Source organism: Leopardus geoffroyi, chromosome A2 (assembly GCF_018350155.1).
Source record: "Leopardus geoffroyi isolate Oge1 chromosome A2, O.geoffroyi_Oge1_pat1.0, whole genome shotgun sequence".
Classification (NCBI taxonomy): Eukaryota; Metazoa; Chordata; class Mammalia; order Carnivora; family Felidae; genus Leopardus; species Leopardus geoffroyi.
The window spans coordinates 7,093,431-7,375,311 of NC_059331.1; the positions used below are offsets into that span (position 1 = coordinate 7,093,431).

Consider the following 281,881-nt stretch of genomic DNA (forward strand, 5'->3'; position numbering starts at 1 on the left):
CTATAATATTCATACAGTAAAGGCCCCCGTAAACCATTTGGCCCATTTCCCTAATTCACAGACGAAGTCACAAAATCTCAAGAGAAGGAATTGGTCATCCTCTTTCTGTTTTCTCATCTGGGACAAAAGCATGTGTGAAATTGAAGAAATCATTCCACACTGGTGGAGTGCACCGAGTCTTGGGATGGGAATCAGGACTTTGAGTCTCACATCTGTCACATACTAAATCTGGAGTATTTGCAAGCTCTCAACCTCTCCGTGCTGGTATCCCTCTAGGTGTCACCTAGAAATGGGGAGAACAGTACCCATGTGGCACCTAACAAAGGTTTGTACTGGAAGGAAGAGAAGCACGCAGAGAGAGCATTGAAGCCTTATTGTCTATGCTCTGTTTCTGAGAACCAATGTAGGGTCTATTCAATATTGAACAGAGATCACTGTTGTCCTTGTCACCTACTCTGTGCCAAGCAAAGTGTAGACTCTGGGAAATCAGAAATGAATGTGATTCAGTTGTTTCCCTCCAAACACTCAGTACCTACCTGCATAAGAACAACAACAACAACAACAAAATGTTCTCTCGGGATCTCAAGAAACCCAAAACTTCCAATCACAGGATATTTAGTTGGATAGATGGTGCTTAGCCTTGATAATGACAGTAAAAACAATAGTAATAATACCTAAAATTTACCTTGCCCTTACTATATGCATTGATCACATATTTAGTCACATGTACAGTGCTCGTGTTAATTCTTACTCAGTGCAGTTGTATAAACCAGATCAAAGATATTAAGAGCTTGCCCAGTCCCATACAGATAAAAATGTAGAGCACATAAGGTTCAAAATTCAATGGTGGGTCCCTGTTTCTGTGAACTTCAGAGCGTTTAAGGAGAAGTCCAGAGGTCTTTTCAAAAATCACTAAGATATACCTTTGAACTGTTTCTTTCTGTTTTGTTGTTGTTGTTTGTTTGTTTGTTTGTTTGTTTGTTTTTTGGAGAGAGAGAGAAGCGTGCAGGGGAGAGGGACAGAAAAAGGGAGAGAGAGAATCCAAAGCAGGCTGCATGCCCAGTGTTGAGCCCAATGTGGGGCTCAATCCCACTCTTCTGGGATCATGACCTGAGCGAATATCAAGAGTCAGATGCTCAACCGACTTAGCCACTCAGGCACCCCTGAACTCTTTATTTCTTAAGAATGGGATCTCACATACTGACTCTATCCCCTTAGAGATCAAGAGGGCCTAAATTACAAAAATGGAGGAGAAAGTGGAGTGTGAAGCAAAATCCAGGAGAAGGGGCAAGAGAGAGCTTCTCTGAACTGTCATGAGTTCTTTTTTTTTTTTTTTTAATGTTTATGTATTTTTCAGAGCGGAAGACAGAGTGCGAGTGGGGAAAAAATATAGAGACGGAGACACAGAATTCGAAGCAGGCTCCAGGCTCTGAGCTGTTAGCCCAGAGCCCAATGCGGGGCTCAAACTCATGAGTCCTGAGATCATGACCTGAGCCAGAGTCTGACGCTTCGCTGACCGAGACATCCAGGTGCCCCATGAGCGGACTGTTTATATGATCTCCACCTTCATCTCAACTATCTTTTCTATAGTTGACGCAGCTGGTGGCACCACTGCTCTCTGGTGTCTTCTACCATGAACCCCCAAAGGAAAGAGCACAGAGAGCAGGCGTCTCTTCCTGGAGTAACGGGAAAAAGACAGGCAGGTTGGATAAGCAGGAGTGAATACAGTCTAGGTGCCCTGTGAACAGAGTCTCACTGTCTGCATCTAAACCTGACTTCATCCCTATCTATTCCAGGACCTGGTAAAACTTAAAAACTTTATGCATAGCCAAGAAACAATCTTTCCAAAGAAGACATACAGACACGTGAGAAGATGCTCAACATCACTCATCATCAGGGAAATACAAATCAAAACCACCATGAGATACCATTCAACACCTGTCAGAATGGCTAAAACTAGCAACACAGGAAACACCAGGTGTTGGAAAGGATGTGGAGAAAGGGGAACACTCTTCACTGCTGGTGTAGCCATTCTGGAAAATACTATGGAGGTTCCTCAAAAAATTAAATATAGAACTACCCTATGATCCAGCAACTGCATTACTAGATATTTACCCAAAGAATATAAAAATACTAATTCAGAGGGATACATGCACTCTGATAGCCATGGCATTATTATCTACAATAATAGATATAGAAACAGCCCAAGTGTCCATCAATTGATGAATGGATAAAAAAAGTCGTGATACATATATATATATATATATATATATATATATATATATATATATTTCTCAGCCATAAAAAAGAATGAAATCTTGCCATTTGCAACAACATGGATGGAGCTAGAGAGTATTATGCTAAGTGACATAAGTCAGTGAGAGAAAGACAAATACAATAAGCTTTCACTCCTATGTGGAATTCAAGAAACAAAACAAACAAGGAAAGGGGGAAAAAAGAGACAGAGGCAAGCCAAGAAACAGACTCTTAACTATAGAGAAAAAACTAGAAGGGAGGTGGTTGGGGGATGAGTGAAATGGGTCATGGGCATTAAGGAGAGCACTTGTCATGATGAGCATTAGGTGACATATGAAATTGTGGAATCATTATACAGTACACCTAAAATGAATATTATGTTAACTATGATCACTAACTGGAATTTAAATTAAGCCTTAAAAATAAAAGTGGGCTGGACACAAAAATAAATAAAATCAGGAGGTGAAAGAAAATGCTGTGCTCCTCTCTTTATCTCTGAAATGATGATAATGCATGTTGTTGTCTGTTGGGGATGGTAATGCAGATAAAAGGTAGCAAGCTACATAGAAAACTTAACTCAGTGCCTGAAACTCGGAGTCCCAAGGTAAAAGTTTGTAACATTCTGGTTACTGTCATCATTGCCATCATCACCATCATCATCACCTTCATGATCATTTGCAGGACTTGTGGGCAGTTAAGAAGGACCAATTTCCTGCTCTGATGGGGAAGATGCCCACGGGAGACAGAAATAACATGGGGGCAAAAATAGAAATCTAAATAAGAGTTCTTGGATCCACACCAAAACCAATAACATTAGGTCTTTATAGGGCTGTGAGTTGAATCTTTCCATTTTGGTCCCCTCATGTCTCGCTATTCCAACTGCTCTAGTTGTCTTGATGAGGAGGAAACAATGCTCTTCCTGTCCCTTCTGCCTTCAGTCTCTCCCACTGCACTTACTCCTCCTGGACTGTGCTGTGTCTCTGCTGGAGCAGGTCTGAGGAATGCAGATCCCACTGCCACTCCCCTACCTGGAACTGGATGAGGACAGAGGCTTCGTTTCCAGGACTGCCAGGAACACAGATGCAGCTATGGGTCTCCTGGAGCAGACAACTCTGGGAGGAGGAGAGACATGTATGGAGCCCACTTAACTGGAACTGGCCACTAAAGGGCTGGAAAGCATGGGCTGATGGTTTACAGCTGTTTGACCTTCAGGGCTCAAAGCACATGGCACGTAATTAGCCAAATTGGCCCATGTTCTCCCAATCTCTAAGGACATTCTATTACTAATGGAAGAGGAAAAGGAAACAAGTGAATGTACTGAGGTTGCAGGGGGTTGGGGACGGGGTGTCAAGACCCTTCCTCTTCTCAGGAAGAAGCTGACCTCTCCTCCTCACTTCTGACTTCCAAGTTACATACCTAACCATAAAATTCAGACACATTTTTTTCCAACCAGAGAAAGCACCTTATGACTTTTATATCTGTGAGGCCATTGACTTAATCATAGTTTAGAGATAATTAGGTCTTCTATACCAAGAACCTGATAGTATTTGTATTTTGTCACTGAAAATTTATGTCTCTAAGGAGAACTTTCTATTTTTCTTTCTATAGACCTGGTTTGGGGTTGGGAATTTTATACATTGGAGATGTCTGGTGTTTGCTGTTTTGAATGACTGTCCAGGTTCTAAATTTACCATCTAGCCATATAGATTGCTACATTAGACAACTGTTTATTTTTACATATTTACCTGGTGACTTGATAGTTTGCTTAAATACTTCAGGGGCTCTCAGAGATCTCTACATTCAAAATGTGGACCAGGGATGTAGTCCTCTCAAGGCTTGACTGGAAGATGAGCTCAGAGATTGATTACTCATTTACTGATACAAAGAAAACCTCAATAATTACCCAATTAATTGGATATGAAAGAAAGTGTGCTAATCATGTTTGTGTGTGCATAAATGGCAGAAGAAATTTTAGAGTGTCCAAAGAACCAAATGACAGGAATATAGAGAAGGGTTGGAGAAGGAAGTGTGCATACTGAGATATTTTATAATGCTTGAACAAGAGGAAATTTTAGTATTAAACTGTAGTCACTTTGTAGCAGGAAGAGCTAATCCAATGCTAGGTTCATTGCCAGTGAAGCTGGTAGGCCATTGGCTTAGTGTAGAGGCAGAGCAAATGAAAGCAGTTATCAGAAAGCTTTTCAGAAAGCCCCCAAATTTCTACCTCAGAAACTATCTGTACCACCTGTAAAGGAAAGATTGATATGAACATGGGTTCCTGGGAGTGTAGCAGAAGAGAGAAGAACCCGTCATGATAGAAGTGGTCATGATAGAAGAGAAGGAAGCATGGTGACAAAATGGAATCCTAATAAGGTGGTTACTAGTGAAAGGGAAGATCTGCCCTTTGCTGAGGACACGGTCCTTTGCTATCCTTGGGTAATGACAATGAAGATACAGTTACATTTATCCACAAAGACTTAGGTGATTTACAACCTACAGGCACAATCAAAACCACTGGAAATATCACCACTACTTGAAACCTCAGTTGTATACCCTTGACCAAGACACATCATTACACTCACCTTTTTTTATTTTTTATTTTTATTTTTTTCAACGTTTATTTATTTTTGGGACAGAGAGAGACAGAGCATGAACGGGGGAGGGGCAGAGAGAGAGGGAGACACAGAATCGGAAACAGGCTCCAGGCTCTGAGCCACCAGCCCAGAGCCTGACGCGGGGCTCGAACTCACGGACCGCGAGATGGTGACCTGGCTGAAGTCGGACGCTTAACCGACTGCGCCACCCAGGCGCCCCTACACTCACCTTTTCATCTTCACCCACTTGCATTCTTCCCATCGCATCTCACAATGTAGCTTTATTCCCCACATTACGATTTACCAGAGTTCAATCAAGAAAAACCTGCACTCGTTATTGTAATGAAGGTAATTTAATGTAGTTATGATTAAATACTTATTGAAAAGTGAAAGACACAAAAGGAAAAACATGGTAACAGCAGTAGCCGCAGGATGTAGTGATAACAGCATGGGCTAGGAAGTATGGGGAAAAGACTGGGGATTAGTGCATGTGACACTGATCACCATTATTGGAAGGACTTAAAGAAAGGACAGATGGAAAATTAGAGCAGTGGTTGAAAGGTCCCTAGCCCCTACCACAGCATCACAACTTAACGTAGAGAAGGGTAAGCCTGGAGCAGAGAACAAGAGCATAATATTCAGCTATTCAGCACAGTTAACCAGCTGTAGAGTATGGAGGAAGAAGACATGTAAAAAAATATTACCAGGCATATGAAGGAAAAAAGCATATTGGTTATGGCTATGGAAAACTCATATGTCCTCTATTGGATATGAGCTATGGAAAGCTCATATCTCCTCCTTTACAAGCTCTGATCACTTGGAGATGTCCAGGATCTGGCCATGAACAGTGAAGGACCCAACACATGTAAATCATCTTTGAATGAAAGGTCTGACAAAATCCCATAGGCCTCCAAATTAGCTGCACATTAGCCCCACCTGGGGAGCTGTTAAAAAAGAAAACACTGTTAAAAAAGAAAAGCTGTTCACATTCTTTTCACTCTCCAGTCCAATTGAATCTTAATCTATAATGGTGGGACTCAGGCATGAGGATATTTTTAAAGATTTTTTACAGTTTATTTATTTATTTTTGAGAGAGAGAGAGAGAGAGAGAAAATCCCAAGCAGGCTCCTTTCTGTCAGCATAGAGCCCAGTGCAGGGCTCAATCTCATGAAACCTGAGAACACTACCTGAGCCAAAATCACGAGTTGGACTCAACGGACTGAGCCACCTAGGGGCCCCAAGATTTTAGTTTTAAGTAATCTCTACACCCAATGTGAGGCTCGAACTTACAACCTCAAGATCAAGAGTTGCTAACTCTTCTGATTGAGTCAACCAGGCACTCCACAGTATGAGGATTTTTAAAAGGCTTATCAGATACTCCAAATAGGAAGCCAAGATTACGGACCAGTGACATACATTCTCTCACATAACATGGATAAATAGATTTGACCAAAGCCAAACTTTTATGGATAATAGACATGATGGTGAAAATGGCTGAGAATTGTGTATCTATTTGAAAATGGAGTTGTGAATTTCTACAGGAAGCTCGGGTCATAGGTGACAAATCAGAAGATTCCATAGGTATAAAGAGATTCAACTGTGCAGTGATATTGGGATACATAGCGTCCTGGAATACTCCCATAATTCCATCAAAAGGGTGCCAAGATAAGCAATATTTAGAAATGACAAATCAAGAGGAATGGACCATAACCTACAAAAAATGTGACCAAAGAGGCATGCTTGCCAATTCCATATGTTTGGTTTGGCAATCATTTCTGATCAATAGGCACACACACAAAAAAAAGCCCAAGTATTAAGACTAGGCTGTTCTGTTAAGGAGCCTCTGCAAGGCCCTCTTGATGTCCCTGTTCCTCAGGCTGTAGATGAAGGGATTCAGCATGGGAGCAACCACAGCATACATCATGGAGGCCACTGCATCCTTCCTGGGAGAATGTGAGACAGTCGATCCCAGGTACACCCCAAGACCTGTTCCATAAAATAAGCAAACAACTGACAGGTGAGAGCCACAGGTGGAGAAGGCTTTGTACTTCCCACCTGTTGATGGGACTCTCAGAACGGAGGAAAGAATTCGTGTATAAGAGAAAAGGATCCCTGAGACTGGAATACCACCAAAGATGGCACCAATAAAATACATGAATATTTTATTGGTGGAAGTATCATTACACGAAAGCTTGAGGAGTTGAGGAGGGTCACAGAAGAAATGGGGAATTTCCACGTTTGTACAGAAGGTAAGTTGTGACACAATGAGGCATTGCAGCTGAGAGTCCAGAAGGCTGATCAAAAAAGACACCAGAATCAGCAGGCGACAGAGGCGGGGGTTCATGATGACTGGGTAGTACAGAGGATAGCAAATAGCTACAAATCGATCATAGGCCATCACGGTTAAGAGTACACTGTCCAAACAGCCAAAAAGATAAAAAAAAGACAATTGAATCAGGCAGCCCACATGGGAGATCACTCGGTTATGAGTCTGAATGTCCAAAATCACCTTCGGGACTGTGGTAGATGTGAAACCGATGTCAGCCACGGACAGGATGGAAAGGAAGACGTACATGGGAGTGTGGAGGTGGGAGTCAGAGCTGACAGCCAGGATGATGAGCAGATTCCCTAGCATGGTGACCAGATACATGGACAGGAACAGGCTGAAGGTTAGAGGCTGCCGTTCTGGATCATCTGAGAACCCCAGGAGGAGGAACTCCAACACATCTGTTAGATTATCTGGTTCCACAGAGCAGAGACAGCTTTTGGAAAATAAATGAGAGTTTACATAACAGAAACAAGTATACAGGAATCCATCAGTGTGGCTATCCTTTGGATGCATGCAATTCACAAATAAAGTATTCACACTTGAGGCGAATTTAGCAACATTTCTCAGTTGTGACAACATATTCTTCCTACAACTCTTTTCTCATTGTCTTTTGCTCCATTCACCTGTTTCTATGTGCACCCACTTTGGAAAGATGGAGCTAAAGAAATTAGAGATGCCAAGGATACTTACAGATTTAAAATTCCATAAACACACTAACATATCAGTACCCTCCTGAAAGGAAACCAAAGGAATAAGAAATGTCATTCTCCCTTAAAAGATTGTTCTAATCGGGGCGCCTGGGTGGCACAGTCGGTTAAGCATCAGACTTCAGCCAGGTCACGATCTCGTGGTCCGTGAGTTCGAGCCCCGCATCAGGCTCTGGGCTGATGGCTCAGAGCCTGGAGCCTGTTTCCGATTCTGTGTCTCCCTCTCTCTTTGCCCCTCCCCCGTTCATGCTCTGTCTCTCTCTGTCCCAAAAATAAATAAACGTTGAAAAAAAAAAAAAGATTGTTCTAATCTAAGGGCACTAATTAGCAGTCAAAAGTACTTTATTTCATCTAAATGCAGAGAAATTACAAGCACCCTAAAGAACTATATAATTAAGTGTCTGACTCCATTTTTTGTGGTGATATTTGACTGCAAACGGTGGTTAAGGCTCTCTTTACCCCATCTGCCCAACACCTGGGCTAGCTGATAAAAAAAAAACCCGGGTCCTTTGGGCGCCTGGGTGGCTCAGTTGGTTAAGCGTCCGACTTCGGCTCAGGTCATGATCTCACAGTCCGTGAGTTCGAGCCCCTTGTTGGGCTCTGTGCTGACACTGCAGAGCCTGGAGCCTGTTTCAGATTCTGTGTCTCCCTCTCTCTCTCTGACCCTCCCTCACTCATGCTCTGTCTGTCTCAAAAATAAATAAACGTTAAAAAAATTAAAAAAACAAACAAACCCGGGCCCTCCAGTTATAAGTAAGTTCTGAGGATGTGATGTACAGCATGGTAACTATGGTTAATAATACCGTGTTTCATATTTGAAAGCTGTTAAGAGTAGATCTTAAAAGTTCTCATTACAAGAAAAAAAATTTGCAGGGCACCTGGGTGGCTCAGTTGGCTGAGCACCCAACCCTTAATTTCGGCTCAGGTCATGATCCCAGAGTCATGGGATCAAGCTCTGTGCTGAGTTAGAGCCTGTTTAAGATCCTTTCTCTCCCTCCGCCCCTCCCCTGCCTGCCTGCTCTCTCTCTCAAAAAAAATTGGAACTATGTATGGTGATGGAGGTTAACTAGACCATGGTGATCATTTTGTAATATGTATAAATTTTGAATCATTATGTTGTATACTTGACCCTAATAAAATGTTATATGTCAATTTATCTCAAAAAACAAATAACAAAAAAAGCAAGCCAGGCAGCCTAGGTTCTCCCTCCTTTGGAGACAGTGAAACATTCAAACCTCACAAGCACATAGGCAGGAATTCTCTCTCTCTGAACTCACACCATAGCCACAATACAAAATCGAAGCCAATCACTTTCCTTGAACTTTTGTACCATTTCATTTTTTTTTAATTTACATCCAAATTAGTTAGCATATAGCGCAACAGTGATTTCAGGAGTAGATTCCTTAGTGCCCCTGACCCATTTAGCCCATCCTCCCTCCCACAACCCCTCTAGTAACCCTCCATATTTATGAGTTTGTTCTCCATATTTATGAGTCTCTTCTGTTTTGTCCCCCTCCCTGTTTTTAGATTATTTTTGTTTCCCTTCCCTTATGTTCATCTGTTTTGTCTCTTAAAGTCCTCATATGAGTAAAGTCATATGATTTTTGTCTTTCTCTGACTAATTTCTTTTTTTTTTTTTTTTTTGTTTTCAACGTTTATTTATTTTGGGGACAGAGAGAGACAGAGCATGAACCGGGGAGGGGCAGAGAGAGAGGGAGACACAGAATCGGAAACAGGCTCCAGGCTCCGAGCCATCAGCCCAGAGCCTGATGCGGGGCTCGAACTCACGGACCGCGAGATCGTGACCTGGCTGAAGTCGGACGCTTAACCGACTGCGCCACCCAGGCGCCCCTTCTCTGACTAATTTCACTTAGCATAATACCCTCCAGTTCCATCCACGTAGTTGCAAACGGCAAGATTTCATTCTTTTTGATTGCCGAGTAATACTCCATTGTGTATATATATATATATATATATATATATACCATCTTGTGCCATTTCAGACCAGTTTAGAAAGCCTGCTATGCTTTCCCTAAAAGGAGATCTTTATGAAGAATAAAATGTTTTATAACCTCTTGTATGTGTGGCATTATCAGCCTCAACATCCAAGCCAAATTTTGAATAGGAGTCATTCCTATTTCTGCAGTGTCCTATTGATGCAGTGACTAAGGCATGAGGCAGTGACCACCACCAGTCTAGGTCTTTCTTCTCTTGGTCTGGCTTGCTCACTGGCTCTGCTGCCTCATGGCAAGCATGCACTCTGGACTGTGCTGCACTGTGATGCATTTCTTGAGCCCTTCCAGTCCTTTCTTATAGACCCAAATGACCTAATTTAGAAGTGTCAATAATCACTTGGTTGTTAGAGACAAGAGTATGGGATGGGGTCTTTTTCTTTTCACATTTATCTTTGTGAGGGGAGCTAGCACAAGTGGGGGAGGGGTAGAGAGAGGGGGACAGAGGATCTGAAGCATGCTCTGTGCTGACAGGCTGACAACAGTGAACCTGATGTGGGGCTCGAACTCACCAAGCACAAAATCATGACCTGAGTCTAAGTCGGATGGACGCTCAACTGACTGAATCACCCAGGTGCCCCAGGATTGGGTCTTTTCTTAATGTGGCCCTGGGTCTTGTGTCTTGGCCCAGACCTATCCATGTCTTAGAATGAAGCTGTGACTGACACTAGGGTTGAGGAAAGGCTCTTACCCTGACTGTTGTGTGTTTCAAACCAGCATTGGCCTCTATGGGTGCTCAAGGGAAAGAGTACACCCTGTGCATGATCTAGGTCCATTGGGTGGTTGCACATGGAAGTGTCATTGGAGAGATAGAGAGGGAAAGAGAGACAGAGGGAGGGAAATAAAGGAAGAAGGGGAGAGGGGAGAGGAAGGAAGGAGAAGGAGAAGAAAAGCCGTTATCGTGTGTCATATGAGGTCTGCACTCCTAAAAACAGGCTTGGACCTTTCAATACCTCTGCTGTTCCTGTTGCCCATGCCTTTGTCACAACAAAGATCCAGACCCTCAGGGTTATAGGGAGAAACATCCATAGCATCCCTGTAGCACAGTGAAGAGGTTAGTGTAGACCTGTCTTAGGCATGGGGTATATAAACCCTATAAAACAACCATCATCATGGAAGAGGCCCCTCATCATGAAGATCCTGTCTTGAGGCTCTCTGGAGAAAGAAATTTACAAATATGAGCAGGATGGAGAGGACCTCCTTTGAAATATATACAGTGTTTAAAAATAAAGAAAAAAAAGAAGAGAAAGAAAGAAACTTGCCTATGGGGAAGGAGACAAAAAATAGAACAGGTATACAATTTGATCCAATTAGAAATCTGAAATGTCCTAAACTACTTTATAGAACAAAAAATAAAAAGGTGCTGATTGGCTTTGCATCTCTTCACACAGGTTCTGAATTAACTTTAATATCTGCTGAAATGCACCAGTTGGCAATCTTCATGTTCTCAATCAATACAGGGGTTCAGGTTACAGTCATTTCTTGGGATCCCATTAAATTTAAACAACGTACCCTCTAGAATCTTAGGGAGGAGGTTCTTGAACATAAGAACAGTGAAAAAACATGTATGCTTCACCTTCACCGTTAAAACTATTGCCTTGCCCTCAAAGATCCCACAATGGGCATGAACACTCTGACCCTATGAGTAGTAAACTAAAATTGAATTAAGTCTTTGGCACTATATAGGAAACCCACGCACTTTTTCAACTCCTCCAATTCTCCATTATTTTACACAGAATACTTTCCCCCCACACTAAGCAATTCTCTACAAGAGCTGAATGTCCTACAGTTTAACCCAGTTCTGACACTATCTGCCTGGAGTGTCAGATCCCAGAGGATAAGGGCTCAGTCTCACAAGACTGCTCCCACCCCACTTCAGATGCCAGTCGCGAGTAGTATGTCCGTCATGTTCTGGCCAATTTCTGTCTGATTTGGCCACAAACCAGGGGTTCCCATGGCCCCTTCCTCAGGGTTTGGTTAATTTGATTTGTCACTCTGGAAGAGTGCTTGGAGGAAACCACTGAATCTCATTCATTTGTCATACAGGACATCCCTGGAAGAAAAGAAAACTTAGACAGGAAAGCCTCTAGTGTATGGAAGCCATATTGATTACATTGTCTTCCTGTGAACTAACAAAGGGTAATCAATATTATATATATGTATATATAATATACATAATACATATACATACACATACACTGTGCTAACCACAGTGTACATGCTGAGGAATGAATGAGGCTCAGTTGTTTCCTGCTGACATTCTGCCTGGAGTGACCTAGAAAGAAAAAGGAAAGGCAGGTTGAGATGTTGGTTGGTTTTTGTTTGTTTGTTTGTTTGTTTGTTTGTTTGTTTGTTTTAATATTTTACTTCACCAACTATGTCAAAAAATATTATAATTTCACCAATAAACAACATTGAGATATTTTACAATCTTTTTTGAACATCTTCAAAATCTGGTATCTTGTATGGGCAGAACATGTCAGTTTGGACCACTCACATTTCAAGGGCTCACAAGCCACATGAAACTAAATTGTACGGAAAGACATTGCCCACACCCTGTGCCTTGTGAATAGAGTCTTGATACTCGGATCCAAACCTGACTTCACCCCCTTTGACCCCAGGACTTGGTGAAAATAAATAAGAATGCTGTGCTCTGTTCCTCAATTGTGCACCTGTGTTTTGGGAAGGATTATGTACATGAAAATAAAAAGCTGTATAGCACAAAGTTCAGAGCCTGGCACATGGAGACTCTCAATAAAGTGTTGTAGAATGGCTACTCTCCTCATCACCATCATGATTACCATCATCACATTCATGATCCTTTTGGAGTGCTCAGGGAACAATTTGGAGACATCCATTTCTTGCTCTCATGTGAGTGTGGCATATGGAAGCTAGAAATGGTGTTGGAGGACAGCAGAATTCTGAATGAGATTCTGAAATTCCCAACAGGAAAAAGAACATCAACTTCATAGGCCTCTGAGCTGAAACTTTGCAATGGCTGTCCTCCCATCTGGCCAGCCCCAGCTTGTCTTGCTGAGGAGGAAACAGTTCCCAGCAGTCCCTCTTCCACCCACCATCTTCCTGGACACTCACTGGTCTGTGCTATACCTCTGCCGGGTCATGACATAGGAGTTTGGATCCATCCTCCCCTCCTGCCTGGTAAGTGATGATGGCTGAGGTTTTGTGCTCAGGACTGGCAGGAAGACAGCCTCAGGCATGAATCTTGTTCTGCAGATGATGACTCTTGGAGGAGAAGACACAGTATGAATCCTAATGGAATTGCCATCCAGAAAGGCTGGAGGCACTGGCTAATTATTTACTCCTGTATGACCTTGAGAGCTCAATGCACAGAGCTCATAATTAGCAAAATTGGTCCATGCTATCCCACTCTCTGAGGACTTCCTAATAACAGAAGAATAAAATGAGAAAAGTGACTGTAGTTAGAAGGGTCTAGGCCCTTCTTCCTCTCTGGAGAAAGCTCATCTGTCTGTACACTTTCCTTCTGACTTCTAATTTCAAGGATCTTAATATAAAATACAGACTCTTTTTTTTTTTTTCAATTTAATGTATGGCTTTTTGACTTTGATATCTACAAATCGATTATGTCAGTCATGTAAATTAGGGAGAATTTGGTTTTCTACAACAAGAATCAGAGGCTATTTCCATCTTCTAAGTTAAAATTTATGTTCCTAAGAGGAACTTCCTTTTTCCCGTTTTTAGGGGGTTTTGTTCCCTTATTTAAATGACAGCCCAAGTTCTAATTTTTCTGTTTCTTTGATGTATGTTGACGTATTAAGTACTATTAATTTTTATATGTTTATTTATAACTTGCTACTTCTCTTAAACAAGACTATCTAACAAGACTGCAATGAGTGTGCCAGCTAGAGTTACAGTCCCCTCAAAGTTTGACTGGGAGAAAACCTATTTCCAAGCGCACTCACATAGCTGTTGGAAGGATGGACTCCCTGTGGGTTGTTGGCCAGAGGTATTCTTCAGTTCTCTGCCACATGGTTCTTTCATGGGGAAGCAACATAGCAGCTGGCTTCCATCAGGATAAGCAGGCAGGTGACAAGGAAACTACAGACAGGAAGTTGAAAGCCAGAGTCTTTTTGTACCCCAGTCTCAGAAGTGACATCCCATCAGTGTTGCCATGTTGTGTTGGTTGGAAGCAAGTCACTAGGCCCAGGACACACTTAAGGGGATAAGTCTCCACATTGGTATAAATCCAGGAGGTGGAGGTCTTTGGGAATATATGAGAATCTACCTACCATGCAGGTCTCACCCTTTTTCAGGACATTGGTCTTAAACACCACAAGACTCTGAAGATGTCTCTCTGCTTCCCAACACAGCCCACAACCCATAACACCAAAAGACTCTCAACAAAATTCCTCTGCAAAAGATCTGACATGTGAGCAGAAATGGCCACTGATTTGGTATTTCTGCAGACCCCACCATGTTGCTTCAGGACATGAAGCTAATATAGTTTCTCTTCTACACCAGGGTCCCTCCATTGACATCACACCAAGCTGGGCCGTTCTGTGCTCAAATTTAACAAACGCCCCCAGTAGTTTCTGATTTCTGCACATTGAGAAGAATTCATTTGCCCTCGAATGTATTTTCTTTACATTACTTTGTGTTCACAAATCCTAACATTTAAATAAATGGCCTGTTGAGGGGCGCCTGGGTGGCTCAGTCGGTTAAGCGTCCGACTTCAGCTCAGGTCATGACCTCGAAGTTTGTGAGTTCAAGCCCTGCGTCAGGCTCTGTGCTGACAGCTCAGAGCCTGGAGCCTGCTTCAGATTCTGTGTCTCCTTCTCTCTCTGCCCCTTCCCCGCTTGTGCTCTCTCTCTGTCTCTCAAAAATAAGTAAATGTAAAAAAAATATTTGTTTTAAATAAATGGCCTGTTGGTTTTTTTCTGGGTGACAAAATAAATTGTGTGAAAATATTGGTCCCTCACAACCTGCCACAGCCTATCATGTGTTTCTCCTGGTTCAGAGGACTCTGGATGAGTAACTCAGAGAATGGCTTATCATTAACTGATGCAAAGAAAAATCAATTAATCCAAGATGGTGAAGAAGCAACCCTGGCCTCTGCCACACCCACCCGAGAGATCAATAATTAACCACCCATGAGCAAAAACAGCTCTGGAAGAGCTCAGGAGTCTACTTAAGAATCTTCAGCAAACAGTGACTAACCACACAAAAGGGAATAACCTGAGAATAAGGTTAACGCAAGAATAACTACACAAAAGGGAAGAAAGAATAGCTTCATTTTGCCTGCATCATTCCATCCCTCAGCTAGCACTGCTCAGCACCAAGAGGGTATTCATCAGCTAGAAGAGCTCCTCTCAAAAGGAAAGGGAGAGTAGGAGGAGTGACCAGTTTGCCCAGAGGTATACCCCACCAAGAGAATGGCAAAGCTTGTACATATAGACGCAGCTAGAAACAAGGAAGAAGTGTAAGCACTACCAATATCAACCACAAGCAGGTATGGTAAGGACATAAAAATAGACACAGAAACCAATAGTACAGACTCAACAGCCCGGAAGTAACCCCCTGCATATATAGTCAACTAATATTTAACAAGAGAACCAAGAACACTCAATGGGGAAAGGATATTCTTTTCAAAAAATAGTGTTGGGAAGGGGCATCTGGGTGGCTTAGTTGATTCACTCTTGATTTCAGCTCATGTTTTGCAAGATGGAGCCCCGTGTTGGGATCTGCACTGAAAGCATAGAGCCTGCTTGGGATTCTCTCTGCCTCTCTCTCTGCCCCTACCCAACTTACACTCTGTCTCCAAAAAAAAAAAAAAAAAAAAAAAAAAAGTTTGGAAAACTAAATTACGACATGCAGAGGAATAAAATTGGACCCTTATCTTACACTACTCACAAAAACGAACTTGAAATGGGTTAAAGATTTAAACGGAGGACCTGAAAACATAAAACTCCTAGAAGAAAACATAGGGGAAAAAACTCCTTCACATTGGTCTGGCAGCAATTTCCTAAACAGGACACCAAAAGCACAAGCAACAAAAGCAAAAATAAATAAGTGGGACTACATCAAAGTAAAAAGCTTCTGCACAGCAAAGGAAACAACAAATGCAAAAGCAACCACGGAATGGGAAAATGAGAGGACATATTTGGAAATCATATATCTGATAAAGAGTTAATATCCAAAATATATAAAGAACTCACACAACTCAAGGACTAATAATAATAATAATAATAATAATAATAAATGGGCAGAAGAACTAAGCAAGCAGTTTTCTAAAAGTAGACTAACAAATAACCAATGGGTGCATGAAAGTGCTTGACATCACTCATCATTAGGGAAATGCAAATTGAAACCACAATGAGATATCAACTCAGACCTGTTAAAATTACTGTCTTCACACATAGACCAATGGAATAGAATAGAAACCCCAGAACTAGACCCACAAATGTATGGCCAACTCATCTTTGACAAAGCAGGAAAGAACATCCAATGGAAAAAAGACAGTCTCTTTAACAAATGGTGCTGGGAGAACTGGACAGCAACATGCAGAAGGTTGAAACTAGACCACTTTCTCAGACCATTCACAAAAATAAACTCAAAATGGATAAAGGACCTGAATGTGAGACAGGAAACCATCAAAACCCTAGAGGAGAAAGCAGGAAAAGACCTCTCTGACCTCAGCCGTAGCAATCTCTTACTCGACACATCCCCAAAGGTAAGGGAATTAAAAGCAAAAATGAATTACTGGGACCTTATGAAGATAAAAAGCTTCTGCACAGCAAAGGAAACAACCAACAAAACTAAAAGGCAACCAACAGAATGGGAAAAGATATTTGCAAATGACATATCGACAAAGGGCTAGTATCCAAAATCTATAAAGAGCTCACCAAACTCCACACCCAAAAAACAAATAACCCAGTGAAGAAATGGTCAGAAGACATGAATAGACACTTCTCTAAAGAAGACATCCGGATGGCCAACAGGCACATGAAAAGATGCTCAACGTCGCTCCTCATCAGGGAAACAAAAATCAAAACCACACTCAGATATCACCTCACGCCAGTCAGAGTGGCCAAAATGAACATATCAGGATGCTGGAGAGGATGTGGAGAAGCGGGAACCCTCTTGCACTGTTGGTGGGAATGCAAATTGGTGCAGCCGCTCTGGAAAGCAGTGTGGAAGTTCCTCAGAAAATTAAAAATAGACCTACCCTATGACGCAGCAATAGCACTGCTAGGAATTTACCCAAGGGATACAGGAGTACTGATGCTTAGGGGCACTTGTACCCCAATGTTTACAGCAGCACTCTCAACAATAGCCAAATTATGGAAAGAGCCTAAATGTCCATCAACTGATGAATGGATAAAGAAATTGTGGTTTATATACACAATGGAGTACTACATGGCAATGAGAAAGAAAGAAATATGGCCCTTTGTAGCCACGTGGATGGAACTGGAGAGTGTGATGCTAAGTGAAATAAGCCATACAGAGAAAGACAGACACCATATGGTTTCACTCTTATGTGGATCCTGAGAAACTTAACAGGAACCCATGGGGGAGGGGGAGGAAAAAAGAAAAAAGAAAAAAAAAAAAAGAGGTTAGAGTGGGAGAGAGCCAAAGCATAAGAAACTCTTAAAAACTGAGAACAAACTGAGGGTTGATGGGGGGTGGGAGGGAGGAGAGTGTGGGTGATGGGTATTGAGGAGGGCACCTTTTGGGATGAGCACTGGGTGTTGTATGGAAACCAATTTGACAATAAATTTCATATATTGAAAAAAAAATACTGTCTTCAAAGACACTATAACAAATGTTGGCAAAAGTAGAGAAAAGGGAACCCATGTGCACTTTTGTGGGAATGTTCATCAGTACAAACACGATGGAAACGGCATGTGGATGTCTCAAAGTATTGAAAATAGAACTAGCATATGATCCAGCAACCCCACTTCCAGGTATATATTCAAAAGAAATTAAAACAGGATCTCGAAGAGATATCTGTGCTCCCATGTTCATTGCAGCACTATTCACATTAGCCAAAATACAAAAATAATCTAAATGTCCTTCAACAGACAAACAGATAAAGAAGATGCAATATGTATCCATACACACAAAAGAGAATATTAGTCAGCAAAAAGAAAGAAGTAAATTTGGGGTGCCTGGGCGGCTCAGGGGGTTAAGTATCCAACTCCTGATCTTGGCTCAGGTCATGATCTCATGGTTCGAGTGTTCAAGCCCTGTGTTGGGCTCTGCAATGACAGCATGGAGCCTGCTTGGGATTCTCTCTCTCTCTTCCTCTTTCTCTGCCCCTTCCCTGCTCACTTGCTCTCTCTCTTGCTCTCTCAAAAATAAATAAATAAACATTTTTTAAAAAGAAAGAAACAAGCAAATTCTGCCATTTGCAACATAGATGGACCTTGAGGACATGATGCTAAGTGAAATAAGTCAGAGAAAGACAAATACTGCATACTATCTCTTATACGTGGAATCTAAAACAACCAAACTCAAACAAACAAAAAGTAAAAAACTGGTTACCAGGGGATAGAGGGTAGGGAAAATAGGGATATGTTGGTCAAAGGGCACAAACTTTCAGCTATCAGATAAATTCTGAGGATCTAATGTACAGCATGATGACTGTACTATATCATATACTTGGAAGTTGCTGAGAGAGTAGATCTTAAATGTTCTCACCACAAAAAAGAAATGGTACTTATGTGAAATATGGAATTGTTAACTAACTCTGTGGTTGTAAATCACTTTGCAATATATCAGTGTATCAAATCAATACACTGTACATTTTAAACTTACACAATGTTGTATGTCAATTATATCTCAGTAGAGTTGAAAAAAAGAAATATATCAACCTTAGGATATAATGATGATAATGATATCTATATTTATTTATTTCTTACCATGAGCATATTGTGTTTTTATTTTTACTTTTTTTTTAATTATTTCGTTAATGTCTATTTATTTTTGAGAGAGAGAGAGACAAATGTATGAGTTGGGGAGGAACAGAGAGAAAGGGAGACACAGAATGCGAAGCAAGCTCCAGGCTCTGAGCTGTCAGCACAGAGCCCGATGTGGGGCTTGAACTCATAGACTGCAAGATCATGACCTGAGCCGAAGTCGGACACTTAACCGACTGAGCCACCCAGGTGCCCCCCCCCTTTTGTTTTCCTGCTGTCTTTTTAATCCTAGAGTGCTTTCAGCTAAATATTATTTAAAATGAAGGATTAGAGACCATGAAAGTTATAAAAATATATCCCAGTGCACTCAGCTAACGAGTTAGCTGATGGTGAAGCCAGAGCTGATGTTACAAGTCAAATTTTGGCCTACAAAGCCTGTATGTTGGAACTATACACTGGCCTGTCAATATACTACAACAATTTGCCCTATCGATCCCTTACTATATCCTAAATTGTGTTCTATCATTACATTTGATGATATCTTCTCAACCAGCCTCTCATTTAGATGCTCTTACTATCATAACTCTACAGATAAGAAATTAAATAGAAATATGTTATGTATCATACTCAAAGTCACACTGTTTGTAACATCAAGTTACTTATAAATTACTGGAATGTTTATTTAAATTAACTTCCTTAATGTTATAATAAGGATTACCATAAACCATCTGACTGGTCCATGGCACAATTATATATAATTATTGCATGGCCTCAGAGGATAAACACTGTTGCACTTAATTTGCTGCTGAGGATTCTGAGGCTCAGAAAAGAACTTTGACTTACTAATTTGCAAATTTTTGAGCCAATACCAGGCCATGGAGTATTTTCCTATCCCACATTTTTTTCTATTATCTGTGTTTCCTATTCTTTTTTGGGTTTTGGGGTTGGGGTGTTTTTTTTTTTATGTGTATTTATTTTTGAGAGAGATACAGAGTGTGAGCGTGGGAGGGGGAGGGGCAGAGAGAGAGGGAGATACAGAATGCAAAGCAGGCCCCAGGCTCCAGGCTGTCAGCACAGAGCCTGATGCAGGGCTCAAACTCATGAACAAGATCTTGACCTGAGCCGAAGTCAGACACTCAGCTGACTGAACCACCCAGTCTCCTTCTGTGTTTCCTATTCTAATCAAGTGTTGTCACACCACATTTACATGGCTGTATGAATCTTCCAGTCTTTTCCCATGCTTAGCACTCTTCTAAATCTAAACCTAAGAACAAACAAACAAAACCAAAGTGCTGCCACTGGGTAGAGTCTACCATCTGACAAAAAAGGCAGCATCACTTTCCCCCTTACCAAGGTTCTTTGGCTATCACTTAGGTCTGCATAAATGGATAGGCAAATATAGAAATGTGGTAATTTTTCTTGGATGGTAACTTCCCGCTAACTGTTTTGGCTTCATCATCTGTCAATTTCATGCCTTTCTCCAATATCAAGTTCCTTATCCATGTAGTTGGTAGATGATTTACCATAGAGGTAAAAGACAGGGTAAATTAAAGTAACTTTTGGACAGGTTTTCAGAGAACCAAGATTACTACCAATAAACTACGTATGACATTTCTAAGGAAAGATGGATACCAAATGGAGCCCAAAGACTGATTTATCAATGACAGAAGACAAGACGGTAAGGCAACAAAGTGAAGTCCTAAACAGGCTGTTTGTTACCAGACAAAGAAAAGAGTTCACCTTTGCTGACAAAATAAACCTCTGCTGCTGAGTGTTTTTTAAAAAGGAGGACAAAGTGCAATTTATTTATGATGAAATTTGTGACTTTATAATCCTCAGACACCATTAGAGCCACTCATCTACTGGAAATATGATTCTAGGACTTACATCTCAGTTGTACATTCCTAAATCTATATTTAAAACCACCTTTATTTTATGAGCTCATTATGCAATATTCCAACTGCACACAACTTATTACACACCTTTCTCCTGTTATAATTTAACTTTCAGGGTTCGGTCAAGAAAAAAAATCAATGGATTATTTTAATAAAGAGAATTAAGTGTAGGTGGTTGAGTAAATAGCTACTTCAGGACAAAGCAAAAGATGGGAAAATGTGGTGACAGATGGAAGCCAATAAATACCAAGGGCTTAGGGTTTTTAGAGGTAGGAGTGAACTTTACTTAATTTTAGAGTGTAATATAATTTGCTGACCATTATTAAAAATATGTAACAACTGGGGCGCCTGGGTGGCGCAGTCGGTTGAGGGTCCGACTTCAGCCAGGTCACCAACTCGCGGTCTGTGAGTTCGAGCCCCGCGTCAGGCTCTGGGCTGATGGCTCAGAGCCTGGAGCCTGTTTCCGATTCTGTGTCTCCCTCTCTCTCTGCCCCTCCCCCGTTCATGCTCTGTCTCTCTCTGTCCCAAAAATAAATAAACGTTGAAAAAAAAAATATGTAACAACTCATTTTTCATTTTTTTAATGTTTGTTTATTTTTGAGAGAGATAGAGACAGAGCATGAGTGGGGAGAGGGGGAGAGAGAGGGGGATACACAGAATCCAAAGCAGTCTCCAGACTGAGCTGTCAGCATAGAGCCCAATGCAGGGCTTGAACTCATGAACTGTGAGATCATGACCTGAGCCGAAGTTGGGACACTCAACCGAGTCACCCAGGCGCCCCCAAATTATGCAACAACTCTTAACTGTAGAGAACAGACTGAGGGTTGCTGGAGGGGCGGTGGGTGGGGGGATGGGCTAGATGGATGATGGGTACTAAGGAGGGCACTTGTTGTGATGAATCACCGAATTCTACACCTGAAACTAATATTGCACTATACATTAACTAACTGGAATTTAAGTAAAATTTTGGAGAAAGGAAAAAAAAAATATATATATATATATGGAAAACAAAGCAGGGATTTCAAGAGACCCACTCTAGCATTACAAGATAAGTATAGAAGGATGAGTTTGGAGCAGAAAGAGTTAACAACCAGCACAAAGGAAAAGCTTATAGTGTTGAAGGACAATATATTTGAAGAAATCCATTGCTTCGAGCTACAGTACGTTTTTTATAACTTAGCCTTTTGAGCTTGATATCTTTAGCAACTCACAGCTAAACCATCTTGGGTGCTTTTTAAAAAATCCTCATACCCAGACACACACCTGTCCAACTAAATCAGAATCTCTGGTGATGAGACTCAGTCATCATTAGTTAATAAAACTTCTCAGTGTATTCTATAAAATCCATGATTGGGGGCTGCCTGGGTGGCTCAGTCGGTTAAGTGTCCAACTTCAGCTCAGGTCATGATCTCACCATTCATGAGTTTGACCCCACATTGGGCTCCGCACTGACAGTGCAGAGGCTGCTTGGGATTCTATCTCCCTCTGTCTGTTCCTCCTCCACTTGTGTGCTCGTGTTCTCTCTCTCTGTCAAAATAAATAAACTTAAAAAAAAATCCAAGATTGAGGACCAGTAATGGCTATTTAGACATTACCTGGATAAATAGCTTTGACAGATGCAAAATTTGTATGGAAAATAAACAGAAACCATGGGAAAGGATATAAATTTTAAGTATATAAAAGGAAGAATGCACCCTGGATACCAGGGTCATTGAGGAGAACTTCTCATGCATTCATTATGATGTACAAAGCGTCCCAGAATACTCCTCCAATCCAATTAAAAACAAATTTTAAAAAATAGTATTCACGTATGAAACATGAAGAGGAATGAAAACCATGAGACTTAAAAAATAATGGGGCCCAGAAAGCAGTATTTGCTGATCTACATGTTTGGTTTGGCTGATTTTTTCAACACACACTTCAAAAAGGAATGCACACATACTGAGATTAACCTATTCTTCTGAGTGACCTCCATAGGGCACTCTTGATGTCCCTGTTCCTCAAGCTGTAAATGAAGGGGTTCAGCATGGGGGTGACTACGGTGTACACAACTGAGGCCACCATATCCTTCCTGGGAGAAGGCAACAGTGCTGATCCAAGGTATACTCCAATAGCCGTTCCATAAAATAAGCAAACAACTGACAGGTGAGAGCCACAGGTGGAGAAGGCTTTGTACTTCCCACTTGTTGATGGGATTCTCAGAATGGAAGAAACAATTTTATAGTAAGAGAAAAAGATCCCTGACATAGGGAGAAAGCCAGAGATGACACCAACAAAATACATGACTACGTTATTGGTGAAAGTGTCAGAGCAGGCAAGGTTGAGGAGTTGAGAAGGGTCACAGAAGAAATTAGAAATTTCCACATCCTTGAAACAGGTAAGTTGCAACACGATTAAATTGTGCAACTGGGAGTCCAAAAGGCTAACACAAAAGGACACCAAAACTAAGAAGCCACAGAGATGTGGGTTCATGATGACTGAGTAGTGTAGAGGATGACAGATGGCCACAAATCGGTCATATGCCATTGCAGTCAGAAACATACCATCCATACATCCAAAAAGGATCAAAAAAGACATCTGAGTCAGGCAGCCCACATAGGAGATGACTCTGCTCTGAGTTTGGATGTCCACAATCATCTTAGGGACAGTGGTGGAGATGAATCCAATGTCAGCCAAGGACAGGTTGGAGAGGAAGAAGTACATAGGGGTTTGGAGATGAGAGTCAGAACTGACAACCAGGATGATGAGCAGGTTTCCAAGCACACTGACCAGGTACATGGACAGGAAGAGCCCAAAGAGGAGGGGCTGCAGTCCTGGATTATCTGAGAGTCCCGTGAGGAAGAATTCTGAGATACTTGTTAGATTTTGTTCTATGTAGCTTTGACACCTTTAGAAAACAAAAAGAGGGTTGGAGAAAGGAAACAAGTAAATGGGCATCCAGCACTGTGTCCATGTTGTATATTCAAGCAATTCACAAGTAAAATGTTCATACTTGTAGACATACACCCTAGTGCCTTTAGAAATATTTTTCAATGACACATCCCATTTCTTAGAACTCTTTCCTCATTGGTTTCACATTATTCACCTCTCTATATACACATTTACTTTAGAGAAATTCAACTGGAGTGTCAGAGGAGCAAGAACATAAGCGGTAATAAACCATGATCACAGTAAACAAGCCTACTTCTTTAAGAGAAACCACAGAATAAGACAAAAATCACTCTAATTTAAAGAGATGGAGATGCAGTTAAATATATCTTTCTTTACTCAAATGCAATGCTAGATATTCTCTTCATTTAGAGTATTCATAAACACCCCATGAGAGGCAGGACTGTGTGATTTCGATTCTGTATTAAAGTTCAATATTCATAATCAGAAAATATTTTGTTAGTTATATTCATGAGTTTTATCATTTTTTTATTTTCTTTCTTCTCTCCTTCATGGAGGTAAGCAATGATTTGATGTTGGTTGTCTTTTAAAAGTCATTTAATATGTAATTTCTATCCTTGGCTTTGGTGGACTTCAAATTTTGAAAAACACAGTTAAGTATGTATAATCATCCAACATTGATGACTATGAAGATAGTTTCTTCTTTGTTTCTGTGAACAATGGAAAGGTTTACCCTACATTTAACATAGATTTTTAAATTTTTGATGGCTCCCCTGTGCCAAAAATGTATAGACTCCAGGGATTCAGAAATAAATGAGACTTGGTTGTTTCTCTCCATATGTGAAAGATATACTTGTGTAAACAAAAGTAAAATGTACTGTTAGAACTGTAGGGAAATCATAACCTCAGGTCATCAGATATTTAAGTCCAATGACATGATAGTTAACCTTATCATTATTAGTAATAAAAATTCTAAAATTTAATTTGCCCTTACTTTATGCACTCATCACATACTTATTGCATAGAGGGCATCCTTTGTTTGTTTAATCTTTTTTCAGTTGAGTTGTACCAATTAGGGATCAACTTAGACAACAATTCTAAGTCTCAGAGATACCAAGAACTTGACCTATAACACACTAATAATAAGTGGAGCAGACAGGATTCAAAATTAAATTGTTATTCTCTGAGTCCCATGAACTTCCTTGTCTCTATAATTTCTGAAAGTTTTCAACAGAGGTACAGAGATTTTAACTATAGGTACATCTGAGACATATTTTTTAACTGTTTTCAGTTTCCTAAATAGAAATAGACCCAAGACTCTGACTTTGTCTCCTTTTGTGGTTGAGTAGGCTTATTATAAGAATGGTAGAGGAAGTGGACAGTTGAAGGGAAATCCAGGAACAGGGGCAGACAGAGAGAGAGAGAGAGAAAGAGAGAGAGATCTCCCCTGAAGAACTGTGTGCCAACTCTCTAAGATCATTGCCTGTGATCTCAGCCATTCTTCCCATAGTTGATGCAGGAAGTTGACTGCTCTCCAACTGTGGTCTACCAGAAACCCCTAAAGGGAAGAACAAGAAGTCTCTGCCAGGACTGACAAGGAAGTGAAATGACCATTTTGGGTTGTCGGGGGGGGGGGGGTGGAATACTGGTCTGATGTTCAGATTCAAACATGGCATCAACCCTTTCTGACTTATGACCTGGTACAAGTTACATAAAATTCTGTTCTCCTTGGGGCGCCTGGGTGGCTCAGTCGGTTGGGTGACCAACTTCGGCTCAGGTCATGATCTCGCAGTCCATGAGTTCGAGCCCCGCGTCGGGCTCTGTGCTGACCGCTCAGAGCCTGGAGCCTGTTTCAGATTCTGTGTCTCCCTCTCTCTCTGCCCCTCCCCTGTTCATGCTCTGTCTCTTTCTGTCTCAAAAATAAATAAACGTAAAAAAAAAAAAAAACATTAAAAAAAATTCTGTTCTCCTTTCTCCTTATATAAAATAATAATAATGTGTGCATTTATCATTTGGGACAACTTATGCAGGTGAAATCAAACAAGATACATAAAATACATATCTCAGAGCCTGGCACTTAGGAAGCCCCCAGTAAAAGCACACTATGTTGTGGTTAATGGTTAATGTCATCCTCCTCCTTGTAATCATCATAATCTCCTTCATGATCATTTTGGAGTAGCTTAGGAAAAGGCTAGAGAGATCCATCTGCGGCTATATGGCGGGGCAGATGTCAACAAGAGCCAGAACCAGTGAGAGTGGAAGCAGAACTGTTTTTTAATTTTTTTTAATGTTTATTTTTGAAAGAGAGAGACAGAGTGCAAGTGGGGAGGGGCAGAGACAGAGGGAGACAGAATCTGAAGCAGGGTCCAGGCTTGGAGCAGTCAGCTCAGAGCCCGACTTGGGGCTTGAACCAAGAATTGCAAGATCATGACCTGAGCTGAAGTTGGATGCTTAACCGACAGACTCACCCAGGTGCCCCAGAAGAACTCTTAATGAGAATTCTCACACCTCCACCAGAACCAAGAAAATAAATTTCACGGGGCTCTCATCTGAAGGTTTATATACTGATGCCCTCCCATCTGTCTATCCCAAGCGTCATCATATTTGTGTTGTTGAGGAAAAAATGTTCCTGATGGTCCCTCCTCCAATCACTGTCCCCTTCAGCACTTACTGGGCGGGAATGCATCTCTGCTGGAGCATGATGGAGGAGTACAGGTCTCCTGTCGGGTGTATGATGAAAGTTCACAGTCCCTCCTCAGGACAGGCAGGAAGACAGACTTGGCTGGGACCTTCTTATACAGATGCCCACAAGGGGAGGAGACACAGGTATGGAGCCACTGTATTAGAACTGTCAAACTAAACAGCTGGAGGCACCTGCCAATTATTTACAACTGTATGACTTTGGAGGCTCAATACACAAAGCTTATAATTAGCCAATTGGTCCATGTTGTCCCGATCTCTAAGGACTTGCTAATGTTAATAGAAGAGAAAGGGGAACAAATGAGTATCTTTAGAAGGGTCTAGGTCCTTCCTCTCCTCTGGAAGAAGTACAGCTCTACTCCTTGCTTCTTACTTCCAAGTTGTAGGATCTTAACATAAAATTCAGACTTTATTTTCAATTGAATCACTCAATATGAGATTTTGATATCTGTAAATCCATTATATATGAATCATGAAATCTAGGCAGAATTAGGTCTTCTATACAGAGAATGTGATACTATTTCCATTTTCTCAGTCAATAGTTGCCTTTCTCTTTTATTTTTTTATTTACGTTTATTTTTGAGATAGACAGAGAGTGAGCAGGGGAGGAGCAGTCAGGGAGACACAGAATCTGAAGCAGGCTTCAGGTTCTGAGCTGTCAGCGCAGAGCCTGGTGGGGGGCTTGAACCCACAACAGTGAGATCATGACCTGAACTGAAGTCAGACGCTTAACTGGCTGAGCCACCCAGGTGCCCCAGTTAATAGTTGTCTCTAAAGATAACTTCTTATTTTCATTTTTTAGCTCTTACTTGGGTCAGCATTTTTTTTAAGTTGTTTTTTTTTTTTTTTTTGAGAGAAAAAGAGAGAGAGAAAGCACATGTGGGGGGAGGGGCAGAAAGAAGGAGAGGCAGAATCTCAAGCAGGCTTCACACCATGAGCACAGAGCCTGATGTGGGGTTTGAACTCACAAACTGTGAGGTCATGATCTGAGCCAAGATCAAGAGTGGGTCACTTAACTGACTGAGCCACCCAGGTGCCCCAGGTTGGCATTTTATATGTTGGAGATTCACAGGGTTATTTTTATTTTTTTGCTAATTTGAATGAGACTTTAGTTCTCTTTTTTTCTCTCTCTCTCTAATTGAGTTACACTGATATATTAGGAAACTATTGATTCTTACATATTTATTTGGTAACTGATATTTTACTTCAATACTTTAGAGAGCCTCTCATAATGTTATAATCAAGGTGTTGGCCAAGGCTGTTATCATCTCAAGTCTTGACAGGCAGAAACCCATTTACAAGCTCATTCATGGGCCATTGATAGGATTCACATGTTTGTAGGCTGTTGGCCAAAGAATTCCCTAAGTTCCTTCACACTCAGGCCTCTTGATGGGGCAGTTCATAACATGGCAATTGGGTTCCATCAACATGATCAACTGAAAGAGTGAGAGAGAGGCGGTAGGAAGAAATCTTTTTTTTTTCACCCTATTCCCAAAAGTGACTTCCCAACATTTCTTCCACTTTCTCATTGTTGGAAGTGAGTCGCTATGTCTATTTCACACTCAGGGGGAGGGAAATACACAAGAACCAGAAAACCAGGAGTTGGGGATCATTGGAAGCATCTCAAGTACTGCTTATCACGCAAGTCTCATCCTCCGTAAGAACTTTGTGCTCCAAGCACTTCAAGACTCAGGTCATTTCTGTCTGCTTTCCAGTATAGTCCCGAATTTGTCACACAACAAAAATTCCTAGGAGACACACTGGCAAATGGGTAGAACGTGTTCTCCATTGGGCACTTCTGCAGACCCCACTTTACTGCTTCTGGTCATGCCATCTCAAGTAGACTCCTTGGTTTCTGTTGCACCATGAGAGCCCCTCCACCAACTTTAAGCCAACCTGCAGCTATTCCATGGCCAAATTTAACAAATATCCCCAGCGGTTCTGATTTCTGCCAACTAGAGAGGAATCAACTCACTCTAGAATCTATTTTCTTTAGATTTCTGTGTTCTCAGCTTTTAAAGACATAAATAAACTGTGGTTTTGGTTTACCTGTTGTTGTTTTTTCTAGTGGATAAAGTGAGATGTATGTGGATAGTGGGATGTAACCTTCTAAATTCCCTCTAAGCATCCTTCCTGACTCAGAGATCTCTCTGCTGAGGAATATGGAGATTAGTTTGTCATTAAGTGATATGAAGAAAACTTTAGGGTATACCCAAGCAAATTGGATACTGGAAAGAATGCTATTTACCTGTGTGTGGATAAATGACAGAAGGTATTTTTAGGGGAGAGCACATGACAGATAAGTAGAGGTAGATATGAGAGGGAGAGGTGGCGTGTTAAGGCATTTAGAATAGTTAGCCCATAGAAAAACTGTGTTATTAAACTGAAGTTATTTCAGAGTAGGGTGTATAAAGACATTAGTAGGGGGAAAGGATACTAGGGTCATGATAAAGATGAATTTATAGGACACAGAATAGGAAAACCAAAGGCATTTATGTTTGTGTAGTAAAATGTGATATGTGCTTTCTTCTTTTCCAGTTTCCAATTCCCGCTGCCATGATGAGTAGTGGCCAAATGGCAAGTAGGCAGAAGAAATGTATTGGAGAAGGAGAAGGTGAGTATTGGGGCCTTTTAATATTTGGGCAGGAGCAAAAATATTATTAAACTGAAGTCAGCATAGTGGGTAGAGGAGATGAGATATTAGTGTCACTGCCAAAGATGAGTATAGAGGACATGATATATCCAACAAAGGGGTCAATTTCCAAAATATGTAAAGAAATTATACAACTTAACACCCAAAAAAATTTTTTCAATTAAAAATGGGCATTTTTCCAAAGAAGACATAAGATGACCAACAAACACATGAAAGTATGCTGACCATCACTAATCATCAGGGAAATGCAAATTACTTGATACCTGTCAGAAGGGCTAAAATCAAAAACATAAGAAGTAACAAGTATTATTGAGGACGTGGAGAAAAAGGAAACCTCCTGCACTGTTTGTGGGAATGCAAATTGGAGCAATCACTGTGGAAAACCGTATTCTAAAAATAGCATTGCCATACGATCCAGCAAGTCTACTACTGGGTATTTACCCAAAGAAAATGAAAACACTAATTTGAAAAGATATTTGCATGCCCAAATACATATCAAAACCACAATGAGATATCTCACACCTTTCAGAATTGCTAAAATTAACGACGCAGGAAACAACAGATGTTGGTGAGGATGTGGAGAAAGGGCAACACTTTTCCACTGTTGGTGGGAATGCAAACTGGTTCAGCCACTCTATGGAGGTTCCTCAAAAAATCAAAATAGAACTACCCTATGACCCAGCAATTGCATGACTAGGTATTTATCCATAGGATACAAAAATGCTGATTTGAAGGGGCACATGCATCCCAGTGTATAGCAGTGCTATCAACAATAGCCAAATTATGGAAAAACCCCAAATATCCATAGACTGATGAATGGATAAAGAAGGTGTGGTATGTATAAACAATGGAATATTACTTGGCAATCAATAAGAATGAAATCTTGCCATTTGCGACAACGTGGATGGAAATAGAGCAAAATAGGTCAGTCAGAGAGAGACAAATATCATATGATTTCACTCATGTGTGGAATTTAAGAAACAAAGGAGATGAACATAGGGGAAGGGAAGGAAAAATAAAATAAGATAAAAACAGAGAGGGAGGCAACCCATAAGAGATTCTTAAGTGCAGAGAACAAACTGAGACTTGCTGGAGGGGAGGTGGGTAGGGAGATGGGCTATATGGGTGATGGGTATTAAGGAGGGCACTTGTTGGGATGGACACTGGGTGTTATATGTAAGTGACAAATCACTAAATTCTACTCCTAAAACCAATACTACACAATATGTTAACTAACTTGAATTTAAATTAATTAGTTAATTTTAAAAAATATATTTGCACCCCTCTGTTTGTTGCAGTATTATTTATAATAGCCAAGGTATAGAAGCAACTCAAATGTCCATCAACAGATGAATGGATAAAGAAGATCTGGTATATTTATATACAATGGAATATTATTCAGCCATAAAAAAGGCAGTGTAATCTTGCCATTTCCAACAACATGGATGGACCTACGGGGTTTAATGTTAAGTGAAATAAGTCAAAACAAATACCATATGAATTTACCCATATGTGGAATTTAAGAAACAAAACAAATGAACAAACAAAAACATGAACAAGAAAACAGACTTTTAAATACAGAGAACAAACTGGTGATTGCCAGAGGAGAGACGGGTGAGAGGATGGGTGAAATAGATAAAGGGGATTAAGAGTACACTTATCACAATAAGCACTGAGTAATGTATGAATTGTTGAATAATTATAATGTACACCTGAAACTAATATAACACTGTATGTTAATTATACTTGAATATAAATGAAAGAAAGAAAGGATAAATGGGATAAATGAATGAATGAATGAATGTCAAGTTTGACAACCAGTGACATGAATCCTCCCACATAACCTGATTGGAAAAATGAGAAATCTGTATGGAAAATACACAAGAACTGTGGGGGAAATGTGATTTAAATGTATAAAAAGAGAACCTCTCATCTTTCTGGGATGCTTGGATCACCAATGCTAAAGCACAGAATCTCCACAGATATAATAGGATTCAGTCATGCAATGATTATGATATACAAAGGACCCCAGAATATTTTCTCTGTCCCATTGAAGACATATGAAAAAAAGCAATATGGAAATGTTCAGCAAGGAGAGGGGTGAAAGCCATGACAGCTAAAAAAATGATATGGTGAGAGAGGTAGGATTTGCAAGTCTAGGTTAGTTTTGCTGCATTTTCCTACCTACACTCCAAATGGACAGCACAGTATTGAGATTAGATTGTTTTGCTGAGGAGCCTCTGCATGGCCCTTTGGATGTCCCTGTTCCTCAGGCTGTAGATGAAAGGGTTCAACATGGGGGTGACCACAGTATACACCACTGAGGCCACTGCACCCTTCCTGGGGGAAGTTGACACAGCTGAACTGAGATACACCCCGAGTCCTGTTCCATAAAATAAGCAAACAACTGACAGGTGAGAGCCACAGGTGGAGAAGGCTTTGTACTTCCCACCTGTTGATGGGATTCTCAGAATGGAAGAAACAATTTTATAGTAAGAGAAAAAGATCCCTGAGATAGGGAGAAAGCCAGAGATGACACCAACAAAATACATGACTATGTTATTGGTGAAAGTGTCAGAACAGGCAAGGTTGAGGAGTTGAGAAGGATCACAGAAGAAATGAGAAATTTCCACATCCTTGAAGTAGGTAAGTTGTAACACGATCGAATTGTGCATCTGGGAGACCAAAACGCTGATGAAAAGTGATGCCAAAACCAACAAGCCACAGAGGCGAAGGTTCATGATGACCAAGGAGCGCAGGGGGTGACAGATTGCCACAAACCGGTCATATGCCATCACAGCCAGGAGGAGACTATCCAAACATCCAAAAAGCATAAAAAAAGACATCTGAGTCAGGCAGCCCACATACGAGATGACTCTGCTCTGAGTTTGGATGTCCACAATCATCTTGGGGACGGTAGTAGAGGTGAAACCGATGTCAGCCAATGACAGGTTGGAGAGGAAAAAGTACATGGGGGTGTGGAGGTGGGGGTCAGAGCTGATGGCCAGGATGATGAGCAGGTTCCCGAGCACGCTGACCAGGTACATAGACAGGAACAGCCCAAAGAGGAGGGGCTGCAGTTCTAGATCATCTGAGAGTCCCGTGAGGAAGAATTCTGAAACCCTTGTTAGATTTTGTGGTTCTATGTACCTTGGACACCTTTTGAAAAAGAAAAGAAGGTTGGAGAAAGTAAACAAGTCAATGGGCATTCAGCACTGTGTCCATATTGTGTATTCAAGCAGTTCACAAGGAAAATATTCACACTTAGGATCATACACTCCAGTACCTTCAACAATATTTCTGTGCCTAAAATTCAATTGTCTTAGAACTGTTTCCTCACTCGTTTCTCTGTTATTCTTTCTTTCTCTCTCTTTTTTAAATTTTAGACAGAGTCCACAGGAGTGGAGGAGAGGGGCAGAGGGAGTGGGATTGAGAATCCAGGGTTCCATCTCATGACCCTGGGACCATGATCTGAGCAGAAATCAAGTCAGCCACTCAAACAACTGAGCCATCCAGATACCCTCTTCCTACACACACTTTAAAGATACTCAGCTGAAGAATGTTAGAGGAGCAAGAACATTCAGAGATAAATGATAAATCCATGATCACCATAAAATACTCTTTTAAAGAAATATATTGAATAAGAAACATTCTTCTCCCTTTAAGGAAAAAATTATTCTAATTAAAGGGCACTTAGAAGCATCCTATTTTATTCAAATAAGTGCAAGAAATTCTCGTTAGAATATTGATAAACTGTGTAATTGCTAGAATTACATTCTGACATTCTAAATTAAAGTCAAATATTTACAATCAGAAAGTTTTTCAAAGTGTATTAATTTTCTTCAAAGCTTTCATCACTGTCTGGTTTTCTGACTTTTCTCCTCAATGGAAATATGTGTTCACTCAAATATGTGGGTTGTCTCCTTAAAGTCTTTTCAAATATAGGGGTGCCTGTTGGCTCAGTCGGTTAAACGTCCAACTCCTGATTTCGGTCATGATCTCATGGTTCATGGGTTCAAGCCCTGTGTTGGACTCTATGCTGACAGCACAAAGCTTGCTTAAAATTCTCTCTCTCTCTCTCTCAAAATAAATAAATTTGAACGTCTTTTCAAATATAACTCTTAACTGTAGGCTTCAAATTTTGATAAACATATTTTAAATAAATGCACAAAATCATGCATCATCAGTGACCCCATAGATGGCATTCATGTACAATGCAGCTCTCAATCATTAAACTATAAATAACTTTTTTTTTTCAACGTTTATTTATTTTTGGGACAGAGAGAGACAGAGCATGAATGGGGGAGGGGCAGAGAGAGAGGGAGACACAGAATCGGAAACAGGCTCCAGGCTCTGCGCCATCAGCCCAGAGCCTGACGTGGGGCTCGAACTCACGGACTGCGAGATCGTGACCTGGCTGAAGTCGGACGCTTAACCGACTGCGCCACCCAGGTGCCCCTAAACTATAAATAACTTTTAAAAAATACTGTCATCCTATCTCATTTTATCCAGGATTATATATAAACACTACACAATCTCAGGGAAATTGACACTGGTGTTTGACACTGCTCTTTGGGGTGTTTTTTGTTTGTTTGTTTGTTTTTGTTTTGTTTTTTTGGTCTGCATTTTGTAGTGCTTTGGTATTAGTACAAGTGCTTACAGGTATTTCTAACCCTAAACATTTAGAAGGGCTGCTTCTTTTTATATTTTTAAAATATTTTTTACTTTTTTGTGAATTTTTTGTTCCATTTTACTTTCATCATTTCATTTTATTCTATTTTATTGTATTCATTTTTTAAATTTTCAAACATTTTCCTTTTTTTCCCTTTATTTTCTTTCCCTTCTTCCTCTATTCTATCAAGCCTCTTTCAACAACCAGACCAAAACAACCTAGGACCTAGCATCCTTTATTTGATTTTTTTGTGTTGTTTTTAATTTAAAATTTTTATTTTATTAATTCTTTTTCTTTTTCCAAAATGACAAAACAAAGGAATTCACCCCAAAAGAAAGGATAGGAAGAAATGACAGCTGGGGACTTAATCGATATATATACAAGCAAGATGTCTGAACAAGAATTTAGAATCACGATAATAAGGACACTAGCTGGGGGTGAAAACAGATTAGAATACCTTCCTGCAGAGATAAAAGAAATAAAAGCCAGTCAGGATGAAATAAAAATATCATAACTGAGCTGCAGTTTCCAATGGATGCCATGGCAGCAAGGATGCATGAAGTAGAACAGTGAATCAGTGACATAGAGGACAAACTTATCAATAATTATGAAGCAGGAAATAAGAGGGTAACTAAGGCAAAAGAGCATAATATAAGAATTAGAGAACTCAGCGATTCATTAAAAAGGAATAACATCAGAATCATAGGGGTCCCAAAAGATGAAGAGACAGTAAAAGGGGTAGAAAATTTATGTGAGCAAATCATAGCAGAAAACTTTCCTAACCTGGGGAAGACACAGACATCAAAATCCAGGACACGCAGAGAACTCCCATTAGATTCAAAAACCGACCATCAACAAAGCACATCATAGTCAAATTCACAAAGTACACAGACAAGGAAAGAACCAAGAAAGCAGCAAGGGGAAAAAAAAGTCCTTAACCTACAAGGGAAGACAGATGAGGTTCATAGCAGACCTATCCACAGAAACTTGGCAGACCAGAAAGGAGTGGCAGGATATATTCAATGTTCTGAGTCAGAAAAATATGCAGCCAAGAATTCTTCATCCAGCAAGACTCTAATTTAAAACAGGAGAGATAGGGGCGCCTGGGTGGCGCAGTCGGTTAAGCGTCCGACTTCAGCCAGGTCACGATCTCGCGGTCCGTGAGTTCGAGCCCTGCGTCAGGCTCTGGGCTGATGGCTCGGAGCCTGGAGCCTGTTTCCGATTCTGTGTCTCCCTCTCTCTCTGACCCTCCCCCGTTCATGCTCTGTCTCTCTCTGTCTCAAAAATAAATAAAAACATTAAAAAAAATTTTTTTTTAAATAAAACAGGAGAGATAAAAAGTTTCCCAGACAAACAAAAACTAAAGGAGTTCGTGACCACTAAACCAGCACTGCAAGAAATTTTAAGGGGGACTCTCTGAGGCAAGAAAAGATGAAAGACAACAAAAAAGACCAAAAGCAACAAAGACTAGAAAGGAGCAGAGAACGCCACCAGAAACTCCCAACTCTACAGGCAACACAATGGCAATAAATTCACATCTTTCAGTACTCACTCTAAATGTCAATGAACTAAATGCTCCAATAAAAGACGTAGAGTAACTGAATGGATAAGAAAACAAGATCCATCTATATGCTGTTTACAAGACACCCATTTTAGACCTAAAGACACCTTCAGATTGAAAGTAAAGGGATGGAGAACCATCTATCATGCTAATGGTCACCAAAAGGAAGCTGGTAGCCATACTTATATCAGACAATCTGGATTTTAAAATAAAGACTATAACAAGAGATGAAGAAGGACATTATATCATAATTAAGGGGACTATCCACCAAGATGACCAAACAGTTGTAAACACCTATGACCCCAACGTGAAGCGCCCAAATATATAAATCAATTAATCATGGACATACAGAAACTCATTGATAATACCATAATAGTAGGGGACTTCAACACCTCACTTACAGCAATGGACAGATATCTAAACAGAAAATGAACAAGGAAACAATGGCTTTGAATGACACACTGGACCAGATGGACTTAACAGATATATTCAGAACATTTCATCCTAAAGCAGGGGAATATACATTCTTCTGCAGTGCACATGGAACATTCTCCAGAATAGATCACATACTGGGACACAAATCAGCCCTCAACAAGTACAAAAGGATCGAGATCACACTGCATATTTTCAGACCACAAAGCTATAAAACTCAAAATCAACCACAAGAAAATATTTGAAAAGATAACAAACACTTGTAGACTGAAGAACATCCTAGTAAAGAATGAATGGGCTAACCAAGAAATTAAAAGGTAGATGGAAGTCAATGAAAATGATAACACCACAGCCTAAAACCTCTGGGATGCAGCAAAGGCAGTCATAAGAGGGAAGTATATAGCAATCCAGGCTTTCCTAAAGAAAGAAAGGTCTCAGATATACAACCTAACCTTACACCTTAAAGAGCTGGAAAAAGAACAGCAAATAAAACTCAAAACCAGCAGGAGACAGGAAATGATAAAGATTAGAGCAGAAATCAATGCTATTGAAACCAAAAAACCAGTACAACAGATCAACAAAACCAGAAGCTGATTCTTTGAAAGAATTCACAAAATTGATAACCTTCTAGCAAGTTTGATCAAAAAGAAAAAGGAAAGGACCCAAATAAATAAAATCAAGAATGAAAGAGGAGTGGGGCGCCTGGGTGGCGCAGTCAGTTGAGCGTCCGACTTCAGCCAGGTCACGATCTCGCGGTCCGTGAGTTCGAGCCCCGCGTTGGGCTCTGGGCTGATGGCTCAGAGCCTGGAGCCTGTTTCCGATTCTGTGTCTCCCTCTCTCTCTGCCCCTCCCCCGTTCATGCTCTGTCTCTCTCTGTCCCAAAAATAAATAAACGTTGAAAAAAAAAAATTAAAAAAAAAAAAAGAATGAAAGAGGAGAGATCACAACCAACACAGCAGAAATAAAAACAGTAATAAGAAAGTATTGTGAGTAATTATACGCCAATAAAATGGGCAATCTGGAAGAAATGGAAAAATTCCTAGAAACATATAAACTACCACAACTGAAACAGGAAGAAATAGAAAATTTTAACAGACCATAACCAGTAAAAACCATCAAATTAGTAATCAAATATCTCCCAAAAAACAAAAGTCCAAGGCCAGATGGCTTTCCAGGGTAATTCCACCAAACATGTAGAGTTAACACTTACTATTTTGAAGCTGTTCCAAAAAATTGAAATCAAAGGGAATCTTCCAAACTCATTCTATGAAGCCAGCATTACCTTGACTCCAAAACCAGACAAAGACCCCCTATAAAAAGGAGAACTACAGATCCATTTCCTGATGAACATCCTCAACAAGATACTAGCCAACTGGATCCAACAATATATTCAAAGAATTTTTCACCAACCAAGTGGGATTTATACCTGGGTTGCAGGACTGGTTCAATATCTGCAAAACAATCAATGTGATACATCATATCAGTAAAAGAAAGCATAAGAACCACATGATCCTCTCAATAGATGCAGAGAAAGCATTTGACCAAATACAGCATTCTTTCTTGATAAAAACCCTCAAGAAAGTAGGGATAGAAGGATCATACCTCGAGATCATAAAAGCCATATATGAGAGAACAACTGCTAATATCATCCTCAATGGGAAAAAACTGAGAGCTTTCCCCCTAAGGTCAGGAACACGACAGGGATGTCCACTCTCGCCACTGTTATTCAACATAGTATTGGAAGTCTTAGCCTCAGCAATCAGACAACACAAAGAAATAAAAGGCATCCAAATTGGCCAGGAGGAGGTCAAACTTTCACTCTTTGCAGATGACATGATACTCTATATGGAAAACCCAAAAAATTCCACAAAAAAACTGCTATAATTGGCCCATGAATTTGCAAAGTCTCAGGATATAAAATCAATGCACAGAAATTGCTTGCATTCCTGTACACCAATAATGAAGCAACAGAAAGAGAAATCAAGGAATCGATCTCATTTACAATTGCACCAAAAACCATAAAATACCTTGGAATACACCTAACCAAAGAGGTGAAGAACCTATACACTGAAAACTATAGAAAGTTTATGAAAGAAATTGAAGAAGACACCAAAAAATGGAAAAACATTCCATGCTCATGGATTGGAAGAACAAATATTGTTAAAATGTCAATACTACACAAAGCAATCTACATAGTCAATGTAATCCCTATCAAAATAATACCAGCATTCTTCACAGAGCTAGAAGAAACAATCCTAAAATTTGTAGGGAACCACAAAAGACCCTGAATAGCCAAAGAAATCCTGAAAGAGAAAACCAAACCTGGAGACATCACAATCCTGGACTTTAAGCTGTATTACAAAGCTGCAATCATCAAGACAGTATGGTACTGGCACAAGAACAGACACTCAGATCAATGGAACAGAATAGAGAACCCAGAAATGGACCCACAAACATATGGCCAACTAATCTTTGACAAAGCAGGAAAGAATACCCAATGGAATAAAGACAGTCTCTTCAGCAAGTGGCACTGGGAAAACTGGACAGCAACATGCAGAAAAATGAACTTGGGCCACTTTCTTACACCAGACACAAAAAGAAACTCAAAATGGATGAAAGACCTAAATGGAAGACAGGCAGCTATCAAAATCCTTGAGAAGAAAGCAGGCAAAAACCTCTTTGACCTCAGCCGCAGCAACTTCTTACTCAACACGTCTCTGGAGGCAAGGGAAACAAAAGCAAAAATGAACTATTGGGACCTCATCCAGATAAAAAGCTTCTGCACGGCAAAGGAAACAATCAGCAAAACTAAAAGGCAACTGACAGAATGGGAGAAGATATTTGCAAATGACATAACACATATACGGTTAGTATACAAAATCTACAAAGGACTTCTCAAACTCAACACCCAAAAACAACTAATCCAGTGAATAAATGGCCAAGAGACATGAATAGACACTTTTCCAAAGACATCCAGATGACTGACAGACACATGAAAAAATGCTCAACATCACTCATCATCAGGGAAATACAAATCAAAACCACAATGAGATACCACCTCACACCTGTCAGAATGGCTAACATTAACAACTCAGGCAACAACAGATGTTGGTGAGGATGCGGAGAAAGAGGATCTCTTTTGCACTGCTGGTGGGAATGCAAACTGGTGCAAGCCACTCTGGAAAACAGTATGGAGGTTCCTCAAAAAATTAAAAATAGAATTACCCTATGACCCAGCAATTGTACTACTAGGTGTATATCCGAGGGATACAGGTGTGCTGTTTCAAAGGGGCACGGGCACCCCAATGTTTATAGCAGCACTATTGACAACAGCCAAAGTATGGAAAGAGACCAAATGTCCATTGATGGATGAATGGATAAAGAAGATGTGGTGTGTGTGTGTGTGTGTGTGTGTGTGTGTGTGTGTGTGTATGTATATATATGTATATATGTATGTATACACACACACACACACACACACACACAATGGAATATTACTTGGCAACCAAAAAGAATGAAATCTTGCCATTTGCAACTATGTGGATGGAACTAGAGGTTGTTATACTAAGCAAACTAACTCAGAGAAAGACAAATATCATATGACTTCACTTGTAAGTGAAATTTAAGATACAAAACAGATGGACATAAGAGAAGGGAAGCAAAAATAATATAAAAACAGGGAGGGGGACAAACCATAAGAGACTCTTAAATACGGAGAAAGAACTGAGGGTTGTTGGATGGGCTGTGGGGGGGCAGGGATGGGTTAATGGGTAAGGGGTATTAAGGAAGACACGTGTTGGGATGAGCACTGGATGTTATACATAGGGGATGAATCACTGGAATCTACTCCTGAAATCATTATTGCACTACATGCTAACTTGGATGTAAATTAGAAATAAATAAATAAATAAACAAACAAATAAATAAATAATATAAATAAATGAATAAATGAATAAATAAATTCCTGCAGAATCTAATTGCCCTGCACACCTGCCCCCAAAGCAACCACTGTCATCAATTAGGTGAGTATATTTTCTGTCGGTGTTTCCATAATGTTAGTTCTTATTTACATATTTACAAACTTTTCTTGAAAATTTACCTAAACAGTATATTACTACATACATTGCATCTAAAGTGTTCTTGTTTACTACATTGTGTTTAAATCTAGATATAATACTTTAAGTGATACATAGTACTATCCGAGGAATTAACTTCATTTTATTTGTCAATTCCTTATTTCAATAACTCTATGAAAATCCTTTTTGCATATCATGCAGGTGAGAATTTCTATATGACATGTGCATGGAAAATAGTTGTTTGTGTTGTAAAAATCAGTGCAATTCCAATTTCACTATTTATTGCCTACATTTGTTTTCCCAGTAGAAAAATTAGTTGGTACAACTATATGCTATTATTAAGGTATAGAATCAGGAGCACCTGGGTAGCTCAGTTGGTTAAGCATCTGACTTTGACTCAGGTCATGATCTTGTGGTTTGTGAGTTCGAGCCCTGCGGTGGCTCTGTGCTGACAGCTCGGACCCTGGAGCCTGCTTTGGATTCTGTGTCTCCTCCTCTCTGTGCCCCTCCCATGCTCATGCTCTGTATCTCTCTGTCTCTCAATAATAAATAAACATTTAAAAAAATTTTTTAAAGGTATAGAATCAGAAATATTTCTCAAGTATCTAATAATAGTCATTCTGTGATAGCTCCATTTAAATATTCACATTTTATGTAGGGAATATATTTCCATATCTCAGATTTTCAAAATCTGCATTACTATTCATTACTATTCATAGGAAATCCTATAATCCACTATATTAGTGCTGTAAGTACTCCCCAAAACCACAGTAACCTAATTCACAGAAATATGTGTAAATCCCTCAACCTCTCTGTGTTGAACTCTCTTCTCTGGAAATGGAGAGGATAAGAGCCATCTCCAGAGATGTGTGGCATTTAAAGGAAGAGGAACTTAATAAATATTTGGTCACTTTGTACCCAGAATTTGAATCATTATTGTAATAGTGGGTTTCTTGATGAAATGCAATCCTATGCACATTTGAATCACCTTTTACTTGATTATATGGAGAAAATCTGAAGGCTCTCTTCTCAAGGTGCTAGGAATCTTAAAATGTGTCTAAGCTGACACAGTAAAATTTATCTTCCCCTTCTCATTCTGCCTTTTCTTTTTGATACTTACGAAAATCACTGTAATGATTTCTTAGTAACTGAATGTTGTAGATGCTATTAAATATAAAATAATAGATCCTATTGAAAGTTTATGACATGGATACAAACAAGTGGTATTTTTTCTTATCCCTTGTCCTATGGGATGTCCCCAGGATGGATGAAGGGTCAAGCAGGAAAGCAGCAGTTTGTGCAAGCCATACTGACTATGCTTCGTTCCTGTGACTCAAAGAAGGGTCTATTCAATATTTAACATATTTGAGGGTTTCGTTGTTGTTGCCTACTCTGGGACAAAGGTAATATAAGTTCTGGAGAATCAGAAATGAATGTGACTCAGTTATTCCCTTCCAAGTACTGAATACTTGTACAGGGACAAAAATTGAAATTTTTATTAGTATCCATTGAAAATCAATCAGATCACAGGATATTTGGGTTGAATGGTATAATAAAGCTTGGTATTAACAATATTAATCAACATTATCAATAATAATATCTAAATCTTTTGCCCTTACTATATGGATCCATCACATATTTAACGACATTGTTAGTATTCATTATCTATTTAGTCCTTACTCGGTGGAGTAGTATCAACTAGGAATCTATTCAGATGACAATTTTTAGGCTCAGAGATACTAAGGACTTGCTCTAGGTCACTAGATAATAAGTAGAGAACATAGGACTTAAAATTATACTATGAATGGGGCACCTGGGTGGCTCAGTTGGTTCAGTGTCTGACTTCAGCTCAGGTCATGATCTTGATGTTCGTGAGTTCAAGTCCCACATTGAGCTTTCTGCTGTCAATGCAGAGCTTGATTTGGATCTTCTGTCTCCCTATCTCTCTGCCCCTTCCCTGGTTCTTCTCTCTCTCTCTCTCAAAAATAAATAAACATTAAAAGAAAAAAAAAAGAAATGCAGATTTCCAGCAATCTTTGTTATAAAAAAATTATATTATGGTTCTGAGGCACATGCATTTTACTTCTTCACTCTGTTAAAACTCAGAAACTTTAAAGCAGGGATCCACAGGTCTTCACAATAACACATCTATTGTACATCTTTTAATAATTTCTGGCTTCCGGATTGTGGATAGAAACTGAGACATTGACGTTATGTCTCCCTTTGAAATGGAGAAGGGCTAAATTATAAGCATGGAGTAGGAGGGGCACCTGGGTGGCCCAGTCAGTTAAGAGTCTGACTTTTGATTTTGGCTCAGGTCATGATCTCATGGTCATAGGATCGAGTCCTATGGCCAACTCCACTCTGGGCACGGAGTCTGCTTAAGATTCTTTCTGCCCCTCTTCCCCACTTGCAATCTCTGAAAGAGAGAGAGAGAGAGAGAGAGAGAGAGAAAGAAAGAGAAAAGAAAAAAGAAAGAAGAAAAAAAGAAAAGAAAGAAAGAAAAGAAGAAAGAAAGAAAGAAAGAAAGAAAGAAAAGAAAAGAAAAAAGAAAGAAAGAAAGAAAGAAAGAAAGAAAGAAAGAAAGAAAAGAAAGAAGAAAAAAGAAAAGAAACAAAAAGAAGAAAAGAAAGAAAGAAAGAAAGAAAGAAAGAAAGAAAGAAAGAAAGAAAAAAGAAAAGAAAAGAAAAGAAGAAAGAAATAAAGAGAGAATGGAGGAGGAAGTGGACAACTGAGGCAAAGTCCAGGAGCCAGGGCCAGAGAAAGACCTACCCTAAGCTGTACTGTCATGAGCCAGCTCTTTCTGTGATCTGGGCCAGCGATCTCAGACACCCTCCCTATAGATGATACACCAACGGCTCACCACTGTGGTTTACCAGTTACCTCCAAATAGAAGAGCACAGTGAGCAGAGAGTATATGGGTGGAATGACCAGAGAAGTGAAGTGGTTGGTTGCGTTGGCAAGGAGAGAATACTGGCCAGGGGCACTGTGTCTGGAGACAGACCGTTTGATTCAAACCTGGCTTCATACCATTCTATCCCATGACCTGGTACAAGTTACATTAAAAGGCTATAATCCTCTCCTCTTTAAAAGAACAATAATGTGTACACATATTTTAGGGGTGACTACGTAGGTGTAAAGAAACAGGCTACATAAAGCACTTTATTTCAGAGCCTGGTACTTGCAAATCCTTAAAAAGGCTTCATGATATCAAGTACATAGTCATCTGGCATCATTCCCCTGCTCATCTTCCACTTTCATCACCATTTGGAATGTTTAAGAGACGGTTTAGAGGGACTTGTTTCCTGCTCTGGTTAGAAAGGTTCTTACAGGAGGGGCATCTGGGTGGCTCATTCAGTTGGGCTTCTGACTTTGGCTCAGGTCATGATCTTGCAGTTTGTGAGTTTGAGCCCTGCATCAGACTCTGGGCTGACAGCTCAGAGCCTGGAACCTGCTTTGGATTCTTTGTCTTCCTCTCTCCCTCTGCCCCTCCCCCGCTCGTGCTCTGTCTCTCTCTCAAAAATAAACGTTAAAAAAAATTTTTTTTAAAGAAGTATTTAGAAAGGTTCCTACAGGAGCTAGAACCAGTGTGGGAGGAAAGCAGAACTTTGAGAATTTTCAGATTCCCACCAGAACCAAGAACATAAACCTCACAGCCTCTGAGCTGAAACTACATATGGTCCCCTTCCATCTGGCTTCTCCAACTATCCTGCTTATCCTGATGATGAAGAAACAACACTCCCCAAGCCATTCCTGTATCCAATATCCCCAGCATCACTCACGGCACTGTGCTGCCTCTGTGTTGGGGAATAACAAAGGAATGACGATCCATCACCCTTCTTGTGCCTGGTGAGTGATGAAGGCTCAGGCTCTGTTCTCAGGACCTGCAGGAAGACAGAGTCAGGTATGGAGCCCTTGATGCATATAATGATTCTGGGAAGAGAGGACACACATACAGATCCAACTGTGCTGGGACGGGCCAACTGAAAGTGTGCAGAGCACAGGCCAATTATTTATAGTTGTGTGGGCCTGAAAGCTCAATGTACAGAGCTCCTAATTAGCCAAATTGGTCTGTGTTCTCCCAATCTCTGAAGACTTGTTAATATTAATGGACCAGGAACATAGGGAAAGGAAATGTCTTTTGTCGGCTCTGAGGCCTTCCACTTCTCAGGGGAATAGCACCTGTACGCTTCTGATCTTCAGGTTTCATATATCAATAAAAAAATGAGACTTAATTTTTAAATTAATATACATAAATGTGAGTTTATCATTCATCAAATGCATTCAAGTGACTGAGCAATTTAGGGAGAATCTGGTAGTACTTCCATTTTCTCAGTCAATATTTGCGGCTCTAAGAACACTTAACATGAGATCTACCCTTTTAACAAACTTTGAAGTGTTCATATATTATTGTCGACTTTAGCTATAATGTTGTACATCTCTAGAGCTTATTCATCTTGCTTGACAGAAACTTTATGCCCTTTGATTGCCCATTTCCCCCTCCTGCCACAACTCTACTCTGACTCTATGAATTTTACTATTTTAGATACATAAACGGAATCATGCAGTATTTATCTTTCTGTGATTGGCTTATTTCATTTAGCATAATCTCCTTAAGGCTCACCATGTTGTTTCAAATGACAGAATGTCCTTCTTTCTTCAGGCTGAATAGTATATATATGTATATATACTAGATAGATAGATAGATCACAGTTTTTTTATGATTTCAATTCTTTTGGAGATACTCACACACACACACACACACACACACACACACACCAACAGGACAGGTGTGAAGTGACATCTCATTGTGGTTTTGATTTGCATTTCTTTGATGAATAGTGAGTGATATTGAGCACCTTTTCATATACTTTTTAGCTACTTATATATCTCCTTTGGAGAAATGTCTATTTAAGTCCTTAACCCATTTTTTTTTAAACAAATTAGTTGTTGTTGTTGTTGTTGTTGTTTACCATTGAATTGTAGGAGTTCTTGCATATTTTGGAGATTAACCAGTGATCAGTCATAGGGTTTGCAAATGTTTTCTCCCATTCCATAGGTTACCTTTTCACTGATGAGGAATCTCAAGTACACTGATTTGCCACAGGTTTCAAATTGTTGTTGAGATGAGATAGAATTGTGTCTTTGAATCCCATACCCTTTCTATTATCTGTGGTGCCTCTCTCATATCAAGGATATTAGCACCACTCTTAGATAGCTACTGTGGACCTACCTGACACATTTCCCTATCCAGGCTTTCACCTCCATGCCTAGTGTTAATCAATTAGCACTCATTCTAAATTTTGAATTTGAAGAAGAAAAAGAAAGCATCACCTGTGGGGAGAATGTTAAATGAGATATCAACATCAGTATTACTGTATTAGTCAGTGTTCTCTGGAGAAAGAGACCCAACAGGATACGTATATATTTATATATAAAGAGAGACTTAAGAAGTTGGTTCACATGATTGTGGAGGCTTCGTAAGCTCCAATTATGCAGGGTAGGCTAGCAGGCAGGAAACACAGGAAGAACTGCAATTCAAATCCAAAGACAGTTTGCTGGCAGGATTCTCACTCCCTCTGGAAGGTCAGTCTTTGTTCTATTAAGGCCTTCAACTGAGTGGATAAAGCCCACCTATATTATAGAGGGTAATCTGCTTTACTCAAAGTCCACTGATCTAAATGTTAATCTCACCCAAAAAATACCTTCATAGAGACATCCAGAATAATGTTTGACCAAATATCTGGGCACTATGGCCCAGCCAAGTTGACACATAAAATTAACCATCACAATTATCTTGGCAAATTCCAAGCATTTTTGCCCATTATTTAGGTTTTCAGAAATAGAGACACACCCTATTCATTGTTCCAGAGTAAATCAGACCCAAAGTATTTTATCTCAGTTCATGAAAACCAAGGAATCAAAACCGTAATTTAGTCATTTTTAATAGGATGTATTTCTTCTCACTGGCTACTATGGCTTTCTCCTCTATAAAGGACTACCCTTCTCCAGTATTAAAGTTCCTGGTCAGTGATGCTGATAGATGACTTAGCTTAGTGGCCAAAGGGTAAGTAAATTAAACAACTTATTAGGCAGGTTTCAAAGAGTCCCCAATTATTGTCTCAGAAACTATATGTGACATCTCTAAAGGAAGTGGCCTTTACTATGTACCATATAGCGGACACAGAACAGAACCCAAAGACAGATGTGTCGAGACAAGTCAAAGGTTTTAAAGTAAAGTCCTAAAGATACTTCTACTAGTGAAAGAGAAGAGCCACCCTTTGCTGAGGTTAAGTATAGATAGGTGAGTTTGGAGCAAGGTGACAATATCTAATTCATCAGCCAGATGACTAGTTGTATGGCATGGAAGGAGAATATATGCAAAGGAATATCAGGAATTTTAGGAAAAATCACACTGGCTGTTGCTAGGGTGAACTTTTTCACATCATCTCTCTTATGAGCTCAGATTACTTTAAGAACTTCAGCACCTTCTCGTGAGCATTAAAAGACCCAAACATACTAGTTATCTCTGAACAAAACATGTAGTTAGATCAGTAGCCCTCAACCTTGGTTATGCGTGAGAGCCAACCAGGATAATTTTTAAACCCTTATGCTAAGGCTATACTTCAGTCCAATTAAACCATAATCTGTGGTGAGAAGCAGTCATCAAATTTTTTAAGTTTATTTTTAAGTGTATTTTTAAGTGTATTTATTTAGTTTGAGAAATTGAGTGAGCAGGGAAGGGGCAGAGAGAATCTCAAGCAGGCTCTGCACTGCCAGCATGGAGCCTGATGCAGGGGCTCAAACCCACAGAATGTGAGATTACGACCTGAGCTGAAATCAAGAGTCAGACATTTGACCAACTGAGCCACCCAGTGCCCCAATTGTAATTATTAAAAAAAAAAAAAAAAAAAAAAAAAAAAGAATGCCTGGGTCATAGATGAGAAATAAGGAAAGTTCTATAGTTACAATATGATTCATTCATGCATTGACTCTAATATAGGTAGGATCCCACAAAACTCCCTCAATCCCATTTAAGATGTATCAAAATAAGCAATATTCAGATATGAAGCACTGAACAGATTGAAAGGCACAAAAACTACCAAAATTATGGAACCAAATGGGCAGAATTTCCAGTTCCAAGTATTTGGTTTGACTGACTTTTCCAGCTCCCACACTAAAAAAGGGGGACAAGTATTGAGAATGGGCTGTTCTGAGGTACCTCTCTGTGGCCCTCTTGATGGCCCTGTACCTCAGACTAGATGAAGGGGAGTGAGCATGGGGGTGACCACAGTATACACCACCAAGGCCACCTCACCCCTCCTGGGAAAATATGAGACAGCTAAACTGAGGTACACTCCAAGACCTGTTGCAGAAAACAAGCCAGTAACTAACAGGTGAGAGCCACAGGTAGAAAAGGCTTTGTTACTTCCCACCTGTGGATGGGACTCTTGGAATGGAGGCAACGATTTGAGTATAAGAGAAAAGGATCCCTGAGAGTGGAACACCACCAAAAATGGCACCAGTAAAATAAATTCATAGGTTATTGGTGGGGATTTCCAAGGAGGCAAGTTTGAATAGCTGAGAAGGGCCATGAAGGAAATGAGGTATATTTCCACATCTGTGAAGAAGGTAAGTTGTGACACCATCAGACTGTGCAACTGGTGAAAAGCTGATGAAAAAAGACACCAAAACCAGCAAGTCACAGAGGTGGGTAATGCAAGGGATGACAGATGGCCACAAACCGATCATAGGCCATTGCGGTCAGTAGATTGTCTTAACATCCAAAAAGAATAAAAATAGACATCTGAGACTACATAGGAGATGATTCTTCTGTGAGTATGGATGTCTGCAATCATGTTGGGGACAGTAGTAGAGGTGAAACGATGTCAGCCAAGGACAGGTTGGAGAGGAAGAAGTACATGGGGGCATAGAGGTGGGGGTCAGAGCTGACGGCCAGGATGATCAGCAGGTTCCTGAGCACAGTGACCAGGTACACGGACAGGAACATCCCAAAGAGGAGAGGCTGCCATTCTGGATCCTCCAAGAGGCTCAGGAGGAAGAATTCTGAGATGAGTGTTAAGAGTCTTTAATCCCTTCCCTCCCAGGAAGGAAAAGAACCTTGGAATAAATGGAACAAGCAAACAGGCAGCAAGTGTGTCTGTATTTTGTATTCAAGCAAATCAAAATAAAGCATTCACACTTGAGGACTGTATACTCCAGTACTCCCAGCTATATTTCTCAGTGGTGGCAAACTCATCTCCTCTCAGAACTCTTTCCTCATTGATTTCTTGGCTAGTTACCTGTTTCTATATAAACACACTTTAGAGGGGAGCCTGGGTGATTCAGTAGGTTGAGTGTCCAACTTCGGCTTAGGCCATGATCTCATGGCTCCTGAGTTGGAGCCCCACGTTGGGCCCTGTGCTGACAGCTCAGAGCCTGGAGCCTGTTTCAGATTCTGGATCTCACTCTCTCTCTCTCCCTCTCCCCCGTTCATGCTCTGTCTCTCTCTCTCTCTCTGTCTCTCTCTCTCTCTCAAAAATAAATAAACATTTGGGGTGCCTGGGTGGCTCGGTTGGTTAAGCGTCCGACTTCGGCTCAGGTCATGATCTCGCAGTCCGTGAGTTCGAGCCCCGCATCAGGCTCTGTGCTGACTGCTCAGAGCCCAGAGCCTGTTTCAGATTCTGTGTCTCCCTCTCTCTCTGACCCTCCCCCATTCATGCTCTGTCTCTGTCTCAAAAATAAATAAACGTTAAAAAAAAAAAAATTTAAATAAATAAATAAATAAACATTAAAAAAAAATTAAACACATTTTAGAGAGACTGAACCGAAGTGTGATAGAGGAACAAGGCAACTTAGAGTAAATAAATCAATGAACACAGTAAAATATCAGTCCCCTCTGCTGAAGGAAATATACGAAAGAAGTATCTTTCTCCCACCTTCCCAAAAAAAAAATCACTCCAATGAAAAACACTAGGAAGCAGTCAAATATAATTTATCTATATGCAGCGCAAGAAATTCTTTTAATTTAAAATATTTATAAATATTCTGTAATGTTACCTGCATTCTAAATTAAAGTCAAATATATTTAATCAATTAGAATTAAAAAAAAATTGTTTACTGTTTATTCATTTTTGGAGGAGAGAGAGACAGAGCATGAGGGAAGGAGGGGCAGAGAGAGAGGGAGACACAGAATCTGAAACAGGCTCCAGGCTCTGAGCTGTCAGCACAGAACCTGACACGGGACTCGAAATCCTGAACTGTGAGATCATGACCTGAGCTGAAGTCAAATGCAAAACTGACTGAGCCACCCAGGCACCCCTAATCAGTTAGAATTTAATATGATAGCTATTTTCATGGATTTTCATCCTTATTTGGTTCTCTGATACCTATCCTCAATGGAAATGAATGCTCACGGGGCATCTGGTTGGCTCAGTCAGTAGAGCATGCAACTGTTTATCCTGACATTATGAGTTCAAGTCCCACTTTGGGCATGGAGTCTGCTTTAAAAAAAAAAAAAAAAGAAAAAGGAATGAGTGCTCACTTAAATGTGAGTTGTCTTTTAAAAGTCTTGTTGGGGGGCGCCTGGGTGGCGCAGTCGAGCCCCGCATCGGGTTCTGGGCTGATGGCTCAGAGCCTGGAGCCTGTTTCCGATTCTGTGTCTCCCTCTCTCTCTGCCCCTCCCCCGTTCATGCTCTGTCTCTCTCTGTCCCAAAAATAAATAAACGTTGAAAAAAAAAATTAAAAAAAAAAAAAAGTCTTTTTGATAATGGGGGCGCCTGGGTGGCTCAGTCAGTTAAGCATCCGACTTCGGCTCAGGTCATGATCTCATGGTTTGTGGGTTCGGGCCCTGGGTCAGACTTTGTGCTGACAGCTCGGAGCCTGGAGCCTGCTTCAAATTCTGTGTCTCCCTCTCTCTCTGCCCCTCCCCTGCTCATACTCTGTCTCTCAAAAATAAATGTTTAAAAAATTTAAAATAAAAAAAGTCTTTTTGATATTAATCTTAACCCTAGAGTTTTTATGCAGGGTTATTTGTATTAACTTCACACCATTTCAGGGACTGTCTTTGTGACTGCCGTTGGCATTTCTTGTCTCCATCACATAGTGGCTTGGTAAAAGTGTTTAATAAAGTTTCTAATTCTAAAATTTGTGAAGCATTGTTTCCTTATCAAATCAACCCTCTTATTTACAGTCAAGGTTTTACAACCAGGGGAAATCCCAAAGCTATGTCTGAAATCCAGTCTTCTTAACCCTAATTAAGAACTTACACTTCTTAAATCAGCTCCCTGAAGGCAACTTGGACCTCCTGGCAGGTAACAATGTGATTGGAGAAAAATGCAAAAGACCAAAGTACAGAGAATAATATTATAAAAACCTGAATCATTTCTTCATGTATAAAATGGGGACAAAATGGAACTACCTTAGGGGCGCTTGGGTGGCTCAGTCGGTTGAGCATCCAACTTCCACTCAGGTCATGATCTCTGGGTTTGTGAGTTGGAACCCCACATCGGGTTCACTGCTGTCAGTGCAGAACCTGTTTCTGATCCCCCCCCCTCCACTCTCTCTGCCTCTCCCCAGCTCACTCGCTCTCTCAAAAATAAATGAACATTTTTTTAAAAATGGACATACAGGCCCCCTTGATGGGTCAGTTGGTTAAGTGTCCAACTTTGGCTCAGGTCATGATCTCACAGTTCATGGGTTCAAGCCCTGCATCTGGCTCTTGGCTGACAGAGCAGAACCTGCTTTGGATCCTCTGTCTCCCTCTGTCTCTGCTCCTTCCCCGCTTGCTTGCTTGTACTCTCTCTCTCAAAAATAAATAAACACTTAAAAAAGGAAATGGAACTACCTTACAGTGTTGTTGTAAAAAATTAAATTTTTTTTAACGCTTATTTATTATTGAGAGACAGAGAGAGACAGACCGTGAGCAGGGGAGGAGCAGAGAGAGATGGAGACAGAGAATCCGAAGCAGGCCCCAGGCTCCAAGCTGTCAGCACAGACTCCAACACGGGGCTCGAACTCACAAACCGTGAGATCATGACCTGAGCCGAAGTTGGATGCTTAACCAACTGAGCCACCCAGACACCCCATAAAAATTAAATTTAAAAGGTGGGTGGGAGAGGGGGGAATAATAAGTGGATTAAGAGTACACTTATCTTGATGAGCACGGAGAAATGTATAGATTGTTGAACCATTATATTGGACACCTGAAACTAATATAACACTGTATGCTAATTATACTGTAATAAAAGTATTAAAAAATGAAATCACACAATAAAAAAATTAAATAATAAAGTGCTTAGGCCAGTGGGTCTCACTCCTCATTGACCATTGTAATTACCTGTATGTCTTTTAAAATACCCTGAATAGCATGGCTACAGGTTAAATCAGTTAGAACTAGAACCAGTTAAATCAGAATCTCTACATGTGAGTCTGTTGTAATTGTATAGACTGTTACTGTAATTGTAACATACAGCCACAGTTGAGAATCTTTGCCTTAGAATATTACCACTTGGTAAATGCCCCATTAATTTTATCTACTAATATTAATACCCACTCACTATATTAAAAATGTAAACATTCAGGGGCACCTGGCTGGCTCATTCGGAAAAGAATGTGACTCCTGATCTCTGGGTTATGAGCTCGAGCCCCATGTTGCATGTAGAGATTACTTAAATAAATAAAACTTTTAAAAAATGTGAACATTCAGGGGCACGTGGGTGGCTCAGTCCGTTAAGCATCTGACTTGGGCTCAGGTCATGATCTGACAGTTTGTGGGATCTGTCCCTGCATCAGGCTCCATGCTGATAATGTGGAGCCTGCTTGGGTTTCTCTCTCCCCTCTCTCTCTCTGCCCTTATCCCCCACTATCTCTGTCTCTAAGTAAACAAACTTTAAAAAAAAAACATTTATACAGATTTGCAATATTACCAATAAAATTTCAGTTTTCTTACTCTCCCTTCATGACCTTGTTCCTGGGCATACTTATCCCACAAAGGCAACCACTGTCATGAATTTGGCAGGTATATTTTTCCTGCCAATGTTTCCATGGTGTTAGGATAGAGTTCATATCCATAAACAGTCTTCCTGAAAACATAGCTGAAAAGTATCATACTACACATGTTGTCCCTGAAATGTTCTCATTAAACTTTAAGTCTTTCTGTGAAACACTTCTGTGATCTATCTGGTTCAAACGCTTTAGTGATGCATAGTTCTGCCAGAGGAATAGACTTATTTTTATTTTTCAATTCCTTCCTATGAAAATTCTGTGTAATTATCAAAATGGGGTGTCTGAATTCTTTAGCCACTTGAATCAGATTTACTTTTGTAAGCGATACTTTCCTGTTACCTGGATGGATTTTGTATCCATTATATTCTAACCTGTAACTTATATCAATTTACCATCTTTTGCCATTAAAAAAGTGTTCATAGGGGCACCTAGGTAGCTCAGTTGGTTAAGGCTGACTCTTGATTTAGGCTCAGGTCATGATCTCACTGTTCGTGAGTTTGAACCCTGCACGAGGCTCCATGCTGACACTGTGGACCCTGCTTGAGATTCTCTCTCTCTCTCTCTCTCTCTCTCTCTCCTTCTGTGCCCCTCCCAGGCACGCACTCTCTCTCTCTCTCTCTCTCTCTCTCTCTCAAAATAAACAAATAAAGTTAAAAAAAAACTTTTAAGTGTTCATAAGCCAAAAAAAAAAAAATTCTTTTACTTCTCCATTATCACACAACTGAGAATATCTATAATATATACATACATATATACATACATATTCATATATATGTGAAGTATAGTTGTTTGCATTGTACAAATCAGTGCACATTTAATTTTCCTATTAGGTGCCTACATTTTTACTTCTGAGATATAGAATCAGGAATATCCCTAAAATCTATCTAGTAATCTCATTCCATGACAGCTCACATGAAATTCTCAACTTGTAGAGGAAACAATATTTGCACATCTCAGATTTTCATAGTGAGATGGAAGTAACATTACTCTTCATAGAAAATCCTATAGGGGCGCCTGGGTGGCGCAGTCGGTTGAGCGTCCGACTTCAGCCAGGTCACGATCTCGCGGTCCGTGAGTTCGAGCCCCACGTCGGGCTCTGGGCTGATGGCTCAGAGCCTGGAGCCTGTTTCCGATTCTGTGTCTCCCTCTCTCTCTGCCCCTCCCCCGTTCATGCTCTGTCTCTCTCTGTCCCAAAAATAAATAAACGTTGAAAAAAAAAAAGAAAAAAAAAAAAAGAAAATCCTATTAACTACAATATTCATGCCAGAAAGACCTCTATGAACCACTTAGCCCATTCTCCTAATTCACAGATAACCTCACTGAGTCATAAGATGAGAAACCAATGGTTCTGCCTCCATTTGTTCCTCTGGGACAAAGCAAGCTTGAAAAAATATATATTTATTCAGCTTTAATGTAAGAGACATAGCCCTGAGACAGGAGTCAGGAGACCAAAGTCTGAGCCCCACATCTTTCACACACTAAATTTGGAGTATGCATAAATGTCTCAACCTCTTTCTGATAGCATTCTTTACCAGAAATGGGGAAAATGATATTCCCGGAAGTTTGGCTTTTAATATTCAGTTATGGTATTTTAATCAGTATTAAGTGACTTTTCAGTAGCTGGTTTGATGAAATTTAATCTTGAGAAATATTTAATAACTTTAATTTAATGATATGACAGAGAGGTCAAAGCTTTTCTTGTCCGAGGGAACTTGAGCGTGGTATGATCCTATATCCTAAATGTGAAATCCTAAAAGTGTCTCTGTTCATAAAGTAAAATTTATCTTCTCTTTCTCCCTCTTTTAAACCTTTCATTATTTAAAATCTCCACAAATTTTTGATAACTGAATGATGTATATATTACAAAAAGAAAATAAGAGGTTCATAGAAAGTCCATGCCATGGAAACACATAAGCCTACTCTATCTTGTCTGTAGTCCTGTGGGATATTGCTGAAAAAGATAAACGCACAGGCAAGAAAGCATCCAGTGGGTATAAACCATATCGCCGACTCTACGTTCTTGTGAACTAAGGGGCTATGTAATGTTTAACAGAGATTTTTATTTGTTTTTGTTGCCAGTTCTGTGCTAAAGACCAAAAATCAGAAATGAATGAGACTCAAGTCATTTCCCTTCACTCAGTATACTCAGTATACTTGTATAAGGACAAAATAAAATGTCGTGTCAGATATCCAGGGAAATCCATACCTTGAAATTACAGGATATTTTAATCAAATAGTATGAAACTAGCCTGTTAATCATAAGAATATCTAAACTTTATTTTGACATTTCTATACACATTCATCACATTCATCACATATACAGTTTCTAATATACCATTTAATCCTTGCAACTAGCACAAAGGAGGAAGATAGTTTAAGGAAAACCTAGGAGCAGGGACAAGAGAGAGATCTTCCCTGAATAATAAGCGGCTGATCCTTCTATGATCCCTACCTTGATCTCAGCTATCTTTCCTACAGCTTGCTACTATAGTCTAGCTGGTGCAGCAAGGGGTACCTATTACTCTCCCCTTAGGTCTACTGGAAACCACCAAAGGGAAAAGCACTGGGGGGGGGGGGGGGCATGTCTCTGCCTGAAGTGATCCAGCAAGTAAAATGACAGACTGGGTTAGTAGGAGGGAATAATGGCTAGGTGTTCTATGTCTGGAGTCTGGATGTGAGGATTCAAATCTGAATTCATACCCATTTTATTTCATGACTTAATACAAGTTACATTTAAATACCGTGTCCTCTTATTCATCTGTAAAATGATAATGTGCGTTCCTGTTTCTTGGGGCGTCGTTATACAGATGAAATGAAACAATCTACACAAAACACTTAGCTCACAGCCTGCCGCTTAGGAAACCAATGAAAATTAATATCATACTTAATGTCTTCATCATCATCATCACTTTGTGATTTTGGAGTACTCAAGGGACAGTTTAGAAAGACCTGATCATGCCATGTGGGAGTAATGCCTATGGGAGCTAGAACCAGTGTGGGAGGAAAGCAGAACACTGAATGAGAGTAAACCTCATATTGCTTGGAGTGGAAACTTTGCATGTTGGTGCCCTAACATCTGTCTAACCCAAATGTCCTGCTTGTCCTGACAATAAGGAAACTATGCTCCCCCAGTGCCTCCCCCATCCACTATCTGTCATGGCACTCACTGGCTATGCTGTGACTTTGCTGGTGCATGACCAAGGAGGGACAGTGTGCTGCCCCTCTCCTGCCTGGTGAGTGGTAATGGCAGAGGGTTTGTCCCCAGGACTGGCAGACAGACAGACTCCAGCCAGGCCTCCTGATGGAGATTACTACTCTGCGAGGAGATACAGGTATGAAGCCCACTAGACAGGGACTAGCAACCTGAAAGACTGGAGACACAGGCTGATTATGGTATTGTGGCCTTGAGAGCTGGATGCAGAGCTCATAATTAGCTGAAGTGGTTCACGAACTCCATTCCCTGTAGACTTCACAATCCTGGACAACCAGAGGAGAAAACGAGTCCTTGGTCCAGCTCAATTACTTTTGAGTCCCACCTCTTCCCAGGGGAAGTTCATCTGGCCTCCTCTAGTCATATACCCACAAGGAAGGCTCTTCCTGTAAAGACTTTTTCCACTTAAAATTTCCATTGCAATTTTGATTTATTGAACATTGATGATGAAATGATACCAGGAATATTGGCATCTTTATTGTTAACATTTCCCATGCTAGAACCTGAAAACATCTCTATATTTGAACATATTTTTTTTAATTTAAACTGTTTATTTCCATTATCTAGCACTCTTGTTTATTCTGAGTGTTTCTGGCTGTTTGAGTAGAATTATTTTATCTGAAATTACTCATCACCGTGAACAGTAAACACATTACAGCTATAAGGTGTTTCAAGTAGCATCTGATGTAATTACTCAATAAACCTTTTAGTTAAATCAAGCTGTCAATATTTATATAATGCTAACAATGTGCCACATGTTTTCAAAGATAAAGCAAGGTTGGTCTTTCACATTTTATGAATTGGATTCTCTCCTTCCCTTATAACCACACTCCTTCCATAACATAGGGAGCTCATGTGATATGGATGGCTGAAAAGATACTTGGTGCTTGCCTAAAAGATGTCAAGTGAGGTTTACACTAGAATGTTGCACTCAGCACCATCTGACCCCGATAGCTGTCTAGACTCTTCAAAATTCTTTGGTCTCGGGAGGCAGTATAGTTTAGTATTAAAAATCATGGGTTCTGGGGCGCCTGGGTGGCGCCGTCGGTTAAGCGTCCGACTTCAGCCAGGTCACGATCTCCCAGTCCGTGAGTTCGAGCCCCACGTCGGGCTCTGGGCTGATGGCTCAGAGCCTGGAGCCTGTTTCCGATTCTGTGTCTCCCTCTCTCTCTGCCCCTCCCCCGTTCATGCTCTGTCTCTCTCTCTGTCCCAAAAATAAATAAACGTTGAAAAAAAAAAATTAAAAAAAAAAAAAAAAGAAAAAATCATGGGTTCTGAGGCAGAGTGGCCAAAATGAACAAATCAGGAGACTATAGATGCTGGAGAGGATGTGGAGAAACGGGAATCCTCTTGCACTGTTGGTGGGAATGCAAATTGGTGCAGCCACTCTGGAAAACAGTGTGGAGTTTCCTCAGAAAATTAAAAATAGACCTACCCTATGACCCAGCAGTAGCACTGCTAGGAATTTACCCAAGGGATACAGGAGTGCTGATGCATAGGGGCACTTGTACCCCAATGTTTATAGCAGCACTCTCAACAATAGCAAACTATGGAAAGAGCCTAAATGTCCATCAACTGATGAATGGATAAAGAAATTGTGGTTTACATACACAATGGAGTACTACAGGGCAATGAGAAAGAACGAAATATGGCCCTTTGTAGCCACGTGGATGGAACTGGAGAGTGTGATGCTAAGTGAAATAAGCCATACAGAGAAAGACAGATACCATATGTTTTCACTCTTATGTGGATCCTGAGAAACTTAACAGAAACCCATGGAGGAGGGGAAGGAAAAAAAAAAGAGGTTAGAGTGGGAGAGAGCCAAAGCATAAGAGACTCTTAAAAACTGAGAACAGGGATGCCTGGGTGGCGCAGTCGGTTAAGCGTCCGACTTCAGCCAGGTCACGATCTCCCAGTCCGTGAGTTCGAGCCCCACGTCGGGCTCTGGGCTGATGGCTCAGAGCCTGGAGCCTGTTTCCGATTCTGTGTCTCCCTCTCTCTCTGCCCCTCCCCCGTTCATGCTCTGTCTCTCTCTGTCCCAAAAATAAATAAACGTTGAAAAAAAAAAAAATTAAAAAAAAAACAAAACTGCGAACAAACTGAGGGTTGATGGGGGGTGGGAGGGTGGGTGATGGGTATTGAGGAGGGCACCTTTTGGGATGAGCACTGGGTGTTGTATGGAAACCAATTTGACAATAAATTTTATATATTGAAAAAAAAAATCATGGGTTCTGGATTCAGACATAGTTCCACCACATACCATGTAATTCCGGGCAATTAATGAGCTCATTTGTAACTCTATTTCACCATGTATATTATGTTGATAATAAGTACCCAACTCATAAAATCTTTGTGATCAAATAAGTTAATATATGGAAGTTAAAACAGTGAATGACACAGAATAAAAGCTCATTAAAGGTTAAATACTTCCTTTTACCTCTTCTCTTTTCATAAAACCAGGGCAGCCCCTTCTCTTCAAGTCATCTCTGAAACAAATCTTAGTCATTTAAACTCTTCCAGAGTCTAAAAACGTGGGGGCAGTGAAGGAAGTGTTTCTGATCCAACAGAATGGATGTGATCCCTGCCCCATCCAAGCCACTCGACCAGTACTTTCTATCTGTATCTCTTATGTTGCTGAATGGCTTTGGTTTATGGCCAATGTTGATAATATATCTGCCTTAGACTAAACACAAAAACTTGTTTCTTGTTCCTTGCCTATTTTTAACACCTTACAGATATAATATATTAGCCTTAAAATAGATTTCATAATTGAGAAAGTAACAGAAAAGCAACTATTAGTAAACTGAATCCACCAATCACCATGACTGGAGATGTAGTCCAGATGTGCAAGACTGGTCCATTATTTGAAAATCAGTGTGATCAGGGGCGCCTGGGTGGCGCAGTCGGTTAAGCGTCCGACTTCAGCCAGGTCACGATCTCGCGGTCCGTGAGTTCGAGCCCCGCGTCGGGCTCTGGGCTGATGGCTCAGAGCCTGGAGCCTGTTTCCGATTCTGTGTCTCCCTCTCTCTCTGCCCCTCCCCCATTCATGCTCTGTCTCTCTCTGTCCCAAAAATAAAAATAAACGTTGAAAAAAAAAAAAAAATTTAAAAAAAAAAAAATAAAAAAAATTAAAAAAAAAAAAAAAAAAAAAAAAGAAAATCAGTGTGATCTACTGTATCGACTAGCCTAGGATATCAGTTGATGCAGAAAAGGCATCTGACAAAATCCAAAACCTATATTCATGATTAAAAAAAAAAAAAATCTCTGCAACCTAGGAAGAGGAGAACTTAATTTGATGAAAAGCAAACACACTGTTAGCAATAAAAAAGGACACAGCTTCACACAACTTGGATGGATCTCAAGGGGATTATGCTGAGTGAAAAAAAGTCTATCTCCAGAAGGTTACACACTGTATGATTTCATTTATATAATATTCTTGAAAAAACAACATTACACAGATGGAGAACATATTGTACTTGTTGAGGCTAGTGATGTAGAGGTTTGGGTCTGAATACAAAGCAGTTTAAAGGAGTTTTTTTGTGCTGATGAAACAGTTCTGTATCTTGACTGTGGTAGTAAGTCCATTCATCTACACAAGTGCTCAAACTGCAAAGAAACACACACACACACACACACACACACACACACTCCATTCATATTGGTGAAATCTGAATAAGCTCTTGGATTTCTACTGGGGAAAACTGAGTGAGGGATACATGGGATTTCCCCATACATATTTTTTTTTTTTTTACTTTGAATCTATAATTATTTCAGTAAAAAAGAATTTATACACACATACCCCAAACTCAGGATGAGAAAGCTTAAGTGGCTTTTTAAAAGTCATAGAGGTAGGGTCAAAAATTGAATACTAGGAATTAGGTGTCTGCATTCCCCAGTCCAGTTTTCTTTCCATTCCACCAAGGAAGACCCAGGACCTTAAGATAACAGACACATAAACAGTATTTTTCTGCACATATCTCAAACATATTGCTACTGATAATGTTAATGGTAGAAAGTTCTGACTGGATAGGCTTATAAGTAGACTGGGCATAGCAGAAGACAGGCCCTGATACAAGTATCTATCTCAAAAAACTAGAATTAAATTAAACCCAAATATAATAGAAGGGAATAAAACCAGAAATTAAAGAATCAGAAAGAAGAGTAAAGTTCTCCTTTCTTTGAAAAAATTAATATATCTAAAGTTTCTTTGAAAAAATATCTAAATCCCTAACAGGATGAAGAAAAAGGAAGAAAACACACATATTACCACCATCAGAAATGAAAAGGGGATAGAATTACAGCTTTCAGACATTAAAAAGGAATTAAAGGCTATTATCAACAAATTTATGTCAACATGTTTGAAAAGTTATGGAATGGACAGATACAATTTAGCAAAACTAACACAAAAACACATAAAAAACCTGAATAATCTTTTGTCATATATAAATAATTTGGTGTAATTCATCAGTGAAACTATCCTAAAAAAACTTCTGTGAAGAAAACCCAAAAGATTCACTGGTGAATTATTCCAAACATAAAAGGCCTAACAGGTCCACTTTTACACAAAGTGTTTCAGAACAGTTTCTAGCTCCTTTTAAGAGGCAATATAAATCTGATATAAAACACAGACAAGTATATTAAAAGAAACTACAAGATAAGCCTCTAATTACCAGACATAACTAATTCTAGCAAAGTGAAAAGGCTAATTGGCTAATATATACCACGTCCAAGTGTGGCTCATTCCAGATACATATGTTATTTTACCATCTGAAAATCAAGGAATGTAGTTAATTCACCATATTAATAAACTGAAGGATTTTTGTTGTTGTTGTTAAGACCATGATTCATGCAGAAAAGGCACTGGATAAATATCAATATTCACTCACAACAATAAAAAAATACTTGACAAATTGGGGATAAAATGAAATCGCCTTCATTATTATTTTTTGAAAGACATTCTCTTTTTTTTTTTTTAACATTTTTGTTTAAGTAATCTCTACACCCAACGTGGGGCTCGAACTCATGACCCTGAGACCAAGAGTCAGATACTCTTATGCTCGGAGGAGGAGCCAAGATGGCAGAACAGCATGGAAGCTTTTTTTGCATCTCACATCCATGAAATGCAGCCAGATCAACACTGAACCATCCTGCACACCTAGAAAACTGATTTGAGGATTAACACAACAATCCACACAATCTGAACTACAGAACTCAGCAGGTATGTGGTACGGAGAGGTGAACTGGGGGAGAGAGAAGCCACAGAAAGCGGGGAGCTGTTTTTGCTTATGCAGAGAGGGCACAGATGTGGGGAGAGTATGGGAAAAGCACCCCTCCCCCCAAAGCAGCTGGAGAGAAAGTGGAAAAGTGGAAACAGCCACAGGGGCTGAACTAAAAAGGGAGAAAGGAGAAAGGAGAGGGTTTAAATTCCACTAAAACTCTACAAACAGGGAGCGCAGAGTCTGAAACTCTCCAGTTCCATACCTGGGGGTGCTCTGGTGGGAAGGGCAAGTCCCCAGGAGCAGAGTGGAGTCCGGGGGCGCTTCGGGCCACACGGGGAGAGGCGGTTCCCCTGCTGGGAGGACAGCTGGTAGAGGCTGTGTGGCCCCCACACAGGCAAAGGTGCCAGCAGACAGGAGAACAACATTTGCTGGTGCTGGAACAAGGTCGTTAAGGGGGAAGCCCGGTGCCAGACGCGTGCTGCGGTTTCCCATAATCCCTGAAACAGGAACTTTTTCTGGGGCGGGTGGGCACCCGGCCACAGTCTCTGAGCATCGGTGGCAGCACAGTCCCTCGAATGTTCCTGGGTGCTGCTAGCACCCGCCATTGTTCGGTGAGACCCTCCCCCTGAAGGTCTGAGTGGGGGGGGAGGGGGAGCTGCATTCCTTCATAAGTAAGGGGTCAGGAAACACAGCCGCGTCTGGGATAAAACTCAGTAGCGAGGTGCCACCTGGCAACCTGATGGCTTGCTCACGGACAGTGTAAAAGCAGGGAGTGGACGGAAGCCAGAGACAAAGGACAGGTACACGATTGCTGGTCGGGGAGAACAGAGTTCCGATACTAGTCTGACTAGCTGGATGACGCCATTTTCACCCCGCTCGCGCATGTGCATACACACCTACAGGCGCCACAACAATCCACCCTAGTAAATTAAGCAGCGCCACCTAGTGGAGAACAGAGCCTTTACACTAAACCCCGCCCAACCGGGCCAACCTCGCTCTTCAGAAACACAAGTCTCTCTGCCCGCTTAGTTTACATACTATAAATTGCTTCATAGTTTGATGTTAGGGGAAAATGATGTAATTTAAATTGTATTTCTATCTGTTTGCTGGTCCACCTATTCAATTTTTTTTTCTTCTTTTTCATTTCTTTTTCTTTAATACAGAAACAGAAAAATTTTATTTTCAATTTTTATTAAAAATATTTTTAACTTTTTTCTACTATATTTTTTACATTTTTGTAAATTTTTCAAAATCTATTTTACTTCCATCATTTCACTTTATCCTATTTTATTGAATTCATTTTTTTCAAATTTTCAGGTTTTCCCTCCTCCCACCCCCTTTTCTCTAATCTATCAAGCTCCTTTCAACAACCAGACCAAAACACATCTAGGATCTAGCAACATTTATTTGACTTGTGTGTGTGTGTGTTTTTAAATTTTTATCTTATTAATTTCTTTTCACCATTCTAAATGACGAAGTAAAGGAATTTACCCCAAAAGAAAGAGCAGGAAGAAACAAGACCCAGGGACTTAACCAACACAGGTACAAGCAAGATGTCCAAACCAGAACTTAGAATCGTAATAGTAAGAATACTAGCTGGGGCCGAAAATAGATTAGAATGCCTCTCTGCAGAGATAAAAGAAGTAAAAGCTAGCCAGGATGAAATAAAAAATGCTATAACTGAGCTGCACTTTCCAATGGATGCCATGGTGGCAAGGATAGAGGAGTCAGAGTAGCAAATCAGCCATACAGAAAACAAACTTATGGAGAATAATGAAGAAAAAAAAAAAAAAAAAAGAGGAGACAAGGCGAAAGAACACAATTAAAGAATGACAGAAATCAGTGACTCATTCAAAAGGAGTAACATCAGAATCACAGGGGTCCCAGAAGATGAAGAGACAGTAAAAGGGAAGAGGGTTATGTGAGAAAATCACGCAGAAAACTTTCCTAACCCAGGGAAAGACAGACATCAAATTCCAGAAAGCACAGAAGAATCCCATTAGATTCAACAAAAACTGACCATCAGCTAGGTATATGATAGTCAAACAAAATACTCAGGCAAGGAAAGAATCATGAAAGCAGCAAGGGAAAAACAGTCCTTAACCTACAAGGGAAGACAGTTCAGGTTTGCAGCAGACCTATCCACAGAAAATTGGCAGGCCAGAAAGGAGAAGCAGGATATATTCAATGTGCTGAATCGGAAAAAATATGCAGCCAAGAATTCTTCATCCAGCAATGCAGTCATTCAAAATAGAAGAGATTAAAAATTTCCCAAACAAAAATTAAAGGGGTTTGTGACCACTAAACCAGCACTGCAAGAAATTTTAAGGGGGAGAGAAGATGGAAAGAGGGGAGAAACGATGGGGGAAAAAAAAAAAAAAAGGACCAAAAGCAAAAAAAGACTAAAAAGGACCAGAGAACACCAGAAACTCCAACTCTACAAGAAACATAATGGTAATAAACTCTATCTTTAGTACTCACTCTAAACATCAATGGACTAAATGCTCCAATCAAAACACACGGGGTAACAGAATGGATAAGAAAACAAGATCCATCTATATGCTGTTTACAAGACACCCATTTTAGACCTAAAGACACCTTCAGATTGAAAGGGGATGAAGAGGGGTGCCTGGGTGGTGCAGTCGGTTAAGCGTCCGACTTCAGCCAGGTCACGATCTCGTGGTCTGTGAGTTCGAGCCCCGCATCGGGCTCTGGGCTGACGGCTCAGACCCTGAAGCCTGTTTCCGATTCTGTGTCTCCCTCTCTCTCTGCCCCTCCACCATTCATGCTCTGTCTCTCTCTGTCCCAAAAATAAATAAACGTTGGAAAAAAAAAAAAAAAAGAAAGGGGATGAAGAACCATCTATCATGCTAATGTCACCAAAAGAAAGCTGGAGTAGCCATACTTATATCAGACAATCTAGACTTTAAAATAAGGACTTTAACAAGAGATGAAGAAGGGTATTATATCATAATTAAGGGGACTATCCACTAAGAAGACCTAACAATTGTAAATATTTATGCTCTAAATGTGAAGCGCCCAAATATATAAATCAATCACAAACATAAACAAACTCATTGATGATAATACCATAATAGGAGGGACTTCAACACCTCACTTACAGCAATGGACAGATATCTAAACAGAAAATCAACAGGAAACAATGGCTTTGAATGACACACTGGACCAGATGGACTTAACAGATATATTCAGAACATTTCATCCTAAAGCAAGGGAATATACATTCTTCTGCAGTGTACATGGAACATTCTCCAGAATAGATCGCATACTGGGACACAAACAAGCCCTCAACAAGTACAAAAGGATCGAGATCACACTGTGCATATCTTCAGACCACAAAGCTATGAAACTCAAAATCAGCCACAAGAAAAAATTTGGAAAAACAAACACTTGTAGACTAAAGAACATCTTAGTAAAGAATGAATGGGCTAAACAAGAAATTAAAGAGGAAATTAAAAAGTACATGGAAGCCAATGAAAATGATAACACCACAGCCCAAAACCTCTGGGATGCAACAAAGGCAGTCATAAGAGGGAAGTATATAGCAATCCAGGCCTTCCTAAAGAAAGAAGAAAGGTCTCAATATACGACCTAACCTTATACCCTAAAGAGCTGGAAAAAGAACAGCAAATAAAACCCCAAACCAGCAGATGACAGGAAATAATAAAGATTAGAGCAGAAATCAATGCTGTTGAAACCAAAACAAAAAACAAAACAAATCAAAAAAACAAAACAAAACAAAACAAAAAAAAAAAAACAGTACAACAGATCAACGAAACCAGAAGCTGATTCTTTGAAAGAATTAAAAAAATTGATAACCCCCTAGCAAGTTTGAGCAAAAAAAAAAAAAAAAAAAGGGAAAGGACCCAAATAAATAAAATCAAGAATGAAAGAGGAGAGATCACAACCAACACTGCAGATAATAATAATAAACAATAATAGAATATTATGAGCAACTATACGCTAATAAAATGGGCAATCTAGAAGAAATGGACAAATTCCTAGAAACCTATAAACTACCAAAACTGAAACAAGAAATAGAAAATTTGAATTGACCCATAAACAGTAAAGAAATCAAATTAGTAATCAAAAATCTTCCAAAAAACAAGAGTCCAGGACCAGATGGCTTTCCAGAGGAATTCTACCAAACAATCAAGCAAGAGTTAACACTTCTTCTCTTGAAGCTGTACCAAGAAATAGAAATGGAAGAAAAACTTCCAAACTCATTCTATGAAGCCAGCATTACCTTGATTCCAAAACCAGACAAAGATTCCACTAAAAAAAGTACTATAGACCAATTTCCCTGATGAACATAGATTCAAAATTTCTCAACAAGATATTAACCAACCGGATCCTACATTAAAAAAATGACTTACCACAACCAAGTGGGATTTATACCTGGGTTGCAGGACTGGTTCAATATCCACAAAACAATCAACGTGATTCATCATATCAATAAAACAAAGGACAAGAACCACATGATCCTCTCAATAGAGGCAGAGAAAGCATTTGACCAAATACAGCATTATTACTTGATAAAAACCCTGAAGAAAGTAGGGATAGAAGGATCATATCTCGAGATCATAAAAGCCATATATGAGAGAACAACTGCTAATATCATCCTCAATGGGGAAAAACTGAGAGCTTTCCCCCTAAGGTCAGGAACAAGACAAGGATGTCCATTCTTGCCACCGTTATTCAACATAGTATTGGAAGTCTTAGCCTCAGCAATCAGACAACACAAAAAAATAAAAGGCATCCAAATCTGCCAGGAGGTCAAACTTTCACTCTTCGCAGATGACATGATACTTTATATGGAAACCCAAAAGATTCCACACAAAAAAAATGCTAGAACTGATCCATGAATTCAGCACAGTCTCAGGATATAAAATCAATGTACAGAAATCGGTTGCATTCCTATACACCAATAATGAAGCAACAGAAAGAGAAAGCAAGGAATCGATCCCATTTACCATTGCACCAAAAACCATAAAATATGTAGGAATAAATCTAACCAAAGAGGTGAAAAATCTATACACTGAAAACCACAGAAAGGTTATGACAGAAATTGAAGAAGACACAAAAAATGGAAAAATATTCCATGCTCCTGGATAGGAAGAATAAATATTGTTAAAATGTCAATACCACCCAAAGCAATATGCATATTTAATGCAATACCTATCAAAATAACACCAGCATTCTTCACAGAGCTAGAACAAACAATCCTAAAATGTGTGTGGAACCAGCAAAGACCCTGAATAGCCACAGCAATCTTGAAAAAAAAAAAAAAAAAAAAAAAGCCCAAAGCAGAAGGCATCATAATCCCGGACTTCAAGCTGTATTACAAAGCTGTAATCATCAAGAAACTATGGTACTGGGGCGCCTGGGTGGCGCAGTCGGTTAAGCGTCCGACTTCAGCCAGGTCACGATCTCGCGGTCCGTGAGTTCGAGCCCCACGTCGGGCTCTGGGATGATGGCTCAGAGCCTGGAGCCTGTTTCCGATTCTGTGTCTCCCTCTCTCTCTGCCCCTCCCCCGTTCATGCTCTGTCTCTCTCTGTCCCAAAAATAAATAAACGTTGAAAAAAAAAAAAAAAAAAAGAAACTATGGTACTGGCACAAAAACACTCAATGGAACAGAACAGAAAACCCAGAAATGGACCCACAAACGTATGGCCAACTAATCTTTGATGTAGCAGGAAAGAATATCCAATAGAATAAAGACAGTCCCTTCAGCAAGTGGCGCTGGGAAAACTGGACAGCAACATGCAGAAGAATGAACTTGGACCACTTTCTTACACCATACACAAAAAATAAACTCAAAATGGATGAAAGACCTAAACATAAGACAGGAAGCCATCAAAGTCTCAAAGAGAAAGCAGGCAAAAACCTCTTTGACCTTGGCTGCAGCAACTTCTTACTCAACACGTCTCCAGATGCAAAGGAAACAAAAGCAAAAATGAACTATTGGGACCTCATCAAAATAAAAAGCTTCTGCACAGTGAAGGAAACATCAGCAAAACTAAAAGGCAACCGACGGAATGGGAGAAGATATTTGCAAATGACATATCAGATAAAGGGTTAGTATCCAAAATCTATTAAGAACTTCTCAAACTCAACACCCAAAAAGCAACTAATCCAGTGAAGAAATGGGCAAAAGACATGAATAGACACTTCTCCAAAGAAGACATCCTTGGCCTTGTCATCCATGGCCAACTGACACATGAAAAAATGGTCAACATGACTTGTCATCAGGAAAATAGAAATCAAAATCACAATGAGATACCACCTCACACCTGTCAGAATGGCTAACATTAACAACTCAGGCAACAAAAGTTGTTGGCGAGATGCAGAGAAAGATGATCTCTTTTGCACTACCGGTGGGAATGCAAACTGGTGCAGCCACTCTGGAAAACAGTATGGAATTTCCTCAAAAAATTAAAAATAGAACTACCCTTTGACCCAGCCACTGCACTAATAGGTATTCATCCAAGGGACACAGATATGCTGTTTTGAAGGGACACATGCACCCCAATGTTTATAGCAGCACTATCAACAATAACCAAAGTATGAAGAGCCCAAATGTCCATCGACAGATGAATGGATGAAGATGTGGTATATATATAGACAATGGAATATTACTCCGCAATCAAAAAGAATGAAATCTTGCCATTTGCAACTATGTGGATGAAACTAGAAGGTATTATGGTAAGCAAAATTAGAGAAAAACAAGTGTCATATGACTTCACTCATATGAGAACTTTATGATACAAAACAGATGGACATAAGAGAAGGGAAGCAAAAATCATATAGAAACAGAGAGGGGGACAAAACATAAGAGACTCTTAAATATGGAGAACAAACTGAGGGTTATTGGAGGGGTTGTGGGAGGGGGTATGGGCTAAATGGGTAAGGGGCATTAAGGAATCTACTGAAATCATTGTTGCCCTATCTGATAACTAATGAATGTAAATTTAAAAAATAATAATAAATTAATAAAATTAATCTATGAAAACTATAGTTATTATTATACTTCTGAAATATGGCACATTTCCCCCTAAGGTCAGGAACAGGACAAAGATGCTCATATTCATCATTATAAAGCAATGAGGTGAAAAAAAAAAAACCCACAAAGTTTAGAAACCAAGTTAAGATGTTTTGGGGTGCCTGGATGGTTCAGTCAGTTAAGCTTCCAACTCTTGATCTCAAGGTCATGAGTTGAATCCCTGCGTTGGGCTCCACACTGGGCGTGGAGCCTACTTAAAAAAAGAAAAGGGAGGGGGAGAATCAAGTAAGACTTTCTTTTGTAACTGACAGGATTGTATGCACAGAAAATCCAAAATAATCCACAAACTATTTGAATAATATTTCAAATAATAATTTAATTTATGAATGTCATTGGATAAAAAGGTCAAAGTACAAAAAGGAATTGCAATTCGCGCTAGCTGAAAAATCAAAAAGGAAATAAATAAAAATATTTACAAAGCAAAACATACCACATACCTAGAAATAAATTAAAAATATTCAAGACCTCTACAATTAAAGCATGAAATACTGTTAAGAGAAATTACAGACAACCTTGGTAAATGGATGATTATATTATGTTCAGTTGGAAGACTCAGTATCATAAAGATGTCAATTTCATTCAGGTTATTGCATCAAGTCAATGCCAATTCCAAGCATACTCTCAGCGTATTTGTGAAAATTGATAAGGAAATTCTAAAAATATAGAAACAAATGAAGAATAAAAAAATTGTGTCTCACTCCCGGATTTCCCTACATACGACAAAGCAACATAGAGATTGAGAAGCCACCTTTAGCAATCTAAAGATATGTTAACAGATGGCATCTAACCTTTATGAAAGGATTTCTACAATTACTTAGCCCTTGTTGAGTTACCAGACTTCAGTTCCCCACTATTGCTAAGACCACAGTAAGCACAACATGCTAGCAGACAAGATTACCTCTATTCCCATATCTGCACCTGCCCACTGCTGCCTCCTCCCCTCTCTGTATACATGACAATTGTCAGGACTCTGACTCAGTGCAGACTCTACTCTGGTTTCTGGATGAGCATGGGAGCCTGCCTTAAATCGGGACACTGCACTGTGACTCGATAACAATTAGCAAGTGAGCCAGTCAGATTCTATTATAATCAACATATTGGAGTTATCCAAAAAGGCCATCGATTCTTTTCTCCCTGAGACTTCAACATGGAAAGAAAGAGCCTGGATCTTCTGGGACCTACAGCAGAGAGAAATAGCCTGCCAGGAAGAATAGCTAACCCAAAAACGCACAGCCAAGACACACAGACAGAATTCGTCATGATAATAAACTCTTTATAACTTACAAAAATGAGAAGAGTGAAAAGAGAAGCCAGAGACTGGGAAATGTTATTTGTAATATATGTATATGTAATATACGTAACATAGACACACACACATATATAAAGGTTTTATATATGTATGTATATGTGCTTAGATATAGAGATACACATACATACAATAAAGGATAAATACCTAGAAACCCTTCAAATAAAAAAGGAACCAAGCATGGGTGAAATGCTTCAACAGGATGCCCTCATAAAAGGTATCCAATAAGCACGTAAAACGTACTTCTCATCCTTACATATCAGGTAACTGCAAACTAAAACCAAAGCAGGATGTTACCATATCCTCTGCTGGATGGCTGAAATTAGAAAGTTTGGCCAGCTAAATGGAATAATCACAATTTCCACACATTGCTTTTAGGATGATAGGTGTAATCTACCTTTTTGAAAAACGGCAGTAACTATCGAAACTAAAGATAAAGTCTACCCAGTGATCTCATTCCTACATACAAAACGTATATCAAGAGAAATGAGTGTTAAGTCTGTGAAAGGAGCAATTAAAATGTAAACCAGACAGCACACTAAGAAACCAAACACGTAATTGTACATATTGTATTTAAGCACTTAGATAAAGATCAAGAAAATCAAGAGTAAGCAAACCTAATAAATTGAATGAAAAGTCAAAATTGTGGTTTCCTTTGTGGAACAATTATTGACAAGGCAGATAAATAAACTTTCTGGAATCCTGGGAATGTTCTGATTATCAGGGTGTGTACATAAGAAAAATTTCATCAAGTTATACACTTAGGAGTAGCACACTTCATGCATATTGGTATATATATGCTTTACTAAAAGAGCAGAAAATGATAAAGGGAAAGTGCCATAGGTATACTTTCAGAAATAAAGTGGAAATGTAACGGAAGGGAGAAGTATAGCTAAATGTACCTGAAGAAGCATAAACTAAAGAACTCCTCTTTCTCAAAAAAGCAGAAAAATGTTTGAAGGTGTCAAATATACATCTTCCTCCAGTAAAATAGGATGACACCCTGTCTGATGCTTACAATTATAACTGATCTTCCCTGCCGTCCACAGCTCTTCTCACTTGAGGTCCCAGGGGATTTACATAGCTGTCTTTCCCCTTGAGCAAAGTGACGTGATGGATTGGACCACAGATAACAATCCTGCTCCAAAATGGCGCCAATTCTACATATTCAGTTGATGTGCCAGAGGGACTATAATATCAGCAAAATGACAGTGCTGGAACTTGCCAGAGAATCTAAGAAGCTGTGTATGACCATGATGGAGGAACTTATGGAGAGGTCTACAGAGCTGCTGTCTCTGAGGTTACTGAAGCGAAAACATATAATGTTCTGTTTCAAGCTAGAATTGATTGGTGGGTCCAGTAATCAGGAAAATGAGCTGGAAACTGAAGCCCACCTGGCCCCTATGCATCTGTCTTCATTGGATGGCTCCACTAAATGAAGAATGATGGCTTCTTCTGCCTTCCCATTTCATGCAAACTACTTTCAACAACTCTAACCTGGAACTGGATAAAGGAAATGATTTTGAGAAATGAAGTCCCAACCATGTCCAACACATACAAGCCAGCTCAACCAACTTTACTTCTAGCTTTCTTCTCACAATGTCTCTTTTTAAACTCAAAACACTGGGTCCAACTCCCAGCCTTGAGTAAGGACAAAGAACAACATACAAAAACAAGGTATCAGAGGCGACTCTTCTTTCGAGAACTTCGCACTTATTAATTTCTGCTGAAATTGTGTATTAGACAGGAAAAGCTTTTAATAGTAAAAACTGATAACATCAAAAACTAGAAGTTCTTAGTTAAAAAAAAAAAAAAAGAAAGAAAGAAAGAAAAAGAAAAGGAGCACCTGAGTGGCTCAGTTCGTTAAACATCTGACTTCAGCTCAGATCATGATCTCAAGGGTTGTAGGTTCAAGCCCCACATTGGGCTCACTTCTGTCAGCCGGTCAGCACAAAGCCTGCTTCAGATACTCTATTCTCCTTCTCTGTGCCCCTCCTCCACTTGCACTCTCCCCAAAATAAATAAGTATGAAAAAAGAAAAAAGAAAAAAGAAAAAAATACCAAGTAGGCAATTTCCAGTATCTACCATGCTGGATCAAAATGAAACTACCAGTTACAAGAAAAAAATTACAAAAGAAATCACAAATACCAAAGTGTTGATACCATAATGTTCGTATACTTGGAGAACAATGAGCATTAATTAGAAACTAATTAAAAAAACAAACAAACAAAAAAAAAAACACTCCTGCCTGCCTATGAAAAATACCTCAAATCCCCTTATGGGTCCAAAAGATTTTGTTATGAAGAACATTTACGTCTCAGCCCAAATAAAAGTACCTCACAATTTAAGCATGGTTAGAGCTGAAAAAGTATTAGAGGAAAACTTATCACTTTAAATATTCACACCAGAAAACAGAAAGTGAAAATCAATGAGCCAGCAGTCCACTTTCAAGGTGAGTCACTGATCCGCGCTTCTAGTTAAGCTTCCTTATCCACAGTTAAGTGATGTTCATTGAAGGTGTTACCACAAGGTTAACATACACAGGTTTCTCTCAGCTGTGAGTTCTCGAGTCTTCAAACAGATAAGCAACAACTTCCTGCTTTCTTACATTCATAGGGTATCTCCGCAATGTTAGATGGAGGATGTGAAAATGCCTTGAAGACACTCCCATATTTCTGACATTTATGTATTTTCTCTGCTGTGAGTTTTCACATGTCTTCGAAAGTAGGCAGGGCACACAAAGGCTTTCCCACATTCCTTACATTCATAGGGTTTCTCTCCAGTGTGGCTTCTTACATGTCTTCGAAAGGATGAGGGACAACTGAAGGCTTTCCCACACTCCAGACATTCAAAGGGCTTCTCTCCAGTGTGCATTCTTGCATGGACAGTAAGGTATGAAGAATGGCGAAAGGCTTTCCCACATTCCTTACATTCATAGGGTTTCTCCCCAGTGTGTGTTCTCATGTGGATCCTAAGGGCTGAGGGATAAATGAAGGCTTTTCCACATTTCTTACATTCATAAGGTTTCTCTCCAGTGTGAGTTCTTATATGTACTGTAAGGTGGGAGGAACTAATAAAGGCTTTCCCACATTCCTTACATTCATAAGGCTTCTCTCCACTGTGAGTTCTTAAATGTTCTGTGAGGGATGAAGAACGGCTAAAGGCCTTCCCACATTCCTTACATTCATATTGTATCTTTCCAGTGTGATCTCTCACGTGTGCTCTGAAGGATGAGGGACAACTGAAGGCTTTTCCACATTCCTTACATTCATAGGGTTTCTCTCTACTTTGATTTTTCACGTGTGTATTCAGAGAAGTGGGAAGATAGAAGGCTTTTCCACATTCCAGACATTCATAGGGTTTCTCTCCAGTGTGTTTTCTCATGTGGATACTTAAGGAGGAGGGACAATTGTAGGCTTTCCCACATTCCTTACATTTATATGGTTTGTCTCCTGTGTGTGTTCTGACGTGGACAGTGAGTTTTGAGGACTCACTGAAGGCCTTCCCACACTCTTTACATTCGTAAGGCTTCTCTCCAGTATGAATTCTTATGTGTATTATAAGGTGAGAGGAAGAACTAAAGGCCTTCCCACATTCCTTACATTCATATGGCTTATCTCCACTATGAATCCTCTTGTGTTTGGAGAGTGAGGAGGAACAACTAAAGGCCTTCCCACATTCCCGACATTCATAAGGCTTATCTCCACTATGAATCCTTTTGTGTTCCGTGAGGGATGAAGAACAGCTAAAGGTCTTTCCACATTCTTTACATTCATAGTTCGTCTTTCCAGTGTGAATCTTCATATGTGCCCTAAAGAATGAAGAGCAAGCGAAGGCTTTCATACACTCCTTACATTCATAGGGTTTCCCTTCAGTGGGAGTTTTCACATGCTTCTTAAAACAAGCAAGAAAATGAAAAGCTTTCCCACATTCTTTACACTGATAGGGTTTGCTTCCGGCGTGAGACCCGATGTGATTTTTAAGGGATAAATGATCTGCGAAGGCCGTTTTACACTCGCGGCATTCATAGGACTTTACTTCAGTAGTTCTCTTCAGTATATTCAGATGTGAGATTTGGCCAAAGGTTTGTCCACGCCGATTTTCTTCACTGTGTTCACTGACGTTCTCCACCACGGGGCTTCTTTTAAAAATAAAAAGCACGTTATTAGTGGTAAATAAATTTTTACCATTTTCAGGGATTATGTACATTTTCTGCCCCCATCAAGTTACAAGTTCAAAGTTCTCCCAGAGGGCTCTACCATAGCAAATATTATCAGTGAGTTGTTTTGACTTATATAATTTTTCTGATAATTGCTTGCAACTGAACTATGTGTCAAATACTGAAGATCTCAATGTAATTTTCAAAAAAAAAAAAAAAATCTTGCAAAAATTCTTTATGAATTCACAATTTTTGACCAAGTTCTATATACGTGTTTTTTTAAGTTTTATGACATTTTAAGATCCTCTCCTCAGGCATTACTTTTTCTTACTTACCTCAAATGTCTCTCACGGTTTTTGTTCTGATAATAAATACCCCGGTATTCCCCGTTTTTGTGTAAAATGGATGACGAAGAATCATTCCTTTTGAATCTAACTATCTTCTGTTCGTTGGATATTTTTTGTCCATAAGTATCTTGTGGAGTAACTGATTCTCTAGTTTTAAGTTGAGTCTCAAAACCTGAAACAAAAAAGTAAACGCACCTATAAGCAAAGGACTTCTGGAAGTGTGGCTGTTTCAGGACTTTGGTAATAATATGCACAATGGTCAAAATTGTATGCGACTAAGAAATAATTCTATGAAGACTAGGACTGATAGTGACACAAATAGGGAATTATTAGGAGAACAAAACACAAAGGAACCGGATAAAGTGCACATGACCAAATACTAACTTACAAGAGAAAATACAGATCTGTCCAAGAACAAGGACACTGTGAGAATACTGATAAAAAATCAAAACAAGGAATCTGGAAGATCAGACCCCTCAAACAAAACAAAATTTTGCTCTGCTTTTATTTGATTTTTCCAAACGTAATATCCCCCCAACCAGGATAGTTTCTCCCAAGGATTCTTGCCTTCCTGGTGCTCCCCCTGGATAGGTCCTCTTTCCACTGTTTCCAAGTCCTCCTCTTGTTTCCACTGGGAGATCAGATACGGTGTATGGAGTGGATACCCTAGTAATGCAGAAAGGCTTATCATGACGGAAAACAATGACTAACCATGAACATTTCCATGACAGTCAAAATTTTGCTCTTCTGATACTCTAATTATGGGCAAGGTAAATTTAATTTCAACAAGACGTCAAAAAAGTTTTTCAAGTGGGGGCACGGTAGGGGGGGGTTGACAGTGACAGAGACAATGACACAGCCTCTGATTTCTAGAACCAATGTGACAATCATATCTAAACTTCAATATAACTTCAATATTAGAAGCTGGTCTGATACTCAGGACCCTTTGTTCTCCTGTTGAATATAAAAATCTCACAGAATACCAATCTTAAACAAGGTTATGCTGAGACCATGATAAAATTAAGCAAAACAAGGCCACTATGTAATTTAATCTAAGGGTGACCCCCCCCCCCCCCGCAATACACACACACTACTCCATAATAAAATTTCTACCTCTTTTCGTCAGCATCCAATCTAAAGTGACCACCTGTGGACTGAACAGTGTCCCTTGAAAATTTATGTCCAAACAGATCAATGAAACAGAACAGAGAGCCCAGAAATAGACCTACATAAACACAGTCAGCTGATCTTTGACAAAGGAGCAAAGATAATAGAGAAGATAGTCTTTTCAACAAAGACTGAAACAACTAGACCTCAACATGGAAAAAAATTAACCTAGACACAGACTTTTACACTTTTCACAAAAATCAACTCAAAAAGGGATCGCATGGATCAAAGACCTAAATGTAAAATGCAAAACTATGAAATACCTGGAAGAAAACATAGGAGAAAATCTAGATGACCTAGGGTCTGGAGATGACTTCTTAGATACAACACCAAAGGCATAACCCATAAGAGAAATTCACAAGTTAGACTACATTAAAATTAAAAAAGTATTGCTCTGCAAAAGACACAGGCAAGAGAATGAAAAGATAAGCCACAGACTGGGAGAAAACATCTAGAAAAGACACATCTGATAAAGGACTGTTATCCAAAATAAATAATTTTTTTAAAGTTTATTTATTTAAGTAATCTCTACACCCATGTGGGACTCAAACTCACAACCCCAAGATCAAGAGCCACATGCTCTACTGACTAAGCCAGCCAGGCACCCCCATAAACAAAGAACTCTTAAAATTCAACAATAAGAAAACAAACAACCTGAGTAAAAAGCGGGCCAAAGACCTCAACAGACACCTCACCAAAGAAGAGATACAGATGACAAATAAACATATGAAAATATAGTCCAAAACGTCATCAGGAAAACACAAATTGAAACATGAGATACTACCACATGCTTATGAGAACAGCTAATATCCAGAACACTGACACCAACAAACGCTGGCAAGGAACTCTCATTCGTTGCTGGAGGGAATGCAAATAGGGACACCCACTTTGGAAGATAGTATGATAGGGCAATCACACTTCTTGGAATTTACCCAAAGGAGATGAAAACATGTCCACACAAAAACCTGCACACACAGGTTTACCGCAGCTTTAGTCAAAACTGCCCAAGCATCGAAACAATTAAGATATCCTTCATGGGGCTCCTGGGTTGCTCAGTCGGTTGAGCATCCGACTTTGGCTCAGGTCACGATCTCGCAGTTCGTGAGTTCAAGCCCTGCGTCGGGCTCTGTGCTGACAGCTTGTAGCCTGGAGCGTGCTTCCGATTCTGTGTCTCCCTCTCTCTGCCCCTTCCCCACTCATGCTCTGTCTCTCTCTGTTTCTCAAAGACGAATAAACGTTAAAAAAAAAAAAAAAAAAAAAGTCATTCAGTGGGTGAATGAATAACTAAACCTGTGGTACATCCAGACAATGAAATATCATTCAGAACCAAAAAGAAATGAACTATCAAGCCACAAAAAGACATGGAAGAATCATAAATGCATATTACTAAGTGAAAGAAGCCACGGGAAAACCGATACGATTTGGTCCATATGATTCCAACTACATGACATTCTGGAAAAGCCAAAACTATGAAGCCAGTAAAAAGATCAGTGGCTGCCACAGGTTAGAGGGGAAGAAGAGATGAACTGACAAAGCAAAGAGAATTTTAAGGCAGTTAAACCACTCTGTATGATACTATAATGATTGATATATATACAATTACGTATTTGTCCAAACCACATAATGTATAACACCAAGAGTGAATCCTAATGTAAACTATGGATGCAGGGTGATGATGCTGTGTCAATTCAGGTTTGTCAGTTGTAACAAACGTACCACTCTGGTAGATGCTGATAGCAGAAGACACACTGTACCTGTACAGGGGCAGGGCATATATGAGAAATCGCTGCATCTACTGCTCCATTCTGCTGTGAATCTACAACTGCTCTAAAAAAAAGTGTCTTAAAACAAAATGTCAGGGACACCTGGGTGGCTCAGTCGGTTAAGTGACTCTTGATTTCAGCTCAGGTCATGATCCCAGCCAGGGTCATGGGATCAGGCCCCTCGTCAGGCTCCTCGCTGAGCATGGAGCCTGCTTAAGATTTTCTCTCCCTCTCCCTCTCCCCCTCCCCCTCTCCCTCTCGCCCCCCCTTCCTCTCCCCCACTAGCGTGCGTTCTGTCTAAAATTTTTAAAAAAAGTCATGTTCACTTGAAACCTCAGAATGGTACTTTGGAAATAGGGTCTTTGTAGATATAATCAAGTCAAGATGAAGTTACACTGGATTGAAGTGGGTCTTCAATCCATTGACTAGTGTCCTTATAAGGATTAACATAAAAAGGGAAAAAGGCCATGTGAAGATAAAGGCAAAGATTAGAGGGGCGCCTGGGTTGCTCAGTCGATTGAATGTCCGACTTTGGCTCAGGTCATGATCTCACAGTTCACGAGTTCGAGCCCCACATCGGGCTCTCTGCTGTCAGCACAAAGCCTGCTTTGGACCCTATTTCCCTCTTTCCCTCTGCACCTCCCCAGCTCCTGCTCTGTCTCTCTCTTAAAAATTAATAAACATTTTCTTTTAAAAAAGGCAAAGATTAGAATGAGAGAGCTGCATGGGGCACCTGGCTGGCTCAGTTGGTGGAGCATGCAACTTTTGATCATGGGGTTGTGGGTCTGAGCCCCACATTGGGTGGAGAGATTATTTAAAAAGAAAATCTTAAAAAAAAAAAAAAAAAAAAAAAAAAAAAAAAAGAATGATATGCTGTGTACCAAGAAACACCCAGGATTGCTGGCAACCACCAGAAGCTGGGAAGAGACAGGAGAAATTTTCCCACAGAGCCTTCAAAAGGAGTCTGGCCTTATATTTCCAGTCTCCAGAAATATGAAATAAGTCTCTGCTGTTTTTAGCCACAGTTTGTGGTACTTTGTTATGAAAGGCCTAGGAAACTAATACAGCCAGCTTCCACAGGCCCATCCCCAAATCACTCAACCAAAGCACAAACCCTATAATATGTACTTTTTAACACCTTTCTGAGACATACCACAGCTCCCCAGGTCACTGAGTAATAAACCCCACTTGTTTACAGGTATGTTCCTGGTAGTCTCTGAGTAAAGAACACTGACATCAATAAAATTATCCTAAGGACCAAAACCACAAACCTCCCTAAGACCCAAAGGGATGCCCGAAGTCTATGCCCACACTTTCAACACGTAATAAGCATCAACGCTTTTAACCACAAGAAAAAGACAGTTCACTACACAGATGTTTATTTTCATGATGAAACCACTAGACACAGTAAGTTCCTTGGGGTCAGTGAGTGTCTGTCGTATTTACCACTATATTCTTTTTTTTTTTTTTTCAACGTTTATTTATTTTTTTTGGGACAGAGAGAGACAGAGCATGAACGGGGGAGGGGCAGAGAGAGAGGGAGACACAGAATCGGAAACAGGCTCCAGGCTCTGAGCCATCAGCCCAGAGCCCGACGCGGGGCTCGAACTCACGGACCGCGAGATCGTGACCTGGCTGAAGTCGGATGCTTAACCGACTGCGCCACCCAGGCGCCCCCCCTTACCACTATATTCTAATTCCTCAGTCCAAATCCTAGAACAAGGTCAATTAGTAAAATTGTTTTCTCAACAACTAAATGAAGGAATGTTGCCACTCTTACCTAATGAGGCCAGGTTCTGGAAGTTTTCCAGCATCACATCTCTGTAGAGGTTCCTCTGAGCAAGATCCAGCAAAGCCCACTCCTCCTGGGTAAAGTCCACAGCCACATCCTCAAAGACCACGGAGTCCTAAAACACACCACACGTATTCTCTTCAGAAAGGTACCAACTCTCCCCATATACGCAGAACTGATGAGGTTGATAATACTGGGGAACTGAGAACTAACTAACTCATAGTAAGTTCTGAAGATACTATGGTCTCCTGACATCTACCCCAGAATGCAGTCATCAGATCTTTTGCTCTCCCCGTAACTCTCTTCCTAACTGATCCAATCCTGTCTCACGCATCTAACTACACTTCTAAAATGTTAAATTTATCTCTTCCACAGTTTGATGGTGACCAATTCCAGTCTTATAATAATCCAGAACAGTCCAGAGCATATGGCTGAAATGAGAGAAATGCTCTAGAAATGAAATAAATTCCACATTGACACCAGCAGTTACTTGTGACAGAAACAATTTCACCTGCTTCCTTCTTTCCCACCATAGCAATGAGCACAACATGAAACACTGGGTCATATCGGAATGAGGTTTAAATGCATAAAAACACACCGAGGAACAGAGAGCTCTTCTTTTTTTCACTGACCTGAGACCCAGGGGACTGCAGAAATACAACTTTCATCTCAGGCCCACAGCTAGCCATATTTTGTCCTCTAGGCCAGGGGTCAGCAAACTACAGCACATGGGCTAAATCCAGCCTACTATTTGCTTGTGTAAATAAAGTTTTACTGGACCACAATAAAACATTTGTTTAAGTACCGTCTGGGGCTGCTTTAGGCTAAATTGGCAGTTCAATTGCAATAGAGACTCTATAGCCTTCAAAGCTCTATGTGGTCCAACAGAGAAGTAGACTGCTGACCACTGCTCCACACAATTAGGAGATCAATGACCTGGTGGAATGGAAAATTCTTTTGGCGAATTATTAGCCCCTACTTACCTGTGTCATATTTTTCTGCAACTCAGCAGCTCTTTCTTCTTTCATGTTCCCTTCATGAAGAAAGCCAGAGTGCTGAGAAGTTAGAGCTGAAGCAAGAGAAAGAAGACACGAGAATCCAGATCTCCCCACAACTCACGAGGCGAGATGCTACGGCAGGTCCATTATGAGGGACCACTCCCCTCAAAACAAACACACACGCGCACAGCCCCAAGACACCCAACCAAACACACACTGATCTGCTAAGAAGGTGAAGTAATCTTATCTCCTCTAGAGCTAGAAACTCTTTAGAGCTAGAAACCATTGCTGTGGTCTGTGTTGATCATTAAAAAAAAAAAAAAAAAAAAAAAAAGGTTAAACGTCCCATTTTGTAAGTTAACTGAAATTTTTAAAAGTTTAGCTGTCAATTTTCCCATGATAATGAAAAGCAAAACCTATGACACGATGCCTTCAACCATAAAAATACACACTATGTCAAATCCAAAACAGCACTTATATATCCAACTTCCTGGGGGCTCCACTCCCGACATTTCTGCACTCCTGGCAGGCTAACAGGCATTGCTTCCCAGCCTCTGACCACCGAATCCTCCCTCCAGGGGCTGCAGGGTCTCTGAAACTTGGTTTTTGAGAAAGAGCATCAACCGACTCAATTCCACGTGTCGGCGGCAGTGAAGACTGCCATGCTTGACTCTCTTGCTAAATTTTGCCTGTACAGAGGACCGCAGCAGCAGGGCAAGAACACCTCAAGTTAGCAAAATACGTCATCTCCGACGGCGTTCTCTGCAGCTGTTACGCAAACTTAAAATAACAAAAACGCAACCGTTTTGTCCGTGCAGTGGATCCAGCAGTATGTTTTAAATCTAATAAAAACTGCAACATCCTTTACTACATTAGTAATGTGCCATTTGAGCAACCATGATGTGAGAATGACTTTGCCAAGAGCTTTCCTCTCATAGAAGCTCTGCAAACCAGATATTACAACTAGTTTAGAGTTGAGAAATCTTAGCATCAATTAACCACATACTCAATGCTACTCAGTCAGAAAGGGCGTATATACTACATATACAGGCGTGTGAATGCAGGCCTATTTTCCTTCAGAGCCTAAAATCCCAATGAGCGTATTTCTGAACACAGACCTTACAATTTAGTTGTTAATGAGGCTGTTCTTACTAACATTACCAGAGTCTGGCCTGGAACCCTGCTGTGCACTCTGGAGTGCACTCTGCACAAACGAAGTATTCTACTGAAATGTTTTATCTTCGTGAGCTCCTTCTCTTGACTAAGCCTCCTGTCTTGAGCAAGGACACTTCCCTTAAGGCCCTTACCTCTTGCTTCTTTATTTCATATTTACTTAGGTAATATTTACCCTGATCCCACTACATACGGTCACAGGGGATATAGCACTAAACAGAACAAAAAAGTCCTGAAGCACAGGGATGTTATAATCTTTTAAGGGAGGGGAGTAAACAGAAACATATCAGGTAGTGGTACGTGATACATAATAATGTAGCCAGCACATTATAGGGATACACAGGCACACACATTTTTATCTTTAGTGAGTCAGGACTACTTTTGTGGCAGGGGAGAAGTAGACAATTAAAAGAAGTGTTTCAGGTGCACCCGGGTGGCTCAGTGGGTTAAGCTTGCAACTCTTAATTTTGGCTCAGGTCATGATCTCACAGTTCTGAGATCAAGCCTCACATGCGGGCTCGACACTAAGCGTGGAGCAGGCTTAGGATTCTCTTTCTCCCTTTCTGCCCCTCTCGCTCATGCTCGCTCTCTCTAAATAAATAAACATTAAAAAAAAAAAAAAAAAAGAAGTGTTTCAGAGAACACTGGAAATCCACAGCTGGTGTGATTTATATATTTATAAATATCATCAACTCCAGACGAAAAAAAATCAGTAATGGTGGGCTAACGATTAATTTAAAGGTTGGAAAAAGAACAGCACAAACGTTCAGAAAAATGAAAATAAGACAAAATTAATGATATTTTTTAAAATTAATAAAAAGAGGGGTGCCTGGGTGGCTCAGTCAGTTAAGTGTCCAACTTCAGCTCAGGTCATGATCTCAGGGTCCGTGAGCTCAAGCCCCATGTCAGACTCTGTGCTGACAATTCAGAGCCTGGAGCCTGCTTCAGATTCTGTGTCTCCCTCTCTCTCTGCCCCTCCCCCACTCACGCTCTGTCTTTCAAAAATAAATAAATGCTAAAAAAATTTTTTTTAATAAAAAGAATAAAAACTAAAAATGTGCCCTTTGAAAACTAATGAAATCAACATACCTTTAGCAATTTTAATAGAATTATGAATGGGTCACAACCACAGATGTTGCAGGGAGAATATAACCAAAATATTAAGGAAACATATATGAAAATGTACAGACATGAATGAATTTCTAAAAGAAGTATAACTTTCTGGCGACATTCTTTTTTTTAAATGTTTATTTATTAATGAGAGACAGAGATACAGAGCATGAGCAGGGGAGGGGTAGAGAGATGGGGAGACACAGAATCTGAAGTAGGCTCCAGGCTCCAAGCTGTCAGCACAGAGCCCGCGACGCGGGGCTCGAACTCACGAACTGGGAGATCATGACCTGAGCTGAGGTTGGTCACCTAACCAACTGAGCCACCCAGGCGCCCCTTTCTGGCAACATTCTAAAATAAATACAAAACTTGATTACAACCAGCCCTTAATTAAACAAAACAGTAGTTTAAAACATGCCCACAAAGGAAATATAAATTACAAATTGTTTCACAGGCAAGTTCACCAAATAAGTAAAGGGTTCATAATTCCATTGCAGGGGTGGAAAATACGATTTTCCTGAATGTTTCCAAGACCAGAAAAGTACAACTCAAAATAAAATAGGCAAGATCTCATTCATACATATGAATGCAAGGTAATATAAAAATATTAGTGCAGTCAAGAAATGAATAGTGGTTAAAAACTGAATCTTCAATTAATATAATCATCACATTAACAGAAAACCATGACTATTCCTCTTAGATACAAAACAGTGACTGATCTCTATGAATATCCATTGGTGATAATTTAACCCACCAAAATTAGAGAACAGCTTTAGTTGGAAAAAAATAATTATTATCTACAAACATCTACAGCAAACATCCTATTTAACTGCTGAAATGATAGAATAACTCTGGGATCAGGAACAAGGCAAGGATGCAAATTATACACTATTCTAGTACTGTCTGTCTACCGTAGTGGAAGTCCTAGCAAATACCCTAAAGAAATAAAAGGAAGGGGCCCCTGGGTGGCTCAGTCGGTTAAGCCACTGGCTCTAGATTTCCGCTGAGGTCATGATCTCACGGATGGGGAGATCCAGATCCGGCCCCTACGTTGAGAGCAAAGAGTCTGCTTGGGATATTCTCTCTATCTCTCTCTCTCTGCCCCTCTCCTGTTCGTGCTTTCTCTCTCAAACAAATAAACATTAAAAAGAAAGAAGGAAAGAAAGAAAGAAAGAAAAAGGAATGCAAGGTACAAGAATAAAAGAAAATGCTGAGAATGGCACAAGACCGCTCTCTCGGTATGATATTCAAAGCAATCTACAGATAAATGATTAAAATTTATAGCTGCATTCCACGAGGGAGGGGTAACAGGGATATTAAGTAACCAGTTCACATTTATGTACCTGGATATAATGTATCAAACTGATGCCCACAGGCAAGGTAAAGTTCACCGATCAAATATCTCCTGCCCCAGGAGGGGAGAGATGGGAACGGAGTTGAAGCAAATGTCACCACCCCGTGCTCACCGAACACGCTGAAATCCAGACCAACGTACAGACGAGGTGGAGGCGCTCGTCCCCGTAACCCGAATGGCAGGGATGCTTTTACTTTCTGAGAAGACACCAAAAGATGCTTTGGAAAGCCGATTAAATACGAAGGTGGTTCTCTAACTCTAACCTACAGCCGACTCACCCCGGCTGCTGGACGCAGCCCAGAGCTCCGGATTCAGTGAGTTCGGGACGAACGGCGGCCTGCCGCTGGGTTCCAGCGGGGATAGGAGGCACGGCCGAGAGGCCGTCCTGTAAATGCCGACCTCTCCGCCTCCAGCGGGTCGGACCTGGCGCTGGCCAGGGGCAGCCGGGAAGGACACGAACGGAGGTAATTAACTACCTCAGACTCGAGACGGGGACCGAAGAGATATGGCCGCCAGCTCGCGCAGGCGCATGAGTCCACTTCTGCTTCCGGTTTCTGGGCCTCGCACAGCGTAAGGGGCGGAGCCTCGGTAGCTGAGCCGTAAGATTACGAGGGGTGGTCGGGCGGGAGGCGTCTGTTTCTGGCCGCGAGTGGAAGAGAAATGCTAGTTTTCTTCTGGGGAGAGAGGCGGTTGGGCCCTGGGGGCGAATCAGCGCAGGATTTGGAATTGGACGGGACTCGGGGGGCATCAGGTCCGTGGCGGGGTTTGGTTGACTAGGACTGTGGGGCGGAGCTGGGTCGAGACACCTAGGGGCGTGGCTTAGTTGACTATTCCGAAGGGCACGGTTTACGGTGAGACCAGGTGGAAGGGCGAGACTTGGTTGGCAATTCTTGGGGAGCTGGGGTCTAGGGGGCGGGGCTGCGGGGATAGGGTTAGGGGCTCCCATTCAGGCTCCGAAGCCAGACAACTGGATGCTCAATTGCGTTTTTTTGAATTTATACCCTTCTCCACTTTGTTATGCACAGGACACGATAGTTACAACTTTAAGCCTATACCACTTCCTAAGATCTCCCTTCCATTAATGCAGTCCTTTCTTAGGTCTTTAGTTTTCCCTTTCATTGTTTTATTGATTACTGCTCTTGTAGAGAAAGGCTATTGATAATTGTTTATGCAAGTCCAGTTACCTGGAAACCTGGCTCTCCTCTAATAGTTGTCATTACGTTATTTGATTTTCCGTATAAATACAATTTTCTGTCCCTGTTTTTTTCTTTTTCTAATACTACCTCGTTTCTTTGTGCAGGACCTCTCAAACTGTTGTAAAGTCAGAAAGAAATCAAGCATTCGTGTCTTGGTTGGTAATGATTATCAAGGATGCTAGGTAAGCTATTTGCTGTAGATTGTGTTTGTTTTTGTTTTTGTTTTTGTTTTTTTACACACTTATACATCGAGATGTATTCATTCATCCATCATTCTATTTAAAATAGATTTTACATAAAATTGACAAATTTTGTTTTTTTTTTTTTTAATTTTTTTTTTTTCAACGTTTATTCATTTTTGGGACAGAGAGAGACAGAGCATGAACGGGGGAGAGGCAGAGAGAGAGGGAGACACAGAATCGGAAACAGGCTCCAGGCTCTGAGCCATCAGCCCAGAGCCTGACGCGGGGCTCGAACTCCCGGACCGCGAGATCGTGACCTGGGTGAAGTCGGACGCTTAACCGACTGCGCCACCCAGGCGCCCCAAAATTGACAAATTTTGAAACTTACAACAAACTGAAGCTGTGAAAAGAAGTTGAAGAGCTACATAGTCCTGAATCTATTAAAGGAAGTATATTTACAGTTTCCCTTGACTTTACAATGGGGCTATGCCCTGACAAACCCATCCCAGGTAGAAAATACCATTAAGTCTACAATGCATTTAATACACCTAACCTAGCTAACATCATAGCTTAGCCTAACCTACTTGGAGCATGCCTAGAACACCTACATTAGCCTACAGTTGGGCAAAATTATCTAACACAAAGCTTATTTTATCTTTTATAAAGTGGTAAGTATCTCATGCAATTTATTTATTTATTTTTTTTAAGTTTTTTTTTATTTATTTTTGGGACAGAGAGAGACAGAGCATGAACGGGGGAGGGGCAGAGAGAGAGGGAGACACAGAATCGGAAACAGGCTCCAGGCTCTGAGCCATCAGCCCAGAGCCCGACGCGGGGCTCGAACTCACGGACCGCAAGATCGTGACCTGGCTGAAGTCGGACGCTTAACCGACTGCGCCACCCAGGGGCCCCTCTCATGCAATTTATTAAGCAGTGTACTGAACTTGAAAAACAGGAAGGGTATATGGACATAGAATGGTTTTAAGTGTACTGGTGGTTTATTCTCATGATCTCATGGCTGACTGGGGTTGCAGCTGGCTACCCCCGCCCAGCATCAAAAGAGAGTATCATACCACCTATCAGTAGCCTGGAATGTGATCAAAATTAAAAATTCAAAGTATGGTTTCTACTGAATGCATATTACTTTCACACCATCATAAAGTCAAAAAATTTTAAATCTAACAGCTTAAGCCAGGAACCATCTGTATCCCTGCTGGATTCTGTGGTTCAGGTTGTGCAGATCGTTGTGTTAATCCTCAGATCAGTTTTCTAGGTGTGCAGGATGGTTTAGTATTGGTCTGGCTGTACTTCATGGACATGAGACACAAAAAACTCAGATTGTGTTCTTTATGTTTTGTGTCTTTAAGTTAATGAAGTACCTTTTAAAATCTGGCTTATGAAGATGTATTGTCAGTTTTTGATCAATGTAATCAAATGTTCATGCATCTATTAACTGATAACATAACTTTGCTTCTTTAACTTTATGATGTCATATCTGTATACAATATTTAATTTTACATAACCCAATAGTCTATACTTTTGAGTCTATACTTTTTTGTTTAATGTTTATTTATTTTTTGAGAGAGACAGAGTACAAGTGGAGAGGGGCAGGGAGAGAGGGAGACCCAGAATCTGAAGCAGGCTCCAGGCTCTGAGCCCTGACTTGGGGCTCAAACCCACAACCGTGAGATCATGACCAGAGCCAAAGTCCGATGTTTAACTGACTGAGCCACTCAGGTGCCCCGAGTCTATACTTTTTTTTTTTTTAATGTTTATTTAATTTTGAGAGAGAGAATGAGCAGTAATGAGGGAGCATAAGGCAAGCTGACAGGCTGCAAACACCCCAGGTAGGATATGTGTGATATTCCTCCGACACTCCTGGCTGCCCAAGAACAAAGGAAAAGGAAAAACAAATGGTTATCTGATAGAGATCATAGTCCTGCAGGACCTGAGTCTCCATCACTCCTCCATAGTAAAGTGGTAAACAAAGGCAGAAGGAAATGGCAGATAGAAATAAATTTCCCTATAACCTCCAGCCCATTGACAAATACTTGAGGCCGGCAGATTAAAATGTTTCTACAGGAGCTCCTTATGGTCTTAATGCTAATGCTTTGCTAGAGGGAAAAACAACCCTAGCTTGACAATGGCTGGGCCTCCACTATTCTGTGTGTCTTCTTTAGCATATGAAAATCTCACTGAAAACTTCCCCTGGACTTTACCTCCCCAACCCCATAGTATGTAACCAGTCTCTCCTCATGGTCCCTGGGCAGCTCTTCCTGCCCATGGGTCCTGTCCCCGTGCTTCAATAAAATCACCTTTTTGCACCAAAAACGTCTTCAAAATTTCTTTCTTGGTCGTCAAACCTGGACCCCACCAGCCCCACTATCACCCTCAAAAAACCTCATGAAGCGGGAGAGGGCAGAGAGAAAGCGAGAATCCCAAGCAAGCTCCACTCTGACAGTGCAGAGCCTGATGTAGGGCTCAAACTCATGAACTGTGAGATCATGACCTGAGCCAAAATCAGGAATCTGGCGCTTAACCTACTGAGCCACTCAGGTGCCCAAGCCTATACTTTTTAAAGAATGTTTTCTGGGTTTCCTAGGTTGCTTTTTTTTTTTCTTCTTTTTTTTTTAAGCAGGGGGGCCTTGAACTCACAACCCTGAGATCAAGACCTGAGCTGAGATCAAGAGTCAGAGGCTTAACCAACTGGCCCACCCAGGTGCCCCTCCTAGCTTGCTTTTAAATCTTCCTAAACTCTAGAGTATAAAAGTTATTTTCCTAATTTTCTTCCACATTTTATTATTTTTAAAACTTCTCAATGTTTACTCCTCAAGGAATTCATTTTAGTGTGTAGTGTGAGATAAAGGTCTGTTATGCTAATAAGCCACTCTGTGTATTGGCCTTTGGGTTGTTTATTTCTTCACTACAGACTGACCCATTAACTCAAAAGCCCTCTGGGGCCAAACTCAAACTTTTGCATATCCAACTTTTAAAATAGCCCAACGAGCATATTTTTAGCCATTCAGAGCCTCCCTGCTTTGGATACTGTGAAAATGTCACCCAGCATCTACTGAACACTGATAAGACATAGAGCCTAGTAAAACACCAAGCTGCTGTGGCCTTTCAGAGCTCTCTGACTCCTCCATTGTGCTGAGCAAAGTCACCTAGACAGTAAGACCCCTCCCAGATGCCCCTTTCCCCCAGGGGTTCCCTTGCCCTCCTCCCCTTCTGGATGGTGGCTTCTGTGCCATAAGCCTTTGGATGGTCTCATGTTGGGACTTCCCTGTCACAGAACCCTGTCCAAGAGCCACCCTGTTGAAGGAAAAACAGTGGTGGACTTAAAGTGGTAAAACCGATTTTATTCAGCACTATCACAACAGGGGAAAAGAGACCTTAGTATAAAAGCAGGTTCAAATCCAAGTATCTTATGGGTAAATGAGAATTTATAGGCAAGAGGTATGGTGGAGGTCAGTGGATGGTAAATCTTTGTCAACCCAGTAAAGGTCATTGGATTTTCTACCTCTTGTGGTCCTGTTTTCTCCCTAGATCAGTCCTCAAATCTCTCAAATTCCCTACAGGTGATCAGGATGCAACTGAGGTAATCAGGAAATAGATAATAGGGACCACCAGTCAACAGGACAATCGATTGACAAAACTATACTGGACAGTTTCAAGTGGTTGAAACTCTAAAATACCTGTGTGTCAGTTTGACATGGTGTTGTTCTGTGCTGTTTTGCTCTGCGTGTTTTATTTTTTGAAGTTTATTTATTTTGAGAGAGCAAGTGAGCAGGGGAGTGGTAGAGAGTAGGGAGAGAGAGTCCCTATGTGGGCTCCAAGTAGACAGCAGAGAGCCCAAAGCAAGGCTCGAACACTTGAACTGTGAGATCATGACCTAAGACGAAATCAAGAGCTAGTTGCTTAACCGACTAAGCCACCCAGGCACCCCTTGCTCTGTATATTTTTGGGGATCTCCCACTATGTCTCATTAGCCTCAACAAGTGGTAGTGCAGGTGATGCAGGCAGGGTGGGCCCAGGGACCCAGAGGAGGGTACCACAGGACCAGTGAAGGGGGCCTTTGGCTTCTCACAGGATTGAAATCAAATGCAAGCCAGAGAAAGTAAAAACAGAGTTTCTTGAATAATAGCATCAGTGATGGAGAATGGCAGACCGAGTGTCTGGGAGACTAGGAAAGGAAAAGAGAATTGGGGTTAGGGATTTATATTGGAAAAGGGCCTAGAGTACATTTTTCTTCAGGAATCCAGGGTAGGGTCCAATCAAAGGCAAGTGTCAGGTGAACAATAGACTTCACAAATTACTAAAGGTAGGGGTATTGATGCCATTATCAACCAAGGCTTGTTCAAAACTAATGTCCTGGAACATGTTTGGGATCTGGCTCTTCTTAGGTGTTATCAGGTATTTGGGGCCTAGGATGAAACTCAAAGAATGATTAACTCTCTTGCCTTCCCCCTGAATGGGAACATAGCTTTTTTGTCTTATTCAGAGGCAAAATATTGAATATGAGTAAATGGGGCCAAGCAGAAAAACAGCAGAGATGAGGTCATTCTCAAATGGAGTCCTGGGGCTCCTGGGGCGCTCAGTCAGTTAAGTGTCCAACTTAGCTCAGGTCATGATCTCATGATTCATGAGTTCCAGCCCCGTGTCAGGCTCTGTGCTGACGGCTCAGTGCCTGGAGCCTGCTTTGGATTCTGGGTCTCCCTCTCTCTCTGCCCCTCCCCCACTCATGCTCTCCCTCTCAAAAATAAATAAAAACATTTTTAAACATTTACAAATATAAATAAATAAAATGGAGTCCTTTCAGCTTTCCTACCTCATAGGTATTTGAGTGAACATCATTGGAACTGACTTTTGGGGTCAGAGGTGCATCAGCTTGGGGAGAGAGGTAAGCCTGCCTGCTTGGTCCCCCACTAAGCAGCTCTGGACCCTGTAAGACTTCCGGGCCAAGCAGGAAAAGGGGAGAAGTGCCTAAGTCTGGACCAAGCGTGGGCTGCCTCTGACCCCATCATGGGCTGTAGCGAGAGGAGGTCCCCATGGCCAACTGGTGTTTTGGGATACTCTGAGACTAGACAAGTCCCTAGGAATTGCTACAACAAGTTCATAAGCCCATAAGGCAGGGATGGCAGGTCTCCTAAGCACAGTTGGGGGAGGTCCCTTTGTCCACAGCCAGCAGGCTTTAGCTGTAGTCCCACTCAGATCTACTGTCTAGGATGGCATTCCAGCCCCTCCCCAGAGAGCCATTGAGACCCCCAACTCTTGGGCCCAGCCAGCCAAAACATTAAAGTAACTAAAGTCAAAGAAGTTTATATCCTTGCCTTTCCCAGGAGCCCAAAGAAGGTGGCTGTTTTACTGAAAAAATGTTCTGAACCATGAGATGGGTGTTGCGTCCTGCTTACCACAACTTCATACCACCCAGAGGAGGAAAGAGCCCAAGCTCCTGGGGGAGATGAGACAGGACAGAGTGAAGGATCCTGGGGGGGGGGGGGGGGGGGGAATGACTGACATTCTCTGCTAGAAAAAAAATGCAGTGTCACCACTGTAAGAACAAAGACATTTTATCCTCCACTTTGCCAGTGACCATCCAAAAACTTGTAAAAGACCAAAAGGCAAAAGGGGAATGCAAAAAAAAAAAAAAGGGGGGGGGGTTGACTCTTGGAGGAAGTAATACAGCATCATCTCTCTCCTTAAGGGCCTAACCCTTTCCCCAGCCCCAGGAAATGAATACCTTGGGAGGAGGATTAACAAAAAGGGCAGGAACCAGCTTAACTGTTAAAAAGGGCAGGAACCAGCTTAACTGTTAAAATCGGGCACTTTGGCTACAAGATTCTGTCCTGGGTGTTCCAGACAATCACCTTTTCCCATGATTAGAATGGGACCTGCTGAGCCACCCTCATGAAATGAGCCTAAAGCTTTTTGCTGTTGGTGGGCACCAGCTGTTAAGAACCAGTTAACCAGGGGCGCCTGGGTGGCGCAGTCGGTTAAGCGTCCGACTTCAGCCAGGTCACAATCTCGCGGTCCGTGAGTTCGAGCCCCGCGTCGGGCTCTGGGCTGATGGCTCAGAGCCTGGAGCCTGTTTCCGATTCTGTGTCTCCCTCTCTCTCTGCCCCTCCACCGTTCATGCTCTGTCTCTCTGTCCCAAAAATAAATAAACGTTGAAAAAAAAAAAAAAATTAAAAAAAAAAAAAAAAAAAAAGAAAAAAAAAAAGAACCAGTTAACCAGTGGAGGTTGGTGGTCAATATGCTGCAGTAATTACTGGCCAAGCAAAGGCGCTGAAAGGGTACAGATTCCTGCCATTTCACCTTTTAATTCCCTGGTCGGCCTGTGCTTAGAGCCACTAAGCTTCAATGAGGCTGACGGTAGACTATAGTTAAATATGATTATTCCCTTCATTAGAGCACCCCTCCCAGATATCACCGCCTAGATGGATGACATTTGATTTGAAGTTCTACATTTGGCTAAAATGTTCTGTTGTGTAAAAGTTTCACAGGAGAGACAGGCAGGTACCCGGGAAGTAGAACTCATGCCTTCAGACTACACAGATAACATCATTTTGGCATACTCCCCGGGGGCAGGGTGGGGAGGTTCCTCTACTGGTGGACACAAAGACCATCAACTTTAACCTGTACTCTTTGTGCCACTTCCCCATAGCTGAAGAGCCCAATCTAGACTGCGACCAAGCAGTTTTACGTTCTGCACTTCTGTTGTGAATGGGGCAGGGCAAAAAACTCCCTTACCTCCTCAGAACCTAAGAGGCAATGAGAAACTGTCCTCTGATAGTTTCCCAGGGGAAGTAAGTGGGAGGTGGCCTCATAGTAGCTCCTTACTTCCAGGCCTCCCATCCCTCACGTTCTGGGAAGATCGCAGGGCATTCTGCCAACACTCACATTTGCCACAGTCAGGCCCTTTGCCTGCATGGCCTATGTGGATAGATACAAAGTCTCAAGGGCACTGTGGCAGAGCCATTTCTCTACAACTCTGGCCCCTGATTTTTCATGTATCTAGCCAAGAATTCTTTGTAGATGCTTTGTGCGGTAGGCAGAATAATGCCCCTGCCAAAGATGTCCATGCCCCAATCCCCAGAACCTGTGAATATATTCCTTTGTATGCCAAAGGGGACTATGCAGGTGTGGCTAAATTAAGGTTCTTGAGATTGGGGGGGGGGCACCCCAGGTTATTAAAGTGGGCTGAGTGTAATCACAGGGACCTTTCTAAGCAAAAGTGGGAGGCAGTAGGGTCAGAGTCAGAGGAAGAGATGTGAGAATGGAAGCAGTGATCAGAGTGATTTATGGCCACAAGCCAGGGAATGGAGACAGCCTCTGGATGCTGGAAAGGCAAGGAAATGAATTCTCCCCTACAGCCTCCAGAAAAAACACAGCCTGTGGATACCCTGAATGTAGCCCAGTGAGACCCATTTCAGATGCCTGACCTTCACAATTACGAGACCGTACATTTGTTTTGTTTTAAGCTACTAAGTTTCTGGTAACTTGTTACAGCAGCAAGAGGAGACTAACACAGATATTGTAATTAACTGTAGCCATAGGGGCTTATACCAAATTGATTCTGTTCTTTTAGGGAACTTCAGACAAGACTGACCAGGACCATGACTCCCGGCAGGGTAATGAGGGGGACATGGCTTCAGCTAGGCTCCCCATGCAGACCCAAGCCAATTAAATCAGTAAGCCGGGTGCAGCAAGATGTGTCAGCAGCGAAACATACCCTGCTTCAGCTGGCCTGCAGGGGGTCCAGGGTAACACAGTTGTTCATTACCACGCACACTAGAGTGTTTAGAACATTGTCATCACCTGTGGGAAATGTACAAAATAAGCCAATAATAATAGGATGAGGCCAAAGGGAATCATATAGTGTCCAGAAAGTTAATTTTGTGCTGTTAATTCAAGTTCAATATCAAGGGAACTGCTTCTCCCTGGAGGTTCTTTGGAGTGTCTAAATGTCTTCATTTCAGAGGTTATCTTGAGGCACAGAGAGAAAGTTTATGGATTGACACCTTGTTAAAGTTCATTACAATTCAGCATCCTCATTTTGCTGCAGTTAAACTCACATTTTCCTGTTTCCAGAAATCCTGGAGACCAAAACATTGGCTGGATCTCATAAAGATTTGTTTCCCTACAGAGTTTCTGTTTGGGATGGTGAAAAATTTTTGGAGATGGACAGTGGGGATCGTCGGACAACTTTCTAAATGTACTGAATGCCACTGAGTTGTACACTTAAAGATGGCTAAAGTGGTTAATTTTATGTATATTTTACTGGATTTTAAAAACATTTGTTGTCCTTCACGGTCTTACCTCATTGTGTGCATTTTTCTCTGACCAGTGTGTTGGCTACACACACTCTTTCTGATCTCCCAAGTAGGAGAAAAGGGAGGAGCTGGGGACAGTGTACGAAGGTTTTTTTGGGAATAGCAGAGAATTGTAATTTGGGACAAGCAACCTACAGCAAAAACCATAGGCTAGTCCAACAAAGAGGAGGAACATTATTTTATGGAGCAGGAGAAAGTTGGGAGGGGTTGTTTCCAACGGGTCCATTGGAGAAAAGGAAGAGTTCAGGTTGATGATGGTTTCTCATTGGCTAAATTGCTGGGGTAGTCTATTTCTTGTAGGAGATGTACATCTGTTGGGGGCTGTAATTTCCTATTGCAGTTCTTTTGGGGGTGCCTATAATTGATCATTCTTACTGTGATTAAGGAGTGGTACCCTGTGAGAGTTCCCCCTCTGGCCTCCTGACTGCATTTTAGTAAGGTTCCTTTTCCCACAAGACAAAGTTTCTGGGAATAAATTACAATTCTGTCAGACCAGCAGGTTCACTACCTAGTCCATGACATATCCCTGGGAAGCAAATCCCTGAAACCAAGACAAATTACAGCCATTCAAAATTCCCTCCCCTTTCACTAAAAGATAATGTAGAGGATTCCTAAGACTTATTGTAGACCGTCCATTGCCAACTTAATGATTTATCTGCCTCCTTCTAGGAAATGACTAATGACACCCCTGAAGCTCTGCCATGGGAGGTCACTGTAGCGTTAGCCTTAAGGCCAACTCAAGGCTAATAATAGGGAGAACTCTCCCACTCTGGGTCTCCCAAATGATAAGCCGTTTCCTTTTAGTTGGTACCTGAAAGGGATGGCCAAGCTCTTAAAACTTTTTAACTCAAAATCATAATGGAAATCAGAGGCTCATTAGGCACAACAGTTGCTCTCCTAACCCAGTAAAGAAGACATGTAGCTTCAGCCGCACATCTAGACAAGCCATTTCATTTAAACTTAGGTCACCTCTAGTGTAGTGTCAGAGACTTCAGACTGAGATGCTGTAGCGTTTCTCCCTCTTGCCTCAAGTGTAGTTTGCAGCTCCCTTCACAAACAGGAGGCTGAACTACATTGAAAAAATGAATCACGCATAGTGCCATAGGAAAAGGTCAAGTGCAGCTATGTAGCGATTGTATTCATGATCTCCGCGGGGAACGTGCAGGCACAGTTGTGCAATGAAGAGGACGGTTCACGTATGCACCAAAATTTGAAAGCAACTGTCATCCAGGTAAGACGGGTAAGAGCACCGCGCCGGCCCGGGACCACAACCCCACCGTCCGCTCCAGCTCCTTCCGAGCGGCTCCCCGCCTCCCGGCAGGAGGAAAACTGCCTCTCTCAGCTAGCGGGCGCGAGAAGAGGCGTCGGCGTGGCCCGCCCAGCTTCCGAGGCCCCGCCCCTCGCGCCGTTTGCGGAGACCGGAAAAGCGCGTGCGCGGGGCGGCGGCCATCTTGGCCGCGCCACTCCCGCGTCGGAGGGAGAGTCGTTGCTTGTCGCCGCCCGGCCTCTGAGTGGATACGTAGGAAGGGGGGAACCCAAGAGAGAGGCGCGGAGTCAGAAGCCCCTTCCTCCGAGAGCCCGGGCCGGCTGGGCCCCCGAGGCGGGGAGCAGCCCCGGGGGAGGCGTGGGAGCCAGGCCTTTCCTGGTCGCGGCGACTCTGGCCCCGACGTCCCCGCCCCCCCCCCGCGTGGCGGTTGTGTCGCATCCTGGCGGGCACGCGGTGCCCTTGGCGTTGTCAGTTATCGACGTTAAACGCCTTGAGTGAGTGAATTCGCGTTAAGTTAGAGCCTTGCAAATGCCCGAAGCTTCGATGTAGCAGTTAGAGAGCAAAGACGCGGCGGGCCGGTTGCCGTTAGCTGGAATTGAATTCACCCTAAGTAGGGTGAAGTTTTGACAGGTAGGTTTTTCTTTCGGGTGTCCGTGTAGAAATTCTTCCTTAAAATCTGCAGCGCCACTATAACGAACATCCGTGGAACCTTCATCCACGTTCGCTAATTGTTAAGATTTTGTCTCTAGTCCTGTGTATTCTTAACGATGAGCCATTTAATGGTAAATTGCAGACATTCGCTTCACCTTTTAATCGTAAGCGTGCATCCTCTGAGAATCAGGACAGTCTTCTAACATCAAAACTCCACTGTCCGTCCAAGAAAGTAGACTTTCTCCAGTTTTCCGAAAGTATCTATTACAGTTGTCGGGGTTTTTGGAGCTAGAACCCCAACAAGATTGCAAAATGCACATTGCATTTTGCTTTAGCTCTCTCGTCCCTAAAACAGTTGCCTGCATTTAAAACTGAAATTAATTTTGGTTCTTGAAGGCTCCAGGAAAGTTATATCGTAAAATGTTGGCATTCAGATACGATGTTGTTCTCTTATGGTTTTATTTAATTATCTAATTAACTTGACTGTTCCTTGTAAAGTGGTCGTTGGGTCTAGAGCCGTACTGTCTCCTAGAAATATAACGTGAGGTACAGATGTAATTTTTTATAATTCTTAATAGCCAAGTAAAAACTTTAAATGTACCTGGGAAATCATTTCTAATATGTTTTATTTAACCCAATTTATCCAGCTATCAGTTTCAAATTAGTGGAATTAATGACAAATGCAGCTAATAGGGAATTCTTAATGAGAAATTTTATGTTTCTTTTGTAATAAGTTGCTGGAATCTGGCGTGTATGCCGGATCTCCGTGTGGATGCTGAATTTTCATTGGGAATTCTTGATCTGTATTTAGCTTTTACTGTTTTACTGTTGAAAAAGGTCTCCAAACCGAGATTGTTGGAACATACTGAAAAGTGTTTTTTTTTTTAAGTAACTGACTCAATTTTATTTTAAAATCTAATTAATTAAAAGTAAATAAAGTTGAGAATGTAGCTTCTCAGTCACACTAGCCACGTTACATGTTCATGGTAGCCACAGAGAACCCCCCCCAGTGGCTCCTGGGTTAGACGGCAAGTTTAGACACTGGAACGTTTCTGTGTACTTTGTATTGTATTCCATTCAGGAAGCACGTCCCATTATGAGGGATGAGAAGCATTTAGTCAAGGTGCCCTTCTGTCTCATATAGGCACACATTTTTTTTTTTTTTTTTTTTTTTTTTTTTTTTTTGGTAATCCTTGGGTAATACTTGGCAACAGAGGGATATTCTGTTCCCCAACAGCCTTTCATCTAAGGGTTTCAATATCACTTGTCAATCTTTGCCTAAACCTATTTTTACGTGGTGGGCGTGGGGGGAGGTTACAAAGTGATGTTTTTGCTAATTGTGTCAATCCTTCTCCATTCTTTAGCTGAGCAGCTTTCCTTCCCCACTTCCCCTGCCCTCTATACTTTTTTTCTTTTTGGAGTATCACAACATATTCTTGGGCTTTTCTTTCATTCACTATTTTATAATCAATTCCTGTCATTTATTTTGAAGATCCAGCTGTCCCACATTTGCCTTTTGAATCAGTGTCCCTTCAACATGAATCCTATTAGTCTTTAAACACAACCCTATTAGTCTTTAAGTGTAAAATAAAGCCCCAGTTCACTTTGTACTTTATTGTTACAAACCTGTAACCAATGATTTCTCCAAAAAGCCTGTTTCCTTTTAGACACCGAGGTTGGTGTGATACATGGGCTCTGTGCTACTTGGGTATAATCCTGTCTAGGCCTTTCAGTGGATATCTAAAGTACATGTTTCCTTACTCGTAAGTTCGTACTCATATTCCCAGTAAAAATTTAAAATGGGATTTTTTTGTTTGCTTTCTCTTATTTTATACTTGTACCTCTTTTCTGTTATAATAAACACTAACATTAATATATTGTTTGTGCTACAGTATGTGTATAGTGGTTTCAAAAAGTGTAATACCAATGTTACTATCAGGTGTAGATTTACTCAGTAAACTATTAAATTTATTTGCATTTCTTTTTGTCCATATAGTTTATATTAAGGATATAAAGTTCAGAGTACTCTGCTCAAATATTTGCATGTACTCTGAGTCTTTGCATGGTTAGGTGATCAATTTGATACACTTCAGAGGTGAAGGCAAATTGCAGCTGAGAGGCTGTTTAAATAGGCACTGAACAGAAACATGTTAGCCCAGTCTGTAAGAGCAAAATATTTACTGGTTGTTGATTGGATGGAGCCAGGATTTTTAATAATATTGAATGTTGGGTACGGGGGCCCTAATTGGATGGAACCACAGTGTTACAGTTCTCGTAATACATCATAAGGCACCTTTTATTTTCTCCAGGTTTAAGAAGGGGCAAAATTGGGCTGTCAAATGGAAAAGTTGTTGCAAATAATCACCCCTTTATTAATTAGGTTTTATATCATGAGTTTCCCCCCTTGAAGACCCTCTTTTAAATTACATTGGTCCTATTAACTATTTTACCTGGGGGTCCATGGGATTACATTTTAATAAGCCAATCCATGACTGCTAAAGATTGAATTTTAATTTATCATTCATTATGTTAGAGCATCTGTCTAATATGGAATGTTTTAGGGCACTGGGTATTATGACTAGGGGAGATTTAGGCAAGGTGTTCAAGAAAAAAATATTCAGTGACATTTGTTAAAGATGGTAAGGCAAACTTTTCTTAGGAGCATTGAGATAGGTGTAGGAATCACTGCAATGGGAGTTTACAGCGTAGGTGAGAGCTCGGGCTCTACTCCCAACTGAGTACCGCGTAAGTGGAAATCTATAGCCAGGGACCGGAATCTATAGCCAGGTTAATGAATAGAAAATTACTAAGAGGAAACATCTGAGGTAAGGGGGATTCTGGGTAAAATGACCTAACGGTTCTTACTGAAGACAGATCAGCGGGTGCCTGGGTGGCTCAGTCGGTTAAGTATCTGACCCTTGATTTTGGCTCAGGTCAAACCTCACAGTTTCATGGGTTCAAGCCCTGCATCGGGCTCTGCGCTAGCAGCGTGGAACCTGCTTGAGATTCATTCTCTCCCCCTGCCAGTCCTCCACCCATGCTGTCTCTGTCTCAAAATAAATAAACTTAAAAACAAAAGACAGGGGGACCTGGGTGAATCAGTTGGTTAAGCATCTGACTTCAGCTCAGGTCATGATCTCACCCCGGTCAGGCTGTGTGCTGACAGCTGGGAGCCTGGAGCCTGCTTCAGATTTTAACTGCCTCTCCCTGCCCTTCCTCTTGCGTGCGTGCGTTCGCACCTGCGCTGTCTGTGTGTCTGTCTGTCTCTCTCTCTGTCATATAAATAAACATTAAAAATAAATAATAAATAAAGGAGTGATCAGACATCACCTGGGAAATGGTAGAGGATTAGGAACTTGATCAGATATTGAGGGTGATCATGTAATTAAACTGACTTAATTAGGGTTCTTGCTAAAACTAGATTTTACAAGGAAGTGCACAGATAGTCCTAGGACACTGAATGGCAAATGCTAGACACAAATTAATGCACACCATATGATTTGATATGAAGTTCAAAAACAGGCAGAATTACAGTTTTATAAGGCAGAATAGTGCTTCCATTTGGAGAGGAGAAAGGAGTAATTTAGATGAGGCATATGAGTGCTTCGGGTCAAGAAATTCATGATAGTGTACTGTACACTTATAATTCTGAACTTGTTTGAATGTATAATTCAAAATGTTTGAAAAAGGAACTCAACTATAATTTCTAAATGTTTGAAAGGACCAACAAAATGAACATAAAGCATAGGTAAGGGAGGAATAAAAAAGGCAAAATTTAATGAAAAAAAAAGGTGAGGTTTTTTCAAAAAATAAATACATAAATAAATAAACTTTGGGCAAAGTCTGATTTAGCACTCCACCTACTCCATCCATCTTATACCTGTAAGACCTAGGGGAGAGGGTCACATCTTTTATGTGAGGGGTTTCTAAGCTGATTGATTCCCCATTGAAGTAGAGCAGTATTTGAAATGTATTCTGAGTTTATTTTGTTTGTTTGAATTATGCTAGTGCTTTAGATCAAAAGTTGAATCTCACTTTTTAGGCAAGTCAGATGTTAGTTTTCAAGAGTTTTCTGAAAAATGATTGTTTTCCTGTTCTGTCTTTATCTTTCCCAGAGCTAGTCCTAAGTTTGATAAGAAAAATCCTTGGGTGTATGTGTATGTGTTGGGGGAGGCAGAGGATAATATTCCTGATCTGTTCATATTTTTTCCCTAGCACTTATCACCAGCTGATAGAATACAAATTTATGTGTTTATTATCTGCTTGGCCCTTGGAAAGTGATAAAAAATCTAAGGTATGGGGCATTTTCTGTTCACTGCTCTCTCCTCATTGCCTACTGTGTTATGTTGCAAAGAGAAGGACCTTCAAGATACTTGCATAATGAATGAAGGCATAGGCTGATGTAAGGATTTGAAGGCAACTGGGGCTAGGTGGTTTTGCCAGCTGGATGAGCTCAAAGATGTCTGAATTAAATAAACCATTTGTGCTGGGGATCCTCAAGAACACCCTTATGCTCTGCAATGAAGTAGGATATACAAGACTTCTGCTGTTAAACCCGTTATGGTTTATTACAACCAAAGGATACAGATTAGAATCAGCAAAGGGATAAGTAAGACACACAGGATTAATTCCAGGACAAACCAGGCACAAGCATCCAGGTGTCTTTTCCCAGTGCAGTCAAATGGGCATTGCTTAATATTCCTAGTAATAATAAATTACCAAGGAAGCTCACCTGATACAGTAGGCTGTTCAGTTGGGCTGTGGTAACAAAAATATAGATTGGGTGGCTTGTCAACAACAGAAATTTCTCACAGTTCTGAAGGCTGGGAAAACTCAAGATCAAGATGCCAGCAGAGTTGGTGTCAGGTTAGGACCTACTTACTGATTAATGAAGGCAGTCTTCTCACTGTGTCATCACATGGCAGAAGGGGCAAGGTAGCTCTTTGGGGTCTCTCACAAAGGCACCAATCCCATAATTACCTCTCAGAGTCTTCACCTCCACAAACTGTCACACTGGGGATTAGGTTTCAATATATGAAGATGCAGGGAGGTGCAAACATTCAATCTATAGCACCTGAGCTCTGGTGTCCTAAGGTTTTATCGTGGGTCAGTCCTGTAGGCCCACACCACCTGCGTGACTGACTTCAGCCACTTAGGCTCCAGCCTGAGTTCAAACTGTTAGAACATTGCCCAGAGCCTCAGGCGTATAAAAACATGTTTACCATAAATCACGTTGTTAGCATAAACTATCTGGAATTCACCCAGACTGGTATTGTGTGACCCAAGGCCTCAGGCATACAAAAACATTCTTAGCAGGCAGCATAGTCCATGGACGTCTCCCACAAGCCCAGCCTAGAGTAGGTCTGAAGACAGGCCTTTCTCAGGAAAGTGCAGGATTTGAGCAACCCAGACCTGGGTTAATCATTTCTTGCACATCACCTTGTCACGGTCATCCAGGTATGTTAGAGAGTAACAGTAACCTCAGGAGTTCAGGCTTTTGAGGTAGAGTAACCTGTATTCAGACTCTGGCTCTTCCTAATTGGTGATCTTGGGTCAGTGACTACTCCTGTCTCAATGTAGGTTGCCTCAGCTGTTAAATGGCGGTAATAGTAACTATGTTGGTAATCCTTTGGGCTACCACTGCTTGTGGCACAGAATAGGTACTCCGTAAATGGCGATTGTTATGTATATTTCTGTAGTATACTACTCTACAGTTTCTAATGGCTTTTATGTAATACAGCTTTATCTTTTGCAGAGAGCTGACTAATGAATAATGCTTCATGATAGCTGAGTGATGCCTGTTGCTTAAAGATTGATGGTACGTGGTGAGAATCCACTGGTACTTAATCAGGAGGAATTGAGATTGACCTCTCCGCTAAATTCAGACACCATCTTGAGGGACTTTGGGAACGAGAAGGGTTCAGTCAGATTTTACTGTCACACCCACAGGATGCCAGCCATTGATCTTTTCTCCTGTGGTAAGTCCTTTTTGATGCTCCTGTCAGGGACTGGTTTAAACTGGCCTGTGAATGGCCTGTCTTGTCAAGGTCTAAGCAGTCCTGTTTCTGTGCTAAGAGAGGGCTTAAGTAGATAAGAACATCCTGATGTCTGAATCCTTAGATTTGGGAAGGAGGGATAAGGATGTGGGAGATGTTCTGCTTAATCAACATGAGATGCTTTTTTTTATGTGAGATTCATTATTGTTGGCCAAAGAAAACACCAACTTTAGGGCACCTGGGTGGTCCAACTTCAGCTCAGGTCATAATCTCACGGTTCATGAGTTCAAGCCCCACGTTGGGATTCTCTCTCTCTCCCTCTCTGTGCCCCTGCCCCACTTCTGCTCTCTGTCTCTGTCTCTCTCTCTCAAAATAAATAAACTTAGAAAAGAAAACAACATCTTTACCTGTCTAAACTTTAAATTTCATTGTCTATAAAATGGGAATATTAAACTCTTCCTCCCAAAGCCCAAACCCTCCTTCTGGTTTCAGATGAGGCAGGCTGCTTAGCATGTGTGTCAACTCTGGAGTGGCTTCTAGGCTTGTGAGTAGAAACTTTGGGTAGCCTGGGTTCTCAGGTTTTATTTCTTCTTCCTAAGGTCATCTTTTTCAAGATTTTTTCTTTCTTCATGAGGAGAAATCAGAGGGAGAAAGGACAGTGACTAGGTGTCTGACAAATTATTCTCAGGTAAGTAGGAAGTTTATTCTTTTATAAAAGTACATGTTCTTCCTGCCAGATAGACATGTTTTTTTTTAATAGAACACAGAGTTTCTTTGTGCATATAGGGCCTGCATAGGGACTGAATACCCAGCTAAATTTCCTCAGGTTTCAGGATATTTTATGTGGTTGACAGATGACATAAGGAGAGGATACTGTTATCGCAGTATCTACTAATTCAGTCCAACTCTCATTCATGTTGATTGTGTGCTCTTGTCTTGCTTTGATACTCTATGAGGGAGTGGACATGTGTTTTTCAGAATTTGTGCTGTCCCTGGAGGAATGATTCATTCATTGCCAGCATTTATTGTGTCTGTAATGTACTCAGACCATGGTAAATCCTGTCATTAGAGAAAAATAAGATTAGAAAAGAGTACAGTGTAGCTGTGGTGAGACACCTGCAGTCAGGTGAATGAGGTGCTCTTAAAGCTACATGACTGGATGAGCTCACCAGTGAATATGTCCAGGTAGAGAGGAGAATGGGCATGAGGACCATCAAGCCCTGGAAGAGATGATGGGAGAACATGGAAAACTGTCTAAGCTTTGGGTCTCCCATTCTCTTTCTCCAGTGAACATTGGTTTAGATGGCAATTGCTTGATGCCAGAATGTTTGTGATGGTTTAGGATCTGGTGATCCTTGAGGATGTGGCTGTGGAATTCACCCAGGAGGAGTGGACTTTGCTGGATCCAACTCAGAGAAACCTGTACAGAAATGTGATGCTGGAGAACCACAAGAATCTGGTTGCAGTAGGTAAGGCTGGTACCATTTCTTCATTTAGCTTTTTCTGGAAGAAATGTTTCCTTTTTTTTTTTTTTTAAAGGTAGGCTCCATGCCCATTGTGGGGCTTAAACTCAAGACCCTGAGATCAAGGGTCGCATGCTCTACCGACTGAGCCAGCCAGGCGCCCCTTGCTTAACTGTGTCCTAGTGTCTGTGCTGACTACTGGCAATGCAGTGGTAAAAAGAGCAGATGTTGTTTCTGCTCTCACTGACCTTACCTTGAAGTGACTTCTCTTGAAAACGAAGATCTGTTCATTGTACTGGCCTTATTGTCTGTATGGATTGAAAGGCTTAGGACTTAAAAAACTTGTATACAAGTTTGAGCCTGGGTTTTAGGGGAAAGATCGGCACCTCTTTTGGTGAGCAATGAGGAAGTGTGTGCTTGTATTTTAGTTTCACTTGAAAATTTATTGGTTTGAAAAAAAAAAAAAAAAGAAAGTTTATTGGTTTGATAAAGTTGGCACAAACATTTTGTTTCTCAAGTTCTACCTGACTGTATCTGGTGTCCCTGCAGAGCAGAATCTTGGTCCTGGTTTGTGGAACTATTTGTCATCCCTTGCATGTTCTTCTTACATCAAGTGTCTTCTTCTGAGAGCCAGGTGCTAGCTATGCAGACCTGTTCTGATCTTTCAGGTGGAACAGGAAGGAAAGCTGAGGATAGTGGGAGAAGTTCTGCAAAGTAAGGGAAAAGGGAGATGTGATTCTTTATGAAAAACAGCAGGAATCCATGAGAGCTGCAGTCCATTTGGAAATGTTAAACAGGAAGCTTTTGAAGATGGATTTTTCCTGAGAATGCTGGTGCCTTTGGTTTCTGAGGTTCCTTGGGTCCTTCAAACTTCTCTTTAACTTTTCATCTACTTTCTGAAACTTCCTTTTGACCTGACAGTAAGATCTATTTCTTCTTTATTTTTATTTTTTTTTTTTTTTCAACGTTTATTTATTTTTGGGACAGAGAGAGACAGAGCATGAACGGGGGAGGGGCAGAGAGAGAGGGAGACACAGAATCGGAAACAAGCTCCAGGCTCTGAGCCATCAGCCCAGAGCCTGACGCGGGGCTCGAACTCCCAGAACGCGAGATTGTGACCTGGCTGAAGTCGGACGCTTAACCGACTGCACCACCCAGGCACCCCTCTATTTCTTCTTTAAATTCTGCATTTAGTTCTTCATTCATTTTCTTTCAGCTTGGTTTTCCTGGTTATGTTGCTCTCTGTTCACCATCAGTCTTGACATGTATAGAATCATTTCTTAGAGAATCACCTACCAGTTTGACCAGCACCCTTTTTCATTGCCAAACTCTTAATATAGTCAGACTTTTCAATCTCTATATGTTCATGTCTTTTTTATTTTGTAATCTATATTAAGTCAGTCTTTGAAAATAAATAGGCATTGGTCTTTATTTTTAACAACTTCTTTCCATCATTTATTCCTCCAAGACCTTAATTTTTTTTTTAATCTTATTTCAGATTGGGAGATTTGTCTTAATACCAAATGGTCAGCACCTCAGCAGAATATTTTGCAGGGGAAAACACCCAATGGGTAGAAATGGTAAAATTCACAGTGTGTAATTCCTTGCCTTCCACAACAGTGGAAGTTTGGAAATTCCATAAGATAGAAAAGCAGCACAAAACCATAACAGACACTTGGGGCTAGTGTTATTCATCCTAAATGAAACTGTTTCTCATAGAGTCTCTGAGCATTATGAATTTGACAACTACTTTAAACACTCCCCAAAATACATTCACACATTGTTAGCTCAATATTTCATATATAGAATTCAGATAAAGTTTTTGAAAAGTAATTTCATCTTGATCAGTTATCAGCTAAATGCTATAAGAATCCCTGTGAAAGTAAAGACTACAAAAGGAAAAAAAAAGACTACAAAAGAACTTTTTAGCAGAATGGTCTCTTCATTCTGCTTGAAAGCACTCAGGTCTGGAACCATGCGTTGCATACAGTGAAAATGGAAGAGAAAACAAAAAACTTTAGTCATACTGATTGGTTTCCTCTATAGTATAACAATTCAAGGCAGAGGAGAGGATCTCTGAATGTAATAAAGCTGGAAAACTTTTATAAGACCTCACGAATCTGTTCATCAACAGGAGAGAAACACATTGGAGAGGAATTGTTTAACCATTGGGAAGAAACCTTGAGTGAACACTGCTGCTTTAAGACTTACAAGAGAGCTCACAATAGAAAGAAAACTTGTGTGATCAGTGTGTAAAAGCCTTTACAAAGAACTCTGCCTTTATCCATACAACAAAACTGATAATGGAGAGAACCCTCCTAACTGTAATCAGTGTGAAACACCTTAAGCCAAAATGCACATCTGGTTCACAAGAAACCTTGTACTCCAAAGAAACCTTATAAATGCGCTGTCAGAAAGGAATTCCTTCTTCCTCACACCTTAGAGAATATGTAAGAATTCATAGTGGAGAGAGGCCATATGCCTTTAAGAAATGTGGGAAAGCTATTTATCATTCTACAAGCCTTTTTGTACATGTGCAGATTCGCAATAGAAAAAAGGTCCTATAAACCTAAAGAATGTGGGAAAACCTTTAGTTGATCTTCATATCTTATTCAACATTTAAGAACTCAAAGTGAATTAATGCCTGTGGAATGTAAGAAATTTGAGAAAGCTTTTTCTTGTTCCCTAGATCTTGCTAAACGTGTACAATTTTATATTGGAGAGTAACATTATGTGTGCAAAGAGTGTAGTAAAGAGTTTACTTGTTTATCAAAACTGGATACTCACATGCGAAATCACACTGGAGAAAAACCACAAGTGTAGTAAATGTGAGAAAACCTTCACTGATTCTTCAGGTCTTAAAAAACACAGAGGAACTTGGGGCGCCTGGGTGGCACAGTCGGTTAAGCGTCCGACTTCAGCCAGGTCACGATCTCACGGTCCGTGAGTTCGAGCCCCGCGTCAGGCTCTGGGCTGATGGCTCAGAGCCTGGAGCCTGTTTCCGATTCTGTGTCTCCCTCTCTCTCTGCCCCTCCCCCGTTCATGCTCTGTCTCTCTCTGTCCCAAAAATAAATAAACGTTAAAAAAAAAAAAATTTAAAATATAAAAAACACAGAGGAACTTACTGGAGAGAAGCCTTATCAATGTGAGGAATGTGGAGAAGCTTTTGTTAGGTCATCACACTTTACATATAAGAACTCACACTGGTGAAAAGCCTTATCAATGTAAGGAATGTGGGAAAGAAAGCCTTTAGTAACTCATCTTGCTTTGAAAATCCCATGCAAACTCACCCTGAAATGAAACCCTATGATTGTAAGCAGTGTGGGAAAGCCTTTATTTGATCCTCCTTTCTTATTCAGCATTTAAAAATTCACAGTGTAGAAAGACATTTTGAATGTGAGGAATGTGGGAAATCATTTAGATATTCCTCATACGTTAGTCAACATGAAAGAACACATACTGGAGAGAAGCCATATGAATGTAAAAAATGTGGGAGAGCCTTCACTATATCATCAGGCCTTACAGTACATGTGAGAACTCACACTGGTGAACGACCTTTTGAATGTAAGGAATGTGGGAAAGCCTTTACTCAACCCACATATCTTATTTGACATTTAAGAACTCACAGTGGGGAAAAGCCATATATAGATGAGGAATGTGGGGAAACGTTTAGTACTTCATGCCTTACTAAACACCTAAGAATTCACGCTTGAGAGAAGCTTATGCTTGCAGAGAATGTGGGAAAGCCTTAAATACTTTCTCTTTTTAACTTGTACTAATTCATTATAAAGGTAACCTTATTATGAGGAATGTAGGAAGCCTTTAGCTCTGTCTTGTATTTTGCTGTTCAGCTATGATTTCACAGTTGTGAAAAATCTTATAAATGTAAGAAGGGTAGGGGTTTTTTTTTTGTTTTGTTTTTTTGTTTTGTTTTTGTTTTTTAGTTTTATCCTTCATTTGGGGGAAATATGAAAGCACACATTTGGTTTGAAAATGTGTGCACACATTTGAAAGCACACATAGGATTTGAAGAGATCCTATGACTGAAAGAGATATAGGAATGTCTTTGATCTTTGTTATTAGGAAACACAACTCACACTTTACAACTTTACAGGAATGGTAAATTATAAGTGTAGGGAATGTGGAAAAAGGCTTTGTTATTTTTATTTTACATGTAGTAAGTCATGTTAGATTATGAATGTAAAAGCAATACTTTCAGTAAATAACTTACATATATTTTTATAAAAATTGAAATCCTAAAAGGGTTTTTTAAATGAAAAGCCTTTGCTACAAAGGGTTTTTAAACAAAATCTAAAAGTATAAAAATTTTGGTAAAGTATAGAGTACAAATTTTCACTTACTGCATATAAGAAAATTGATACTTGAAAAGAAAACCAAGAAAAGCATTTTTATTTAAATGAGTTGCCTTTCTGTGTGTATGTCTTTTTTTCAAAGTAGACCCACAGTTTTAAAGACTAATGATGTTGAACATCTTTTCATGTACTTACCATCCATTTATTGTTGATGAACATCTTTTCATGTACTTATCATCCATTTATTGTTGATATTGTTCAATATCTTTTTTCTTTTTTTTTTTTTTTTAATTTTTTTTTTTTCAACATTTATTTATTTTTGGGACAGAGAGAGACAGAGCATGAACGGGGGAGGGGCAGAGAGAGAGGGAGACACAGAATCGGAAACAGGCTCCAGGCTCTGAGCCATCAGCCCAGAGCCTGACGCGGGGCTCGAACCCACAGACCGCGAGATCGTGACCTGGCTGAAGTCGGACGCTTAACCGACTGCGCCACCCATGCGCCCCCAATATCTTTTTTCTTGTTAGAGTCTTTGGTTATTATTAAGTTTGGTTTTCTTAACAGGTTTATTGAGGTATAATTGCCATGCAACAGATTGCACATATTTTAAGTGTACAGTTTAAGTTTTAACGCATGCACATATCCATGAAACCATCAGTTGTTTTCCTGTACGCTAACAATGAACAAATAGAATTTGAAATTGCAAACACAATACTGTTCACACAACAAAATATGTACTAGATCTCTCTAGATCTAGAGGAATACTGCAAAATTCTGATGAACAAAATCAAAGAACTGAATGAATGGAGAGATATTTAATGTTCATGGATATACTCAGTAATTGTCAAGGTGTTAGTTCTTCCCAATCTCACTCATGGGTTCAATCCAGACAAAATTCCAGCAACTTATTTTGTGGGGATTGACAAGCTGATTCTGATGTTTATATGAAGAAGCAAAAGACCCAGAATAGCTAACACAGCATTGAAAGAGAAGAACAAAGTTGGAGGACTGAAACTGCCTGCCTTCAAGACTTACTATAAACCTTGGGGCAGCTGGCTGCCTCACTAAGAAGAATGTGATCTTGGGGTCGTGAGTTTGAGCCCCACGTTGGGTGTAGAGATTACTTAAGATTAAAAAACTAGATTTACTATAAAGCTACATTAATTAAAACAGTGTGGTATTGATAAAAGAATAGATCAATGGAACAGAACAGAGAGCTCAAATAGGCCACATAAATAGTCAACTGATCTCTGACAGAGGAGCAAAGGCAGTGGAATGGAGTAAAGATAATTCTTTCCAACGTTTATTTATTTTTGGGACAGAGAGAGACAGAGCATGAATGGGGGAGGGGCAGAGAGAGAGGGAGACACAGAATCGGAAACAGGCTCCAGGCTCTGAGCCATCAGCCCAGAGCCTGACGCGGGGCTCGAACTCACGGATCGCGAGATCGTGACCTGGCTGAAGTCGGACGCTTAACTGACTGCGCCACCCAGGCGCCCCAAGATAATTCTTTCCAACATATGGTGCTGGAACAACCAGAAAACCACATGCAAAACCATGAATCTTTACAGTCTATATTTATAAAGATTAATTCAAGATGCATTATAGACCTAAGTAGAAAACACAAAACTATGAACTCCTAGAAGATAACATAGGAGAAAACCTGGATGTCCTTGGGTGTGGCAATCCTTTTAAAATATAACACCTAAATAAATAAATAAATAAATAAATAAATAAAACACCAAAGGCATGATCCATAAAAAGAAATAATTGATAAACTGGACTTTATTAAAATTTAATATGCTCTGTGAAAGACATTGTCAAGCAAGTGAGAAGACGCACAGGTTGGGAGAAAATATTTGCAAAAGACGTATTTGGGTAAAGGACTGTTATCCAAAGTATACAAAGAATATTAAAACAACAGTGAGAAAATAGCCTATTAATAATTGGTCAAAGACCTTAACAGACACTTCTCCACAGAAGATGTACAGATGGCAAATAAGCATTTATGAAAAGAGGCTCCACACCATATGTCACCAGAAAAATACAAGTTAAAAGGAGATCCCACTACACGTCTATGAGAATGGCCAAAATCTGGAACACTAACAGCGCCAAATGCTTTGCTGGTGGGAATACAAAATCGTACAGCCAGTTTGGAATAGTTTGGTGGTTTCTTATAAAACTAAACATACTCTTACCAAATGATCCAGTATCTAGGGTTTTTGGTATTTCCCCAGAGAAGTTGAAAACTTCTGTCCGTTCAGAAACCAGCACATGCATTGTGTTGGGTTTTTTTTTGTTTTGTTTGGTCATGGATGTTTATAGCAGTTCTATTCCTAATTGCCAAAACTTCAGTAGGCAAATGAATATCTTCAGTAGGTAAATAAACAAACAAACTGGTGCATCCAGACAATGGAATATCCAGCATTTGAAAGGAATGAACTATCAGGATTTGTAAAGACCTGGATGCACCTTTCATACACATTACTAAATGAAAGAAGCCAATCTGGAAAGGTTATATCCTTTATGATTCCAACTCTATGACATCGTGGAAAAGGCAAACTTGGAGATCAGTGGTTGTCAAGAGTGGAGGGAGGTGGCTGGGGGTATGAATGGGCAAAGCATCTGGGATTTTGAAAGCCGTGAAAATACCTTGTATGATGCTATAGTGGTGAATATGTCATTCTGTATTTGTCGAAACCATAGAATGCACACCAAAAGTGAACCCCAGGGGACTGTGCCTGATTATGACATGTCAATGTTGGCTCATCAGTTGTAACAAATTAACCACTCAGGTGTGAGATGTTAGTAATGGTAGAGGTTATGCATGTGTGGGGGCAGGGGTATATGGGAAATCTGTGTACCTTGCCCAGTTTCACTGAACCTAAAACTTGTTTAAAAAAAAAAGTCTTGGGGCGCCTGGGTGGCGCAGTCGGTTAAGCGTCCGACTTCAGCCAGGTCACGATCTCGCGGTCTGTGAGTTCGAGCCCCGCGTCGGGCTCTGGGCTGATGGCTCAGAGCCTGGAGCCTGTTTCCGATTCTGTGTCTCCCTCTCTCTCTGCCCCTCCCCCGTTCATGCTCTGTCTCTCTCTGTCCCAAAAATAAATAAACGTTGAAAAAAAAAATTTTTTTTTAAATAAAAAAAAAAAAAAAAAAAAAAGTCTTAAAGTGAATAGAGATCTTGAACCCCCAAACTGTGGGCAGGGAGCAAGATGAAATAGGTCTCTAAAACTACTCAGTTAAAAATATGGTCCTACGGGAAAGCAAGTATGATTCAGGTGGCAGAACTCCGCAAAGAATCAATCATTCCTGTGGCTCAGTAGTGCCCCTTAAGGAATAGGCAAGATGTTCCTGTTTGACTTTCAGAATTGCTATGGACCATTGGCTGCAGTGGGTCTTCCATTCTTCCCACCGACCCACCCCCTTTCTTTCTATGATAAGCAGCCAGCATTTTATTATTTTTTTTAAGTTTATTTATTATTTTTTTCAGTCTTCTCTTCACCCAGTGGGGCTCAAACTCCCGACCCCAAGATCAAGAGTCATGTGCTCTTCCAACTGAGTTAGCCAGGTGCCTCCCACCCATTTCTTAATATGAATATCTCTTCTGATTATCCTTTCCTTTTCTCACAATTATATGTTGAGTGTGTGGGGAGTAAATAACTTGTCTCTTTACTTCACAAATCTTCAAACTGAGAATAACATACTCAAGCCAGACCTTTTAAAATAGCCAAGCCCTGACTTGGATGTTAAGATTCTGGACATAGAACTTGAGTCTGATACTATAGGCACAAGATTTTGGCATGGTTTTAATAGGCAATGACTATTGTATGTGTGGAGGTACATAAAAAATTTGTGGCAGATTGATGGTTTTAAAACATGGCCCACAAATTCTTTGACATTGTTGCCTTCCCTTGACTTTTACCTAGAGGAGTACAATATAAATGATGCCATATAATTTCCCAGTCTAGGCCATAAGGGGCCATGCAATTCCCTCCTGGTTATCTTCGCATGTTCTCTTTTGGGATACTCCCAGTTAGTATTCTTCCCTTGGAAACAAGGAGTTATGCTGTAACATGGAGGGGCTACATGGAGATGCTTCTCTCAGCAGTCCAGCTGCTCTCAGCCTTCTAGCCATTTCAAGGAAGGCACCAGATGCATGTATGAGTCCCCAGATGACTCCAGCCCTTGGCTTGAGCTGTGTGAGTCTTCCCAGGTGAGGAAGGCCCTGGTCATTGTAGGGCAGAGACAAGCCATTCATTCATTCCCACTGCATCTTGTCCAAATTCCTGACCTATGATCTGTGAAAATAACAGAATGGTGGTGGTTCCACACCAGCACTTTTCAAACTTTTTGACTTCAGGACTCCTTTACACTCTAAAATTGAGCATCTTTATTTTATGGGCATTGTATCTATGAGTATTTGACATAATAGAAAATAAGACATGTTTTAAATGTTTATAACTAATTTCATAGTGTACTTAACATTTATGAATAACTTTTTCAAAATGATAACAAATGTGAGAAGTGAGAGTCTCTTCTTGTCCAAACTTCAGTGAGGGTCCTGAACCTTCTCCTGGGTCCATCTGTGCACTTCCTTGTAAAATCCAATTATAGCAAGAACCATGCTAACTCAGCAAGAGTTTCCCATTTTCCATTAATGAGCATTCTTGATACCTAGTTGGGTTCCTCATCCTCCACCATCCTTCAGGTGGTTTCTAATCACCCTGGCCTGTCTTCAGCAAAGATTCTGTTAGGTCAGTTCAGCCAGAATCCCCCTTACCCCTGATCTTTTCTCAATAATTTTCCACCCACCTGTGTATCCTGTTCCTTGGCTGTAAGTTCCAATTTACCCATGCTGTATTCAGACTTAAGCCCAATCACTCCCCCTCCCCCTCACTGCAAAGTCTTGTTGCAGTGGTCCCTATACCTGTCTCAATGGCTGAAAAAAGTCCACTTTACCATCTTTAACAGGTGTCTTTAAGTATTTTTTCATCCTTACCAGATGAGTGACAAGTTTTACAAAAAAATTTTATAAATCATTTTGCCTAGCTTAATGACAACTGGAGTCTCATACCTGCTTCTGAATTCAATTTTTTCCCGTAAGTTGTTTCGGATGAAGTATATATAGAAAATTCGGTTTCGGTGAGATATATAATTGGAAAAAAGAAGTATTTTCAGATAATTTTGGATATTTGGTACTTCACCAAAACTCAACTAATGTAGTTTCTTTTTTTTTTTTTTAATTTTTTTTTTAACATTTATTTATTTTTGAGACAGAGAGAGATAGAGCATGAATTGGGGAGGGGCAGAGAGAGAGGGAGACACAGAATCCGAAACAGGCTCCAGACTCTGAGCTGTCAGCCCAGAGCCCGACGCGGGGCTCGAACCCACAAACTGCAAGATCGTGACCTGAGCTGAAGTCGGACGCTTAACTGACTGAGCCACCCAGGCGCCCCAACTAATGTAGTTTCTTAAAGATTAGTTGCACTGTGGAGTGTGAAGTTCTGTCAGTGAATTCTTCCTATTCTGTTACATTAAAGTCCATTGATTTTTCTTGTATTTTGAATCGATATTTTACCCATGTGCGACCTTGTGCCATCATGTGTTAGTCATATGGGAAATAGTTCACTATGTTATGCATATTTTCCAAATGTTGGCCTATTTTATTATCCAGCATCAAGCATCATACACTAATACAATTATTGATCATAGCAGAAAGGTTTGTAAATGTTAAGAAACAGCCAACATCATGGTCCCAGGTATATATTTTCTAAATTTTCTGTTGCCTCAAGGACATTTTTAAGGAAAACTGGATTTTTTATTTCTCACGAATATGTGGCAATAAGGAATACAATGTGGCACTTGCCGCCACTGTCTTGATTTCTGCTAAGGTGCCAGCACTTTTACCCACCATTGCTTTTATATCATCAATATAAATGTCAACATGATGAAAAAGTAAATAATAGAACTATTTTAACAATAGTCTTGGCCTCACAGACTGAAAGTGTCTGGGGTCCCTCAGCAGGCTGGCAACCACATTTTGAGAACCGCTATTATGTATGACCATGTTTGGAGTGGTTTGTTATACTGCAGAAATAACTATAACAGCCTTAACTCTCTTCTTCATTATTAGTCTCTTCAGTGGTCTAAACTATTAACTGGGAAAATCCCAGGGTTCCAGTGTGCTTCAGAAATGGGCTTTCTTTTTGCCCAAGTAGAGTATGTGTGTTACGGGCTCAGTCTGGAGCCTGACTAGAGCTGGAGTGTGGGTCCTTTCCCTTGTTGCTTTTGAGCTGTGTGTTTGGGGTACTTCCTTAGCCTCTCCTAAGCCCCATTTCCGTTTGTTAAATGAGATCAATTAATACGTCAGATGCTTTTGTTACTAAATGCCACAGAAACAGATTTCTAACAGTCTTGACTTAAAAGGGCTGGTGAGAGCTCACAGTTATTTTGCACTTACTGTATGCCCTGAAAGCTTTCCATGGATTGAGTCACTTCATCACAGCTCTCTGAGGGAGCCTCTGTTCTTATTCTGTTTTATGTGATTTATATGACATGAAGTATCCTCTATCATTTCTGTTGGATTCTAGTTCAGTGTTTCACTTTAAACCATGCAGTTTTTAGAGCTAACAGGAACCCTAGTCACGGACTCCAGGCTTTGTGGCCTCATCCAGAATTAACAATAGCCAAATTGTGTTCCTCCAGGTTCTGTATTACAAGTGGACAGATTTTCAGAATTACTGTGTTCCTCTGGGCAGAGAACTCACAATTAGAACACAGGTATCTCCACACAGAAACCCATTGTTGATGTTGCAGCTGACCCAGAACTGCCAGCAGAACTGAATCTGCCCTTGCTTTCAAGATGTGGCCAACAACTGATTGTAAAGAATGTGAAACACGCATTTTGACGAAAGTGAATAGTTAGGACAGTAGACAGTCATAGGCTGGGTTTTGACAGGAATGAAGACAAGCCCGTGGTTTTGCAGCTGTGAATGAATAATTTTTATGAGTTTTTTTTTTAATAGTTTTAATAATTTTTATCTCCCTATTTTTACTCCTCCCATTTATTTCCCCTCTCTTATTGTGGAAATTACACAGCAAATTTCATCCATTTGATTTCACATCATGTACAGTCTTTTTGTTGTTTTTCTAACTTTATTTATTTTGAGAGAGAGAGAGACAATGTGAGTGGGGGAGAGGCAGAGAGCAAGGAGGAGAGAATCCCAAGCAGGCTCCCCTCTGTCAGCACAGAGCCCGATGTGGGTCTCCATCTCTATGAAACTGTGAGATCATGACCTGAGTCTAAACCAAGAGTCGGACCCTCAACCAACTGAGCCACCCACACGTCCCTATACAGTCTTGTTAGACATCAAATATTTCAGAATATGAGTATGACAATAATTAAGGACATGATTTTATTATTATTAAGGACATTATTATTATTATTATTATTATTATTATTAAGCCACTTACTAGATCCCAAGATAAACCTGAAAACTCCCCCCAGTGGTTGGTCGCAGAGACCTATTAAGTCAGAGTAAAATCATATCAGAACAAGACTGACCTTTTTGCTTCTTAGTAGTTGTTCAGATTTAGAGCCACCAAAACTCCAGGAGAAATAAAAGGGATGTATATTTTCTCCTTTGTTTTGGCACTAGTAACAGTACAAATGATTTAATTTCAGGTTATCCCAGTTATATGTGTTGATTTTCAGGAATCTCAAGAAAATGAAAAATTGGTTACTGTCATCAAGAGTACATGTGTCTATTATAAAAAAAAACATAGCATTTGACAAGGGAAGGTAGATAATTTTAAAGTATACATGAGCATTTAATGAAGCCAGAAGTTTTAGTTTTGGAATCCTGAAATCCCTCAGGTTTAGTTTCTGGAAATTTGTATTGAAATATGTCTCCGTTCTTACCCCATATGTGGTACAATGATCTTGGTATTAGTGATGAGAGGGACTTTTTTTTCTTTTTTAATGTTTGTTTATTTTTTTGAGAGAGAGTGAGCAGGGGAGGGGCAGCACTGACAGCAGAGAGCCCAATGCAGGGCTCGAACCCAGGAACCGCAAGATCATGACCTGAGCCAAAGTTGGATGCTTAACCGACTGAGCCACTGAGGTATTTTTGTTTTTTAAACGAAAATTCTGGGGCGCCTGGGTGGCTCAGTTGAGCATCTGACTTCAGTTCAGGTCATGATCTCATGGTTTGTGAGTTCGAGCCCCACGTCGGGCTCTGTGCTGACAGCTCAGAGCCTGGAGTCTGCTTCAGATTCTGTGTCTCCCTCTCTCTCTGCCTCTAACCCACTCGCATTCTGTCTCTCTCAAAATAAATAAACGTTGAAAAAAAAATTTTTTTAAGAAAATTCTAAAGTAGAATTTTTTTTTTTTTGATCTGAAAATTTGGTCAGTAATAATGCACAGATTGGAAATACAGAGGTTTCTAATCAAAGAAGAGTTACCCATTAAGGTTGAAGGCTTGTTTTCAGTTTGAGGTCTTTTTTTTTTTTTTTTTTTTTTTTTTTTAAGAGATCAAAGATTCTAGGCAAATGCATGGCAAAGTGTTCCTGGATTTGTAGGAGCCTATGGTGGGTTGGTATAAATGTAGTTATTCTAACATGACTTTTACAAATGCTTGTGAGGAAATCTCCAGCGTTTCTACACTGCTTACCCCAAACCTAACTGGACTCTCAAAGCCCATAAGGTTCCCAGTAAGAGAAGCCTATGTCATTAGTTCTCAAATGAGATTCATACAAATGGGAAATTCACATCTGATGCAGTAGTTTTATGCCAACCCCATTCATGTCCCCAGGTTCTGCTTGGCACTTTGAAGGCATCTTGTGTGGGTTCCCTCCACTTACCTTTGACATAAAAATCGGTGCAACACCCCACACCCACTCCCCTGCCCCAAATGTTTGTATCCATGGGAGGTGGGGTCAGCCCTTGGTAGTCTTTTGCGTAGAAGAACATTGAGGTGAGGGTCCAGGATTGTTCACTGTAGCAGAAGGGAGCAGAGCAGGCAGTGAGAAGAGACATTTCACTGTCTGAATTTCTGCACCATTTGGTTCTCTGGAATTTCCTTCCTCCCCGCCCCCCTTCAGAAAAAGTTAAATCAAGGAATCCGATTTCATTAGTGAACTCTTATCTAGCTGTATTTTTATGAATAAACAGCCTGACCTCTGCATCTGCAGGTGCACCTTTGTCACGACCTCTAGAAATGAGAGGTCCTGGGTTTCCAGTGCAGTGCATAAACACAGATGGTCAGGATAGAGTTATTGGCCAAAGCTGTGTGTTGGCGGGGAGCTCATGAGGGCTAGGGCATTTTACTTCTGTCACAAAATATTCTTTGTCCACAGAACAAAGCCAAGAATCAGTGATCAGTAAATGTGTGTAAGCATCCTCATAGTTCACCTAACAGTACCGTGTCTCGCTATGCTCATTATGTAGTGAAGAAAAGAACCTAGCCTCTTCAAAATCTTTTTTTTTTTGGGGGGGGGGGGTGGAATGTAGGTTGAAAATTTTCCATTTTTTAAAAGATTTAAAAACTTTTGAAGTTTAAATAATCTCTATACCCACCGAGGTGCTTGACTTTACAACTTCGACATTGAGTCACATGCTCCACTGACTGAGCCTGCCAAGCTCTAGAAAACTTGCCATTTTAAAAACATGGTTCTGATCTGTAAACTTAATATTAGTAATAGAGTCCCTGGCACTTAAAGGGCCTTCAGTTTACTGGCAGGTATTTTCTGGAGCTGGTCTGCCTGAGAAGCACAGCCCACCAGGAGGTATTGAGATTTCTTTTAACCACAGATCTCCACTTCTAGGTACCACCATTAAATAATATTAACAATAGTCCTCTTAATTATTCTTAAATCCTTGTGTCCAGGCAGATGTTTTATTCATGGGGGTGTCAAGAAAAGGCTCAACAAGGGGCTATGGAGGTTTTTATAAATCCTGAGTTTGGAGTGTCTAAATGTAGTAATAACCCCAAAGCACCTTAAAAATGTATCCTTTTCTCTACTACCAGATTGGGATTTTTTTTACTTTTAAGTGTTTATTATTTTTGAAAGAGCACAAGCATGAGAGGGCCAGAAAGTGGGTGCAGAGGATCTGAAATGGGCCTGACTACAGTGAACCCTATGTGGGGTTTGAATTCATGAACCCCGAGATCATGACCTCAGCTGAAGATGCTCAACCAAGTGAGCCACCAGTGCCCCAGGATTTTCACTTTTGGATCATAGTCTCTGATTATGCAGATTTAAATCAATCCTCAGTCCTCACGCCCCTGATAAAATACCATTTCTTGGGGTTGTAAAGCACTGATTGAGACCCAAAGTTTACAGCGTTATTTTAAGTCTAGTTTTAAGATACATGCTTTTAAATGTTTATTTTTGAGAAGGGGGGTGGGGGGGGGGGAGGCGGAGAGCTATGGAGACAGCATTCCAAGCAGGCTTCCTGGTGTTAATGCAGAGTCCGAGGTGGGGCTTGATCTCACGAACATGACCTGGGCCAAAATCAAGAGCCCAAGGCTTAACCAACTGAGCCATGCAGGCGCCCCCGCCCCCCGCCTTTTAGGTTTTTAATTTTTGCTTTTTGTTTTAAAATACCACTGTATAATTGTTCAGATTGAATCTAGACAAAAAGGTCTCTGACCTTGATGGGGACATTTGACTTCAGTGGGGACTTATTTTGGTTAGGAAGATAGGGGCAGTGACCTCATAAGAAACTCCATAGTGGTTTAGAAATGAGGTTTAGACTCATTTTCCTTTGCAGCTGCTAAATCCCTTTTTCAAAGTCTTGGGGCACTCCTACTTTTTCCTCTTGGGGAGATCGTATGGCGTCAAAGAAGGTTCGAGTTCTTGTTTTATCTCTGTGATCAAGAGCAAGTTGCTCCACTCTTCAAGTTGCCTTCAAGTTTGCTCTTTTTAAGTCAAAAGCTGCTTTCCTGCCTTCGGCCTACCCCACAGCTGCTGCTTCGACCACGCCCCCCAGCCCTGCCACCCCCCACCCAGTGTGTCCGCCTATTGCAGGGCCCCAGGGCAGGGCAGCTGGAGACCGGAAGCGGAAAAGCGGCCGGGGGCGGTGTTCTTCTGGTGTTACTGCGGAAGCTGAGGACACGTTTTTCATTCCTTGGCGACCTTCCCCTTCCAGCTGTAGCCCAGGTGTCAGCGAGTCCAAGAGAGCTGTGTGGGGTTGGGGAGGGGTCAAGGGCACGGTTCCCAGCGCCAGCCGCTCCCGGACCGCGGCACCTCCGGACGGTTTTGTGCGTGTCCACGCCGAGGGCTTCCAGCCGTCCCGGCCTTTTGTCTCAGGGCCCAGACCCCCTTCATGCGTGGGTCCTCGCGTTCCGGCCACTCGGGACGTCGGGCCCCGGGAGGAGGCAGATCAGGAGATGCGCTCAGGAGGGTCAGCGAGGCCTTAAAATTATGCCCTGTACACCTCTTTAAAATTCTCTCCCGAGTTTGCTTTTCCACAAGAAAATGGCCTTTCCTGTACTTCACTTTCCTGCGTTAACATCATCCTGAAATACTCATCAGTTCAGTCGAAGCCACGGCGGCTTAGAGTTGTTATTATGCGGATGCACTCTAGTCCCCTATGGACAGACAATTGAGTTGTTCCCTCTATGGACTTGTGCATGTTTCTTCCCATTTCTGGACCAGGGTCGTATGCAATATTCTTAGATCTTGCCAACCGCCCGGTCGGTGGGGCTTGTTCTGTTTTGAACCTTCAGTGTGTTTATTTTGTATCCAACAAGCTGCAGACCTCTTTTGGTTTTCAAATAATTCATCTGTAGATTCTTTTGATTAAAAAAAAAAAAATTTAACGTTCATTTATTCTTGAGACACAGAGAGACAGAGCGGGAGCAGAGGAGGGGTAGGCATAGACTCTGAAGTAGGCTCCAGGCCCTGAGCTGTCAGCACAGAGCCTGACGCTCGAACTCACAAGCTGCGAGAACTCACAAACTGCGAGATCATGACCAGAGCCGAAGTCGGTGGCTTAACCAACTGAGCCACCCAGGCGCCCCTACCTGTAGATTCTTTTAAATGTTTACATAATGGTCAGGGGCGCCTGGGTGGCGCAGTCGGTTAAGCGTCCGGCTTCAGCCAGGTCACGATCTCGCGGTCCGTGAGTTCGAGCCCCGCGTCAGGCTCTGGGCTGATGGCTCGGAGCCTGGAGCCTGTTTCCGATTCTGTGTCTCCCTCTCTCTCTGCCCCTCCCCCGTTCATGCTCTGTCTCTCTCTGTCCCAAAAATAAATAAACGTTGAAAAAAAAAATTAAAAAAAAAAATGTTTACATAATGGTCCTATCATCTATGAATAGTGGCAGGTGTATTTTTCCTCTGTAATCTTCCAAGCTATAATGTCTCCCTATCCTTGTCTCCCCATCCCACCCCCAAATCTCTTCCCAGCCCTCCCCGTTACAAGACACTGGCCAAGACTTCCAAACCTGATTGCAGGAGTCACTTTGGTCTTATTCCATGTCTCAAAGTAAAGGCCTTCATAGTAAGATGTTTGCTCTACATTTTTTATAACATTTTCTGGTTAAAGACATTCCTTTCTATTTCTTCTTTTCTGTGTTTACTAAGATTGTTTTTTATAATAGATTGACATGTAATTCGCATGGAACTCATCCATTAAAAACATACAAGTCAGTGGATTTTAGTAATTATGCAAGCATCAGAATTTAATTTAGTACTTCTGTGTTACTCCCCAAAAAAGCAAACCCATTAGAATTCACTCTCCATTCCTCCCTCCCTTCCAGACTCAGGTGACCACTAATCTTTTTTTGACTTTATAGATTTGTCCATTCTGGATATTTCATATAAATGGAATCATACAATATGTGGTCTTTTGCCCCTGTCTTCTTACACGTACCATAATGTTTTCAAGGTTCATCTATGTTGTAGTTTATATCAGTATTTAATTTCTTTTTGTGGCTAAGTAATATTCCATTATATGGCTATATCACATTTTATCTACTTATCATTTGATGCACATTTGGGTTATTTCCACTTTTTGGATATTATAAATAATGCTCCTGTGAACATTCATGTATAAGTTTCTGTGTGGACTTTTCATTTCTCTTGAATATATAACTAGAAGTAGAATGGCTGGTTCATATGATAACTGTATATTTAATGTTTTGAAGAACTGCAGACTGTTTTCTAAAGTGTCTTATATCACTGTACTTAACCCATTAGCAAGTATGAGTTCTGATTTTTCCATATCCTCACTAATTGTTATTTGTCCTTTTATAACTATCAAAATGGGTCTCAAGTGGCATTCACTTGTGTCTTTTTTTTTTTTTTAACTTTTTAGAAATATATTTATTTTTAAATGTTTATTTTTGAGAGAGACCAGCGGGGGGGTGAGGAGACAGAGGATCCCGAGCAGTCTTTGCACTGACAGCAGAGAGCCCAGTGTGGGTTCTGAACTCACCAAGAGATCATGAACCATGAGATCATGACCTGAACTGAAGTCTGCCACTTAACTACTGAGCCACACAGGTGCCCCATTTCTTTGTGGTTTTGATTTGCATTTCTGTAGTGGCTAATAATAGGCATGTTTTCATATATGCTTAATGGCCATTTGTATTTTCTTCAGATAAATTTGCATTCAGATCTTTTGCCCCGTTTTTTTTACTTGAGTTGGTGTTTTTTAATAGAGTTGGTTAAGATTATTTTTGGTTGGTTATGTGAGATGTTGAGTATTAAAAAACACTTTTACTGTGTCATTGAGATGATCACACTGTTTTATCCTTTGATCTATTAATAAAATAAATTTTAATAATTGATTTTCTTTTTTAAGTTTATTTTGAGAGAGTGTGGCCAGGGGAGGGTCAGAGAGAGAGAGGGAGAGAGAGAGAGAGAGAGAGAGAAAGAGAGAGAATCTCAAGCAGGCTCCACATTGTCAGCACAGAGCCCCATGCTGGACTCACAAATTGTGAGGGTATGACCTGAGCTGAAATCAAAAGTGAGACCCTTAACTGACTAAGCATTCAGGCGCCCCTATATTAATTGATTCTCTAATAAGCCTCTGTGGTATTCCTGGATAAACTCAGCTTGGTTCTGATGTATTAATGTCCTCATTTACTGATGTATTTGGTTTGAACTTTAGGTTATTTATATTTGTGTTTATTAATGAGATTTGCCTGTTATTTTGTTTCTTATCGTGGCTGTGTCACATCTGATGTCAATATTCTACCAGTCACAAAGAACTTTCTTCTTCCCTTTATACCTTTAAACAAGGTAATCCCTTTCATAAGTCAAACCATTTTGTAAACTTGTTATAAAAGTGGCACGTCCATCTCATTTCTCCCCTGTGCTAATTGTGTAAGGTATTAGAATAATCAGAATGTAAACATGATGTTTTGGATTATACACAATTCTGGAGTTTTGCATGATGGCAAAATTCATAAATAAAACCTTCCAAATATGTAACGCTTCCTTATAAATTCAATAAGTTATTATTTCTACTAATGTTTAGTAATACACAAATATGTGGCAAACACACTGAAGTATTGTTTAACCAAAATCTTTATAAATTTGTCTAATCCCTGGAAAATTTTGAGTCAGTTTGGATTTTTCTCTCTTCTTTGAATGGCAGAACTGACTTATACAACCCATGTCTGGGGCTTTCTTTGTGGGGAAATTTAAACACCTAGTTCTTTATTTTTGTTTTGTTTTGTGTCAGGAATCTATCCTGGCAGTAATTGGGGCTGAGGAGACCTGGAATCTCTCTGAGAAGGTCAGCAGCTCCAGATTATTTTGGGGTTTTCTGCATTTTTTTTTTTTTTTTTTTTGAGAGAGAGAACGAGAGAGTACATATGTGCACCAGTGGGAGAGGGGCAGAGAGAGAGAGAGAGAGAGAGAATCCTAAGCAGGCTCTGCGTTGTCAGCACAGAGCCTGAATCAGGGCTTGATTTCATGAACCATGAGATTGTGACCTGAGCCGAAATCAAGAGTCAGTCATTTAATCAACTGAGCCACCCAGGCACCCCAGCTTTTTTTTTATTGTGATAAATATATATATCACATAAAATGTGCCATTGTAACTATTTTTAAACGTACAATTCAGGGGTGTTAATCACATTCACATTGTGATGTGACCATCACCATCTAGTTCATTTTTTATAACTTTAGGACTACTCGGTTTGTTTATTTCTGTAGTCATTTTTTGTAAGTGTTATTTCTCCAGAAACTGATCTGTTTCCTGTGAGTTTTTGACCTTGATCGACATAAAGTTAATCATAATATCTTACATGTTTAACCTCTGCAGCATCTGTAATTCTGGGTGTTTTTTTCTTAATTTTCTTTGAGCCTCCTCCCTTCTTGAATAATCTTGCATAACTTTTTCCTGTTTTATCAATTTCAAAGAACCAGGCTTTTTTTTGCTTGGTCAATCTCTATTTTTTGTTTTCTAGTTCATCATTTATTTGGGGATTTTTTTTCTCTAAAATCTTCAACTGGGAACTTAGATTGATTTTTAACTTCATTTTTTCTCTAATATAAGTATATGAAGTTTACTTTTTTCCCCTAAGGCCTACATTAGCTGCAGCTTACTTACAAGTTTTGGTACTTAGAACTGATCAATAGCCATAGTATTATGTATATTCTAACTTCCAATTTAATTTATTAATTATATATTTTATTCATTAGTTATTCATAAAAGTGATGGTCTCTAAACTCCAAATGTATGGCTTTTTTCTTTTAGATTGAACCATATGAAACTGTCAACTTTCCACCATTTTTTGACCTAAAGAAATGGTAGTGTCATGTGGCTCAACATTATAGTTTTCTTTTGTTACATAACTTAATTTCATTTTGGTCAAGGAGTGTGTCTGTGTATAAATTCTTTGAAAGCCTTAAGACTAGATGTATAGTATAGAAAGAGAGCTAGTTTTTGAAAAACTCCACATGTGCTTGGAAAAAAATACATGTATTCTTCATTTATTGAGTGAAGTGTCTGTGTTTTAGGTGAAGCTTGTTCGTTTTACTATTCAATTCTTTATATATCCTCTTTTTTCCCCTCTGATTTCTGCATAGCTGACAGTAGTTTGTTAAAGTCTCTTGTGCTGATGGTGATTTGTCTATTTCTCCTTTAATTCTGTTAGCTTTCATGAGGCTATGAGTGTACACAACTTCAGAATTTTTGTATCTTCCTAGTGAATTGAACCTTATATGCTAACATAGTTGCCTTTTGTAACGCCTTTTGTTTAAAAATATGTGAGGGTGCCTGGATGACTCAGTTAGTTAAGCATCTGGCTCTTGATTTCAGCTCAGATCATGATCTCACGGTTTGTTAGATCAAGCCCCGCTTCAGGCTCCACAATGAGCTCGGAGCCTACTTGGGATTCTCTCTCCCCACTTCCCACTCCCATGCATACATGCCCTTGTGCGCGCTCGCTCTCTCTCTCTCTCTCTCCCTCCCTCCCCCCCCCCACTCCCTCCCTCCCTCCCTCTCTCTCTCAAAATAAACATTTAAAAATAAATAAAATGTGTGGGATAAGTTATGGTTAATATTTGCCTGGTATATCATTTTTATTTTTTAGATTCAGCTCTACTGTGTTATTTTGGTTGTTAATGCTTCTCATGGAAGAGCATAGAGCTGGAATTGATCTTACTCTAACGTGTCAGTCTTTGCTTTTAAATTGTAGAATGACCATTTACCTGTACATTCATTGTGACTATTGATATCAATATTTTCTGCCATCTTGCATTGTGCTCTTTATTTTACCTGCTGCTTTTTGTTTCTTTTCCCCACTTAGCTGTCTTGCTTTTAGAATAATTGACTTTTTCTTTCTCATTCCTTTCTTTCTTATAGACAGTGAGTTAAAACCCACTGAGTCCATTCCTTCAGTGGTCACCTTAGCTATCTTATCAGGCATAAAGTCAAAAGCTAATCAACGTTTTTTTATTTTTCCTTTTAATTCTAGTTAGTTAACATACAGTGCATATTTGTTTCAGGAGTAGAATTCAGTGATTCCTCAGCTACATACAACACGCAGTGCTCTATACAACAACTACCCTCCTTAATACCCATCTCCTGTCTAGCCCATCCCCACCCACCTCCCTCCATTAACCCTCAGTTTATTCTCTGTATTTAAGAGTCTATTATGGTTTGTTTACCTCCCTCTTTTTTTCTTTTTCCCCCCTCCCATATGTCCATCTGTTTCTTAAAAGCCACATAGGAGTGAAATCATATATTTGTCTTTCTCTGACTTACTTCACTTAGCATAATACATACTAACTCTATCCACGTCATTGCAAATGACAAGATTTCATTCATTTTTATGGCTGAGTAATATTCCATTATGATGGACATTTGGGCTCTTTCCATAATCTGATTATTGTAGATAATGCTGTTATAAACATTGGGGTGCACGTATCCCTTCAAATCTGTATTTTGTATCCTTTGGGTAAATACATAGTACTGCAGTTGTTGAATCATAAGGCTAATTAGCGTCTTTATTCTCTCCTGGAAAAATACAAGGAACATACAACTACAATCACCTCCCTCCCAGCGTCTTTATTCTCTCCTGGAAAAATACAAGGAACATACAACTACAATCACCTCCCTCCCAGTATTATGTATTATGTGGCTATTTAATTTTTTTGAGATTTTATTTTTGAGTAATCTCGACACCTAATGTGGGGCTCAAACTTGCAACCCCAAGATCAAGAGTCACACGCTCCACCGACAGACCCAGCAGGGCACCCCTTTGGCTATTTAAGTTAAAATATCAATTACTTAAATCGCACTAGCCTCATTTCAAGGGCTCAAAGCCGTATGTGACTGGTGGCTACTGTATTAGGGCAGGTAATCATGTTGGACAGTGCTGGTAACCTGTCCACCTGCTTTTTCTTATTTCTGGAGGTTTTAAAAATTTTTTTTTAAAGCAAATTCCAGAAATCATGTCCTTTCATCAGTACTATGCATCTGTTTTCTCATCTGGCAAACTCCAAAGTTCCCTGATTGTATCCAGAATATCTTTTTACAGTCAGTTTATTCAAATCAGGATGGTATCAGGGCCACCACATTTTTTCATTTAAATTCAAGTTACTTAACATATAGTGTAGTATTGGTTTCAGGGGTAGATTCATCACTTACATTTACATAAATGCCCTCCTTAATGCCCGTCACCCATTTAGCCCATCCCCCAAACCATCTCCCCTCCAGGAACCCTCAGTTTGTTCTCTGTAGTTAAGAGTCTCTTATGGTTTGCTTCCCTCTCTCTTTTTATCTTCTTTTTCCTTCCTTTCCCCTGTGTTCATCTGTTGTGTTTCTTAAATTCCATATATGAGGGAAATTATATATTTGTCTTTCTCTGACTGATTTCACTTAGCATTATACTCTAGTTCCATCTATGTTGTTGTAAATGGAAAGATTTCAAATTTTTTTGACTGCTAAGTAATATTCCACTGTATACACATACCACATCTTCTTTATCCATTCACCCATCGATGGACATTTGGACTCTTTCCATCCTTTCGCTATTGTTGATAGTGCTGGTATAAACACTGGGGTGCATGTGCCCCTTCGAAACAGCATAGCTGTATCCCTTGGATAAATACCTAGTAGCACAATTGCTGGGTCAATTCAATAGGGTAGTTGTATTTTTAATTTTTTGAGGAACCTCCATACTGCTCTCCAGAGTGACTGCACCAGTTTGCATTCCCACCAACAGTGCAAAAGGATTCCACTTTCTCCGAATCCTTTCCAACATCTGTTGCTCCTTGAGTTGTTAATTTTAGCCATTCTGACAGGTATGAGGTGATATCTCATTGTGGTTTTGATTTGTATTTGCCTGATGATGACTGATGTTGAACATCTCTTCATGTGTCTGTTGTAGCATCTGGATTCTTCTTTGGAAAAGTGTCTGTTTATGTGTTCTGCCCATTTCTTCACTGGATTATTTGTTTTCTGGGTGTTGAATTTCTTAAATTCTTTATACACTTTGGATACTAACCCTTTATCCAATTTGTCATTTGCAAATATTTTCTTCTATTCCATCGGTTGCCTTTTAGTTTTGTTGATTGTTTCTTTCCCTGTGCAAAAGTTTTTTGTCTTGATGAGATCCCAATAGTTCATTTTTGCTTTTGTTTCCCTTGCCTCCTGAGACGTGTCTAGTGAGAAGTTGCTGTGGCTGAAGTCAAAGAGGTTGCTGCCTATGTTCTCCCCTAGGATTTTGATGGTTTCCTGTCTCATATTTAGGTCTTTCATCCATTTTGAATTTATTTTTGTGTATGATGTAAGAGCGTGGTCCAGTTTCATTCTTCTGCATGTCTCAGTCCAGTTTTCCCACCACCATTTGCTGAAGAGACTGTCTTTTTTCCATTAGATATTTCTTTCCTGCTTTGTCAAAGATTAGTTGGCCATACATTTCTGGGTCCATTTCTGGGTTCTCTATTCTGTTCTTGATCTCTGTGTCTCATTTTGTGCTACTACTATACTGTCTTGATAATTACAGCTTTATAATACAGCTTGAAGACCAGAATTATGATGCCTCCAGCTTTGGTTTTCTTTTTCACCATTACTTGGCTATTTGGGGTCTTTTGTGGTTCCATACAAATTTTAGAATTGTTTGTTCTAGCTCTGTGAAGAATCCTGGTGTTATTTTGATAGGGATTGCATTGAGTGTGTAGATTGCTTTGGGTAGTATTGGGATTTTAACAATATTTGTTATTCTAATCCATGAGCATGGAATGTTTTTTTTCCATTTCTTTGTGTCTCCTTCAGTTTCTTTCATAAGCTTTTTATAGTTTTCAGCATACAGCTCTTGTACCTCTTTGGTTAGGTTTATTCCCAAGTATCTTTCGGTTTTTGATGTAATTGTAAATGCGATCAATTCCTTGATTTCTCTTTCTGCTGCTCTATTATTGGTGTATAGAAATGCAAGTGATTTCTGTAGACTGATTTTATAGTCTGCGACTTTAGTGAATTAGTGTATCAGCTCTTGCAGTCTTTTGGTGGAGTCTTTCGAGCTTCCCATGTAGAGTATCATGTCATCTGCAGAGTGAAAGTTTGACTTCTTGGCTGCCAGTTAGATGCCTTTTATTTCTTTTTGTTGTCTGATTGCTGAGGCTAGGACTTCCAGTACTATATTGAACAACAGTGGTGAAAGTGGATATCCCTGTCGTGTTCCTTACCTTAGAGGGAAAGCTCTCAGTTTTTCCCCATTCAGGATGATATTAGCTGTGGGTCTTTCATATATTGCCTTTATGATCTTAAAGTATGTTCCTTCTATCCCTACTCTCTTGAGGGTTTTTATCAAGAAAGGATGTTGTATTTTGTCAAATGCTTTTTCTGCATCTATTGAGAGAATCATAGGTTTCTTATCCTTTCTTTTATTGTGGTGTATCACTTTGATTGACTTGCAAATACTGAATCAGTCCTGTAGCCCAGGAATAAACCCCACTTGATCATGGTGTGGATAATTAATTTAATGTACTGTTGAATTTATTTTGCTAGTATCTTGTCAAGAATTTTTGCACCCAGGATCATCAGGGATATTGGCCTGTAATTCTCCTTTTCAGTGGGGTCTAAGTCTGGTTTTGGAATCAAGATAATGCTGGTTTCATAGAATGAATTTGGAAGCTTTCTTTCCATTTCTGTTTTTAGAACCGTTTAAGAATAGGTATTAACTCTGCTTTAAATGTCTGATAGAATTCCCCTGAGAAGCCATCTGGCCCAGGACTCTTGTTTGTTGGGAGATTTTAGATAACTAATTCATTTATTTTCTGGTTATGGGCCTGTTCAAATTTTCTATTTCTTCCTGTTTCAGTTTTGATAGTTTGTATGTTTCTAGGAATTTGTCCATTTCTTCCAGATTGCCCAGTTTGTTGGCATATAATTTTTCATAGTGTTCTCTTATAATTGTTTGTATTTCTGTGGTGGTGTTTGTGATCTCTCCTCTTTCACTTTTGATTTTGTCAATTTGGGTCCTTTCTCATTTTGAGAAGTCTGGCTAGGAGTTTATCAATTTTGTTAATTCTTTCTTTCTTTTTTAATTTTTAAATTAAAAAATTTTTTTAATTTATTTTTGAAGGAGAGAGAGACAGAGCATGAGCGAGGGAAGGGCAGAGAGAGAGAGGGAGACACAGAATTCGAAGCAGGCTCCAGGCTCTGAGCTGTCAGCACAGGGCCCAATATGGGACTTGAACTCACGAAATGTGAGATCATGACCTGAGCAGAAGTTGGACATTTAACCGGCTGAGCCACCTAGGTGCCCCTAAATTTTTTTTAATGTTTATTTATTTTTGAGAGAGAGACAGAGAGAAAGTACGAGCAGGGGAGAGGCAGAGAGAGAGAGAGGGAGACACAGAATCTGAAGCAGGCTCCAGGCTCTGAGCTGTCAGCACAGAGCCGGATCCGGGGCTTGAACTCACAAACCATGAGATCATGACCTGAGCCGAGGTCCGCCACTTAACTGAGTACCCCGATTTTGTCAATTCTTTGAAAGAACCAACCAACAACCAGTTTTATTGATCTGGTTTTCCTATTTCTATATTTATTTCTGCTCTAATCCTTATAATTTCCCTCCTGCTGGCTTTAGGCTTTATTTGCTGTTCTTTTTCTAGCTCCTTCAGGTGTAAGGTTAGATTGTGTATTTGGGACCTTTCTCACTTCTTGAGATAGGCCTGAATTGCAATATATTTTCTTCTTAGGATTGTATTTGCTGCATCCCAAAGGGTTTGGATTGTCGTGTTTTCATTTTCATTGGTTTCCATGTACTTTTATTCTTGAATTTCCTGGTTAACCCATTCACTCTTTAGTAAGATGTTATTGAACCTCCATGTATTTGAGGGCTTTCAAAATTTTTTCTTGTGGTTGACTTCAAGTTCATAGTATTGTGATCTAATAATATGAATGGTATGATCTCAATCTTTTTGTACCTGTTTAGGACTGACTTGTGATCCAGTATGTGATCTATTCTGGAGAATGTTTCATGTGCACTCGAGAAGAATGTGTATTCTGCTGTTTTAGGATGAAATGTTATGAATATATCTATTAAGTCTCTCCAGCCCTGTATGTCATCCAAAGCCAGTGTCTTTGTTGATTTTCTGCTTAGATGATCTGTCCATTGTTGTAACTGGGGTGTTGAAGTCCCCTACTATTATTGTATTATTATCAACTAGTTTCTTCATGTTTGTGATCAATTGATTTATATATGTGGTTTCTCCCACTTTGGGGGCATAAATATTTACAGTTGTTAGATGTTCTTGATGAATAGACCCCTTAGTTATGATATAATGCCCTTCTTCCTCTCTTGTTATAGTCTTTGTTTTAGAATCTAGTTTGTCTGATATAGGTATGGCTACTCTGGCTTTCCTTTGACATCCATTAGCATGATAGATGGTTCTCCATCCCTTCACTTTCAATCTGCAGGTGTCTTTAGGTCTAAACTGAGTCTCTTGTAGGCAGCAAATAGATGGATTTTTTTTAATCCATTCTGATACACGTGTCTTTTGATTGGAGCATTTAGTCCATTACATTCAAAGTGATTATTGAAAGATATGAATTTAGTGCCATTGTGTTGCTTGCAGAGTTGGTGGTTTTGGTGATGTTCTCTGGTCCTTTGTAGCTTTTTTGCTTTGGTTTTTTTTTTGTTTTTTTTTTTTTTCCTTCTACTCAGAGAGTCCCCCTTAAAATTTCTTACTGATTTAGTGGTCACAAACTCCTTTAGCCTTTGTTTGGGAAAATTCTTTATCTCTCCTTCTATTCTGAATGACAGCCTTACTGGATAAAGGATTCTCGGTTGCATATTTCTCCTATCAGCACATTGAATATTCCCTGCCACTCCCTTCTGGCCTGCCAAGTTTCTGTGGACAAGTCTTCTGCTAGCCTTATGTGTCTACCCTTCTAGGTTAAGGACTTTTTGTCCCTAGCTGCTTTCAGAATTCTCATTTTATCTTTGTATTTTGTAAGTTTCACTGTGATATGTCATGGTGTTGACTTGTTTTTGATTTTGAGGGGAGTTCTCTGTGCCTCTTGGACTTGAATGCCTATGTCCTTCCCCAGATTAGGGAAGTTCTCAGTTATAATTTGTTCAAATTAAACTTCTACCCCCTCTTCCTGCTGTTCTGGGACTTCTGTGATATGGATATTGTTTCATTTTATAGAATCACTAAGTTCCCTAAGCCTACCTTCACGATCTAACAGCTTTCTTTCCCTCTTCAGCTTTATTATTTTCCATTTTTATCTCCTATATCATATATTCTCTCCTCTGCTTTTTCAGTCCTTGTTATGACTGTATCCAGTTGGTTTTGCATCTCAGTTATAGCATTTTTTTTTATTTCAACCTGACTCTAGTTTGTAGGTCTCTGATCCTTGAAGCAAGGAATTCTCTGGTGTCTTCGGTGCTTTTTTCAGGCCCAGCTAGTTGTCTCCATGACTGTTGTTCTAAATTTCTGTTCAGATAGCAAGTCCCTTGCTGGGGTTTCTTTTGACCTTTCTTGTGGGGAAAATTCCTCCTTCTTGTCATTTTTGCTAAGTTTCTGTCTTTTGTGTGTTTTGAAAGCTTGTTATGTATCCTGCACCTGAGAATAATGCTGTATTAGAAAGGGGTCATACACTGCCCAGGGCCTGACACTTCAGGAAGTGTTTCTGGTAAATGCTGTGTGCACTCTGTTGTTGCATTTTGGCTGCTCTTTCCCATTGGTCTTCCTCTGCAGAGCTCCTCCTTGCTTGGAGTGGGGAGTGTTTGGACCTTTACCTAGGTATGCTTTGATTCTTTGTTAGAATGGGGGGGGGGGGGCGGGGAGGGGAGGAAAGCCTGATCCCAACAAGAGAAAAGGAAAGGGAATAAAGAAAAACAAATAGAGAATCAAAAACCTGTAAGACTGATTCCAAAGAAAAAGGGGAGGGGGGGAGGGGAGAAAGAAAATCAAAATTCAAGCCTGATCCAAAAAAGAAAGAAAAGGAAATGAAACAAACAAACAAGAAACCCTGAGCCTGATTCCAAAAGAAAAAAAAGAAGAAAGAAAAAAAGTAAGCCCAGGGGCTCCTGGGTGGCTCAGTAGATTGAGCGTCTGACTTTTGACTCAGGTCATGATCTCATACTCTGTGAGTTCGAGCCCCGCGTCGGGCTCTGTGCTGACAGCTCAGCCTGGAGCCTGTTTCAGATTCTGTGTCTCCCTCTCTCTCTCTGACCCTCCCCTGTTCAAGCTCTGTCTCTCTCTGTCTCAAAAAATAAATAAATAAATAAACAAACAAACAAACGTTAAAAAGAATTCTGTGTGTGTGTGTCTCTCTGCCCCTCCTCCACTCACACTCTGCCTCTCTCTCTCTCTCTCTCTCTCTCTCAAAAATAAACATTAAAAAAAAAAAAAAAAAAGAAAAGAAAAGAAAAAAAGTAAGCCTGGTCCTATTTCCACCAGAACTGCAGGTGTCATTTTGAAGCACTTGATTTTCAGTACACTTGGTGCATGCAGGGTGCTGGCCATGCTGGTCTGATGTAGGAGAGTCCCACTGCGTTGGCTCAGCGTCAGTCTTGGCCCAGTAAATAAGCAGTTGCCAGGCCCAGGGGGATGGAGTTTGGTGTAAGCAGGGCCCACCTCCACTGGGGGCCGCTTTGCTGCCCTCCGAAGTCCCACCCTGCTGGTGTTGGGGGTAAATGGCGCCACCCCAATCTCATCCCTGAACAGAGGATCTCACAGCCTCCGCTGTTCAGGCAGCCCTCACAGAATAGCAAGGGCAGTCAGCTTGCCCTGCGCCACAGCTCTCCTGCTTTTTTTCTTTGGCGTGACTGGCATTCAGAACTCGAAGTCTTAAAGGACCCAGCACCACACGGATCCACTCCCCTCTTCTGGTGTAGAACCTCTCCACACTCTGCCTGAAGTCCTTTGTCCCTGAATAATAGTACCATGTCTGCTGCCTGCCCAGTGCATAGAATCTATGATGTAGCACCACTAAAATCAGCAAAGGTTAGGGGCATCTGGGTGGCTGAGTCGGTTGAGTGACTGACTTTGGCCTAGGTCATGATCTTGCTGTTCCTGAGTTCAAGCCCCGCGTCAGGCCCTGGGCTGACAGCTCAGAGCCTGGAGCCTACTTTGGATTCTGTCTCCCTCTCCCTCTCTCTCTCAAAAATAAATAAACATTTTAAAAATAATAAATAATAATTAATTAAAATCAGCAAAGGTTAAATTTCCTCAGGGTGTGCCCCTGTCCCCTGCAATGAAAGGCCTTTTGCTGCCGCCTGCAGGGTCTTTTGTCCTTGAGGCTAAGTGTGCTACAAGTATGCCAGGAAAGGAAATGTTCTTTCCCAGTGTGCCCCAAAATCACTACCCCATGCTGTGCACTCTGGGGGCCAGCTCCCTCTCCCTAGGAGCACACACCACAGCTCCACTCTGAAGAAAGTTGTACGCTTCCAAAACCTCAGAATGTGAGCTCCAAACACTGCTGCAAAAAAAAAAAAAAAACAGCAAAACAACAAAACCCTGTGAGTGTCAGTACTTCTTGCTCCTCGGTCTGTGGTCCACAGAGGCTTTCCTGCACTCTCTTAGCCCCTCTCTCTTTCTCCATTTTGTCTCTCCAGGGAAAGGGTTTCCTCCCTCTCCACCGCACCAATTTTTCCTCTCCCCCATTTCACTTCCATGCACCTCACACCTGCCGTACTGTCTCCCTCCAGCTGTGGAGATCCTTCTGCCAGTCTGCAGATTGATTTCCTGGGTGTTCCAATTGATCTGACCTGAATACAACTGTGATTGAGGGACAAGGAAAGCCCCGGATTCCCCTACTTCTCCACCATCTCAACTCTTCCCCCCATACTGTTTTTGAAGTATGTATCACTCTGGTTTTTGTTCATCCCCCTCTCCTTTCTCCTTTTTATTTTCTTTTTAATTCCACTGACTTAGTGGAGATACCAAGTCATTTGTCCTTAAAATGTTCTCCATTATATATTTGGCTGATATCGTGTCTTTGTGTTTAACTTGTTGATCCCTGTGTTTCCTGTTAAAAGCAGCTAGTCTAGAAGCTTGACTAGATTCAGGCTTGATGTCATAAATTCGCTCTTAAACTAACGGAGATGTTTTAACTGGATTTAGGATTCTAAGTTGATGGTTATTTTTTCTTGGCACAGTGAGGGTACTGTTCTGCTCTTGTGTGACATCCATTATTGCTGTCAGAACCGGGTCGTCGCTTGTTTTTCCTTTTTGGATGATCTTTGTTTTCCCCTGACTGCTCTTAAGATGGTGGGCAAAAAATTAAACACCGAAGAAGAAAAAAATTATAATGAATCTAGGTGTGGATTTCTTTTTATTCATCCAGCTTGGGATTTATTGTGCTTTCAGAATCTAAAGGTTAGTGTCATTTACTAATACTAGGAAATTTGTAGCTAGTTTCTCATCAAACGGTGCTAACAAAGTTCTAATCTGGTTAGAACTTTGCATTGAGTTTCTTTCTGACTTCATGAGTATATTTTTCCTTTCCAGAAGTTATATTAGCTTTCTTAAATTGCTTGACCATCTTTATAGCATCTTACTCCATATTCATCTAAGTTTCTCTTAATTTAACAGTTTTTTATATTCCCTGTCTAAAAAGTTGAATATCTGAAGTAGTATTTTTTGCCTTTACTTCCTGCTGTGTTTTTGGCAGCTTTTCTTTCATGGTACATTGTGTATTTGCATTTATAACATTTTAAAGTGTGGCTTTCTCAATTTACGTAGAACTTTATGTGAGGGAATTCTTTGAGGCTTGGCTTGAAGTTGAGTTTTCCAGAGGTAAGTCCATTTGCTCATACTAATTGCAATTAGTGTGGCAATGCCACCTAGGACCCTCTTGAATTGAAATTATGCTTTTTAAAAAAATTGTTTAATGTTTATTTATTTTTGAGAGAGAGAGAGAATACGAGCAGAGAGGGGCAGAGAGAGAGAGAGGAAAACACAGAACTCAAAGCAAGCTCTGGGCTCCAGGCTCCACACTGTCAGCACAGAGCCCGACACAGGGCTCAAACTCACAAACTGTGAGATCATGACCTGAAGCTGAAGTCGGATGCTTAACTGACTGAGCCACCCAGGCGCCCTCAAAATGAAATTATTCTTGATGTTTTCTGGACTACACGAAGAATGTGAATTTGGACTAAAGCCTAAGATTTGCTTTTGCTACTGAATCTGATGCCAGGGTCTAGACAGGTGCACATCCTCAATGTCCCTTTCTGCATGGAAGTTTTTTTTCTTTTCCTTAAAAGTTTAAAAAAAAATTTTTTTTTTTCCAACATTTATTTATTTTTGGGACAGGGAGAGACAGAGCATGAACGGGGGAGGGGCAGAGAGAGGGAGACACAGAATCGGAAACAGGCTCCAGGCTCTGAGCCATCAGCCCAGAGCCTGACGCGGGGCTCGAACTCACGGACTGCGAGATCGTGACCTGGCTGAAGTCGGACGCTTAACCGACTGCGCCACCCAGGCGCCCCTTCCTTAAAAGTTTTAAATATGGACTTTCAAACATACTCAGGAGTCAAGAGTGCTATGATAAAATCTCCCTGTACTCATCACCCAGCTTCAGTGATTACCACTGCTTGCCATTCTTATAATGTCTGTTCCTCCCTTTGTATATTATTACTGAGTTTTATTTTCCTGTTAGAACAAATATCAGACATCATATCATTTTACCCATAATTTGAGTTGTCTCTCTAATAGAATTAAGGACGTGTAGGGCGCCTGGGTGGCTTAGTTGGTTAAGCATCCAGCTCTTCTTTTCAGCTCAGGTCATGATCTCACGGTTGGTGGGATCAATCCCTGCATCGGGCCCTGTCCCGACAGCACTGAGCCTGCTTGGGATTTTCTCTCTCCCTCTCTCTGACCCTCCCCTGCTCATGTTCCCTTGCTCGCTCTCTCTGTCTCTCAAAATAAATAAACATTAAAGAAATAATAATAATAATGGGGCACCTGGGTGGCGTAGTTGGTTAAGCATCCAACTCTTGGTTTCAGTTTAGGTCATGACCTCACAGTTGATGACTTCAAGCCCTGCGTCAGGCTCTGTGCTGACAGTGCAGGGAGTGCTGACTCCCTCTCTCTCTGCTTCTTTCTGCCTCTGTCTCTCTCCAAATAAATAAATGAACTTTAAAAATTTTAAATAATAATAATAAAGTAAAAGGAAAGGACAGCATGAGGATTTAACTACCTAACCCAGTTTGGGGCTAAACGAGGAAGGGAGAGCTGTTACAGATCAAGAGACTAAGGAGGCAATCCATTAATAAAAATAAATGTTTAACAGAAGTTTTTAGCATTGTCACAATACCGTTATCACACTCCCTAAATGAACATTTCTTGATATTTTCAGTGGTCTTTGGCTACAAGTAGTTGCACAGGTTGGGTCTATCACTCCTTGCAGCAAGGCAGAATGCACAGCATTGTGCACCGGGGGACCTCTCAGTCCAAGGGTGTTAGACCTCCAGGGTGTGAGCTCGTGGCAGGTGCTCTTGGTGGAGGGTTCCGGATTAGATGTTGTCAGGAAGTGAGGGCAATTCTGCCATCGAATTTATTAGTAAAGCTTACCAAGAAGGAGGGAAAATAAACCAGGGGTGAAGCTGTAATTGATAAGGAAGCAGCGTTGTTCATTTTGGCCAGAAAGGGGGGACGCCGAGTCATTTCTGAGGCCTAGATAATGTTCTGTGTTCAGACATGACTACAGAACAGCCCTGTTGTGTCTTCGTATGCCGTGGTCAGAGTGGCCGTGTCTGCTGTTGCTGTTCTGTGACGTCGTTCATGTTCAATAGGAGAACACACAGGCCTCGCTGATGGTCCCAGGGCTGCTCCTGGATGTCAGGGGCTGCTTTTCTCTTTGCCAGTATCATCTAATACCCAGTCTGTGTTCAGTTCCCCTGGAATGTCTCAAAGTGTGTTTCTGCAGTTGGTGTTACTGGAATCGAGATGGAAGGTCCACATGCTTCTGTGAGCTGTTACAAGTCCTTCCTGTCTGTCCCCCAGACTGGGTTTGGCTGCTTGTATCTTCGTGATATCATCTTATATCTTCATGATGTTAACATGTCCCCTCAGACTCTTTCTTCTGTAAACTGCTAATTAGATGAAAGGATTTGTCAGGGTTTTGTTTTTGTTTTTGTTTTTGGCAAAAGTACTTTATAGATGGTGCTGTTTCTTTTTACATCATATCAGAACTTACCTGCTATCCAGACATCGTCTTTGTGATGTTAAGATTTATCACTTGGTTCCAGTGTCAGCTTGATCCTTCCTTGATAAAGTTTCCCAGCTTATCTATACAGTCTCCAATTATCCCCTTAGTTAATAAGACTCCTCATTAATTACAAAAGGAGAAAATGGTAACTTCATAGAAAAACCTGTGGCATGCCACCTTAACCAACTGACCATAGTTCTCACCTATAATGAGACAGACTGGCACCTAAGGCCTCCTAAGGTGGCACGCTGAGGAGGACACTCATCAGTCAGGTAGTCCTTCATCCAAAACTGAACTTCCTGGGGCGCCTGGGTGGCTCAGTCTGTTGAGCATCTGACTTCAGCTCAGGTCATGATCTCACAGCTCATGAGTTCAAGACCCGCGTCAGGCTCTGTGCTGACAGCTCAGAGCCTGGAGCCTGTTTCGGATTCTGTGCCTCCCTGTCTCTCTGCCCCAACCCACTCGCATTCTGTCTCTGCCTCTCTCAAAAATAAACATCAAAAATTAAAAACAAAACAAAACAAAACTGAACTTCCTGAATCTAATCATGAGGAAACATCAGAAAAGCCAAAACTGAGGTGGAGTCCGTCAAACATCGGACCTGGACTCTTTGTATCTTGAAAGATGAAGAAAGGCTGAGGGATGGGTCCCGATTAAAGAAGCATAAAGAACCATGGTTTGAGGGCATGATGCCGTATGGGAAATTTAAAAAGTGATTGCTGGAGGGGCACCCAGCTGGCTCAGTCAGTTGAGCAGCCAACTCTTGATTTCAGCCCAGCTCATGATCTCACAGTTCATGAGATCGAGCCCCACTGCGCTGTGCCTGCTTTGGATTCTCTGTCGCCCTCTCTCTCTGCCCCTCCCCCCCAATAAATAAATACACTTTAAAAAAGGTGATTGCTGGAGCACCTGGGTGGCTATCAGTTAAGCGTCCAGCCTAGGCTCCGGTCATGAGCTCACGGTTCGTGAGTTCAAGCCCCACGTTGGGCTTTGTGCTGACAGCTCAGAGCCTGAAGCCGGCTTTGGATTCTGTGTCTCCTTCTCTGTCTCTGCCCTACCCCTGCTTGCACTCTGTCTCTCTCTGTCTCTCAAAAATGAATAAACGTTAAAAAAACTGAACAACAAAAAAAATGATTGCTATAAAGGATATTACTGGACCAGTTAGTGATATTCTGCATAGAGAGTGTATAATATTAAATCCATGTTTAAATGTTCCTGATTTTGATCACTGCGGTTATGTTAGAGAATGTCCAAATTCCTGGGCCACTCTGAAGTATGTAGGAGAAAAGGGTCATGGAATCTGATATTTCTTCTCGAATAGATTCTTCTCAATAACATTCTTGCTGAAGCACAGAGGAAATCAGGTTGAGGGGCGGGGGAGAGAAGACAAATTTTAATGGCAAAGAATCTGTGGAAGTCTATCATATTCACACAGATCTTTCTTCCTTTTAATTTTAACATATTTTCAAAATTGAAAACTATAAGTAAACATCCCCATTCTCTTTTCCCCTAATAATTGAGTAACCACTGATTGTTATTGCTTAGGTTCATTAATTTACTATTGGTTGCAAAAGGTGACTTTCTGACTCTAGCATTTTCTTTATAATAAACAAAGCTTATAAAGCATGTACAATTCTTGTATAAAGAAGAACTCTTCCCCATCACAACAACTTAGCAGTCGTAAACTATTGTTCATAAAGGAGAGAGAGACACATGCTTGATTCTTGCCTCTCATGAATTTTCAGAATTAGGACTTGATATCCTGGCCTTCTCCAATACTGACCATTAAGGTTTTTTTTAAATATCATTATGAACTTATGATTTTGTTTTACATTTGATGATTTCAATTGACTGCAGTCATTATTTATTAAATTGTTCTTTTCTAAGATTTTATTTTTTTGAGTAATCTGTACACCCAGCATGGGGCTCAAACTCACAACCCTGAGATCAAGAGTCACACGCTCTTCTGACTGAGCCAGCCGGGGCCCCCTAAATTATTCCATCTTAAGCCAAGGAGAGCTCCTTTAAGTTTTCTCCTGTGTATTTTTGACACAACTCCATTAGCCTTTGCTGGGATTCTTACTTTCTGCTATAAGATGTTCCAGACTTGGGGCACCTGGGTGGCTCAGTCGGTTAAGCGTCCGACTTCAGCTCAGGTCATGATCTCGCAGTTTGTGAGTTCGAGCCCTGCATCAGGCTCCATGCTGACAGCTCAGAGCCTGGAGCCTGCTTCAGATTCTTTGTCTCTCTCTCTCTCTCTCTCTCTCTCTCTCTCTCTCTCTGCCCCTTCCCCATTCACACCCTGTCTCTCCCTCTCTCTCTCAAATAAATAAATAAATAAACATTAAAAAAATAACTTAAAAAAGATGTTCCAGACTCACCTTGAACACTTCACGTTCTGCACTGGACTCAGCTATTTCTCAAATGAGCCTTGGTTTCTTTCATGGGCAAGTGACATTTAGAGGCATTCTGGAACTAGTGGGGGCTCATTGCTCCTTGCAATGCCTATTGGCCCTAGACATTTTTAGGAGTTTGGCCCAGAAAAAAGTTTAAAAAGAAAAAGAACATATTAGATTTCTAATTCCTAGTTGTTCTTGGATAGGGAGATAAAATCTTAAGGTGAACTGTACTGTGTGTGTGGGTGTGTGGTCCCTCTGAAGCTAGTATGAGGAAGCTTCTAGGTTGTAAGCGTTGAATATCTGTCAAGCCTAGACTTTCATGGCTTCTGTCTTCTCTAGGTCGGCTTGCTCACAACCCTGTCTGGTGACGAGGGAGACACACAAGAGGAAGAATGGCTGCAGGATTGCTGACCACCTGGTCACAGGTATATAGGAAATTATTCTGTTTCAAAGAAAAAAATGCTGTTTCCAAAGGATACGTGTCTTGCCCACAACCCACAGCTTCCAGCGGGCTGGCCTCAGGCTTTCCCAGTTCTTTGGGCGTCTCAGAACAAGAGAAAGAATGCCTTTGGAAAGGCTTCTATTACTACAACATTTGTAAATTTTTTGTTTTTTTCCAGATATTCCTCCAGGTTGAGTATTCGTTCCATATTCTGCTGGGTGCTATGAAGGAAAAGAGATTTTTCACTAGGAAAATCATTCATTCATTTTCCAAGTATTTTTCTCCTCCTGCAGTATGGTCAGTCTGTACTGGATCTTGACTAAGACTGGAAGGGTCCTCACAACCTACTGGGTGCAAATATCAGGTCAACTATGTGTTAGAAAAGCTGCTAAAAGCTTGAGTCTGGATGAGGTGGTCCAGGCAAGGAGAGCAAAAGAGGAGAGTTCCAAGAACCGAGCCTTGGGGTAGATAACAAGAGACCTTCAGAGCACAACTGCACTTCCCAAGCAGTGCGCTGGTCTCCTTCCCCGGTCCTGGCAGCCTCCCCCACCATTCTTTTGCTACGTAGTTAGAAATGGGCCTTGGCTGAGCCTGAATGTGTGCGATGTTTCAGGATTCAGTGACCTTTGAGGAAGTGGCGGTGGATTTCTCCCAGGAGGAGTGGGCCCTTCTGGACCCTACTCAGAAAATCCTATACAGAGACGTGATGCTGGAGAACTACAGGAACCTGGCCTCTGTGGGTGAGACTGGCCTCCTTCCTTCATTTTTCCATTTCTTCATGCAGCAGGTAGTCCTTCATCACACACCGTGTTCTGGGTTTTGTGAAAAGAACGGCAATACACAGTCAACACGAAATGAGTGGCCCCTGCTCTTGTGGGAATCTCGTGGCTTCCAGTAAAAATGCATTGATTTCATTTTCAGTATTATTACAACATTTAGGTAATTGCAGTGTGCATTTGTTCTTGGGTTTGGGTGTCAAGGGTCTGTTCCATGTGGACAGGGCGTTATGTAGGTGTTTGTTTGGGGGACCTTGTGGAAAAGCTTGGATCTGATTCCTTTGTCACTCCTGAAGTGGTACTTGCCTGGCTTCAGAATCCTTTAGTATCAAAGTATTGGAACCACTTTTGTGGACAGACTTCTGGTCTCCTTCACAGTCCTCCCACCTCACGTGTCTTTCTCTACGAGCAGGGTACCCTCTCTGCAAGCGCAGTCTGATCACTGAGGTGGGGCAGGAAGCACTGAGCACAGAGGAGAGAGGAATGCTCCAAGGCGCCTGTGTAGGTGAGTCCCAGGCAGAAGGGAGTCATTGTGTGGAGCGGCCATAGCTGATGTGGGATGGTCCTTTTAGGAATGTCGATTTGTGTTGACCACACTGAGGCCATTATTTGAACTTTCCCTCCTTGACCATCTCTCCCCTCATTCATATCTTCATGTGGTCTCAGAGAAAAAAAACTGGGTTTTTTTTCTTCTTTTTTTTTAATATTTCTTTTTGAGAGAGCATAAGCAGGGGAGGGCCAGAGAGAGAAGGAGAGAGAGGATCCAAAGCGGGGCTTCGGGGCTCAAACTCATGAACTGTGAGATCATGACCTGTACCAGAGTCAGACAGTCAACCAACTAAGCCACCCAGGCACCCTGAGAAAAATACTGTTTTAATTCCTCTGTAAATTTTACTTTTCTTTGAATACTTTTTGTGCCATTCTCCCTACTTTGCTTTCCAGATAATACACTCTCCTATTGTCTCAAACCTCCAGAATCCTTTCTAAGTAAAACACTTCCCATTCCATTGCTCATTCCTATCAATGGCATCTTCTCAAAGAGCCAAGTTCCTAGAATAATTTCTCTGGTCATGGGTTACATCTTCTGTTTCACATTTCCTCTCTATATTTAGTGTTAGTGAAAACACATCCATGGGGCGCCTGTGTCCTTTCTTCTGTTATCCCTATTTTTTTAATCCCAATAGTTATAAAAATTTTCAATTTCAGGCTTGGATATTCAACTGAAATCAAAAGATGCATTTCCTGTACAGAATGTTCCTAGAGAAAAAACTTGCAATGACATAAAGACGGTAAGATTCACTAGGAATGATTCCTGGTCTTTTACAGGAGAAGTCTGTCAATGTCATGGAGTTGAAGCACTAGCTTCCAAATGAGGAGAGACAGTGAGGCAGGTGGCATTCACTCACCATAAAGCTGTCTTGGGAAAGTATTCCTGAATCTCATAAAATTAGAGGAATCTCTAAATTTGGCTCAACATTTGCTGTTTCACAGAGAATGCCAAAAAGTAAACATTTATTTAAATATGATTCCATTGTGAAGTATTTTTTTTTTTTTAAACATTATATGCTAGTGATTTTTTTTTTTTAACGTTTATTTATTTTTGAGACAGAGAGCATGAACGGGGGAGGATCAGAGAGAGGGAGACACAGAGTTTGAAACAGGCTCCAGGCTCTAAGCCGTCAGCACAGAGCCCGACACGGGGCTCGAACTCACGGACCGCGAGATCATGACCTGAGCTGAAGTCGGCCGCTCAACCGACTGAGCCACCCAGGCGCCCCCATTGTGAAGTATTTAATACATAATTAATTCAGTCTTTACTCATTATTGGCAAAACTCCGTTTTTAGGATGTCCTTTATTAGGGATGATGGAGTCCTGGGTTGGAGCTGATACAACTTGAAAGAATAGAGCAAAAAAAATTCACATACATGCACTGAAAAATAGTAAAAATGTCAGTCGTAATCGTGTGTTTCCTGTGTATGGCCAAATCCACTTGGAAGAGAATTCCCATGAATGTAAAGAAAGTGAGGAAATCTTTACTTACTTACTCCTTGTTCAGCAGGTACCAACTCAACCCAGCAAGAAACCCTTGGAATTTGATCGTTGTGCAAAAGTCTTCAGAAAGAACTGTCACTTGATGTGTACAAGACATTGCAAGGGAGAGAAATGCCACAAATATAAGGATAATGGGAAAGACCTTGGCCACCCCTCAGTTCCTAGGAGTCATGTAAGTACTCACAGTGGAGAGAAGACCTTTGAGTTTAAGGATTGTGGCAAAGCTTTCAATCAAGAGTCCTCCCTTAGGAAACACTTAAGGACTGTCACAGGAGAGAAACCTCACGAGTGTAACCAGTGTCTTTTGTCCCTCAGCATACACTCTTCCTTTCCAGTATATGACCAGATACCTACTGGAGAGAAGCTCTGTGAATGCAGTGATTATAGAGAAAGAGCTTTGCTTAGCACCCACCAAAAACTGTGTACCGTGGAGGAAAGCTCAGAACGTAATGAGCGTGGGAAAGTGTTCGCTGGCCCCTTGTCCCTTCAGAAATGTGTGAGACCTCACACTGGAGAGAAGCCTTATGAATGCAGTGACTGTGGGAAAGCCTTCATTTTTCAGTCTTCCCTTAAAAAACATGTGAGATCTCACACTGGAGAGAAACCGTATGAGTGTAATCACTGCGGAAAGTCCTTCAGCCAGAGCTCCCATCTTAACGTGCACAGAAGGACTCACACTGGAGAGAAACCCTATGACTGTAAGGAATGTGGCAAGGCTTTCACTGTTCCTTCATCCCTTCAGAAGCACATGAGAACCCACACCGGAGAGAAACCCTACGAATGCAGTGACTGTGGGAAGGCCTTCATTGATCAGTCATCCCTTAAGAAACATACACGATCTCACACTGGAGAGAAACCTTACGAGTGTAGTCAGTGTGGAAAATCCTTCAGCACGGGCTCTTACCTCATTGTGCACAAGAGAACTCACACTGGAGAGAAAACCTATGAGTGCAAAGAATGTGGGAAGGCCTTTAGGAATTCCTCTTGCCTGAGGGTGCATGTGAGAACTCACACAGGAGAGAAGCCCTACAAATGTACTCAGTGTGGAAAAGCATTCAGCACCAGCACTAACCTTATAATGCACAAGCGAATACACACTGGGCCGAAAGTATGAATGAAATAACTACAGGAAAGCCTTTACTGATCCTTGACACTTCATTCCTCATTGTAGAAGTCACACTGGAGAGCAGCCCTGTTGTGACCAATGTAGAAAGCCTCCAGGCACAATTCCTGACTTCCTGGGACCAATCTTACAAATGTTATGGGTCTGTGATTGTCTTTATCAGCGAGTGTTTCATCCTGAAAGAGCAACACCATGTTAACTGTTAAGTATTAAAGGTTATAGGGTGCTCTATAGTCCCCTTAATCTACGTCACAGAAGTGTTGATAAATAATGTTTTCACCATAATTTACTACTAAATGTTTTCCAGTCCTCATCAAGATGTCTTGGACCTATAGTTTATTTAGAAATGTATTTTTTAATGTGAAGACTCCATGCATATGTTATTTTTGATAGATTTCTAACTTAATTGCATTATACACAAAATGCATGGTCTTCATGATACAGATTCTGTATGACATAGATTCAAACAGAAAATTGTTGGGAGACTTTCTGTGTGGGCTAATGTGTCAGATACAATGAGTTGCTATCCCCAGATCTATCCCACCCTTCTTTTCCTAAAGTAACAAACTATATAATTGTATTCAAGTTGGCAGTGTGGACAGTTTTTTAAGGATTCATTTCCCAACTTCTTTGCCACTTTGCCCATAAGCCCATAGTTCTGGCCTGTGAGAAATAGAGGTCACTGCTTGTGGGTTCTAGAAAAGCTCATGGAAATGGGAATGTCTCATCTGGAATTTTCTCTCTACCATTTGCCCTCTATTCTATCTCTTCTTCTTTCCTAGAAGATAGACCAAGAGGATGACAGTCAGAGGCTACTGATGATATGTCAGGGATATATACAGTATTATTTGTCTGTACTAACCCTGGATTGCCTATTTCTGGACTTCCTGTAACACAAGAAAAAATAAATTCCTAACTGGTTTAAACCACTCTGGAGGGAAGATTCTGTTAAAACGGATTTCAGTTAACTAATAAATTTCAATTTTTCTTAAGGTGTATTTCATTTTGAGAGAGAGAGACAGAGACAGAGTGTGAGCAGGGAGGGGAAGAGAGAGAGGGAGACACATCATCTGAAGCAGGTTCCAGGCTATGAGCTGTCAGCACAGAGCCCAATGTGGGGCTTGAACCCATGAGATCATGAACTACGAGATCATGACCTGAGCCAAAGTCAGACACTTAACCAACTGAGCCACCCAGGTGCCCCTAACTAATACATTTCATGTGTAGTCAAGTTTTATGAATCCTTTAAGTGTGGTTGGAAACACCACCTCTTCGGTAATTATTTGGTATAATTGACTGTCAGTGCATCTGTTGGATGAATCTTACTGTGTTTTTAAAATTTGTGTCATTACAAACCTTCTTTGTTCTTTATTGAGAGAGGTATGTTAAAATGCGTCACTATCGGGGCGCCTGGGTAGCGCAGTCGGTTAAGCGTCCGACTTCAGCCAGGTCACGATCTCGCGGTCCGTGAGTTCGAGCCCCGCGTCGGGCTCTGGGCTGATGGCTCAGAGCCTGGAGCCTGTTTCCGATTCTGTGTCTCCCTCTCTCTCTGCCCCTCCCCCGTTCATGCTCTGTCTCTCTCTGTCCCCAAAAAAATAAATAAACGTTGAAAAAAAAAAAAATTAAAATGCATCACTATCACTGTGGATAGTAAGGTGGTTTTTTTTTTTAACTCTCTTTTATTTTGAGGCACTCTAACTAGATGCATACAAATGTTGTCATGCTATATTTCTGGTAAATTGCCCTTTTTTTCTTCTATAGGGCCCATCTGTCTTCCCTAATAATAAATGTTATGATTCGCTGGTATAAATGCAAACTGTAGACCTAGTCGGTAACATTTTCTCCCTACCAACTCGTAAGGACAACCAGAAACAACTTCCCTCTCCTCCATACTATGTGGTGGTGTTCCTTGCAACCCCAAGGTGGGGGGTGGGGGAGTCTCCTCATCCACTACATCCCCTGTGGGGGACAAAGAGATCAGGAGGTCCTCAGCAGCCTTCTCTGCCAAAGACAGCAGTGGCCCTCACATATGTCTCTGTTGTTCTTGCTTCGCTTCTGTCATGATGTGTTCCCCTGCCTACCTGGTGGACTATGAGGGATCTTACTGATTTTATCCAGGAGGTTTCCTAAGAAACCTCAGGAGGTTTCTCAACTCAAACCGGTTTGTAAATCTTCTGGTCAGTGTGCCTGGGCTCCCTTGAGTGCCACTGCCTATCAATATGTAAGAGCATCTTCTTGAAAGTCAAACTATTGGGGCGCCTGGGTGGCGCAGTCAGTTAAGCGTCCGACTTCAGCCAGGTCACGATCTCGCGGTCCGTGAGTTCGAGCCCCGCGTCGGGCTCTGGGCTGATGGCTCAGAGCCTGGAGCCTGTTTCCGATTCTGTGTCTCCCTCTCTCTCTGCCCCTCCCCCATTCATGCTCTGTCTCTCTCTGTCCCAAAAATAAATAAACGTTGAAAAAAAAATTAAAAAAACAAAAAAAAGAAAGTCAAACTATTATAAAATTGGGAATTCCCTGTGTTGCTGTCTTGGAGATAGACTCCAGTCCCTCTGAGGTTGAAAGGGACCATCTAGAAAAGGAGACCACCGCTCATAGCAAAGGGCCCCTCAGGACCATCGAGAGTTTATAGGTAAATACCTAAAGAAAAAAAAAAGGAGGGGCACCTGGGTGGCTTAGTCGGTTAAGCACCGACTCAGCTCAGGTCATGATCTTGTGGTTCATGAGTTCAAGTCCCACATCAGGCTCTGTGCTGACAGCTCAGAGCCTGGAGCCTGCTTCAGATTCTGGGTGTCCCTCCCCCACTCACACTCTGTCTCTCAAAAATAAATAAACATTAAAAATTTTTTAAAAATGGGGAAAAACAAAGAGTCCAAAAGGAAAAAAAAAATTAGGCAGGGGTTTTATGTGGCTACAAGCAATCCCTCCCTTCCCAAGAAAGGCAACTTTAAATCTTATGTACTAAATAACTGTCAGGTCTAGCAAACATGTTAGTCTTCAACTGCTTACGGATTTAAAAACAGTAACGGGCGCCTGGGTGGCCCATTTGGTTAAGTGTCCGACTTCAGCTCAGGTCATGGTCTCAAGGTACGTGGGTTCAAGCCACATCAGGCTCAGCCTGATTCAGACCCTTTATCTCCTGTGGGTGGTTGTATAGGTCTGTTTTAAAATTTATCATTGTATCCTGACCTTTTCTTGGCAGGTATGATGTATGTATCCTTGCCCTAATGGCTAGACCAGTCTAGTTGCTGCGCCTTCCAGGTTGCATCCTGCCCCAAAGCGGGCCTACACAATTCACACTTTGTCTTCTACCACCTGAATGCTCTTACTTGACTGGCATGGTCGGACATTGCTAACACAGGGACTACATCACCATTGAAAGTGCTCATGGAGTCCATCTACACTGTTCACACTGGCCAGGGTAGGGGATGTAAACCGTGTCTGTCAGTTTTGGAAGGATGACCTTGTGTCCCTCTCTCACCTGATCCTATCCCATGAAATCTCAGGATGAAGCATAGGACGAGTGGCGAAAAGGTGAGATTACACCTAATGATGTGAGACACCATGAACACATGCCCTGGGAACACCGCCCTACCAACTGGGGAGGCCCACTCTTCTATTCAAGCTGTGCAGCAGGAGGGTGGGAATAATGAATGTGCTCTTCTGCCCCTTTATCCAGTACCACAATCTGGCAAAGCAACCATATCATCTATGTAGCTCAAGCAACAGGTGTCACAGCGGGGGTCTGACTCTGTGCTTGTCATTCTATCCGTGTGCTGTGAAAACAGAAAAATGGTGTGAATATAGCTGGTCTTGACAGTCTCCTGTGCTTGATGCCATCCCTGACAGTTCCTAAGTGTGAACGTTGGGTGTGGAAAGGGACAGACACAAATTCGTTTCAGCCTTAGTGATACAAATTCATACAACTCTGATGCCCCAGCAACACTGGGTTACATCATGGGTGGCCATCAGGGCTGCAGCTGCTTGGTGACACTTTTCTTGAGGCTTAATCAGACCATTGTAATGATCATCCAAATCAAGCTTCACAGTCAATCCTGAATGGGAATTACCTGTGTACCTTTCTCTCTTGCCCTCCATCACTTTTATACCTGGGAAGAAGGCAAGTCCCTCAACACTCTCCCTAGGCAATTTGTTAAATGTACCTTTGTAGTGAAGAAACTTGAACGATGAGATCATCTCTCCCATTGAGACAAAGAGCAGGCTTGCTTACTGCTTCAAATAAGCTAGATTCTACAAGCTCAGTATTCCTTTCCTTTAGCAACCAGGGTGTACGGAAACATCCATGTAGGCCCTCTGTAACCCTAGACAGACGTGGGGACAAAGGGAGCCAATTCAGACATGCTGATGCTTGTGCTGCTGGCTAGACCATGATTGAGTTACGGCCTTTGTCTCTGACGTCAATGTCTCAGCTTCTCTGCCAACATCAATGAGATAGTGACAGGCTAACTTAAGGCCTTGGAAGAAAGGAATAATCATATCACACGTTCAAGAATTTTGGCAATGGGAATGACATGTTAATATAGTCATGGCTTTTCAGGGAGGGAGAACAATGGTGGCCAGGCTGTGCGTGAAGACATGAGTGTCTACAATGCAGTCATGAAATTTCTGCCTCGAGAGGTTTCCTCATGATATGGGTGAGAAGAGGGACTTGGAGCCATATGCTCCTACCTATTCACAGAAGTTGTTTAAGTGCTATAGTGCAGTTACATCAGCTTGCTTCTCCTCAACTTGTTAATCTTCCTCTAGCCTTTTATTAGTCTCCTTTTATGCATACTATATGTAGAGTTCTGTTTTAAATCACACTTTAAATCCTTTTCTTTCATTTGGAACATTAGTCCATAATATCATGTAGTTACTAGTAAATAAAGGACTTAGGTCTAGCATCTCATTTTTTTCAGTATTTATCTCCCCCTAATTTTAAAACCAGATGGGGCGCCTGGGTGGCTCGGTCGGTTTAGGCGTCCGACTTCGGCTCAGGTCATGATCTCGCGGTCCGTGAGTTCGAGGCCCGTGTCTCTGTGCTGACAGCTCAGAGCCTGGAGCCTGTTTGAGATTCTGTGTCTCCCTCTCTCTGACCCTCCCCCGTTCATGCTCTGTCTCTGTCTCAAAAATAAATAAACGTTAAAAAAAAAAAATTAAAAATAAAAATAAAACCAGTGTATTGCCCCTATTCCATCAACCTTGTATTTAGGCCTTTATTTCCCCTTTCGTTTTATTTAACATTGGACACAATGGTCAACTCGAATCATGGATTCCTTGTGCTTTCAATGTAATGACATTTTATAAATCTTTCATATTTTTGTTCACATACCTATTTTTGTACTTGTTTTGTAAAAAAGTACTGACACTGGGCATTCTTCCCTTATTCAGGAATGGTTCTAAAGTTACTCCATTAATCATGTTTGCATTGATTTTGAGTAGATTGTCTTTGTAGAGTTAATAAAAATCTTCTAAAACACTGATTTAGTTACACATGTCCATTTTTAAACATAACTGCACCAACTGAATTATCTATTTTGTTATGTTAGAGATTCACATTTAACGGCACAAAACATTGAATTTTTATGTGGGCAAAGAGCGTTTTTGAGAATATCTGGCTTTACTATCTTGCCTTTAAAAGTCTATTCAAACTTGATTATATACAGATTTTATTATTTTCATCTTAAATGTATTGTTTAAAACCGTTGAACTCTATTTTTAAAAAATTTATTTGAGAGAGTGCAAGTGGGGCAGCGGCAGAAAGGGGGAGAGAATCAAGCGGGCTCTGTGTTGTCGGTGCTGAGCCCTGTGTGGGGTCTCAGTTTCATGAACTGTGAGATCATGATCTGAGATGAAATCAAGAGATGCTTAACTAAGTCACCCAGGTGCCCGAAAAACATTGAACTCTTTAATCCTCACTCTTTAGGAATATAGTTTAACATGTGGGGTGTGGGATTGGATCCAGTCACTTCTCCCCCAGAAACAATGGACAAATGATACAGTACCACTTATAAACTGTTCTTGACCTGCTTCAAATTCAAATTTTTTGAATTTGAAATATCAACTTCATTAAACAAGAAATTCCTATTTTAGGCTCTAGATACTTCTGTGCTAATAATATATTTGCTTATGCTAATATACTGTTTTGACTGGCATATACAATATACTGCTTTGACAGTATGTGTTTTGATGCAGTTCTATTATAAATGTGTTAATATTTAGTGGCAAATATATAAAGGTTGGTAAAATTTGCTGCATTTACTGTTATGATGCTCAGTTTGGGGTACTTCCTGTGGTGGTATTACCTAATTCCTGTTATCATTGCCTTTTTGCATTTTATCTGCATTTTTGAGTAACCACTCTTCCAGTCTTTACAGGGTCACATCAGGACAGATAGTCCTTCACCTGTCAGCTCAGCTTAGGCTATTTAATGGTCTGCTGGTCTTGCCTGCAGGCAACTGTATAGTTCAGAGCATATAGACTGCTTTCATAGATAAAACTGTCTTGTGATAGGTCCCCGGACAGATGGTTTTGCCTGTAGAATCATAGTCAAGTGGGTTTGAGACCAGGTCACATGGCTGCTGTTGGGTCTGTACTGGAGTCTGTGGTACACAATCCTGTTACCAGGTGAATCGACCCTGTCTGGTCCCTGGCCAGGAAAGGACATCACTTCAAGACCTTGGCCAGTACGGCTGACACTAAGACAAGGGATCTCTTCAGGGTTCACATATGGCAGGGCTATTTTTCCAGGTGGAAATGTATGGCTCTCTCGCTAAACATGCATTAATGGCCCCACAACGCAGCTGAGAGAGGCTGTAGCCATGTCACAGAGCTGCCTTAGGGTCCATATCCATGACCAAGTTCTGCAGGCCTCCCTCAGTGGGCACTGATGGATGAAGTCTCCACCCAGGTCCCTAGGTAAGGATGATTCCTTCTAGATCACGGCCAGAGTATCTGGAGCTGGGTTATGGGCTGCTTCAATATCTGCAGTCAGACCAAGGTTAGTAGGCCTGCCTCTAGGAACACAGATGGACACAAGTCTTTCTTGATTACTACATGGGAAAGACAACAGCTGAGTCACAGGCTGGCTGTTCAAGGGCTGCATCTCAGAATGAAGTCAGCAGGCCTGTTACTGGAGGCATGGGTGGACGTGACTCTTACTGGAGCCTGAGGGATAATGCTGCTGTCAAGGCCATATGGGGCGGTAGCTAAATCCATATAGGAACATGGCTTTTTCTGGGTCTAATTGGGACCACAGTCAACAATCCTGCCACCAAGGCATAGGTTGCCTTCTCAAAATGGCCCTCCTTGTTCTTGGGCTCTACTGAGGTTTTACAGTCTCTTACATGGATCCCTAAATCCAACAAAGGCACTTTTGTTCATGGAAGCCTGCCGAATTATTGTTCCTATCAGAGAATACAAGGGGAGAACTACCTCATATTCTGCTGTCTGGCTGATGTCACTGTAATTACAACGTACTCAACTTAAGGAAATCTACTTACATTAATTTAGCACGTAAATATATCAAAGCAAAAGCTGGCAAGTCCAGTAGTATTCAAAATGTGATTACTGAAGTTTCATAGCCCTTGCTGAATATAGTGTTGTATGTATGTCTGTGTTTTAGGGGGTGGGAGGGAAGTAGGCTCTTAACCTACAGAAGTATGTACTTGATTATACTGCCACCAGTGTAGACTGACGAACACCAGACCAATACAACTGAACTCTTGAGGTACTGTCACCAGTGAGGTGTTCCATAGGCACCTCAACTCACCATTTCCAAAATTACTCATGTTTTATCCTCCAACAACATGTCGTTCTTCCTGTTATTTTCATCACTCTGAAAGCTAACACCACGGAATTGATTTCCTCCAGTGGTTCTCAGGCTGATTTTGCCCCCTACGTGACAACTGGCAATTCCTTGAGACATTTCTAGTTACAACTCCGTGCTGGCACCTAGTGGGTAGATGAGAGGGAGCACTTAAAAAACTACAACACACAGGAAAACCCCTTAACAACAAATTATTAAACAGACCACAATATTGTGATTTCAATATCCCAGTACAAACTGCTGACTAAAACACTCAACAATTCAGTATTCTCTTACAAGGGAATTAAAGATATTATCTGAAAGGAGTCTCGTGGTCCTTCTCCATTACTTTGTGCCATTTCACTTTCTTTGTTATTGTGGTTAAATAGGCATAACATAAAATTTAACATTTAAATACTTTCTGGGGTACAGTTCTATTGATTTGGCATGAAGCATATTGATTTTGTGCAACCATTATCACTCTCCATTCCCAAACATTTTCATATTCCCAAATTGAAACTCTACCCACTAAATGCTCATTTTTCATTCCTCTCTCCCTCCACCCATTGCCAGTCATACACTGATAAAAGTAGTTTGTATCTGAGGTCTTCAGGTGTATCTTAAGACCACAGTGATGGAAAATGAAGGTGTGGGGCGCCGGGGTGGTTCGGTTGTTAAGCATCCAACTCTTCATTTCGACTCAGGTCATGATCTCACAACTCATGAGTTTGAGCACCCCACATTGAGCTCTGCACTAACAGTGAAGATCCTGCTTGGAATTCTCAATCTCTCCCTCTCTCTCTCTCTCTGCCCCTCCCCCCTCACACATGCACAAGCTCTCGCTCTCAAAGATAAACTTAAAAAAAAAAAAGAAAGTGTAGGTGTGATAAAACAAGGACAATAAAAGGGAATGAAAAAAGGAGGCTAGAAGGGAAAGAGTGAGGCAATATCTCAGACTTATCCTATGCAACATATACTACATAGAAACACCTCAGCAAACTACCATTTAAATCTAGATTCCTACACTGAAAGTTTCAAATCATGTCACTGTTTCCAGGAAAAGTATGATAATCAATTAGGAGAGTGTCACATTTCCAGGATAAAGGCCATTCCAATTAGGATCTTTAAAAAACGGGGTAAATCAGAAAATACCTCTAAGAAATGTCGGGATTACATAAAATTATACGTGTAAAAACAACAGTCTTGATATGAAAAGCATGTTATTTGACTGTAATAAACTTTCCCTTGCATTATTTTAAGGGGAAAAGGCGAAGGAAGGATCAACGGCTGACAGAATTTTTTTAAGATTTATTTTTTATGTGATCTCCACACCCAACTGGGGCTTGAACTTAAAACCCTCAGATCAAGAGTTGCATGCACCACTGACTGAGCCAGTCAGGTGCCCCAAGAGAGGATGATTTTTGAGGAAACCATGCTAGTGCTTGATGTATGTGCTTCACATCTAATGTTAGAGATCTAAGGAATGGCTATACAAAACTGGACCAAGCACAGAATTTTAGTGCTACAAATAGGGACGAAAAGGAACAAAGGAATTACTGAAAAGGTTATTGAGGAAAAACAAATGCAGTGACAACTATAAGCAAATCATAGCTGCTTTGGGAACAGAGGAAATGTATCTTTTCAGAGGAAAAAATAACCAGAAGATTTAAATTCTTAACAATTGCATTTGCGTCCCTTGGTGTCCTCTCGGTGCAAAGGCCAGTGGTCCATCACAGACAGAGGCTCCTTGGCTGAGAAACCTACCAAGCGCCCCAATCACATCACTCTTCCTCAGGCTGTACATGAAGAGGGTTCAGCATGGAGGTGAACACACTACATTACTGAGGCAATTCAGCTTCTATAGGAAGAATGGATCAACCAGAACTGAGGTCGAACACAAGCCTTCTCCCACAGGAAAAGGAGAAAACATAGGTAGCATAAGGAAGTCAATAAAAACTAGAGAAGAATAGACGGGAGGAAAAAATACAAACTATCAATGGAACAAAAAATCTTTTGAAAAGATCAATGTAATCAACATTTACATAGTAATAGAAAAAGAAAAAAAGACTTAAATTACTAAAACCAGAAATGAAAGTGAGGGCATTACTGTGATTCTACAGGGGGGAAAAGGGATTGGGAGAGACTGTATGCCAATAAATTTGATAATCTAGATGAAATGGAAAAATTCCTAAAATCACAAAACCTACCAATACTAAATGACAAAATAGAAAAAGAATAAAGGGAAAAAAGAATTCTGTTACAAACCTATAATGAGCAAGGAGATTGAACCTGTAATAAAGAATCTCACAACAAAGAAAATCCCTAGATGACTACACCCAAATGAAAGCTATTGATCAGCAAAGGAAACAAACAAAAAAACACAACATAGTGAATGGGAGAAGATAATTGCAAAGGACATATCTGTTAATAGACTAATACCCAAATACACAAAGAAAATACACAATTAGGGGCCCCTGGCTGACTCACTCAGTGGAAATTACAACTCTCGATCTCAGGGTCGTGAGTTCAAGTCCGATGTGGGGTGTAGAGATTACTTAAAAATAAAATCCTTAAACAAAAGAAAAAAAAAAGAAATCACAATTAAACATCAAAAAAATCCAATTAAAGAATAAGCAGAGGACCCCAACTGTACATTTTTCCAAAAAAGGCAGATGGCCAACACAGGAAAAGACGATCAACACCACTGATTTTCAGAGAAATGTAGACCAAAAAAATACAAAATTTTTTTTTGAAGATTAGAATACACTAAATGTCTTTGCATGCAAATATAGGGGGGGACATTGCTTATGGGTTGAAAGTCCAGTGCACAAAATATTCTAATTCTAATCTGCAAAAATGATTTAGAGATTCATAAAGTAAGTATATGCACTTACTAAAGAATAGGCCAATTTTCGTTAAAAATTTCAGGGTTGACTGGCTTGCTCAGTGGGTAGAGCATTCAACTCACTCTCAGGGTCTTGAGTTTGAGCCCTAGTTTGGCACAGAGATTACTTAAGGAAAAAAAAAAAGTTTCGAGCAATGACAAAGACTACTACATCCCATTCTTACCCAAAAATAAATACCAAAAGACGTCTCAAATTGCCAGTAAATAAAATAATTCAGGCTAAACACAGAATTCATTATATCCAAATTGAGTTTTTTCTATAATTACAAGATTGGTTCAACATTGGAAAATCAATTAATCATACTTAGAAACACACAAATATATGGAAATCTAAGCAATGACAGAAGTGGCACTATAGAGACAAAAAGAAAGATTATCTTTTCAATAAATGGTCCAGGTAATTTTGATATCTAAGCAAGAGAGACAATCAGACATAGAGTCATACCATACACTAAAGTACTTCAGATGGGTTACATAAATACAAAAATATGAGATCGCAGAATATATATAAACAAGGTACAACAAAATATCTGGATACATGAGAAAATTATAAATCTGACTCACAAAACTAAGAACTTTTCATTAAGAAAACATGAAAAATAAACAGACTTCTGGCACTTTTTCCACTTCATATACAACTTTGTTATCCACTAATACCAGAGATCCAGAGCTCACCTGTTTGACTTATCTCATGCAGCACTTAATAACGCTGTTACTACTAGTCCAAGTAGTTAGATAAGGCCAACCTGCAGTACTGACCTCAACCGTGAAGTCAAGGACTTAGTCTCATTTGACTGTGAACAAGTTCCGTTAGGTAAGACATGTAGGCTTTGAGATGACTAATGATGTCACCTAAGGAAGGCCAATGTATTATATGCTACAACCCACTCAAAGCAGTGAAGACCACACCCATACCCAAGAGAATCACACTGTAACCCAATCTCATCCAAACACAAACATACCACAAACGTGCCCAGGTCACTTCTGATCAGGATTTATCATTAAGCTTGATCCGGAATGTTCTACACTGGTTTCATTAAGCCCCACAGGAAGTGACATTAAGCAGCTGCAGCCTCCACGGCCACCCACAACATAACCAAAGGCTACTCAAGTGTCACAGGTATAATGAATGTGTTCACACAAAATTGAAACTAGGTTGTGATGGTCTGTGTCTCTATCCAAAGACCACTTTCAAGAACTGCCAGTGACGCATCAAGTACATCAGGATACCAGGACCTGCCATAATCACATGGTTTTGTGTTTATAGCATACAAAAGGATGAGAAACTAACCAAGTCACATGCCAGATGCAGTTGTTCCTGAACACACACACAAATGACATAATTGTTCTTCCAGTATGTGGTGATGTAAGAACAAAGAGAACATTCTCCATTCCCAGCCTCTCACTGGGAAGCTACCAAAAATTAACACAATATTTCCTTCCCTACTACTGGGAGTCTTGCTCTCCTTCTAGGACCATGAAATTAGGATGTATACCCACACCATTCCTAAAGTCTTTCCTGACCCAAAGGGATCAAGTGTGAGAGGGACAAGAGCATTTCCAGAAAATTTAGAGACATATGTCACCCACCTTGGCCAGCAGGAGGGAATACAGATGGATTCCATGAGCAGTGAACTAATTCAAGTGGTCACCATCTTCACAGTATTAGACAAGGTCCATACAACTAGAGAACCCAGGTGGTTTGAATAGCATTAAGTCTAAAACTGCTAGTCTCACATGGGTCTAGACTGCAACCTGGTGTAGAAACTCGACTAGCATAGCACAGACAGCTGAATAAAGAAAGCCAAAATAGTGCTCGCTTCGGCAGCACATATACTAAAAAAGAAAGCCAAAATATTCCCAAAAATAGTAGGGGTAGAGTGGCACATGTTCACAGGTCTACAAAACCACCCTATTAGCAGAGTTCCACACATCTCTTACACACTGAACAACTTCACTGTTGTTCCAGCGTGGGTTGTAGGGTGTCCTGATTGCTTTCCAACATTGCTAACTTCATACAAGATCTAGTTAGGGAGTTCTTCCATGTATTCAATGGGACACCTGTAGACTTTCCCACATTTCTCATATTCAGTCGGTATCCCTCCAATGTGGCTTCTTTCGTGTTTTTGAAATGAACTGGAAAAACTGAGGCTTTCCCACATTTATCATGTATGTAAGTCTTCTATCCATTGTGCATTTTTAGGTGTTTTAGTAAGTCATGACGACAATGTGAAGGCTTTATCACATTCTTTACATTCAGTTTCTCTCTGGGGTCAATTTTTACATGTTGAGTTAGGCTTGAGGAAACAGTGAAGGCCTTCAGTCAGTGTGTACATTCAAAGGACTTGTCTCCAGTGGGACTTCAAATGTGTATTTACAGATGTGGAAGTGGTGTAGGCTTTCCCACATTCCATACACTCACAGGGCTTCGCTCTAGTGTAAGTTCTCAAATGGAATTTCCCACGTTCACCACTTCCTAGGTCTTCTATCCATTGTGAGTTCGTAAATGTTTTTTAAGGAATGAGGGCCAAGCAAAAGCTTTTCCACATTCCTTACATTGATAGGGTTTCGCTCCAGTGTGAACTGTTAAATGTCCAACTAACCTTGAAGAAAGATGGAAGGATTTCCCACATTCTTTGCATTCATAGGGTTTCTCTCCAGTGTGGATTCTCAAATGTTCATTAAGTCGTGAGGACTTAATGAAGGCTTTCCCACATTCCTTGCATTTATATGGCCTCTCTCCAGTGTGAATTCTCAAATGTGTTTTAAGAATTGAGGAACTACTGAGGGCTTTCCCGCATTCCTTACATTTATAGGGCTTCTCACCACTGTGAGTTTGAACATGTCTACGAAAGCTTGAGATCCAAGCAAAGCATTTCCCACATTCCTGACATTCAAAGGGCTTCTCTCCAGTATGAATTCTCAAATGATGATTAAGATATGAGGAACTACTGAGGGCTTTCCCACATATCAGACATTTATAAGGCTTCTCACCAGTATGAGTTTGAACATGATTACGAAGCATTGAGGGCCACTGGAAGTGTTTCCCGCATTCTTTACATTCATAGGGCTTCTCTCCAGTGTGAATCATAAAATGTATATAAAGGTGTGAGGAAGTGTAGAAAGATTTTCCACATTCGCTACACACAAATGGTTTTATTCCAGCGTGAAATCGACTGATGTGTTTATTGAGACGTTTCACATTTGCGTAACACTTCCCACACTCCCTACATTCATAGGGGTCTCTAACCGTGTGCATTTGCATATACACAGGGTGACCTGCTGAGGGAACTGAGATCCCTGGAAATGGAATCATCCATTCATAGAGGTCTCCTCCACCATGACTTCTCCCCTGTGTCTGAAAGTGGGAATGACTAATGAACGTCATCCCACAGCCACTATTTTCTGAAGGCTTCTCTGCCAGACTGGTTCTCTCATACATGCCGTGTGGAGTCAGGTGGAAGACTTTACCACCCTGACTCAACTCAGAAAGCTTCTCTCTCGTAGAGCTTTCCTTTTGCAGAGGACGGAAGCTGTTGGCATACTGAGTATGCTCAAAAGTGTTCTCTCTATTTTCCGTTCTCATGTGTGTCTTAAGGAGTAAGTGTTGGCTTAAGATTTTCCCACTTTGCTCATACTCAGAGAGCTCTGCTCCCTGGTGGGTCCTTTCCTGTTGATAAACAGATGAAAGTTGATGATCGGATTTTCAGATTCATTACAGATTTCACACTTATAAAGCTAAAAACATGATGATTCTTCCCATTTTCAATACATAAACACAGCTCCTGCTGACTGCCTTCAAGTTAAATGAGGGAACTCCTCTGACAAAAACCGATGCCATCTACTCTGCTCTTAGAAACGTTCCATTAAAATTGCAGGAAAATGTTTAGACTCAATCCCTCTTATATATGTGGAAACTTGTACTTGTGGTATCTAGGAAGCAACAACTTCCAAGACAGGTTTGGATTATCCTCCCAAATCCTAATCGAGTATCTCTGAATTGCTTTCTCTTGGATGAATGCCACTTGTCTCAAATACCTCCTACTTGCACTGATTTTATAACAAAACTACCAATCTTTTTTTTAACGTGGAAAAATAGGAGATATCACAACTCAACCTTACTTTTTGAATTTCTCTGGCTGTTTTTCCTTCCCCCAAATCCTGGAGAGATGGTGACTCTTTGCTTTGATGTTGAGTTTGCCATTCTAAAGTAAAACAAATGTAAGCATTTGCAGAAACAAATGACAGGTTAAACAATTAAAAAAAGATAAGACTCAGTTTTCTTTACTTTCATATTAAAAACTGTGAAAAAGGGGGCACATGGGTAGATCAGTCGGTTTAGCATCTGATTCTTCATTTTGGCTCAGGTCATGATCTCACGGTTTTGAGATTGAGCCCCATGTCAGGCTCCATGCCAACAGGTGGAGCCTGCTTGGGATTCTCTCTCTCTCAAAATAAATAAACATTTAAAAAAAAGTGTTGATAAAACAATAAAGAAGAAAGATTTCAGCAGTTTGTCTATGGGAAAATTTGGCACTAAGTGCAGATGGTCAAACTTTGGTGGTCTGCTAAAAAATAATTCTTGGAAAATTAAATATAGTGAGCAAAAACAGACTATTATCAAGGTAGAAAAGTAGGAAACCTCTGGACAACTAAGTTTACCAAAATGATATCTTAAAGAAGAAACAGAACAGGTCACTTTGTGACATCATAGAAAGCTTAAGTAAAAGAGGGAAGGAAGTTAAAGATACGCAAAAACATCAGAGACAAATGGTTTCAGCACTATGAGACAAAATGAATCTTAAATTTTACACATTGCGAGTATGCCATATTTCAGACTGACTAGTGACATTCTTCTCATTCACCAGCGATATCTGTCACAACACTCACCTGGGAAAACTCCTTTCTCCACTGTCCTCAACTCTTCTTGTTCCAACCTAGCTACTAGGCTGGGTTTTGACTGTTGATATCCTGTCCAGGGGGAAAGGTACATTAATAGAAGAGGACTGTGTAAGAAATGACAAAGCTTCTGATGAAAACAGTAAAATCATTTCAAAAGGACTAGAAAAGCAAATCAAAAGATTACTTATCTCTGACTCTGAAAGCCTAACCCAAAGGTATGTACACATTTACAGAGCACATAGACATTTATTCAAACAGCAAATAAAGGAGGTGAGGAAAGGAGACCTTCCTTTTGATGGGGAAAGCACTAAAGCTATAGTACTCAAATGCTGGAGTGTGTCGCAATCATCAGGATGGCTTATTGAACACAGAAGACAGGGCAACAGCACCAGCTTTAGAATTCAGAATGTCAAAAGTAGGGTCTGATTTGGTGCGTCTGGGTTGCTCAGTCAGTTAAGTGTCCAACTTCAGCTCAGGTCATGATCTTGTGGTCTAGGAGTTCGAGCCCCACGTCAGGTTCTGTGCTAACAGCTCGGAGTCTGGAGCCTGCTTCCGATTCTGTGTGTCCCTCTCTCTGCCCCTCCCCAGCTTGTGCTGTGTGTCTCTCTCTCTCAAAAATAAATAAACATTAAAAAATATATATATGTTAAAAACAAACCCCAGGGTCTGACAATGTAAATTCCTAACAATGATGGTGTTAGTTACTGTTGGCCCTAATGCCACATTTATGGAAAACCCATTAAAGATTACAACCCATTAGTGCAGGGACTATGCATCTCTTATTTCCAATTATGTTTCAGATTAGGCATCACCGAGGCTGGAACACCAAAAATACATAGTACAAATTTGTTCCTAAAGATGTTACAAGGAATGTTGGCAGCCTTACCTACTGTGACCAGGTTCTGGTAGTTCTCCAGCATCACATTTCTGTATAGGTGTCTCTGAGAGAGGTCCAGTAATATCCACTCCTCCTGGGTGAAGTCCAATGCCACGTCGTCAAAGGTCACTGCAATCTAAACCATCACACCGGGATTGGCTTGACACAAGAAACATCTCCGCCAACATTCATGGGAGAATGAGGACGGGAGACTCAATACCGATGCAGGGTTATGAGGTTTCTCATTATCCTCCCATGGTTCTGTGGTCCTAGGTACTCTTCTCTCAATCTAGACTCACTCACTGCTCCTCTCCACTCATATGGTTTTGGTGTCACCTTTTAAACAAGACCTTATGCCAGCTTAACCACAGTAGTAGGTCTTCACAGTTTCCTCTACTATAACACACTCCTGAGCATGCTACAGATCCTTCATGAACAGCACAGAATAACTGAATTCTTTGAGAAAAGGACACTTATACTATCATGTGAGAGCTCACAGCAAGGCGGAAGCCTGCATTTGGAATCCATGAGCTTCCGGATTGATTACCGAAATACCAGAATTTTTTCAGGGTAATCCCTTTTTGATAGGAGAGTTTCTACTTCCAGAGGAAATTCATCTGGGGACTCAGTCCTTGTCTGGAGTTTATTTGCTTTAGGAAGCTCAGGACACAGGTGTGTTCACCTGGTGGATGTAAATATGGCTTTCTGTTGACTGATAATGCTTTTTTATTACCTGATTATAATTTTTCGGCCTGACAGCCACCATCCCTTCTACCTCTGTGTTTTCCTCAGGATGGGAGAAAGGATTCCTAGAAAGAAGATCTTGGGGAAAGGAAAGGATACTTCAGAATACAGAATTGACCCTAGTTCCCAGAATCACCCACCTGAAAATCATTCCATCCTAATTTAAGATCCCCATATATCCCTGCATGAGAAATCTCACAGAAACACACACTACTGCCATAAAATACAACAGCCCTGCCTCACCTGGAGCCAGAAAAAGGACTTGCTAGACACGCTACCCATGAAGAAAGAGGTCATGGTCTTATTTTACAGGTATGGAAACTTAACCCCTAAAACATTTGGTTCTTTATTTGCCCAAAATAATAAAACTCATTAATGAGATTATGTACCACCAATTCCCAACACCCACACCAGGAAGCTGACTTAGATAATAGCATTCTCTGGCATATTTCGGCTCTTTCTAAAAGAACAGCAGTATGACTAATTTAGGACCAGGTTGTTGGACTCCAGGTTGTGTGGGGATGACCTTTAGAATTCTCTGGAAATGAGAATCAATAATGACTTACCATGGGTCAAGTCAATGGTTGCCATCCTGGGAGAGTGACGGTGAAGTCTACCTACTGGGAAATTTGATCACTTCAGTACAACTTATGAATCTAGGTGAATATGACAATCTTCATTATTCTTGACATTGGGATACCCACAGTCCTTTTCATACCAATCATTAATCAGCAAGCATTGCCAATCCATCATCAAACATCACACATTAGCTGTCTCTCTGAAGGTGGTATGTGGGAAATTACTGAAAATGTTATAATCTATGGCATGAAAGTCACTAATATCAATTACCATTCACTGCAAATCAGTATGTGACAGATATCTGTCTCACTAACTTTATTATACCAGCTCACTTAATTAGCGTAACAACCCATTTCAATAGATATCACTAGCCCTACTTAATAGCTGATAAAGCTAGATTCATAGAACACTAATCATTGGTCCACCACCCTCCAATTAGGAAAAAGAAATACAGAATTGAATGCAGATAGGCTTGTCTCAAATGTGTGATCTGAGGTTCTTATTCGCAAATATGATCAGTTGTCAATCTAGACCTGCACTGTCCAGTTTAGTAGCCACCAGTCACATACGCTATTGAGTACCTGATATGCAGTTAGTAAAACAGGATTTTAAATTTTGTTTAGGTAAACTTAAACACATCTACATTCTCAACTGTATTTACTGCATGCACGTACGAAGTACATGTCATGAAAATTTTATGTCCAGTGAATTCTGAAATCTTACTATGACTTAAAAGAATTTAAGATACTTCCATTTTAACGGTGCCTGAGTGGCTCGGTCAGTTAAGTGTCCAACTTCAGCTCAGGTCATGATCTCACTACTTGTGGGTTCGAGCCCTGCAGCAGGCTCTGTGCCAACAGCTCAGAGCCTGGAGTCTGCTTCAGATTCTGTGTCTCCCTCTCTGCCTCTCCCCTGCTGGTGCTGTCTGTCTCTCAAAAATGAATAAACATTAAAAAAAAAAAATTGAAGAAAATTTAAAAAATAAAAAATAAAAAAATACTTCAATTCTTATATGGGTTACATGCTGAAATATTTGGAATAGATGGGATAAAGTACATTATTACGTATGATCTCTTTTTGTTTATTTCATGTACAGAAAAGCTTTAATCATATACATGGCCTGCAGGTCATATGTCCATTGGCTAGCATTAGCCTAGAATACTGCTGGCCATTATATAGAAGAGAAAAATGAAGTGTTTTATTTAGTTAATACCTTGAGCTTTGGCTGATGGAGCTTACAGTGGCTTGGAGCCCTGAGCCTCCTTTTTTATGTTATCATAATAGGTTTATTCTTTCATTCTTTCCACAAACAATTAAGATAATTGTGGTCCTGTGCTAGGCACTAAGTAGAAAACAGTGAAATATACAAAAAATGTCCCAGGATTTAATGACCCAACATTCCTAAGGGACAAGATACTCAATTATTAATGGATACATCCATTCATCAGTGCTTATGGAGGAAAAACTCAAATAGGTGAGAAAATAAAGACTATCCTATATACAAGCACAAAGGTATACATGAATATTTTGGATTGCTTCTTGGGCAAGGTAAAGACAGAAAAAGAAAAAAACCATAGGCTGTTCCAAACAGGACCCAAAAATATATGAAAAATAATGATGGAAGGATTTTAAAGACTCAGAAGACATTTCAAGTATTCAGCAGCTTCAACGGGTCTTGACTGAGGCTCAGTTCAGTTAAGGTTTGCCCACTTCCACTTACCCTGGCAAAGGAGCAATGCCAAATCAGTCTGTGTTTCACACTGGTCTATTTTATGAGTCTTCCCAGAAAACCTTCTTTTTGTATTATCACTTGTTTTTCACCAGGTTTTTATATTTACTCCATTGTTAATGAGGCTTCCTTCTTGCCTGGGTGGCTCAGTCGGCTAAGTATCCGACTTCAGCTCAGATCATGATCTCACAGCTCTTGAGTTCGAGCCCTGCGTCAGGCTCTGAGCTATTAGCTGGAGCCTGCTTCAGATTCTATGTCTCCCTCTCTCTCTGCCCCTCCCCTACTTGTGTTCTCTCTCTCTGTCTCTCTCAAAAATAAAACATTAAAAAAAATCATAAGACTTCCTTCTCACTTTAATATCTTTTAACCTGATACAGTTCAAACGATAACTCCTATGTTAAAGACTAATGACTCGGGGCACCAGGGCAGCTCAGACAGTTAAGGATCCTACTCATGATTTCAGCTCAGGTCATGATCTCACAGTTCATTGGCTCGAGACGGCATCAGGCTCCACGCTAACAGTGTGGAGCCTCCTTGGGATCCTCCTTGGGGGAGAGTCTCTCCCCCACTCTCTCCCTCTACCCCTCCCACACGTGTGCAGACACACTCTCTGATAAATAAATGAACTTACAAAAATTAATGACTTTTCAATAAACACAGAACAGCAGCCCAAATGCTGATCTACAAAACTGAATCCAAATGATGGTAAACACTAGAAGTTCCAGCTTCTTTACCATAAATGAAATTAACCCTCATGACCCAAAAATCTTTTTTTCCAAGAATTCTTATTCTACAGGTGAAAAGACCAGAACCCTGAAAATAACAAGCTGTCACAAACACTGCATCTCAAATGCTAGTATCGATTGCACCTACTCCTAGAGGTCTCAAAATGGGGCCTTTGGGCTGAATAAGCCCACGAATGTGTTTACTTTTGTGGCACGTGTACAGACATTTTTCCATTTGGTTTTGTTTCCTTTTCTGATGGAGATGTAAATGCTATGCAATCAAAAGTGTAGACCTTAAGTATTTTCTGGATGAGCTCTAACAACTGTAGTTACTCACCTTATCACAGTCTTAAAAAAAAATTGAGAATGGACAGCATATTGAACTTCTAAAAACACAGACAACATACTCGTCTCCCTGAAAAGCCCTCTTCAGCCTTCTAGTTCACTCCCCCACCCTAATTCCAGACAATCTGTTTCTGATTTCTTTCAGTTTCTATCAGTTCCTAGATAGGTTACTCAGTTTGTAAAACGTTTACAAATATATATGCTGACTTTTTTCTATTTAAAGAAACAATAAGGGAAAAACATTCTTAAATCTCCCAGTGAATTTTGGACTTGTCCACTTCTTCTTATGTTTCTGTCAAGCATTGGTTTATACCTTGTGCCACAATATTATTGGGTACACACAAATTTTGAAATTGAATCACATTAGAGATATTGAATCACCTACTGTAAAGAACTCTATGTGTAGTAATGATTTATGACAATGTTGTCTGATATGGAGATCCATTTTCTTTTGGAGAGCTCTTTGGGTATCAAAGATGCCCTTGATTTTCCAATACGTGACATAGGCCCTGGCTCAGTGAGGGCACCAAGTGACTGCTGACTGACAGACCAAGACCACAGAGTCCCTACGTCACTCAAAGCACATCTAACTAGGAGCGCCTGGCTGGCTCAGTCAACAGGGCACACACCTCTGGATCACAGGGTCATGAGCTCAAGCCCCAAGGTAGGTGTGGAGGCTCATTTAATAAAAAAAATTTTTTGAATTTATAAAAAACACAGTACATCTATCTAGATTACATTGAAATAACAGTCCCTGACAAAATATATATCCCAGGTTTTAGGAGATGTAGTTAAGTACTCTAATATGAGTGTGGGGTCTCATGCCTCTGAGCACTCACCCACCAGTTAGGGCACGTCTGTAAACTTCTTCCCCACAGACCCCCTAATGTGGATACTCGGGTGCTGTTTCTTATACCTGTTGTCACCCATGGTTCCCTCCGCTCATCTGCTCACCAGTCATGGCTTGACTGTAATCCAGAGGTTTTCAAATGCTTGCCCATTGTGCCAACTACCTCTGCCCCAGGCAACCCAGAAAACTTCTTTACAACCAGTTGACTGCAATGGTATCACTGACAATAAGGTCTGACCCAGTCTTGGGGTGAAGGGCCCTGTACAAATGTGAACTTCCCTATTACTCTCCATCACCTGTAGGGTCTGTGAGTTGTTTGTATCTCTGTTACTCTTCCAATGTATATCAACAAATCAAGGAGTGGGGTACCTGGATGGTTAAGCATCCGATTCTTGCTTTTAGAAGCTCAGGTCATGATCTCACAGTTTTGTGGGTTCAAGCCCCAAGTAGGGCTCTGCACCCGTAGCACAGTAGTTTTTTAAAAAGTCTTAATTCCAGGGGCGCCTGGGTGGCTCAGTCGGTTAAGCATCCAACTTCGGCTCAGGTATCTCAGTCTGTGGGTTCAAGCCCCACATCAGGCTGTATGCTGACAGCTCAGAGCCTAGGGCCTGCTTCGGATTCTGTGTCTCCCCCCCTTCTCAAAAATAAACAGTAAAAAAAATTCTTTTTTAATAAAAATAAATAAAAAGTCCAATGAACTCAGATTAAACCCAGCTATAGCATCTAAATATATCTGCAATATAGACATTCTTGCCAACTGGCAGAATTCCCTTATCTCTGACACATAGGGTAAGGGCCATTATAGTAGGAAAAGTTAAAAGGAGGATCCTGGAACTCCCCACCACTGGACATAATCATCCAGGAATAATACTGACACTGCTGAGGGAACTGCAAAGACTAACACCAACATCCAGTTTGCCCACGGACTGGGAAAGAGAGGACTGGCTTTGAAGAAATAAACCATGGACATCTACAATCACCTCGAGAACAATTCCAGAAACCTAAACTAAACCTAAACTGTACTGGGTTGACATATTTTGTCTATGCTTGTTGTATTTGTTTATTTATGTGCCAGGTATTTATTTGCATAAACTAGGCTTTCACTTCTGCTATATCCTTCCCATTTTGATTAATATACAAGTTATTACAGGATAACATTAGTTTTTAGGTAAAATATTTTCATGAGACTATGACTAAATTTGAGGAGTACTTTACAAATGGACTGTGATGGAGATCAAATGACACTTGATGTACACTTAAAACTCCCTTACGCAATATAATTAGGTACACATCACCCACAAAATAGTTTGTGACAGAGATTTTGAAGCCTCTGAAACTGAAGTTCGGAAACTAAAACTGACAGGCCTGTTTCTGCAAATGAAGTTTTTTTTTTTTTCTTTAATGTTTATTTATTTTTGAGAGAGACAGAGACAGAACGCAAGTGGGTTAGGGCAGAGGGAGAGGGAGACACAGAATCCCAAGCAGACTCCAGGTTCCGAGCTGTCAGCACAGAGCCTGACGTGGGGCTCGAACTCACAAGCTGTGACATCATGACCTGAGCGAAGTCAGACACTCAACAGACTGAGCAACCCAGGCGCCTCCCCTTTTTAAAAAAAAATTTTTTTTTACTGTGCAAATGAAGTTTTACTAGACAAAACCACACACATTTGTTTAGTAAGGGGTATGGTTGCTTGTGCAACTACAAAGGCAGAGCTGAAGAATTCCAGGCCGGATGGCCAGCAAGGCAGAATGTACTCAATGCAAGAAGACTTCAGCCACCTCCACTTTAACCTCGAACTTTCTAACTGATTAAGGTCTTCTTTCCAGGTTCTCTCTGAACTCAGACAAAAGACCATGTGGGCAAACGATCCCCTGATGGAAACCTAAACTTCCCCCTTCGGCAGGAAGTACCGCCTGAGCCACAAGGCCCTGCATGATGGACTCCAAGACAGTAATGGACCTGACCTTCACAGCCCACCTGCAGTTACTCACTAACCCTTACCTGGCATTTTTCTTATATGAACCTGTATTTTCAGCACTTTAGCTACATTACCACCTGGGCCTTTTCAGACAAAAAGTTGGCAAGCCTGGTTACTGGACTCACTTATCGGTGTATGAAATTACAGAAAATAAAGACAGCATGCAAGGCACCTGGGGTGACTCAGTGGGTTAAGCAGGGATTTGGGAGGACAGGGGTGTTGAGTGGCTTAGTCCGTTCAGCGTCCGACGTCAGCTCAGGTCATGATTCCAGTTTCTGAGTTCCAGCCCTGTATCAGGCTCTCTACTGTCAGCAGGGAGCCCGCTTTGGACCTCTGTTCCCCTATCTCTCTGGACCTACCCCACTCGCGCCCACTCTATCGAAAATTTAAAAAATTAAAAATAAAAATAAATTAAAAAAATAAAAAGGTGGACTTCAGCTCAAGTCATGATCTCACTGTTTGTGAGTTTGAGCCCCACAGTGGGCTCTCTGCTGTCCGCTCAGAGCCCGCTTGGGAACCTCCTCCCTCTCTCTCACTGCCCCTCCCCCACTTAGGCTCCCTCTCCCCAAAATAAACAAACATTTAAAATAAATAAATAGGGGCGCCTAGGGTGGCTCCAAGCGTCGGACTTCCACTCAGGTCAGGATCTGGTGTTCATGGGTCTGAACCCTGGGTGGAGCTCTTGTGCTGAGAGCGCAGGGCCTGGAGCCTGCTTCAGATTCTATGTCTCCCTCTCTCTCTCTCTGCCCCTCTCCCGCTCACACGGTCTCTTTCTCAAAAAAAAAAAAAAAACATTTAAAAAAAAATTAAATTAAGACAGCACGGAAACATCAGGAATCTCAGAAACTCTGAGTTTCGCAAAGAGCGTGTGAGACTTCCAAGTCAGTATCATGAAGAAACAATGGCTCTGCCGCAGGTTAGAAGAGCCTAAGAGACAAACAATTGTCATATATAAACCTTGAATACATCCGAGATCCAAAACATATTCTGAGGTAAAGTGGAAAATTTTACTTTTTATACAGTACATATTGCATAACATTTTTAATTTTTGTGGCTGAATCACTGTATTATGATTTCAGTAGTAAAACCTCATCCTTAAAACATGCATTACCGAGTATTTAAAGGTCATGTATCATGTCTACAATTTATTTCCTATTTACTCGCAAACAATCCGCTAAAAAACACATTTCTTTATCCAAAAAGCGCAACCACGCAAAATGCGAAAATGGGTGAATCTGCTTCGGTGCACATTCCTAGCAACAGTTGCTTATATTTCCTTTAGGTTTAAGATTTTACGCAAAAAATGTCGGGAAAAAACTTAGTCCAAATGCCCTGTTAATGGGAAATCCAGTTATTCTGAAAATGGAGTATTCACGCCTCCATTCTTTTCTCCCGGAGTCCCTGGCTTGCAACTTGGTGGGAATGGACAGGCTCAGGAGGGTCTCAGGAAAAGCGACGTGAAAACGGTTTCTCTTTAGTACAAAGACCAGTGGAGCACGTGTGTATAACTTAGGTACTGAAACATGCACACTACACACATCCGAAAAAGCAGATCACCTAAGACAGTGTGCCCCGAAGAAAAGACGAGCGCAAAGCCACATTCTCAGATAAAACAGCCTCTTCCCTTCCCCACCGAAAGGAAACACAGGCCCCGCTGAACCAACTTTCCAGAACGCTCACCGGCCGGGTCCCTGAGGCTGCGAGTAACGGGGCGGAGTCTGGGCCACTCCCAGCAGCAGAAACTCTTTTCCTTTGGGACAAAAGTCACAAAGGCCGCTTGCACACTGCAGGACAGGCGAGCACAGTGGCCACGAACACCCCGCGCACGCGCCCTCCCAGCAGGACCACAGCGGCTCCGCGCCAGAACCGCCGGCCTCAGCGGCCTGTCGGGCGGTCTAGGCGGATGCGAGCCGCGCGGCCCGGCCGTTAAGCAGGACCATCGCCGACCCCGACTAAAACCGGCCTTGGACTCCCACGTCCTGCCTCCCTTCACGCCTTCCCCCACTACGGCAGGCCCACGTCCAACCACCAGCAGACCAACGTGCTCAATGCTGCGCGAAGCAGCAGGCGAAGAAACTCCGGCGAACGTGTGACACCACTTCCGCTTCCTGCCGGGAACCGGGGGGCGGGGCTTCCACCTCAGACGGCGGAACTGGGCTTCCCTCGGGCGTGGGCTTCGCGCTGGGCCTGAGGCCTGGATCCCGCCCGGAGGACAAAGCTGGGGCAGGAACCAGGTATGGGGGCGCGGCTACGGGCGGGGGCGGGACCCTGCGCGGGGCGGGGTGGGGACCGAGCCGGGGGTGGGAGGCGAGGCCCAGCTCCCTGGGGCGGTGGCAGGGCGCCAATGGGCTCAACCCTACAGCCTGCGCAGTAAATGGTTTCCTGCCGGCCTCCCTGCACGTCCTGGAGACTCTACGGTCGTTGTTCTTGTCGTTAAGCCCGAGAGTCCGTCACATTGTCTGCCGCAGTCCATCCCGTCTCTAGGCCTTGATTTCCTCATTGTCATTTGCGTTGGACACGACGCTAAAGTCTAGTCGTTGATGCCTTGCTTTCATTGTTATGACAGTTCCTGTAAATCTTTCCTTTTTCTGTGTCAAATATGTATATCTGTTTTTGTGAGATCGCACTGATACCAGGTATTCCTCTCTTCAGGCATGGTTATAAAGTTGCTCCCCTAATCACGTTTGCTGTGGTTTTCATTGGATGGCCTTTGTGCAGTTAGTAAAGATCTCTTTAAACAGGACTAGAGTATATCTACTCAAGACTTAGTGGAGGGGAGTGGGAGGGAATGGAGGAAGTAAGTGAAGGGGATTAAGATGTACAGTCTTCCGGTTGTAAAATAACTGGGACACTGGATATAATGTTCACAATAGGGAATATAAGCCAATCCAACATTGTAACAACTTTGGTGACAGATGGTAACTAGACTTACTGTGGTGACTATTTTAGGATGTGTGCATTGTATAGGATATATATATCAAATTGCTACGTGGACGCCTGAAGGTAATCCAGTATTGTATGTCAGTTGTTCATCAGTAAAAAGTGAAAGAAATGTCCATGTACATCATGCAACGTGCTTTATGCATACATTGAATTGATATGTCTCTTGTTAAGTTAATGTTTCATTAATAACTGTAGAAACTTTTAATTTTTATAGAGCTAAGAAGTCTGGTTTGTTTTTTGTTTTTGACCAAGAGAGTTCTCGAGTCAGGGAGAAGGGAAAGGGGAGAGAGAATCCTACGTAGGTTTGACAGCGGGGGGCTTCATCTCACAACCCTTGGGATCATGACCTGAGCTGAGGCGCCCCTCCCCTTATTTGTTTTTGGTTACACTGGACATAATGGTAAACTCTAATCATTGATTCCTTGTGTTTTCAATGTAATGACAATTTTATAAATCTTTCATATTTTGTTCACATATATATTTTTGTTCTTGCTTTGTGAAAAACCACTAACACTGGGCATTCTTCCCTTATTCAGGAATGGTTCTAAAGTTATATTTGCTGTGATTTTGAATGGGTTATCTTTGTACAGTTAATAAAAGATCTTTTGAAATACTGATTTAAAACATATTTCATCCAGACTTGTTCATGTGAATCATTAAATGTTTTGTACCCATCTATTGAATTGATACCTATTTTGCTACATTAATATTTCATGTTTATTGCATAAATCATTAAATTTTATATAGGCAAAGAAGTGTTTTTATTTTAATTTTCCTTAAATATCATTGAATGTTTTTTTAATGTTTATTTTGAGAGTAAGAGAGAACAAGGGCAGGGGGGCAGAGATAGAGAGGGAGAGAGACAGAGCATCCCAAGCAGGCTCTGCATTGTCAGCACAGAGCTGGAGGCGGGTCTCAAACTCAAGGAACCATGAGATCCTGACTTGAGCTGAAACCAAGAGTCAGACACTTAACCGACTGAGCCACCCAGGTGCCCCCAAAAAAGTGTTTTTAAAAATTATATATGAGGGGGGAGCCTGGGTGGCTCAGTCAGTTAAGTGTCTGACTCGGTTTCGGCTCAGGTCATGATCTCACAGTTCGTGAGTTCAAGCCCCACATCAGACTCTGTGCTGATGATGCAGAGCCTGCTCGGGATTCTCTCTCTCCATCTCTCTCTGCCCCTTCCACACTCTCTCTCTCAAAATAAATTAAAAAATAAACTTAAAAAATAAAAAAAATTGTATATGAGGGTGCCTGGATGGCTCAGTCGGTTGAACACCCGACTTTGGCTCGGGTCATGATCTCATGGTTTGTGAGTTTGAGCCCTGCATCGGGCTGTCAGCCCGTCAGCACAGAGCCTGCTTTAGAACCTCTGTCCCCCTCTCTCTGCCACCCTGCCCCCATTTGCACTCTCCCGAAAATAAATATTTTTTATTAGTTTTATTTTTTTTAATTTACATCTAAATTAGTTAGCATATAGTGCAAAAATGATATCAGGAGTAGATTCCTTAATGCCCCTTACCCATTTAGCCCATCCCCCCTTCCACAACCCCTCCAGTAACCCTCAGCTTGTTCTCCATATTTGAGTCTCTTAGGTTTTGCCCCCCTCCCTGTTTTTATATTATTTTTGTTTCCCTTCCCTTATGTTCATCTGTTCTGTGCCTTCAAGTCCTCATATGAGTGAAGTCATACATTTGTCTTTCTCTAATTTCACTTAGCATAATCCCCTCCAGTTCCATCCACGTAGTTGCAAATGGCAAGACTTCATTCTTTTTGATTGCCGAGTAATACTCCATTGTATATATATATACCACATCTTCTTTATCCATTCATCCATCGATGGACACTTGGGCTCTTTCCATACTTTGGCTATTGTTGATACTGCTGCTATAAACATCGGGGTGCGTGTGTCCCTTCGAAACAACATACCTGTATCCCTTGGATAAATACCTAGTAGTGCAATTGCTGAGTTATAGGGTAGTTCTATTTCTAATTTTTTGAGGAACCTCCAGACTGTTTTCCAGAGTGGCTGCACCAGCTTGCAATCCCAAAAAATAAATATTTTTTAAAAATTATATATGGATTTCCTAACTTGCCTTAAAAATCTCAATTATATACAGATTTTGTAATTTACTTCTTAAATATAATCTATTTAAAAACACCAAAAGAGGGGCGCCTGGGTGGCGCAGTCGGTCAAGCGTCCGACTTCAGCCAGGTCACGATCTCGCTGTCCGTGAGTTCGAGCCCGCGTCAGGCTCTGGGCTGATAGCTCAGAGCCTGGAGCCTGCTTCCGATTCTGTGTTTCCCTCTCTCTCTGACCCTCCCCCGTTCATGCTCTGTCTCTCTCTGTCTCAAAAATAAATAAAAACGTTAAAAAAAAATATTAAAAACACCAAAAGATAAATAAAAAATAAAAACACCAAACTTTTTTTTTTATTAAAAATTTTTAATGTTTGGGGCGCCTGGGTGGCGCAGTCGGTTAAGCGTCCGACTTCAGCCAGGTCACGATCTCGCGGTCCGTGAGTTCGAGCCCCGCGTCAGGCTCTGGGCTGACGGCTCAGAGCCTGGAGCCTGTTTCCGATTCTGTGTCTCCCTCTCTCTCTGCCCCTCCCCCGTTCATGCTCTGTCTCTCTCTGTCCCCAAAAAAAAATAAATAAACGTTGAAAAAAAAAAAATTTAAAAAAAAAAAAATTTTTTAATGTTTATTTTTGAGAGAGAGAGCATGGGCAGGGGAGGAGCAGAGAGAGAGGGAGACACAGAATCCAAACCAGGCTCTGAGCTGTCAGCACAGAGCCTGACAAGGAGCTCAAACTCATGAACCTCCAGATCATGACCTGAGCCGAAGTTGGACGCTTAACTGACTGAGCCACCTAGGTGCTCCAAAACACCAAAGTCTTTAATCCTCATAGGGTATATTTTACATGTGGGGTAGGGTACTGGATCCAGTAGTTCTTTTCCCTAGAAAAGATGATGGATTCAGTACCACTTATAAGCTATTCTTGACCTATAGATTTGAAATTCCAACTTGATTAAACAGTAAATTCCTGTATTGGTCTCTGGACACTCCTGCACTCGTATTGCATTTACTTATGCTCATATCACACTGTTTTGAATGGTATACAAGTCTTAATATTTAGTGGTATATATATAAAGGTTGGTAATGTTTGTTGCATTTACCGCTGTAGGTGTTCAGCTTGGGGTTAATTGCATTGGTGGTAACATGTTTACCTAATTCTTGGGATCATTGCCTCTTTGTGTTAGATCTGCACATTTGAGTAATCAATCACTCTTGCAGTCGTTCTAGGGTCACATAGTTACAGAAAGTCCTTCATCTCTCAGCTCCGTGTAGGCTACTTAATGGTCTGTTGGCTCTATCTGCAGGCAACGGGGCTTGCCATTTGTGTCTCCATAACTGAAAGAGCAAACATCTCTTTAAGAGTGTATAGACTGTTTTCATAGGTAAAAACTGTCTTGTATGGGTCCCTGGACTGATGGGTTCTACCTCCAGAATCATAGTCAAGTGGGGTTGACACCAGTCACATGGCTGCTACTAGGTCTGCTTTGGAGTCTGTGCTATACTCTCCCGTTGTCAGGGCCATCATCCTTTTTTGGACCCTGGTCAAAGGACATCCCTCCAAGACCTTGGCCAACACCAAGACAAGCACTCTCTTCAGGGTCCAAAGATGGTGATAACATTTCTAGTTGTGCGACTAGGCAGGCACAAATGGCCCCAGACCACAGCTGAGAGGGCCTGGAGCCAATTCACAAGGCTACTTAGGGCCCACAGCCATGACCAAGTTCTGCAGGCCTGTCTCAGGGGGTACTGATGGGCAAGTCTCCCCCAGGGTCCCAGGATGGGCAGGACTCCTCCTATATCGTGGCCTGGTGCCGGGAGCTGGGTTGTAGGCTACTTTAAGATCTGCAGTCAGACCAAGGTTAGTAGGCCTGCCTCCAGGCTCACAGATGGACACATGTCCTTCTGGATTCCTCTGTGGGGAAGACCACAGCTAAGAGAGGCTTCAGGTGGGGGGCACCTGGGTGGCTCAGTTGGTTGAGCTTCCGGCTTCGGCTCCGGTCATCTCACGGTTTGTGAGTTCAAGCCCCGCATCGGGCTCTGTGCTGACAGCTTGGAGCCTGGAGCCTGCTTCGGATTCTGTGTCTCCCTCTCTCTCTGCTCCTCCCCTGCTCGTGCTCTGTCTCTCTCTCTCTCAAAAATAAATAAGCATCAAAAAAAATTTTTTTTTAAAGAGAGGCTTCAGGTGGGTCACTGGCTGGCTTGCTCAAAGTCTGCATCTCAGAGTGAGGTCAGCAGGCCTGTTACCTGAGAGGCATGGCTGGATGTGTTTCCTTCCAGGGCCTGAGTGATGGTGCTGGTGACAAGGCCAAATGGGGCTGTAGCGAAGTCCACATGACGACATGGCTGTTTCCACATGTGTAGCTGGAACCACAGCCAGTGAGCCGGCCATCTGGGCATAGGTGTCCCTTCTCAAAATGACCCTCCTAGTTTGTGGACTCTACTCGGGTTTTGTAGTCTCCTACCTGGATTCCAAAACTTCCACAAAGCACTTTTGTTCATGGAAGGCTGACTGATTATTGTTGCTGTGGGGGGATCCAAGTGGGGACCTCATATTCTGCCATCTTGCGGTCCCAGGAATTTCAGTGCATTAATCTTAAGGAAATCTTAAGTTAACTTATCACATAACTAAATCAAAGCAAAAGATGGCTAAGCCAGTAGTATCCAAAATGTATTTGGTCACTTTTCAGTCATTGCTGCATTTGGTGGGGAGTATGTGTGTTGCAGGAGAGGAGAGAAGCAGGCTCTCAAACTGGAGAAGTATGTCCTTGATTTATACCTGCATCAGTACAGACCAATGGACACACGAGTAAATCTGACCTCTGATATTCTGTTACCAGTGAGGTGTTCTGTAGGCTCAACTCACCCTTTCCAAGATTAAACTGATGTTTTATCCTCCCCACAATTTTCTTCCTCTTATTGCCATCAGTGTAAAAGCTAACACTATCGACTCTCGCACCCATAGAATTTTTCTCCAGCGGTTGTCAGGCTGGTTTGGCCCCCTATGCAAAGGCAATGTCTAGTCATTTTTAGTTATCACACGTATGTGCTGGCACCTAGTGGGTAGACAACAGGGATCTTTTAAAAGTCTACACTACACAGGGCAGCCCTCACAAGAAATTGTTAAACAGACCAGAATGTCAATATTGAATTTTTGAGATTCTGTTCTAGACTGTTCAGGGCTAGTATTAAAAGATTTCTCGAGGGGCACCTGGGTGGCTTAGTCAATTAAGTATCCGACTTTGGCTCAGGTCACGATCTCGTAGTTTATGCATTTGAGCCCTGTGTCGGACTCTGTACTGACAGCTTGGAGCCTGGAATGTGCTTTGGATTCTGTGTCTCCCTCTCTCTGCCCCTCCTCAACTTGTGCTCTGTCTCTGTGTCTCTCTCTCTCAAAAATAAACATTAAAAAAAATCTTTTTTAATTAAAAAAAAAAAAGATTTCTCTAAAAAATCCCAGCAACTGCCTATTACCTTGTTACAGAATTAAAGATATTATCAGAAAGGAATCTCAGTCTTTTCTTCTTGTTACTTTTTTATTGTGTTTAAATATCTGTAACAAAATTCACTATTTTAAACACTTAGGTGTACAATTCTATTCTGTTCACATCAAATACATTGTTTTTTTTCTGTTTTTGTTTTGTGCAACCATTACCGCTGTTTCCAGATGGTTTCATATTCCCAAAGGGAAACTCTACCCATCAAACACTCATTTTTCATTCTTCTTTCCCTCCACCAGCTGCCAATCATGCAATGAGAAAAGGAGTTTCCACCTGAGGTCCTGGGGCATATCTTAAGGTAGCAATGATGGAAAATAAAGGTGCAATTAAACATGGATAAGAAAAGAGGGATTGATAGGAGGACGACAGAAGGCAAAGAATGAGGCAGTATCTCAGACTTGTCCTATGCGACATACTACATAGAAACTCCTAAGCAAACTACCACTCAAATCACATTCCTACACTGGAAGCTGAAAATCACATCCCTTGTTTCTACGGTAGAATCCATTGCAATCACAAGCTATTTGTGGGAAATGGGGTAAATGAGAAGATCTCTGTAAGAAGCATCATAATTGCATGAAATTATACATGTAAAACAGGATGAACAGTTTTGACATGGCAAGGACTTTAATTACAACTGTAGTAGCCTTTTCATGCCCCTTCTTCATGTGAATAATGCACCCAAATAAATGCACTTGAAGAGTATCAACATTTGAGAGGGCAGTTGAGGAAAGCAGGCCAGCACTTGATGGAAGTGTTTCACATCTAATGTTGGCCATGTCAGGAATGGCTACAGGAAATCTGACCAAAGAATTTTGGAACTGTAATTAGGGAAGAAAGGTAACAAAGGAACTACTAAAGAGGTTGTTGAGAAACAAATACAAAGACAAAGACAAGCACGTCATGGGTGCTCTGGGAACAGAGAAAATGAAGTTTCTATTACAAGAGAAAAATAACCACAAGATTTAAATCCACAACATTTGCATTTGGGGCCCACAATATCCTCTCGGTTCTGAGACCAGTGGCCCATCAGGGCCCATCTCTCTTAGGTGAAGACTTCCCAGGGCCCCCATCACATCCTTTTCCTCAGGCTGTAGATGAAGGGGTCCAGCATGGGGGGTACCACAGTGTACATCACTGAGGCAATCAAGCTTCTCTGGGAAGAATGGTTCCAGCAGAACTGAAGTACACTGCCAGGCTTCTCCCATAGGAAAAGGAGGTCACAGCAGTGAGACCCACCAGGTGGAAAGTGCTTTACATTTCCCCATCTAGAAGACATTCTTATTAAGGAAGAGACAATCAGACTACGAAAAGAGGATCCTAATGAGACAAAAAGTCGGCAAGCGTGGTTATTGACAAACACAGATGTTACTGATGAGGGTATTAGATCGTTGGAATGAGGACAGATAGGTTTTGCAATAATCCAATGATGCCACCAAAGGCCAGCGTATTCTCCACTGCAACCCACACGAAGCAGTGAAGCCTACACCCCCACCTACACCCAAGAGAATCACTTCATATCCCAACCTCCTCCAAACATAAACCTAAGACGAATGTGCCCAGGTCACTTCTGATCAGGATCATCACTACATTTGACTCGGCGTGTACTCCACTGGTTTAAACCCAAACGAACATGACATTAAGCTGCTGTGGCCTCCAAGGCCACCCACAACAAAACTAAAGGCTGCTCAAGGGTCACGAGTGTATGAATGTGTCAACTCAGTACGGAAACAAGGTTCCGGTGGATTCTGCGTCTCTATCCAAAGGTCAATTTGAAGAACTGCCAGTGGTGGCAGCAAGTACTTCAGATTATCAGGACTTGCCATGTTCACAAGGTTCTCTATCTCCCACATATGAAAGGATGAGAAACTAACCAGCAAGTCACGTGCCAGCTGCAGCTATTTCTAAACACAGGCAAACAACATCATTGGTTTCTTCCGGATTGTGGTGATCTAGGAGCTCTCTTCCCAACGTCTCCACACACTGAGATTGAAAGTATTTTCTAACCCAGTACTGCGTGTGTAGCTCTCTTTGCAGAGCTATGAAATCTGGGTGTATAACCCTCACCATTTCTAAAGTCTTTTCTGACCCAGAAAGATCAGGTGTGAGACAGAACCAAGAGCATTTTCAGGAAATTTAGAGACATATACCACCCCCACACCTTCACCTCCATGAGGCACCATCAGTGGACTCTCTGAGCAGTGAACTAACTACTTCAAATGTTCATCGTCTTCACAGTATTAGACAAGGTCCACGCGACCAGACAACCCGGGTGGCTTGAACAGCATTAAGTCTAACGGTGGTAGTCTCACTTGGGACCAGGCTGCAACCAAGGTGTAGAAACTAGACCAGCAAAACTCTCAGGGGCAGGAAGCCAGACCCTTCCCCAAAATGGTCAGGGCAGAGTGGCACATGTTCAGAACAGATATATAAACCCACCCTATAAGCTGAGTTCCACGTCTCTTACATTTAACCACTTCACTGTGTTCCTCCAGCGTGCTCTGTAGGAGACTGGTTGCCTTCTCACATTGCTTAACTTCACAGGGCATCTAATTAGTGAGTTTTTTCATGTATTCAGTGGGACACCTGGAGACTTTTCCACATTCCTCATATTCATACAGTTTTCCCCCAGTGTGGTGGTCATGTTTTTGAAATCAACTGGGTAACAAATTTGGTCACAATTATTCTGTACATAATCCACGGTGCATTTTTTAGGTGTTACGTTGTGACCATGACGTGAAGGCTTTCTCGCACTCCTTTATGTCTAAGGGGTTGCTCTGCGGTATCAGTTTTTACGCATGGAGTTCGGCTTGAGCAAACGGTGAACGCCTCCCCTCCGTGTGTACACTCAAAAGGCTTCTCTCCAGTGGGACTTCAAATGTGTACTTGCAGTTGTGGAAGCGGTGTAGGCTTTCTCACATCCCGTACACTCGCAGGGCTTCCCTCTACTGTGAGTCTGTATATGCTTGTGAAGGCTGGAGGACCAAGTGAGGTCTTTCCCACATTCCTTACCATCAACAGGGCTTCTCTCCAGTGTGGATTCTTAAGTGTTGAATCCAGATGAAAGCAGCAGTGAAAGCTTGCCCACAGTGCTTACATTCACAGGGTTACTCTCTAGAGTGATTTCTCAAATGGCTATGAAAATAGGAAAAAGTCCTAAAGGCTTCCCCACATTCACCACATTGAAAGGGTCTGTCTCCAGTGTGAGGTCTCAAGTGTTCATGAAGATACGAGGAACTACCAAGGGCTTTCTCACATTCACCACATTCATAGGGCTTCTCTCCACCGTGAGTTCGTAAATGTTTTTTAAGGACTGAGGGCCAAACGAAAGCTTTCCCACATTCCTTACATTGATAGGGTTTCTCTCCAGTGTGAGTTCTCAAATGTACACTAAGTCGTGAGGAATTAGTGAAGGCTTTCCCACATTGCTGACATTTATACGGCTTCTCTCCAGTGTGAATTCTCAAATGTTCATTAAGAATTGAGGAACTACTGAGGGCTTTCCCGCATTCCTTACATTTATAGGGCTTCTCACCACTGTGAGTTTGAACATGTTTACGAAGGACCGAGAGCCAAGCGAAACGTTTCCCACATTCCTTACATTTATATGGCTTCTCTCCAGTGTGAATTCTCAAATGTTCATTAAGAACTGATGAACGACTGACGGCTTTTCCACATTCCTTACATTTATAGGGCTTCTCACCACTGTGAGTTCGAACGTGTTTACGAAGGAGCGAGGGCCACTGGAAGTGTTTCCCACATTCTTTACATCGATAGGGTTTCTCTCCGGTGTGAAGTCTCAAATGCACATAAAGACGGGAGGATGTAGTGAAGGCTTTCCTACATTCACTACATTCAAAGGGTTTTATTCCAGTGTGAAGTCGAATGACGTGATTATTGAGGCACTTGGAATCTGCATATGATTTCCCACATTGTTTACATTCATGGGGTTCTTGAGTGTGTGTCTGCACATGCTCAGTATGGCCTGCTGAGAAGACTGAAGCTCTTATAAACGGCTTCCATTCATCAAAATCTCCTCCAGTGTGAATCCTCATGTGCGCCTGAAAATGGGAATGATTAATGAATGTTTTCCCACAGTCGCTGCATTCCAAAGACTTCCCTGCCAGGCTGGTTCTCTCATACATGATAGGTGGAGTCAGGCGCAAGATTTTACCACACCGATTCAACTCAGAAAGCTTCTCTCTAGTAGATTTTTTCTTTTGCGGAGTAAGGAAGCCATTGTGATACGGGTTACACTCAAAAGCATTCTGTCTATTTTGAGTTCTCACATGTGTCTTAAGGTTGAAGTGCTTCCTCAAGTCTTTCCCACTTTGCTCACAGTCAGAGAGTTCTACTCCATGGTGGGTCCTCTCCTGTTGATGAAGGGATGAAAGATGATGACAGCGTTTTCAGACTGATGATAAGTTTCAACCTTATAATGCTAAAAACATGATAAGGACTCTTACCACTTTTATTGCATAAATACAGTTCCTGTTGATTTCTTTCAGGTTAAACCAGGGAATTCCTCTGCCAAAAACTGATGCCATCTATACTACTCTCGTGATCATTCCAGTAAAAATTTATTTATTTATTTATTTATTTATTTATTTATCTGTTGGTTTATTTATTTTTTTGAGAGCGCGCACGCGAGTGTGAGCAGGGGAGGGGCACAGAGAGAGGGAGACACAGAATCTGAAGCAAGCTCCAAGCTCTGAGCTGTCAGCACAGAGCCCAACTTGGGGCTCGAACCCACAAACTGGAAGATCATGACCTGAGCTGAAGCTGGACGCTCAACTGACTGAGCCACCCAGGAGCCCCTAACTTTTTTTTTTAATGTTTATTATTTTTGAGAGACAGAGTGCAATCAGGGGAGGGGCACAGAGAGAGGGAGACACAGAATCTGAAGCAGGCTCCACGCTCTGAGCTGTCAGCACAGAGCCCAACGCAGGGCTCAAACCCATGAACCGTGAGATCATGAGCTGAGCTGAAGCTAGATGCTTAATAACCGACCGAGCCACCCAGGCACCCTTCTGGTAAAATTTCATGGAAATGTTTAAAGACTCAATGACAAGTTATATCTTGAGGAACGTGTACTTGTGGTATCGAGGAAGCAACAATTTTCAAAACAGATTTAGATTATAAACCCTAAGTCATCATATTCAGAGTACCTCTGACTGCTTTGTCTTTGGTCAATGCCATTTGTCTCAAATATCTCCAAATTGCACTGAGTTTTTATAACAGAACTACCAATCTTTTTTGAATGCGGAATAGAAGAAATATCATAAAAAGGGGTGTCTGGGTGGCTCAGTCAGTTAAGCATCAGATTTCAGCTCAGGTCATGATCTCATGGTTTGTGGGTTCAAGCCCTGAGTCAGGCTGACACTGTGGAGCCTGCCTGGGATTCCCTTTCTCTCCCCTTCTCTCTGTCCCTCCCCCGCTCGCTCGCTTTCTCTCCCTTAAAATAAATAAATAAACTTGGAAAAAAAAGAAAAGAAAAGAAATATCTCAAATCACTCTTACTTTTTGTATTTCACTGGCTGTTTTTCCTCCAAAAAAATCCTGGTGAGATTCTGACCCTTTAGTCTGAAGTCCTGTCTCCCATTCTGAAGTAAAACAAAGACACAGATTCAAACATCTGTAAAAATAAACCATAGGCTAAACAATCTTAAAAGAAGACTCAGTTTTATTTTCATATTAAAATTAGTGAAATAAGAAAGAAAAAAGATTGCATCAGTTTGTTCATGGGAAAAATAAAACGAAAAGTGTGTGGGAACACACTTTAGTGGCTTACTAAAAAATAACTTTCTGAAAACCAAATATGATGTGAAACTATCAAAATATTATCCAGGTAACATAATATTATCAAGTAGACACATGAAAAACATGTGGACAACAAGGACACGCCAAAGATAAACCTGTAGAAGAACCAGGTCATTTGTGACATCACAGAAATTTTCAATAGAAGACTGAAGGAAGTTCAAGGTATCCCAAAGCATCAAAGACAAATGGCTTCAGCCCTGAGACAAAATGTATCTTAAAAATGTTACACATTAAAGTTGCAAAGATGTCATACCTCAGATTGACCAGTGACATGCTTCTCATTCACCAGTGATGTCTGTCACCACACTCACCTCGCAAAACACCCTGCTCCACTGCCCTTAGCTCTTGTTGTTCCAACCAAGCGATCAGCTTAGGTTTCGACAGTTGATATTCTGTCCACAAGAAAAGGTACGTTAATAGGAGAGACTCACGCAAGAGATCACAAAGCTTCTGATGAATCCAAAACTATATTTCTTTTTTTTTTTTAATGGTTTTTTATTTACTTTGAGAGATAGAGAGAGCACAAGCAGGGGAGGGGCGCAGGGGGAGAGGGAGAGAGAGAATGAATCCCAAGCAGGTTCTGCACCGTCAGCGCAGAGCTGGACGTGGGGCTTGAACTCACGAACCATGAGATCACAACCTGAGCCAAAATCAAGAGTTGGACATTTAACCGAGTCACCCGGATGCCCCTAAAACTCTTATTTCTAATGAAAGCAGTGAAATTATTCCAAAGGACCAAAAAGGCAAATGCTCCCTTTCTGTGACAAAAAATCATTATCTCTGACCCCTGAAAGCCAAAACAAACGTACATATATACTTAAAAAGCATAAGACATTTATTCAAATAGGAAATAAAGAAGGGGCACCTGGGTGGCTCAGTCGATTAAGCATCTGACTTTGCCTCAGGTCAAATCACGGTCTCGTGGTTTGTGAGTTCGAGCCCTGCATCAGGCTCTGCACTGTCAAAGCCTAGGATTCTCTCCCCGCCCCCCACCCCACCCCCTAACTCTTTCCCTACCTTTCTCTCTTCCCTCCCCCTACTCTCTCAAAATAAATAAATAAACATTAAAAAAAAACCAAAGGAAATAAAGGAGACAAGGAAAGGAGATCTTCCTTTTCTGATGGGGAAATCACTAGAGCAGTGGTCTCAAACGTTGGAGTGCATCACAATTGTCAGGATAGCGTACTGAACATAGAAGATGGGGCAACAACCCCAGCTTTATAATTCAGAATGTCAAAAATGGAGTCTGAGAATATAAATTCTTAGCAGAGCGATGGTGTTACTGTGGGCCCTACGGCCACATATCCAGAATACCCACTGCAGATTACAGCCCATTAGTGCAGGGACTATGCATCTCCTATTTCCAATTCTGTTTCAGATTAGGCATCACCAAGCCTGGAAACACATTAAGTACATGATCCATATCAGGAATGGTGGCAGCCTTACTTACCTACTGTGACCAGGTTCTGGTAGTTCTCTAGCATCACATTTCTGTATAGGTTTCTCTGAGAGAGGTCCAGTAATATCCACTCCTCCTGGGTGAAGTCCAATGCCACGTCGTCAAAGGTCACTGCAATCTAAACCATCACACCGGGGTTGGCCTAAGAAACATCCCCACCAACGTTCACCAAAAAACCCCAAAGGAACACGTTTTTTCAGGATGGGAGACTCAATACCGATGCAGGGTTATGAGATTTCTCATTATCATCTCATGGTTCTGTGGTCCTAGGTACTCTTCTCTCGATCTAGACTCACTCACTGCTCCTCTCCACTCATATGGTTTTAATGTCACATTTTAAACATGAGTTTATCTCAGCATAACCAGAGTAGGAGCTCTCTTCTTATTTCCCTCTATTGCAATAGACTTCTGAGCACGCTACACATTCTCGATAAACAGCATAAAATGACTGAATTCTTTAAGAAAAGGACACTTAAGTCTTACCATGTCAGAGCACACAGCAAGGCGGAAGCCTGCACTTGAAATCCTTGAGCTTCAGGATTGATTACTGAAATACTGAGACTATTTTTCACTGTAATCCCTTTTCAATGAATTTCCACTTCCAGGGAAGCTTCAATTCGGGACTCAGTCCTTGCACGGGGCTTTATTTGCTTTAGGAAGCTCAGGACATAGATGTGCCTAGAAGGAATGTGTCCACCTGATAGATGTAAATACGGCATTCTGTTGATTGATGTGATTATTTCTTACCTGATGATAATTTTTCAGCCAGACAGCCACCATCCTTTCTGCCTCTGTGTTTTCCTCATGAAGGGGAAAATGATCTCTAGAAAGATCTCAGGGAAAAAATAACACTTAGGTTCTTAGAATGCAACACAAGCATATCTCCCAGAATCACCCACCTGAAAGTCATTCCATCCTATTCTGAGAGTCCCATATATCCCCACACACTCAAGAAATCTCATGCAAATACACACTATTGCCATAAAATACCAGAGTAGCCCAGCCACACCTGAAGCCACAAAAAGAATGTGCCAGACACACTGCCCATGTAGAAAGGGGCCACAGTCTTATTTTGCAGGTATGGAAACCCAATCCCTGGGAAATCTGATTCTTTATTTGCCCAAGATAACAGAACTCATCAATGGGATTATGCAGCACCAACTCCCAAAGCACACACACCAGGAAGCTGACTTAGAGAACAGCATTCTCTGGCAAATTTTAGCTCTAATGAACCAGCAGCCTAACTGCTTAAGCCCAGATCCCTGGACCCTATATTGTATAGGGGTTACATTTAAGAATCCTCTGAAAATGAGAATCAACAATGACTTACCATGGGTCAAATCAATGGCTGCCATCCTGGGACACTGATGGTGAAATCTGCCTGATGCGAAATCTGATGCCAAGATCACTTCAGTGCAACTTAAGAATCTAAGTAAATATGGCGATTTTCATTACTCTTGACACAGGGTTAACTGGAGTCCTTTCCACATCAATCATTAATCAGCAAGCATTACTAATCCATCAATCAAACATCATACATTAGCTCTCTCTCTGCAGATGATATATGTGAGATTCACTAAAAATGGTATAATCTATGGTATGAAAGTCAATAACATCGATTACAATTTCCTGAGGATATGTGACACATTTTTCTCACTAGGAGCTCTATGTATATCAGTTCACTTAATTATCATAACAATTCTCTACAATAGGTATCATTAGCCCTACTTAATAGCTGATAAAATTAGAGATATAGAACACTAATCATTTGTCCAACACCTTCCAATTAGTAAAAAAGAGATCCACAATTTAATGTAGATAGGCTTGTCTCTAATGTTTGATCTCCTGAGGTTCTTATTCCCAAATAATAACCAGACATCATTTTAGACTTGCATTGTCCATTTTGGTAGCCAGCAGCTACATATGCTACTGAGTATTTGATAGGCAGTTAGTAAAACAGGATTTTAAGTTTTATTTATTTTTATATTTTAAATGTAAAACTCATTTGCAGATTCACTTATTAGAGAACTTAAATATGGTTGGGTAAACTTACATCTACTTTCTCAACTGTATTTATTACACAATTCAAACACATATCAAGTACATGTCACAAAAATTTTATGTCCAATGAATTCTGACTACTTGGTATGATGAAAATAATTTAAAATCAATTTTTATATGGGTTACATGCCGAAATATTTTGAATAGATGGGATAAACTGTTATCTCCTTTTTTTTTTTTTTTTTTTCTTATTACAGGTATAGGAAAGCTTTGCTCATATACATGACCTACACATTTGTATTTCCATTGGACAGCACTGGCCTAGAATACTGCTGGATAGTACACAGAGGATAAAAATGAAGTGTTCTATTTGGTTAACACCCTTGGGCTTCATTTGATGGTGCTTAGAGTGGCTTGGAGCCCTGAACCTCCTTTTAAGCTTTTATAATGGGCTTATTCCTTCATTCTTTCCACAAATAATTAAGAAATTGTGGTCTTGTGCTAGGCACTAAGTAGAAAACAGTGACATATACAGCAAATGTCCCAGGGCTTAATGGCCCAACATTCCAAGGAGACAAGATACTCAATTATAAATGGATTCATCCAATCATTGTTGCAAAAATTCAAACAGGTGAGAAAATCGAGTATCCTATATACAAACACAAATGTATACACGAATATTTTGGATTTCTTTTGGGCAAGGTAAGGACAAACAAGGCAAGTAACCATAAGCTATTCTAAATAACCCAAAAAGATAAGAAAAATAATGGTGGAAAGGTTTTATAAAACTCAGAAGACATTACAAGTATTCAACAGCTTCAGTGGGTCCTACTTGAGGCTCAGTTCAATTAAGGTTTATGGACTTCCTCTCACCCCGGCAAAGGAGCAATGCCAAATCAGACAGCTTCACACTGGTCTATTTAGAAGTCTTCCTGGAGAATCTCCTTTTCCTATTATCACTTCTGTTTTTCACCAAGTTTTTATGTCATTTTTATTCCTTTTTTCTTTAACTTTTTAAAAATGTTTTTACTTATTTTTGAGACAGAGAGAGACAGAGCATGAGCAGGGGAGGGGCAGAGAGAGAAGGAGACACAGAATCCGAAGCAGGCTCCAGGCACTGAGCTGTCAGCACAGAGCCTGACGCGGGGCTCGAACTCACAGACTGTGAGATCACGACCTGAGCTGAAGTCGGACGCTTAACTGACTGAGCCACGCAGGCGCCCCTTTATTCCTTTCTTAACAAGGCTTCCTACTCACTTTATCTTTTAATCTGATACAGTTCAAAGGATAACTCTTATGTTAAAAATTAATAATTCTTTAATAAATTAAACACAGAACAGCAGCCCAAATGCTGATCTACAGAATGCTATCCAAGTGATGACAAACACTGGAAGTTCCAGTTTCATTACCATAAACCAAAATAACCCTCACAACCCGAGATACTTCATTCTACCCATGAAAAGACCAGAACCCTGAAATTACATGCTGCCACAAATACTGCATCTCCAATGCTTCGTACAGATTGCACTTACTGCCAGGGGTCTCAAACTGAAGTCCTTTGGGCTGAACAGACCCAAATGTGTTTACTTTCATGCCACACCTGTACATTTTCCCTTTTGGTTTTTCTTTTTAACTGAGATATAAGTGCTATGCAATGAAATGCGTAGATCTTAAGTATTCTGAGGATGAGCTCTGACACTTATGTTTACTCGTGTAATGAGCAGTACAAGGAAAATACAGAATATATTCATCTCCCCAAAAAGCTGACAGGAGGATCCCCTTTCTTTTGGAGAGCTCATTGCATATTAAGGGTAGCATTACATCTGCTTGAAGAACATTATTTTCCAGCACATGTCACGGGGCCTGGCTCATTGAGGGCACCCAGTGATTGTTGACCAAGACCTACTAAGCTACTTTACATCACTTAATGTGTCTCCATCTAGATTACACTTAAAGAACAGTCTCTAACAAAGTATATATCCCAAGTGTTGGGAAATGCAGTTAATTATTCTAGAAATACAAGTGTATGGGGATCTCAGTCTTCTGAGCACTTACCCACTAGCCAGGAATGTCTGCAAATTGAACACTTATTTCCTGTAGATACCTGGCTTGTCTGCATTCCAAATGCTTGCCCAATGCCTGCTGACCACCTCTGCCCCAGGAAACCCAGCCAACTTATTCACAAGCAATGGACTGCAATGATACCTTCACAAATAAGATGTGACCCAGTCTTGGGGAGAAGGCACCCCTACAAATCTTACCTTATTATTCTGTTGAATTCTAGGATAGAGTGCTCTTTACATCTTTGTAAACTCTTCCCATGTAGATCTAGAAATCAAGGAGAGATTTTTGTCTCCTGATCATACACCCAGACTTATACAAAATTGAGACGGACAGTGACTGCAGGAGGTACACTGGTAGAGATGAGATGTGGAGATTCATCAAGTGTGTGATTTCATCAAGTCTTTGTTCTGGAGCCAGGAGCTAAGCTCCCGGACAATGGGAAAGACATTCAGCTGTGTTAGGAAAATCAAGCTATCACCTGTAGCTCATTGTGAAGATAGGCAAACAAAAGCACTTGCTTGGGAGTCCAAGTAAATGCTATGTTTGGCTGCTACCTCACTAGTGATGAGTACAAGGATTCTTATGGCTGGACTTGCACACGAAATGACATGCTCAGATTTACTACGACAAGCTCAATTCAAGGTCTGAGAACCAGAAAGCTTCAGGACAGCTCTTAAAAAGCACATTTCTGGGGCACCTGGGTGGTGCAGTCGGTTGGGCGTCCGACTTCAGCCAGGTCACGATCTCGCGGTCCGTGAGTTCGAGCCCCGCGTCGGGCTCTGGGCTGATGGCTCAGAGCCTGGAGCCTGTTTCCGATTCTGTGTCTCCCTCTCTCTCTCTGCCCCTCCCCTGTTCATGCTCTGTCTCTCTCTGTCCCAAAAATAAATAAACGTTGAAAAAAAAATTAAAAAAAAAAAAAAAGCACATTTCTTGTGGCCACGGGACTCACACTGTTGAAAATCAAACATGAAATTTAATTGCACAGGTAAAAATAACACCACAATTAGAATGGCTGTCTCAACTAGTTGTTCGTGTGAAAATTAGGGCACTGATGAGAGAGGAATGAGTACTTGAAAACTGGAATGGGGACATCTAGTCGGACCAACAGGAAGCTCACAATCTTGAATCCATAAGACACTGACTCTCCCATATTAGGGAATTATCCTGCCCTTTCGTTTCTGAAATGACCCTTCCTCTGCTTAAAAATTCTGAGGAAAAATCTCACTTGGGTTAGAAGTCTTGGAAGCAAATGCTCCTCCTCAAGACCCACCCAAACTACGTGCTATGCCCCTGGTGACATAAGTAGTTCAGTTCACTATCCACAGTAACAGGAATACAACACAGTGCAAGATAAAATAGCTTGCACAACAAAATAGTTCCAACTCCAGTAATATGGAGAAGAAATCTGGGTACCCTACGGGAGAAACAGCTGTAAGCATGCCAAACCTAGAAGACTGAAATACAACAAATAAACTGGGCCAAATTCATTGACATGGGTGCGCTTTTTAGACAGTCTGGGTTTAATACATTCTAGCTCATGGATCTGGGGAAAGCTCTAACAGCTTAGATGGCACCACAGACTCATTGGTGACCCACATACCAGTAGAAAGAGTTCACATACCAGCAGAACTCCCCAACAAAATGTGAAGGAGCAAATCCTAGGGAGATAGGAATGTTGCACTGGATTTATCATGTGTGATACACAGCCCCCATTCCCCATCCCATCTTGAAGGAACAGAACACTCTTTCCACAACTTTATTGAGAAACAGGTAAGTGGAGCACCTTACCCTTGAAGCCTAAGTAGTTATTCTCCTCTATAGGTCAGGTATGATTGTAGGTGATATACCATCACTGAGATGGACTCCCTGATTTCAGTAGGAATGATGAGGACCCAGAGTAGCAGAAGTCAAGTAGGCAACACTTAATTACCAAAGACAAAGTGGGCACATGAACTGTCAAGACCAGTGAGAATGAAACAGGAAATCAGAATGCTTTGTCCTGCAGAGATCTTTAGTGGTGGCTAACTAATCGGAAACTAATTAGTCCCTTGCAACGAAACAGACAGGCAGCTTAGTATAGCAGAGGTCAACAAACTTCCTCTAAAGATCCATACAGTACATTTTAGGCAAAGCAGGCCAAATAGTCCCTGTGCTATATTTAACTCTGTCATTGTGGTTTCAAAGAACCAATGAATACATTTAAGTTTGTATAAAGCTCTACGTACAAAAATAGCTGGAGGGCCAGATTTGACCCAGGGTCCACAGTATGCCAACCTGTGTACTAGAATTTTACTTGATGTCTGTAAGAATAAGTCTCTAATAACCAAAACTCTGACTTGACTCACCCCAGTGGAAAATCACAGCCCACTACCCAACTTCCTGACATAGACAAATTAACAAACTTAGAACCCCTTCAGCAAAGGATTTTGCACCATCACCACAATCCATACTATAAATCTTCATACAGATCCTTCATATAAGCATTCATGAGAATGACCATACACGGGGGAAAAGAAAATACTATTACACACCATCTCTAAGATGACACTAAGTACTAAGGATCCAATATATCACTGTGGCACACCACCAAGTCAAAGTGGAGGCTGGTGGTAGATAACTTTTTAAAAAGTCTTAACTCCAATGAACTCAGATTAAACCCAGCTGTAGCAAGCTACCACTCTGTGGTTTTCTTTCCCCAGCGTCTAAATGTGTAATTGCAATACAGACATTCTTGGCACCTGGCAGAATTCCCTTATCTCTGGCCCGTAGCGTAAGAACCATTATGGCAGGAAAATCTAAAAGGAGGATCCTGGAATACCTCACCACTGGACATAATCATCCAGAAATAACAAACACTGCTGGGGGAACTGCAAAGACTAATGCCAACACCCAACGTACCCAAGGCCTGGAAGTAGGGGATTAGCCTTGAAGAAGTGAACGATGGACCATCACCTCAAGGCCAATTCCAGAAACCTAAACTAAACCTAAAATATACTGGGCTGACATGTTTTGTCTATGCTTGTTGTATTTGTTTATTTATGTGCATGTGTTTATTTATATATACTATATACTATATACACACACACACACACACACACATACACTAGCCTTTCACTTTTCCTATGTCCTTCCTGTTTTGATTAATATACAAATTATTACAGGGTAACATTACAATTTAGTCTTTAGGTAGCTGATTTTCGTGGCATGGGCCTTACTGACGTACATTCCTGTGGTGTTTCAACAATACTCCCTTCTCTGATTTTGTAAGCAGCCAGTAACAGAACCGGTCTGTTTTAGAACCTGGGATTTTAGAACCCCAGAGCCAGCTGCTCTTGCACCCCTGCTATGTACTACCTCTGTCCTTTCAGACAAAAAGTCGACTAACTCTATACTGAACCCAATTACCACTTTACAAAATTCCAAGAAATAAAGAAAACATTTAAACACACCATGGAAATAAAATCACAAATAGCATTAAGTACAAGTTTTCAAAGAACATGTGACTCTTCCAAGTCAGTATTATGAAGAAAAAATGGCTCTGATCTAGCTTTATTTTTTTTTTTTTTTAATATTTATTTATTTCAAGAGAGAACACAGGCACCAGCCGGGGAGGGGCAGACAGACGGGGAGAGAGAATCCCAGCAGGCTCCATGCTGTCAGCCCAACAGAGGGCTGGATCTCATGAGCTGAGCTGAAATCAAGAGTCTGAGGCTTAACCCACTGAACCACCCAGGCACCCCCCCTGCTCTAGCTTTAAAGAGACTTAGAGACATAAAAACTTGTCATATAAACCTTGATTGTATCCTAGATCCAGAAACATCCAAAAACGTATTTTGAAACAATGTGAAAAACTTTAGATTTTACAGAGCAGATATTAGATAACATTTTTCATTTTCTTGGGTGAAATCAATGTATTATGGTTTTAGTAGCACAATGTCCTTATATTTAGGAGATGCGTTACTAAGTATTTGAAGATCAAGCATCATCTACAACTTATTTCCTATTTACTCTCAAACAGTCCAATGAAAAATACATTTATCTAGAGACAGCAACCACGCAAAATGCAAAAATGGGTGAACCTACCTGAACGCACATTCATAGCAGTAGTTGCTTACATTTCCTTCAGGTTTAAGATTTTATGAAAGAAAAATGTCTTTCCACTAAATGGAAAACAGTCCAAATGCCCTGTTAATGGGAAATCCAGTTATTCTGAAAATGGAGTATTAACGCCTCCATTCTTTTCTCCCGAAGTCCCTGGCTTGCAACTTGGTGGGAATGGACAGGCTCAGGAGGGTCTCAGGAAAAGCGACGTGAAAACGGTTTCTCTTGGGGCGCCTGGGTGGCGCAGTCGGTTGAGCGTCCGACTTCAGCCAGGTCACGAGAAGTCACGATCTCGCGGTCCGTGAGTTCGAGCCCCGCGTCAGGCTCTGGGCTGATGGCTCAGAGCCTGGAGCCTGTTTCCGATTCTGTGTCTCCCTCTCTCTCTGCCCCTCCCCCGTTCATGCTCTGTCTCTCTCTCTCCCAAAAATAAATAAACGTTGAAAAAAAAAAAATTAAAAAAAAAAAAAAAAAAAAAAAAAGAAAACGGTTTCTCTTTAGCACAAAGACCAGTGGAGCACGTGTGTATAACTTAGGTACTGAAACATGCACACTACACACATCCGAGAAAGCATATCACCTGCCTAAGACAGTGTGTCCCGAAGAAAAGACGAGCGCAAAGCCACATTCTCAAATAAAACAGCCTCTTCCCTTCCCCACCGAAAGGAAACACAGGCCCCGCTGAACCAACTTTCCAGAACGCTCACCGGCCGGGTCCCTGAGGCTGCGAGTAACGCGGCGGAGTCTGGGCCACTCCCAGCAGCAGAAACTCTTTTCCTTTGGGACAAAAGTCACAAAGGCCGCTTGCACACTGCAGGACAGGCGAGCACAGTGGCCACGAACACCCCGCGCACGCGCCCTCCCAGCAGGACCACAGCGGCTCCGCGCCAGAACCGCCGGCCTCAGCGGCCTGTCGGGCGGTCTAGGCGGATGCGAGCCGCGCGGCCCGGCCGTTAAGCAGGCCCATCACCGACCCCGACTAACACCGGCCTTGGACTCCCACTTCCTGCCTCCCTTCACGCCTTCCCCACCACGGCCGGCCCACGTCCGACCGCTACCAGCCCAACTGGCTCAACCCTGCGCCAAGAAGCTGCCGGAGACCCCGGCGAACGCGTGACGCCACTTCCGCTTCCTGCCGGGAATCGAGGGGCGGGACTTCCACATCAGACGGCGGAACTGCGCTTCCCTCGAGCGTGGGCTTCGCGCTGGGCCTGAGGCCTGGATCCCGCCCGGAGGACAAGGCTGGGGCAGGAACCAGGTATGGGGGCGCGGCTACGGACGGGGCGGGGCGGGGGTGGGCGGGGGGCGAGGCCAGTTCCCCGCAGGGCACCAATGGGTTCACCCCACAGCCTGGGCAGTAAATGGTTTCCTGCCGGCCTCTCTGCACGTCCTGGAGACTCTACGGTCGTTGTCCCTTATCGTTAAGCCCGAGAGTCCATCACATAGTCTGTCTGCCGCATTCGGTCCATCCCGTCTCTAGGCCTTGATTTCCTCATTGTCATTTGCGTTGGACACGACGCTAAAGTCTAGTCGTTGATGCCTTGCTTTCATTGTTATGACAGTTCCTGTAAATCTTTCCTTTTTCTGTGTCAAATATGTATATCTGTTTTTGTGAGATCGCACTGATACCAGGCATTCTTCTCTTCAGGCATGGTTATAAAGTTGCTCCCCTAATCACGTTTGCTGTGGTTTTCATTGGATGGCCTTTGTGCAGGACTGAGTGTCACATCTATTCAAGACTTAGTGGAGGGGAATGGGAGGGAATGGAGGAAATGGATGAAGGGGATTAAGAGATACAGTCTTGGAGTTATAAATAAAATAATGAAGACAAGAGATATAGCGTACCCATATTTGGAATATGGTCAATGTAACACTGTAACACCTTTGTATGTTGACAGATGCCAACTACACTTACTGTGGTGACCCTTTCATGATGTGTATGTATATCAAAGCGTTATGTGTATGCCTGCAACTAATCCAGTATTGTATGTCAATTATTCTTCAATAAAAAGAGAAACATCGTTTTCATGTGCATCATCAAATGTGTTTTATGTATCTATAGAACTGGTCATCTCGGTTGCTATGTTAAAGTTTCATCTTTTATTTGAGAGAGAGAGAGCGCGGAGGAGGGTCAGAGGGAGAGAGAGATCATCTTAAGCAGGCTCCATGTCCAGTTTGGAGCCCAAATGAGGGGCTTGATCTCAGGACCGTGTGATCATGACCTGAGCCAAAATCGAGTCAGATGCTTATCCAACTGAGCCACCCAGGCACCCCTAATGTTTCATCTTTTACTGTACAAACATTTGTTTTTTTAAACATCCCCAAAAAATTCAAATTTATTATTTTACATTAACATTATGGAAGTTAAAGAAAGTAAGTTGTCTCATGGACTTGAAGGTGACTTCTTAATTCTCTCTCACTTCCTAAACCCCATGAAGCAGTCACTACATTTATAAGGTAAGTCAGCTTAGTGCGTGAAATCTAGATGAATATTAAGTTCTTCAGTTTGTCTTGTCGAATATTCACCATATTGACATAAATTAACCCCTTCAGATAAAGGTGAATTCAACTGTTTGCAATATTCTAGCATCCTTGAAAAGCCTTTCCCAGTCATCACAAGCATGAGGAGAAATTTAAGTATCTCTGTAGCAACACCTGTTAACATTTGCAAGAAGTCTCCTCCGAAAACCACATACTTGACATACAAAGAAGTTTTTACATTTGTCAGAGGTAATTTTGCTGAAGAGGCTGTCGCTGTCCATCTTCTCCGTGGTTATATTTATGATTAACTCTTTAGTTATGTCCACTTACCACATGGGTGTGGAAGTCTTCTGAATTGACTGTTTCATGCTCACGAAACTGACACAAGTACCATTCATCACAGCCGTGCTCCCGGAAATGTAGGTCGAGGTCACTGCATGAGGAGAACTGTACATTGTGCAGCTCACACCAATAAAGGTGGTCAATAAAATGGGTGTCTGCAGTGTGCTGGCTGAGGTTCTCAAAAATCACTGTTTTATAGTCACGGTGTCTATAAATGTAGGGCTCGTCTTCACGCAGTTTGCGTGTTCGATCAGAAGCACGTTGGTAGAGAAACTGTCCTTGCATGCTTGACACACATCTGAATCAGTACGCTTATGCTTCAGGATCATATGCTGACTTAAATAAGAAAAATATTTGCTGATAGGGTTTTGGGAGTAATGGTGGGGTTCGGAGCCGACAGTCAAGAAAGACTTCTGGAAGATGTCTTTGGTGCAAAACGGTGATTTTATTAATGCACAGGCACAAGACCCATGGGCATGAAGAGCTGTACTGGGGTCGTGATGGGTAACTCATTATATATCCTCAGGTTGGGAGGGGGTCAGGGATAGAGAAAGTCTCTAAGGTATTTTGGAAGCAAGGTTTCCAGGATCTTGAGGGGCTGGCTGTTGTTAGGAAAACATCATTTATGACTGTTAGTAAAACCTCAGCCATGAGAGCCTTCAGATGTATATCAGGGGCCAAATGCTTGGAGTATAATTGCCAATATATACTCGGGGGTTAAAGAAAAAGGAGGTTTGCAAAGGAATTTTTATGTGTTTAAAGAGACTCACAGGATCCTGGTTGGGGCGGGGCAGACAGGATAATGTTAAGCCAAGATACCCTTTGCCCCTAGCAAAGTGTCATCATCAAGGCAGCTGAGCTCCTAGAGGGAGGTCACTCTGCCTGTTTCAAGGACTTGTCAGTGGGCTGTTGGCCATAAGGGAATTTTTTTTTTTTAATTTTTTTTAACGTTTATTCATCTTTGAGAGACAGAGCATGAGTGGGGAAGGGGTAGAGAGAGGGAGACACAGAATCCGAAGCAGGCTCCAGGCTCTGAGCTGTCAGCACAGAGACTGACGTGGGGCTCAAACTCACAAACTACAAGATCATGACCTGAGCCGAAGTCGGACACTCAACTGACTGAGCCACCCAGGTGCCCCGGGAATTTGATTTTTCATTTTTCTTAGTTTCCCACATCACCATGGCAAGCACTTAAACCCCCCTTACATCTTGATGAGGGTGATATTAGGGCTCCAGAAAACAGAGTCTAAAGGTTTCTGGAGATTAGGCTATGGATAAGATTGCCTTTTTCTTGCAGTTTACTAAGTTATCTGTAAACTGAAGGAGACCCCTGTCAGTTTAACCATTTGTTTTCTGTCCTTTTCCTTTGCTCTTAGGCAGCCAGGAGTGTCTGAGGACCATCACACATATCCCACCTGGTCCGGGGGGGGGGAGGTGCTGTTAGCCTGTACTTTGCCCTCAGCTTGCCTTATGCTCCCTCATTACTGTTGAACTCACAAAGTTCACATTTCTAGATGCCACTGCTATTAGCTCTCAGTAAAGGCTACTTCTGCTGGGCCATCACATTCAAAGCTTGGCTCTTGCCAAGAATTTTGGAAAGCTTAGCTGGAGTCTCCCCTTCAGTTTGGTTGTGGAGACTATCAAGGAATTGTTTTCTGTCTCTATATCATAATCTTCAGAAATTGCATGCACTTCTGCAGCAATGGGAACATCTTCAGCAGTGTGAATTTCTATAGGACTCTGCTCTTGAGTTTGTTGGTTGACTGATTCAGGTTGTAAAGGGCAAACATAGCTAGCCTCCTGTAGCCCAAGAGTAAACTATGACCTACGTAAGCTTAGAAGGACCACAGAGTGTGAGATGCTGAACCAGTGTTTGTTTTGGGCTTTCATAGAAGTGCTTCTCCTGTTCCCAAAATATTAGTTCTGCTTAAAACCACATTTGCTGAGTTACTGAAAGATAAAACTCCCTCTTAACTGCTTGTTTGAGCTTCTGTAAACCTGCTTGGCGTAATCACCCTTCCCCATTCTCAGGCACCGCATTCTGTTGGAACTAGATAGAAGACTAATATTGTAAACAACATGATTCAGCATTCAACTAGCTAGAGTCAACAAGTTATATTTTAAAATTCTTCAGGACTGTGTGATTGGTGCCCGCCTCATATTTTAAAGACCTACAACACTGTGTGTTTGGTGCCCGCCCTTTCAAACTGCCACTCTTTGCAACCCGAGTGGTCGATACAGCCTTTATGAGACATTCCCAAAGCTTGTTCGGGGCCAGACTTTCGGGACCTGTTGTATTTCCCTGTCTGGCCCGGCCGTAATAAACTTGTTTTGATCCTGTTTTTGCTGTCCGAAGTTCATAAGTGATCACGACCTGTTAGTGTCAGGCGTTGGGCGGGGTAAAGATAGGAGTTAGAGTCAAAAAGAATTTTTGCAGTTTAAGGCTTTATTGGGAACTAAGGTTCCGGGCGAGGTTCCGTGACTCGAGGAGTGAGAGGAGTCAGGGAAGTCGCCCCCGGGTATGGTGGGGTAGGGTTTTTAAGCTGCAGCAGTTCCGGGTTTAGGTTCGGGTGGGTCTTTCTTTCGTGCCAGGTTGTGCTGTTGCTCGGTGATTGGTTGACCTTCAGTTCATTCTGGCGAGCTGCTCGGGGCTTTCCGTTGGGATGTGCTGGCGCTCGGTGATTGGTTGCCCTTCAGTTTCTTCCGGCGCGCTGGCGAGAGGGTCCCTTTCCAGGGACATCCTAACACGACCTACAACAAGGTGAGTCACACACTCTTCACAAATTTCAGTATCAGCAGATTTTTTTTGTGGGAAAGGCAGTGTGGTCTAGAATTCTAAGTAGAGGACTGGGAGCCAGGTAGTAATGGTTTTTCTTTCTGGCCTTGATTCCATCTGTAAATTTTAGGAAGTCATTTGATGTCCCTCTATGAGAATCATCATTTTTGGTGTCAAAATAAGTTTGGTTGTCTCATGGAACAGACACCAAAACAATGGCCAGAAAAAATTCCATTGAATCCACCCGCAATTCCGCAGTTTTTACAAGACTATCTGCATTTCCTGCTTGGATTTAAAAAGTCTCTGGGGCGCCTGGGTGGCGCAGTCGGTTAAGCGTCCGACTTCAGCCAGGTCACGATCTCGCGGTCCGTGAGTTCGAGCCCCGCGTCGGGCTCTGGGTTGATGGCTCAGAGCCTGGAGCCTGTTTCCGATTCTGTGTCTCCCTCTCTCTCTGCCCCTCCCCCGTTCATGCTCTGTCTCTCTCTGTCCCAAAAATAAATAAACGTTGAAAAAAAAAAATTGTTAAAAAAAAAAGTCTCTTCAAACCGTAGATTTTATAATTTTCTCCTTAAACATATGTAACGGCATTTAAATCTCTAATCTGAATGGAATTTATTTTGACATGTAGTGTGTGATAGTGGATCCAGTCACATTTTTTTCCTCCAGAGAACATGGCTAATTGTTTTAGGACAACTTATCGATAAACCGTTTGGCATATTGAATTGGAATTCCATCCTTTTTTTTTTAATTTTTTTTAATGTTTTTATTTATTTTTGAAGGAGAGAGAGAGAGACAGCATGAGCGGGGAAGGAGCAGAGAGAGAGGGAGACACAGAATCAGAAGCAGCCTCCAGGCTCTGAGCTTTCAGCCCAGAGCCCGACACAGGGCTCGAACTCACGGACCGTGAGATCATGACCTGAGCCGAAGTCGGACGCTCAACCGACTGAGCCACCCAGGCGCCCCTGGAATTCCATCCTTATTTAAAAAACAATTATTATAATTTTTTTAATGTTTATTTATTTTAGAGAGAGAAAGACAGAGCATGAATGGGGGAGGGGCAGAGAGAGAGAGAGAGAGAGAGAGAGAGAGAGAGAGAGAATCTGAAATAGGCTCCAGGCTCTAGCTGTCAGCATGGAGTCCAACGCGAGGCTCGAACTCACAAACTGTGCGATCATGACCTGAGCCAGAAGCCGGACACATTGGTTTCGAGAACTCTTGTGTACTAGTAATATATTAATATATTTATGTATGTGCGTTATGCACTCTTGATTATGGTAGCTTTATATGTTTTAATATGTCATGGTAAATATATAATGTTAGGTAATATTTGTTGTATGTTATGCAGTAGGTGTTCAGCTTGGCCTTCTTCACAGGTCAGCTGGTAGTGTATGCAGACAGGTGGGGTTAGTATTAGGGTCTGTGCGTTTGAAGGAGCAAACACTTCTTTCCATCTAATTGAGAGGCTTCTTTCACTAGATAAAGATCTTCTGCTGGGTTTCAGGGATGGTGGCCTTGCCTCTGGGATCATAGTTGAGTGGGGTTGGAGCCATGTGATACCACAGCTCCTGGATCTGTAGAAGGGCCTGTGGTTGGAAATCCTATTAATAGGGAAAAGGACCTTATCTGGGTCCTGGGAAGACAGGACTGCCTCCAGGACCTTGGTCAGGGCTGGCACAGGGTCTTCAGGGTCCACAGGTGGCAGTGGTGGGGTTTTGGAGTGGTGGGGGGTCCAGAGCCTATTTCCAAGAAAGAATTCTTGAGACATCTTGGTGCAAAAAAAAGTGGTTTTATTAAAGCACAGGGACAGGATCCATAGGCAGAAAGAGCTGCACTGGGGTTGTGAAGAGTGGCAGGTTATATACTGTGGAGTTGGGGGAGGTAAAGGCAAAAGGAGGGCCTCCTGAAGGACTTTTACGTGTTAAAGAGGACTCACAAGATGCCAGGGGTCTTGCTATTGTCAAGCTAAGGTTGTTTTCCCTCTAGTAATGCATTAACATTAAGACAGTAGGAAGTTGCTGGAGAACTGTTATACTCTGTATTTGCCTCAAGCATTTGTTACTGGGCTGCTGGTTATAAAGAAATTTAATTTTACCTGTCATCTCCTTCTTGCCTTTGTTACCCCTATCACTTTGGAGGGGAGGGTGATATCAGGGCTCTAGGAAACTGAATACACAGGTTTCTGGAGATTAGGCTATTGATAAGATTGCCTTTTTCTTGTAATTTACTAAGACATTTGTAAACTAATGGAGATTCCTGTCCTGTTTGACTGTGATCTGTATCAGTTAACCATTTGTTTTCTTTCCTTTCCTTTGTTCTTGGGCAGCCAGGAGTGCCTGTGGAATATCACACACACCCCACCTCGGGATGGGGGGAGGGGAGGGTTTGGTGAGGGGGGTGTTGTGCTAGCTTGTGCTTGACCCTCAGCTTGCCTTATGGTCCCTCATTAGCTTGGCTATTTTCCCAGTTGTGTGGAAAGGTATGGCTCTCTCACTAGCCATGTGTGAATAGCTCCACAACGCAGCTCAGAGGAGCTGCAGCCATGTCATAGAGCTGCCTTAGGTTCCACATCCATGACCGAGTCCCGTAGGCCTGCTTCAGTGGGCACTGATGGATGGGGCTCCCCCTCGGTCCCTCTGTGGGCCTGATTCTTCCTACATCATGTCTCGGAGTCTGGACCTGGGTTGTGGGCTGCTTCAAAATCTACAGGGACACAGATGGACACCAATCCTTCTGGATTCCTCTGTGGGAAGACCACAGCTGAGAGAGACTAGAGCTGGGTCCTAGGCTGGCTGTTCAAGGTCTGCCTCTCAGAGTGAGGTCAGCAGGCCTGTTACCTGAGGCCTGGGTGGATGTGTCTCCTTCCAGGGCCTGAGGGATTTTGCTGGTGCCATGGCCAAATGGGGCTGTAGCCAAGTCCACATGGGGTTATGGCTGTTGCCAGGTGTGTACCTGGGACCACGGTCAGTGAGCTGACCACCCGGGCACAGGTCTACTTTTTGAAAATGCCCCTTTGCATTCTCAGGCTCTTCTGGGATTTTGCTGAAACTCCCACAAATGGGGGGGGGGGGGCGGTCTCTAGAATTTAGAAAAGGCAAGGGAACAAACTTTCTCAAGCACCTCCAGAGAGAAAGCAGCCCTGCTGATGCATTTTAGACTTCTGACCTCCAGAAATATAAAATAATCAATGTGTGTCATTTTAAGCCACTCAGCTTAATGGCAACATGTTACCGCTTCAAAAGGAAATTAATACACCTCTCTTCCAAAATCTGCCCACTTTATTGCCACGGGCTAGGTCACAGCCTCATCATTCATCATCTCTCCCTTCGACCACTTCAAGCATCTCCAAACTGTCCCCTCTGCCTCCACTTTCTCCCACTCAGAGTAATCCTAAGGTCCTCATGCTACACCTGTGTTTACGCATGGTGCCAGTGCTCCATTGCTTTCAAATCCTTAATATATCAAAGTAGACTCTCAATAGTCTGTCCTCCATCTACATATCTAGACTTATTTCCAGTAATTCAGTCATCAGTTCCATATACCCTCCTGAAACGCCTCGGTCTTGAATTTCTCCATGTTAATGTGTATGTGGTTCCTTTCTCCTCTGGTTCCCACTCTCCTCTCTACTTCCTACCCAACCCATTCTCCAGTTAAGCTTCTAGTGATCATTTGGTGCTCAGTGCTCAGTGTATTCTCCCACAAGAAGTTTGTGGTGAATCCCAAGTGTTGGTGATGATGTGGAAAATGTGGATCGTCAGTCATTTCTTGGGGGAATGCAAAGTAGCGAAGCCACTTTGAAAACGCAGTTTAGCAGGTTCTTACAAATGAAATGCAAATGTACCGTGTGACTCAGTAATTACACCATGAGTTGTCTACCCCAAAGAAATGAAAACACGTGTCAACACAGAGACACACATGCAAAAGTTCACCCATCATAACCCCAAACTGGAATATCCAAGTGTCTACCAACTCTGGATAAACAGGGCTACATTTATTTATACATGTGAGTATTATTCTGCAAACATAAGAAACAAAATGCTGATATGTGTTTTCTACATAGATAACCCTCAAAAATCGTTACGCTAAGTGAAAGAAGCCAGAATCAAAAGACCACATATTATATGATTCCATTTACATAAAATATCTAGAAAAGGCCAATTTATAGAGACAGGAAGCAGATAAGGCATTGCCTAGGACTAGGTGGGAGTGGACATTAACTGCAAATGGAGACAAGGGAACATTTTGGAGTGTTAGAAATGTTCTAAAACTGCATTGTGGTGATGGTTGCATAACTCTCTGTTTACTAAAATTATTGAATTTACATTTTGAATGGGTGAATTTAATGGTATGCAAATTATACCTCAATTTCATTAAATAAATTAAAAAAATTTTTTTGACATTTATTCATTTTTTGAGAGACAGAGCACAAGGTGGGAGGGGGAGAGAGAGAGAGAGAGAGAGAGAGAGAGAGAGAGAATCCGAAGCAGACTCCAGGCCCCAAGATGTTCAGCACAGAGCCTAACGTGGGACTTGAACTCATGAGCCATGAGATCATGACTTTTGCCAAAGTTGGACGCTTAACCTACTGAGCCACCCAGGCACCCCTCATGAAATAAATTTTTAAATATTTTCTCTGGAATTACTCAAGATGACTTGAAAACTTTTTACCTTTCTTTTCAATAGGTTCTTTTATACACCAACATTATTATGCTCACCACTCCATATTACAATCATGTTTACCTCTTTGGTCCCCTCCTCAATTTGTAGGGACAAATTACAAATTAGACAATAATTACACACTGCTAGAAACTTAATGGAATCAAAGTGAATTGAAGCCACCCCAATATTATTGAAAAATTATTATTTTTTTCAGTAATTTCAAGATCTAACTATATGTGTATGTATATATATCTATATCGATATAGATATAGATATAGATATATCTCCAATACTTGTTTTTTGTTCAGTTTGGTTTTGTCCCAAAACCAAAAATTCCAACTATGATATTGTTTTAATTCCCTTCACAGTCTTTACCACCTGACTTCATTAGGGATCCTCAGAAACAGACACTGAGCCAATGATTCATGTGCAAGTGCTTTACTGGGAGAAGTAAGGAACAAGGACATGGGTTAGAGACAGGAGAAGTGATACAGGGAACAAAATATATCCAATAAAGCATACCGTAAGTCAGCTCCCACAACAAGTGAGCAGAGTTTTCATCCTGTGGGAAAATACTGGAAATTGGCACAAAATGGAAATATGAGAATTATCACAGCTAAGGAGTAAAGAAGATGGTATACCTCACACCTCTCCATCAAGATCTGTCCATGCTGGGGCATACTTCCCTGTTACTTCTACCCCCATGTACCTGTTGCTGAACATCGGCAGTCATAACATTGTTATGTGGTGGAGAAAGTCAAAGGATCCCGGGAATGAAGGAGAAATGCTGATATCTTCTACTACTCCATTCTTCACTGCAGACTCATTTCTATCAAAATTCTTTTTAACAAGTGAAGTGAGTTCTGAATACAATTCACAAGTGTGTAACTACAACTCCTGATAATACCTACTATGAATACTCTCCCCCCAAAATAGTCTTAGTCTATTGTAATCATTATTACATGTTTTAGAATCTTGGGGGCATATCTTAAAACCACAATAATGGGGAAATAAAGGTCCAATAGAACATGAAATGGGCAGAGAACAAGAAGAAAGGAAGGAAAGAAGACAGAAGAAAGACAAATATGAGGCAATATCTCAGTGATATCCTATGCAATATGTTACCTACAAACCTGAACAAATGAGGTTTCAAATCAAGATCCCTACTCTTAAAGTTGAAAATCCACATCAGTGTTTTCAGGAACACTAAGATAGCAAACTTAGGAGCATGGGATCATATTCAGGTTTCCATGTTGGGATCCATCCCAATCTCAATCTTTTTGAAAAAGAGGGAAAATATCTTAAGTAAATGTCAAATACATAAATTTACAGATGTAGATCAACAAGCACAGTCTTGATATGGCAAGCACTTTGGTTATGACTATTGTATGGTTTCCATTCTGTTTCCTCCAGGGAGAAACAAACTTACCAAATTAATGTGAAGGATGTCAGCATTTGAGAAGACAGTTTTGGGAGGAAACCATGCAGGCACTTGCTATAAGTGCTTCACATCAAGTATTAAAAATCTCAGGAATGACTGTAGGAAAGCTAACCAAAGATAGAATGTTATGGGCTGCAAGCAGGGAAGACAAACGAAAAAAGGAATTACTGAAGAGATTATTGAGGAGAAACTAATACAAAACCAAAACCAAATGAAGGCAAAGTCATGGGGACTTTGAGAATAGAAGAAGTGAGGCATGTCTTTTAGGGGAGGAAGAAAACCAAGAGATTTATATGCACAATTATTTGCCTTTTGGAGCTCACAATGTCTACTTGGTTCTGAGGCCAATGGCCCATCATGGACAAAGGGCTCCATGACTATGGAGTCTTCTCAGGGCCCCCTTCACATCCTTGTTCCTGAGGCTGTAGATGAAGGGGTTCAGCATGGGAGTGACCACAGTGTACATCACTGAGGCAATTGGGATTCTCTGGGAAGAATGGATCCCAGCAGGACTGAGATAGAGCCCCAAGCTTGCCCCATAGTACAAGGAGACCACAGAGAGATGTGAGCCACAGGTTGAAAATGCTTTATATTTTCCTGCTGCAGAGGACATTCTCATTAAAGAGGAGACAATCAGAAAGTAGGAAAAGAAGATCCCAGTCAGAGGAAACACACCCAGTATGGCAGTCGACACATACAAGAAGATATTATTGATACGAGTGTCAGAGCAGGCTACCTGGAGAATCTGAACCACTTCACAGAAGAAATGTGGAATTTCCGTACCTGTACAGAAGGTCAGCCGCCTCACCAGTAGGACATGAATCAGGGAGACCCAGAAAATGATGAGCCAACACACCAGAACCAGCAGGCCACAGAGTCGTGGGTTCATGATGACTGTGTAGTGCAAGGGGTGGCAGATGGCCACAAACCGGTCATAGGCCATCACGGTCAAGAGGAAACCATCCATTCCAGCAAAAATCATAAAAAAATACAGCTGAGTGAGGCATCCAGGGTAGGAGATGTCTTTGCTCTGTGCCTGGATGTTTACCAGCATCTTCGGGACAGTGGTGGAAATGAAACAGATGTCAACAGAGGACAGGTTAGAGAGGAAGAAGTACATGGGGGTGTGGAGGTTGGAGTCAGAGAGGATGGCCAGGATGATGAGCAGGTTTCCTAGCACAGTGACTAGGTACATGAACAGAAACAAGCCAAAGAGGAGGGGCTGCAGTTCTGGGTCATCTGAGAGGCCCCGGAGGAAGAATTCTGATACTCTGGTATGGTTTCCTGCTTCCATGTGTCTGATGTGTCTCCTAGAGAAGGAGTGAAAAGAAATATTTAGTGCCTAGCCAACTGGGACATCAGCCAGTCATTACCTTTATAATACCATCTTTAAAATTTTTTTAATGTTTATTTATTTTTGAAGGAGAAAGAGAGCATGAGCAGGGGAGGGGCAAAGTGAGAGGGAGACACAGAATCCGAAGCAGGCTCCAGGCTCTGAGCTGTCAGCACAGAGCCCAACGCAGAGCTTGAACTCATGAACTGTGAGATCGTGACCTGGGCCAAAGTCAAATGCCGACTCAGTAACCGACTGAGCCACCCAGGCGCCCTTCTAATACCACCTTTAGGTGGACATCCTTCACCCTCCATTAGTTCTTCCAAAGGGAAGATTCGCTCAGTCAAATGGTAGCTCATTTTCAATCTAAATGTTCTTAGGTATCCTTTTAAAAATTTAGCAGACATCTCTTTTTATCTCCTATTCACTGGTCTAATTCTATTTGAAGCCATGTACATAAACCAGTTTCTTCTATGACCATTCAAAATAACTGAAGACATTGAATGTCTTTCTTTGATAATCTCCACTGTTCAAAGACCTGTATACTAGTTACTTAATGTGTATTCTCAAGTCCAATAGCCTTAATTTTATGCTTCTTATCAATGTGACATAACTATTGTCTTATTATTTTTCATTCTAAATATGTGGTTATGGATATTAACTTCTTTGAGGATTCAAAGGGCTCGTGTGCAGTAAATAAATGATAGTTTTTTGGTCAGTAAATGATAGCTTTTTTTTTTTTAAATTTTTTTTTAACGTTTATTTATTTTGAGACAGAGAGAGACAGAGCATGAATGGGGGAGGGGCAGAGAGAGAGGGAGACACAGAATCGGAAACAGGCTCCAGGCTCTGAGTCATCAGCCCAGAGCCTGACGCGGGGCTCGAACTCACGGACCGCGAGATCGTGACCTGAGCTGAAGTCGGACGCTCAACCGACTGCGCCACCCAGGCGCCCCTTTTTTTTTTTTTTTTTAATTTTTTTTTTAAAGTTTATTTATTTTTGAGACAGAGAGAGACAGAGCATGAACGGGGGAGGGGCAGAGAGAGAGGGAGACACAGAATCGGAAACAGGCTCCAGGCTCTGAGCCATCAGCCCAGAGCCCGACAATGATAGCTTTTTTAAATCAACCTATTCCTTTTTACTTTTGATACACAACTCTCCCAAAATACAGCATACAGCTGTGGTTTAGAACATAGGATCTGAGTCAGACTTGCTGGAATAGAAATTTGGTCTACCAACTTACTCTCTGTGTGACCCTGAGAAAGTTAATCTCTCATAGCTGCAGATAGTACACCCCTACAATGGAAGTGGTAAGTGTTCCCTACACCATAAGCCTGGTGAGTGAAGTAAATGAGATGATGCACGTAATGTTTCTACTGTGATTCTTGTGACATTCTGTGGACACTTGATAAATGTGAGATTCTGTCCTTACCATCACTATGGTCTGTCTGTCTTATATGGCTATTGCTTATCAATATTAAACTGAGAGAGCCATCAGAGGTGGAACTCTGATCATTATGAACACAGCAGGCCTGATAGCTCTTTTGAACACCATCAAGTACTTCTAATTAATGAAGATCCTATGCCTCCCTCTTTCAAATACCATCTGCCAAGTGGACTCATCCAAGAACAGGGAAGAGCAGGTGGACTACATAGATTTTAAAAAAAGGTGAAACAAAAGCACACACACATTAAAGCAAAACACGAAACTTGTATGGGAGCGTGTGCTCATGTGCACTCACTCTAGAGCAGGGGTGTGTTATATTAAAAATTAGCACTTTAATTGCGGAAAAATAATCAATAGATTTCATCAAAAATATGCAAAAATTGGGGCACCTGGGTGGCTCAGTCAGTTAGGCATCCGACTCTTGGTTTCGGCTTAGGTCATGATCTCCCAGTCACAGGATCAAGCCCCACATAGGGCTCCATGCCACCCTGGGCCTGGAGCATGCTTGAGATTCTCTCTCTCTCTCTCCCTCCCTCCCTCCCCAGCTTATGCATGCTCTCTCTCCCTCTCTCTCAAAAAAAAAATTAAAAGATTAAAAAATATCTTTAACCCTTTCACAGCCAGCGCCGAGAGCTATGGGCATCTCTCGGGACAACTGGCACAAGCACCGCAAGACCGGGGGCAAGACAAAGCCCTACCACAAGAGCGGAAGTAGGAGCTGGGACGCCCCGCTGCCGACACTAAGATCGGCCCCTGCCGTATACCTGCAGTCCGAATTCGGGGAGGCAGTAAGTAGGAGCGTGTCTTGAGGCTGGATGTGGGCAACTTCTCCTGGGGCTCTGAGTGTTGTACGCGCAAAACAAAGATTATTGACGTTGTCTACAATGCATCCAACAACGAACTGGTCCGCACCAAGACCTTGGTGAAGAAACGTATCGTGCTCATTGATAGCACACAGTACCGGCAGTGGTACGAGTCTCACTATGCACTGCCCCTGGGCCACAAGAAGGGGGCCAAGCTGACTCCCGAGGAGGAGGAGATTTTAAACAAAAAACGATCAAAGAAAATTCAGAAGAAATATGATGAAAGGAAAAAGAATGCCAAATTAGCAGTCTTCTGGAGGAGCGGTTCCAGCAGGGCAAGCTTCTAGCATGCATCGCTTCAAGACCAGGCCAGTGTGGCCAAGCAGATGGCTATGTGCTGGAGGGCAAGGAGCTAGAGTTCTATCTGAGGAAAATCAAAGCCCGGAAAGGCAAATAAATCTTCCTCCTTCCTATCTTCGGTCATGTAATAAAGGTGTTTATTATGCCCTGTAAAAAAAAAAAAAGTATGGGGCGCCTGGGTGGCTCAGTCAGTTGAGCAACCGACTAGGGCTCAGGTCATGATCTCACGGTTTGTGAGTTCGAGCTCCGCGTCGGGCTCTGTGCTGACAGCTCAGAGCCTGGAGCCTGCTTCTGATTCTGTGTCTCCCTCTCTCTCTGTCCCTCCCCTGCTCATGCTCTGTCTCTGTCTCAGAAATAAATAAATATAAAAAAAATTTTTTTTAAGTGTATATATATATATATATATTCATATATTAACTTCTATATATTCATAGAAGTTAAAAAATGTGTATATATATATGTATATATATGGGTGGCTCAGTCGGTTAAGCATCTCACTTCTGCTGAGGTCATGATCTCAGGTTAGTGGGTTCCAGCCCCAGGTCGGGCTCTGTGCTGACAGCTCAGAGCCTGGAGCCTGTTTCAGATTCTGTGTGTGTATGTGTCTCTCTCTCTGCCCCTCCCCTGCTCATGTTCTCTCTCTCTCTCTCTCTCTCTCTCTCTCTCTCTCTCTCTCAAAAATAAACATTAAAGGGGCGCCTGGGTGGCGCAGTCGGTTAAGCGTCGGACTTCAGCCAGGTCACGATCTCGCGGTCTGTGAGTTCGAGCCCCGCATCAGGCTCTGGGCTGATGGCTCAGAGCCTGGAGCCTGTTTCTGATTCTGTGTCTCCCTCTCTCTCTGCCCCTCCCCCGTTCATGCTCTGTCTCTCTCTGTCCCAAAAATAAATAAACGTTGAAAAAAAAATTAAAATAATAATAATAAATAAATAAATAAAAATTAAAAAAATTTTTTTTAACTTAAAAGGCAAAGGGGTGCCTGGGTGGCTCCGTCAGTTAGTTGAGTGTCCGACTTTGGCTCAGGTCATGATCTCACAATTGGTGGGTTCAAGACCCACATTGGGCTTTACACGGACAGCACAGAGCATGCTTTGGATTCTCTGTCTCTCTCTCTCTCTCTCTCTCTCTCTCTCTCTCTCTCTGTGCTCCTCCCCTGCTCATTCTTTCTCAAAAATAAATAAACATTAAAAAAAAAACTTAAAAGGCAAAAAATTTAAAAGGCAAAGTTAACATGACAGTAAATGTTTACTTTATGCATGATTGAAAGAGGTCCTTGTTATTACTAATGCCTAGAGAGTGCAATTAATTAAAGAGAGAAACAATTATTGAGGACCAATTTTGTCTGGGGAGTTGCATAGAAAAGTCTTTTCTGAAATTGTATACTTGAACTGCAAGAATAAGGATGGGCAATTGTTCATCAAGGGAAATAAGGAAAGGGCACTCATTTGGGGTGGAGAGAACAGAATGTACACTTTCCTCATGGTTGGATGAGCTTAGTATGGAACATTTTTGAGAGGCCAGTGAGAAGGAGAGCAGACAGTGAGGTTCAGGACAGACAGAGCATGTGAGGAGCACAAGTGGAGCATCCTATACTATGCCTAAATGTGCTTCTCATGTTGGTGATTTTATGTTTATTTGTGGGTCAGAGGTCATGACTATTTTTGCTCTCCATTGTCTTTCTAGAGATATACTTGGTACCTACACTTACTAGGTGTTCAACACATGAAATGTTAGATGTATAATAATGACTGAAACCAAAAGAGTCCACTATAACACTACAAAGGAATCTTTAAGCTCAACATATGATTAAATGTAGACCAAAAAAAAAAAAAAATAGAATAATAAGGTTAATACAACACAGTCATACCTCTTTAAAAAGAGTAATATATCATAAACAAGTAACACAAGTATTTCAGGAATGGAAAGTTCCTTAATGCTAGGGTGTTTGCTAAAAGTATGCATCTCAAAAATAGAGAAATGAAGAGGAATCATAACCATAATCACAATGGAAAAAGTATTTGAGAAAATGTAACAGCCATTACGGTGGTTAGCTGCCTGGAAAAAGCCTCTTGCTACATGAAGAAACTTCAGTCAATTTCTTAACCGGATAAAGAATAGTTGTTTAAAATTGCAGCCAACAGGGTATTCTACATTAAGACACTAAATTATTTCTGTTAAATTTGTGAGCAAGCCAAGACAGTTTACTCCGACTTCAATCAGTCAATATTCTCTTGAATATTTATATAGATTAGTAAGAAAGTTGGGGAATGGATATTAGCCTGAATACCGGATGCCAGAAATAATTACATTACTTGTAGGTATATTGTGGACACTAAAGGAAAACAACAACACAGAACTAGTAAGTGCTATCAGTAAGTCAAATCTGCCAGGAAAAACAGGGAATATAATAGAAAAATCCAATCACTTGAGGGACAAAGAAGGCAAATCATGCATAACGCACATCGAATGAGTGGGTAATGAATAAATGATGGGACAGGAAATCAAACAGGAACCTAGAATTCATGGGAAAGCATAGAGAAGAGGAGACTCACTGGAAAATAACTCCTATTGGAGAGAGGCTCTAGTTTCTGGAAGCGTGAAGGAAGCATAGCAAGAGCTGGAAAGACTGGTTTAAGTAGCAAGTAAATCACCTTCAAATTACAGAGGCTTCAGCTTTGTTATGGGATTGTTCCAGTCCCATTATTCTGGAGGTAAACCCAACACTCACTTTCTCATCGCTTTTCCTCATACTCCTCCAGCCCTTACTGGGAAACAGTGATCTTACCCTCTCTGATTGTTACCACTGAAGCTTTCTTTTCTTGCAGTTTGTCCCAGAAGAGCCCATTTGGGTTTGCCTCTAGGCTGCCATCAGAGAATTATAGGAAAGGGGCAACAGGACATGTTATTATCGTCTCAGTGTCTGAATTCTCAAAGGTCCTCACTGAGTAAATTGCTCTACTGACTTTCCTCTTTCCAAACAATTCAGGTCCCTTGGGATACAGAGATGAAAGAATGGAAAATTTCCAGACAGTCATGTCTATGTAGGCAACAGGGGGCCAAGATGAAGTTATTTTCTCAAAAAAAGAAATTTCTTCCTTCTATGGTTTGACTTAAAATCAGAAAATATCTCCTAAGAAACATTTAATTCCTACAAGAACGAAAACCAAGAATCAACTTTATGGGATGCTCATTGTTGAAGAATCTTTGGAGATTTCAAAGGTCACTTAGTCCACAGTGTCACGGAAGCAAAAGAGGTCCTTTCTGAACAAAAGCAGAGTAGCTAATAGTTTTTTGTTCTCTTTAAAGGACTAACAAAATGACTGAAAACATCCCTTGACATTTGCCAGAGACATGGAGGCCTTTGCTGATATTAGATAGGGCTTCATTTTTTACCTCTAAAGTGAAGAGTAAGGCTGTAAACAATCCAGTAGAGTGTGTTGACAAGTGAGTATTGAGGAAATAGAGGTGCCAGTATAAATCACCTATGAAATTTGTCAGGGAAGGTGAGGATAGAGGTAAAATAATGCAGAAAAGAAATTGTGGAGTATGGCTAGTTTAAAATTTTTTGTTTAATGAAAATTTGCAACAGGTTTAATTTCAAAGAGTATGGTCACATTTTTTAATGTTTATTTTTGAGAGAGAAAGAGAGAGAGAGAGAGAACATGAGCAGGGGAGGGGCAGAGAGAGAGGGAGACACAGAATCCAAAGCAGGCTCGAGTCTCTGAGCTGCCAGCACAGAGCCCTTCGGGGGGCTTGAACCCACAAAACATGAGATCAACACCTGAGCTGAAGTTGGACACCCAAACTATTGAGACACCCAGGTGCCCCCAAAGAGTATGATCACATTTAGAGCAGGCATTTGCATTCAGCAGACATTCAAGCTACACAATTCACAGGATGCATATACACTCAATAGTCAATGACAATCATAACGTGCAGTATCTCCAATATATGGGATACATGGGTTCAGAAATCAAGCTTGTTAGTAGAAACAGCCCTGTGTAATGTCACTCCCAGTGAGCCACTTGGGCAGTATTTGCTTCAGGTCTCCTCAACTCAACCCTTAGCAGGTTAAGATGTCTTGAATCCTAAAAGGTAGCACTTCCAGCGACATGGCCAATGTCCTATTAAACCTGAAAGCTATCCAGCTACCTGGCACTTGAGGTCCCTCATGTCAGAAAGAGGGGACATCATTTTGGCAGGGTTAATTGACCCTGGTCATCAGTGTCACTGTGTGAGCATGGCATTGGGCATGCTCTTGTACCCTACTGTATTCAGTGGGCGGATGGGAGCAGTCCAGCAACATCCTCAGAGCAAATACAGTGGTGGATACAGATGGCTGTCAGGCAGTTGTGCTTTCACAGCAAGAGACATGAGTGGATGAGTGAGGCTGCTTCCTTTAGCCGAGGGCAATTCTCTAAGAGGGCTGAAGACTGAGGGCTGTCAGAAGGCTGCACCCTCTGAACCTGGGGAAGAAGCTTTTCATTCTGAATGGAAAAGTGAGTGACACAACAGGGTTTACTACAGTCCACCCCATCGGCATTTGGATCATGGCCTGCAACAACATGTACAGTGTCCATGAGAGTTTATTTGTGATGCATGAGGGTAAGTAGTTGGGAAGGACTGTCCTTAGAAAGTGGGAGCCATGCTGAGAACTGGAGGACTATAGGGTTACTGATAATACCTACTCCAGCTTTGATGCTTCATCTTGCTCATGTTCTGGCCATGGCCTCTTTTGGGAATACCTGTTTTGGGTCCCTTGGAGACTAATATAGCCAAGGCCCAGATAGGGGGAGGCTTGCTTTGACCCTCTGTAAATTTGTTAAAGATAACAGTCTCTCCCCCTACTCTTTTTAAAAATAATTTTATTTTATTAAGTTTATTTATTTTGAGAGAGAGAGAGAGTGACTGGAAGAGGGGTAGAGAGAGAGGGATAGAGAGAGACCCCAAGCAGGCTCTGCACTGTCAGTGCAGAGCCCGATGCGGGGCTCGAACCCATGAACCATGAGATCGTGACCTGAGCCAAAGTCAGATGCGTAACCGATTGAGCCACCCAGGCACCCCTCTCCCCTTTCTGACACATAGCTGGCACCGCAAAATCTAATTAATGTTAGCTGTCAGGTGCTTGTGAAACCTCTGAAACAGTTCCCTCCCTCCCCTCCACATACACACACAAATAGCATCCCGTTGCCCTATAAAATTTGTGGAGTAGGGTCGGGACCTTGCAGAGAATAGCTGTGCAGGACCTGGATTGTCACCCAACCTTCCCCCCGTTTGTAAATTTCCCTGAATAAAACTGTATAAGTTGTATGGAGTCACCAGTTTTGTTTTTGGGTCTCAAAGTGCCTTCTCAGTGAAGAGACACTCCTCCTCCCCCACTTTGAAACAAGGAGCATGAGTAATGCTGAGCCACGCATAATCTTTTTTTTTCAATATATGAAATTTATTGTCAAATTGGTTTCCATACAACACCCAGTGCTCATCCCAAAAGGTGCCCTCCTCAATACCCATCACCCACCCTCCCCTCCCTCCCACCCCCCATCAACCCTCAGTTTGTTCTCAGTTTTTAACAGTCTCTTATGCTTTGGCTCTCTCCCACTCTAACCTCTTTTTTTTTTTTTTTTTTTTTTTTCCTTCCCCTCCTCCATGGGTTTCTGTTAAGTTTCTCAGGATCCACATAAGAGTGAAAACATATGGTATCTGTCTTTCTCTGTATGGCTTATTTCACTTAGCATCACACTCTCCAGTTCTATCCACGTTGCTACAAAGGGCCATATTTCGTTCTTTCTCATTGCCATGTAGTACTCCATTGTGTATATAAACCACAATTTCTTTATCCATTCATCAGTTGATGGACATTTAGGCTCTTTCCATAATTTGGCTATTGTTGAGAGTGCTGCTATAAACATTGGGGTACAAGTGCCCCTACGCATCAGTACTCCTGTATCCCTTGGGTAAATTCCTAGCAGTGCTATTGCTGGGTCATAGGGTAAGTCTATTTTTAATTTTCTGAGGAACCTCCACACTGCTTTCCAGAGTGGCTGCACCAGTTTGCATTCCCACCAACAGTGCAAGAGGGTTCCCGTTTCTCCACATCCTCTCCAGCATCTATAGTCTCCTGATTTGTTCATTTTGGCCACTCTGACTGGCGTGAGGTGATATCTGATTGTGGTTTTGATTTGTATTTCCCTGATGAGGAGCGACGTTGAGCATCTTTTCATGTGCCTGTTGGCCATCCGAGCCATGCATAATCTTGTCTTTCTGACCTGCTTCTCTGTAACCTAATTCTCTCTCCCACTACTGCCATTAGACCGAACATGAGATCAACCCATGCCACTGCCAATGGAAATTATCTATGGGGTGTTTCACAGGCACATCGGACTGAAACTTTCCACCAAAAAACTCAAGGTCTTTCTTTTTTTTTTCCCACCCTCTTTCTTTCCTTCCTTTTCTCCTCCTTTCCTTCCTTCCCTCCTTTCCTTTTAACATGTGATACCAGAGAGAGCAACACCATCAACAACATCAACAAATCCCCACATGGAGCATCCTGGATGGTTAAGGAACAATAACATGATGTTAAAATAGGATTCCTAAATATTTTTATTAGCACTTAGCAGAAACTCTGTTATTACTCTTTATATATTAGTTTATTTTCTTTCTCCCAATTAAAGGTAAATTCTGTGAATAGTGGGCCTTTGTTTTGTTTCAAACATCATACAAGTTCATAGAATCCAGCAGTTAATAAATGTTTGAATCCACAAATCAGTCAATCACAACAATGCTAAGAGTAGAATGAGAAATTATTTGGGGAGTGCAGACCTGTGTCACATTCACTCTCCCAGTCTCTGCCTGATACTAGATATCACATACACAAACTGAATATTTGTCACCAGATGAAATGTGCACAGTGCGTTACCCTTTGAAAGAAATCCGTTCAAGAGCTCCACCCCCACCCCCAGCCAGCCAAGCTTATAGACAAAACTCACAGGTGTCTGCACTTGGCCCTAACGCTGCTTTTCTTGGTCAGGTGCCCTACATTCTTGGAAAGTAGATCCCAACTACAAAACATATTCTTCTCTAGCCTGACCACAACCTACATCCCAGATGAGCCGTGGACAGAGCCCCTGGAAAACCTGCCACCCCCCCTGCTCTATGTGGCCAAGAGCTGACCCCCTCCCCATACCCATCCCTCCCTGCAACGGGCACAGCTGCAACCTTCCCACATCTTTCAAAACCCCTTAAAAGGCCCAGCCTGACAGAAATTTGGGTCAACATTTCTCTAGATGTCTGGCCCCTCTCCTCCCTTGGGGAGGGAATAAGCTCTGCCTTGCTGTTGCTCTACTCTTTGTGCAATTGTTTGCTACCCCCATCACTGGCCACCCTAACACCCTTTGTTTCTTTCATTAATCCTTCTGTTAATTTCAGAATGCCTTGTTTCTCTCATACATTTTACTGACATGGTACATTTAGGTTATTTGCCTCCTTAAAGCAAAACTCCATATTTAAAAGTAGTGTAAGTAGTGGAATATAATAAGAAACAAGAACTCTGGTCAAGATAGCAAGTTTCCCGCATGGTTAATAAAAAGGAATAATTACAGAAGGGCATATAACACACATCTTGGACAGTGTCGTGGGCTGAACTGAGTTCTCCCAGAATTCATGTTGAGATTGTGATCCCCAGCACCTAACGATGTGACTGTATTTGAAGAAACCCCTTAAAAGAGGTAAATTAAAATGGGTACATTAGGGTGAGCCTTTAGCCAATCTCACTGTACGTCTTTATAAGAGATTTGGACACATAGAAACACACCAGGGGCATGCATGCACAGAGAAATGATCTGAAGAGGCAGCAGCAGGACAGGCATCTGCAAGCAAGTGACAGGGTTCCTGGAGGTACCAGCCCTACTGGTACCCTGATCTTGGACTCCCAGCATCCACAATGACAAGGAAATTAATTCTGTTGATTATGTTCACTCACTATAGTATTGTATTATGGCAGCTCTAGCAAACACATACAGGCACCAATCCATACTTTCTTGTCACATCTTAGGCTTCAGCCATGTCTGCTGTAATTAGGTCAATGGAAGCCATGGAAAGTTTTGCACAGCTGCAGCTGGTCAGCACTTTGCCTCAGGCCCAAATCCCATACCTCCTGCTTCCTGCCCTGAATCTTCTGTGACACCACAATATGGGACACCTGAGGGAATCTACTCTGTATTCATTGATGTGCAACCCAGAACCACAGGGGGCATTAAATCTATCCAGGACCACCCTTGGCCAATAGAACTCATGTCTTTTTATCTACCAAGTGGCAAGTTCTGAGACACACTTCATAATTTATATCAGAAGGGTTTGGTGAGATGGGGCACCACTCACCCATAGAGGGATCAAAATGATAATGATTCCTTTCATTGCCTTTCCTTCCTTCCCTGATTTACTCCCACTGTTCTGTATTCCTGCTCCCTAGGATCAAATTCTCCCCAAAAGCCCACCTGCACAGAGACTTTTTGATGAGGACCAGTTTTCAAAAAACACATCACAAGATGAAAGAAGGGTAGCCACATAGCATTTTGCTTAGGAAATACTAATAAATTTGTTAATGTTAATGATATAATACTAAACTATTAGCAACTATAATAACATGCCTCATTGTTTTATACCTCAGTGCCCTTGTGTATGCTGTTTCTGATTTTATAGTTGATTCAGCCATTCCAGTGATGAGAATTCACCACTTAATTACACTCATATTCATGCAAAATGTTCTATGCACAAGGTTGTTTATTGCATGATTGTTATCTGAAAACATTGGGAACAACCTACCAGTCACTAGGGAACTATTTTGATAAAAGAGGGCACGTGTACACAATGTGTACAATAAAAAAAAAAAAAAAGCAAGATGTATGGTTTATCGACAATAAGCTACAACAGTAAATAAAAAAATTGAGCCAAGTTGCAGTGTACAATATCAACACAGAAAAATCACCTGTGTTTCTATACACAACAAACAATCTGAAAATGAAATGTTTATAACTATAGTGACAACAGCATCAAGAAGAATAAAACACCTAAGGATACATTTAACGATAGAGGTAAAAGATTTGTATATAGAAAACTAGAAAAATGTGGTGAAAAAATTACAGAAGACCTAATAAAACGCTGATGAGATACCACTAAACACCTATTAGAACAGCTAAAGTGAAAAACAATACTAAGTGTTGGTGAGAATGCAGAGCAACTGGAACTCTCCCACAATGACGGTGGGAATGGAAAATTGCACAACTACTCTAGTGGTGCCTGGTAGTTTCCTCATTAGTTACATATACACTTACCATATGAAGCACTTCTCCCACCCCTAGCTGTTTTCTCGAGGGAATAAAAGAATTTGTGTGCACACAAACACCTTTACAAGAATATTTATCGTGGCTGGATTCAAAATTGCCCATAACAAGCAATAACTCAAATGTCCTTGAGTGGATACATGGATTTAAAAAGTTGGCATATTCGTACAATGGAACAGGAGTCATCAATGAAAACTAAAAAAACTATTCATGATGAAACATTTGATAGACCTCAATCAGAGACATGATGCTGAGTGAAAGATGTCAGTAACAAAATGGCTACATACTGTATGATTCCATTTATATGACATAATAAGATGAGAGTACAGTGATGGAGAACAGACCACTACTTGTTAGAGGTAAGTGAGGGTGTAATTACAAAGGATAACACAACAGGCTTTTTTGAGGGGGAGGTGATGTTGATGTTCTAAATCCTGATAATGTGTGTAGTATATATATATACACACACACACACACATATATATATGTAAATACATGTAAATACATATTCCTAAATATATATTTGTAAATATATATGTAAATAAATATATATATGTAAATATATATATTTGTATTGTTTCCCAGCAAGCATAATACCCAAGAGAAATAAAAAGACATCTGCACAGAAAAACATACATGAATTTTCTTTTTTTTTTTTTAATTTTTTTTTTTCAACGTTTATTTATTTTTGGGACAGAGAGAGACAGAGCATGAACGGGGGAGGGGCAGAGAGAGAGGGAGACACAGAATCGGAAACAGGCTCCAGGCTCTGAGCCATCAGCCCAGAGCCCGACGCGGGGCTCGAACTCACGGACCGCGAGATCGTGACCTGGCTGAAGTCGGACGCTTAACCGACTGCGCCACCCAGGCGCCCCATACATGAATTTTCACAGCAGCATTCCTCCTGATACCCACAAAGTGTGAACAACCCAAATGTTCATAACTGATGAATAAACAAAATGTAATATACCCATACAATAGAATATCATTTGCCAATAAAAAGAAATGATATATGCTACAAAACATATCAACCTTGAAAAACACGCCAAGAGGGGTACCTGGGTGGCTCAGTCGGTTGAACTCTGACTCTTGATTGATTTCAGGTCAGGTTGTGATCTCACTGCCGTGGATTTGAGCCTCACATTGGGCTTTGCACTACTGACAGCATGGACCCAGAGGATTCTGTCTCTCCCTCTCTCTGCCCCTCCCCCACTCACATTTCCTCTCTCTCTCTCTCTCTCTCTCTCTCTCTCTCTCTCTCAAAATAAATACTTTTTTTAAATGTTAAAAAAAGAAAAACAAAGAAATCATTGACAAAAGATGTATGGTTTCATTTCTGTAAAATGACTATGAAACACAAATTGATAAAGAAAGATTTGTGGATGCTTAGATGTTGAGGCAGGAGGAAAATAAGGTTTGGACAGCCAAGGTACTTGCAGAACGATGCAAAGGTTCTAAAATGTAATGATTGCACCACTGTGTGAACATATTAAAAAAAAAAAAAATTGAGTAGTTTTAAAAGAGTAAATTGGTGAGCACAAGCCCTGCTTCAGGTGAACACAAGCCCCATTTTGGGTGAGCCCTGTTTCTCTGGCTCCCTCTCCCTGTCCCTTGTGGGATTCTCTCTCTCTCTCTCTCTCTCTCTCTGCTCCTCACTTGCACCCTTTAAATAAATAAATAAGTAAATAAATACTGTCTAAAAAAAGATGAAAAAGAGTAAATTGTTGACATGTGGATCATATCTCAATACAGCTGTTGCAAAACACAAAAGATAAACTCGAGATAATAGCTACATCAGTAAAAGCATCAAAAATTTCATGTCTCTGAAGAACCTTGAGAAGGAAGATGTAATAACCATTAGCTGCCATTATATTTTTACCATTCAGTGCTAAAGCACAGTATAAAATCATTGTTAAAAAAGAGTATGATATGACTCTAAGTATATATTGCTGTCACAGAAGTCTAGAAACCAAAACAGGTGTAAATAGAGCAATTCACTGTTTAATAAAAGTGAAATTTCAAATTGTATATCAAGGATAGTTTAGCAATAGATCATACTATACAGTAAGCTGTCTTTGGGACCCACTATCCCATACCACATACTAAGATAGATTCTTGGAGGAATAAACATTAAAATGTCATTAAAACTAATACACCTCAGAAGACAATGGAAAATCTGTATGTCATCTAGGGTTTGAAGAGAATTTTTTAAGGCAAGGCAAAAAAAGCCAGAGATTATTTCTTCAAAAAGACTCCTTTGGCTACACAGAAATGAAGTATTTTATACAGAAACAAATTAAAGGTGAAAGTAGCAAAACAGTTATGCATTGAAGAGATGCGTAAAACACACTTGATAACGCACATAAGCAATTCTTGGTAAATGTACTAATAAATCAGGATTTAAAAGGACCTTTATTAACTTCATAACGACCACCCACTGAAATCCACATCACGCAGGACAATGGTAGAAACTTTAGAACTGTTGCTGAATAACTAAACATGCCTGGTATTGGTGCTGTCCCACAACTTAGTATGGAAACCCTGGCTCGTATTATGGCATGATTTGAAAAATAAAAAATCGAAATAAAAATACAGCTGTATATAGAGGAATTTACTACATAACAAGAGGGGAATTTCGAATCAGTAGGTCAAGGATAGTTTATCAATAGATCATACTACGGTTGTCTGTAGTTCTCAAGAGAAGGGAGAAATGGATCCACTATCCCACACTACTATCCTACGAAAATACATTCATAAAATATCACCGAACGTAATACATTTTGAAGAAAATTACAAAATCTGTAGGTAATCTAGAGTTTGAAGAGAATTTTTAAGGCAAGGCGGGAAACCCAGAAATCACTTGTTAAAAAAGCGTCCTCTGGGACCACTCCTCCGCCCCCACCCCCAGCCTTGCCTTTCTGGCTTCTAAACACAGAACGGGCCTGGCTCCAGCCCCATTCGACTCCCTCGGGCCAGAACCCGCCCTCTGCCTTCGGGCTGGGCCAACTCCTGGGCCCTCAGCACCCACGGATGACGACACTACCGCTTCCGGCCTTCAAAGTGTCGGGCGTGGCCGCAGCCCAAGCCCTGGAGCCCCGCCCCTTGCGGCGAGAGGCAGGAAGCGGAAGTGGCGTCACTGGCCCGCGGCGGTCCTTGTCCCGTGGCCTAGCGCCTTTCCGAGCCTCTCCTCTTGGTCGTCTTGCGGTGCTTGGCGTCGTCGGTGAGGCCGCGTGCCAGGAAGGTTCGGATGCAAGGAGGGCGTTAAAGGACAGGTGTGGCCCGGCCTCCGAGGGGCCTCCTTAAAGAGGCCGGGTCCCCTCCGCTCGCCCCCTTCGCGGCCGCTGGCGCCCGCGTTGGGCCGGCCGAGAGGAGCCACCGGTGAGGGCGCACCTGCGAAGTGTTTTCGGCCACGGTGCCTCCTTGTTCAAACTCCTCCTAAGTAACCTTTGTGACTCTTCTCCCGGAGAATGAGAATTTCCGCTGGGCAAGTCAGGTTGGCCCGGCCCTGCGGTGGTCACCGCCCTGTCGCTCCTGGCTGTCCCGGTGAGGCCTGGGGAAGCGTTGGTTCAAAGGTCCCTTCCTCTAGAATGCAGAAAGACGTTTCTTGCGAGCATTTGGAATGTGTTTGCCGGTTCTTGTTGAGCGTCCCCTACGGGTAGAAAGAAAAGAGACTTGTTAGGTTCGAGGGTGTGCATATTTCTCTAGATAAATACGAACATGTGTAAGCCACAAGTCATCCTTCCAGGTGAAAGTAAGAATGCTCAGCTGTCTTGTCCTCTGATCGTCCTGGGGCCCTGCCTCCCCCACAAACTATCAGAAGAAGGGCCTCCAGGAGAAAAAGACGTTATGGGCGTTATAACGCTGGTTCCAGAATGACCGAGTTTACCCTTAACAAGATGTGTGGACTAAGTGTGGTCTTTGCCCTCAGTTTTTGTGCTGTAAAATCTGAAGCTTTCAACAGAATTTGATCATCCACAGTGAATGTTGGTTATAGTAGTTTCACCCATTTTGACCGTTTTGCATGTTTGCTCTCTGCATAGCAATACATTTTTACGGGAACTGTTTGAGAGTGTAAGTTGAAAATGAAATGCATACATGATACTTGACTTTTAAATACTTGGTAATGTTTCTTGTAAAAGACGTTATCCTGCTAAAACCACAGTTCTTTCTTTGACCCAGGAAGATTGAAAATGAAAATGCCTCTTAAATCTGCTCCGTGTAAAAGCTGAACTTCCCCACATTATTCTAACATAAGTTTTTGGTGATTTTTGGATCTAAGACCCAGTCAGTTTATATATGATGATTATTTCAGTCTTTTAGTCTTTTTTTTTTTTTTTAAGTGTGTTTATTTTGAGAGAGAACAAGTAGGGTAGGGGCAGAGAGAGTGGGGGACAGAGGATCCTAAGTGGGCTCCGTGCCGATTGTAGAAAGCCCAGTGTGGGGCGTGAACTCACAAACCGTGAGATCATGACCTGAGCCAAAGTTGGAGAGGCTTAACCGACTGAGCCACCCAGGCCCCCCTTTTAATCTTTTTTAACCTACTGTATTCCTGTTTGTTTGTGCATTACATTGGCTTTTTATGAGTCTTATGTGTTCTTTTAGAAAGTCACACATTTTGAAAATTCTGATTTTATTTTTCACAATATTTTTAGATGTTTCCTCCATTTCTTGTATTTTCTGTCAACTGGTAATTGGGTCCAGAACAGAGGGTGGCAAACTTTTTGTCTGGAAAGGTCCAGAAAGTAAACTACTTGATGGTCTGCAGGCCATAAGGTATCAGAATTACTCAGCTCTGCCTTTGTAGTTTTCAGGCAGTAATAGATCTGAGTCAACAAATGGGGATAGGTGTTCCAAGAAAACTATTTAGCAATCAGCCTTGTGACCAACGTGTGCCAGTTCCTGATGTAGAGGCTTCAAACATCATTTCCAAATATCCTATAGGTGATGTTGTGTACATCAAATTGCATTCCATCAGGAAGACTTGAATTTATACCATTCCTCAGATGCCCAGTTTGATTGCCTGCTTAAGTTAGTGATCACCAGAGCTCTCTGTTTTCAAGATAAACTTTTCCTTTGGAATAACAAAAGTCACATATGGGGTGACTTTTTTTTTTTTTTTTTTTTTTTTGAGGGAATACACAAGCACGCCCACTTGGGGGAGGGGCAGAGGAAGAGAGAGAATCTTTAAAAAAAATTTTTTTTAACGTTTATTTATTTTTGAGACAGAGAGAGACAGAGCATGAACGGGGGAGGGTCAGAGAGAGGGAGACACAGAATCTGAAACAGGCTCCAGGCTCTGAGCCGTCAGCACAGAGCCGGACGCGGGGCTCGAACTCATGGACCACGAGATCATGACCTGAGCCGAAGTCGGCCGCCCAACCGACTGAGCCACCCAGGCGCCCTGAGAGAGAGAATCTTTAAAAAAAAAAAAAATTTTTTTTTAATGTCTATTTATTTTTGAGTGAGAGAGACAGAGTGTGAGGGGGGAGGGGCAGAGAGAGAGGGAGACAGAATCAGAAGTAGGCTCCAGGCTCTTGAGCTGTCAGCACAAGAGCCCAACGCGGGGCTTGAAATAGTAGACCGCAGACCTGAGCTGAAGACGGATGACCAACTGACTGAGCCACCCAGGCGGAGAGGGAGAGAATCTTAATCAGGCTCCATGCCCAGGCTGGATCACACTCTTTCTAAAATAATACAATATAATATATATTATATATGTAATATTACATAATCATACTCTAAAGTTAAATAATATTTATTATTACACTTAATGTATATATGCTTTAAAAAAGATGTTTAACCAACTGAGCCAACCAGGCGTCCTGGGTTTATTTTGATACTCATAAGATTGAGTATTTTTGAGTATTCTTTCTAAGTACTTTTTTTTTTTTTTTTTTTGAGAGAGAGAGAGGGCACATGTGGCGTGGGGGGAGAGGGAGAGAAAGAATCTTAAGTAGGCTCCATACTCATCACAGAGCCTGACACAGGGCTCCGTCCCATGACCCAGAGATCCTAACCTGAGCCAAAATCAAGAGCCAGATGCTCAAAGGATGAGTCATCCAGACACTCACTAACAATTGCTTTGGTTCTGTTAATACATGTGTGAGTAAATTTTTGTGTATAGTGTTTCACATTTGTGGGGGTGTGTTTCAAGGTAAGGGTAAGCTGTTCAGGTTGGTTTTCTTGGTCAAAGGGCAAGTATACAGGGCCCCCTGGATGGTTCAGTTGGTTCAGCAGCCACCTCCTGTTATCAACTCAGGTCTTGATTTCAGGATCATGAATTTAAGCCCCATGTTGGGCTCCATGCTGGGCCCAGAGCCTACTTAAAAAAAGAAAAAAGGACAAATGTACATACTTTTAGATGGATACTATAAATTCTGTTAGAAAATTATTGTGGCATGTGTCAGTTTGTGAATCACCTTTTTAAAACTTCTAAAAATTAAGGAGAAACATAAGGAAGAAATTTTATTTATATTGTCTGGGCACTTGTTTCAAAAAGAATATTGTGTCCATTTTTATCTGAGTACTCAAATGCCTTTGCAGAAGTACAATGTTTTGCTTTATGTTATAGTGTGTGCAAACATTTTATGTGAGACTTAAGTGGTTTTTATGGTGTAACTCTATTTTTGTCTTCCTTTTCTTTGTACTGTACTGTAACATTTTTGGTAGTTATAGAAATTGTCTCACATCCCACAAGGGGTCATTGAGTTCCTTTAATAAACTAGACTGTGTTCTTGGGACAGGGAAGTAATGGCCATCAAAACATAGTACTGCCACCATACGGCTTCTAGTCTATCTGAGAGTACAGACTTCAAGTGAATTCTGGCAAGTTTGTGACAGGAACATAAGTATGGCACACTATGAGGTGGTAATACCTATTGGGAGGGATTGATACAGATTATATATGTGTGTGTGGATATATTTATATATTTTTTAATGTTTATTTTTGAGAAAGACACCACGAGTGGGGGCAGGGGCAGAGAGAGAAGAGGACAGAGGATCTGAAGCAGTGTCTGCACCGACAGCAGTGAGCCCCAAACTCATGAACCTTGGGATCATGACCTGAGCCAAAGTTGGACGCTTAACTGACTGAGCCACCGAGGCGTCCTGGGAGGGACTGATATTTAACTTCTGAAGGGAAGCAGAGCAGGATCTACCTAGGCAGATTTTGAATGGGGCTGAGGATTTGTAGAGTGGGTAAGAAGGATGTCAGGTGAAGGGAACTTCATGAGCAAAATACAGCTTAGTGTATTTCTTGAACTGATGGAAGAGTGTTGGGAGAAGGTGAACAGACAGCGAGTGGTGAGAGATGGAGTAGAGGACAAGGGCAGGACCAGGGGAAAGAGTAAGGCAGTCTAGCCAGTATTCTAAGGCCACCGACACTTCTGAAGTACCTAAGCAGGGGAATGATTTGAATCCATTTACAACATAGATAGAATTCACTAACTCCCACTTTGGGAATGGATAAGAGTGAGGGTATGGAGTCAGGATAGAATTTTAGGATGTGTAAGTTTTATCTTTATTTATTTATTATTAAAGAAATACTTTTTTTAATGTTTATTTTGAGAGAGAGGGAGGGAGCAGCAGAGAGATCTAGTTTAAAGGGCTCAAGGGGCACCTGAGTGGTTCAGTCGGTTGAGCATCTGACTTCGGTTCAGGTCATGATCTTGCAGTTGACGACGAGTTTGAGCCCCACGTCGCGCTCTGTGCTGACAGCTCAGAGCCTGGAGCCTGTTTCAGAATCTGTGTCTCCCTCTCTCTCTGCCCCTCCCCCGCTCATGCTCTGTCTCTCTCTGTCTCAAAAATAAATAAACATTAGAAAAAAAATTTAAAGATTTTTTTATTGAGTCTTCTCGAAATGTTTGTTAGAATTCATCAGGGAGCCAGTTGATCCTGCTCTTCTGATTTTTGGGAGTTTTTTAAATTACTTGATGCAAAAATGAACAAAGCTTCTAGAATTCTAAATAAAAAATGTTTTTTAAAAAAGGAAAAGAGTTTTATTCCCGATGCCTTGGATACACAGTTTTCACCAAAGCATGGTAGCTCCAGTAAAGGAACATTTAGTGTAGGGTTGTATAAATCTTTTACATAAAAGGTTGCAAATTATTAGACAAAGGACATTTCAGAAAGCTGCAGACCTTCCTGTAAGACTCTAGTATACACAGGGCCATCTGACTTTAATCTTATAGGAACCAGGAAACTTTCTTCTTTTTTCTTATCTTTTGTGTTTGGAATGTTTGGTTTTCTTTCTCTTTTTTTCTTTCTTTTTTTTTCTCTTTTTTTTTTTTTAATTTACATCCAAGTAGTTAGCATATGGTGCATTAATGATTTGACAAGTAGATTCCTTAATGCCCCTTACCCATTTAGCCCATGCCCCCTCCCACAACCCCTCCAGCAACCTTCTGTTCTCCATATTTAAGAGTCTCTTATGTTTTGTTCCCGTCCCTGTTTTTATATTATTTTTGCTTCCCTTCCCTTAGGTTCATCTGTTCTGTGTCTTGAAGTCCTCATATGAGTGAGGTCATATGATATTTGTCTTTCTCTAACTAATTTCGCTGAGCATAATCCCCTCCAGTTCCATCCACATAGTTGCAAATGGCAAGATTTCATTCTTTTTGATTGCTGAGTAATACTCCATTGTGTATGTGTACCACATCTTCTTTATCCATTCATCCATCGATGGACATTTGGGCTCTTTCCATACTTTGGCTATTGTTGATAGTGCTGCTATAAACATGGGGGTGCATGTGCCCCTTCGAAACAGCACACCTGTATCCCTTGGGTAAATGCCTAGTAGTGCAATTGGTGGGTCATAGGGTAATTCTATTTTTAGTTTTTGGAGGAATCTCCACACTGTTTTCCAGAGTGGCTGCACCAGTTTGCATTCCCACCAGCAGTGCAAAAGAGATCCTCTTTCTCCGCATCTTGCCAACATCTTTTGTTGCCTAAGTTGTTAATGTTAGCCATTCTGACAGGTGTGAGGTGGTATCTCAATGCGTTTTTGACTTGTATTTCCCTGATGATGAGTGATGTTGAGCATTTTTTCATGTGTCGGTTGGCCATCTGGATGTCGTCTTTGGAGAAGTGTCTCTTCATGTCTTTCGCCCATTTCTTCACTGGATTATTTGCTTTTTGGGTGTTGAGTTTGATAAGTTCTTTATGGATTTTGGATACTGACCCTTTATCTGATATATCATTTGCAAATATCTTCTCCCATTCTGTCGGTTGCCTTTTAGTTTTGCTGATTGTTTCCTTCACTGTGCAGAAGCTTTTGATTTTGATGAGGTCCCAGTAGTTCATTTTTTTTTTTTTTTAACATTTATTTATTTTTCAGACAGAGAGAGACAGAGCATGAACGGGGGAGGGTCAGAGAGAGGGAGACACAGAATCTGAAACAGGCTCCAGGCTCTGAGCTGTCAGCACAGAGCCTGACGCGGGGCTCGAACTCACAGCCCTCACGGACCGCAAGATCATGACCTGAGCTGAAGTTGGCCGCTTAACCGACTGAGCCACCCAGGCGCCCCTAGTTCATTTTTGCTTTTGTTGCCCTTGCCTCCAGAGACGTGTTGACTAAGAAGTTGCTGTGGCCAAGATCAAAGAGGTTTTTGCCTGCTTTCTCCTTGAGGATTTGGGTGCATCAACTTTTAAGGGCAGTAGGTACAAAGCAGTAATCCAAATGCTTTGGCATACTAAGATCTCCCATTATGTGTCATTTCCATTTGATGATAGAATGCTACTGCCTGTGCCCAGTCTCATAAGATAGGCACGTCAGACAATACCCAGTTCATGACGGGACACTAAATCCGCTTGGTCACTTGATGTCTCATGGTTACTTATTTAGTCTCTGCCATGTATTTATTAGTGGTAAGCCATAAGTTGTTCCTGAAAAGAGTAGGTGTATGTAGAAGAGGTCATAGATTTGCTCCAACCTACAAGACTATGCCACGAATCTCCTTCTCATGGTTGCTAGGGACTACCAACAACTTCCTATTTACTGTGGACAATTCAAGTGCCTTGGGAAATGATGGCTCACAGGGATTAAGTGCTTGAGAAGTTTGTACTGCTGCCAGAACTTGCTGCAGAATGCTCTTACTCTGGTCACACTTAAATCTGGAGGCCTTATAGGTGACTCTGTAGATGTATTAAAGTACATCCAAATGTGGTATATGTTACCTCTAATCAAGAAGTTGTGTCAGTGGCACCTGGGTGGCTCAGTCGGTTAAGCATCTGATTTCGGCTCAGATTATGATCTCAGTTTGTGCATTCGAGCCCTGCCTCGGGCTCCACACTGACCGTGTGGAGCCTGCTTGAGATTCTCTCTCTTTCTCCCTCTCTCTGCCCCTCCCCAACTCATGCTTTCTCTGTCTCTCAAAATAAATAAAAATAAGTTCTCTGTCAAATGGTATGCCTTTTGGTGGGGGAGCAGAAGGCATTACGTACAGTAACTTGGACCAATTCCTCGTGGGGCTGTCTTGACATACCTGCCCCTGAACTTGGTTGAGTTGGTATACCACTCCTTTGTGCATGTTTTATAAAGATGTGTAAAGTGTCTGCTACTTTCATTGGATCCAGTCCCCGTAATGTCCACATGGTGGACCATGTGTTGTGTTGTGGAAAGTCAAGACCTTTGAGGACTGTGTTTTGGCAGGGTACAGGAGAATGGACACAGCCCTGGGCCAGTGCTGTGGAGGTACACTCTCGGTCTTGCCAGGTAAAAACCAGATGCTTCCAGTTATTTTATGAAATTTGTATGGAGAAAAGGGCGTTACCTACATCAGTAGCTGCATTCCAGATGCCAGAGTTGGTGCTCGTTTGTTCCAGTAATGATACTGTATTTAGAATCAGCATTACTAATCTTGTTTCCCAATACCTTTGAGGAAAGGGTGGCTTCTGGGCCTTCAGCATAGATTGACGAAGGAGGTCTGTGCAGGCCACACGTGATATATACAGGCAACATTGCTGTCTCTAGGATTGGCTCCTTCATGTTATGCCAGGGAAACTTTGCCTTATCGTCATCATTAACCATAGGTCAGCATGGAGTCCAAATTTCAACCATCCTACCAAAATAAGCTGTTAGAGCCATCCCCAAGTTCATGAGCTAATATGTCAAATCTAAATTTTCTAGTATGTACACCCATGTCTTTGAAACAGCTCTTACATGATACTCTATCCTCCTTGGTCTAACACCCTAAAATCCATTTTCACACATGTTCCTCAAGATTTTTATGATACATGTTAGTGGAGTTGGAGTTATTTTTGCAGCTATTGTCTTCTACCTTATAGTTTATACCTGTCCCACGGGATTTTGTATTAATTGTGAATCTAGAGACACAGCAAGTGGTTGTGGTGGATCTTAAGGACAAGCATTTCCTTGCCGAGTATCTGCACCAAGTGAGATTATCAAAGCTTTGTCAAGTAGAAGAAGGCTAGTCTCCTCAGAAACTAAGGGACAAGCTACCTTCCTGACAAGAGAGGTTCAGTGTCTTGTGGCTTCCTAGTCATGCGTTTGATCTGGGTCCCAGTAGGTGTCCCCATTTCAAAGTTCACCTGTCATTTTTTTTCCTGACTAATACCTTCATTTTCACATCAAAAACTAGATGAGACTGACCTTAGCTGCTGTTGTACAAATACATTTGATAAATAATACAAAACATGGGTTCTCTGAAAAGATTCATAAAACAGACACATGTTAGGCACAGTGTGATTTGGAATTGCTCCTCTGCCAAGGCAAGAAGGAGGGAACAGACCTGATGGACTTGAGTGTTTCCCACCAAGACACTGTTGAGAGTACACAGTATTTGAAATGTATTCTGAGGGGTTTTTGGTCAAAACCTTGGCATTCTCTTTCTTACCTTTTTGTATCAAAGGTAGACCAACCAGTGGTTCTCTTTTCTGTCTCTACCTTACCCAGAAACCAACAATGTAGTGTATGTGTGTGTGTTATAACCCTTTTTTCTTGCATGCTTGATTGATTTCCCATATCACTTATGAGGTGATATATCAATTATTAGTCTTTTCCCAAGGGAGTGTTGGATCTTTAAGGTCTAGTATACTTTCTGTATACGGTGCTCATTTGTGCTCATTGCCGGGTACTGGGATGTGATTTCTTATTCATAGAAAGAATAAAGGAATAAGTTCTGAGAGATGAGAGCTTAAAAGGAAGCCCAGAGCTTCAAGGTTCTGCAGCATCCATTAAGAAAAAAGTTTAAGTGTGTCAACCAAATAAAATATTTCATTTTTTTCTTTTCTTCCTATGCCTAACAACAGTCTAGACCAGGGCTAATGCAAGTGTAATGTGTAGATGATATATAATTAAAATGTTTTCAGTGCCCACGATAAAGTGAAAGAAGTGTCATTTTTTTTTTTAATGTTTGTTTATTTTTGAGAGAGAGAGCGACAGAGCACAAGTTGGGGAGGAGCGGAGAGAGAGAGGGAGACACAGAATCGGAAGAAGGCTCCAGGCTCTGAGCTGTCAGCACAGAGCCCAACGTGGGGCTCGAACCCACAAACTGTGAGATCGTGATCTGAGCCGAAGTCGGTTGCTTAACCGACTGAGTCACCCAGGCACCCCAAAAGTGTCATTATTTCTAAGAATATATGTTATTTTACCAGATATATTCTTTTTTTTTTTAAGTTGTATTTATTTTGAGAGACAGTGCAAGCAGGGGAGGGACAGAGCAGAGGGGAAGGGGGACAGAGGATCCAAAGCAGGCTGTGTGCTGACAGCAGAGAGCCTAATACGGGGCTCGTACTCACAAACCATGAGATTGTGACCTGAGCTGTAGTCTGATGCTTAACCAACTGAGCTACCCAGGTGTCCGTTTACCAGATATATCCTAAATATCATTTCAGCATGTAACCAATATTTAGAATTTGAGGTATTTGACATTCTTTCCTTCAAATTCAGTCTTCAAAATTCATTGGACACTAAATTTGGTCAGATATACTTCTCTTTATATCTTACAAATTTTACCACTGAAAGACTGAATTAAAAATCCAAGTTATCTCAGGGTTGCCTGGGTGGCTCAGTTGGTTAAGCGTCTGACTCCATTTCCACTCAGGTCATGATCTCATGGTTTGTGAGATCGAGCCCTGCATCGGGCTCTGAGCTGACAGCAAAGAGCCTGCTTCGTACTCTCTCACTCCCTCTCTCTCTGCCCCTCCCCTGCTCACGCTTGCTCTCTCTTTCTCTCAGTTGATGTTACTGATACTGCTATAGGGCATACCATTTTTAGTGTGTTTCTCATATATCATCTACACAGAGCCAACGTATGACGATTGATGACTGATAACATTTACTGATTAATGGTAAATACAAAACACGACTCCAGATTACCCGGTGTCCATGGGGATGGCTGTCTGTACTTGTATTCATAAGATACCCTGAAATGGTCTTGGTGTCAGAGAAAGGAATGTCGGGTAAATTATTCTGTCACCCTTACAGGATGGCAGCCGTTGATTTGTCCTCTGGTAAGTCCTGTTGATACCCCTTGTTTTTAATAGACTCAGCTTTAGATCACCCTTGCACAGTGGTCTGGGCCTGAGCAGTTATGCTGCTGGCCCTTTAAGGAGGAGTCAAAATGGGCCAACGACTGTGTTTTCTAAGTTGTCTTACTGATATGTGTACATTGGGAAGAGGTACCACATAACTTTTTTATTAATTATATTGCTTTGGGCAGAAAATGAGTCCCATTTCTCGGGGCTTAAATTTCCTTCCCTGTCAAATTGACTTACTCTTTTCCTCACGGGCAGCATGGATCGCTATCCCCTTTTCAGTTCTAGGTGAGACGAGACCACGCTGGCATCCTATAGCAGTAGTCTGTGTTTGCGGGAGATTTCTTGAGAGTTTTGGGAATTTCACACTAGAATAGAAAGACTTCTAGGCAGGTGAATGCGAGAATTATGGTCCTCTCTGGGTATACGTGGCTTCTTTGTTTTCTTCTAGGTTTTCTTTCTGCCTTCCTGAGGAAAAGATAGAAGTAGGAAGGATGGTGGCTGACTGGCTGAGAGATTGTTCTTGGCTAGGCAAAAAGTATGTCCTTGTACAAAAGGACATATCCGTATTCACCAGATGGACACATTTCCTTCCAGGTGGACCGATCTCCAGAGCTTCTTAAAGTCACTCAAAGACTGAGTGTCTCTTGAATTTCCCCACAGAATAGAACCTTTCATATTGGTGGTACGGGAATACTCTGAAAATAATTTGAGCGTTTCAGTAAGTACTAACTAAACTTGACTCTCATGATGGTGACCTTTTTTATCTATCGTGTGCTCTCACAGATGATATGGAAGATGGAGGTGTGCTTTTCTCAAAGAATTGATCCATTCACGACCATTTATCGAGTGTCTACAGTGTGTTCGGGCATGTGCTGCATTAGAGGGAAATAAGAAAAGAGCTCCGAGTCCAGGTATGGTGAGACAAGGTCATGTTTAAGAGTTTCCATTGAAGCCATGTGACTGGAGTGAGTATAGGTATTTAAGATATTTAGAACCATTGACCCTTGGAGTATGAGAGACCTTGAAACTCTGTATTACTGTTTCATCCTTGTTCCAGTGAACATTGATGATGTTCCTTGATCCAAGCCGTTACACGTGTGGTTATTTAGGATTCAGTGACCTTTGGTGATGTGCCTGTGGACTTCACCTTGGAGGAATGGACTTTTCTGGACCCCTCTTAGAGAACCTTACGCAGAGATGCAGTACTGGATGGAGAACTCCCAGAACCTGAGTACGGTGGCTAAGGCTGCCATTATTCCTATAGCCTGCTGTTGAACGGATACATATTATTTCCTCATTGTGTTGCAGGATGGGTGATGTCAGATCTGAACACAAGTGACACACAGTTGCTTCACTGATGTGTTCTAATCCAGTGTGGGTGCTGTCAAAATGTGGTCTTTGGACAGACGGGATCACCGTCTCTGTTAGAAATGGACATTCTCACATTCCACTGGCATCTGTTACAGTGGTGGCAAGTGGGACCCAGTCATCTGTTTTTAACAAATAGTCCACGTGATTCTGATGCACACTAAAATTTGGGAACCACTGGTTAATGGTTTCTCTATGAAAGTGAAAATCTCTTTGTTGCCCTTACTCTATTTCCTATCTCAATAAAAGTGTTAGTGCGTTGTAAATGTGTGTATAAGCCTGAATGTGGGTTTCCAGGCTCAGAGGGAACCAGTCTTTTCAGGGTACAGAGTATATTTGCATTTTTTTTAATTAAAAAAAATTATTTTAAGTTTATTTATTTCAGTAATCTTTACACCCAATGTGGGGCTCAGACCTATGATCCGGAACTCAAGAGTTAACACATTCTTCCAACTGAGCCAGACAGGCGCCCCTGTATTTGCATTTTTATCTCATTTGAAATAATTTTATTGCTGTCATGAGTAATAAAACACCTGACTCATAGGAAGGTTGGTTATCTCTTGCATGAGTCTCTCTTCCATTAAGATCTCTTTCTCCATGAATAGGTTATCAACTCTTTAAACACACTTTTATCTCATGGTTGGAACAAGAAGAGTTGCGGACAATGGAGAGAGATATTCCTCAGGGTGAGTGTGAAGAACATCCCTCATCAATAAGAAGTTCAGTATGTTTGGAAATGTAACAAGAGGCTTCTTACGAGGTATGGTTGACATATGACATATTAGTTCCAGATACGACATAATGATCCCATATTTGTATATATTTTGAAATGACTACCACACTAAGTTTAGTTAAAATCTATCACCATATATAGCTACAAAGTTGTGTTTTTTTTTGTGATGAGAACTTTTAAGATTATTCTTAGCAACTTTGAAATATAAAGTACAGAGGCGCCGGGGTGGTTCAGTCAGTTAAGCATCTGACTCTTCATTTCGGCTTGGGTCATGGTCTCACAGTTTGTGGGTTCAAGCCCCGCATCAGACTCTGCGCTGACGGCACAGAGCCTGCCTGGAATTCTCTCTCTCTCTACCTCTCCCCCACTCACTCTCTCAAAAGTAAATAAACTTAAAAAAAAAAGAAATCTAAAATACAGTATTATTAACTATCATCACCATGCTGTATATTCCATTCCCATGACTTATTTTATAACTAGAAGTTTATACCTTTTGACCCTTTCACCCATTTTACTCAACCCCCACCCCCTCCTCTGGCAACCACCAATCTGTTCTCTGGATGTTTGAACTTTGTTGTGGTTTTTTGTTTCGATTTTTTTTGATTCCACATACCAGTGAGATGGTATTTGTGTTTTTTTTACTTATTTCACTTAGCATAAAACCTCAAAGACCATTCATATTGTAAATGGCAAGATTTCTTTCTTTTTATGAGTGAATAGTATTCCATTGTGTATATATACCACATTTTCCTTATTTCTTCATCTGTTAGTGAATACTTAAGTTGTCCCCATATCTTGGCTGTTGTAAATAATGCTGCAATGAACTTGAGGGTGCATGTATCTTTATCAGTTAGTGTTTTTGATTTATTTGGATAAATTCCCAGAAGTTGAATTGTTGGGTCATATGAGAATCCTTTTTTTTTTTTTTGTTTATTTTTGAGAGAGAGAATATAAGCACAGGAGGGGCAGAGAGAGAGAGAGAGAGAGAGAGAGAAGGGGACAGAGGCTCTGGAGCGGGCTCTACGCTGGCAGTGGTGAACCCAACATGGGGCTCGAAATCACAAACCACGAGATCATGACCTGAGTTGAAGTCAGCTGCTCAACCCACTGAGCCACCCAGTTGCCCCAATGATCGTTCGATCATTCTGTCTGTCTGTCTGTCTGTCTGTCTGTCTATCTATCTATCTAACATGTAGAATCATCACACTAGTCTGTTCACTTTATGAAAGTTAATCATGGTATACATTTAAGAGTTTTTGTAGTTTCCTTTATTTTTTACTTTACATCCAAGTTAGTTAGCATATGGTGCAATGATGATTTCAGGAGTAGATTCCTTAATGCCCCTTACCCATTTAGCCCATCCTCCCTCCCTGTTTTTATATTATTTTTGCTTCCCTTCTCTTATGTTCATCTGTTTTGTATCTTAAAGTCCTCATATGAGTGAAGTCATAGGATTTTTGTCTTTCTCTGACTAATTTCACTTAGCATAATACCCTCTAGTTGCATCCACGCAGTTACAAATGGAATGATAGTTCTATTTAAATTGTTCGAGGCCATATGGTATAAGTAGGTTTAAACCTGCCCTGAGTTGATGGATGCTCCATATCTCATTGAACCAGTCTCTTCGTCCTGAGAATAGGTTAGTTCAGTTAAAGATTTGTGTCTTATTTCAGGAGGCAGTGATACAGGTGGGTTACCCAAGTTAGGCCTATATGGTACAAACAGTTGGGTATTTAATAAGAAACATTTCTGTGGAAACAAAAGAAAATAAAAAAGGTTAATGGTTGGAGTAGATTGTAATCCCAGTTTTTGAGTGCTGAAGGTAGCCAGTCAAGATTTCTAGATGCCAGACTTGACGCATGTTCAGATGCACTGAGGGCAGGCAGTATATAAGCTGATGGCTTTTACTTGTTTGCAATTTGAGGGTCTCTGGTGATCGGAGTGGCCCACATGGCAGCAGGTATGAAGATGGTCCAGCTGCTGCGGTGATGTCTCTTTTTTATCAGGTTCTCTCACCTTAGCTGATATGGCTTTGTGCCAAGGGCAGTTTTATTTCTTAATGATTCCAAGTTATAAGGGTAGGGGAAAAAGCTGGAAATGTTTGTTTGGAGAGTTGTAGCCAGATACTGGAGGAAACAAAAAGAATTTAGTATCCAGTCTAGTTTACAGATAGGAAACAAAACCTTAAAGACAATTAACAACACTAGAATTTGATACCCACAGAGGTGTATTACTGAAATGCAATTTTTTCTCTATAAACAGTTACCCCCATTTGTATCAGATAATTAAAACAACACTAATTTATTTGTGAAATAAGTTTTGTCTCATTAAATTTGGCTTGGTTATTTAAGTGCAGCAAGAATACTGATTGACCATATAGGCTCCTTTAAGTCTGCTTTGATGGAACTTTTGAGAGAGCAAGGGAGGGGCAGAGAGAGAGGGAGAGAGAACATCCCAAGCAGGCTCCACACTGTCAGCACAGAGCGCTGTGTAGGGCTCGAACCCACAAGCCATGAGATCATGACCTGAGCTGAAATCAAGAGTCAGATGCTCAACCAACTGCGCTACCCAGGCACCCTGAGATGTAACTTTTAAAAGCCTCTTCAGGCTAAGAAGCCAAGGCAGGAACTTGCCATAGACTTGGCTTGCAATACCTATAGGTTTGGGTGAATTCCTCTCTTCTTGAGATCCCCCAAATATGGTGAAGTTCTTTTGCTTGCCAGAAAGTGATCTTCCTTACTCACCTGGAAGACTGCTGGGAGCCTTGTAGGCAAGGTACCAGGCCGATTCTCCCAAGGGGCTTGTTTTGTTTAAAAAAGTTTTTTTAATGTTTATTTATTTTTAGAGAGAGACGGAGACAGAGCATGAGTGAGGGAGGGACAGAGAGAGTGAGGGAGACACAGAATCCGAAGCAGGCTCTAGGCCCTGAGCTGTCAGCACAGAGCCCAACACAGGGTCATGGACCGTGAGGCCATGACCTGAGCCAAAGTCGGATGCTTAACTGACTTAACCACCCAGGTGCCCCTGCGAGGGGCTTTATTGGTTCCATAAAGTCCATCTTAATTCGTTAAAACTGTCTGGTAATTGAATCTATGAGTATCATTCTCAAATATGACTTTCTACTTAAAGCCTTGGTGATAATGACCAGTGTTTCCAGTTGTGTCCCATTATGTGCAAGTGGAATAGATTCTTAACGAACCTACGCAAATAAGTATATTGCCCTGAAAATAAAAGTGCTCACTGAGGGGCGCCTGGGTGGCGCAGTCGGTTAAGCGTCCGACTTCAGCCAGGTCACGATCTCGCGGTCCGGGAGTTCGAGCCCCGCGTCGGGCTCTGGGCTGATGGCTCAGAGCCTGGAGCCTGTTTCCGATTCTGTGTCTCCCTCTCTCTCTGCCCCTCCCCCGTTCATGCTCTGTCTCTCTCTGTCCCAAAAATAAATAAACGTTGGAAAAAAAAAAAAAAAAAAAAAGTGCTCACTGAGAGTTTCCAAATTCTGGACAATTCAGTTATGGAGAAAAAAGGTAGATATTTCATCCTTGTTCACAAATGTATATATCTTACCAAGTTGCTGATAGGTTAAGAGAAAAAGGTTTTCTTAAATCTGGAAAAATGAAAATGTGAAAGAACTATAACAGTGTTTTACATAAAATGTCATAAAAATTATAATTACACTCACAGTTCATTCAGTGCCTCATGTTTTTATTGTTTGGCTTGAATCCACTTTTTCCATTAATTCTATAAATTTTTACCCAGTTCAGTTTTAGGATCTTACAGTTATTAGAAATCTGTACTTGTCAAAAATTCCTTTTCATGAATCTCCTTGAAAATGACCACTTTTATAGACACTTGCAAAGCAGTGCAGTAAAACAGTAACTACGTATAAATGAAAGAAGACTTTAACCATTGCCATTTTTAAGGTCAGATGAAAGTTGATTAAATTTATCAGGAAATTTGGTTATTTCTGTGACACATTTTAAGATAATAACTAGAATTATAAGTGACAGCATACAAGTTTATATCAGGTTTTTAAGAATTTCTTATAATTTCTTATATTAATAATGTATTTGTTATAACTTGTATTAATTACATTTACCCACAGTATAACCTAAGAAGGGTTATTATGTATTTGATATGGTTAACATACCATTTAACCTATTTAGTTTAATCTCTCTCTTATAAGGAAACAGAACAAATCTTTTGGGGTGTTCCAGGAGCCCTCTGGAAAAATGCCAGGTGAGTTCAACATTAAGACTTCACTTAGAATTTGAATTTTGGAAAGTTTGTCAAAAATATCAAAAGGTTTTGGGATGCCTGGCTGGCTCAATTATTAGAGCATATGACTCTTGATTCAGGGTTGTGAGTTCCAGCCCTACATTGGGTGTAGAGATTAAAAATAAAATCTTAAAAACAAGGTTTTAAAACAGTTGGTCAAATAAGGTAATTCACTATGAAGCAATACTTAATTATCCATTTAACCAAAATGACAATAAAAGATTTTAGAGCCAAATATAGAAAGTTACTTACTTATGAGCAAAACTCAGCTATTGAGAAGACTAGGTTTACTTAAGCAAAGGCCTGAGGACAAAGATAACATGAAGCACAATAAGTTATTTTGTAACGTAGAATTATGCTTTTTCAAAAGGTAAATTTAAAACTAAAAGCACAAAAAACGTCGGTGATCTCTAATCAAGAGCACACCAGTAATCCATGAAAACCAAATTCTAACTTTGTAGCAGTGTACTTTTTAATATTAAAATTCTTTTTACAATTTTAATTAGATCCACTCCAATCTTAGCCAGTTTGACCACACGTAAAATTCTTTTCCCAAGATTCCTTTTTCATAAACCTTCTACAACTATCTTTTTTACATTCAGATTTTCTATTTTTTCAAAAACGTTTACTTATTTTGAGAGAGAGAGAGAGGGACAGAGAGAGACACAGAATCCAAAGCAGGTTCCAGGCTCTGAGCTGTCAGCACAGAGCCTGATGTGGGGCTCAAACCCACCAACCACGAGATCATGACCTGAGCCAAAGTCAGATGCTCAACCAACTGAGCCATCCAGGTGCTCCCCTCTTTTTTCTTAAAACAAAATTATTTTCATTTCCCTTAACAAACATGCATTGTCATACCTAATACCTTTCATACACAAAGACATATTCTACCTTCCTTGCATACCTTGCTTTATTATTTCTAGTAATTTTAATTAGGTTTCTATGGGTTAAAAATTCTAATTAAGGGGCGCCTGGGTGGCCCAGTCGGTTAGGCGTCCGACTTGAGCCAGGTCACGATCTCTCGCTGGTCCGTGAGTTCGAGCCCCGCATCAGGCTCTGGGCTGATGGCTCAGAGCCTGGAGCCTGTTTCCGATTCTGTGTCTCCCTCTCTCTCTGCCCCTCCCCCATTCATGCTCTGTCTCTCTCTGTCCCAAAAATGAATAAACGTTGAAAAAAAATTTTTTTTAATTCTAATTAATATACCTATAGAAACTTGAAGTATGGGGCGCCTGGGTGGCGCAGTCGGTTAAGCGTCCGACTTCAGCCAGGTCACGATCTCGCGGTCCGTGAGTTCGAGCCCCGCGTCGGGCTCAGGGCTGATGGCTCAGAGCCTGGAGCCTGCTTCCGATTCTGTGTCTCCCTCTCTCTCTGCCCCTCCCCCGTTCTGTCTCTCTCTGTCCCAAAAATAAATAAACGTTTGGGGCGCCTGGGTGGCACAGTCGGTTAAGCGTCCGACTTCAGCCAGGTCACGATCTCGCGGTCCGTGAGTTCGAGCCCCGCGTCAGGCTCTGGGCTGATGGCTCGGAGCCTGGAGCCTGTTTCCGATTCTGTGTCTCCCTCTCTCTCTGCCCCTCCCCTGTTCATGCTCTGTCTCTCTCTGTCCCAAAGATAAATAAACGTTGAAAAAAAATTTAAAAAAAAAAAAAAAAAAAAATAAATAAATAAATAAACGTTGAAAAAAAAAAATTAAAAAAAAAAAAAAAAAGAAACTTGAAGTAGTAAGCAGTTGTAAATTGTGGTATACCAGCATTCTTTAGATTGGTAAATTTATGAGTTAAGCTTATACTTCCTCAAAACACTTTGTAATAGCACAGTTTTTCAGTGTGGCACAGACAGGTTTACTAATAGCCCCAAATATCTTCTTTCTCTGTAATAAGAAACCAAAAGTAGGGGCACCTGGGTGGCTCAGTCAGTTGAGCGTCCAACTTCAGCTTAGGTCATGATCTCGCAGTTCATGAGTTTGAACCCCAGGTCAGGGTCTGTGCTGACAGCTCAGAGCCTGGAGCCTGCTTCAGATTCTAGGTCACCCTCTCTCTCTCTCTGCCCCTCTCCCACTGGTGTTTGCCCTCTCTCTCTCTCTCTCTCAAAAACAAAACATTAAAAAAAAAGAAAGAAAAACCAAAAGTAGATAAGCTGGTGTTCAGTAATTAATGTTTCAGTATTTTATCTTATTTGGAAATGATCTTGATGATCTAGATATTTAGTGAATTTCCCATCATTTATTTTAACTTAAGCAGAAGTTTTTTGTTTTAAGTAAACTACCCCCACTGTAGGGCTTCAGCTCACAACCCCAAGATCAAGAGTCACATGCTCTACCAATTGAGCCAACCAGGCACCCATAACTTAGCAAAACTCTTAAAGTTCAAGCTACCAAAGACAGTTGGAAAACTTTTTTTTTTTTTAATATTTATTTTTGAGAGAGAGAGCATGAGCAAGGGAGGGACAAAGAGAGGGAGACAGAGGATCCAAAGCAGACTCTGTGCTGAGAGTGCAGACCTTGATGTGGGGCTCGAACTCACAAACCGTGAGATCATGACCTGAGCTGAAGTGAGACACTTAACCGACTGAGCCACCCAGGTGCCCTGGGAAATTATTTTTATTTATTTTTTTATTTTATTTTATTTTTTTTATTATTATTTTTTTTAACGTTTATTTATTTTTGAGACAGAGAGAGACAGAGCATGAATGGGGGAGGGTCAGAGAGAGGGAGACACAGAATCTGAAACAGGCTCCAGGCTCTGAGCTGTCAGCACAGAGCCCGACGCGGGGCTCGAACTCACGGACTGCGAGATCATGACCTGAGCCGAAGTCGGCCGCTTAACCGACTGAGCCACCCAGGCGCCCCTGGGAAATTATTTTTAAATAGACATACCATAACACGTAATTATTGCTGAAAAATTCGCCTGAACTTTTATCCCATTTACATCTATCTAAACATTTGTTCCCAACAATTATGTTTAGATTCCCCACTTTAGAGATAGCATGAATTTATTTGACTATTAAATCCAGATAGAATACAAGTTATTTATCTACATTATATTTAATGCTAATAACTCTGAAGACATGCCTGCTTTAATTAAGCCAAATGTAAACTAGGTTTTATTTACCAAAATAACCCCATGTCATGTGAACTGAAATGACATATAGAAACTAAATTTCTTGAGTTTTAGGAATACTTCATAAGCACTTAATTTTAATAGTTTTTTTTTTAATGTTTTTGTTTATTTTTGAGAGAGACAGAGCATGAGCAGGGGAGGGGCAGAGAGAGAGGGAGCCACAGAATCTGAAGCAGGCTCCAGGCTCTGGGCTGTCAGCACAGAGCCCAACGCAGGGCTCAAACTCACGGACTGTGAGATCATGACCTGAGCCGAAGTCAGACACTTAACCAACTGAGCCACCCAGGTGCCCTATAAGCACTTAATTTTAAACTAATTAAATAGAGCTCTTTTACAAATTAATTTTGGCTATTCTATCAAGAGGTAGAGAAAGGGGAAAAAAAAAAAAACCTATATATCCATAGACATAAACACACAGACACAGAGACCCTGTTACCTCCTGTGGTGTTTACATTTCAAAGGCATGGTAAGATTTACATCGTTAAGGGGCAAGGATAGAAAATGTAAGTTTTCTTCTAGGAGTTTTAGTCCCTCTTGATTGTTGGTTTAGTGCTCCAAATAAAGTATAGTAGTGCAACGCCTGTAATTAGGCCCATAAAAAGTAATTCTCCAGGGACACCTGGGTGGCTCAGTCAGTTGAGTGTTCGACTCTTGATTTCAGCTCAGGTCATGATCTCACAGTTCATGAGTCTTGAGCCCCGCATCAGGCTCTGGGCTGACAGTGCGGAGCCTGCTTGGGATTCTCTGTCTCCTTCTGTCTCTCAAATAAATAAGTAAACATTTTTTAAAAATCAGTCTGTCAGTCCTTGTCCAGACTCAGTTTTGAATAAGGCCTTTTCAGAGTTGGAACAGGTCAGGAGACAAAGAGTGAAGTGGTGACACAGAAACCATACGCCTGTTGTATTTTCTTTCTGGTGGTGCCATTGGTTTCCTGTTACAAGGCTGTTTCACTCTTCTGCGTTAGGATACACACTCCTGGCATGACCCGCTGGTTCTGTGGTTACAGATGGAGGTGTACCATTTTCCTCACCTACAGGAATCCTTTCCTTGTGCCTTTAGCTCAGAGCTTCTCCTTGGGCAGGGACAGTAGCCTTGTAGTGCAGTTCACCCTCCTTAACTCTCTTTGGCCTTAAGGTGTGGAGGGAGGACCCTTATGCACAGTATTAGTCCATGAAGGCCCTTATGGTCTGGTAGTTTCTTTAAATCATATGGTCTTGAACACCTGCCCTGGGGAGATTGTTGGATTACTGCAACCTTTGGGCCAGAACCTGCTGGCAGGACAGTGGTGAAGCAGGATGCAAAATCACATAGCAGGGCAGCAGACCTCTGGCAAGTGGTACTTCACTCCCAGATGCCATTACCCTCCTGAGTGAGGTGGTTAGTAAGCAAGCTGAAGGTAAAGGATATTCCTTGGTTAATTGCAAGGGCAATACTGCAGTCCTGCTGGCTATGCCAGTTGTTTTGTGCTGGTCTCAGCCTTTCAATAACCAATATTCTAGTTGGACTGGCCCTTGGGGTTGCAAGGCACCCTTCAGCAATAACCATCAAGAAAGAAGACCTAGAAATTATACAGCTCACCTGAGGCCACACAGCAGGGTCTCAGGTAGAAGAGAGAAAATGCAATGGCCTGGCATTCTCCTTTTATCAGACTTGAGGGTGGGGGCCTGTGTTTCACAGGCTTATTCTTTATTGGTGGATTTAAGACATAAGAGTAGGAATTTTGAAGTATGGAGAAATCAACCGTGTTTCTAAAATAAAGGGGCGTCAGTCAGAAGAGGTGGCCTGGCTCTTCAGTCATATAGCTGGTAATATGTTTACTCTGGTAGCCATCTTTCCAGTGGATGCCTCTTTGAAATGGATGCCTCGGCCATCAAACCTTTTAATTTTATTTATTTTTAATGTTTATTTTTGAGAGAGAGACAGGGCACAAGCAGGGGAGGGGCAGAGAGAGAGACACACACAGAATCCAAAGCAAGCTCTAGGCTACGAGCTCTAAGCACAGAGCCCGATATGGGGCTTGAATTCATGAACTGTGAGATCATGACCTGAGTTGAAGTCGGCTGCTCAACCAATTGAGCCATCCAGGCACCCCTTAAATAAACTTTTTTTAAAAAAACAAACAAACAAAAAAAAGATACGAGGACAGTTCTGAGACAGCATCAGTTGTATAGACATTTGCATTATAGAGGTCCCAAAGGAAACACAGAGGTAGAAAGCTTATTTGGAGAAATTATGAATGAAAAGTTCCCTAACCTGGGGAATGAAACAGACATCAAGGTCTAGGAAGGACAGGGAGCCCCAAAAAAGATGAACCCAGCAACGCCCACACCAAGACATGTAATACTTACTGTGGCAAAAAGGATAAAGAGAATTTTTATTATTTTTTTTTAATTTTTTTTTAACGTTTATTTATTTTTGAGACAGAGAGAGACAGAGCATGAACGGGGGAGGGTCAGAGAGAGGGAGACATAGAATCCGAAACAGGCTCCAGGTTCTGAGCTGTCAGCACAGAGCCCGACGCGGGGCTCGAACTCACCGAGAGATCATGACCTGAGCCGAAGTCGGCCACTTAACCGACTGAGCCACCTAGGCGCTCCTGAAGAGAATTTTTAAAGAAAGAGATGAGAAAACCATTATATATGAGGGAAACCCCATGAGGCTATCAGCTGAATTTCAGCAGAAACTACAGGCCAGAAAGGAATGGCATAATACATTCAAGGTGCTGAAAGGAAAACCCCTACAACCAAGAATACTATACCCAGCAAGGTTATCATTCAGAATAGGAGAGAGTTTCCAACAAAAATAAAAGTTAAATGTACTTAGAAGAAATGTTAAAGGGACCTGAGTGGAAAGAAAAGGACATAATGAGAAGTAAAAGGAAAAACTTTTAACAAGTAAAAGTAAACATACAATAAACATAATTGATTATCACTTGTAAAGCCAGTATAGAGGTTAAAACAGAAAATATCAATTATATCTATAAACATTAGCCAAAGGACTCAAAACAAAAGATGTCATATACATACATAAATATATACATATATTTACATATGTATATGTACATATATACATCATATACATAAAATGAGGGAAGGGGGAGTAAAAATTTACTGCTTTTAGAATGTGTTTGGACTTAACTGATCAATATAGACCACTATATATGTAGGACGCTATATATTAATCTCATGGTAATCACAAGGAAAAACTTATACACAAAAAATAAGAAGGAATCCAAACATAACACTAAAGTAGAAAGATAGAAATCACAAGGGAAGAGAGTAAAAGAAGTACAAAAACAATCGGAAAATAACAAAATGGGAGTAAGCACATAGCTACCAATAATTACTTTAAATGCAAATGATCTAAGTGCTCCAATCAGAAGACATAGTGTGACTGAACTGAATGGAATGGAATGAATGAATGAATAAGACCCATCTGTATATTGCATATAAGAGGCTTCAGACCTAGACATACATTCAGACTGAAAATGAAGTGGAAAAATATGTTCCAGAGGCTCCTGGCTGGCTCAGTTAGTGGTGTGTGTGATTCCGGATCTTGGGGTCATGCCTTTGAGCCCCATGTTGCACATAGAGCTTACTTTGAAAAAAAATATGTTCCATGCAAATGTTAAGTAGAGAAACATGCTGGGGTAGCATTACAAAATAGACTTTAAAACAAGCACTATAATGAGACAAAGGAGGACATTACATAATGGCAAAGATACCAGTTCAGCAAGAGGATATAACAGTTGTAAATATCTATGCACCTGGCATAGGAGCACCTAAATATATAAATATTAACAGACGTAAACAAAGAAATTGACAGTAATATGATAGCACTAGGGGACTTTGCCACCTCACATATCAATGGATAGATCATCCAGACAAAATTATTAAGGAAATGGTGGCTTTGAATAATACATTAGGCCAGATGTATACAGAATAGTCCATCCAAAAACAGACTATACATTCTTTTCAAGTGCACATGGAACATTCTCCAAGATACATCACCTGTTAGGCCACAAAACAAGTCTCAGTAAGTTCCAGAAGATTGGAATCCTATCAAACATCTTTTCTGACCACATGGTATAAAATTAGTAATTACAAGAAAGCAACTGTACAAAAACACAAACGTGGTGGCTGACAATGCTACTAAGCAAGTATTGGGTCAATTAAGAAATGAAAGAAGAAAATTTAAAAGTACCCAAAGAAAATAAAAATGGAAACAATGCTTCAAAATCTTTGGGACATGTAAGAGTAGTGCTAAGAGGGAAGTTTATAATGATACAGGCCTACCTCAAGAAATGAAAATTTCAAATAAATGTAATCACACATCTAAAGCAATTAGGAAAAGAAGAACACAAAGCCCAGAGCTGGTAGAAGGAAGGGAATAATAAGGACCAGAGCAGAAACAAATGAACAGGGACTAAAAACATAGAAAATACCAATACAACCAAGAGCTGGTTCTTTGAAAAATTAAAAATGAAGAACCTTTAGCCAGACTCATCACGAAAAAGGACTTAAAATCAGAAATTGAATGGGAGAAGTAACAACTGGCCCCACAGAAATACAAAAGATCATTAAGAGACTTATCGGAAATACTATATGCCAACAAATTTTATAACCTAGAAAACATGTATAGAATTCCGGAAACATATGTCTTCCAAGATTGAGTCAGGAAGAAATAGGAAATCTGAAGAGATTAACACTAACAGAATTGTACTGGTAATCAGAAAACTCCCAACAAACAAAAATCCAGGACCAGAATGCTTTACAAGGGAATTCTACCAAACATTTGAAGAGGAGTTCAGGGCGCTTGGGTGACTCAGTCAGTTGGGCAACTGACTTGGTATCAGCTCAGGTCATGATCTCACAGTTGTGACATCAAGCCCTATGTCAGCCTCTGCACTGAGCGGGAGCCTGCATGGGATTCTTGCGTTCACATGCATATTCTCTAAATAAATAACCATTAAAAAAAATTTTTTTAATGTTTCTCTCAAGAATGAATAAACAGAGTGCAAGCAGGGGAGGGGCAGAGAGAGAAGGAGACACAGAAACTGAAGCAGATTCCATGCTCTGAGCTGTCAGCACAGAGCCCGACATGGGGCTTTGAACTCATGAACTGCGAAATCATGACCTGAGCTAATGTCGGATGCTTAACTGACTGAGCCACCCAGGCACCCCAATAAATAACCATTTTTTAAAAATAAAGAAGAGTTAATACGTTTCCTTCCAAAACTCTTCCAAAAAGTAAAGAAAAAAGAAAAGTTCCAAATTCATTCTAAAAGGTCAGCATTAATGGGGCACCTGGGTGGCTCAGTTATGCGTCTGACTTCAGGTCATGATCTCACAGTTTGTGAGTTCGAGCCCCACATCAGGCTCTGTGCTGACAGCTCAGAGCCTGGAGCCTGCTTCAGATTCTGCGTCTCTCTTTCTCCCTGAACCTCCCCCACTCACATGCTGTCTCTGTCTGTCTCTCAAGAATAAATAAACATTAAAAAAATAAACAAAAGGCCAGGATTGATGATGATGATGGCGGCAGCCAGCATTACCTGGATACAAAAACCAAAGACACTAACAAAACAAACCCGTGAACCATAAGGCCATTATCCTTGATGAATATAGATGCAAAATCCTCATTATTAGCAAACAGAATTAAATAATACATTAAAAGTATAATTTGCCAAGGTCAAGTGTGATTAAAAATTCCAGGTATGCAAGAATAAACAAAATTAAGGCTAAAAGCAATATGATCATGGCACAAAAACACACATAGATCAATGGAACAGAATAGAGAACCCAGAAGTGGGCCCACAAACATATGGCCAACTAATCTTTGACAAAGCAGGAAAGAATATCCAATGGAATAAAGACTGTCTCTTCAGCAAATGGTGTTGGGAAAACTGAATAGCGACATGCACAATGAACCTGGACTGCTTTCTTACACATACACAAAAATAAACTCAAAATGGATGAAAGACCTAAATGCAAATAGGAAGCTATCAAAATCTTGGAGTAGAAAGGAGGCAAAAACCTCTTTGACCTTGGCCACACCAACTTCCTACTCAAATGTCTCAGGAGGCAAGGGAGACAAAAGCAAAAATGAACTATTGGGACCTCATCAAGATGAAAAGCTTCTGCATGGCAAAGGAAACAATCAGCAAAACTAAAAGGCAATCGACAGAATGGGAGAAGATGTTTGTAAATGACATATCGATAAAGGATTAGTATCCAAAATCTATAAAGAATTTATCAATCTCAGCACCCAAAAAACAAATAATCTAGTGAAGAAATGTGCAAAAGGCATGAATCGACACTTTTCCAAAGAAGACATCCACATGGCTAACACATGTAAAGATGCTCAACATCACTCATCATCAGGGAAATACAAAGCAAAACCCCAATGAGATACCACCTCACACCTGTCAGAATAACTAAAATGAGCAACTCAGGCAACAACATGTTGGCAAGGATGCAGAGAAAGAGGAGCTCTTTTGCACTGCTGGTGGGAATGCAAACTGGTGAAGCCACTCTGGAAAACAGTCTGGAGGTTCCTCAAAAAATTAAAAATAGAACTACCCTATGACCCAGCCATTGCACTACTAGGTATTTATCCATAGGATACAGGAGTGCTGATTCATAGGGGCACATGTACCCCAAGGTTTATAGAAGGAAGCACTGTCGACCATAGCCAAAGTATGGCAAGAGCCCAAATGTCCATCAACTGACGAATGGATAAAGATGTGAGATATATATATATCCACACACACACATATACACAATGAAATATTACCCAGCAATCAAAAATAATGAAATCTTGCCATTTGCAACAACATGGAACTAGCGTGTATTATGCTAAGCAAAATTAAAGAAATACAAATATATGATTTCACTCATATGTGGATTTTAAGATACAAAACAGATGAACATAAGGGAAGCAAAAATATAAAAATGGGGAGGGGGACAAAACATAAGAGATTCTTAAATGCAGAGAACAAAGTGTTGCTGGAGGGGTTGGGGGTGTGGGGAAGGGATAAATGGGCAGGGGGCATTAAGGAGGACACTTGTTGGGATGAGCACACTAGGTGTTATATGTAGAGGATGAATCGCTGGATTCTGCTCCTGAAATCATTGTTGCACTATATGCTAAGTTTGATGTAAATTATAAATAAAATTTAAAAAATAAAAGCAATATGGTCATCTCAATAGATACAAAAAGAAGTGTCTGACAAAACTGAACATTTGCTCATGTTAAAAACTCAAAGTGGGTTTAGAGAAAACATAATGTAGTAAAGGCTATATATATGAAAAACCCACAGGTAACATATTAAATGGTGAAAAACTGAAAGTTCTGAGATCAGGAATAAGACAAGGATATCGTCCTCACTGTTTCATCAACATAGTACTACCTGGAAGTCCTATCCACAGCAATCTGACAGGAAACATAAATAAAAGGCATTCAAGTTGTTACAGAAGAGTAAAATTAACTATTTACAGATGATATACTATATATAGGAAACTGTAAAGGTTCCACCCAAACCTATTAGAATAAATGAGTTCATTCAAGTTTCAGGGTACAAAATTAGTATACAGAAATATGTTTGCATTTATATATGCTCATAATGAAGTAGCAGAAAAAAGAAATGAAGTAAACCAATTCCATTTACAATTGAGTCAAAAGTATAAAATACCAAAGGAGGGGCGCCTGGGTGGCGCAGTCGGTTAAGCGTCCGACTTCAGCCAGGTCACGATCTCGCGGTCCGTGAGTTCGAGCCCCGCGTCGGGCTCTGGGCTGATGGCTCAGAGCCTGGAGCCTGTTTCCGATTCTGTGTCTCCCTCTCTCACTGCCCCTCCCCCGTTCATGCTCTGTCTCTCTCTGTCCCAAAAATAAATAAACGTTGGGAAAAAAAATTAAAATAAAATAAAATACCAAAGGAGACATACAGATGACCAAGACACACATGAAAAGATGCTCAACATCACTAATCATAAGGGAAATACAAATCAAAACTACAATGAGATATTACCTCACACCTGTCAGAATGGCTAAAAACAATACAAGAAACAACAGATGTTGGCAAGGATGCAGAGAAAGGGGAACCCTCTTGCATTGTTGGTGGGAATGCAAACTAGTGCACCCAGTCTGGAAAACAGCATGGAGAGTACTCAAAAAACTTAAAAATAGAATTACCCTACAATCCAGCAATTGGCATTACTAGGTATTTACTCAAAGAATAGAAAAATACTCATTCAAAGGTATTCATGCACCTCAGTGTTTATAGCAGCATTATCTACAGTAGCTAAATTAGAGCAACAGCCCAAATGTACACCGACTGATGAATGAATAAAGAAGACATGGTGTAGGGGTACCTGGCTGGCTTAGTAGTACAGCATGTGATTCTTGGTCTCAGGTTGTGAGTTTGAGCCCCATGTTGGGTGTAGAGATTATGTTAAAATTTTTTAAACTTTTTTTTTTTTTTTGAGACAGACTGTGCAAGCAGAGGGGCATTGAGAGGGAGGGAGGGAAGGAGAGAGAGAGAGACAGTCAGTCAGTGCGAGCAGAGGGGCAGTGAGGGGGAGAGAGAGAGAATCCCAAGCAGGTTCTACACTGTCAGCACAGAGCCCAATGCAGGGCTCAAACTCCCAAACTGTGAGATCATGACCTGAGCTGAAACCAAGAGTCAGATACTTAACTGACTAAGCCACCCAGGCACCCCAGTTTTTTAAACTCAAAAAAAAAAAAAGATGTGATATATGTATATACAGTGGAATATTTCTCAGCCATTAAAAATGAAATCTGCAAAATAAGAGAAAGAGATCATTTAGTACATGATTTAACTCGTGAGATTTGAGAAATAAAACAAGCAAAGGGAAAAAGAGAGGCAAATGAAGAAATAGACTCAACTATAGAGAACAAACTGATGGTTACCAGAGGAGGGGATGGGGTTGGAGGGATGGGTTTAAATAGGTAGTGGAGATTAGTATACTTGTGATGAGCACCAGGTGATATATGGAATTGTGGAATCACTATATTGAGCAACTGGAACTAGTAAATCACTATGTTAACTGAAATTTTAATAAAAACTTGTTTTAAAAGTATAAAATACCTAGGAATAAGTTAAACCAAGAAGGATAAAGACCTATACTCTGAAAACTATAAGACATTGATGAAAGAAATTGAAGATAAAGCAAAGAAATGGAAAGATCGACCATGCTCATGGCATGGAAGAATTCATATTGTTAAAATGTCCATACTACCCAGAGCAATCTACAGATTCATTGTAATCCCTATGAAAATACCAACAGTATTTTTTCACAGAATTGGAACAAATAATACTAAAATTTGTATGGAACCACAAAGATCCCATGAAGATTGTCAAAGCAACCTAGAGAAAGAACAGAGCTGGAGTATCACAATCCCAGGCTATAAGCTATTCTACAAAGCTGTACTCATCAAAACAGTATGATACTGGCACAAAACGAGAAACATAGATCAAAGGAACAAAATATAGAGGCCAGAAACAAACCCACACTTCAATGGTCAATTAACGTACAATAAAGATAACAAGAATATACAGAGAGGAAAATACAGTCTCTTCAAAATGGTGTTTGGAAAACTGTACAGCTACATGCAAACGAATGAAATAACCATGTTCTTACACCATACATAAACATAAACTCAAAATGGATTAATGACCTAAATGTGAGACTTGAAACCATAAAACTCCTGAAAGAAAACAGAGGCAGTAATCTCTTGAACATAGACCTTAGCAACTATTTTCTGGATATATCTCCCAGGCAAGAAAAACATTAAGTGAAAATGAATTATTGGGACTACATCTAACTAAAAATCTATCGCACAGTAAAGGAAACCATCAATAAAATGCAAGGACAATCTAGTGAATGGGAGAAGATACTTGCAAGTGACATTTCATACAGGGTTAATATTTAAAATGTATAAGGAACTCCTAAAACTCAACAACAAAAAATCTAATTTAAAAATGGGCAGAGTCCCTGAACAGACATTTTTCTAAAGACTTACAGATGGCCAACAGACACAAAAAAATGCTCAACATCGGTAATCATCAGGGAAATGCAGACCAAAACCACAATGAGATATCACCTCACACCAGTCAGAATAGCTGTCATCAAAAAGACTGAAATATTAAGTGGTGACAAGGATGTGGCAAGAAGAGCGCCCTTGTGCACTGTTGGTAAGAATATAAATTGGTGAAACCATTGTGGAAAATTGTATAGTGGTTTCTCAAAAAATTCAATAAAAATAGAACTAATATGATCCAGTAATTCCACTGCTGGGTATTTACTCAGGGAAAGTGATCAAAATTTTAAAATGTATCTGCACCACTATGTTCACTGAAGCATTATTTGTAGTAACCAAAGTATGGATGTAACCTTACTGTCCATCAGTAGATGAATGGAAAAAGATTTGATATATGTGTTACACACACATACACACAATGAAGTATTACTTGGCCATAAAAAATGAAATCTTGTCATTCATGACAGCACAGATGGACCTAAAGGACATTGCTAAGTGGGATAAGTCAGAGAATGGCAAATATTAAGTGATTTCACTTACATGTGGAATCAGTGAACACAAAACAGAAAGTTTCATAAACACACACTACAGATTGGTTGCTAGAACAGAGGATGTTGGGAGATGGGCACGATACATGGGGGGGATTAAGATTAAAATTTTTAGTTACAGGGCACCTGGCTGGCTCAGTAGAGCATCTGACTCTTGATCTCAGGGTCAAGAGTTCAAACCCCACACTGGGTGTGGAGCCTACTTTAAATTTATAGTTACAAATAAGTCAATGGGAATGAAAAATACAGAGAATATAGTCAATAATATGGTCATAATTTGGGGGACAGATGGTAACTACAGTTATCTTTGGCATCGTATGCAGTACAGAATTGCTGAATTGCTATATTCTACCCCTAAAGCTAATATAACATGGTATGTCAACTGTGCTTCAATTAAATACACACACACAGACACAGTCTTAACAATTCTACTAGGACACTCTTACCACTTCATCATTCACAGTTGTTTGCTGTAGGTTTCTCACTGTTTTTAATAGCCAGTATATTCCTGTATTTCATAGTTTGAGACTGTATGCCTATGAATTTAAATATTCTTCCTGTATCATCTGAAATGGCCATATTTGTTCACTGATAAAATTCAGATACTTAAAACTGCACCTTGCTCATGATAGGTACATAATAAATATTTGAATGAATTAATACAGGAGTTTACTTTCTAACAAATATGGTAATTTCACTTTTCTTCCAGCTTTATTAATATACGTAATAATGTGTAAGCTTAATGAACACATGTTGATTTGATAGACTTCTATGTTGCAAAATGATTACTTACAGTGTTAGTTAACACCCACATGATTTCACATAATTATTTCTTTTTTTGTTGTGAGACTATTGAAGAGTCTCTGTCAACAACTTTCAAGTGTGTAGTACAATAGTATTAATTGCAGTCACCATGCTGTAGAACCTATTCAGAACTGGAATAGGTTTGATCACATCTTACTTCTCAAAATCCACAACACTAACCTCCTGGAAAAGCTATCCAAGAAAACGTTCGTGTCCCGGATAGATCACACTGAGTTTAACAGATATAACACTGCAGTCTGACAAGTGGACCCCTAAATTGATCTCTGTCTTGCCCTGATCTTTAAACTGTCTTTGTAAATGTTCTATCTTGTTCCCACCACATAAGGCCTGGAGGTCACATCCAAGGTGTATACCCTCTTAGAACCCATGAACCATAACTTCTCTCATAAGCAAGGCAGCACTGATAATATTTAAGCCTAAACTTCCATAAAAAAACAATCTTTCAAGCATAGCCATACTTCTGTTCACTGTTCTCATTACTTCTGTTCTGGGTGCTTTCATTTTACAGGCTGGAGGCCCAAACCCTGGAGGTAGTTTATTGTTTCAACCAAAGAGCAAATGCTGAGACCCATATCCAAGTAGTTATCTGCTGGGAAAGGATACCCCAGGCCCACATCCCAAATGGCATCACCCGTGCACAGAATCTCATTGCTGGCAGGGATACTGGCCTAAGATGACATCACTCCCTCCGAAGATCTCCTGAATAGAAATGACTTCACCCAGTTCATGAGCTTCTGCACCAGCAATATCCGTGGCTGACCCTCCTAATGCAGAAAGTAGACAAAGGACAATTTTGCTGATCTTCTTTTGATATTCTGTTTTGTTCCTGAGCTGCTTGCAGTCTGCTTAGCCCATTATCCAGGCATACCTGCATTCTGCCAAAACATACCCCCACACTGCCATGCTTGTAGGGGAATCTGACAGAAAACTGTGTCATTCCAAAAATAACTTTTTTCAGGAGATACCTCACTCCTATTAGTCTGCCTCTTAACCCTGTGGGAAGAAGACCACTCTCCAGCACCTTCTACGGCAGCCCTCCATCTTTCCACCATGACCTCCTGCCCTGCATCACCAACCACAAAATACTAATCTTTACATCTATTTTATTATCATTAGCTCATGGCCTCCAACAGTGTAACTGCCAAGCTTGCCGCCTTGAATATTGTCAAATGCACACTTTATAAGTCCACAAAGATACTGTTAGAGTCCACAAAATAATTTCATATCTTTACATAGTACCTACCAGATTTAGTAGAGACCTTGGTTATGGGCTAGCCTACAAGGACTTCTTATACTCCCGTAATGTTTTCCATGTATTCCATGGCAACTTAAGCCATACTCTTGGATAATCACCACTACCATCACCCCAAAGTTTCCTTACTATCGAACCATCAGAAGATCAGTTGCCTTAATCATGTTCTCTTTTGCTCTGTGTTTATGATGCTTTGACACTTTAGGGATCAATCTGTCCAGGAAGATACTGCTCCTTCAGGTCTGGCTAATCCCTAAAGGTAGTAAACAACTTGATCAGGAACATTTCTTTCTTGTGGAAACCAAATCATTCAGTATCCAATATCCCCAACCTCCTTTAACTCTTACATGCAAAGCCAGTATTTCTCCTACCTAAGTCGACCCAGGACCAGATACCAGAAAACTAGATACATTGCCTATGACCCAAAATCTGGTGGCATTAGTCAAACTAGCCAATTCTGTTCAGCCCTACCTTGCTCTTTCAGTGAAAACCCAATGAAGACTGTGGCCTGTGTTTTCTCCTTTCTTCAGACCAATTCTGAACCCTCATGGGGAGTCATGCTGTCTACCCTTTGGGCTGTGGTAAACTCTTCTTTCAGTGTTTTTAATTTCCCTGTGTCTTTATTCAGTCACTTTCAGAAATTAAGATCAAGGCACCAATCTACCATTTCTTTGCTTTTTTCATAAGTTTTACTGCTTATGTATAGACCCCAAAGCAAAGTATTTCCCTCCTTAGTTGATTTTTGAACTATATATAAAAGCTTTTGTTACTGAGTCATTCCTTTGTTATTTTATTCACTCACTGTGTATTAATGTTCAAACTTATTAGGTAATTACAATGTTTTTCCAAAGTGTTTGTGCAATATCTCTGTGGTTTAATTTGCCTTTCCCTATTACTGATGGTATGAACATCTTGTCAAGCACTATGGCTATTTGTTTTCCTCCTTGTTGGAATACCAGTCATGGCTTTGGCTAATTTTTCTAATAGTTGTTCTTTTAAAATAATTTTGAAGTCTTTTGTTAAACAATGTGGTGCTCCTCATTCATGAATAACAAGATTGCATTAGTTTCCACTTAATGTGTTTTCAGTTTTGATATAGTATCTTAAGAAAAATATCTTTTTTTTTTTTTTTTAAGAGAGAGCACGAGCTGGGGAAGTTGAGAAGAAGGAGAAGAGAGAGAATCTTAAGCAGGCTCCACACCCAATGAGGAGCCCTGTGTGTGCCTTGATCTCACGACCCTGAGCCGAAATCAAGAGTTGGATGTTTAATGGACTGAGCCACCTAGGCACCCCAAAGAAAGATTTCTTAATTTGGGCATAGCTAATTTTGTTTCCAAAATTTTTACTCTGTGGTCATAAATATGTTCACCTGTCTTGAATTCCCAAATTTTTATACTTTTTGTTTCTCATTCATGTGCTTAATCCATTTAGAATTGGCCTTTTTTTTGTTACCAATATGTCTAATTTTGTCTCATCCACCATGAACATAAAATTGTCACAAGACTGTATATTGAAAATTTTGCCTTTCTCTGAGAACACAGAGAAAGGAGAATTCTTGTACACTTTGGTGGGAATGCAAACTGCCAGTCGGAAGAGCTGGTACAGCCAGTATGGAGGGTCCTCAGAATGTTAAAAGTAGAACCACCCTGTGATCCAGTGATCACACTACTTGGTATTTACCCAAAGAATACAAAAGTATTATTTCAAATGCACCTCTGTTTATAGCAGCACTATCTCTAATAGCCAAATTATGGAAACAGCCCAAGTGTACGTTGATGAATGGATAAAGAAGATGTGGTATCTGTAACAAAGGAATACTAGCCATAAAAAGGAATGAAATCTTGCCATTTGCAACAATATGGATGGAGCTGGAGAGTGTTATGCTAAGCGAAGTAAGTCAGCCAAATATCAGATTTCACTTATCTGTATAATTTAAGAAAACAAACAAGCAAGGGGGGGGAAAAGGAGAGGCAAAGCAAGACTCTTTTTTTAGTGTTTATTTTTGAGAGGGACAGTGCAAGTGGAGGAGGGGCAGAGAGAGAGGGAGACAGAGAATCTGAAGCAGGCTCCAGGCTCTGATCTGTCAGCACAGTGCCCGATGTGGGGCTTGAACCCACAAATTGAGAGATCACGACTTGAGCTGAAGTCGGATGCTTAACTGACTGAGCCACCCAGGCACCCCATAAACAGACTCTTAACTATAGAGAACAAACTGATGGTTACTAGAGGGGAAATGGGGGGGGGGGGGGAAATGGGTGAAACAGGTGATGGGGATTAAGTAATGCACTTGTGATGAGCACCAGGTGATGTATGGAATTGAGTCACTATTTGTACACCTGAAACTACAATTACTCTGTATATTAATTGGAATTTAAATGAAAACTTTATTTTTTAATGTTTATTTATTTGGAGGGAGAGAGCATGAGCAGGGAGGGGCAGAGAGAGCCGGGTAGAGGATCGAACCAGGCTCTGCACTGACAGCAGCGAGCCTAGTGTGGGGCTCAAAGTCATGAACTGTGAGATCATGACCTGAGTTGAAATTGGAGGTTCAACTGACTCAGCCACCCAGGCTCCCCTTAAATGAAAATATTAAAAAATAATAAATATAGTGAGTTTAAAAAAAACCATTTTTTTAAAAGTTTGCTTTTCTCTACTGATTTGGAGTGTAACATCAGCCATCGGGAGAAAAATCCATATAAATTTGGATCTGTTCTGAACATTGTATTTTATTCCTTTGGTCAGTTGGGACTCATCTCTGCATGACTACCTCTTGCCTTCATTATACTAACTTTACTGTGTCTCTTAATGCTGGAGAGTGCTATTTTTTGTGGCATTATTCCTTTTTTTTTTTTTTTTTTTGGCAGTTTTGGTTTTTACTTTTTTTAATATTAAATATAATTTATTGTCAAATTGGTTTCCAGAGTGCCATTATTCTTAAGGAATGCTGTCTTTCCTTGGTTCTTTGCTAGAATTTGGAAATTACAGCAGAGTTAGAGAAAAAGTTGGTAGACTAGTACAAAGGACTCCAATACAACTACTCAGATTCACTAATTCTTTTTTTTTTTTTTTTTTTTAAGTTTATTTATTTTGGGACAGAGAGAGACAGAGCATGAACGGGGGAGGGGCAGAGAGAGAGGGAGACACAGAATCGGAAACAGGCTCCAGGCTCTGAGCCATCAGCCCAGAGCCCGACGCGGGGCTCGAACTCACGGACCGCGAGATCGTGACCTGGCTGAAGTCGGACGCTTAACCGACTGCGCCACCCAGGCGCCCCCAGATTCACTAATCCTTAAAGTTTGCTACTTCTTTCTCATTCATTCTCGCTCTCCTGTTTCTTCTCAGACACGTGTATTTTCCTCCTGAAATGTTCAAGGGTAAGTTGCATTCACCATGCCTCTTTAACCCCGTAATATTTTCAGTAGGTGTTTCTGAAGCACAAGAGCGTTCTCTGATTTATAGTCCATATTCCTTTTATCAGCTGTTTCATGTTCTTATGGTAAAATTTATCCTTCAGTTCAAAGCCATGTATTGATTTCAATGGCCATGGTACTTTAACCAACTTGAAATATTTTCCTTAACTTTGTCTTTTATGATATAGACAATTTTTAAGAACACAGCAGTTTCCTTTGTTGAGTATCTTTCAACTGCTGTTTGTTTCTTTTTTAAGCTTCATGTTTTATATAAAAAACATTCATGTTTTATATTTTTGGCTGGATATCAAAAAAGAGACATATATATCAAAGATAGCACCTAGACAGAAGCCAATGAAGTCATTTATTCCAACATTGTTAATGTTAGTTTTGATTACTTTGGTAAAATACGGTAGGTGTCTGGTTTTTACTTGTACAAGTCTTATTTTCCCATTTATAATTAGTTGTGGGAGATCCATATATATTTTTATGTCAGTTTGTTAATTTCATCTAATGCTTAGTCTACTTTTGATGAGATGTTAGCTGAATCTCTGAATCTCTAAATCATTGTAAGGAGAATTTGAGTTTCTGGTATTGGACTTTACAAAAACCATGGTGTTTCTTCCTATATATTTATGTCTTCTTCAATGGAGTTCAATATTTTACAATTCTTTTTTTTTTTTTTAAGAAACAAAAGGAAAAGATAAAGCTAGCCCAATTTCTTACAATTTGTTCTTAACATTTAATAAACTTTTATATTCACCTTGCTATACATTAGATCTCCAGAATCTATTCATCCTACATAACTGAGATTTTGTGCCCTTGATCTACATTTCCTGTTACTTCCACCCCACCCCCACCCCACCTAGCCTTTTGTAAGGATTATTTCACTTAGCAGAATGTCCTTCAGCTGTATCCATGTGGTTACAAATAACAGGATTTCCTTCTTTTTATGGCTGAATAATATTCTACAATACATACATATCACATCTTATGTATTCATCTATAGATGGACATGAGTTTTTTCCATATCTTGTATATTGTGAGTAGTGTAATTACCTTACTTTTAAATGTTACACCTTTTAATTTTTCTGATTGTGTATTGTATTTTATCCAGCTACCTTAGTAAACTTTAAAATTCTAATTTTTAGGTGTTGTTTTGGTTTGACACATAGGCAATCATATTATCTATAACTAATTACAGGGTTTTTTTTTTCATACTAATTCTTACTTTATATATTTTTCCTGACACCAATAGAACAATACTTCCAGTACATTGATGACTACAAAGTAGGAAAAACAGCTTATTTGTGTTTTTCTTCATCCTAATGGGATATGCTTTCCATCTTTACCATTTATTTTGTAGGTTGTTGTAAAGGCTTTTAGTAACCCTATTACCCTACTTCTCATAGTTTGGGTAGGCTTTCTCCTGAATGCCTTCTGAACTTCTTAAATGCATTCCCTTTATTCCTCTAAGATATTTGTTCACCGAAATTATTCAAGTATGTAGAACTGTACCTGCATTAGGTGCCTATTATTTGAATGAATAAATGAATGAATGGAAGCATTTAAAAAAATTTTTATGTTTATTTATTTTTGAGAGAGAGAGAGAGTGCCAGCAGGGGCGGGAGTCAGAGAGAGTGAGACACAGAATCTGAAGCAGGCTCCAGGCTCTGGGCTGTCAGCACAGAGCCCAATGTGGGGACTGAACCCATGAACAGTGAGATCTCAACCTGAGCTGAAGCAGACGCCCAACCAACTGAACCACCCAGTCACCCCAAGAAAGCATTTTAAAAAACCAACATGGTATACCTTAGTAGAAGATGGCAGCATAGTAGGAGGATGCTCAGCTCGTTTTGTCCTTCAAACACAACTAGGTAGCGACCAAATCATTCTGAGTACCCCACATATCAACCTGAAGACTGCCAGAATAAACTCCACAACTGAAGGGAGAGAAGAAGCCACATGGAAGAGGGTAGGAAGGGGGGAGACATGGTTTGGGGAAATGGATCACAGATGCTGTGATCACACAGAAGGGGGAGAGGGCAAGAGAGGAGGAGCACATAAGGGACGCAAGGGAGAACATTTGCCCAGAGCCATTGGCCAGGAAAACGAGAGGGGCTGATTTTTGTGAGTTTCTGCAACTAGTGGAGCTTAAAGACTGGAGGCTTTTTTCAAATGTTTATTTGAGAGAGAGTGTGTGCAAACGGGGTAGGGGCAGAGAGGGAGAGAGAGAGAACCCCAAGCCCAAGCTGTTAGTGGGGCTCGATCTCATGAACCATGAGATCATGACCTGAGCCAAAATCAAGAGTCATGTGGATAGGTCTCTTAGGATAAAGAAAGCAAAAGCAAAAATAAACTAGTGGGACTACAATGAAATAAAAAGGTTTTGCACAGCAAAAGGAATGATAAACAAAATAAAAGGCAACCTAGGGAATGGGAGAAGATATTTGCAAATGATACATCTGATAAGGAGGTAACATGGAAAAATATAAAAATATAAAAAGAGCTTATACAACTCAACACCAAAAAACTCCAAACAATCTGATTAAAGAGTAGAGGTGCCTGGATGGCTCAGCTGGTTGAGCATCAGACTCTTGATTTTGGTTCACATCATGATCCTAGGGTCGTGGGATTGCACCCACGTCAGGCTCTGCACTGAGCATGGAAACCAACTCATGCTCTCTCACTCAAAAAAAAAAAAAAAAAAAAAAAAAGTTTAAAAAGTGGACATAGACATGTTTCCAAAGAAGATATATAGATGGCCAACAGACACATGAAAAGATGTTCAATATCACTAATCATCAAAGAAATGTGAATCAAGAATGCCTGGGTGTCTCACTTGGTTAAGCATCTGATTTTGGTCATGATCTCAGAGTTCGTGAGTTTGAGCCCCACTTCAGGCTTTGTGCTGACAGCTCAGAGCCTGGAGCTTGCTTCAGATTCTGTGTCTCCCTCTCTCTCTCCCTCTCTCTTTCTGCCCCTCCCCTGCTTTTGCACTTGCTCTCTCTCTCTCAAAAATAAACATTAAAAAAAAGAAATGCAAATCAAAGTCACAATGAAATGTCACCTCACACCTGTTAGAATGGCTAAAATAAAAAATGCAAGAAACGGGCACCTGGGTGGCTTAGTCAGTTAAGCGGCCAACTTCGGCTCAGGTCATGATCTCATGGTACATGAGTTCAAGCACCACATGCGGCTCTGTGCTGACAGCTCAGAGCCTGAATCCTGCTTCAGATTCTGTGTCTCCTTCTCTCTCTGCCCCTCCCTTGCTCACACACTCTCTCTCTCTCTCTCAAAAAAATAAACATCAAAAAAAATTTTTAATGTAAGAAACAACAAGTGTTGGTGAGAATGTGGAGAAAAAGGAACCCTTGTGCATAGTTGGAAGGAATGTAAATTGGTACAGCCATTGTGGAAAACAGTATGGAGGTCCCTCAAAAAATTAAAAACAGAAATACCGTATGATCCAATAATTCTACTAGTGGGTAGAATTCCCCACACAGGGAAAACTAAAACACTAATTTGAAAAGATATGTGCACCCCTATGTTTATTGCAGCATTATTTACAATAGCGAAGACGTGGAAGCAACCTAAGTGTCCCATCTATAGACCAATGGATAAAAAAATGAGGTATACATACACAATGGAATATTATGCAGCCATAAAAAAGGATGGGATTGTGCCATTTCAGACAACATAGATGGACGCAGATCATATTATGCTAAGTAAAATAACTCATACTGATAAATTATCATATGATTCTCTCAATAATAGAATATTTTAAAAAATGAACAAAAAGCAAAATCAGAATCATGAATACAGAAAACAAACTATACACACACAATGGAATGTAAGTCAGTAAAAAAAAAAAAAATGAGATCATGCCATTTGTGATAACATGGATGGACCTAAAGGCATTATGCTAAGTGAAATAAGTCAGATAGAGAAAGAGAAATACCATATGACCTAACTTACACGTGGAATACAAAAACAAAAACAAAAAAAGAAACAAACTGAAATACAGAGAACAGGTGTTTGCCGAAGGGGAGTTTGAAGGGAGATGGGTGAAGCAGATAAAAGAGATTAAGAGATACAACCTTCTACTTATAAAATAAATAAGTCACAGAGATATGAAGTATAGTATGAGGAATATAGTCAAGAATTTGTAGTAACACTGTATGATGACTCATGGTAGCTGCAATTATTGTGCACATCAAGTAATATACAGAATTGTCAAGTCAATATGTTGTATGCTTGAAACTGGTATAATGTTGTATGATAGTTATACTCAATAAAAAAGAAAAAAATGAAGGCTGAGTGATATAAGGAAGGAAATAACAGAGCAGAAAGACATGAAATAATGACTAAAAAGACAATACAAATGATCAGTGAGACCCAGAGCTCTCTCTTTTGAAAGACAAACAAAATTGACAAACCTTCAGCTAGACCATCAAGAAAAAGAAAAGACTCAAATGGGAAATGAAGAGGAGGGGCACCTGGGTGGCTCAGTTGGTTAAGTGTCTCTTGGTTTTGGCTCAGGTCATGATCTCACAGGTTCATGAGATCAAACCCTGCATCCTGCTCATGCCAATAGGGCAGCGCCTGGGATTCTCTCTCTCTCTCTTTCTCCTCTCTCAAAATAAATAAACTTAAAAAAAAAAAAACAAAAAAGAAATGACGAGGAAACAAAAATATACCACAAAATATACCACATATACCACAGAAATACAAAGATTCTTAAGAGACTACCATAAACAATTATATGCTGACAAATTAGACAACCTGGAAAAAAAAAAAGGTTGAATTCCTAGAAATATACAACCTACCAAGACTGAGTCATAAAGAATTTAAAAATCTAACAGATCAAGATTGAATCAAGAATCAAAAACATCCCGACAAACAAGAGTCCAGGATCAGCTGGCTTCACTAGTGAATTCTAACACTTAAAGGAGAATGAATTCCAATTCTTCTTAAGCCTACACAAGACAGAAGAGGAGGGAACACTTCTAAGTTCACTTTATAAGACCGACATTATCTTGACACCAAAACCAAACAAGGGTGCCACAAGAAAAGAAAATTCCAAGCCTATATTCCTGATGAATAAAGATGAAAAATCCTTCAATAAAATTTCAGCAAATTGACAATAAAGTCAAAGGATCTTACTACACAATGAGGTGGGATTTCTTCTTAGGGATGCAAGGATGGTTCAACATTGCAAATCAATATAATACACCACATTAGCAAAATGAAGGGTAAAAACCATATGAATTACTATCTTGTGCATCTGAAAATAATATAGCACTACAGTAACTGAAATTAAAAACTTTTTAAAAAAATCACAAAAAAGGGCACCTGGGTGGCTCAGTCACCTAAAGTGTGACTTTGGCTGAGGTCATGACCTCACCGTTCATGAGTTCAAGCCCCACATCAGGCTCTCTGCTGTCAGCACAGAGCCCGCTTCAGATCCTCTCCCTCTCTCTCTCTGCCCCTCGCCCACTCATGCTCTCTCTCAAAAATAAACATTAAAGGGGCGCCTGGGTGGCTCAGTCAGTTAAGCGTCTGACTTCGGCTCAGGTCATGATCTCATGGTCTGTGGGTTCGAGCCCCGCGTCGGGCTCTGTGCTGACAGCTCAGAGCCTGGAGCCCATTTCCGATTCTGTGTCTCCCTCTCTCTCTGCCCCTCCCCTGTTCATGCTCTGTCTCTCTCTGTCTCAAAAATAAATGTTAAAAAAACAATAAAAAATAAACATTAAAAAAATAAGAAAACCAATTTAAAAATCACAAAAAACCCATATGATCATTTTAATAGATGCAAAAAAAGCACTTAATAAAACCCAACACTGATTCATGATAAAAACTGTCAACAAAGTGGGTATACAGGGAATGTACCTCAACATAATAAAGGCAATTTGTGACAAGCCCATAAATACCATCATACTCTGGGGAAAAGCTGAAAGTTTTTCCTGTAAGATCAGGAAAAAAGCAGCAACTCCCACTCTCATCGCTTTTATTCAACATAGTATTGGAAGTCCTAGCCAGAGCAAGAAAAAATAATGCATCAAAATTGGAACAGAAGAAGTAAAAATGTCACTATTTGCAGATGACGTGATAGGATGTATAGAAAACCCTACAGACTCCACCAAAAAACTATTAGAACTAGTAAATGAATTAAGTAAAGTTGCAGGATGCAAAATCCATATACAAAAATCTATTGTGTTCTATACACTAATAATGAATTGTTAGAGAAATTAAGAAAACAGTCACATGCACAATTGCATCAAGAAGAATAAATTACCTAGGGGCGCCTGGCTGGCTCAGTCAGTAGAGCATGCAACTCTTGATCTTGGCGTTGTGAGTTTGAGCCCCACACTGGGTGTAGAGATTACTTAAAAATAAAATATTTTTTTTAATTTTTTTAATGTTTTTAAATTTATTTTTGAGACAGAGAGAGACAGAGCATGAACAGGGGAGGGGCAGAGAGAGAGGGAGACACAGACTCTGAAGCAGGCTCCAGGCTCCGAGCTGTCAGCACAGAGCCTGATGTGGGGCTCGAACTCACAGACTGCGAGATCATGACCTGAGCCGAAGTCGGATGCTCAACCGACTGAGCCACCTAGGTGCCCCAAAAATAAAATATTTGTTAAAAAAGAATAAAATACCTAGGAATAAATTTAATGAGGGAGGTGAAAGACCTGTATGGTGAAAACTATAAGACAGTGATGAAAGGCACTGAAGACAAAGAAATGGAAAGATATTACATGCTCACGGACTGGAAAATATCCATACTATCCAAAGCAATCTACAGATTCAATGCAATCCCTATCAAAGTTCCAATGGCATTTCTCACAGAAATAGAATAAACATTCCTAAAATTTGAATGGAACCACAGAAGACCTTGAATAACCAAAGCAGTCATGAGGCAAAAGAACAAAGCTGGAGGTATCACACTTTCTGATTTCAAACTGTTATCAAAATTATACAGAGCTAGAGTAATTAAAAAAAAAAAAAAAAAAAAAACGTATGGTAGGGGCGCCTGGGTGGCTCAGTTGATTGAGTGACCGACTTCAGTTCAGGTCATGATCTCACAGTCTGTGAGTTCAAGCCCCACATCGGGCTCTGTGCTGACAGCTCAGAGCCTGGAGCCTGTTTCGGATTCTGTGTCTCCCTCTCTCTGCCCCTCCCCTACTCATGCTCTGTCTCTGTCTCAGAAATAAATAAACCTTAAAAACAAAAACAAAAACAAAAACAAAAACAAAAACGTATGGTATAGACACATGCATCAGTGGCACATAATAGAGAGCCCAGAAATAAACTCATGTATTTTTGGTGAATTAATTTATGACAATGGAATTAAGAACATACAACAGGGAAAGAACAGTCTCTTCTATAGATGGTGTTGGGAAAACTGGACAGACATGGGTGAAGAAGTGAAAAAGGAGGGGAAAAAAAAAAAAAAGAAGTGAAAACGGACCACTATCTTACACCATATACAAAAATTAACTCAAAATGGATTAAAGTCTTGGGGCGCCTGGATGGCTCAGTCGGTTAAGCGTCCGACTTTGGCTCAGGTCATGATCTCACGGTTCATGGTTCAAGCCTTGTGTCAAGCTGTGTGCCTCTCTCTCTCTCTCTCTCTCTCTCTGCCCCTCCCCCACTCATGCTCTGTCTCTCAAGAATGAATAAAAAAATTCATGTTAAAAATGTTTCAAAAAAATGTTAAAAAAAAAATTTTTTAATGGATTAAAGACTTGAGTTTAGGGGCACCTGGGCGGCTCAGTCGGTTAAGCATCCAACTTCAGCTCAGGTCACGATCTTGCAGTTCATGGGTTCAAACCCCATGTCGGGCTCTATGCTGACAGCTTGGAGCCTGGAGCCTGCTTCTAATGCTGTGTCTCCCTCTCTCTCTGCCCCTCCCCTACTCATGCTGTCTCTGTCTCTCTCAAAAATAAATAATCACTAAAAAAAAAAAAAAAAAAAAAAAAAAAAAGGTTAAGGGGCCCCTGGGTGGCTCAGTCGATTAAGCATCTGACTTTGGCTCAGGTCATGATCTCACAGTTCATAAGTTCAAGTCCCTGTGCTGACAGCTTGGAGCTTGGAGCCTGCTTCGGATTCTGTGTCTCCCTCTCTCTCTGTCCCTCCCCTGCTTGTTCTCTCTCTCAAAAAATGAATAAACATTTAAAAATTTTTAAAAAATATCAAGAGAGAGAAAAATCAAAACCAGGAAAAATTAGTTCTAGTTTTGGAAAAGATGAAATAAACACAATTTGGCTCATCCGTCCCACTGAGTGAAGGAAGGTATAAAAAGCTTGGACACAATGCCTGGAACAGCTATTTGAGGAATCCAAAAAAAACAACAAATAATTGCAGGTAGACTGATGAAAAACCTCAGATTTCAAAGTACTGGCAAATTTACCAGTTTTCCCCCCTCTGGTATAACCTGGCCTGGACTCAACGCAGTTGAAAATCCACAAGTAGGTATCAGCAACAACAGACCTTGTTCCCAAAGATGCCCTCAGATCTTGGCACGAGCAGTAGGTAGTCAGGCTCTCAGTCTTAAGTGAGAGAGAGAAATACCAGTTTTTTGTTTCTGCATTTTTTTATACCGCAGCGTTCAAGAGATCTTGTGGCAGCCGTGAGACACACCAAAGACCTTGAGAACTGGACCAAGACCTTGAGAACTGGACCATAAGCTAGATGACCCTCTAGGTAGAACGGCTTCTAGGTAGAGACATAAAGGAAGCTGCATAGGTTGTGAAAATTCACATTGAAACCACAACCCGCGGAATGCAGACTGAAACTCTTGAGCTGACTCTACCTGGTCAATTGCCCGGTAAAAGAAAGAGACCGCATTCTCTATAGGATTTAAAGGCCAGAGTGTCAACGTATTAAAAATGTCCAGAATATAATCCCAAACCAATCAATTATATGAGCAACAGAGCTTGGGCTTGTGTATGACAAGAGTGTAGTATAAGTACGTGACAGTAAGGTTTTTTTTCATTGTAATGTAAGTGCTTGAATTTGTGAATCACTCTGGGCTTGCTCCTTGGTCTGTGCTTTGCCCTGCAAGAAAAGGGGGATAAAAGGGGCACCCGAGTGGCTCAGTGGGTTAAGCTTCTGACTTCAGCTCAGGTCACAACCTCATGGTTCATGAGACTTTAACAAGGTCTCTCCGATTTTGGACGTTTAACCAACAGGACCACCCAGGTGCCCCTCAAAAATTCTTCTACACCTAGAAGAGAAATGGGGGTTTCAGGGCAAACAGTGCCTCCCAAATTGGAGAATTACAAGCAACTGAATCACAGCATTCTAGATAGAAACCAATGACCACAAACCTCTGTGGCAACAAGTACCAAAATAGAGAACACTGAACTGTAACAGACAAATTGGTGGAGGCCAGCAAGGGCAAATCTGACAGGTAAAAATTCGTTATTGACAGCACATCCCACCCCACCCCCCATTTGTGGATTTTACCTGTAGGAGTTCAAGCAGCTTCTCACCACAAATATTGGAGAAAAATTCCCTCAAACTTCTGGAAGGGTGAAGGTAAAAGGGATCATGTTGTTAAACGCCAGAGCATCCTAACCTTAACGAGGTCGGCCCTCACGAGAAACTATTTAACCAGAGTCTGACCTGCTGGGGATTTATGGGAGCCTAACTCACCTGCAGGAAGGGATAGACACAACTCCACCCCCAGATAACCTCCACGTGGGAGAGGGAAAACACCTCCAGCCAACTCCAGCAATCCCATCCCACCAAAGAGGGAGAAAAACAGGACCACGTGTGAAATTCACAATTCAGAGGCAAAACGTCACCAGAGAATGAGATCTACTCATAGGTCTATACAGTGCTTCCCTTTCCACCAAACCTTACTACTATCAGATAGCTAAAGTCTTACTTATGGCAGTTTTGTTTACCTAGTTGTTTATAATCAACTATGAAAAAAATGTAAAACACACTAAAAGGGAAAAAATACATTTTGAAGAGATGGTACAAACATCAGAGCTAGACTCAGAGATGGCAGGCATGTTGGAATGGTCAACCTGGGAATTTAAAACGACTAAGATGCTATGGTCTCTAATGGATAAACTAGACAGAACGTGGAAACAGATAGTCAATATTTACAAAATCCACAAATACTACATTATAAGAAAATATTCTGAATCTTGAGTCTAACTTTGAAATAGGAAACTTCCTGTAAAAACACAACTCGCGCACACTGACTTAAGATGAAACTGGAAACCACAGCAGTCCTCAAAAACATAACACCATCTGATGCTTGCTTCAAAATCATTCCAAGAAAAGAAAACAAACTGCAATAACTGGCGACAGCTACTCCAGATGCAGATAATGTAGCCAGTGAATTTTCTCTTATTTGAAAGAAACCATTCTGCTCATATGGAAATACTTTTAAAGTTTATAAAAAGGGGGAAGGCACCTGGCTAGCTGTCAGAAGATCATGTGACATTTGATCTCTGGTGGTGAGTTTGAGCTCCATGTTGGGCATAGAGATTACTTAAATTAATACAAATTTTAAAAAGGGGTGGGGCGCCTGGGTGGCTCAGTCGGTTAAGCGGCCGACTTTGGCTCAGGTCATGATCTCACAGTCCGTGAGTTCAAGCTGCTCATCAGGCTCTGTGCCGACAGCTCGGAGCCTGGAGCCTGTTTCAGATTCTGTGTCTCCTTCTCTCTTACCCTCCCCCATTCATGCTCGGTCTCTCTCTGTCTCAAAAATAAATAAACGTTAAAAAAAATTTTTTTTAAGGGTAGGGGAATACTCCTATGTTCACATAAAAAACAGATGGAGTAAGAAAAGAATATTACATGCTAATGTTAATCAAACATACAAAAATCTCTAAAATACCAGTACATAGAGAACATTCCAGAAATTTAAAAATATGGGACACCTGGGTGGCTCAGTCATTAAACGTTCGACTTTGGCTCGGGTCATGATCTCACAGTTCGTGGGTTCAAGCCCCATGTCAGCCTCTGTGCTGACACCTCCCCTCCAAGCTTGGAGCCTGGACCCTGCCTCAGATTCTATGTCTTCCTCTCTCTCTGCCCCTCCCCCACTCTCTCATACTCTCTCGCTCTCAAAAATAAACATTAAAAAATTTTTTTAAAGAAAATTTAAAAATATAATTCTTCGGGGGTGCCTGGGTGGCTCAGTTGGTTGAGCGACCAGTTCTTGGTTACACCTCAGGTCATGACCTCATAGTTCATGAGTTCAAGCCCTAAACTGGGGTCTGAGCTCGTGGCGCAGAACCTGGTTGGGATTCTCTCTCTCTCTCCCTCTCTCTGCCCTTCCCCCACTCATGCGTGTGTGTGTGTGTGTGTGTGTGTGTGTGTGCACTCTCTCTCTCTCAAAATAAATAAACTTAAAAAATTGTAATTCTTTATGTCCAAGTTGTGTTTCCCTAGAATTACAAGGTTACTCTAACATTGGAAATTCAATCAATTCACCATATTTGTTTTTTAAAGAGTCCTTTTATGCATTTATTCATTCAAATACTGGGTATCTATCATAGGGAGGCACAGTTCTAAGGACTTGAATTAGATCAGGGAACAAATTTCATCATTTCAGAGGAATCAGAGGAATGCACATAATTAACTCAGTGATCATTCATGAGAAAGCCTCCCTAAACTATGAAAGATAAAATTTATAACAACATTAAAGCAAACGGTAAAGATGGAATGTATATCCCATTGATATTAACAAGAGGTATGCCGATTTAATGACTTCCAGTCATTATTTTTCTGGAGATTTTATTTAGTCAGTAAAACAAGAAAAAATACAAATGATCTAAGGATTGAAGTGGAAAATTAAAACTGTCGTTATTTAAAATGATGAAATTGCCTAAGTGGGAAACCCAAAAGAATACATAAAAATAAGAATTTTTTTATTAAAAAATTGTTTTTTTTAATGTTTTATTTATTTTTGAGACAGGGAGAGACAGAGCATGAACAGGGGAGGGTCAGAGAGAGGGAGACACAGAATCCGAAACGGGCTCCAGGCTGAGCTGTCAGCACAGAGCCCGACGTGGGGCCCGAACTCACGGACCGAGAGATCATGACCTGAGCCGAAGTCGGACACTTAACCAACTGAGCCACCCAGGCATCCCAAAAATAAGAATTTTAAAGAAAATTTAGCAAGGCTGATAGATATATTTCAATATATAAAGACCACCTGCATTTTGTATACTGACAATCAGAAAATCTAAATTAAAATGTATGAAATACCTGTGTAATAAAATTATACTAAGAAAAATTTTTAAATGCTTAACACTAGATCTAAAACCATGCACAGCTTTTGTGGGGAGAAAATTACAAAATATTGAACCCCTTTGAAGAAAACTTAAATGGGGAGAATCATCTTGGTCTTGGATTGGAAAGCCCAATACAAAAAATACTGCAATTCTTGGGCACCTGGGTAGCTCAGTTGAGCACCTAACTCTTGAGTTTGGCTCAGGTCACGATCCCAGGGTTGTGGGATCAAGCCCCAAGTCAGGCTCTGCATTGTGCATGGAGCCTGCTTAAGATTCTCTCACTCTCCCTCTGCCCCTCTCCCCTCCCTGCATTCTTTCTCCCTCTCTCTAAAATACATTTTTTTTTAATTAAAAAATACTACAATTCCAAAAATGATTTAGATTCAGCAAATGTCTAATCAAAAGTGACCAAGTAGGGGCGCCTGGGGGGTCAGCCGGTTAAGTGCCTGACTTCGGCTCAGGTCATGATCTCACGGTTCCTGGGTTCACGCCCCACGTCTGGCTCTGTGCTGACAGCTCACAGCCTGGAGCCTGCTCTGGATGCTGTGTCTCCCCCTCCCTCTGCCCCTCCCCTACTCACGGTCTGTCTCTCAAAAATAAATAAATGTTAAAAAACATTTTTAAAAAGTGACCAAGTATTCTTGGAGAACCAAAAAACAAACAAACCCCCAAAACCCGATACACAAATATAAATGATCCCCCACAACTTCCTGATAATAAAAAAGAACTGCACAATGCAAGGACTAGATCATTCTATCTTCCAATTAAACTGGCTATCTGTGAGCCATCAGGGACATAAAAGTTTTAACCAACGTCCTTTCGAAGAGCCTTGAATTGTGTATTTTCTTTAATGTTTACTTATTTATTTTTGGGAGGGAGAGAGAGTGCAAGCTGGGGAGGGGCAGAGAGAGAGGGAGACAGAGGATCTGAAGCAGGCTCTGTGTGAGAGCCTGATGCGGGGCTCAAACCCATGAACTGTGAGATCATGCCTTGAGCTAGAGTCGGACTCTTAGCTGACTGAGCCGCCCAGGTGCCCCATCAAACTGTGTATTTTGAGAAATGAAATGTGTGCCTTGGTTACTATTAGTAATGTCAATAACGTCAAAGGAAATGCGGAGTGACCCGACAAGACTGTGTATTGTGGCCTCCAATACATGCAGAGATATGTAATTTAGGTATCTGTGAGGCAAGAGATTCCCAGAGTTCTTGGCCCTGAAGAGGTCGATTTTTAGGCAATGGCTCAACAGTTCATAATAAACATTTATTCACCAGGATATCCAGAGCCAAGATGACTGCCTGAGATTTGGCCGGGTGCAATGTTTCTCAGGATCCTTAAGTTTATTTATTTATTTTGAGAGAAAGAGAAGAGAGCAGGGGAGGGGCAGAGAGAGAGGGAGAGAGAATCCCGACCAGGCTCTACACTGTCAGCACAGAGCCCAAGGTGGGGCTTGAACTCACAAACTGTGAGATCATGACCTGAGCTGAAACCAAGAGTTGGATGCTTAACAGACTGAACATTCCAGGAGCCCCATGGAGTCCTATTTTTTATTAGCAACATCCTGGTTAAGAGATGGAAATCAGTAACATTCTACTGTGCCCCATCACATATGATGGTTAGCAGTGGAATTCATATAGTCCATGAACTCTCATTACTGTTTACTACCCAGGTAGCCAAGGGATAGATGGATGGATGGATGGATGGACGGACGGATGGACGGATGGACGGATGGATGGATGGATGGATGGATGGATTTACCTACTTATGCACTTATTTTCAGTTTTAAGAAAAGGCAAAACTGGGTTATTTAATTTTGAAGCAGTGGAGATAAACACCTCTTTAGTAATGGGGTTTATATGAGTTTTAATCCTTGGTGGCCTTGTTGTAACTTACGTTGGGCCATATTATTTTAACAAAGAATTCACAGGGTCCTATCTCATCAACAAAACTTGTAAGTGCCAAAGAGTTACCTTAATTTACATTTATTATTTATTGTTGTCATAGATATATCCAAGATGATACATTTTAGGGCAATAGGTAGGTATTAGGGAAATTCAGGCAAGACTACAGTTCAAGTGAGGCATACCTATTAATCCTCTATTTTTAATTACTTTTTAAAGATTATAATGGATACAATGTTTACATTTGGTGTGATCCCCAGGTATAACTATGTTTGAGCCACAGTACTGATTAAGTCTATGAAGCTTTTTCAATTAGTGCATTTTAGCAAATGTTAATTTAGAAATTACGTTGAAGAGGCACAAAAGCCAATGTCCCTTTTATCTTTTTCTTACATATTTTTTGAGTATATAAATTCTATCACATAGTGATCATACATTTGATTATTACATATATAATCAAGTTATATAAATTCTTAGTATATGAAAATTTTTTTTTAATTTTTTTTTTTAACGTTTATTATTGAGACAGAGAGACACAGAGCGTAAGCAGGGGAGGAGCAGAGAGAGGAGACACAGAATCCGAAACAGGCTCCAGGCTCTGAGCTGTCAGCACAGAGTCCGACGCAGGGCTCGAACCCACAAACTGTAAGATCATGACCTGAGCCGAAGTCAGTCACCCAACCAACTGAGCCACCCAGGCGCCCCAGTATATGAAATTTTAATATACACATTTTGGAATTCTAATTGGACTTAATAATGGGACTTTGTTTTAATGATTATAGAATTTATTTCAATTCTATATTACAATATTATGTATAAACATTTTTTATTTATTTACCTTTTATTTTCTCCCCCGAACCTAGGGATTTGTTGTTTTTAAAATCAATAAGTAATCTAAGAGCACTATGGTTTCTATACCTGGAACTTGCTCTGTACATAAAATTTAAAGATCTCTTTTTGGGGGGCAGAGAGTGCTTCCCCAAAAAGCTGCAATCTTTACTTTTTTTTTTTCCATTTAGTCTCCTGACAATGATTGTTTCCCTTAAAAAAAAAAAAAGAAAAAGAAAAAATGGGGCACCTGTGTGGCTCAGTTAAGCGTCCGTCTGACTCTTGATTTCAGCTCAAGTAATGATCTCACAGTTCATAGGATCGAGCCCTGCTTTGGATTATCTCTCTCCCTCTCCCTTTGCCCCTCCCTCTCTCTCTCTCTCCCTCAAAATAAATAAATAAATAAACATTAAAAAAATAACTTAAAAACCACAAAAAGGTATTTACCTGATAAGCTCCTGTGGTGGTCCTGAGTGGCCCCCGTTGTGACCATCAGCCTCTCTTTCTAGGCTATCCCTATCAACTTCAGAGGGCCTGAGATCTAAATCCAAGAGAAAAATAATGGCAGAATCCAGATTTTGTGATAATTTGGTTTGCGGGAGAATGCTTTTTAGCATGCTGGTCAGCAGCAGCACTCAGGAGTGCCCACATACACTGACCAGGAGATTGACATCCTCATATGAGCTGAGAAACCTCCTCAAAGGTCTTAGGGAAGCAAAAACAAAATGCCACCCCCCCTCTTCTTCATTACACATTGCACCACCAGTCTCCATGGATGGGATCTTTTCTTTTCCCCACTAAGAAAAAGTTGTGATAGAAGCAAAGAAAACATCATCAAAGGGATTTGCCTTTAAAGCAGCATATACATTTTTGAAAGCCAGGGTTATCCATAGGGTGGGCCCCCTCCACCTAACTACTGATGAATGAGATGGGCCTGGCCAAATTTCAAGTCAAAAAAAATTTTTTTTAATGTTTATTTATTTTTGAGAGAGAGACAGAGCACGAGCAGAGGAGGGGAAGAGACAGAGAGGAAGACACACAATCTGAAACAGGCTCCAGGCTCCAAGTTGTCTGCCCAGAGCCCAACGCAGGTCTTAAACTCAGGAACAGTGAGATCATGACCTGAGCCGAAGTCAAACACTTAACCAACTGAGCCACCCAGGCACCCCGGCAAGTCAAGTGGATGAGTGTTTCCCAAGGGTCACAATTCCCAAGGACAGTCAACAGCTTTTAATGGCCTGTCAGTGGAACACATATTCACATCAGACCTACTTGTCCATCAAAGTAGATTTCTCACAAAGGGCCACCACCTGGGGTTCAATGCCTGGCTCCTAAGGCCTCCTTGGTGGTGCTCTAATGGCATTGATTTCAGGCTAGTGGACCAGTCTCAGCACCGCCACAGTAGCCTGAGGATAACCACTCTGTGCTTCCCACTCTCCAGGAGGCCTTCACTGTGCCTCTTTTAATATATGCCAATTGTCCCTAGATGCTTCTGTGATTTCTCATCCAGTAGGACATCTTTGTCATTAATAAAATGTTGACTGGGGGCCTCTCATACACCCAATCATAGTAACTATACAAAGCAAGAATCTGGGATCAATCTCTTACCACCATTTAGGTTGGAAAACCATGAAAGGACGTGCAGACACAGCACAAGGCAGTAAAGGCCAAAGTGCAAGTTCACCAGTAGCCAGTACTACTCTCGGGCAGAACTTGCTGTTTGGTGTAGTCAGTGAGCCAAGAGCAGCCTAGAGGCATGCACCCCACCAAAACACTGAGCCACCTTGTGCCAAATGATTTGTGCTGGGGTCTTAAATTATAAAGGTGACTGGATGGTAACGCAGGTTAATGCCACTGAAAGTTTATCATGCACAGTCCCAAGAGAAGGGGGCACACCAGCTAACGCAGGATCACATAGGGAAGCACCAGGTCAGGAGGCAGAAACAGGAGTGAAAGGAAAGCATAGGTCAGAGCTGTGTTGGGGGTTCCTGCAGGAAAGGCAAGACAGACCAAGGTAAAGCTAAACATTGTGTCATTTGAGTAATTCCAGGGGGCTCTGGATCATAGGAGTTGCCTGCTACCTAGCCCTAGGTTGATTTAGGGCAGGAGGAATATTGGATCAGAGTGTGGCAGTTAAGATAAAGGAGGTGATTGGAGTATGGGCTCCGGAGTGGTTGGTCTGCATATGAAAGGTGAGCTTCCAAGGAAGTTATTTACCATCTTTAAGGATTAGCTAGTCCTGCCTTTCCCTCTGGAGACAGTCATTAGCTGAAAGGTAAACCAAGATGGCACTTACAAGGACAGCAAAACCTTGGATGTGAGTAACTTGTTCTGTGAGTGTTCCGCAAGAGGAGCAAACCTTTCTAATACATTTTAACCTGATAAATGAGCGATGCCTTGCAATACAAGTAGTGCATCACGCCAAACATCACATGATCACAAATGAGCCAATGGTTCTCTCTCCTTCTCTCTGCGGGATTGTGGGTGATTGTCTCCCATGCTCCGATGCTCAGTCCCAGGCGAGGTGTTTGGCAGAAATCAGTGATTGTTCAGAACACTGGAAGATGCCCACAACTGGCACTAGTGTAGTTTTTGTCACTTCAAAACACCTAGGGACAGTCCTTTGCTTTTCCATACAAGAGTAAGCTTGGGATGGGAATGCTTTGCTCCATTCTAGGTCAGCCTGCCTGCAGACATGGACCCTTTCCTCTGCTGTCCTATTGCCAGTTACATTAAATACAGTATATGACAAGAGTTCATTAATACAGTACTATAGTCAACACCCATAATAGTGAAAGTCATTCCTACACAATAACCCTCCTCTCTTGCCTCCCTCACACCAGCCAAGAAGGCTTTCAAAGTTAAATCCAGGTTAATTTATTTTTCTTTATATTTTGCATTTTCTTTATCATTCTGTATTATATTACAGTATTACAGTCATTTTTATAGGAATATTTTTGGGTTGTGGAACGAATCATCTGAGTCTCCATGATTTCTTATGGGGAAACTCACTTTGATATACAGTACTGTATATCCAGGAGCTATGGAGGAAGAAGCAATCTGATGTAATGTGCTTTCTTCTCAGGGTGCACTGCTCACAGTTCTACCAGCTCTCTGAGCTTCACAGGGCCCCCCGCCCAACCCAGCATGATAAAGCGTGCAGACTGGGGTACAAAGCCAAGCCATGTCCTATATTGGATTCGTGTGCGACACAGTGGCCCAGTTTCTAAGGGTGCAATCTAGGGCAAGCCTGTCCACCATGGTGTTAACCAGCCAAATTTTGCCCAACGCCTTCAGTCTATTGCAGAAAAGAGAGCCGAATCCCACTGTGGGGGCCCTGAGAGTCTTGAATTCTTACTGGGTTGGCGAAGATTCCACATACTAATTCTTTTGCGTTTATCCTCATTGATCTGTTCCATAAGTTATCGAGAAACCCTGACACCCAGGTGATCACCAAACCAGTCCACAAGCATAGGGAGATGGGAAGGCCAACATCTGCAGGGGCAAGAGCCGTGGCCTTGGAAAAGGTGACAAGTTCCACCACACTATTAGTGGTTCTCACCGGGTGGCATGCAGTGGACCCAATACTCTCCAGCTCCATTATTACTGCTAATCTAACATTTGTAAAATTCTTACCTAATAAACAATTTATGTCAAAAAAAACAAATTAGCTAGTCTTGGGAGGGGCAGTCATCTCTCGCCAGGCAGCAAGATCCCAAAGATGTTAAAGCAATATAATACACAGAAAATTAAAAATATGATGAATACAACGGCTAAGCCAATGTCCAAAAACAATGGTTTCCTCCTGAACGGAAGAAGGCGATGCAAAGGACGACTCACATGGGTAAGGCAATCTTCCACCTTATTTATCTGGAAGGTGGATACGTATGGACCCACTATTTTGTACTTATTAGCAGCACTTAAGGATCTTCACACAATTTTCTGTTTGCATGCTAGAACTACAAAATCTGAGAGTGGAAAATACCAGGGGCACCTGGGTGGCACAGTCAGTTGAGCATCTGACTCTTGATTTCAGCTCTGGTCATGATCTCGGGGTCATGGGATGGAGCCCCACGTCAGGCTCCATGCTGAGCATGGACTCTGCTCAGGATTCTCTCTCTCTCTCTCTCTCTCTCCTTCTCTCTCTCCTTCTGCCCCTCCCCCCCCACTCTCTCCGTCTGTAAAATTAGAACAGAAAGAATAAAGTCACAGAGTCACATTAAAAAGTCACATTAAAATAATGTGGCATAGGGGGTGCACATGGCTGTCTCAGTCGGGAGAGCATAAGAACACTTGATCTTGGAGTTGTGATTTTGAGCCCCACATGGTGGGGGTTCGGGGGAGAGTAGAGTTTACTTTAAAAAAAAAACAAACAAACAGGAGGAGATACAGCAGAAGAGTCAAAGAGATGGCAGCATGAGACAGACTTGGACTGAAGTTGGTGGCCTTTAAGAAGTAAAAAAAGATCCACCAAGAAAGGAAAGTGTGAGGCATCTAGAAGCTGGAAAAAGCAAGGAAACAGATTCACCCCAAGAGCCTCCAGTCCTGTTAACATATTGATTTTAGCTCAGTGAGACCCTTTTCAGAGTTCTGATCTCCAAAACTGTAAGCTAGTAAAATTTTTGTTGACTTATGACATCATTTGGTGATTTGTTACAGCAGCAATAGTAAATTCATAACACATTGTAAAGCTGGAATATTAAGGTATAGATTGTGAGGTCAAAGAGAAGCACTTACTTTTATTCAGGATAGAATGGACAGAGCAGAACAGGATGGACAACACATATACAAACTTCTCAGAAATCTATTCCAAGAAGACTTTGGCACACCCTGTTCCACAAAGTCAGCTTTTGAAAAGGTCCCCAATGACTTTTATGGTTAAATCCCATCCTCGTTTAACTCCCCCAATCAGCATTTGGTATAGTTGAGCAAGTTACTGCTCCTTGCTTTGGATTAATGGATTAAGACACCAATCTTAATCTACTCCTGTTCCATGGGATCCTACTTCTCAATTCACTTGCTACTTCCTCCCATGACCCCAACTGCCAAAGTGTTCCAGGGCTTGCCAATCCTCAGGTGAAATTATCTAACCTAATGGTTTTAAGTGCCGCCTATACACTGATGACTGAAACACAGGTGCTCAGCCTGATGACCTTTGTTTTCCCATGTACCAAGAAGTCTACACACAAACAGATCCAATGGCTGAGCCATGATACCAGGAGGGGAAGGCATCTCTTGTGTTTTTCAGCCATTCCACATTATCTGTGGCTTTTGTCCTCATAGTACACAACATATCACCTAAACTCCAGAAATGTACCTGATTTCCAGGAAGGAAAGAGAAAGAATGGAGGCCAATCATTGAAGAGAAAAAGCCACTGGAGACTATCCCCTTTTTAACAGCTTTTCCAGAAGCCACACTGATGACTTCTGCCTACTTCTCACTAGCCAGGACTATGAAATAAGTCTTCCCATAAACCCAAGGAAACCTGAGAAGTAGGAATATTTTTTTAAACTATATGCCTGGAGATAATCTGGATTCTATTTATAAGGGACCAAAGGACAAAGAATATTGAGATGACTAGATACTACTTGCCATACAAAGCCAGAGAGAATTTTCCTATAAATAACCAAATAAGGATATATATAAAGAGCCCATTTTATAACCCACTTGCAAATATACTAGAAAGCAGTACCTAAAAACATTTACAAAATGCTCTTACATTGCCAATTAAACTTCTAAATATCTTGTAATTCACTGAAGGCTTATATAGGGAAGTCTTTAGAGGTGAACCATAATGAAAACACCATTATATGAAATGAGTATGATATTGCAGAAATTCTCTAGAGTGTCTTTATTTTTTAAATGTTTATTTTTTGAGAGAGAGAGCACACGCGACTGCAGGGAGGGACAGAGAGAGAGACAAAGAGAGAGGATCAGAAGCCAATTCCACACTATCAGCACAGTGCCTGACATGGGGCTTGAACCCATGAGCCGTGAGATCCTGACCTGAGCTGAAGTCCAACACTTAACTGACAGAGCCACCCGGGCGCCCCGAGCACTCATGAGTCTCTTAAGGGATGTGTATTTACCAAAAATCATTCCCACAACTTTACATTCATTCAGCTTCTTTCCAGGGTGGGTTCTCACACACAGATTAAAATTTATAAGATGGATACACCATTTCCCATGAGCCTGATAACCACAGTTTCTCTCCAGTGTGGATTATCATTTTTTACTAAAGGTCAAAAGCCAAAAACCAGACACACACACACACACACACACACACACACACACACACAGAGGCATTTCCCTTTGCTGCCTCTGTGAGATTATCAAAGATTATCAAAGATTCACTTATGGGGCAGAAGTAAAGTTTTCCTGCATTCATTTTACCATCAGAGGGTTTCTCTCCACTGCATGTTATGACTTACTCATTGACACCTGAACAATTTTCAGCACTTCTCACAGTCAGGACTCTTCTTGCAATCAAGAATTTCTGAAGGTTTTCCCATATTCCTCGTATGTATAGAAATCTCTCCACTGTTGAGTTTTTACATGTTGAGTTCTTAAAATTACTGTAAGTCTTCCTGTTGTCTTTTACATTTTTAGGGTTTGATGCCAGTATGAAGTCTCACGTGGATATTAAGGCCTCAGCACTAAGGTTTTCCCCACATTTCTTACATACAGATGGCCGATCCCTAGAGTGAGCTATGTGCTATCAAAGCATGTGAACATATTTTAAGCTGTATCTCGTTCTTACCTTCACGTGACTTTTACAGTAATCTCTTAGTTACTTATTTATTCATTTATTTATTTGTTTACTGCACATGCTAATGGGAGGGGCAGAGAGGGAGAGGGAGAATCTCAAGTGGGCTCCATGCACAGCACAGAGCCCGATGATGTGGGCTCATCTCACAACTGTGACATCATGACCTAAGCCAAAATCAAGAGTCAGGTGCTTAACCAACTGAGCCTCCCAGGTGCCCCTCTTAGTTATTTTTACATAATCCGAGATCAAGAGTCACATGCTCTACCAACTGAGCCAGCCAGGCGCTCCTGAGTTTTACAGAAATTTTAGGTACATAAAATTAATGTTAGCACAACAACAACAAAGACTCTCCCACACTCCTTGTAACTGTAGGGTTCTCTCAAGTGTGAGTTCTTACATGTTCTGTAACGTATGAACAATTACTGCTCTCCCACATACATTATACGAATGGGAATTCTGCCCCAGGGAAGTTCCTATCACGTAAGGATGAAAAATGAGTAAAGAGATCTCACATTCTTTAATTTCATAAGGTTCTTTATCCAAATGAGTTTAGATGTGAATACGAAAGGGGCTCCTGGGTGGCTCAGTCAGTTAGGCGTCCCACTTCGGCTCAGGTCATGATCTTGTGGTTCGTGAGTTCGAGTCCCACGTTGGGCTCTGTGCTGACAGCTCAGAGCCTGGAGCCTGTTTCACATTGTGTCTCCCTGTCTCTTTCTGCCCCTCCCCTGCTCACACTCCGTCTCTCAAAAATAAATAAACGTTAAAAAAATTTAAAAAGATGTGAATACTGAGGTCTGAGGAACATTTGCAGGTGTTTCTCAAGTGCTGAAGACTGAGTGGAGGTTTTCCCACATTCCCTACATTCATACGGTTTCTCTCCAGCGTGAGTTCGCACGTGCACGTTAAAGCACGTGGAGTATCTGAAGGCTTTCCCACATTCTTTACATTTGTATGGCTTTCCTGCAGTGTGTGTTCACATGTGCATATTGAGATTTGTGGAACGAGCAAAAGCTTTCCCACGTTCTTTACGAGCATAGGCCTTCTCTCCAGTGTGAGTTCTTAACTGTGTGGTAAGGCCCGATGACTGAGTGAGAGCTTTCCCACACTGCCTGCCTTCATATGGCTTCTCTCTGATGTGCAACCTTACGTGCGGACTGAGCAGTGAAGAATTATTAAAGGCTTTTCCGCATTCCTTACATTCGTGTAGTTTTTCTCCAGTGCGACTTCGCATGTGTAAAAGAAGTCCTGTGGATCGAGTAAAGGCTTTCCCACATTCCACACATACAGAGGGCTTTTTTCTGCTGTGAGTTCTTCTGTGACCCGTACGGTATGAGGAATGAGTGAAGGCTTTCCCGTAGTCTTTACATTCATATGGCTTCTCTCCAGTGTGGTGTCTCACATGCACCTTACGGGATGACTGATTAACAAAAGTTCTCCGACAATGTCTCTCCCTTGTGTCTGAGTTTTCATGTGCCCAGTAAGGTCTGAGAGCTAGCCAAAAGCTTTATCGTGTTGAACCCTCTCAGAAGTTTTCTCTCTGACAGGGATTTCTTTGAGCAAAGTACAAATGAAGTTCGTTTCAAAGGCTTCTCCATTCTGATTACCCCTAGAAGTTTCCCGTCTAATGTGAGTCGTCAGTGTCCACTAAACACTCTTTGACACACGTTAGAACCGTCTCGTCTTGCCCAGCACTGCTTCTCTCCTGCTGATTAGGGTTTAAATGACAACTAAAGACTTTTTCACACTCATTATGAAAGAACTTCTCCCCTCATCACAACTTTTATATATTGGAAACATCGTAATTGAAGGCTTTGGTTTTTTTGTTTTTCCATTTAAGTGTACAGAGATCCTGCCCTGTTTTTGAGTTATTTTAAGCTGAACAGACAGACTCTGAGGCTAGGACCCTGCATTATATTCTCTACTTTCACAGTATCTTACACAGTTACTCCGGTAATTACCCATACTACATCATTTAAAACCTAAATTATTCCAACTAAATCCCTGTGTACCAAAAACGGAACACCTGGGCTGTGTATATGTGGATCTCTGAGGAGAAACAGGTGTGAAATAGGTTTGGCGTGCTCCTCCAGTTCCTGATATTCAAAGACTCTTCACAGATTCTGCTTTCTTTGGGTAAATGACATTTATTTCATATCATTCTCCCGTATCTTGTACTTCTTGCCCTGATGTGGGGAAAGGAAATACTTTTGGAGATCTTACCAACTGTATTCCATTTGGTGTTTTTTCCCAAGGGATCTCACGAAGGGGTGTGGAACCTTTGGTTTGGAGTTGCAAATCCACTTCTGGAAAAAAGTGGGACAATGTGGTCTTGGCGAAAAATTCTGGGATAAAATTGTTTAAAAGCACATAGACTGATGCCACAAAATATGGCGGAGGAGGGAATTCCAGGGCTCCTTCCCACCAGAAAACCAACAAGCTTACAAAAACTATCAAAATAAACTATCACAGCAGTTTGAAATCTAGTAAAAAATGTACATTCACAAAGGGAGCACTGATGGAAGAAGCAGCTATAATTCAGCTCATCAAGAGGGGCGCCTGGGTGGCTCAGTTGGTTGAGCATCTGACTTCGGCTCAGGTCATATCATGGTTTGTTGGTTCAAGCCCAGCATTGGGCTCTGTGCTGACAGCTTAGAGTCTGGAGTCTGTTTAGGATTGTGTGTCTCCTTCTCTCTCTGCCCCTCCCCTGTGCACTCTCTCTCTCTCTCTCTCTCTGTCCCTCAAAAATAAATGTTAAAAAAATAAAAAATAAATTCATCAAGTGAGTGCTGAGGCATTTTAATTACCCACCTACCATCCCCACTCTTCGGATGAGCTCCAGCTGTGTAGACAACAGGATGCATCCTTGAGCAAGTTGCGAGGGCTCAAAGGAGCGCTATGGACCTTGTTCTCAAAGAAGCACCACTGGGTGCTTCGATCTTTCTGGCAGCTTCCTTCAGTATCACCGCCGCAAGGGTGTGGCATTATATCACCCAACTCAGAGAGTTCCAGGAACAAGGCAGCATCTCAGACAACTTTTTTTTTTAATTTTTTTAAATTTTTATTAATTTTTGAAAAAGAGAGACAGAGCACAAGCAGGGATGGGGAGGAGAGAGAGGGGGACACAGAATTAGAAGCAAGCTCCAGGCTCTGAGCTGTCAGCACAGAGCCCAATGCGGGGCTCGAACCCACGAACCATGAGATCATGACCTGAGCCGAGGTCGGATGCTCAACCGACTGTGCCACTCAGGTGCTGCTCAGACAACTTCTGATGAAGATGTCTAGAGCCAAAATATTGCCTAGAGCAGCCCGAGGAAAGGGAGAGCATTTGGGACAAACAAAACATAGCCTGAAAGGCCTCAGAAGGCACAGACCGGAAATGTTGATATGTGCGTGAATAGGGGCTTTATTTTATTATTTTTTTTAATGTTTATTTTGAAGGAGAGAGAGCACAGCAGGGGAGGGGCAGAGAGAGAGGGACACAGAATCTGAAGCAGGCTCCAGGCTCCAAGCTGTCAGCACAGAGCCTGATTCGGGTCTTGAACTCACAAACTGTGAGATCATGACCTGAGTTAAGTCAGATGCTTAACCAACTGAGCCACCCACGTGCCCCTGAATAGGGCTTTAAAAGCTCGAGTGTTTACCAGAGAATCAAGAAGTCCATAAGCACACCTGGGGCTGGATGCATGCTGGGAAAGGGTGAGAGGATCCAAAGAGGATCCAAAGATCAACCTCTGGCTGATCGTCAGGATCCACTCCAGCAGGGACGGAAGACTAAGGAAGAGTTGTAGATGGCCTAGCTAAACACCAAAGGAGTGGCCCAACACACAGCCCATCAACACAAACCAAAAGAACATTTTTAGTTTTCTTCTCTTGGCTCCGGGCATTTAAGGAACTTCTGTCACTCTAGTTTAGTGACCACTAAATTAACAGAACACAGATTTCAGGGACAGCACTAAAAAGAAATGCAGAACATACAAAAATAATTTATAAAAGCCACTCAGCAAACATCAACAATACACAACAAGCAGCAACAGCAAACCCTGGGAGAGGGGTGAATCAGATTTTCAAACAGCTGCATTATGATATCTAGAATTTATGTTTCCAGGGCTCCTGGGTGGCTCAGTCAGCTGAGCATCTGACTCTTGATTTCGGCTCATGTCACTATCCCAGGGTTGTGGGATTGAGCCCCGTGTTGGGCTCTGTGCTGAGTGTGGAGCCTGCTTGGGATTCTCTCTTTCTTTCTCTTTCTCTCTATCTTTCTCTTTCCCCCTCTGCCTCTCTCTTGCTCATTTACTCTAAAATTAAAAAAAAAAAAAAAAAAATTGTTCCTAAAAGCCAAGGCACTGGACTTAGTAACAACCTTAAATCCATTTGTTTCAACACACCCAGCTAACAGAAACCATGGACAAAGAACTATAGGAAACTAGAAGAATTATGTTTCACTAAAGAAATTATCAATAAGAGACAGAAACTAAAAAGAATCAAAAGACGGGCACCTGGGTGACTCAGTTGATGAAGTGTCGGACCTCAGCTTGGGTCATGATCTCAAAGTTCGTGGGTTCGAGCCCCATGATGGGCTCTGTGCTGACAGCTTGGAGCCTGGAGCCTGCTTTGGATTCTGTCTTCCTCTCTCTCTGCCCCTCCCCCACTCATACTTTGTCTCTCTTTCTCTCTCTCCTTCTCTCTCTCTCTCTCAAAAATGAATAAATGTTAAAACAAATTCTTTTTTTTTAAAGAACCAAAAGAACTAAAAAGTACAGTATCACAAATGGGTGGTACAGGGGCACCTGGGTGGCCCAGCGGGTTAAGCATCCAGCTTCAACCCAGGTCATGATCTCATGGTTCCTGAGTTCTAGCCCCGCATCAGGCTCTGTGCTGACAGCTCAGAGCCTGGAGCCTGCTTTGGATTCTGTCTCCCTTTCTCTCTCTCTGCCCCTCCCCCTTTTGTGTGCGCTCTTGCTTGCAAACTATCTCTCTAAAATAAATAACTCAAAAAAAAAAAAAAAATGGGTGGTACAGGCAAAAGGATAGACATAAACATGAATCCAGAAAAAGAAAAAACAAAAAACATACTCTCAACAGTGTGCCAGGACAATTTAATGGGGGAAAGAATAGTCTCTTCAACACCTAGTGCTAGGATACCTGGATAGCTCTATGCAGAAGAATCAAAGCAGACCCCTGATTCAGACCATATACACAAATTCACCAAAATGGATCAAAAATCTGGGGCGCCTGGGTGGCTCAGTCGGTTTAGCGTCTGACTTCAGCTCAGGCCATGATCTCTCGGTCTGTGAACTCCAGCCCCACGTTGGGCTCTGTGCTGACAGCTCAGAGCCTGGCGCCTGCTTTGGATTGTGTCTCACCACCCCCTGCCCCTCCCCCACTAGTGCTCTGTCTCACTCTGTCTCTCAAAAATAAATAAATGTAAAAAAAATTTCTTAATAAAAAAAATAAAGTAAAAATGGACCAAAAACCTAGTGTAAAGGCTAAAACTATTAAAAAATCCTAGAAGAAAGCAAGGGGGTAAATCTTTAGAACCTTGGATCTGACAGTGTCTAATCTTTGTAAGATATGAAAAAGCACCAAAGAAAACAAAGATAAATGGGACCCCACCAAAATTAAAACCGTTTGTGCATCAAAAAACACTATCAAAAAGAACACAACGATATCCACAAAATGGGAGAAAAAACATGCAAATCATACATGTGCTTTGGGCCCACTATGAGAGGCCAGAAAGAACTCCTGCACGTCAACAACAAAAAACAACACAAGGTAAAAAAGGGGCAAAGAACTTGAATCAGCATTTCTCCAAAGACACAGAAATGGTCAACAAGCACAGGATGAGATGTTCAACATCATTTGTTTTAGGGAAATGCACATCAAAACCACGGTAAGACACCACTGCATACTCTAGGATGGTTACTATTAAAACAAAAAAAGATGATGGGGCACCTGGGTGGCTCAGTCGGCTAAGCATCCGACTCTTGATTTCAGCTCAGGTCATGATCTTACGGCTCATGAGTTTGAGCCCCAGGTGGGGCTCTGTGCTGACAGCGCAGAGCCTGCCTGGGATTCTCTCTCTCCCTCACTTTCTGCCCCTCCCCAGCTCGTGCACGTGCACTCTCTCTCTCTCTCTCTCAAAATAAGTAAATTTTTTTAATGTTTATTTTTGAGAGAGACAGAGAGAGACAGAGAGAGACAGAGATATAGAGTATGAGTGGGGGAGGGGCAGAGAGTGAGGGAGACACAGAATCAGAAGCAGGCTCCAGTCTCCTAGCTGGCAGCACAGAGCCCGATGTGGGGCTAGAACTCACGAGCTGTGAGATCATGACCTGAGCTGAAGTCGCATGCTTAACTGGCTGAGCCACCCAGGTGGCCCAAAATAAGTAAAAATTTTAAAAAGACTTAAAAAAACAGAAAAGAAAAAAAGGAAATAAGTGATGACAGCAAGAATGTGGAGTGACTTCCACACTGTCCGAGGGAATATAGTACGGTACAGCCTCTATATAAAATAGTTTGGTAATTCTTAACAAGTTAAACATAAAAGGACCATATACCCCCGCACATTGTCATGAAATTGAATTCTGTATGATTTTACTAGATATGTACAGAATAGGTACACCTGTAAATAGAAAGTAGATTAGTGGTTGCAGGGGCTGGGGGTAGGGCTGAACGGAGGCTGACTGCTGATTGGTTACAGGGTTTCCTTTTTAAGCGAAAGTATTTCGGAACTAAAAAGAGCTGATGGTTGCACAACACTGTGAATGTACTCAGTACCAATAAATCACGCTCACCAAAATGGTTCATTTGTGCATTTTATCCAAAAAGAAAAAAACATATGGCACATACTTGTATCTAAATATGAGTGGAACAAGACAAAAAGGTTGAGAAAAGGGAACTTGGGACTACACAGAGGGCAGTGTGTTAGAGAAGTCTGGCATTCATAAGAGTATGGGGTCGAAACTGCAGGCAATT

The 281,881-nt window shown here is 41.2% G+C and overlaps 9 protein-coding genes, 2 long non-coding RNA genes and 5 pseudogenes across 19 annotated transcripts; 7 read left to right on the forward strand and 9 right to left on the reverse strand.

The window, feature by feature from the left end:
- Positions 1-6,669: 6,669 nt before the first annotated feature.
- Positions 6,670-10,927, reverse strand: LOC123604893 (putative gustatory receptor clone PTE01). The gene is made up of 3 exons (XM_045491046.1): positions 10,852-10,927; positions 7,908-7,911; positions 6,670-7,612 (listed from the first exon to the last, which is right to left on the reverse strand). Exons 1-3 carry the CDS (start codon positions 10,925-10,927, stop codon positions 6,670-6,672), a joined length of 1,023 nt encoding a protein of 340 aa, XP_045347002.1.
- Positions 10,928-22,637: 11,710 nt separating this feature from the next.
- Positions 22,638-26,806, reverse strand: LOC123604894 (putative gustatory receptor clone PTE01). Its single transcript, XM_045491047.1, has 2 exons — positions 26,784-26,806; positions 22,638-23,544 (listed from the first exon to the last, which is right to left on the reverse strand). Exons 1-2 carry the CDS (start codon positions 26,804-26,806, stop codon positions 22,638-22,640), a joined length of 930 nt encoding a protein of 309 aa, XP_045347003.1.
- A 4,342-nt stretch (positions 26,807-31,148) lies between these two features.
- On the reverse strand, positions 31,149-32,141 carry LOC123607360 (putative gustatory receptor clone PTE01). Its single transcript, XM_045496531.1, has one exon. The coding sequence runs from the start codon at positions 32,139-32,141 to the stop codon at positions 31,149-31,151; it is 993 nt and encodes a 330-aa protein (XP_045352487.1).
- Positions 32,142-46,926: 14,785 nt separating this feature from the next.
- Positions 46,927-60,714, reverse strand: LOC123604895 (annotated as a pseudogene).
- Positions 60,715-67,489: 6,775 nt separating this feature from the next.
- Positions 67,490-82,895, reverse strand: LOC123607349 (zinc finger protein 699). Of its 3 annotated transcripts, none has more exons than XM_045496510.1 (6): positions 82,642-82,895; positions 78,712-78,797; positions 77,717-77,843; positions 73,574-73,672; positions 72,995-73,178; positions 67,490-72,641 (listed from the first exon to the last, which is right to left on the reverse strand). In XM_045496510.1, exons 2-6 carry the CDS (start codon positions 78,754-78,756, stop codon positions 71,183-71,185), a joined length of 1,914 nt encoding a protein of 637 aa, XP_045352466.1. In that variant the 5' UTR covers positions 78,757-78,797; positions 82,642-82,895; the 3' UTR covers positions 67,490-71,182. The 3 variants fall into 3 exon arrangements, with proteins under 3 accessions (XP_045352466.1, XP_045352465.1, XP_045352467.1); XM_045496509.1 differs by having other exon boundaries at positions 82,476-82,895; XM_045496511.1 differs by having other exon boundaries at positions 67,490-72,638; positions 82,353-82,884.
- A 16,912-nt stretch (positions 82,896-99,807) lies between these two features.
- LOC123607380 (zinc finger protein 426-like) lies at positions 99,808-103,174 on the forward strand. The gene is made up of 4 exons (XM_045496553.1): positions 99,808-99,970; positions 100,588-100,676; positions 101,331-101,457; positions 102,950-103,174. Exons 1-4 carry the CDS (start codon positions 99,808-99,810, stop codon positions 103,024-103,026), a joined length of 456 nt encoding a protein of 151 aa, XP_045352509.1. The 3' UTR covers positions 103,027-103,174.
- On the forward strand, positions 101,361-142,619 carry LOC123607355 (zinc finger protein 177-like). Of its 2 annotated transcripts, none has more exons than XM_045496521.1 (6): positions 101,361-101,457; positions 137,636-137,721; positions 138,352-138,478; positions 138,927-139,019; positions 139,721-139,803; positions 140,572-142,619. In XM_045496521.1, the coding sequence occupies exons 2-6, from the start codon at positions 137,689-137,691 to the stop codon at positions 141,679-141,681; spliced, it is 1,446 nt and encodes a 481-aa protein (XP_045352477.1). In that variant the 5' UTR covers positions 101,361-101,457; positions 137,636-137,688; the 3' UTR covers positions 141,682-142,619. The 2 variants fall into 2 exon arrangements, with proteins under 2 accessions (XP_045352477.1, XP_045352478.1); XM_045496522.1 differs by having other exon boundaries at positions 140,575-142,619.
- Positions 103,805-105,646, forward strand: LOC123604896 (annotated as a pseudogene).
- A 12,153-nt stretch (positions 142,620-154,772) lies between the features above and the next one.
- LOC123607353 (zinc finger protein 121-like) lies at positions 154,773-190,193 on the reverse strand. Of its 2 annotated transcripts, none has more exons than XM_045496518.1 (7): positions 189,796-190,193; positions 159,489-159,542; positions 158,912-159,000; positions 158,188-158,314; positions 157,290-157,370; positions 156,522-156,604; positions 154,773-156,069 (listed from the first exon to the last, which is right to left on the reverse strand). In XM_045496518.1, exons 2-7 carry the CDS (start codon positions 159,511-159,513, stop codon positions 154,885-154,887), a joined length of 1,590 nt encoding a protein of 529 aa, XP_045352474.1. In that variant the 5' UTR covers positions 159,514-159,542; positions 189,796-190,193; the 3' UTR covers positions 154,773-154,884. The 2 variants fall into 2 exon arrangements, with proteins under 2 accessions (XP_045352474.1, XP_045352473.1); XM_045496517.1 differs by lacking the exon at positions 189,796-190,193 and adding an exon at positions 166,810-167,386.
- On the reverse strand, positions 173,664-189,280 carry LOC123607350 (zinc finger protein 426-like). Of its 2 annotated transcripts, none has more exons than XM_045496512.1 (8): positions 189,074-189,274; positions 185,188-185,254; positions 182,256-182,353; positions 181,673-181,758; positions 180,917-181,043; positions 179,778-179,858; positions 179,167-179,249; positions 173,664-178,019 (listed from the first exon to the last, which is right to left on the reverse strand). In XM_045496512.1, exons 1-8 carry the CDS (start codon positions 189,087-189,089, stop codon positions 176,754-176,756), a joined length of 1,824 nt encoding a protein of 607 aa, XP_045352468.1. In that variant the 5' UTR covers positions 189,090-189,274; the 3' UTR covers positions 173,664-176,753. The 2 variants fall into 2 exon arrangements, with proteins under 2 accessions (XP_045352468.1, XP_045352469.1); XM_045496513.1 differs by having other exon boundaries at positions 177,976-178,087; positions 189,074-189,280.
- A 3-nt stretch (positions 190,194-190,196) lies between the features above and the next one.
- LOC123607384 lies at positions 190,197-191,130 on the forward strand. The gene is made up of 2 exons (XR_006716720.1): positions 190,197-190,346; positions 190,737-191,130. It is a non-coding gene; the product is annotated as an uncharacterized LOC123607384 (long non-coding RNA).
- Positions 191,131-191,402: 272 nt separating this feature from the next.
- On the reverse strand, positions 191,403-196,452 carry LOC123604897 (annotated as a pseudogene).
- A 2,784-nt stretch (positions 196,453-199,236) lies between these two features.
- Positions 199,237-202,223, reverse strand: LOC123607365 (olfactory receptor 7D4-like). The gene has a single exon (XM_045496535.1). The coding sequence runs from the start codon at positions 202,076-202,078 to the stop codon at positions 201,140-201,142; it is 939 nt and encodes a 312-aa protein (XP_045352491.1). The 5' UTR covers positions 202,079-202,223; the 3' UTR covers positions 199,237-201,139.
- Positions 202,224-204,200: 1,977 nt separating this feature from the next.
- On the forward strand, positions 204,201-204,892 carry LOC123607369 (annotated as a pseudogene).
- Positions 204,893-217,167: 12,275 nt separating this feature from the next.
- LOC123605240 lies at positions 217,168-250,810 on the forward strand. 4 transcript variants are annotated; one of them, XR_006715679.1, is made up of 7 exons: positions 217,168-217,606; positions 227,326-227,533; positions 228,344-228,525; positions 228,618-228,796; positions 229,534-229,614; positions 233,842-233,894; positions 248,990-250,810. It is a non-coding gene; the product is annotated as an uncharacterized LOC123605240 (long non-coding RNA). The 4 variants fall into 4 exon arrangements; XR_006715678.1 differs by having other exon boundaries at positions 217,174-217,606; positions 227,326-227,482; positions 228,670-228,796; XR_006715677.1 differs by having other exon boundaries at positions 217,175-217,606; positions 227,326-227,482; positions 229,534-229,688.
- A 20,346-nt stretch (positions 250,811-271,156) lies between these two features.
- LOC123604898 lies at positions 271,157-271,790 on the forward strand (annotated as a pseudogene).
- Positions 271,791-281,881: the final 10,091 nt, after the last annotated feature.

What these genes read in the sequence shown, in the direction of transcription:
- LOC123607355 (XM_045496521.1), top strand. Translation starts at nt 137,689, where the DNA reads ATGGCTGCAGGATTGCTGACCACCTGGTCACAG. An exon ending in CAGGAACCTGGCCTCTGTGG is followed by an intron (nt 138,479 to 138,926) that starts GTGAGACTGGCC and finishes CTCTACGAGCAG; the next exon opens with GGTACCCTCTCTGCAAGCGC. An exon ending in GCTCCAAGGCGCCTGTGTAG is followed by an intron (nt 139,020 to 139,720) that starts GTGAGTCCCAGG and finishes TTTCAATTTCAG; the next exon opens with GCTTGGATATTCAACTGAAA.
- LOC123607365 (XM_045496535.1), bottom strand. Translation starts at nt 202,078, where the DNA reads ATGGAAGCAGGAAACCATACCAGAGTATCAGAATTCTTCCTCCGGGGC.
- LOC123607349 (XM_045496510.1), bottom strand. Translation starts at nt 78,756, where the DNA reads ATGAAAGAAGAAAGAGCTGCTGAGTTGCAGAAAAATATGACACAG. An exon ending in TGCAGAAAAATATGACACAG is followed by an intron (nt 77,844 to 78,711) that starts GTAAGTAGGGGC and finishes GGTGTGTTTTAG; the next exon opens with GACTCCGTGGTCTTTGAGGA. An exon ending in CCAGAACCTGGCCTCATTAG is followed by an intron (nt 73,673 to 77,716) that starts GTAAGAGTGGCA and finishes CTGCATTACTAG; the next exon opens with GGTATCCACTCCATACACCG.
- LOC123607353 (XM_045496518.1), bottom strand. Translation starts at nt 159,513, where the DNA reads ATGGCAACCATTGACTTGACCCATG. An exon ending in AACCATTGACTTGACCCATG is followed by an intron (nt 159,001 to 159,488) that starts GTAAGTCATTAT and finishes CCTTTCCCCAAG; the next exon opens with ATCTTCTTTCTAGGAATCCT. An exon ending in CCAGAACCTGGTCACAGTAG is followed by an intron (nt 157,371 to 158,187) that starts GTAAGGCTGCCA and finishes CCCCCTGGACAG; the next exon opens with GATATCAACAGTCAAAACCC.
- LOC123604893 (XM_045491046.1), bottom strand. Translation starts at nt 10,927, where the DNA reads ATGGATGTTTCTCCCTATAACCCTGAGGGTCTGGATCTTTGTTGTGAC.
- LOC123607380 (XM_045496553.1), top strand. Translation starts at nt 99,808, where the DNA reads ATGGTACGTGGTGAGAATCCACTGGTACTTAATCAGGAGGAATTGAGA. An exon ending in CATTGATCTTTTCTCCTGTG is followed by an intron (nt 99,971 to 100,587) that starts GTAAGTCCTTTT and finishes CTTCTTCCTAAG; the next exon opens with GTCATCTTTTTCAAGATTTT. An exon ending in CAAGAATCTGGTTGCAGTAG is followed by an intron (nt 101,458 to 102,949) that starts GTAAGGCTGGTA and finishes ATCTTATTTCAG; the next exon opens with ATTGGGAGATTTGTCTTAAT.
- LOC123604894 (XM_045491047.1), bottom strand. Translation starts at nt 26,806, where the DNA reads ATGGAAATAGTATCACATTCTCT. An exon ending in GAAATAGTATCACATTCTCT is followed by an intron (nt 23,545 to 26,783) that starts GTATAGAAGACC and finishes AAATCTAACAAG; the next exon opens with TATCTCAGAATTCTTCCTCA.
- LOC123607360 (XM_045496531.1), bottom strand. Translation starts at nt 32,141, where the DNA reads ATGCCCATTGACTTGTTTACTTTCTCCAACCTTCTTTTCTTTTTCAAA.
- LOC123607350 (XM_045496512.1), bottom strand. An exon ending in AGCCATTGATTTGACCCATG is followed by an intron (nt 181,759 to 182,255) that starts GTAAGTCATTGT and finishes TTTTTCCCTGAG; the next exon opens with ATCTTTCTAGAGATCATTTT. An exon ending in CCAGAACCTGGTCACAGTAG is followed by an intron (nt 179,859 to 180,916) that starts GTAAGTAAGGCT and finishes TCTTGTGGACAG; the next exon opens with AATATCAACTGTCGAAACCT.